At 42.9% G+C, this 288358-nt stretch overlaps 1 protein-coding gene across 4 annotated transcripts; it reads left to right on the forward strand.

Annotated features, from left to right (window-relative positions):
- The first annotated feature begins 38375 nt into the window (after positions 1-38375).
- Positions 38376-223013, forward strand: LOC126473249 (protein TMEPAI-like). Of its 4 annotated transcripts, none has more exons than XM_050100172.1 (5): positions 38376-39657; positions 41726-42173; positions 214776-214960; positions 218786-218956; positions 222339-223013. In XM_050100172.1, the coding sequence occupies exons 2-5, from the start codon at positions 42143-42145 to the stop codon at positions 222678-222680; spliced, it is 729 nt and encodes a 242-aa protein (XP_049956129.1). In that variant the 5' UTR covers positions 38376-39657; positions 41726-42142; the 3' UTR covers positions 222681-223013. The 4 variants fall into 4 exon arrangements, with proteins under 4 accessions (XP_049956129.1, XP_049956130.1, XP_049956128.1 ...); XM_050100173.1 differs by having other exon boundaries at positions 41729-42173; XM_050100174.1 differs by lacking the exon at positions 38376-39657 and adding an exon at positions 40230-40327.
- The last annotated feature ends 65345 nt before the right edge of the window (positions 223014-288358 follow it).

Genomic DNA, 288358 nt, shown 5'->3' on the forward strand with positions numbered 1-288358 from the left:
ATTACACTTCTCACTTGACAGCCTTCATTGTACCTAGAAAAGTTATTCAAATTGTGTAGGCGCAGCTCTCAGCCTTTCTGCTGAGTACATAACATTCTTAAAGAAAAGGGAGAAAAGAACTCTTTCCATACTTTGTAAAATAATAGCATACCTATCCATAAGAGGCTATCTACTGTTCCGAAAAGAACCCAGAAATTTATTATTTTATAAGAAAAAGTTTCACTTGAATTCTCAGAATTTTTTTTGCAATAAATAATATTTTTCGTTCGTTTAATGTTTTTCTTACAGTAACTAGCAGTACTCCAGTACCCAAGTATTCCACTAGTTATGTAAGAATATAGAATATTTTTGTGTCTTTTCCTTACAGCAGACGACTCCAGAAGATATTTGTTGCTGAATGATTTTCAAGCAGTTCTTGTTAGTACATTAGGAGCGTCTGTCTGACTTCTGTAGTAGTGTGAGGTGGAAATTGCTTCTTGCAGGAGACAAAGGGTACTTGTTGGATCAATCCATTGTGCAACTTGACAAAATAAAACCCATACACTCACCGGAAATGGCGACCCTGCCAGGATAGGTAAAACCAGAAGTAGGTACAGCAGGTCGCTATCATAGTTGGTAATTTTTTTCATATCGCAAAGAGATATTTGCAAAGATTTAGGGTTATAATAGATAACAGCAGCGAGGAAAGCAGAATTTTAGGGACAAGGTCTTGTGTTAGTGTGTTTGAAAATTTTGGTTTTTTACAATTTTTGAGTAGCTGTTAGGGCATAGGAGTTTCAGGTGATAGGCAAAGACGCTGAGTGACACAGAGACGCAGAGTGACGCAGTATCAAATGAGTTAGAATTAAGAAATAACATTTTTTTGCCATTTGCAAGTGCACAGGTGGAGATTGGAGACTGTAACAGAGCAGACAGAACAGCCGAGAAGTCACGACGTCGTTGTTGTTGGTTCAACCAAATGATAAGTGGTCGTACAGTTTTGTATATAGGGTTATGGTGTGCTGAAAGAACTTCCATGTTACAAAAGCACAAGCCAAAAGGTTACAGGATAGACAGCAGGTAGACAAGATGGGGAAAAATCAGATAAACAGCAAATAAACGAGCTTGTTGAGAATAGGGCAGACGGTGAACCTGAGAATAGGACAGACGGTGAATCACAGAATAGGACAGTTGGTGAACTGCAGCATCAGCAGGCTCAGTTAGATTGGGATAGAATTGAGACAGATCAGACAGATGGGAATCGAAGGGACGAGAAGATCGAATTTCCAGAATACGAAATTCCGTGTAGATCACATTCTGAGCCAGAAATAGACAGCCCACGGAGGAAATGGCAAAGATTAGCAGCGAAACGAGCTAAAGAAACGCGTTTGTTTGGCGCATATCCGGAGACAGAATTCGCGTCAATAAAGTCAATGAATCGGCAGTTAGCTGACGTCCAAAGAGAAGCAGACAGTGAAAAAGAGGGGGAACATTTAGAATACGTCGAACCTCTCGTACACATTCTCAATATGCCTCGGCAACAGGCACAGAATTTTGTGGAGTAACGAGCTCCACGAAAAGGTTCCGTAACAGACGCAACTATAGCTGCAAACACAAGACATACACAACAGAGAGGGCAGTGGGCGGAGTTGTTTGCGCCAAGTAATGGTTCAATGACATACACAACTAGTCCTCAACACAAAGAACACAGGGAGAAGGGAAGACACCACTGATTGTTGCAGTTATCAAACTTAGAAACGCCACAGCATAGCCCAGTAAACGAAGTAACTGACCGAGTTTAAAACAATAGAACGAGAGCACACAGTTCAGCAGAAGGCAGTGTTACAGGACAGGACGCGATCATTGATATGTTACAAAAAACGAACTATAGTATAATGAAACAATACACAGATGACGAAACAGAATACACAGATGGCGAAACAGCATCAGCAATTGAAGCAGGATAATCAGAACTTGAGACAAGAGATAAAGACACAGATTCAACACGTTAAAATCCAGATGGAAGAAGGGATCGCTATAATTGATAGTCAGATCACACAGATAAACAAAGACGTGAAAGAATCTAGAGAAAGAATTCAGGTACTAACACAAAATCAGCAGCAATTACGCACTGACGTGGACAAGGTCCAATTGGACATCGTAAACGTTGACAAAAAGGTGGAACGTTTTACGAAAAAAGTCACTCGAACAGCAATACAAATTTCGGAAGAACAAGCAATTCAAAGCAAGGTCGCAAAAGTTGCACTGAAATATATGATCAGCGGATCAATAAGACAGAACTTAAAAACAAAGATCAGTTTGAAAAGCTTCGAACAGAGTTGATACAAACCATCGAAGAAAAGACTGAGAACGATTACACCTGTAGCGAAACAACTGATACAGCAAGCATTAATTCAGTACACAAAGTCGCGCCGTCTAAGAAAGTTCAATTAGAACCAAGGCCAGACGTAACACTCGCGCAGAAATCGAAACAGAAAACCCCGATTAAAGTAATACGTGACATACCACAGAACCAGGACAGCATCGACTCTATAGAAGGCCCTGACACTACGTCATCAGTCGTTAGTGACGTCGCAACATCTAGGCATGCCGCATGGCATATGATCGGGAGTGTCGGTTGTGCAGTGCCGTTCCTTTTGTGTTACATATTGTGTTTTTTTCGACTACAGCAGTTAGAGTTTTCACCATGGTGTACAAGTGTTGTGTTCCTCGCTGTAACGGGAATTATGTAAATGGACCTAAGGTCCATGTGTTTTCGTTTCCTAACGACGAAAACCTTCGTCGCAAGTGGATTGCCGCCATTCACAGGGATGCATTTTCACCAACCAAATATTCCAAAGTACGTAAATCCGATAGTTTTCCATGTTTTCAGTTTTTATAGTTCTTTATTCTTTATTTATACCTTTTGAAGACCTGTACGATATTGTACCCAGGCACCACTACTGATTTTGTGTCGTCAGTCTTACGTAGTAAACGAAGTTCAGCAACTAGCATTCACACTTGAATAGACGAAATCGCGTTTTCTACATTATTTTTTATTTACTCGAAGGCACGATTTATTTGACCTGCATGTACGCAAAGACTGCTTTTCAGAGTAAAGATCATACAGTTAGCTGCGTTGTGACAAGTCGGGTTTTAGCAAAGATTTCCATTGAAAATTATAGTACGATGTGTAGATTCTAAGTTGTGATCTCTAATAAAATCGAATTAGTGTTCAACTTCAGTCATTATTTTGGAAATTATTTTCAGGTATGTAAACTACATTTTCCAAAAGAGGATGTAAGAAAATCTTTCATCTAAATAAAACTGCAGAATCCAAAACAATACCAAACATTTGGTCCAAAAATAAGAGATTTGTAGTGATAAGCACGCCCAGGCGTTTCTGCCTGCAACAGACCTGGCGTTCGCCGTGCCTAGCTGACGTGGCGTCACGAACAAGCGCCGAGGCCTTCCTTAGAGTCGATGTTGACTAGGCACAGTATATAGAAAAACAGGACACATACAGTCAGCCGATACCAATAGAAAGACAGGCGACTGAACCAGTAAATCCAATGACACAATATAACAGTAGCGCAGGTACAGTACCGCGAATTACGAGAGTAGAGACAAACGAACAACACTTGTTCACCAGTGTTACGATATGATGCAACTATGGGGCAGGAAGCTGAGCATATGCAGACAGGCATAGACTACCAGAGAATAGGCAAGATGACACAAGCAGTGGCAGATTATTTGAGTCCATGCATCAGCCACAAACCGGATTTATGAGTAGATTGATACAGACCACTTCCCAACACTTAGAAAATTTCAACATTTCGATGAAGGAGAAGGTAGCTTGCATGCACGCACATTCTTAGATCAGTTCCAAGTAGGCTTGCCAAAACATTGGAGCGTGGCTCACAAACTTGCCTTCATTTGTGCACACATGTCAGGAAAAGTAGCGGAGGTGATGCAAAAGCTCGCTGCTACCTGTACGTCTTACCTACAGTTCAGAACAGTATTTCTCGAAAGATATTGGCCTAAGGAGGAGCAAAACAAAATTAAATACGAGTTACATCAGATGACACCATATGAAAACTCAGGGGAGAAAAGCGTGGTAAAAGTCTTTGACACAATGGACAAAAAGAATAAATGCCTAGACAAACCATACAGTAATGGAGAGCTGATACGTCTGTGTAGAATGACGTTACCGGTAGCATATCAACAGGCAACAGTAGGAAAAAATGAAAATACCGAAGAATTCAGAGAGGTCTTGAGGGAAATTGAATTCATGTTTAAAGAAGACGAGGCGAAAGAAAAAAAGAAAGGAGAGGAAACAGCAAAAGGAGAGGACTAGGAACGAATATTCCGATAATAATAATCGTAAGCTTAATACCAATAATTTCAGGCAATTTAACAGACCAGGACAGTGGCATAATGAAGGTAATTGGCATAGAAACGAGAACCAGAATAATTGGTACCGAAATAGGAACGGCAATGGACACTCATACAGTGGTGGATATGGGTTTAGGAATCAAAATGCCAGCGGTCAAGGGTACTTTGAAAGAGGTCACGATGTCAGAAACAGCAAATGGCGAGACCAAGGCGCGAATAACTACAGAGGAAATTATAGTCCACAGAGACACAGCAAACAGAAACCAAAAGTAGAAGTGAGGCCACCGAATACTGCAAAACGTAAAGATTCACGTGAAAAATGAGGAAGAGGTTAGGCAAACTAACATCCACGCTACCTTATACTAACCACTAAATCAAAATTAAATTAATAGATCAACTGAACAGCATAATTAAAAGAAAAAAAAGGGACACAAAACAGACTAACAATTTCTTGTAGCATTGAGTATCCTGCAACAAGCACACAAACAAGAAATGACACACAACCCATAAAAGGATGAAGAAGTGGTAGGACATAATTAGAATAAAGAAATATATCAATCTAATAATTTTTGCATTGCATAAAATCAGAGATTTTTTGTAAATAACAATAACAAATGTATGTAAAACTAAAATTGTAAATATTTCTACGCATCAGAGGGACATTACCACCAACATCAATCGCCAGCTCCCTCAACACCAGATGCTTCGAGATAGCGATGGAGAGGGTACAGACATGTTGAGAAAGCACTAGGACTATAACAACAACATGAAGACCAAAGTCACACTGGAAATGCAGGTTGCAACCAGGTTGGACTTCAGAAGAACAACACGCAGCGTGGACATGTCATACGCCACGACACTGCTACTTCGTGGACAAGTGTGGGGAGAATCATGATACGAGACTACAAAGAAGGTACAAGAAATAAACTCATCAACTTATATTTGGAAAGGCAGTCAGATCCTACAAATCCCATATCTCTCCTACATTAAAATTCACATATTCCTAACCCAAGAAGAACAGAAGAATGCAAGAAAGAAGAGAAGGAAAGAAGATGCAAGAAAAAGAAAGGCAGAAGACAGCAAGATACCATTCTCTCCTATCCTACAAAGAAAATTGTTACAAACGTCTTTTAATGAACTTTGAGGCTTGCTAACTACACCAACCACCTCTCCAAAAATAAACCTTGAATAGTCAAACAAATACAAACGAATGGCAAACAGAATATTAAGCGGTACCAACAAACATTATGCAGGAATGGATTCAGCAAAATGAACATCATTCTCCCTACCACATCAGCAAATTGCCATACCGAACCAGGTGTGGAGTACCAAGACGTCACGGCACATATATTAGGTGACGATCGTCGGTAATCACCAACTTACTACAATCATCGAACTGCCATACCACCCCAGGTGTGACAGCAAAGGACTTCCAAGACATCACTGCATACTCAATAAACCCCAGTCATCATCATCGGTTAAAAATACCACTTCATGATAACATTAACAAATAAGACCCAGCGTCACTTGCTAGAGTGCTTCTCACATGATTTGTGACACCCATATAAATGAGTCGACACCTTCCAGCACTGCCATGGGGACCGTCGAACAAAGAAATGGACAGAGTAAACACAATCAGCATAGACTATAAAAATTAGATATATGCGAATAATACTTACCTTCTTATTTGTGAAAGTAATTATTTTATTAAATAGCTAAAGCCCCTAATTTATACATACCTCAAAATTTTTGAGAAAGAAACTAAATTAGGATAGTCATACAATTTCTTATTTCCTTTATATGTAGAATTAGAAAAAGAATTATGTAGTATTTTCCTTCAGTAAAGAATATTCATAATACATTATTATTGTAATTATAACATTAGTATTGAGGATAGAATTAAGAGAAAAGCTTCTTCATTCTTTAAATGAAAAAACAGTGACACATAAAAGAAATAAATAAATGAAACAAATTGACACAACAGAACTTTTGCGAACATTCACACAAAGCTTAATTAAAAAAGAGAAATAACCACACTAAGACATGATACACTGTACACTAATGAGTTTAGAAAAATTAATATTGTAAACGCAGCTTTTGGAAACGACAAAGAAAAACAGAGACACGTAATGGCAACGACAAAGAAAATAAACCTTTGTAAAGTCTATGTTTGCCAAACAACAAAACACAAATAGTATAATTAAAAACTAGAAACAATAGCTATTTAGAAGTAATTACAAAATACTGAAGAATGGCTGAGAAAGTTTATTGGAAAATCTAAAAGAACAATTTTTGCCTCAGCATTGACAAACCCCAGACAAAAATTTGGTAACAAGGGGAAGGGGGGGAGGGGGTATGTCAGGTGGCGTGGTCGTCATACCTTCATTTCTTACACATTCCGTCCTCACAATCGTATTCTGCACATTTAGACACTTCATTCAAACCCAAACTCGATAAGGTAGCGTCAATTTCGTATGAATTCATGTAAGCAATATACAAATCTAATAAGTAAATCGCAAGAGCGCACCGAGGTTTAAAAATTCGAGGCTGGCTTACATACCATGATGGCCACAGGAATTTTCGCTATAAAGAGGAAACCAGCCCGCTGGGAGGTCCGTCTCTTCAGAGAGGTGGGTCAACAACACACCTACTTCCGCCGAAGCGACCGCCCAGAGAGAGGACAGCTTTTGCCAGAGCAAAGGGATAATGACACTCGTCTTCGACTTAAAAGCAGAATTCCTTTACATTGTGTGGGAGCACCCAGAAGACGCATTTTTTGACGGACCAAATGTGTAGTTACAAAGTTCTCATATGAGGAAAGTATACGCCTAACAAAGATGTTACGTAACTCCGCATTGGTCGACTTAAGCGAAACGTCATTCTCCCCTTTAAAAGAGCAACGCTGATTGTCGGAATATTTCTGACACAAAGAGCCAGTAGAGTGGGGGAAGACCACGAATGATATAACTTTACAACTTTTCCAGAAAAAGGAGCCATTCCGACCTTAACTTTTCCCAGCGAATTGAATGTTCAAATAACTTACGGGTTTGCTGCAGGGTGATGGTTCAAATGGCTCTCAGCACTATCGGACACAACTGCTGTGCTTATCAGTCCCCTAGAACTTATATCTACTTAAACCTAACTAACCTAAGGACATCACACACATCCATGCCCGAGACAGGATTCGAACTTGCGACCGTAGCAGTCGCACGGTTCCGGACTGCGCGCCTAGAACCGCGAGACCACCGCGGCCGGTGCTGCAGGGTAACGTCGTCGACCACCGCAGATATTTCGACAGGAGCACACCCTGTCATTCTAAAGGCACATATGCAAGGAGGACAATGTGCAAGGAAATTGAATACATCGGTTCACAGAGGAGAAACAAGGAAGATACCAGACACAGAACAAATGTCAACACAAACAAAGATAACCAACATCAAAAATATTGGTAGTGACTATTAATCATCAGGTGAGGTAGCACTAATTCTGTCCCTCTGTTTTTTGATGAGAAACAGAGCCGGATTCCAAGCAGTGTTTGAACAAAATCCATCATTTCTGTTTATAAGGTTGCTTGATAGCTTGATTTCAACAGCTTCCTGAATAACACTATCCCAATAGCTAGACGAGCAAGCCAGAATGTCCATGTTGTTGTATTCCATAGGATGACCGGTGTCAAGGCGATGTTCTGCAATAGCGGATTTGCTCGGCTGTTGTAAGCGTGTGTGACATGTTCAATACACCGGTCTTCCACAGTCCTGATTGTCTGACCAATATATGACATGCCACAACTGCAAGGAATACGATAGACACCAGCCTTACGCAAACCAAGATCATCTTTACGGACGCCAACGGGACCTTAATCTTAGAACGTGGTCGAAAAACACATTTCACATCATATTTCCGCAAAATATGGCCAATCCTGTTGGAAATGCTTCCTGCATAAAAAAAGGCCTTAGACTTAGGTGTCACTTGGTTGTTATCATCACTCACCCGTTACACAGAAGGCTGATAGCGCAACGCAGATTTAACCTGCCTCTCACTATAACCATTCTGACAAAAGGTGACTTCGAGATGTGATAGCTCAGCTGCCAAACCTTCAGGGTCTGAGATAACGTGGACCCTGTGAACCAAGGTACGAAGTACTCCTTCGCACTGAGCTGGATGGTGACAAATATCAGCTCGCAGATACAAGTCAGTGTGAGTAGGCTTCCTATAAACAGAATGTCCCAGCGTACCATCTGTCTTCTTTCCAACCAACACATCAAGGAAGGGAAGGCATCCATTCTTTTCCACCTCCATAGAGAACTGAATATTCGGGTGGATTGAATTCAGGTGTTCTAAAAACCAGTTTAAATTCTCACAACCATGAGGCAATACAACAAAAGTATCGTCTACATATCTGATAAAACACGCTTGTTTCAAGGTCGCTGACTCCAATGCACGATCCTCAAAGTCCTCCATAAACAAATTGGCCACAATAGATGACAACGGACTTCCCATTGCAGCTCCATCAGTCTGTTCGTAGTACTGACCATTGAATAAAAAGTAAGTGGAAGTCAGCACATGTCGAAATAAATTTGTTAACTATACACCAAACTTAACCTAAATTAGCTGCCACGAATCAGAGAGAGGAACGCGAGTGAAAAGAGAAACCACATCAAAATGACTAAAATATCAGAGTCATTCAAACGCAATTCCTGCAATGGACGTAAGAAATCTGCAGAGTTCTAAATGTGGTGTACACACCTACCTACTAGTGGGCTCACCAAACTAGCAAACTTTAGCTACACGATATGTCGGAGCACCAATATTAGAAACAATAGGCCTCAACGGGACAGCCTATTTATGGACCTTAGGAGGCCATATAATCTAGGTGGTACAGTACAGTAAGAATTAAGACTCTTGATAGTCTCCTCTGACAAAGAACTTTTCTTCAGAAGGTTATTAGTCTCTCTCTCAACACTCTTAGTAGGGTCAGCACCGATTCTGCGATACGCTGAATCAGAAAGTAGACACTACATCTTTTGAATGTAATCGTGCTTGTTCAGCAAAACTGTGGCATTCCTCTTGTCCACAGGTAAAATAACAATATCAGGATCCATGCTGAGTGAACGTAAAGAAGCCGCCTCAGCTGCTGTAATGTTACACTTGGGTGGATGGGCCCCAGTCAACACACGACAAGCTTTCCTCCTAACCTCTCCCGCAGCCTCGGGAGGTAGTTTTTAAACAGCCTGTTCAATGGAACTAATAAAATCAGCGAATGGCAAACTCTTAGGCGTCAGTGCGAAATTCAGACCTTTCCCCAGCACAGACAAAGCTGCGACGTCAAACGTTTTCTCCCTGAGATTGATCACAGAACGTCGAGAATTAAAATTATAATTAGACACTGAGCCAAGGAAACGTTCAAACTTCGCCGAATGACGAGCAGTTACAGATTGAAATTCCCAGTCACAAAGCTGACAAAGAGGCACCGTCGACCCAATCCCAAAAAAATTCAGAAATATTAGACGCCATCATTAAATGAAGCTGAAATAATTCCTTAGAAATTAAATCTAATCGACGGCGAGTATAGTGGATCCTTTCACGAACAAGACCTAAACCAGCACGTTGCTTGTTGCTACTGGCGGCAGGAGAATATGATGCACAACTTTAGCAGACGTTGTAACCACAATATGATTTCGACACTTCAATAAAAACGATAATGCACATTCCAACCTTACTCTACTGCTGCGTAATTTATCCAACCTCCGCAAGCAACGATACATTTCCTCCCCGTACAGGTAAACAATGTGAGATCTTAACTTTTCCCGGCGAATTGGATGTTCAAATAACTTACGGGTTTGCTGCCGGGTGACGTCGTTGGCCACCGCCGGTATTTCGACAGGAGCACACCCTGCCATTCTCAAGGCACAAATGCAAGGGGGAAGAAATGTGCAAGGAAATTTAATACCTCGGCTCACAGAGGAGAAACAAGGAAGATACCACATACAGAACAAGTGTAAACACAAACAAAGATAACCAACATCATAAATATCGATAGTGACTATTAATCAACAGGTGAGGTAGCACTAATTCTGTCCCCCTGTTTTTTTATGAGAGCCATAGCCAGATTCGAGGCAGCATTTAAACAAAATCCACCATCTCTGTTAATAAGGTTGCTTGATAGTTTGACTTCAACAGCTTCCTTAAAAACACTATCCCAATAGCTGGACGTGCAAGCCAGAATCTCTGTGGTGTTGTATTCCATAGGATGACCGGTGTCAAGGCAATGTTCGGCACTAGCGGATTTGCTCGGCTGTTGTAAGCGTGTATGACGTTTATGTTCAATACAGCGGTCTTCCACAGTCCTGATTGTCTGACCAATATATGACATGCCACAACTGCAAGGAATACGATAGACACCAGCCTTACGCAAACCAAGATCATCTTTACGGACGCCAACTGGGCCTTAACCAGTCTTCTTTCCGACCAACACATCAAGGAAGGGAAGGCATCCATTCTTTTCCACCTCCATTGTGAGAGGCAGATCAAACGTGCGTTGCGCTATCAGCTTTTTGTGCAACGGGTGAGTGACGATAGCAACGAAGTGGCACCTAATTCTACGGACTTTTTGCCTTACGCAGGAAGCATTTCCAGCAGGATTGGCGGTATTTTGCAGAAATATGGTGCGAAATGTGTTTTCCGACCACGTTCTAAGATTAAGGCCCAGTTGGCGTCCGTAAAGATGATCTTGGTTTGCGTAAGGCTGGTGTCTATCGTATTCCTTGCAGTTGTGGCGTGTCATATATTGGTCAGACAATCAGGACTGTGGAAGACCGCTGTATTGAACATAAACGTCATACACGCTTACAACAGCCGAGCAAATCCGCTAGTGCCGAACATTGCCTTGACACCGGTCATCCTATGGAATACAACACCACAGAGATTCTGGCTCGCACGTCCAGCTATTGGGATAGTGTTTTTAAGGAAGCTGTTGAAGTCAGACTATCAAGCAACCTTATTAACAGAGATGGTGGATTTTGTTTAAATGTTGCCTCGAATCTGGCTATGGCTCTCATCAAAAAACAGGGGGGGCAGAATTAGTGCTACCTCACCTGTTGATTAATAGTCACTATCGATATTTCTGATGTTGGTTATCTTTGTTTGTGTTGACACTTGTTCTGTGTGTGGTATCTTCCTTGTTTCTCCTTTGTGAACCGACGTATTAAATTTCCTTGTACATTGCTTCCTCCTTGCATTTGTGCCTTGAGAATGGCAGGGCGTGCTCCTGTCGAAATACCGGCGGTGGTCGACGACGTCACCCGGCAGCAAACCTGTAAGTTATTTGTGGAGCCGTTCCATTGTCGCTCTTGGAGCGGGAACACGTAACGAGAGCAAGTGGGCTCGCACGTCTACGCAAAGAGCGAGGAACGAAGTCTCTCTTCAGTACTTCACTGGGAGAGCACCTCTGTCGTTAGCGAATCGGAGTGATACTCTATATTGAGTCGCTCACGCTTTAGTGTTGTTCACTGTGTTGGCCGCCACACTTTCTGTGCGCCGGCCTGTGTGGCCGAGCGATTCTAGGCGCTACAGTCTGGAACCGCGCGACCGCTACGGTCGCAGGTTCGTATCCTGCCTCGGGCATGGATGTGTGTGATGTGCTTAGGTTAGTTAGATTTAAGTAGTTCTAAGTTCTAGGGGACTGATGACCTCAGAAGTTATGTCCCATAACGCTCAGAGCCATTTGAACCATTTTTGAACTTATTGTGCTGTGTGAACACGGACAGAGTACTAGCTAAACGCCTGCGAGCGAATATTGAGTGGCATCACGGTGGACTGGTCATCTGACCTGTGTACCATGCTAATATTTAGACTAGGGACGGATAGGAGTCCTTGACTTGATCAAGGCGTAGGAAGAGTTTGATTGGCGAAGGTCAATCCAGATAGAAAGAGATAGTTGCGTTATTAGTCAGCAACGAGCGACGCAGGCAGCAGTCGTCGCAGCTCACGGTATTGTGCGCTACAGCGAATGCGAGCCCCAACTGTCCTCCATAGCAGTACACTACATAACACTTCTCACGCTACAGCCTTGACCGTAGGCGCAGCTCTCAGCCGTTCTGCCGAGTAAATAAGAAAAGGGAGAAAAGAACCTTTCCATACTTTGTAAAATAAATGCATTCCTATCCATAAGAGGCGATCTACTGTTCCGAAAAGGGTTGGCTCTGAGCACTGTGGGACTTAACATCTGAGGTCATGTCTGTTCCGAAAAGAACCCGGAAATGCATTATTTTATAAGAAAAAGTTTCACTTGATTACTCAGAATTTTTTTGCAATAAATAATATTTTTCGTTCCTTAATGTTTTTCTTACAGTAACTAGCAATACTCCCGTAACCAAGTATTCCACTAGTTATGTAAGAATATAGAATATTTTTGTGTCTTTTCCTTACAGCGGACGACTCCAGAAGATATTTTTTGCTGAATGTTTTTCAAGCAGTTCTTGTTTTTACATTAGGAGCGTCTGTCTGACGTCTGTAGAAGTGTGAGGTGGAAATTGTTTCTTGCAGGAAGAAGGGTGTAAGACAAGGCTGTAGCCTTTTTCGCCTCTACTCTTCAATCTGTACATCGAGGAAGCAATGATGGAAATAAAAGAAAAGTTCAGGAGTGGAATTAAAATACAAGGTGAAAGGAAATCAATGATACGATTCGCTGATGACATTGCTATCCTGAGTGAAAGTGAAGAAGAATTAAATGATCTGCTGAACGGAATGAACAGTCTAATCAGTACACAGTATGGTTTGAGAGTAAATCGGAGAAAGACGAAGGTAATGAGTAGTAGTAGAAATGAGAACAGCGAAAAACTTAACATCAGGATTAATGGTCACGAAGTCAATGAAGTTAAGGAATTCTGCTACCTAGGAGTAAAATAACCAATGACGGACGGAGCAAGGACGACATCAAAAGCAGACTCGCTATGGCAAAAAAGGCATTTCTGGCCAAGAGAAGTCTACTAATATCAAATACCGGCCTTAATTTGAGGAAGAAATTTCTGAGGATGTACGTCTGGAGTACAGCATTGTATGGTAGTGAAACATGGACTGTGGGAAAACCGGAACAGAAGAGAATCGAAGCATTTGAGATGTGGTGCTATAGACGAATGTTGAAAACTAGGTGGACTGATAAGGTAAGGAATGAGGAGGTTCTACGCAGAATCGGAGAGGAAAGGAATATGTGGAAAACACTGATAAGGAGAAGGTTCAAAATGGCTCTGAGCACTATGGGACTCAACTGCTGAGGTCATTAGTCCCCTAGAACTTAGAACTAGTTAAACCTAACTAACCTAAGAACATCACAAACATCCATGCCCGAGGCAGGATTCGAACCTGCGACCGTAGCGGTCTTGCGGTTCCAGACTGCAGCGCCTTTAACCGCACGGCCACTTCGGCCGGCTAAGGAGAAGGGGCAGGATGATAGGACATCTGCTAAGAGATGAGGGAATGACTTCCATGGTACTAGAGGGAGCTGTAGAGGGCAAAAACTGTAGAGGAAGACAGAGATTGGAATACGTCAAGCAAATAATTGAGGACGTAGGTTGCAAGTGCTACTCTGAGATGAAGAGGTTAGCACAGGAAAGGAATTCGTGGCGGGCCGCATAAAAACAGTCAGTAGACTGATGACCCAAAAAAAAAAAAGTACCAAATGGCTCTGAGCACTATGGGACTTAACATCTGAGGTCATCAGTCCCCTAGACTTAGAACTACTTAAACCTGATTAACCTAAGGACATCAAACACATACATGCCCGAGGCAGGATTCGAACCTGCGACCGTAGCAGTCGCGCGGTTCCGGACTGAAGCGCCTAGAACCGCTCGGCCACCGCGGCTGGCTCTGTGTGTACCTGTACTTTAATTATAACCACCTGGTATGTCCACAAACCGGTGCAAGTATGCAGCCTCGGATAGTTCTGCTATACTTTTTCCTTTCATCGGTGAACTATATCAGCCACGCGGGATTAGCCAGCGGTCTTGGGCGCTGCAGTCATGGACTGTGCGGCTGGTCCCGGCGGAGGTTCTAGTCCTCCCTCGGGCATGGGTGTGTGTGTTTGTCCTTAGGATAATTTACGTTAATTAGTGAGTAAGCTTAGGGACTGATGACCTTAGCAGTTAAGTCCTATAAGATTTCACACACATTTGAACATTTTTTTTTTTTTTTTAATTGTATCAATGAACCGGCAGTTGCTCAGCAGCAGTGCTTTCGTAATCTTGATGAAAACAAAATCCTTAATTATGTGAATGCGTGGGGTCTGTTGTGACTTGTCCGAAAGAACAGACTCCGTACGCACTCTGCAGCTGTAATATTATGTAAACTGAAGGTGTAGGGTTGGGTGGGGGAAGAAAGGAAAGAGAAGGGACTAATGATGTCAGCTGCTTCGGGACTGTATGCGGAACTATGTCCTTAGAACAGACACCGCGCATTCATATAACTTATTCGCCTCAATGGGCAATGAATCCACCACCTTCAGTACGAATGCACAGTTACGTTCGCCATCCTGCGGCAATTTCGATGTAGCGAGCATGGAGGACACGGATAGGGATTGTGGACAGTTGGCGCTAGGTCGGCTGAGAGGCGTGCCGAGACAGTCTGCGCAGTTGCGATAAACACTGTCTCCGGGTAGCGGAGTGATTAACGGAACAGCCTAGTAAGGAGGAGATCCCGGGTTCGAATCCCGGTCCGGCACAAATTTTCACTTGTCGCCGCTGATCCCGCGTAAAGTCACGATGGAGCTGACATCAACAGTCTCTTCCCTTTCCTTTCCTATCCCCCTTCCCCTCCGCCCCCACCCGTCCGGTCCACCTTCAATTTACATAAAATCGTTAGTGGCTCAGTACCTAGTGGTACGTCGCTGCATATCTGCACGTGCGCCTGGTGACGCCCAGTCGCCGCTCGAAGTGACATTTCGCTCGGCGTGACAGGCAGCGGCTGGGCGCACAGGAAACGAGCGGCGACCTCGGCGCGCACAAGAAAGGCGGATTGTTTGCCGCGCCAGAACAAACACTCGGCGCAGGCGGCCGCCTGGCGCTGCAGCGCTGCACGCGAGTGTCCGCCACGACGCGCCTCCTCCCCGGCTCCGCTGTTATTTCGCGCGCTGAGCAAACACTCCGGCCCAGGCAGTCCACGCTACGACGCCGCCTTGTTTGCCGCACGTTACCGCCGGACAAAACTGTGTCACAAACGGAGCAGTTTTCGCTCTACTGCGCAGTACGTCGGACACAACAATGTCGAGAGCAATACCTAGAAAACTGTCATCGTTCTTTTACTGTGAGACATCTGTTATTCGCGGAGTTGACGAAAATACTGTGAAATCTGTTGGAAAATTCCGACAACCGGATACACTACTGGCCATTAATATTGCCACACCACGAAGATGACGTGCTACAGATGCGAAATTTAACCGATAGGTAGAAGATGCTGTGATATGCAAATGATTAGCTTTTCAGAGCATTCACACAAGGTTGGCGTCGTTGGCGACACCTAGAACGTGCTGACATGAGGAAGGTTTCCAACCGGTTTCTCATACACAAACAGCACTTGACCGGCGTTGCCTGGTGAAACGTTGTTGTGATGCTTCGTGTAAGAAGGAGAAATGTGTACCATCTCGTTTCCGACTTTGATAAAGGTCGGATTGTAGGCTGTCGCGATTGCGGTTTATCGTATCGCGACATTGCTGCTCGCGTTGCGCGAGATACAGTGACTGTTAGCAGAATATGGAATCGGTGGGTTCAGGAGGGTAATACGGAATGCCGTGCTGGATCCCAACGGTCTCTTATCACTAGCAGTCGAGATAATAGGCATCTTATCCGCATAACTGTAACAGATCGTGCAGCCACGTCTCGATCCCTGAGTCAAAGGACGAGGACGTTTGCAAGACAATAACGATCTGCACGAACAGTTCGACGACGTTTGCAGCAGCATGAACTATCAGCTGGGAGACCATGGCTGCGGTTACCCCATCACAGGCTGGAGCGCCTGCGATGGTGTACTCACCGACGAACCTGGGTGCACGAATCGGGTGGGGGGGGGGGGGGGAGGCTTGTTTGGGGAAGGAGACCAGACAGAGAGGAGATCGGTCACATCGGATTAGGGAAGGAAGTCGGCCGTGCCCTTTGAAAGGAACATCCCGGCATTTACCTGGAGCGGTTTAGGGAAATCACGGAAAACCTGAATCAGGATGGCTGGGTGCACGAATGGCAAAACGTCATTTTTTTCGGATGAATCCAGGTTCTGTTTACAGCATCATGATGGTCGCATCCGTGTTTGGCGACATCGCGGTGAACGCACATTGGAAGCGTGTATTCGTCATCGCCATACTGGCGTATCACCCGATGTGATGGTATGGGGTGCCATTGGTTACACGTCTCGGTCACCTCTTGTTCGAATTGACGGCACTTTGAACAGTGGACGTTACATTTCAGATGTGTTACGACCCGTGGCTCTACCCTTCATTCGATCCCTCCGAAACCCTACATTTCAGCAGGATAATGCACGACCGCATGTTGCAGGTCCTGTACGGGCGTTGCTGGATACAGAAAATGTTCGACTGCCGCCCTGGCCAGCACATTCTCCAGATTTCTCACCAATTGAAAACGTCTGGTCAATGGTGGCCGAGCAACTGGCTCGTCACAATACACCAGTCACTACTCCTGATGAACAGTGGTATCGTGTTAAAGCTACATGGGCAGCTGTACCTGTACACGCCATCCAAGCTCTGTTTGACTCAATGCCCAGGCGTATCAAGGTCGTTATTACGGCCAGAAGTGGTTGTCCTGGGTACTGCTTTCTCAGGATCTATGCATCCAAATTACGTGAAAATGTAATCACATGTCAGTTCTAGTATAATATATTTGTCCGATGAATACTCATTTATCATCTGCATTTCTTCTTGGTGTAGCAATTTTAATGGCCAGTAGTGTAGATATCTACCGAGGAGCGTTCGATAAGTAGTGCAACACAGTTTCTTTTCTCTGCCATTTTCGGTTGAAAAACTTTGGAATTTGCCGTAGGACATAATGCAACATTTCCGCTTCAGCGCCTATAGTTTCATGAAGTTCCGATAGGTATATACGTAGCCTTCAAAATGGCGCCTGTAACGGAGGTGCGTTTAAAGCAGGCAGCTGTCATTGAGTTTCTTTTGGCGGAAAACCAGAGTATAGCAGATGTTCATAGGCGCTTGTAGAATGTCTATGGAGACCCGGCAGTGAACAAAAGGACGGTGAGTCGTTGGGCGAGGTGTCTGTCATCATCGCAACAAGGTCGTGCAAACCTACACGATCTACCAGATGCCGGCCGGCCACACACATCTGTGACTCTTGAATGTTGGAACGTGCGGACACCCTCATTCGATGCGATCGACGGATTACAATGAAACACATCGCTCCACAACAGGACGTCTCCACTGATAGTGCTGACACACTCTTCAACCAACGGGGATACTCAAACGTATGTGTCCGCTGCTTTCCTCACCGCCTAAGAGAATAGCATAAAAGGTAACGAAAGACCATATCTGTGTATAGCTGGTTCCCGCGTTAAGAAGCTCATAGTAACAATTTTTTGTCGAACATCGTCACAGGTCATGAAACACGGGTTCATCACTTCGAGCCGAGTCCGCGGCTCGTGGTCTTGCGGTAGCGTTCTCGCTTACCGCGCACGGGGTCCCAGGTTCGATTCACGGCGGGGGGCAGGGATTTTCTCTGCCTCGAGATGACTGGGTGTTCTGTGTCTTTCATCATCCTTTCATCCTCATTCACTCGCCCCGCGAGGGGTCTCCCGGCCACCAATGCCATACGCTCATTAACTTCGAACCGAAAGCAAAACTATAATCCATCGAGTGGCGCTTCGCCACCTCTCCTCCGAAGAAAAAGTTCAAAGCCACAGCCCCAGCCACTACTTCGTGACGACGATCTTCTGGGACTCTGAAGGTGTTATTGTGTTTGATGTCCTTGCCTCATGGTGAAACATTCAACTCTTAAGTGCTATTCTCAGGATACTGAAGAAACGGTTACGGCGTATTCGTCGCCACAAAAATGCAAACTAACTTCTCCTTCTCCATGACAACGCAAGGCACCACCCAACTCTGCGCTCCAGAGACAAACTCAGAAAACTTCATTAGACAGTTCTTCCTCACTCACCGGTCAGCCCAGATCTCAGACCTTCCGACATACATCCGTTTGGTCCAGTGAAGGGTGCACTCCGCGGGAAGCAGTACGTAGATGATGGCGATGTTATTAATGCAGCAAGACGTTGGCTCCGACGTCGACCAGTAAAGCGGCACCTTGCGCGCGTACAGGCCCTCCTAGTAAATTGGCGTAAAGCAGTCGCATTGCAAGGATATTATGTTGAAAAATACCTTTTTGTAGTCAAAAGAGAGAGGAATAGCATGCTTTATTGGAACCCTGAATAAAATCAACCTGGATTTTAGAAAAAAGAAATGTTATATTACTTGTCGATCGCCCCTCGCAACTAGTTACATGATCATTTGAGACAGAACCCAAGCTCGAGCTGTAGAACAGGCCCCATTATTTTAAAACGAACCATCCTCTCATTTGTCTGAAGCGATATGGAGAAACCAAAGAACCCATAAATACGGATGGCCAGATGAGTGGTCGACCCAGGTTCCTCCCGAACGCGCATTTATTTCCGTCACCGACCCACCTCGTTCAGTACATGATCCTCATCTACATCTACATCTGTACTACGCAAGCCACCTTACGGTATGTAGCGGAGGGTACTTTATGCACCTCTGTCATTTCCCTCTTCTGCTGTTCCAGTCGCGAATGTTGCGCGCGAAGAACGATTACACAAGACCACGAAAAAATTTTTAAAAAACTTTTTTTACGTTGATAGCTGATCTTTGTAGATTTTTATGAGCTGAATCCAAATGCAGTCTTAGTTTTTTTGTATTACCGATAGTTTTCAGCGATATGCTTTTTATTATATAGTATAAAAATACTATGCTATACTGAAACATCCCCTTCGAAAAATTAATGAATTACTGTGCTGACAAACCTCTTACGTTATTTGATTTTCCAATAGCTGAGCAGAACTGAACTTACTCAGATATTTCTCTCTTTACTTATTCTGATCAACACTAAACTGACACACAATATTTTTAGCGCAACGCAATCCGACTCTCAATAATCCCTACAAAAGAATGGCCCTGACTAACAATGACCTATACCTTTCATGAATCACTTACCTCACAAAAATCTTCGTTACTCGAACTACTGCAATACAGAGAGCGCCACTAATGCCAGCTAAATAAAAGATTCTAACTACTGAAGGCACTGACTACTGACAGGTACAATTAGCAAATGAAAGATTTTGATAGAGAACAGCAATGTATTTACCTTAATAGTGTTCAAAAGTCATTATATATCAGTTTATGATATCCAGTATTACAAATTTACTCTTTCTGATGCATACACGTCCAGAACGTCTGCTCTCAAAATTCTGCCATTTCTCTCCCCACATTCACCACTGCTGGCGGCTCACCTCCAACTGCGCAACGCTACACGCTGTTCACATCCAACTGACCAACACTACAATAGCGAATATTCCAACAATGCCAACCAGCCACAGACTGCACACAGCACAGCCAGTGATTTTCATACAGACCGCTACGCGACGTTACCAACATAAAAACCTAAACAGCCTACTAACAATACAGTGAACGGGGAAATTAATGAAACGCTTTGTTACAACATAAGCATGGTTTGTGTTTACAGTAAGCTACTTAAAACAATAGAGGTTTCACTTGTCAGCTGGAATTGGTTTGTATTTTCTTTCGCTTCTTTCTTTGAAGCTTCTTATGTAGCTTTATCTACGATGAGTCGCTTGCTGAACTTCTCGGTGAAGTGGCCAACAGTGTTGGTGTTCCAGCGGCCTTGGTAGCGTTCTTCCATCACTTGAATATCCTGGTGAAATCGCTCTCCTTGCTCCTCACTAACGTCTCCCATATTGTCGGAGAAGCAATCAAGGTGACTGTTTGGAAAGTGAAGTTTCAGGCTCATTAAACATCCTAAAGTTTTAAACTTTAACATTGTAGCTACAATAGAAACATATTCTGGGTCTTTTTCGTATCCTAAGAACTCTGTCACGACTTGCTTGAATGATACCCATGCTTCTTTCTCACTTAAGGTCACTGTGGATTCGAAGTTAACATCAAACATCAATTTTCTAATGTCAGGTCCGACAAAGACGCCTTCTTTTAATTCAGCATCTGAAAGGTGTGGAAACGTTTGGCAGAGATACGTAAATATGGTCCACCCTTAGGTAAAGCCTTTATAAACGGTTTCATTAGGCCTAACTTTATATGTAGAGGTGGTAGGAGTACGTTTTTTGGATCTACAAGCTTTTTGCGTAGACTGTTCTTCTCACCAGGTTTTAAAGACTCCCTCACAGGACAGTTCTTTCAGAACCAGTGTTGAGCCCTAGCCCTACTGTCCCATTCACACAAGAAACATGGAAATTTGGTAAAGCCACCTCGCTGACCAAGGAGCTTGCATGTTACTTTTAGATCGCAACATATCATCCAATCATGAGCAGAATAGCCTATTGTATTTAGCATTATTTCTAGGTTTTCATAGCTTTCTTTCGTATGTACAGAATGTCCAACAGGTATAGATGCATACGTCTTACCACTGTGTAATAAAACAGTCTTTAAACCAGTTTTATATGAATCAATAAACAGCCTGCAGTCTTCCTTTTTGTATTCAATACCAAATTCATTCACCAGAATGGGAATGTCTGAGCAGTAAATTAAATCACCTTCTCGTTGAAAAAACTTGGAAAATTCCTGCTCTCTCTTTCTGTACATGTATATGCTGGTTCCAACTGCCAATAAGTTCTTTTCTTTTACTCTAGAGACAAGCAATTCAGATTTTCTTTTGTTAAGCCCAGATTCCTAAGCAACTCGTTAAGCTCGGTCTGAGTAAACAATTTGGGCTCTAGACTTACAATGGAATTCATCATCATCTAGTTCATGTAAATCAGATTGTACATCAGACAAAAAATTCTTCTGTTGGAATAGAATTTAAATTATCTGGTGGTTCAGGAACCGGCAAATCTACACCATACCATACTGGTCGGATGGCGGACAGAAGGTTAGAGTAGCTTATTACCTTCTTGTTTTTCGAATTATGACCAGTAATATCAACACTGCAAAAGTAGCAATCAACCTAATGATTTCTTGGCTCCCTCCGTATCATAAGGACAGCAAATCTAAAGGCTTTTTTCTCCTTTTTGGACCATTTTCTTAGATCTTCAACACAGATAACATACCTCATGCGGCTCTCAAGGTTGCTCTTGATCACCAAGTATTCACAAAGTCTGTAATGTTTCTTTGGTGTTTTTAAATCACAAATTCACCTCAAATATAACAAAAACTGTCAGCAGAGTTTTTACAGCCACAATTAGACACTGTACTGAGCACATGTACAGGAAATGGGAAAGTGAGGTTAAGTTGGCAGTAAACAAAACACCATCTGTTAACACAAAAACAGAATCGACCTTTTTTGCCAGGAAATGTTTTTCAGCAGTGCTACCAACGTCATCTACATTTATTACACCTTTTTAAATTATTTTAACTATATAAAAGCTGTTAAATTCTTTCAAAAAATCGCTTAATTTAATAAATTTAACTGTAAAATGTGGAGAAATGGTGGGTGATACAGTTTTTTAAGTATCATATTTGGATTTCCCATTCTAAAAAACATAAGAATAAGGTATTTTCAGCAAAAACGTTTTTCCATCGTTGGCCTGTGTTATTTGTAGGTCTCCGTGTGAGCTCCAGTCTCTCTAACTTTCGTGGGCTTTTCGCGAGTTAGAACTAAGAGAAAGCAATATAATGTTTGATTTTTCCAGGAACGTACGCTCAGCAGTGAACCGCAACATGATGCGCGACGCCTCTACCACTGGAGTTGGATATCGTTGGATATCTCCGTCACGCTTTCGCGCTCACTAAACGAATCCGTGACCGAGCGAGGTGGCGCAGAGGTTGGCACACTGGACTCGCATTCGGATGCTAATGCAGGGACGCTTCCTTTGAAAGCGGTACGGCCGACTTCGTTCCCCATCCCTTCGTAATTCGAGCATGTGCTCCGTCTCTAATAACTGCGCTGTCGACGGGAAGTTAAACTCTGGTCCTGCTTCCTTCCCTCTTTTTTAAACGAACCTGCGACGAAACGCGCTCCTCTTCTCTGGATCTTCTTTATGTTCTGGACGAATTCTGTTTGGTACGGATCCCAGACTGACGAGCAATATTCAGGTATTGGCTGAATGAGGTTTTAGTAAGCTACCCCTTGTTTACGCTTTCTGAGGATTTTACCAATGACTTTCAGCCTAGCATCAGCCTTCCCTACGATTACTTTTATGTGGTCGTTCCACTATAAATTGCTCCGTAAGCTTAATCCTAGGATATTTAATGGGTATGACTGCTTCAGGTGATCATCCGGCAGTCATTTAATCAGACAATACGTCTTGGTGACTATTTATGAGTAATACGGCAAATCTGGTTAAGTTCAGGGCCAGTCGCCAATACCTGCACCAAGCAACAACCCTCTGCTGCTCATCCTCCAGCTCCATACAATTTTGTAGCGCTGTGACTTATCTGTATACAACGCCATCATTAGCGAACAGAATCATGGAAGTCCCGACATTGTCTACATACAGGGTGCCTATAAATTAGGTATACAAAAGTAACATTTAATTTTGAAAAGGGTAAATAACTTACAGAAATGTTTCATGCAGCACTAAATGCCGTATATCTACAAGTTTTATTCTTACCTAACAACGTTAGTTCCCGACGTTACCGCTAGGTGTCATATGCGAATGGGTTATTCCAATAGTCATCACGGAATCGTATAACGGTGCAGAATGTGCGCAGTGTTGTTCATGATTTCATGTATCAATATCCGGTACTACAGTTCAGTGAAAACTCAGGACTAAATATCGCAGACACATCCTCAAAGAGAAACTCTTATTAATTGGTACAATCGTTTTATCGAAACTGGCTGTGCATCATCTGTAACAAGATTTATTACTCTCCGTTTCTTGCCGAGTCAACTGTAACTTGCATATCGTACCCGGACATGCTTTAACAGTATCTAATGCCTCAACTACAACGGGATATGGGCACTGAACTTATTTTCCTGCAAGATGGCACGTCACCGCACTGTCATCGAGAAGTTGTCGCATAATACGTAAGAATGCGCTGATTGGGTTGGACGTGATATCCTGGCCACCACGATCACCTGATGTAACCCTAATGGACTTCTGTGTATAGGGAATACATTAAAGGCAGTGTGTTCCTCCGCTTCCGGAAACGTCAACGAGATACAAAACGAATAACACAAGCAGTTGCCACCATACATCAAGGCTTGCTTCATAGGATTTGGCAGGAAACTGATTACAGGTGGAACATTTGTCGTGTTACAAAAGATATCCACAGCGAACATTTGTAAATAAAACTTGAAGATACACTGCATTGAAAGATGCATCAAACATTTCGGAAAGTTATTGCCCTTTCTAACACTTAAAGGTTATTTTTATACAACTAATTTATAAACACCATGTTTATTTTAGACACCCCCTTGGTGTACTCTCGAATTTACTCCTACGTTTAATGACATCTTTTCGTTAAGAATGACATACTTTGTTCTGTTTGCTAGGAATCTTCATTTTAGTCACAAGGCTGGCCTTATATTCCGTACTCTCGTCTTCTGTTCATAATGTGACAGTGCGGAATTGTATCGAACACCTTCCTGAAGTCGAGGAAAACGCCATCACTATTTGTTACGATGCGTGCACGTACATGTTTATGAAAAGGCGTATCGAGAAGAGCATCTAAAAAATACAAAGTTAAGCCTGCAATCCAGCCCACAGAACTGCGCGATGTCGGCCGGCCACCGTATCATCCTTTGCCATATGGCGTCATTTGAACACAGTATGAAGGGACACGGAATTAGCACACCACTGTCCTGGCTGTTTTCAACTTTACAAACACTGGAGCCGCTATTTCTCTTTCAAGCAGTTCCTGCATTGGCAGTATGAGCCTCAGTGGATCCCGTTTTAGTCCTCCCACCAAGGAAAAATCCCCTGTAGTACCGGGAATTGAATCCGGCTCCTCCGCATCGCCATTAGACGCGTTGACGACTCAGCTACGCAGGCGATTATAAGAAATAAATTAAGTTGGAGTGCATTTCTCCTCCACGGTCAGTGGAGATTAGTGCGAAGACTTAGGTCTCACTATAATCAAGGAATATATAAACTTAAAGTTTATTTATAAATTGCGAGAACCAGCAACGGAGATACATATAATACGCAAGTATGCAAAACACAAATTTATAAATGTGGTCACACATGTCATTGCATGCTTGAAAGTACGCACGCGCAAGCGTTTTTGTGCAAGCATGCTTGACAGCGGTTAGAATAAAGCTGCGCAAGCCTCAGAACTGTACAAGGTGCTTGAAGCTTGATCGAATTTCAGTTATGCAAGCCCGTGTAATCCTGCAAGCGTGTGCATGCTTGATCTCGTGTACCAAGAATGGAAAGGCTTGTGCAAACATTCTTCAGTCGTAGTACAGTTTCCGTAACGCGTATACCACGAACGTTGAGCGATTTGAAAATGCTTCCAGCGATATACCTGTATAACGTAACATACTCGAATTATCTGACGTTATGCCAGCACCACTTATCCCATGGTCTCTGTCCTCACAATTTAGAAAGTCACATGAGCGTTGGTTTGATCCACACTGATCGTGAAATAATTACGTAAAGCAGCAGAAGAAAGGCTTCTTCCAGATTCATAGTAATGTGAAAAATCCTAAAGAGTCCTTAGAAAAGTCCCAATACATTGTCAACAATGAGCTCTTTGCACAAGTGGCAGCTTTTCTTTCTATGCAGTTCAAGTCACTCAGAATAGTTTTAGCATATCCTGAAAGGAAAACCATTGTCTCCTATGAATACAAACGACATTTTCGTGGACTTTCAAGTTACTTGCAAAAGTCTCCTAAAAAATCTGTATTTTGCAGAATATTGGTAGATCACAATATTATTGCACCAAGGAGTGACGGCGCTTCAGTCGACTGGTCGTGAGTCAACACTGACAGTGTGATGCGCTTTCCTTAGTCATCTCTGAACTTGTCTAATGCAACGTCACCGCGTGTTTGCGGTAATGGCCAAATGCAATAATGAAATTACAATGAAATGAATATCCCTAGCTGGATACAGGCGTTGATATAAGTCAAAGGGACAGTTGAAAATGTGTACCCCGACCAGGACTCGAGCCCGGGACCTCCTGCTTAGATGGCAGATGCTCTATCGACCTTTCTTTTTTTTGTTGATCGTCGCGGCGTTTGGTCGTTGCGGACGTCACATGACATCCGTTCAAGATAGTTTTTTATTTCAGAGGTCAACCAGCCCTCTGACCGAACACGCTGAGCTACCGTGCCGACAACCATCTGAGCCACCGAGGACACAGAGGATAGTGCGATTGCAGGGACTTATCTCTGGCACGCCTCCCGTGAGACCCACGTTCATATGCAGTAACATCGTGGCTGAGTCGTACCTCCAACCTATACTCTGCCACTTGCGCCGAAATTTAACCCAATGAATCTATATTTTGCATCTGTAATGGCAAGTACAACCACAGTGTGTGTATGTTAGTAATTAATATAAAATGAGCTATTTGCAGCTGGAGAAACCCTAGCTCTTTCTGTATGCTTTTTACCAGTGCTGAGATCACAGTGCGGAAAATCCCGGCTCTTTGCAAAATCATCCGCTATCTTGAGCCAGTCATGCAACATCATCATCTGCGCTCCGCGTATGTAAGGTACGAAACTTGTGCTTTGCTTCGTAGACGTCATGTGACTTCAGCCATTCGCATGAGGCTGGGGCACGAGTGTTACCATGCGCACCTATATCAGTTGAAGATTATCACGTCTGAGCACTCCGATAACGACAAAACGTCAGTAGCGGATCTTAACCACATCATATTGGCATGTTCCAAGTGCACGAATGCACAATCAGACGTGTGTAAAAAACTGGTTGCGAGAGTTTACCCTCTCCCTACGTGTCCCTGTTTTACTCCACCGTTTTGATAAACGTAACTTGCTCACAGGCTATCTGAACACCACCGGCATCCAAATTTAATTAAGAGTTTCCGAGGTTTTCATTTTCAAATGGTATCAGCCAGATTCGTAATCGGGTGCGTAATTTCGTGTTTTAATTTGCGTACGGACCTCTATTTGTATATTACATTTTCATTGTTGTTCTCTAGTGCAATTTATGTCATTGCTCTACTGGCACAACCGTTGGTTGTATTGTATTTGTCATTTTGGGTTTTTCTTTTATTCAAAAATGGTTCAAATGGCTCTGAGCACTATGGGACTTAACATCTATGGTCATCAGTCCCCTAGAACTTAGAACTACTTAAACCTAACTAACCTAAAGACAGCACACAACACCCAGTCATCACGAGGCAGATAATTTTTCTTTTATTTTAAGTACGTCTATCTATATGCTAAATTCTCACATTGTTATATGATGTTATTTGCAGTTCTATTCTTCAGCTATTGTTGTACTTATTACATGATGTACGGCGTTCGCCCTATAATGTGTTTTTCCAATAAGAGCATATGAATGTTTGTCATAATGTTGCTGTATAGTGCTATTTGTAACTCTGCCCAATATAATTGTCATCACTGCCGTCAGCTCTCTTTTGTTTGCCTAATTACGCTTTTATTTTACTTTAAGAGTGTGTTTATATGTTAACTTGGCAATTTTGTGCTACTCTGCTCTTTTGCGGTTATATTTCTTTGCCACTTTATATCCATTGTTGGTTACATGGTACTTGTAACCCGAAGCCAAAATAAAGAAATAAAAAAAACTGAAACTGATGATTGCACAAATGTGACTAAGCCGTGTGGCGGTGTGTGGGACTTCTGCATGCTTGTGCAAAAGGTTTGACGATGTGTCCTTCTCAAGCATGCAGTTACTTGTGTAGCGGTCTTTACGTCTCGAAAAGGTCGTTAGGAAAGGGTGGGGAAGGAAATGGGCCGCGTACGCTACCCGATTTGAAACATGCGCCACAGGAAACAGGGCCGCCTTACCCGAGTCCCTTGGAACACTGACTTTACCCGCCACGCATGCGGTCGGAGAAATAGCTTTGAGACTTCACGACAAATGCTCTGGGTTCACTTGCTACCAATCAACATCAATTGCAAGTTTTAGCTTCCTACAGAACGAAGCAGGGGTGGGGGGAGGGATGGCGGACCAGCAGTTCTCTGCTGTCCCTCTCTGGCTTCACCCTTGAAGACCAAATTTTATCTTCAAGAAGCGCACTGGACAATAACACGAGAAAAAGGCAATGTTCAAAGTAATACGCAGAGAAGCACTGAACACTTAATCGATATATCTAAAGCGTCAAAAGTTTCTATATATCTGATGATCCAGATTCTCGAAAGAATCACAGGACTGCAACTACTAAATGATAACTGTGGTGTCACCGCCAGACACCACACTTGCTAGGTGGTAGCTTAAATCGGCCGCGGTCCATTTAGTACATGTCGGACCCGCGTGTCGCCACTGTGTAATCGCAGACCTAGCGCCACCACCAAGGCAGGTCTCGTGATACGAGAGAGCACTCGCCCCAGTTGTACGAGAACCTAGCTACCGACCAGATGTACGAAGCCTTTCTCTCTCATTAGCCGAGAGACAGAATAGCCATCAGCTAAGTTAATGGCTACGAACTAGCAAGGCGCCATTAGCCATACAGTGATTGTACTTAAAGTCTCCTGTGTATCGTCAAGATCGATGTACCACCATGATTTAGTAAAGTTAAGTATTAAACCTGCTCCGTACTTTTCTTCCTAACATTAATTACGTATCCTGTTCCAGTACTTCACGCCCGTCTGCGTTAGTCTAGCTTGCCTTTTCAGCCATCTCAACTTCACGGTGTCGGCCCAGCTACCGACACAACAATAACCAACAGCCTAGATAAACAGTTCTACCCTATGATATTTGTCACCTTTCTTAAGCTCCCATTAGCACTAATATTTGTATTACAAATGGTCACTAAGCACATATTTGATAATTCCAGGCAATGCTGTATCACTGCCACTACGTGCCAACAGAACAGCGCTAACAATCGTCTTGACATATAACCTATTAGTCAACTGACTTTGAAACTCGTTTTAACAATGAGATACAAAAGTATGATCAATATTTTGGCTCGATTCATAAAATACTATTGTTGCAAAACTCCTTACAAATGGATCATATAACTAGGGGTAAATCTCTCATATCGAATCCTGCCTCGGGCATGGATGTGTGTGATGTCCTTAGGTTAGTTAGGTTTAAGTAGTTCTAAGTTCTAGGGGACTGATGACCTCAGAAGTTAAGTCCCATAGTACTCAGAGCCATTTTGAACACCAATTCATACCGCCACGTTTGTTCACGAGTTTCTTACGTTTTCGAAAAGAAAACATCCTGAATGTTTCACTGACTCATCATCGCCCAGCCCAGCCCAAACCTTTGGAGAGGCTTTTGATTTTATACTGTGGGTATCGTTTAGGAAGATATTTTTCAAAATTTCGTCCCTAACGCGGGAAATATGGGATGAAAGGTATTAACGCAATTTTTAAACTAAAACTACGAAAACCATAATCTTGTTTCTCAATCAGAAACAAAAAATACGTGTTTCAGCATTTTGGAAATTCAACCCCTAAATGGATGGAATAGTGGATGGAAGTGTTATTTTTTTTTTTTTGCGTTAAATCATTCTTAAAGTTACATCTATGAGAATGGTATTTGACTTCTCGGTTAGAAATAAAATATACGTGTTTCAGTGTTTTTGGAAATTCAGCTCCTGTCAGAAAAGTCACAGTTCGCAGTAATAGACGGAAAGTCATCAGTAAAACATAAGTAATATCCAGCGTTCCCCAAGGAAGTGTTGTAGGTTCTCTATTGCTCCTGATCTATATTAACGACATACGAGACAATCTGAGTAGCCGTCTTAGATTGTTTGCAGATGATGCTGTCATTTACTGTCTTGTAAAGTCATCAGGTGATCAAAACGACTCGCAAAATGATTTAGGTAAGATATCTGTATGGTGCGAAAAGTGTCAATTAATCCTGAATAAAGAAAAGCGTGAAGCTATTCACATGAGTACTAAAAGAAATCAGCTAAATTTCGATTACGCGATAAGTCACACAAATCTGAAGGCTGTAAATTCAGCTAAATACTTAGGGATTGCAATTACAAAAAAATCAAACTGGAACGATCACAAAGATAATATTGTGGGTACAGCAAAGCAAAGACTGCGATTCATTGGCAGAACACTTAGAAGGTGCAACAGGTCTACTAAAGAGACTGCTTACACCACGCTTGTTCGCCCTATTCTGGAGTTTTGTTGTGCGGTGTGGGATCCGCATCTGGTGGGACTGACGGATGACATCGAAAAAGTACAAAGAAGGGCAGCTAGGTTTGTATTATCGCTAAATACACTCCTGGAAATGGAAAAAAAAAACACATTGACACCGGTGTGTCAGACCCACCATACTTGCTCCGGACACTGCGAGAGGGCTGTACAAGCAATGATCACACGCACGGCACAGCGGACACACCAGGAACCGCGGTGTTGGCCGTCGAATGGCGCTAGCTGCGCCGCATTTGTGCACCGCCGCCGTCAGTGTCAGCCAGTTTGCCGTGGCATACGGAGCTCCATCGCAGTCTTTAACACTGGTAGCATGCCGCGACAGCGTGGACGTGAACCGTATGTGCAGTTGACGGACTTTGAGCGAGGGCGTATAGTGGGCATGCGGGAGGCCGGGTGGACGTACCGCCGAATTGCTCAACACGTCTCCACAGTACATCGATGTTGTCGCCAGTGGTCGGCGGAAGGTGCACGTGCCCGTCGACCTGGGACCGGACCGCAGCGACGCACAGATGCACGCCAAGACCGTAGGATCCTACGCAGTGCCGTAGGGGACCGCACCGCCATTTCCCAGCAAAGTAGGGACACTGTTGCTCCTGGGGTATCGGCGAGGACCATTCGCAACCGTCTCCATGAAGCTGGGCTACGGTCCCGCACACCGTTAGGCCGTCTTCCGCTCACGCCCCAACATCGTGCAGCCCGCCTCCAGTGGTGTCGCGACAGGCGTGAATGGAGGGACGAATGGAGACGTGTCGTCTTCAGCGATGAGAGTCGCTTCTGCCTTGGTGCCAATGATGGTCGTATGCGTGTTTGGCGCCGTGCAGGTGAGCGCCACAATCAGGACTGCATACGACCGAGGCACACAGGGCCAACACCCGGCATCATGGTGTGGGGAGCGATCTCCTACACTGGCCGTACACCACTGGTGATCGTCGAGGGGACACTGAATAGTGTACGGTACATCCAAACCGTCATCGAACCCATCGTTCTACCATTCCTAGACCGGCAAGGGAACTTGCTGTTCCAACAGGACAATGCACGTCCGCATGTATCCCGTGCCACCCAACGTGCTCTAGAAGGTGTAAGTCAACTACCCTGGCCAGCAAGATCTCCGGATCTGTCCCCCATTGAGCATGTTTGGGACTGGATGAAGCGTCGTCTCACGCGGTCTGCACGTCCAGCACGAACGCTGGTCCAACTGAGGCGCCAGGTGGAAATGGCATGGCAAGCCGTTCCACAGGACTACATCCAGCATCTCTACGATCGTCTCCATGGGAGAATAGCAGCCTGCATTGCTGCGAAAGGTGGATATACACTGTACTAGTGCCGACATTGTGCATGCTCTGTTGCCTGTGTCTATGTGCCTGTGGTTCTGTCAGTGTGATCATGTGATGTATCGGACCCCAGGAATGTGTCAATAAAGTTTCCCCATCCTGGGACAATGAATTCACGGTGTTCTTATTTCAATTTCCAGGAGTGTAGCTAAAACAAAGGCGTTTTTCGTTGCGACGGGATCTTCTCATGAAATTTCAATTATCAGTTTTCTCCACCGATTGCGAAAACATTCTGCTGGCAGCCACCTACATAGGGAGAAATGATCAACACGATAAAATAAGAGAAATAAGGGCTGGGCTCGTTTTTCACGCGTGCCGTTCGAGAGTGGAACGGTAGAGAGACAGCTTGAAAGTGGTTTATTGAACCCTCTGCCAGGCACTTTATTGTGAATAGCAGAGTAATCACGTAGATGTAGATGTAGATGAAGGGGGTGAACTAGGGGATGACAAGTTTCCGGAAATATTTCATTATGAAAGCAGAATCGCTTTTTGGTCAGAAGTATATTCGGAAAAGACCATGCTTCTGTGGCCTTAATTAGCGTGAAAAGTGTAGAAGGTGTTACAATTTGTGAACTAAATCAAAGAAAGCTATTTAATAGTCACCACCACAATTCCGCTTTGTCAGGATTACATAGAAAAAGAAACAGATTTTTAATACATTACTTTTTCAGTAGGCGTAATATATGTTACAAAATTATTCTTATTGTAATTGCAACGTAAACTAATCGTTACTGATGACAAAATAGATAGCAAGTTTAAATGCGATTCCATGTACAGGGATATCCATTTGAAATGAGAGAATTCAGGACGGTGCGTAAGACGGGCGCTAATAACGATAGAACCCTTTCTTCTTTTGACTCGCTACATCAACACTTCAGTTATGCAAAGACTGGCAGCCATGTAAAGATCTACACATGGACATTGGGCGTAACAACACATAAGTTCAATTAAAGAAATACAGACCACACAGTCTATGAGAGCGAAGCAGAGGGTACTAAGCTAGTTAAATAGAAAAAGTTGCACACCGCGTTTGCATTAGACAGCCTGTGTTCAAATCACAAGTAACATCACGTGAAGGAGTTATCAACACATACGTTGATATGCAGGCACAGCTCTTTGACAGCCATGGTCCTAATGACGCAGAATTGCATTCTGTTTTTTCCTGACCTAGCAGCCATTTCCACCTGACAGTTATTATGGGACATACAACTTAATGTTAAATCTTAATAACAAACGCAGCTAAAATATTTTCGATATAAAAGGTATTTACGAAGACAAAAGCACTTTCGGCTGCCAGACAAAACCCTCGAGCAAAAGTTTTGTCCTCTCCCGATTATGATGCTCTATTAGATGTAACCGGTAGGCTCATGATGAGGCGAATAATGGTTAACCGCAACGCACGTCACGTTCCTGGATGCATTTGTCCAGATGGATGAACTGACTTAGGACCGTCTCAAGTTATTCTGCCAGTTAATCCATCTCCGTTGATGTTGATGTCGACGGTAACTTTCATTCCGTTTTAATAACTGAAATTGGAGACCAAAAGTACTGAATGCCCATAAACAATCGCAATTTACTATCCAATAGAAATTCCGACACTTCCAACATTAGCCACTTTTATTACACGACAGAAATTTCAGTACCAAAGCTATTATTTTGTTTGACGCTGAAGATTTTCTATGAAAAATCACACATTTAATAGTCCATTGCAGGCGCACAGTGATTTCGTGCGTCACTCGAAGAAATTAATCATTTTAAAAAGCTACAAAAAATATTGTCTGAGACAGAGAAAACATTATAAAGTGTCCTCTGCGACACATTTCATCGTGCCATGTCGACTGTAAATGTAGATGACAGAAAAAAATACGTAATGAGGATCCGAAGTAATTCAAATGGTTCAAATGATTCTGAGCGCTATGGGACTTAACATCTGAGGTCATCAGCCCCTTAGAACTACTTAAACCTAATTAACATAAGGACATCACAGACATCCATGCCCGAGGCAGGATTCGAACCTGCGATCGTAGCGGTCGCGCGGTTCCAGACTGAAGCGCCGCAGTAATTATGTACAAGGAAGATTCTCAGGATACAATACTGTTAAGTCATTCTGAACTACTGATCTCCTGACAATCCGCTACAGAATTTCTTACTTACTGTTAAGTCATTGCCGTCCGTGTGGCCGAACGGTTCTAGGCCTCGGGCATGGATGTGTGTGATGTCCTTAGGTTAGTTAGGTTTAAGTAGTTCTAAGTTCTGGGGGACTGATGACCACAGAAGTTAAGTCCCATAGTGCTCAGAGCCATTTGAACCCAAAATCTGTTTTCGTATTCCGATCTCCCAACAGGGGCGTCTGCCTGGTCGTGAAAACACTGCAACGTTGATTTTGGAAAAGCTGTTCCAGCAGCACAATCGATTTGTGCTCCCATTCAAATGCTCAACAGTATTTTGAAATGTGCTTGATTTATCATGTTCCGTATTTTTCCAAAATATCCACTAATCTGAGCGAAGTGACACTTTGCACAGCGGAGAAGAGGAAGAAATACCAGACTGAGAAAGAAGTTATACACCTCTTATACTGAACCTAACAGAAACAGCCGTCGTGCTGACTAAATTGGAAACGGGATTAGCTGATTTGGAGATAGGATCACGTAAAGTGATCAGACGTTCCGATTTTTGGAGTCTAGTCCCCTGACCCCATTGGTCTCTGTTGGGTCTCCTAAATGTTCCGTGTTTTCGAAATCAAATCAAATTCTTGATCGTATAAGGCTTCAAAATATAACTATTTATATTTGTGTAATTGCAAAGGTTATACGTTATTTCAATATCGTCTCTCTAATCTAACAAGCTTCGACGCGCCGCATTATATAAGCCATAAGGCATTCGCGCAAGACTACTTGACGATGCGCTCAAGTTCGTTGTCTTCAATAATTCTTGCGCTGAAGTTGGTATTACTGAGGTAACCATAATGCTTTCGCCTGTATTCCGTTGGCGTTCGTATTGTAGGACGTATAACATACCTAATAGGTTCTTCATTCACTTTGTTTGTAAACAATCCCGCAGCGCACGAATGTGTTGTGTCCTGTTTACTAACTTATACGGTTTAAGAGTATTATAATTAGACGTTAACTATGAACGTGCTTATATTTTAGATTATGTTTGTTATATTATCATTTGCTGCCCGCTGTGTATCTCGTTGTAGTGCATAACAATGTCAGTGCACTGCTGCATTCTGAGAAGTGAGAAGCTTTAGAATTCGTCCTACCTTCGACTTCCAGAAATATACTCACCTTAGATCACGAGTATAAGATAAGGGAGGTCAGGGAGTATTCACGAGTGGAATACAAAAGAAATTTGATAATACCGATACAACGTACCCTCCACCATGCACTGCTCAGTGACTTGTGAGGTATATATGATGGACCAGAACTCTGTCTACAGAATTTCAGCGGTTGTTCCGAGATACTTTCTGAGTATTTTGGTACAATGGATTCACGGTCCCCGACGGCTCGTTAAAGAGTTGTTGCATTTCGTTTGGTTTCTTGCCGCAGTTCGCTTTGTATCTATGCTGCACTGGAAACACTGTACGTGTCGAAGGTTGAGCTGTGTGTGTTGCTTTCATTCGCTCACGTTATCTGCTGTTGACAACAGTAATGCCCCCTTCAACTCGTTACCCTTGGGTTTGCTTTCAGCACTTCTGCGTTCTAAGATTTTGTTTTCTGGAAGTATTCGTTGTGCGTTAACAGTTTGATGCACCGCAGTACTATGGACAGGATTACTGAGGAAGAGTTGGCCGATATGCACCTCGTGTAAGGGTTCACTAAGAGTAATGGAAGCGCGGCAGCCGCGCGGGATTAGCCGAGCGGTCTATGGCGCTGCGGTCATGGACTGTGCGGCTGGTCCCGGCGAAGGTTCGAGTCCTCCCTCGGGCATGGGTGTGTGTGTTTCAAAAATAGGTTCAAATAGCTCTGAGCACTATGGGACTCAACTGCTGAGGTCATTAGTCCCCTAGAACTTAGAACTAGTTAAACCTAACTAACCTAAGGACATCACAAACATCCATGCCCGAGGCAGGATTCGAACCTGCGACCGTAGCGGTCTTGCGGTTCCAGACTGCAGCGCCTTTAACCGCACGACCACTTCGGCCGGCGTGTGTGTTTGTCCTTAGGATAATTTAGGTTAAGTAGTGTGTAAGCTTAGGGACTGATGACCTTAGCAGTTAAGTCCCATAAGATTTCACACACATTTTTGAAGCGCGGCACGAAGACGCTATGCTGAGGTGTTCCCGCACAGATGGCAATCACATCATCATACTTTTGCATCTGAGGTCGTTGCATTCTCCGTGTTGTGTGTCGTACGATTTGATTATGCCATGTTACAAGTTTCTTCACCGCTGTGGAGGTATTGGCAGAAAAACAAGGGTGATTAGGGCAACTAACTGAATAAATCATAATTTCAGTATTATTCTGTATCCACAGTACACTGGGTTGGTTCATAAGTTCGTAGCGTATTTCCGGAAGTTTAATAAACACAACAGAAACACATAACAGAGACTTTAGTCATCAATAATATATTCTCCTTCACTATTCACAACAGACTGCCAACGCTGCGATAACTTTTCGATTCCGCGACTCTAGAAATCACGTGGCTTTTGAGCCGAAGAATTCGTCGAGTCATGTTCAGAGCCCATTTTCATCCGGAATGGAAGTTCCTTGAAGGTTGTTCGACAGGGAACGCAAAAGGTGAGAACCTGAGGGTGCAACATCCGGTGAATAACGTGAGTGCGAAATGACTCGCCAACTCAACTCCTATATAGTGTTTTTGGCGTCTAGCCTAATGCGGGCGGCCGTTATCGTGGAATAGCACCATTCCACACAATCTTCCTAGGCTTTGTTCTTGGACTGCGTCTGCAAGACGTCTCGATTGTTGACAATAAATGTCAGCAGTGATGGTTACACCTCGAGGGAACAATTCATAGAATACCATACCATCGCTGTTCCACCAGATTTATCTTTTGAGGATGCGCGCAGGTTTTCGTACGAGGAGTTGCTGATTTGTTTGGGATTAACCATTCATTTCTTTCTCTATGTTAAGATGAAGACACTGTTTCTCGTCAGTACTAACGATACAGGATAGGAATGGTTGGTGTTGTTCGCGAGACAACTGATGACGAGCAAGTGGAGATGCACGTGTGGCTACCCGCTGATTTTTGTGCTTTTCGCTCATATCATACAACGATACCCACACAACCGACTTTTGGTCCTTCCCCTTTGCATGCAAATGTCGCACGATGGTGAAATGATCACGTTTCAGCATATCTGCCGTTTGTAGATTATTGTGGGTTAATGCGTTTAAGCGATATTCATCTAACCCTGAAGAAAACGTGGAGAGTCACTAATGTCAAAACGATCCCCCTTAAAACGAGAAAATCATTTTCTTGCTGCGCTCTGTCCAGTGACATTATCCCCACACAGGGCACAAATGTTTCCGGTTGCCGCCGCTGCTGTCAACCCTCTATTGAACCGAAACAGAATATGTCAGAAATGTCAGGATTTCTCCACTTAACACTCTTTCTCCTAGCGTCGACAGCTCCACTCACTATCTCCAAATGACAATCGATAACTAAACCCATACCACCCAGAACAGCAGTATGCAAAACAAAAACCTTACGAATTTATGCACCAACCTAATAAATCGATAAAAACTTTGTACTTTAGATTGCACGGGTGTGGGGGGCACCTATGAAGATATCCCTCAACTAAGAGTTTGTCGCTGGAGTTAGGGTTCACCCTGTATATGCAGATGTCACAGTGAGACTGCTAGGTCACTCGGTGCCACTCTTTCGTGTTGACGTGTTCGTCTGTGGCATCTACTGTGTTCCGAGAATGCAGTTTCCCTACAAGTGCACTCAGGCTCCTGACTGACTTTTAGGCGATGTATGTGAGCATCAACAAAAGCAAAGAGAGGATAATGGAATGTAGTCGAGTTAACTCGGGTGATGCTGAGGGAATTAGATTAGGAAATGAGACATTTAAGGTAGTAAAAGAGTTTTGCTATTTGGGGAGCAAAATAACTGATGATGGTCGAAGTAGAGAGGATATAAAATGGAGACTGGCAATGGCAAGGAAAGCATTTCTGAAGATGAGAAATTTGTTAACATCGAGTATTGATTTAAGTGTCAGGAAGTCGTTTCTGAAAGTATTTGTATGGTGTGTAGCCATGTATGGAAGTGAAACATGGACGATAAATAGATTGGACAAGAAGAGAATAGAAACTTTCGAAATGTGGTGCTACAGAAGAATGCCGAAGATTAGATGGGTAGATCACATAACTAATGAGGAGGTATTGAATAGAATTGGGGAGAAGAGGAGTTTGTGGCACAACTTGACTAGAAGCCGGGATCGGTTGGTAGGACATGTTCTGAGGCATCAAGGGATCGCCAATTTAGTACTGGAGGGCAGGGTGAAGGGTAAAAATCGTAGAGGGAGACCGAGAGGTGAATGAATACACTAAGCACTTTCAGAAGCCTGTAGGCTGCAGTAGGTACTGGGAGATGAAGAAGCTTGCACAGGATAGAGTAGCATGGAGAGCTGCATCAAACCAGTCTCAGGACTGAAGACCACAACAACAACAGGGACGATGCCCTTGAGGAAATATTTTGGGTACGGAGACTACGTGACAGAGGTCACCAAGCGGGGATAGATGAGAGGAGAGAAACAGAAAGTGAAACAGTAGCGGCGGACAAGAGCTCCCTCGCTGCACAGGCCGAGTGCAAAGCGCGGACGCGCCGGGCAGGGAGGCAGACGGGGTGTGGAGTGGGGAGAGATAGGGAGGGGCGTCCGTGACGCCAGCGGCGGCGGCGACGGCAAACACGCGAGACGAGACGACGAGACGCCGACGCGTCTGGCGCGACCGCCAGCGGGGAGGGGGGGCGCGGCCGGAGGGGGGGAAGCCAGACAGAGAGCGAGCGAGAGGAGGTTGGCAGCGCCGGCGCGCCAGACAGGTTCGACGGCGCGTGGTTGGCAGCACTGCACACGGAGCAGACGGCTGCGGCCTGTGGCTGCGGCGGAGGTGGCGGCGGCGGCGGTGGTAGTGGTGGTAGGGGAGGTGGTGGTGGTGGTGGTGGTAGCAGAAGCGTGTGGCCTGCTCCGTGCGATCGTGAGCGTGCGCGCTTATGTGTGTGTGTGTACGTGTGTATGTGCGCGCGCTCCTGTGTGCATATACGTGTGAGTGAGTGTGTATTTACGTGTGTGTCTGTGTGAGTGTCGCGCCGGTGGTAGGGCCGGCCAGCCGAGCTCGCCAGCCAGTCTGCCTGCCGCGCGGAGCGGAGTCAGTTCGATAGGCGAGCGCACCCGGGCAGCAGCCAGTCAGTCCTCCGGCGCGCTCGCCGCCGCACGCACGTCGCCGCGCGCGCGCACCCACACATACACACACACCCGTACACACTGAGACGCACTCGCAGCGGAGCGACGGGCGCACAACCCGTCGTGCGGGCACGCGGTCAGAAAACGGAGGAGTCCGGCAGCAACCTGAGCTTGGGCGCAGCAGGCAGCAGCAGCCAGCCAGAGAGAGCCGAGCCGGACCGACGCGGGTGTCCACCGTAAAGCGAAGCGAAGCATGTGGTCCCGAGCCCGGCGCCACTGCCGAAGCTCCTCCGCGTGCGACCTCCAGAAGAGCTGCGACGCCCGCCCGCGCTGGCAGAACGGCCGCTGCCGCTGCCACTGCCACAGCCGCCGCCGGGCCCGCTGCGACCTGCTCCCGCGGCCGTCGCGGCTGCAAGCGCCCGCCGCCGCCCTCGCACTCGCCGGCTGCGCGCAATCTTAACGACAGTGTGCCGCTCTAGATAGCTCGAAATTGTTCCCTCCTGCCTCCACGCAACAACAACATCAACAAAAACAAGCGGCAACCGGACAGTAGACGGCTTTCCCCCCCTCCACTGTAGCTTCGACAGTACCGCTCAGCACACACCGAATACAGGAGCAGTTCTCCCGTGGCCGAGGCGACACTTCCCTCCCCGTACGCGCGTTGTAATTGTGCGAGTGCTAATTGTAGACTAGTTTAGTTGAATCGTAACGGAGTATTTTTCTACCTGTTAAGACTAATTTGACTGATTTTCCCCCCCTCAAGGTAACACACACGCTTCGTTGCATTTGTTCTACTGACAGCGCGGTGTCGTAAAACTTCACATTAAATCCACGGTGTGCACACTGTTCTCGAGTGAAACGCGCTCCGACTCTGCCGTTACGGACTGTTTAGTGGTAGGTGCGTATTCGCGTTATTTATCCCGTCGTTCACTTCGTACAAACTGCGCGGAACTGTTGTTGCATATTTATCATATAAACTCCCTCGTCTAGTGATAGCTATAGAAGCGACTGAGAACGTGTGCAAGTAACCGTGGTTAGGCAAGCCACAGTCCAGGCGAAGTGCCGTAACAGTCCGACGCACCGCAGCCGACGGCACGTCCGTCTTGGAGACCAATTACCACGGTAAGTACTGAGACACTTCCAGTACTATTTTTTTCATGTACTATAAATGTGTGTGTCGGTATATAGAGGGACTGAGCTGTGAGCTGCGAACAGGCATAACCGTGTTCCTGACTCTAAGCTTGCATGCGGAGATAGATCCATGTCCTTCCTGTCCTTGGAAAGCCAACTCTCTATCCGCCTGTACAGTGAATCGTGGTCTGCTTTCCTTTTTCCTTGCATGGTGTTTGTACTGCACAGAAAGTTTAAAAATGTGGACTGTCTAATTTCCTTTCTTAAGCATTAAAAAAAAAAAAGACGTCACTACAAGCTGTCGATCACGTCTTAACTTATGTACAGATGAGTGTAGAGGATATGGGCACACGGCAAGCTGGGTGGTTTCTAACAACTAGGCGCGCGCGTGTGTTGTGTATGTAGCTTTGGAATGGTGTGCGTATGCGGCTAGCCTTGCCCCGTTATGCATGCTGCGCCCGTGAGCATGTGGGCGACCTTTCCGCCGCCTGCTCCCTTATCGCGCGCTGCACTACGTACGTAGAGCGGCGGCTGGGCGTCGCGCAGTACGTGTTGCTAGCGCGCCGCCGTCCGCCGTCTGGCTCACCTCCGGAGCAGCTTTTGCCGCCGTCGCTGGCGCAGCAGTACATTTTCTCTTTCAACAACCGTCGCACGCCCGCCTGTATGTACAACTCTGCTTTACATGCGTCGCTCGTCAACCTTCTCTCTCGCATTTTCTTTTTTTTTTTTTTTTTTTTAACCAGCTTATCCACGTTCTCAAATGCACACGTTGTGATAACATAGGTCCGATGCACTTTGTTTTTTTTTTTAAGTCCGATTTCAAGTCGTTTTTTTCAGTAGACAGCGTTACAGCACACGACTTCTTCGGCTGCACTGACAAAACCACGATTTGTTCTTTCATCCGTTTTCGCTGTGTAACTCGTTGCGTCACGCACTCTCCGTTGAGTAGTCAGCTGTACAGCTTCCAGGTCTCAGCTGAATGTTTGTTACCCTCCATGGTGAATAGTTGCATTCGCAATATTGGACAGAGAGAGAGGGAGCGCACTATGTTTCATCATCACATTATGTACTACAACAGTGCTGTGATACTTGCGTTTCTTACGTGGTTAGTCTATCAGGACGTGGCCGGTCGAATTACAAGGGCCAAATTGAAAATCATGCAAACGTACTCACTCATAGCTTTTTTATTTTTGAAATTTCACTTCCTATTGGGTTGACTTGCTTTTACACAAAGACAGTCTGTAGAAAAAGTGATGCATTTTTCGTTGAACCATCGTAAAAGAGAGCCAAGTGTCCAAGTGGTGCTCGCCCACTGATAACTTCTATCGTTAATGCTGACACATTTTCCCATAGACTTCTTTATCCATCCATGCATTATTGTCTTATTAATAGTGTCATCTACGTACAAGTATGGTTCTTTGACAGCTTGCAGCAGTCCAACAAGATCTGGATTTCCGAACGTTGCTTCTGCCCGTAGTCCATTATTTACCTGGAGGATTCTAAAACACACAGAGATAGATTTTCCGCAACGACGTACACGGTTTGACCATCAACTGCAACTAGTAAATACATTGTGATCCTTTCCATTTGACGTTAATCTGCTTCAGTACTAGCACCGAACGACTTCTACAGCAGTGGCGAAGTAGGTATTTAAAACTTTCCCCTGAGAACAGTAACAGAGATTGTGGTTGGTAGCTGTGGTTCACTGTACGACAGTAGAATCTTTTGGCTGGAACGAGATACTAAATGTGAAGCTTGTGAATGTCTGAAGTGTAATGTAACAGTGTGTGTGTGTGTGAGTGTGTGTGTAAGAGGGAGGAAGGAAGTAAGAGAGAGCTATAGCTATACATAGCAAGCTGCAGGAGTATTATACGATACTGCGTTGTCTCGAAGAGTACTAATGCAGCTCTTTATTTTTTTCATCTTTCATATATCATTTTATCTGTACGCGTGTGTGTGTGTGTCTGTCTGTAGAGAGAGAGAGAGAGAGAGAGAGAGAGAGAGAGAGAGAGAGAGAGAGAGACATATACATGTCATTAATAAATTCTGAAACCTGCAGCAGCATCAAGACAGCGATCGCCGTTCCCAGTATTTGCTAAATGAAGAAGAGACAGAAAAACATTGTCAAAAAGAGATCTCTGTGAGAGACAATGGAGAAAGACAGAGAGTGAGTGAGACAGCAACAGTGAACACGAAACGGACACGAAGTGGCTAGACTAAGAGACTGGAGAGAGAATATCGAGGAGCAGTACAGCTCGCCTGAACTGTGCATCAGCGGCGTCGATTTCTACAGTGCTCGCCTGTAAGAAGGACTGTAGAGGGCGTTCACTGGAGCCTGCGGAAACCGACAAGGGCCGTGTGCGGAGCGAGAAGAGAAGAGAACAAGCGCACGTGGGCGTGTGTGCCGCGGTGCAGCTGGCGGTGTCGGCCCGTGCGGCCCTTGGAAAGGAGGACGTTGGCCGACGCTCTCTCCTATATGTCGCCACAGTCGCTGTCCATGGAAGCACGTAAGTGTGCGTCCGCCCGGCGGCCTGTGGCCGGCGCGGCGTGCCGCCTGGTTTGGTGTGGTTTTCATTTGACTGGTCTGTCGTAGAGTTTGATGGCTTTGCTTTGGTTTTGGTGTGTGGTCTGATATGGTTTGATTGTTGCTGGTAGCTGCAAACGGTACGTCCGGGACGGTACAGAGTGCACTCGCGTCCTAACGCAGGCGACTCGTCACCTCCTTCGCTTACTTTGCGAATGCCGCCGTCGGCCGACAGAACTAGGCCGGTGTCGGCCGTGACTGCTGCACCTTGCCTTACCCCTTCCGCCGCTGCAGGCTTTCCTCCCCCGCCTCGCCTCTCCCTTCCCCAGCAAGCTTTCTCACCTCTTCCCCCTCCCTGCAGCTGGGCGCTCCCTACTGCACAGCTCAAACACGTAGAAGGCTGGCAGTCGAGAACGGGTTACTAACCTTACGTCGTTCTGTCCACCGGGGACGCTGTCACGGCAGTGTCACCCGCTCTAAAGTAAGGAGGAGTCCGACGGCTACACAGCCCATATGCTGATAAAAGCTTATTGGTCAGCATAGACAAAAATTTATGAAAAGGGCCCATCCAATCGCAAACTATTCTTATATGAACGCAGAGTCACTTCAACTGTTCTTCAGTTAGTCGGTAGGCGTACAACTCAAGTGACATCGACTAGATTTTCAAAGCTAATTTTGCGAAGATCTACTGAATCACTGAAAGCCGCTTTTCTAGATTTTTAACTTTCCCTTACATATTTCGCTGTGTGTGAAGTGAGTCTCCCCGTAAGCTTCTACTAATACAGCGCTACTCACGCTACGTACAAGTATTAAATGCGTTCATTTAGTTCCGAGCTAAGATTATCATATAAACTGCAATTTTTATATCGATACCCTCGATGATTAATACGCTCCATCTGGTAAGATAAAAACGACGCAATAAGCGGTGACGCAGTTTATTTTTCAATTTAGCGTAAGTGTTACCAAAATGTTGATGTCGATAGAATAGAAGTTTGAGCGCCCTTGTAGCAGACAGAGTGTTGTCAGAAGACGTCAACTGAGGATGACGGCTTAGAAACGGGAATCGTTCAAAAGTAATTCGAGAAAATCGAACTTTCTTTTTTATGTCGTTAACAAAAGATCACGGAAAACAGTGAAGAGGCAGTATGTAAGATTCTGATGTAAGTTTAAGGGGCGAGTTTTAATTTCTTGCGGGCTAGAGCGCCCTTCTACCGTTACCATCGACATTTTAGAAGAAAAACTAACAGTTGTTGCTGCATCATTAAGACGTCCACCATAGCGGCGGCACATTTAGAATTCACTTTTGTTTGAGGATGGGCTCTCGAGAAATAGAACTTTTGTTTCTCACATATCTAAACACCATTCAGAAGTGGTTGGCACGCGGTTGATCAACTTAACTGTCGGACTAAGGGGGTGTACGGATACCGTAGCGCAAAAGATTTCTAAAGAAATGTGGGAAAAAAATAGGATCTGTGTGTGCCTCGGTTTCGTTTTGCGGCCTATTCCGACTAGTGCTATTACCTGGGGTGCGTGGCCATTTCGTTTCTGAGTATGAAAAAATTAAGCTATTTCCTTCCCTCATAGCGGAAGATGCATAGCCACCACACAACAACCAACATGGTCCTAGTAGCTCTATACAAAACCAAGAGTGGTAACTGGTGTGCCGTGCGACATAGCTACAATGCAGATTATGAAGGTTTTGTTTCAGATGGTAGTATTGTCTTTAAGTAGTTTGTCACCCACATGATTCTTACTGTGATATGAAGTAAAATACTATTGGATATTAGAATACATTTTCATTAGTTAGTAGTAATCCTTTATAGTAGACTATCGACTGTTAGTAGCACTGTAGATTGCTCGTAATATCTTTGGCGTATTCTTAGGTAAAATAAAATTACAAAGTATAGTACTTGTCTTTATGTAGTTTGTGGTAGTCTTTCATATGTTTGAACTAGGCACTTTCTTGTAACATCAAATTACTTTTCGTGCTACTGGATATAACTTTAGACCCTAGCACGAACTAAGTGTAACACCATGGGCAAAATTTAATTGCTCTGGGCATAGACTGAAGTAAATACGAAATAGCGTTCTAGTATCACCAACTGTGAATTTAAACAATTTTTATACAGAGTACTTACATTCAGCTTTACACAATAACGATGTAGTATTTTTGTAGTCTCAGAACTGCAGGAACACAATCCCATTCCTTTCCTCAATATGTACAGCTGTAGGCTATCATCAACGTATTTGTATATGGCAGCATTCCTTAGTGAATGTTGCTCCATGATTCCCTTGTGCCGTCACAATTTCCTAAGATAAATGCAGCCAACTTTTCCGCTTTTTTCTGTCAATACTGATTTATCGGCTTTGAGAGCAACCGCCTATTGCCTGTATTCTTTGCTACGGATACTGCTGCTTCATTCGATATAAGATATGTATTTATTGTAACTGTTTCGTCACAGGTGAAGGGCACGTATTGACTGAAAGTGAGGCACACGGGCCGGCCGGGATGGCCGAGCGGATCTAGGCGCTACAGTCTGGAACCGCGCGGCCGCTACGGTCGCAGGTTCGATTCCTGCCTTGGGCATGGATGTGTGTGATGTCCTTAGGTTAGTTAGGTTTAAGTAGTTCTAAGTTCTAGGGGACTGATGACCTCAGAAGTTAAGTCCCATAGTGCTCAGAGCCATTTGAACCATTTTTTTGAGGCACACGTGACAGCAATACTACTGGCTCGAAATATTTTTTCGGTGACGGGACCAACTTCAAGTTTCACTGTCGAAACCGCTTCTGTTAACGCTGTAGATACCTGCTGAAATAATTTTCTGTTGGATCGACCAGCTTGTTGTGAGGCGTTTCTTATACGTAGGCCCTGCTTCTTTTAACTCGACAAAAAAATAAATTTGAAGAAATTTTAAGTCAAACGTCTGCTTTAAAATTTCTAGAATGGAGCTGTTACAGAATGTTCGAATGACTAAACTTTCTAACGCTATATTGCTACTGCAGTCTCAATACTCGAGTTATTTAAGCGATCCTATTCGTGGGCATTGTCGAGTGTAAGCGCGTTTTCTAGATTCGGTATTTGTACTCGGCAACCAGTGTTAATGTAGCCTCCAGGAGCAAGCAGTAATCGTTTAATACCTTAGGTGACGAGGATGAAACGCTGTTAATATTATCAACAATCATAGTTTTTTTTTTCAGGATAAGGATTCCTGTCAGCATATTAGTCCTTCATTTGAATGACACATTTTTACATTTCGTATAGATTAGACATTTCCTTAGTACGTGACCGAATCTATCCACTTAATAAGTTCGGTAACTTTTGTGGATTGTTGAGAATTGGTTTGTAATTTCTGAGCTAGACATCCATGAGATACTAGAGGATTTCATGACGGTTTATAACTGGCGAACTAGGAAGTCTATACGAAATCGGATTTCAGCATTATGGTCTTGAAAATCATTTTAGCCATACTGTGGGCATGCGGCGTGTTCGACGGGTGGGACCTCCGACGCTGAAGGATGCAAGTAGTCCACAGCGTTCGTGGTTACCTCTGTAATAACCGTGACATCCCAGGAAAAGCAATTGGAAAAACCCTGTAGCATGGTACTACGACAACTGGCCGAAGTATGTGCTGCGGAACATGTGTCCAGACTGATCATATGGATAACGGCGTATCCTGACATGACCGTGGACATGATGCAACACGAAAGTCGTTGATGATTCAACAGCTTCCCTTGTTTTATCTTCTCATCAGGACTTTCAAGTTCCTCTGACGCCTATCTATGCGGCTGGATCAGCACTGGCACTTCTTCAGGTCCTTAATTTTGCAAAACTGTGAGATGAATTGTCTGCTAAAAAGCACTTGTGGCTTTCTTGGCGTTTCCTGTGTTAGATGCGCCACGGATCCTCCCCTCTCGCTTTATAGAGCGGGCGAGCTACCGACATCCAGTTCATCGGATGAATCGCAGAGGTCCTACGTTTTGTCGCTAAACAGGATTTCACAGTTATTTGTCTGTCTTCCACAAATGCTGCTGACACCAACAAATGAACATCAGGAAGCCTTCATTTCTTACAAGCCAACCGTTCCCAGCCACTGGGCCCTCTGTGTCCGCCTTTTATCGAAGTCGCGTACGAGTAAAGCACACCTTTCACCCATCTCTACATAATCACAGAATGGATTCACAATATCCTCCCCGTGATCTGGGTATGGATGTGTTTATTCTTTCCTGTTTCATTGGTAGACATACATTTTTGGAAATTACAGTGGACTCGTATTTTTAACGTATAGAGAATTACATCAAAAGGGACACAGAATATCGAGGTAAGCAACACAATTTGTCAAGAGGACTAACTGTGACAACGAATTGTACGTTTTTTTCTGCACACTTCTCTAAATTAACTCTGATGGTTTCTGCTGTCTATTCGTCGTCAGTGATACTAGTAGAAGAAATTTTTCTTAATAGCTAAGATGACTGACGTAAATTTTATGTTATGTATCTTTCTCCTATTCTTCTAGCGCAAAAGGCCGCTGAAAAAAATCTTTTCATTATTACCGTTGTAAGGAAACGATTAGGGGCCTGCTTCCAAATCTCTTCTTTTTTACCTCTTGGCAGTTGCCACAACCCTCATCTTATACTTTAGCTACTTCCTCTTTGACTATAAGCACTACAATGAGACCCAAAATGATAATTTAATTATTCATTTGTTTTCCGTTACGCCCCTTGCACACCATGTTTCTACCTTGTCTCTCGTGATAACATAGTGTGAAGATTTTTCATCATCTCATTTTCTCTGGAGTTTCTGGTACTATTTTTTTTTCATAACTAGTTCTTCATGTTGTCTTTTTATGTTTCAAAGAAAAATTTTTCATATTTTCATCACCCGTCAAGATCTACTCTCCCTTCCATCTAAATATTGAATTTGTTTACTTTTTTTGTCGGAATTCCATTTGTGCTTTGGAAGACTTAGAGAGAGTAAGCTTTACATTGTTGTCTCATTCCTGTCGTACAATCAAATATGGACAGTGAGTTCGTACAATCGTACATTGACATTATTTGGATATGAATCACAGCCTACAAGTTATTTGTTCTTAGTAAGGTATCAGCTTAAAAATGATACCTTCAACTAGTTATTTGTTTCAGTCTAAATATTGTGTTTCTTTTATCAAAGCACTTTCACGTTACCGCAGCAGTTCATTACCATTTTTCTGTTGTAAGTTTTTCTAACAAATGTTGGTTGTCTGTTAAATAGGTATAGATCATGTAGATACAAAAATGTAACTGGATATGAAAGTTTTTTCACATAATATAAACTTGCTAAGAGAGGGTAGAAATTATAAGTGGCTTTCGCCGTAAATGCGTTCTCACGAGATCAGGAAACTAAGCTTGGTTTTACCCGTGCGTTAGACTGTACTGGTCTCCGAAACGTATTTGGAATCATATTTTACACATAAAATCAACGGTTAATCTGATACTGCAGACTAGCTCGGTATGTCGCAAAGATAAATTGAAATCAGAGTAGGCGTAGGCGCAAGCTTGCACTTTTTGTTTCTGTCATTTTTTCTAATTCTCATTCTTGTGTGTCTTAAATCTGTCCGATTTCTAGATCTGTATTTTCCTAATTTTTTCCCCTACGCTAATTAGCATGTGTCCTGCAGATTTTTGTTATGACGGAAGTCGTTAAGCAGTCTTCTCCAATACTGCTTTGCAGCCTCTGCACCTTCTCGATCTTTGACTTTTCTATCGATCTGTAATGTGTCTAACATTCATTTTATGTATCGCAAAATTAAAAGTTCGATTTTCAAGCCCCTTTGCCTATTGAAGTTGCACATTTTCGTATAACTTTTTTGATCTTTACAAATGTTTATAAGTGCATGTACATAACATAATATTTTCACTCTTATAAGGTAGTTCGTTATAAATCCTTATAAACGGTCAATTGTTTGAAGAAGAAGAAGGGACTTATTGCGGAAATGTTTGTTTTTTGTGATTTAGACTTAGTGTTGCAGAATATGAAGTACCTTTTTACGTAGTGAAAGTTACATTTAATGCATTTTTTGTGTATTAATTCACGATATTTTCCATTTCACTCGATTTATAAAATTTACCTCTTTTCCCTGTTTTTATCGTGAATACAAACGTCATATGTCAGTGCGTGATGTGAACGTTGTTGCATGTACTTTTCTTACATTATTTCCCATAATATTTCGTGTACTGAATAATTTACACATTCAGTAATCTTAGTATGACACCTTTACTCACCAACTTTCTACTGCCGTTTATATTTTATCAACTGTTTCATCTTGCAGTTTCGTACTAAATCATTTTTCTTATGGTCGTGTACCTTGTATGGACGTGAGCCATGCTTTATAACATCGTCTACTTTACAGGGGTAAGTTATGAATTCCCTTTTTGTATCTTGCGAACTTCGTAGTTTCTCATGTCTCAAAGATCTCCTACTTCTTATAATTTGTCCTAGTGGCAATGCCCATCGTCATCTGCTTTATCGGTTAGCAGAAAGGTTTGTGGTTGGTTGGGGAAGGAGACCAGACAGCGAGGTCATCGGTCTCATCGGATTAGGGAAGGACGGGGAAGGAAGTCTGCCGTGCCCTTTGAAAGGAACCATCCCGGCATTTGCCTGGAGCGATTTAGGGAAATCACGGAAAACCTAAATCAGGATGGCCGGACGCGGGATTGAACCGTCGTCCTTCCGAATGCGAGTCCAGTGTCTAACCACTGCGCCACCTCGGGTTAGCAGAAAGTTCTGGTAAGTTTTCCCTCTTGTCCTTGCGGTCTATCTTCTTTCCTCTTTAGATGGTTTTATCACCAAGTTTTTGTGTTTCATTTTCTGTGCACAGTATTCTTTCTTAACTTTTTTCAGCATTAAAAAACTTGTACTATGTTTTAATAGAGAGCTGGAACTTTATAAAAACTGGTAAGAGTATTTAAAAGTACTGGGATCATTGAAAAGTAACTGCAGCTTTCTATTTCGCTAACCTTACGTTTTCATATGAGGTCTCGAAAAATAAATTCTATGCTTGTCTTTATGAGATGTGCGGTTTAGTGGCGATTTAGACAACGAGTTTTAATTTTAAACGCGTGGAACAACTGGATCTCTGTTTGCTCGCAACATAGATCCATTTCAGTATCAGAACTGCGCCTTGTAAAAGCCGACACACACACACACACACACACACACACACACACACACACACACACATAAACACGCGCGCGCGCGCGCACGCATCCCTGCCAAAATTTTTGCCATAGTTCTCATGGCGTTCCATTTATCTCTTTCCAAGTTTTTACGCAGAACTCAGTAATCAAAAGATACAGTCAATTAGTACAGGTAATAATTACGGCAGTCTAGCACCATGAGCAGGAAAGCGATGCGTGGAAGAAGCATTTATGAGACACTGTAGATACTCGTGTACGCTCGATGAACTCAGCACCAATTACACAAGAACAACGGTGGGTAGCGCTGCAAAATGTGTAGATCATCGGTATCTCTCCAGAATGATTCCTGCTCCTCGTAGTCATGCATCGACTTGGTAAGGAGTGACTGTCTGCTCAAAATCGATTACTCATTATTGGTGTCCGTCAGGTACCTTCTTGCAAACCAGCCGCCAATCACGTCGCGAGTGGGTAGGTAATATCAGTTCAAAATCCTGAATACGCTGTGGACTCCACATGTGGAGAAACAGGGGCTTTGGCGTCATCTGCTAACATCAGAAGTTAACCTGTTCACGCCGAACTCACTCCTTCTGCAGTAATGGATTTCATGCTTTTGTGTATTCTAAATCTCTATTTTGTTGCTTGCCTTGTTTTCGCGAGACACTGCATAGGTTGCAGTGGTACTTTTTCCTAATACTGTTCTCCCACAAGAGAGACGAAATATCTGAAAGCATAAAGGTATTTAGCTTCTACAATACCTAGACAAAGAAAAAGCCTACTGTACATAAATGAGAACATGAACAGATCAAAATTTTAATGAAAATTATTTGAACAGTGCAAAGAACATATCTTTTTAACGAGAAAAATAATTTTCCGAGTTATTTTGCACCTATAAAGGAAACAAAATACGAAGCGTGAAGTAAAAAGGCGCTAATTCCCGTTTTCTAAATATTACATGGTATCTGAAACATTTGTTGTCGTGTCTCCACAGTTGTGCGTAATATTACGTCGATAATTTGTTAGTTCCACCTAATTACAATGAATAAAACAAATTTTTCGTGCCATAGACATATCGCCTTCGTTTTTTGAAAATCGTCATCAGTGGCCTGAAATATATACAGGTTTGAGTTTATACAATTTTGTTTCACACATTAGACGTAGCACACTGAGGCTAGGAAAAAAATAGTACATATTTCAGACCACTGAAGACGTCTTTCAAAAAATGAAGGTGAAACGAGTATGGCCTAAAAATATCGTGTTATCCAGTTAAAATTAAGCGGACGTAACATGAAAATTTCCAACATAATATTGTTTGACTTGTTCGTAAGTATGTATTTTCTCGAACAGATAAATGTAGATTTTTCAAAATGTGAGGACGACAAATCTCATATTCCTTACTTTCTCAAGAGTGTGTAGAATTTATCCTTTGTCAAGAGCATCTACATTAATAAACTCTGTGCTCCCAGATGAACATGAGCGTTAGCGTGCGAATTTCGGGATACGGGGAGGCGAGCTTGACCCGATCGAATCCGCCTCGTGGATCAACTACGAGAGCTAGTGAGCCGGTCAGCCTGGAAGTGGTTTTTAGGCGGTTTCCCGCATCCCATTGGGTTAATATCCGGCTGGCACCTACGACCGGAGCCGTCCGAAGTGGCCGTGCGGTTAAAGGCGCTGCAGTCTGGAACCGCAAGACCGCTACGGTCGCAGGTTCGAATCCTGCCTCGGGCATGGATGTTTGTGATGTCCTTAGGTTAGTTAGGTTTAACTAGTTCTAAGTTCTAGGGGACTAATGACCTCAGCAGTTGAGTCCCATAGTGCTCAGAGCCATTTGAACCATTTGAACCTACGACCGGCCTCAGATACATGCTAGCAAACGTTTAGAAAATGTTTTCACACTTGAAGAGGAGATTTATTTTAGACGGACACTGATGCGGTACACAGATTCTCGAGTGTTTGGGGTGGAAGGGGAGGGGGGGAAGGGGGAGCTGAATAAGAGACCGATGGATGTTTAGTCTCTTTAAACCTATAATCATTATCGGCAATAAACTGTATTATTTTTTAATCAAATGAGACTATTTCGTTCTAGAGACCTTTTCAAATCTCAAACATCTATGATGTGCACATGCAGACTGAAGTGGTGAACGAAAATTTGTACCAAGGCCGCGATTCGAATCTGGGTCTCCTGCCCACTATCAGACGAGCTAACGACTGCGTCATCCTCGCCCAGTGGCTTTGCACAACTGCACTGACTACCGTATCACGCCTCTCTCCTCATCTGATTAAAGTGCCTATGCCTAGGTTCCAGACAGGAACACCCATTTCGTTCAATGCTGAGGTGCTATTCCAGTACAGTTAGAGAGTCGCTGCAATCACGTACGAGTTTGGCGGAGGTACCAAGTGGTCTGAGTCGTTAATGGAGTCTGGATTGAGGAGGGAGACGTGTTACTGTATCCCTTGCAGTTGTGCAAAGCCACAGTGCAGGGTGGCTTAGAACCTTCCTTGCAGATTAAAACTGTGTGCCGGACCGAGACGCGAACTCGGAACCTTTGCCTTTCGCGGGCAAGTGCTCTACCAACTGAGCTACCCAAGCACTACTCACGCCCCGTCCTCACAGCTTTACTTCTGCCAATACCTCGTCTCCTACCTTCCAAACTTTACAGAAGCTCTCCTGCGAACCTTGCAAAACTAGCATTCCTGAAAGAAAGGATATTGCGGAGACATGGCTTAGCCACAGCCTAGGGGATGTTTCCAGAATGAGATTTTCACTCTGCAGCGGAGTGTGCGCTGATATGAGGACGGGGCGTGAGTCGTGCTTGGGTAGCTCAGTTGGTAGAGCACTTGCCCGCGAAAGGCAAAGGTCCCGAGTTCGAGTCTCGGTCCGGCACACAGTACTAATCTGCCAGGAAGTTTCATATCAGCGCACACTCCGCTGCAGAGTGAAAATCTCATTCCAGGGTGGCATAGGTTAGCGCATCTGCCTAGTGCGTAGGAACCCAGGTTTGAATCCTGGCGTTGGTGCAAATTTTCATTCAATGTTTCAGTCTACACGTCCAGTATCATAGCTTGTTCGTGCATTCTGTTACTATACGTCGACTTTTCGTAATAAGGATGGGGCCTCATAACATTTTCAACGTTCAGATGCCAATCTGCAAAGCAGACACCTCTCACAACACACGCCATTTTGGCACGCGTAAGCGAAATCGACAATTTGTGGCAGGCGAGGTTCAGTACAGGTATGAAACATCAGGAGCGCTGCAGCGGACTCGCTTGCCACGAGTGGTCGCTCGAGACGAGGATGTATCTCGTACAGAAGGGGCTTCACTGCGGTCTCGAGCGCTCGCCGATGAGCGGCTAGATGTTAACATCGCACGCAGCCGCACACGATCGCCGTGCAGAGGAAGCGTCGGCGGGGCTGGAGACTGTGCAGACAGTGCACCGCGAGATTGGCGCGGACGGCTATTTCCGGCGAGCGCCACCTAGCGACGCCGGCGGAGCGTCTAGCAACAGCGGCGCGGAGCCTCGGTGCAGCCGCGCCGGCGCTGTGCTGCCGGCGAGGTCACCGCCGCGGGCCGCAGCCGCCTCTCCCGCCAGAAATATTTCCGCTCTCTCTCTCCTCGCGACTGCCGCTGCAGGGCCCTCTTATCTCCATCTGCTGCACAGCCCGTGCCGTCGCGGAAGCTCCTCTCTCTCCCATTACCTCGCAGCAACAATCCCCTCACTCGCATACTAGTGGTTGTCGTTGTAGACATCACACCCGATGACGTTTCTACATCTACATCTACATACTTCACAAGCCACCGTAAGGTGCGTGGTGGAGGATACCCTGTGGCCTGCACCAGTACCAGACATTACTTTTCTTGTTCCACTCTCAAACAGAGCGATGGGAAAGCGATTGTCTGAATGCTTATGGACGAGACCTAATCTCTCTGATCCTATCGTCATGGTCCTTGCACGAAATGTACGTCGGTAGCAGTAGAATCGTTCTGCAGTCAGCCTCAAAAGTCAGTTCTCTAAATTTTCTTAATACTGCTCATTTGACTTCCCGAAGCATCTCCGAATACCTACGTATTGTTCGAGCCTGCCGGTAACAAATCTAGCAGCCCGCCTCTGAACTGCTTTGATGTCTTTTTTAAGCCGACCCAGTGCGGATCCCAAACATTCGAACAGTAGTTAACAATGGGTCGCTCTAGTGTCGTACATGCTGTCTTCTTTACAGTTGTACCACACTTTCCTAAAATACTCCCAATAAACCGAAGTCGACCATTCGCCTTCCCTACTACAATAGTTAGATGCTCTTTCCATTTCATATTGCTTTGCAACGTCACATCTAGATGTTTAATCGGTGTGACCGTGTCAGGCAGCACACTACTGATGCTGTACTCTAATTGTTCTTGTGGTCTTCAGTCCAGAGACTGGTTTGATGCAACTCTCCACGGGCCACTGTGGCCGAGCGGTTCTAGGCGCTTCAGTCCGGAACCGCGCTGCTGCAACGGTCGCAGGTTCGAATCCTGCCTCGGGGATGGATGTGTGAGATGTCCTTAGGTTAGTTAGGTTTAAGTAGTTCTAAGTCTAGGGGACTGATGACCTCAGATGTTAGGTCCCATAGTGCTTAGAGCCATCTGAACCATCTGAATCTGCATCTCTCCATGCTACTCTATCCTGTGCAAGGTTCTTCCCAGTACCTACTGCAAACTACATCCTTCCGAATCTGTGTAGTGTATTCATCTCTTGGTCTCCCTCTACGATTTTTACCCTCCAATACTAAATTGGTGATCCCTTGATGCCCCAGAATATGCCCTACCAACCGATCCCTTCTTCTAGTCATGTTGTGCCACAAACTCCTCCCCAATTCTGTTCAATAGCTCCTCATTAGTTATGTGATCTACCCACCGAATCTTCAGCATTCTTCTGTAGCACCACATTTCGAAAGCTTCTCTTCTCTTCTTGTCTAAACTATTTATCGTCCATGTTTCACTTCCATACATGGCTACACTCCATACAAATACTCTCAGAAACGACTCATCTGCTCTGAATTACATTTTTCTACATTTGGAACTAGCTGTCATTCACCACAACAACTAGAAAGTCTGTCTAAATCATCTTGTATCCTCCTACAGTCACTCAACGACGATACCTTCCCATACATCACAGCATCATAAGCAAACATCCTCAGACTGCTGCTTACATTGTCCGCCAGATCATTTATGTATACAGAAAAAACTGCGATCTTCGAGCCACTCACATACCGGGCAACCTTTGATCGCTAGTCTATCTTGTGCACTTATTTTAAATGAATAACCTCAGCAACCTGTAGTCTGATTTAAAATAGTTGCTACCTGAGGTTTAAGGAGCGAAGATGTGACGACGTCGTGATAAGCACTGTCTGAATACAGCCGCCACAGCGTTCCACTCTCCGGGGCGATAGAAAATCACGTCGAAGTCTCTTCCTCTGACGGAAACACACGTAAAAATTCTGATGTTCGCGGGTGTTATAGATCTCTATAGCGTGTCTAGGCATGTCAAAAATTTCTTCTTACTTCTAATTAGGGCTAGAATATTATTAATGAAACTGATCACATCTTACCTCTAAAACTATAGACCTCTCTGAAATATTTTGTTTTTCATTTATTACCAAAATACTCCTCTCAGCAACGGTTCTTACCAAAGCTGCACTTCACATTGCATTATATATTAGCTTTTTTCTTTTCAAGTTTGTCAATATTTAACTGGTAACAAATGTGGAATTCAATGTCAGTATCTCCTAAAATTCACTTACGGTGTACACTACATGATCAGTAGTAATAGGACACCTATTAGTGGACATTTATGGAGTTTGTCCATCCTTCGTCTTCATGACGCATTGAACTCTTCTGAATACTCTTTCAATGGAGATTCTGAATGTCCATGGAGGTATGGCAGTCCGTTCTTCCTCAATAGCTGGAACCAGAGAAGGCAATGATGTTGATCGCTCGGGGCTGGAGCGAAGAGGGTGTTCTAACTCATCCCAAATATGTTCCATTGGTTTCAGGGCGCGACTCCAGGCTGGCCAGCCCATTTGAGGAATATTATTCTTCACAAACCACCGCCTCACAGATGCTGCAAGAATCAATCAACATCTCCGAACTATTCTTCTACTGTACGCAATACACAATGCCGTAAAACGTATTCATATCCTTCCGCATTCAGTGTTTTCTTCAGCACAGTAAGAGCACCTCACCGTAACCACAAAAAATACCCACACACTGTAACACTACCTCCTCCGTACTTCACAATGGGGACTACGCATGATGCCAGGTAACATTCTACAGGCATTCGCCAAACCCAAACCTTACCATCGGATTGCCTTAGGGTATAGCGTGATTCATCACTCGGAATCACTCATTTCGTCAGCCACTTCCCAGTTGCGTCACTCTTTACACTACCTCAAGTGTCGCTTTGCATTGACTACGGAAATGTGAGGCATATGAGGAGCTCCTCCACCATTATATCCCATTCTTTTTACCTCCATATGTACAGTCATTCTGCTAATTGGACTGCTGGTAGCTCTTTTGGAATCTACGAGCGAATCCTTCCACTGATTTCATGCGATTTTTTACAACCACCCTCCGCAATGTTGGACGCTACCTGTCTGACAGTATATGAGGTTTGCCTGGTTTTGGTTTCACAGTTTCTACTTCATCATCATGTCACTAACAGTCGACTTGGGCAATTTCGGAAGGACTGAAATGCCGCTGATGGATCTGTTACTCAGGAGATATCGAATGACGTCCATGTTCGAAGTCTGAGCTGACCTGACTGACCCATCCTGCTGTTATTGCTTTTCTAGCGACACAATACTGCCCGCCTCCTTTTCTGCTGCCGGATCTGCCTCTCGTAATATCTACTGGTCAATTTCGCACTGCAGAGGGGTATCTGGATACTTTTGATCCGATAGTGTAGATCTCTGCTGTGTCTTCTCCCCTATGCTCCTATTTCGCCTACTTTCATCACAGCTCGTAAGGCACGTGAAGCTAAACGTTTCAAATCATTTTCTGCAACAGCTCACAGGGTACTGGCAGGCACGGTGATTTGTGTAGAGCACAGTGGGAGCCGGCAATGCCAGGTCCATACTGATGTAATGGCAGCAGTCTAGCCCGCTAGCTGCCAAATGACGATATTAAATCGGACTATCAACCATTTGGCCCTCCTTACTGTCTTCAAGAACTGGTCTTCCTCTACAACTTTTGTCCCCAACACTTCACTCCATTATCTTGTTAACTATTACTGGATGCCTCAAGAGGATTCCTTTCAACCCATTCATCATTGGGTCAAGATTTCTTCTTTCACCTAGCGAGATGACACAGTAGCAAGACACTGAATTAACCTCCGTCTGGCAATTCCGCATAAGGTTTTCCGTGGTTTCGCTAAATCGCTTAAGCCAAGTATGAGAATGATCCTTCGGAACGGGCATGGCCGTCCTCTTCCCCAGCCTTCCATAATCCGAGATAAAAGACTGTAAGTCACTAATTATTTGAAATGTCGCAATTTTAAAAACAATCGTTTTTGCCATATTGATTATCATTCTTAGACCAGAAGAGATTGGGCGTGGGGTTCTAGGCGCTACAGTCTGGAACCGCGTGACCGCTACGGTCGCAGGTTCGAATCGTGCCTCGGGCATGGATGTGTGTGATGTCCTTACGTTAGTTAGGTTTAAGTAGTTCCAAGTTCTAGCGGACTGATGACCTCAGAAGTTAAGTCGCATAGTGCTCAGAGCCATTTTTGAACCAAAAGAGATTGTATGTGTAGCTATTAAGATGCAACAGCACAAATATAGTTATTTTGACATTCTTGACAGTGAGAAAACTAAGTATATTACATGTCGAAACAGCGTTTAATCAACTTTTAGAATATATCTAATACGTAGATGCATTCACTCCCTTATTATTTTCCAGAACTGTGGTTTCAACGCTACTGACATTTTCCTGCTGTGTTAGATCAGGATACGAAGCACTCTTATTGACATGCTTTGCTTAGATACTTTGAAGGGATACATCAAGCTTGTAACTGAATCTAGCTAACACAGTGTTATTGCCATTTTATCTTTCAATCATACTGAATTTCTATTATTAGTCTTGTTTCTTCATTACTGGTTCAAGCAAACCGACTAAGTGTCCGAAGTATTCTGACAACATAAGATAAAAATGTTCACACTTTCCATCTCTCTCCTATAAATTTTACCCTTCAACAGCTCCGTCTAATACCATGGATGTTATTTCTTGATGTCTTCACACACGTCCTCTCTCCTGTCCTTTTTCCTTGTCACTGTTTCTCTTCGTGGATTCTCCTCGCTGCTTGTTGTATCAGTCTACCTAATTTTCAATATACCTCTGTAACACCACATCAGAAACGCTTCGATTCTCTTTTTTCTGTTCCTATAGTCAATGATTATTTCCATACAATGTTATGCTGCATGCTCAGAAATTTCTTCCTCAAGTTAACGCAGTTGTTTCACACTAGTAGTCTTATTTTGACCATGAACCTCTTCTTTGCCTGTAATAGTATGCTTCTTATGCCCTGGCTACCTCCGTCGTGTTATTTTGCCTCCGAGATAGCAGAATTCCTTCACTTCGTTTATTTCGTTGTCCCCCATTTTGATGCTAAGTTTCTCACTAATCTCATTTATCCTGCTTCTCATTATTTTATTCTTTCTTCTGTTTTCCTCGATCCACAGTCTTTGTTCAGTAGACTGTTCATTCCTTTCAGTATCCTATAAGTCGTCCTTTCTTCCACTGAGGGTAGAAATGCCATGAGCGAATCTGATCATTGATATTCTATCGATCACTACAGATATGTAAATCAGTTAAAGCCTTGTTTGCCCCACATACATCTTTCTACTTTTCAGCTCCGGTGTCCCCAAATTACGGCGTTTTCTACGTTTTCCCCCCACTCATATTATGATAAACAACTATGAAAGCAACACTCGCAATTTTCAGTTTCGTCTTCCATTTCTAGTAACGCGAGAGCGAAATATGGAACTTTGCTGCACCCCTACGAGCACTCTTCTCCATTCTGCGCTTCCCTGCGCCACACATTTGTGGGCGACGCGTCCCGTGTGGACGAGGCTTTATAGCTCGCTTTCACTCCTGCATCTAAGCTTCTGCTGCTCCTTTGTCTCTTCTACATGTCCAGAGCTGCCTCCTCCAGGGGTTAGGAAATACTATCTGAAAGAACAGCAGCTTCAGTGTACAGTAAATTCTCTGAACGCATTTCCGAACTCAAAGGTATATTTATTCATTCCGGATAGATTAATCATCCTGGTACAGCACCGTTTTTGAAAGGTTCTACTGCTAGCTATATACACAGATAGCCTAGAGTTTATCAAAACTTGATAAAAAATTTTAGATGAGTGTTGGAAAATGGGAACAAAAGTTGTTGAATCGTATTTGAAATAAAATAAGACAGTAGTACATTCAAAACTTCATTGATAGTGAACAAATTAGTGTAGTATATCCGCTTTCATAACCTGCAAAAATCTGAACTAATCAAGAAATGTTATTTCAGTAAGATGTGCAGTGAACAGGTCTGAAACAACGGCTCTAAGGAGAGCAGAAAGGTGCCTAACGATGAGTTTTAAGTGATTGTAGACACTCCTTTGGATAAATTTGAGTTTTTCTCTAATTCTAATAGTAGGCTGCTCCATTTGGGTGGGTGAACGTTTGTATATCAAACAACATCGCAAATGGCTTACCAAGATACTGTCTTCTGCATTAGCTGAATGTATTCCATGTTAATCAGATTTGCCATACACGTGTCATGAGTCGCATACTAAGTTAGGAATATGAGAAAGAAGGATATGGAAAACCTAAATAAACGACATAAAATATTTCAAAACCGAAGGAAAAAAGGAAAGTCAGAATTTTTTAAAGTAGTTCTCCGAAGCTTCGATAAAGAACGTTTTTATGTACACCGCCAAATGCTGATATAGAACTTTATTTTCATGCTGATAGTTCAGACTATTTCGTCATTATCTGACTGCAATAACGGGTATGTAGCATTTCAAGTTTTAAAATTTGCCGGAAATGAAGAAACTAGTAACAGCAAAATAGATTTTTTTTAGTGTATTTAAAAATGTGTTGTTTAATGTCCGGTCGACGTCGGGTAGTTTGTCATGGACACTTTCCTGACTCTGGTAAAATCAGCTGTGACCTCGAGTGGTTTGGGGAAAATGGCAGTACTTAATCATTGTGGCTTGACAAGGCTGTGTATCTTACATCCCCCTGCACAAGAATCGTTTACCTGCTTAACCATGATCCATCTCACTCCAACTGAGACGAGTTGGTTCAAATGGTTCTGAGCACTATGCGACTTAACTTCTGAGGTCATCAGTCCCCTAGAACGTAGAACTAATTAAACCTAACTAACCTAAGGACATCACACACATCCATGCCCGAGGCACGATTCGAACCTGCGACCGTGCCGGCCAGTGTGGCCGAGCGGTTCTAGGCGTTTCAGTCTGAAACCGCGCGACCGCTACGGTCGCAGGTTCGAATCCTGCCTCGGGCATGGATGTGTGTGATGTCCTTAGGTTAGTTAGGTTTAAGTAGTTCGAAGTTCTAGGGGATTGATGACCTCAGATGTTAAGTCCCATAGTGCTCAGAGCCATTTGAACCTGCGACCGTAACGGTCGCCCGGTTCCAGACTGTAGCGCCTAGAACCGCACGGCCACTCCGGCCGGCAATAGACGAGTTGCTCGTATCGTTTTCCACCACACTATTTCTATTTTCCATCATACAGGAAAGGGCCGGTATTAACGTCACGGTATCCAGTAGGTAAGATATTTTCGCCATTGATCCAAACGCGATGTCAGCAAGAGAGAATATTCTGTTTTGGTAGACTGTGCAAACAGTAAAAGGTCGTGACCTGCAAATATCCCTGGCATTGGAAAGTTCTAAAGAATCTGAATCAGAGCGCAATCGAGAAATTTGTTACGCCTCCATCGTCGTGCCCTCGCTGAAGTTATGCTGTCCAACGCGGAGTCGTCGGCCGTCAGCAGACAATGCTGGGCCGGGTCTGTATGCATTACAGTTCATCTTCTACGGCTTGTCACGCCGACAAAAGGGAGAAGAGAGGGCCAGAGAAAGAGCAGCCGCCGCCGAGAATTTGGGGACTGTTCCCGAACAATGTCCATTGAACTCTGGCTCGATCGTTTCGACTCAAGGACGCAGATTTTTACGACGATGGGCCTGCATGTTTACATCTCTTGGGAGTTTAGTCGCGCTATAAACTTTTTCTCGCATAAAAACCTCTTGACACACTCTGCCCCCTCGCTGCGATTGGCGCACAGGGTGTTACGTGGTTCTGCATCTACGTTTAACGCCTTTGCGTGTTTGCTAGCCCACCGCAGATTATTTGAAAAGGGCAAACACAAAAGGTATTATACATTGACGGCTTGAATTTGGCAGCAGCGGTACACATTCATGAGGGCTTTTCGGGTGTAACGCTGTATCACAATTAAGTTACAGCTGCTCATGATTTTTAAAAACAATTGAATACATACATCCTGTGCGCAAGGTCAAAGCGCCCCGCGTCAATAATACGAACATTCAGTCATAGAAAAACAAATTTATTTCAAACCACAAAATATTTTGAAAAATTACACAATTTAATAACCATAACATATATTGGAAAAGGCTGCTCTGCACCTCTGTGCAAATTTGTGCTCGCACTTTTTCTGTGAAGGCTTCATGAATACGAGGCAGCGAGTGATGAGACTTGTGCCACGTGCTTGCTACAACGAGCAGAACTGTCCTTCAATTCATTCAACGAAGTTAGAAGATAAACGACTCCCAGAAAACGCACCGAACTCCAATTTCTTTATCGTGAAGAGGAATGTGATGCACCAGGGACGGTGTGCACACTCCATATTTCCCAGAACTTAAATTCTTGACTTCCCGACGAATTCTACCAACAGTCACAATGGACGACACGGATGGTTGAAGAGTGCAGCTCCAGATACGCCGTTATCTCGTAAAGTGCATCAGTGCGTCCTCTGGCGCGTACTTTGTGTACTACCAAAATGGTACTACGCTATCGCCAACAGACGTCGTGCGATGCGCAGCTTAAAGTTCTGTCTTGGTTGGTTCACTTCTAGGTGCAATTGTTGACCCCTAAAGGCGAGTACAATGAGCGCCAGGATCTGAACCATCGTATTATTCTGATATATCAAAGGAGGAAAGTGACTACTCATCAACCGAAAAGTTTTTATGACCGTCACACACATTTAAAGACGGAGAAAATATGTAACAGCGAGGACATCAATAGATAATATTGCGTAAGATTGCGGAAACAAGATTGGAAAAACTTCCGACTCATCTCTAGAAATTCGAATCGCAGATCAGTTGGTAAGAAAGCCAAACGCAAAACAACGTAAGTATTCAGTCCAGAGTGTGTCACATAATCCTCCAGATGGAGCTGCGTTAGTGTGTATGGTTTATAACGCTGTTCCCTATTATGGATTTCAGTAGCTGAAATACTACGTCATCCTTGCAATCACTATGTTGCTTAGAACCGCAGCTTGCTTTAGAATTAAAAGGCGAAAAATGAAATTCGTTAAAGATCTTCAGGTAGTAAGATAAAATGAAAGTATGTGGCTTAAACAATTTTCTGGAACGTTAATGTGCGAAGCTGATTCATTCTGAAGAGAGGAAATCTTGAACTTGAAACAAAGATTTTCATTTGTGAAACTACGTATCATCATTTATTTTAATTATGACAAGTAAGTCAACATTTAAAAAGAAAGCTGTTGTCCGAATATGTAACAAGCAAAACAAAAACAAACCATGACTCTTAATATTTAAAAAATGTATCAGATCTTGGGAGATGATTCAAGTTTGTCATGTAATATATCAAAAAACTATTTTTCTACAACTGTTAAAGGCACTACTGAACGAAATTATTTATAAACTACCTTCTTCCAGCCTTGTTACCAATTACTGCCTGAAAATGGCTCCGTCCAAATGTTGCGAAGTTTTCGTGACACACCAGCCGACGCGACTCTTCAGGAGTTTTGATACCTTGAACGGTGCAATATTAGTGCTGTTAGGAACATCAGAAAAAACTTACATGACACGATCTTATGCCTCAGTGGCACAAAACAGCTTTCTTGTTTGTATACTCACAAACAGAAAAAAAGAGTGCGTGCTAATAACCGCATACTCTGCAATTACTTGTGGTATGTTCCCACGTGAAACTTCTACATCTTCTTCCGAGACGCAAATAACACTCCAGACATCAGAAGTGATTGGTTTGCAAGTTTGGTTAGTGGCTTAGGACCGTCTACCACTATGAAACACAGTTTTATCTTTTTTTTTCACCTAGCGTGACAGTTGTAAGGGTACAGATATCGATTGTTTACCTGACGGATTGAGCCTACCCTCACGATTCGTTGCTACAGTGCAGCTGCATCGCTGATGCGGATGCCCCATAGTTCTAGAAGGGACAGACTGGTGCCTGGAGATCGCTTGCCGCGAAGGAGAGAGTCAGTCGCGCTATAGCCATCACGCGAGTAGGAAGCGTGTGTGTGCGAGAGAAGCGATCATGGATAAATTAGTAATTTTGAAGCTCAGGATTAATTTCGTATCGGAGGAGTTGTTATATAATGAAAAGGCGATCGTACAGTAAGGAATCGGTGATGGTAAGCTCATATAAGATAGTGATAGGTGAGTGACTGTAAATGTAGAGCGGGTGCGATCAGAACAAGTAGGGACTTACATCCGAATTTAAAATAAAATAAATTAAAAGTACCGTACAAAAGTGCTCACATATTACTACCTCTTCGTTATTATTAGAATATTTTGACAGGGAATGAATTACAGAACAGTGTGAGAGAATAGACAGAGCATGCGTCGTAGGCTCACGGTCAAAACTTTTGAGTTATCGACGCATGTAGCTAGGGAGTAAGTTCGCCCTCCAAAACTGGTTACTTATGAAGTCCGACACATAATTTTCCAACAAGCCAGACTATAGCAAGTAATAATCAAACATAAATCAATAAACAGTACGGATTGAGGGTTTACTGTCGACAGCAAAATATAACCCATAGAGGGACTTTCCTTGTCTTCTACAACTCGACAATAATGTATGACCTTCTCTGAAGCCAGTTCGTTACCTTAATAGGATTTTATAGAAACTTCGTATTGATGAAAAGCTCTCATGTTATCAGCAGGGTGGCAGCGCTGAAAAGCAGCTACGTTTTGGAAGAGTGTAATATTGGTCATCTTCTGGCGAAGACAGATGAAGAACATGAACTTCTACATTTATATAATTTGAAAGGTACCGTAACCCTTTCAGAGTGAAAGACGATAATGTATAGATATTTGAATTACCGTGTAGCCAGACGCAACAATATGAAAAAATATTTCGCGCCGTTTCATTTTCCAATGAGGGGTGGGATTGGACATTAGGGTTATTCATCCGTACCTCCACGAATTCAGAACACAAGTGCACAGATACTATAAGACGTGGAGAAGGAGAATATAAATCAGTGGATAGAGCATATTTCCAAGATACACCGTATTATTCCCCACTCTTTTGGCTACAAAACCCTATTTTTCAACATAATCTCCGTTCATTGAGGTATCCGTACGCCATATCTCTGAGAGGGCCTGTGCGCCTGTATAATACCACGCTTTTGTTGCATCAGTAACCTGCTCATCATCCACGAACTGTTTCTCGCGGACTGCATCTTTCAAAAAAATGGCTCTAATAGCTCTGAGCGCTATGGGACTCAACATCTGAGATCATCAGTCCCCTAGAACTTAGAACTACTTAAACCTAACTAACCTAGGGACACCACACACATCCATGCCCGAGGCAGGATTCGAACCTGCGACCGTAGCGGTCGTGCGGTTCCAGACTGAAGCGCCTAGAACCGCTCGGCCACACCGGCCGGCCTGCATCTTTCATTGAGCCAAAAAAGTGGAAGTCGGAACGCTCGAGATTCGAGATGAAGGGTGGATGAAAGTCCAATGAAGTTTTGTGAGGTATTCTCGGGTGCGTAGAATTTTGAGACGTATTTCTTTGTGGTGGAGGGGTTTGATTGTGATGCATCGATCATGTCTAATGAGAGTGTTTGTACGTTGCAACATTGCAGGCGTCACAACTGTGTGCGGCGGCCTGCACGCGGAAGATTGAACAGTTTTGTGCGATCTTGTTCCGATGGCAGACGCAACGACTCTCCGTGCTTTTGTTCACTTCCAGGTCTACAAAGACATTCTGCAAGCGCCCATGAATATCTGCGATGCTGTGGTTTTCCTCCAAAAGAAACTCAATTCCACCTCCGTTACAGACGCCATTTTGAAGGCTACATATAGCGCCGCAACCTATCGGAACTTCATGAAACTGTAGGGGTTGGTTGCTTGATTTGGGGGAAGGCTCCAAACGGTGAGGTCATCGACGCCATCGGATTAGTTAAGGATGGGGAAGGAAGTCCGTCGTGTCCTTTCAAAGAGTCATGCCGGCATTTGCCTGAAGCGATTTAGTGACTAATGGAAAAACTAAATCACAATGGCCGGATTCGGGTTTGAACCGTCGTCCTCCCGAATGCGAGTCCAGTGTGCCAACCACCGCGCCACCTCAATCAGTATACTATAGGGGGCTGCAGGAGGGATATTCCACAATGCCCAACAACAAAATCCGCGATTTTTCAACTGAAATTGGCGAGAAAAAAATGCGTTGCATTACTTATTGAACGCCCCTCGTAAGCGTTTGTTACCGCCTTCCGTGCAGTGCTTGCTGAGTGGTAAACGTGGTAGTTCAGGCCCGACCACTAGTGGTATCTTAAGCAGCCGTAACTCAAAACACCTCCCCCCTCCTCCCTGCCCCCTCCCCGGCCCGCAGCTAAAACTGACATGGTAAACTGTCCACATAATAGTAGGATACACAGTCTGCTTACAAAACAGATTAAAAGTGCTGTCCATTTCGACCTCGGAGTTGTACAAGCAGCGACGGCGACATAAAGTCAGCGCCGCCTGTAAGAGTTCCCGCGCGGCATGCACGGAGCCGACTCGTCCAGACTACAGACGGCACTGTCGACCTTGAGAGCAAACCGGCACTCTTCAAAGGAAGCATACGTGGCTGCACCCTAAGGAGTGATGTCCGTCCCGAAACTTGTGCACCAGTCGACATAAATTTCTCGGAGTGACACTGAAGTGGTGGCAGATCAGAGGTCGGAGAATTAATAACTCGTGCGGCCTACGTAAGGAGCGGAAAGGAGCGTCGGTAACGCCGAGCGGCAATTTGCATAGGTGTGGGCAGACGCAGTGTAAGGGTAAGGAGGCGCGGCCCGGTCCGATCCGGCGCCGACCACCGCCGCCCGTCACCCGATATATCGGAATTATAATTACGCGCCGGTTGCGCAACGAGCGCGCAGACCGAGTCCTTGAAGCGGCCCGTGGGCGCAGCCTGCGATTGCCGCCGCCGCTGCAGTCGACACCTGGAGCCTGCGCGCGCCGACTTGGCAACCGTCGCGCGGCACCTCGCGAGACCTGCCATGCATTTGTCCCTAGTCTAGCTCCTCTATCCCTTCCGTTTGCCCTCCCAGACTGCCTCCTCGCCGCGGATATACTCGTTACCACTTCTGAAATTCATAACATACTAAGGCCTTTTAAAGACCCTAGGGCTACGATCAATATATTACACTACTGGCCATTAAAATTGCAACACCAACAAGAAATGCAGATGATAAACGGGTATTCATTGGACAAATATATTATACAACAACTGACATGTGATTACATTTTCACGCAAATTTGGTGCATAGATCCCGAGAAATCAGTACCCAGAACAACCACCACTGGCCGTAATAACGGCCTTCACACGCCTGGGCCTTGAGTCAAACAGAGCTTGGATGGCGTGTACAGGTACAGCTCCCCATGTAGCTTCAACACGATACCACAGTTCATCAAGAGTAGTGACTGGTGTATTGTGACGAGCCAGTTGCTCGGCCACCATTGACCAGACGTTTTCAATTGGTGAGAGATCTGGAGAATGTGCTCGCCAGGACAGCAGTCGAACATTTTCTGTATCCAGAAAGGCCCGTGCAGGACCTGCAACATGCGGTCGTGCGTTATCCTGCTGAAATGTAGGGTTTCGCAGGGATCGAATGAAGGATAGAGCCACGGGTCGTAGCACATCTGAAATGTAAAGTCCACTGTTCAAAGTGCCGTCAATGCGAACAAGAGGTGACCGAGACGTGTAACCAATGGCACCCCATACCATCGCGCCGGGTCATGCGCCAGTATGGCGATGGCGATGACGAATACACGCTTCCAATGTGCGTGCACCGCGATGTCGCCAAACACGGATGCGACCATCGTGATGCTGTAAACAGAACCTGGATTCATCGGAAAAAACGTTTTGCCATTCGTGCACCCAGGTTCGCCGTTGAGTACACCATCGCAGGCACTCCTGTCTGCGATGCAGCGTCAAGGGTAACCGCTGCCATGGTCTCCGAGCTGACAGTCCATGCTGCTGCAAACGTCGTCGAACTGTTCGTGCAGATGGTTGTTGTCTTGCAAACGTCCCCATCTGTTGACTCAGGGATCGAGACGTGATTGCACGATCCGCTACAGCCATGCGGATAAGATGCCTGTCATCTCGACTACTAGTGATACGAGGCCGTTGAGATCCAGCACGGTGTTCCGTATTACCCTCCTGGACCCTCCGATTCCATATTCTGCTAACAGTCATTGGATCTCGACCAACGGGAACAGCAATGTCGCGATAGGATAAACCGCAATCGCAATACGCTACAATCCGACCTTTATCAAAGTCGGAAACGTGATGGTACGCACTACTCCTCCTTACACGAGGCATCACAACAACGTTTCACAAGGGAACGCCAGTCAACTGCTATTTGTGTATGAGAAATCGGTTGGAAACTTGCCTCTTGTGATCACGTTGTAGGTGTCGCCAGCGGCGCCAACCTTGTGTGAATGCTCTGAAAAGCTAATCGTTTGCATATCACAGCACCTTCTTCCTGTCGGTTAAATTTCGCGTCTGTAGCAGGTCATCTTCGTGGTGTAGCAATTTTAATGGCCAGTAGTGTATCATTAGACTGGGAGGAAATTTAGCTGGAAATAGAATCTGACAAGGACCCCATTGAGGCCAGTAACGTATTTGATGTGGAGTCCACAATTTTGCATAGAGTGTTGTGGAAGTGTCTTGTAAACAATCTCCCGTGTAGACTGGCTGCACTTTCCTAGTAACATAGTAAAGGTATCCAATTTGATGTGGATCCCACACACTTGCAGCGATTAAGTTATGTGTCTTCAGAACAATCTCCCATGGAGACTGGCTGCATTTTCATAGCAAAGAAACAAGCCCTGTGATCTGCTTTACACAGCAGATATTTGCCTTTTGGTCCGTTCAGTTTCCTTCAAAATTAATAAGCCTTCACGTCATTGATCTTCCTTACGATCTTTTGCCTCTTAGTTTATGCTGTTTTATTGTTTCACTGATTCTTGTATCTAGCACACAGTTTCTGTTTTCTTCCCGTCTTCTCTGATATGTTTTATTGTGTCAGTTATGTTTTATATACTTACTTCAGCTGGAATATCACCATTTCTCTTTTTGCTCCATTAAAGTATATCACACCACGCACCTTCCTCTAAATCTACATATGCCTTTCTTTAGTTTATCTTCTGAGGTAAGTCGTAGGGTCAGTATTGCCTCGCGTGTTCCTACATTTTTCCCGAACTCACTTTCTCGAAGTCGGCTTCTACCAGTTTTTCCATTCTCCTGTAAATAACTCAGTATTATTCATACCTGTCTTCTTACTGAAGCCTGCGGGTGTTTCGTCCATCTCATACACTGACCGAAAAAAATCGCAACACCAAGAAGGAGTTGTGCGACAAAGACGGAAGTTCGTAGGCGTGTTTTTACATCTGAAGAAGATGACTGTTCAGATTTCGCGTCACTCGCATAAGAGAGGCGCTAGTAGCGCCACGATGGTGATGCAAATCAGGTTTGCTTTAAATACATGCTGAACGGTAGTGAGCGTCAGTTAGCTTTGAGACTAGACGTGATGAGTTGATGTTAGTCAAGAATGTCTTTAAGGCGACAAAGACGTCACTGTCAACACCTCACTGAGTTTGAACGATGTCGTGTAATAGAGCTACGAGAAGCTGAACGTTCCTTCTGCCATATTACAGGAAGACGTGGCAGGAATGTAGCCATTGTAGATGACTGCTGGCAGCGGTGTTCACGTGATTGCAGGAAGACCAGGCTCCGGACGGCCACGTGGCACTACGGAGAGGAAAGGGCTTCGTGCTCGGCGTGGGGCTCTGGCGCATCGTACTGCATCTGCAGCAGCAATCTGAGCAGCAATTGGCACCAAAGTGACACAACGCACTGTTACAAATAGCGTTCATTCCACTGATCTCAAACAAACGCTATTTGCGACTTCAGTTGTGTCAAGCGAGAGCACATTGGAGGGCAGGGTGGAGGTCTGTTGTATTTTCTGATGGACTCTGGTTCTTCCTCTGTGACAGTAATGGCCATGTGTTGGTTATAAGGAAGCTAGTTGAGGCCTACAACCAACTTGTCTGCGTGCTAGAAACACTGGATCTACACGTGGTCTAGGGTGCGATTTCGTATGACAGGAAGCACTCTAGTGGTTAGCCCTTGCACACTGACTGCAAATTTGCTCTGATCACTATGGGACTTAACTTCTGAGGTCATCAGACCCCTAGAACGTAGAACTACTTAAACCTAATTAATCTAAGGACAGCACACACATCCTTGCCCGAGGCAGGATTCGAACCTGCGACCGTAGCGGTCGCGCGGTTCCAGACTGTAGCGCCTAGAACCGCTCGACCACTCTGGCCGGCTCATGAAGAACATTCAAGGCGGTGTTTTCCAACAGGATAACGCTGGGCCACATACCGCTGATGTAACCCAACATGCTCTACAGAGTGACGACGTATTGTCTTGACCTGCTCGATCACCACGGACGACAACACCAGCGCCTTCCGTAACCAGTACCGTCTTTGTGTTGACCAGCCAAGTACATCAGGCATGGAATTCTATCCTAAAAACTGACATCCGGCACCGGCACCGGCTACCGGCACCGGTAGCAATGTACCAGTATTTCACATTTTCAATGGCTTATCTCGCGCTTACATTAACCTTTGATTTTACAATGTCAATCATTTAAATATGTTACCTAGACAGAAATTTCATTACTCTACATTAACTATTTTTTGGTGTTCGATTTTTATCCGTCAGTGTAACTAGGTAATATTCAACTGTGTCTTCCTTGGAATCTGAATTATTACGCTCTTACTTAAGCCTGAGTGTATTTCGTAGATTTCATACATCTCGCACTCCAGGTATCCCGTATGAGGACGCTACTTTACTACCAATGGCTGCAATACGTGGTCGGCGAATACGGCACGCAGGACGCTCGAGGCCTAGCCGCCCGAGCGCCTCGCCTCGCTGCGCGTTTAAACGCGCCGCTGTGGCGCCCGCTAATGAGCTAATAGCGGGACAGCAGCGGCAGCGGCGGGCCTGGCGAAGACCTGCAGCTGCGGCCTTGCGCGGGCCGCGCACGCACGCCGGGCCTCCGTCCGTGGCTTCCACAAGGTGAAGGACATCCCGCGGCCGCCACTGCTGCCCCCGTGCAGTCCCAAAACGCCGCTCGTGCCAAACCCAAATCGCTGTATTCTCTCTTGCCATCCTGGCCAAGAATCAAACCTGTCGGGTACACGCAGTACTTCCGAAAGTGAGGACGTACATTTTACCTGAGATGGAGAGTCACCGATTGCTGTACGAGGGGCGTTCAATAGGTATTGCAACGTATTTTTTCTCGGCCAGTTTCGGTTGAAAAAAATGCAGAATTTGTCGTGGGACATCTTACAACATTCCCGCTTGAGCCCTGTCGTTTCATGAAGTTGCGACAGGTAGCGGCGCTATACGCAGCCTTTAAAATGGTGTCTTTAGCGGAGGCGCGTTTCAAGTAGAGAGCTGTCACGGAGTTCCTTTTGGCATCGCAGACATTCATAAGCCCTTACAGAGTGTCTACGGAGAACTGACAATGAACAAAAGCACGGTGAGTCGTTGGTAAAGACGTCTGTCATCATCACAGCGAGGTCGGGCAAACCTGTCCAATTTCCGCATGCCGCCAGGCAGCACGCAGCAGTAACTCCTGCAATGTTGGGAACGTGCGGACACACTTATTCGAGGTGATCGATGGATCACAAACACGTCGCTGCACAAGCGAACGTTTCTGTTGGTAGTGATGATACACTCGTCCATCCGCTGGGTTCCTCGCTGCCTTATAGGTGACCATAAAGTGTGGAGTTGCTCGCGCGTTACGGGCATGATGGTGACAATTTTTTGTCGAACGTCAAAAATGATTCAAATGGCTCTGAGCACTATGGGACTTAACATCGGAGGCCATCAGTCCCCTAGAACGTAGAACTATTTAAACCTAACTAACGTAAGGACATCACACACATCCATGCCCGAGGCAGGATTCGAACCTGCGACCTTAACAGTCGCATGGTTCCGGACTGAAGCGCCTAGAACCGATCGGCCACAACGACTGGCTGTCGAACATCGTCACAGACGCGGTCGCGCGGTTCCAGACTGTAGCGTCTAGAACCGCTCGGGCACCCCGGTCGGCAGTGGGGAATAATATGGTCATTGGAATCTTGAACAAAACCAACCTTCTTTCACAAAAAAGTGTTGCCTTTGTTATTGAACGCCCCTCGAATTTTGATCATCTTTCGCACAGTTGCAATACACAGACGTAGGGAAGACTGCTACAGTACGATGTGTTTTCGAGAAATCAGAATTACAGTTTTTCGTGTCCACTGAATACAATATGAGAACGGAAGCCTCGAGCAGCGATGTTAGCGAGGCGGCAGACGAGTTTTCTGTCCGTACTGCGTTCGAGTCACACCATTTTCCCCCTAATCTTCCAGCAAAAACTTGTACCGCTACAACAAATCATCTTCTTTCTAATAGGAAGATCTGTAATAGTGATAATCATTGTGAGCCGGCCGCGGTGGCCGAGCGGTTCTAGGCGCTTCAGTCCGGGACCGCGCGACTGCTACGGTCGCAGGTTCGAATCCTGCCTCGCGCATGGATGTGTGTGATGTCCTTAGGTTTAAATTGTTCTAAGTCTAGGGGACTGATGACCTCAGATGTTAAGTCCCACAGTGCTCAGAACCATTTGGAACATTTGATAATCATTGTGGTGTAAATTATGGAATCGAGATGAAATGATCATTTATTTATCGATACGTTAATGCACGTATCGCATTGAAGTCATTCCGGGTTACAACTGCTTTGAATAATCTGTACTATATTAGCAAACATGCATATGGATAATTATTTCAACACGTTTCTTTAATATTATTGGATTATACCTTACCACGAATGTTCCATAACGACTATCGTCGTCACTATTGTTCCTTTCTGAAGAAACATGATTATTTGTAGCACTATAAGTGTTTGGTGGAACATCAGGGAAAGGCCGGCCGAAGTGGCCGTGCGGTTAAAGGCGCTGCAGTCTGGAACCGCAAGACCGCTACGGTCGCAGGTTCGAATCCTGCCTCGGGCATGGATGTTTGTGATGTCCTTAGGTTAGTTAGGTTTAACTAGTTCTAAGTTCTAGGGGACTAATGACCGCAGCAGTTGAGTCCCATAGTGCTCAGAGCCATTTGAGCCACATCAGGGAAAACAGAAATTAAATTACCTGAATCGAATGCAATACGTGCAGACTTCTAGTCTGCTGCCTTAACCGGGTGCGCTAGAAGGTTATTACACAAGAGAAACGTTCGTTAAATCTAAGCATGGATTGCAGTTGAGCCAAAGATGAGCTAAATTGATGGCCGGTTTGGTGTACCGCATGTTGCAGAGGTCATTCTAAGAGCCTAGGAGCATTTACGTTATGGAATAGAGAACATACTCGCTGTGTTACGAATGGGGTTTAAACGATGTTGGTTGCGCTACCTAAACTGTCTGGAGCGACAATGAGATTCGTACAGAACGAAATGAGGGAAAACTTGTAGACATTCTCAGTAGGGAGCACTGTAGCGAGACATGGCGCTAATTAGTCTTGTTAACAAGCTGTTTTGTTTGCTTTGTCTGTGCCGTAGATAATTCCTTAAGGCCAGCGGCGAGTGGGAGAGGCTCGCACGTTCCCGTCGTTAAAATATCACGGTCACGGCCGCTGGGAACTCGCAATTACCCGGCGTTCTCGTTGCTCTATCGTGCGCGCCTAGACGCATTCCGAGGTAGCGTTTCGGTTTTTACGAGTATGAGGCCGGCCCGCGCAGGAGCGAATGCGACGGCTACAGGAGGGCAGACAAAGCGCGATAAATTGCAGCCCCTTGTGTGCGGCCCTTCGGGCGGAGAAATGTGGCCCTGCGCTGTGACGTACTAGCCGGTTTCTTGTGACGAGTGCCGCCCACCTCCGCTGCCCTTTTAGACTGGCGTGCGGCTCCCGCACACAATACGCCCTACGCCACACTTCAGGCGCCGGGGCATGAAATCCGGGTGCGCCGCATTGTGCTCGCGTGGCAGCCGAAAGGAAAAAACTCGACTCGCTGCCGCGGAGTACGGCGAGCCTGGGATTATTCTAACGCTTTTGCGGGGACATGTGTGTCTGTGCAGAACAGATATAATGTACGCTTCTCCCAATTTTAAGGTTGAGATTTACTCCGTGCAGGATTCCGGAGGGTCGAATATTTGTTGACGCAAAACGTGGCACTTACTTCTCTCGCATAGTTCCGACGCCGTCCTTTGGTCGTAAATGTATGCTGGAAGCCACCTCATACTTACAAGAGAGTGAGGCAGCGTGGAGGTACACTTGCAGGTTTGAATATCCGGCCGATTCCCCCCCCCCCCCCCCCCCTCGCCCTTTTCCCCCCATCTCCCCACAGTTTTGGGTCTTCCGTGCTGTTCCTAAATCGCCTTCAACAAAAGTGGGATGTAAAAATTTTTCCATTCCATCGTGGCAGGCTGTTAAAACCACCGGTTTAAAAGTGTGTCAGAACAAAAACAGTCTCGGTTGCGAAATTGTTTAATATCATTACATTATTTCGCAATCGAGACTGTTTTTGTTCTGAAACAAAAAGAGTTGGATGGTTTTCTTGAAAAGAAACAACCGATTACCTTCCCCATACGAAACTCTTAGTGACCAACTCGTCGTCAGCAGACGTTAAATTCTACTTTCCCCCTTTTTTACCTATATCTACATCTACATGGACAGTCTGCAAATCACACTCAAGAGCCTCTGTTAGTCCACTCTCGAACAGCGGACGGAAGAAATGAACACCTACATATTTCCGTGCGAGCTCTGATTTCCCTTATTTCATTATGACGATCGTTTTCCCCTATGTAGGTTGGCGTCAACAAAATATTTTCGCATTCGGAGGAGGAAGCTGATGATTGAAACTTCGTGAAAAGATCCCGCCGCAACGAGAAGCGCCTTTGTTTTAATTATGCCCACCCCAAATCCTGTATCATGTTTATGGAACTGCTTGACAGTCGCTAAGGAACACAGATAATTGTCGGACAGGAATAATCACAGGCAATGATGGGTACATACAGTTCATAGTTCATACATAATAGAGGCAGAGTAGTATATTTATAACGGAAAGTGGTACACATTTCACGAAACGTTCATGTTTGACACAGGTCAGACTCCCAACATAAAGGTTGATATCTGACTCTCAGTAAGGAATATGCCCTCCTCGGGCACTAATGCACATTTTGCACCTGTTATTCATGCTGGCTACCGAACTGTTGAGGAGTGATCCTCTCTCATTGGAATTTTGAGTTCTTGTACGGTTCGGGAACGAAGCATTCATACAGAAACACATCTGCCAACAGTATCCCTGGCCTGTCCTATAGGCTCTAGGTCCGAGCAATACACAGGCCATTCCATACGTGCAAATGTCTTCACTTTTCATTGAGTGCAACACCTCGGCGGTCCTGTGTGGGTGGGCACTGTCGTCCACAAACAAAAATTCAGGACCTACCGCACTCCTAAGCAGACGGACATGATCCAAAATAACCTCTCAGCAGTACCACTGTACAGTAACGTTACCTCGCGCTATGATATGCAGCGGTGTTCAGCCACTGTGTATAACGCCTGCTCACGCCATAATGCCTTGGCCGTACCGAATATGTTCATGGACGTCTGTGGTGTGTAACGTGTTCCCCTCTCTCTCCACACTAACTGGTAGTCAGAATCACTTGCCACAATGAAGCGGGATTCGTCATAGAACATCAATCTGGACCACTGTTGTTGACCCCAACCAGTATGCATTCTACAGCAACGAACTCTTTCTCGACGATGGCGAGGTTGAAGTGGGATGCATTTAATAGGCTTCCAATCCTACAAGCCAGCCCGATTTAACCGCGGTGAAATGGTTCTGGGAGAGGCACGTGGTAGCAGTTGTAAAGGAGTGGGATGTCTGTTCTTTTCGCCACTAGAGCTACACATCGATCCTCTTGCGGTCTGTTGGTTCGTCTAAGAGCACTGGAGTGCTTCCGCATGGCATTCCCACCTTCAGAGACACTCTTGCACACATCCATTACAGTGGCCACAGCAGTTACACTTCGACCGACTTCGAATCGTGGAACTTCATGTCCACGAACTTATGCACTCATGTCGTGCCGACATGTTGCCGTACCACACGAAATGTACTAATCGCTGCCACAGTAACCGTCGACAAACACCTTACAACACTGAATGAACTGTGGACCAACATTTCCCACCCTTTACTTTTCCTTTTAAATTTTTGTTTGTTCTGTGACACTAGGCAGTTGTTCCTTAGCAGTTTTCAAGCAGTGTAGCACCCGATACAATTCTTGGCTCCACATTAGAACATCATCGAAATCCCGGAAAAAACCGCCCAGTGTGCAACTCCGAGCGAAATGGCACAAGGTAAGACACTGCTGCACTGGAATTCGGGAGGATGGCCGTTCAAATCACCGTCTGGCCATCCAGATTTAGGTTTCCCGTGATTTCCCTAAAGCGATATAGGAGAGTGTCTGGATGGTTCGTTTGAAAAGGCATGACCAATTTCTATCCCAGTCCTTCCCATAACGGAGTTTGTACTCAGTCTGTAATGACCTCGTCGTCGAAGGGACGTCAATCCCTGTCTCTCCTTATTTCCTTTCACGTATGGAAATTGGGAAAATTTGAAAGATTTCCATTTGGAGGCTATGCACTGGGTGAGTAATAAATGGAGCGTCAGAAAGGAGAATTTAATACGGCCTGAGTGATTAGTTATAATGAAAGGAGTGGAAACAGTGGGAGGAAGTAGGAGAGAGAAGAGAGGCTGATAAAACTTCATCGACAAACAAATTACTCGTATTGTTTGTCGCCTGCGAACGTTGTCTCACATGAGCAATATTTTAGGTTTCGCTCGACCTTCTTTCTTGGTTCGCTCGAAGCAATTTGTCTAATGAGCACAGCATCACTTTTATTAATTGTATTAAGAACATAATGAAATATTTTGTAAATCAGTATTTCGTACACATTGGGTTCTGTGCAGTTGAAACGTTCCTTTCGTGCGCCCTCTGAAGTTCCGCGGCGTCGCGTGATTTGCTACTCACGGCTAGGGGCTGGAATGCACGCACTCTTAGCGATGTGCGGAGCGCGAGACTAATTACACTACATATTGCTTCGCAGATTTACTCGGAAACGCATATTGGCGGACCTAAATTAATCCTCTACATTATGCGACCGTTATTCGAATTCTCGACTGGAGTTAGCAAGTGCTGAACGCATGACATGTGCCCAGTACTACGAACTCCGCTGCTGTTTAAGAAAACTTGTTCACCGAATACCTATCTTTGTTTTCGACGGTCTCGTAGAAGTCGAAATTGCGTAATTAATATCTGCAGGCTCACAGTCGCAGCTTTGCAGGATCTGGCATAACGAATTTAGTTGCCACAAACAAAACGCCGGCCTTTAATTTCAGTGATCTTCGTGATTTACTTAAGCTTCCTGTTCCGCAAATTTTTCAGAAATATGAAAGTTGCAAAAGGGCTAACATCGCGCAACACCGTAATATAAGGAAAATTTATACAAACAGTCTGTCTCTGAACACTTATTGCCACAAATCTCACTCCTATGTCCTGTGTTCCACTTGGTTCAAAGTCAATAGAACTTTCGCATTTTAACTTTTTTACGCAGTTTGCTAATAATCGCTCAAATTTACGTTAAATGTAGGACATATATATGTAATATATAGTACCTCCACTTCTTCGTACTGATCAATATCTGCAAAGGTATAATTTAGCGTTCCTGTTTATAACATTTCAACAAACTTGATTCTTGGTGATTGTTGTGATAATCATAAGAAGTTATTTTTTATGTGAACACAGTTTCCACGTTTCATATATTATTTGTATGTATGCATGCATGCATTAAACCGCAGACTAGCAACGACGGAGAGGCTTCGTCCGGCCGTAGCCCTCAGTGGTTCACAACCCCACAACAGGCCACAGCAGTCCACCCACCCCACCGCCGCTCCACACCGAACCCAGGGCTATAAATATATTATTTCACTGTTTAATAATCCAAATAGTCCAGGAAGCAGCGCGTTAGCGCTCTTGGCTATCCTAGCGGGTCATTCTTAATCCTAGATTACTAAACCCTGCCGGCCGGAGTGGCCGAGTCGTTCAAGGCGCTTCAGTCTGGAACCGCACGATCGCTACGGTCGTAGGTTCGAATCCTGCTTCGGGCATTGATTTGTGTGATGTCCTTAGGTTAGTTAGGTTTAAGTTCTATGTTCTAGGGGACTGATGACCGCACAAGTTAAGGCCCATAGTGCTCAGAGCCATTTGAACCATTTTTTACTAAACCCTCGTAAAATTTACGACTGTAGTTGGTACCAATTCGCGCTTTCCTCCAATCTGGTGCATGCGAAGGGAGTCGCTACACGCTTTGCTAGCGAAGGCGCAGCGCAGAGTGACTTTCGTTTGCACTTCCAGAACTACGCATGAGCGTGGGAGGGGGGGGGGGGAGGGGCGGGGGGGGGGGGTCTAGTTGACATCGGCTGAGGGGGACATTCAACTTTGCCTCGCTAGCTCTGCGTGTAACTGGGTGTGACGTTTATGTGTGTGTGTGGGGGGCGGGGGGCGGGGGGGGGGGGGTTGAGTTGGGTTGTTTTCGGAAGGAGACCAGACAGCGAGGTCATCGGTCTCATCGGATTAGGCAAGGAAGCCGGCCGTGCCCTTTCAAAGGAACCATCCCGGCATTTGCCTGAAGCGATTTAGGGAAATCACGGAAAACCTAAATCAGGATGGCCGGACGCGAGATTGAACCGTCGTCCGGTGGGTGGGTGGGTTTGAGTGTTAGGCTCATTCGCGCTTACACCATTAGCCTGGAACGGGCCTTAGTTGTGCTTTCCGTACTTCGTCACTGGAAAGCCTAACAAAAGCCGAACAGGTCTCTCACATATATATGCGGCTGAATATGATCGTGAAATATCGGACTTGTCCGGTTAAAGTCGGACACCCTAGCTATGACAGATACGCCCTTAGACATTGATCAGCTCCTCATACCACCAGCGTACCTACAGCGAAATATGGCGTGACCGTACTGGATATCTGCGCTCCGGCTGTGGAAATTGCCTCCCGATGCATTGCAGTAGTGCACGATGCTACCGGTCACGACAGCAGCTGTCTTACATGTAACCTTCAAATGCAATGTGAAAAAGCACATAGATGCGGCGTACAGTAAGAGAAATCTGTGACCCATTGAGATGTAAAACAGGAAGACTGATAGACCCATCACCTCCGACTGGACGAAGTCCGGTTCCTTGGGATACTTGACGCCGGCCCTGGCGTCCACAGCAGCAAAGAGGACGAGCTCAAGGGCGTGGTTAGGTATGTTACACCTTAAGCAGTGCGCCACATCTCTTGATTTTCAAACAGGAAGAGAAAGCCGAGAAAAAGAATATTAAAATAAATCAAAGTCTTTGCAACTGTAATAAGCAGGTACTCGTTAAAATCCACAAACATGCCTAAGACAGGTCTCGAACTACAACCCTTTGAAACTTCCTGGCAGATTAAAACTGTGTGCCGGACCGATACTCGAACTCGGGACCTTTGCCTTTCACGGGCAAGTGCTCTATCAACTTTTTTTTTTTTTTTTAATCTCATTTTGTTCGCTTTTGTTCGTTGCATCTGCTCGGGGCGGACGTCGTAAGACATCCTTTTAAGTTCGTTGTTGATCGATTAACTCAGTTTTTTTTATTACAGAGGGCAGCTAACCCTCTGACCGAACACGCTGAGCTACCGTGCCGGCAGCTGAGCTACCCAAGCACGACTCACGCCCCGTCTTCACAGCTTTACTTCTGCCAGTAGGCGAGGTACTGACAGAAGTAAAGCTGTGGAGACGGGGCATGAGTCGTGCTTGAGTAGCTCAGTTGGTAGAGCACTTGCCCGCGAAAGGCAAAGGTCGCGAGTTCGAGTCACGGTCCGGCACACAGTTTTAATCTGCCAGGAAGTTTCATATCAGCGCACACTCCGCTGCAGAGTGAAAATCTCATTCTGGATACAACCCTTTGGTTACCCACAGCCGGTTACAGCGTGCTTGGGCGGCGGTGTTTGGCTCGCCCTTCCGCCGTGTTTACGAAGGAACGGAGCTCGAGAAACGCGGACGAGGTCGCGGACACGCGCGGCGCGGCCATTGATGGAAAAGTGCCTGTTCACGCGCAGAGCGCCGGCTTATGCACCGCCCATCCGGTCAGCATGCTAATAGCCGCGATCGGCCGCGATAGCCGGCCCTGAGTACTGCAGCAGGGCCGAACCGGCGCGCTGTTTACGGGCCCGCTCCGCTGTAGTTCAGCAAGCCGTGGTTCGCCGCCACCTGCACTCTGTGAGTAGCTGCTCCTTCACCACGTCTCCAGCCGACGGAATCTGTTCGGGTGCGTGTACCGATACGACCTAGCCACTTTGGTTAAAACGTCGCCATATTTGCAATTTGTGTCCTAGTGTTCCGCGTTAACATTCAATGAACGACAGTGCTCGGTTTCCGGCAGCACTTACTTTACGCGGCTTCAGAGAATTGATTGTGTCTGTCACAAATGTACAGAAAAACAAGCAAAGAAATTACACCGGTGCTGTACGTAGTTAATTATTAAATTCTACTATGTAAGTTAAACAGAAAATTTTGCAAAAAGAGACAATGTCTGATGGGATAACAGCAATCAGTGATTTTATAATGTTACTTATAATCCGTCTTGATTGCAAGTCTCTTTATTCATATGACCGGTTTCGGTTCATTCAGAACGATCTTCAGATCTGTAACAATAACGATACTAATTTACTATTTCACGGAAGCAAATCTTTTTCATCTTATTTAATCAACATCAAATGTACCAGAACGTACCTGATATTTCAGTTACAGGAGTAACCCGTCCAAATCCAGCAACTTTCACATGCTGCGTCACACAAAATTGGTTGGCAGAGTGCACGTCATTTATATTAATTATAACACTATTACCGACAGGTGGCGTCTGGTAGATTTGTTACATTCCATTTGCACACACTGTATTCAGTAGATTTTTTTCTTAAAAAAATACTTAATTAAAATACGTAGATGTCAAGGTTAAAATCTGTACTTATCAAAATTAAAAAACAGTAAAATTATCATTTTTATACGATCTAAAAATAATTTTTTTATTAAAAAAATACTTAATTAAAATACGTAGATGTCAAGGTTAAAATCTGTACTTATCAAAATTAAAAAACAGTAAAATTATCATTTTTATACGATCTAAAAATAATCATTTTTATACGATCTAAAAATAATTTTACTGTTTTTTTAATTTTGATAAGTACAGATGTTAACCTTGACATCTACGTATTTTAATTAAGTATTTTTTAATAAAAAAAATCTACTGAATACAGTATGTGCAAATGGAATGTAACAAATGTACCAGACGCCACCTGTCGGTAATAGTGTTATAATTAATATAAATGACTTGCACTCTGCCAACCAATTTTATGTGACGCAGCATGTGAAAGTTGCTGGATTTGGACGGGTTACTCCTGTAACTGAAATATCAGGTACGTTCTGGTACATTTGATGTTGATTAAATAGGATGAAAAAGATTTGCTTCCGTGAAATAGTAAATTAGTATCGTTATTGTTACAGATCTGAAGATGGTTCTGAATGAACCGAAACCGGTCATACGAATAAAATAAATTGCAATCAAGACGGATTATAAGTAACATTATTAAACAGAAAAGTGTTAAAAGCTGCGCAGTGGCCTCCCGCTCTACCAGCCCCCCCCCCCCCCCCACCACCCCCCGACCACAGCCGTCCATTTTTCATATTTTATGTACCATATACGTAGTACACATTATACAGCAAAATACTTCGTCGGACAGTTGACTGTTGCCAAATGTAGGTTCTCTGAAATTACGTTTTAGTTTTTGAACACTAGAAAAGTGTGTTAAATACGACGAAGTGTATTAAATATGGCCGAACGTAGACGACATGCCACACTACATATCAGCCTGTTACCTTAACCTCTATTTCGCATTCGTTGGCTCCTCCCAGTCGAGTTATCGCCTTCCAACCCATCCAATCCCTCGGGCGATGCTACTAATCAGTCTGCCGCAACTACGATTTCAGGGGACTCGCTATCATACTATAGCTGCAGATAGTAATACAGCTGCTCTGCTTTGGCCAGTGGCGTAACCAGCACTATCTATCGATCTCTCTATTATCGACGTTGTTGTGACAGGCTGATTTGTTGCGTAGCCCAAGGTCTAGCGAATACGTTACAAAAACTAGTTATTTAAATGAAGGTAGTTGTAACGTGACTGATTTGTAGCATAGCCAGAGGTCTAGGTAAGAGAGCACCGAGGACGAGAACTAAGAGGACGACGGAGAGGGGTAGGCGAAAGGGAAAGGAGCCGTGGGAGGTAGCGACTCCTGCTGCATGTCAATATCCATTGCATGGTCTGGCTTTTTTCGCGATAATACTGAATTAATAGGTCCGTCTGTTTCATGGAGCAAGATGTGAATTTGTTTTGTTAGGAACTTTCTCTTTCGTCGCCCCTTGCTACTCAGATAGTTCTCTGTAGTTATGGTAGCGAGACAAGAGATAATAATTTGGCTTTGAATTGATGAAGCTAATTGTGCCCTTGGCAGTGTTTATTTTACATGAAATACTTTCGCAGTTGCGAGTACGAACAACCGTAAATTGCATACGGGAATGACAATGAAAATTCGTACCGAGCCGGGACTCGAACCCGGATTTCCCGCAGTACCCGAGCGGGCGCCTTAACCGCTTTCATTATCCGTCCATGACTCACGGCCAGACCCAAACTTCCATATGTCGTCACTCCTGTGTCACGACATGTACTCGTACACACAGTATGTAATTTCCGTACAGGGGAGGACTTTGTAACTGAAAATCGCTGCCCGGCATCGGCGGATAAGTGCGATATTGCAGTACCTATGTTGATAAGAAGGAATATTGTATTGCTCCTCTTAACAACACAGGCACTGCAATATCGCATTTATTCCTTGTGCGCACACACTAACATCCCCACTCAAAAGTCGTACACTTCGTGGGGGCTGACCCAATTCTCCGATAGTTTTTGAATTTCTGTATTCTATGATGTCAGGATCATCATACCCTGTGAAAGCGTCACTGGTCAAAGCTGACGTGCTCTATCTTATTCTTCAATAATCCTCATACCCTCATACATTACTGCTATGTTTTGCAGTGTGGTGTGTGAAGAAAAAGAGAAGTTGTCCGCCCCTTATCTTGGATAACATAATTGTGCGATGTAACAAAATTTTATCACACCATTCATCTATGGCAATGCATCTGAACGTAATAATAATAATAACAATAATAATATGAATTGTACCGAGGTTTGGAGTCAACGTTGAACTGGTGTATAACAGACGTGAACCGAAAACACAAATGTCTTTCTCTAGAAGAGCTGATAACTCTTCGTCGCTGTGCTGCAGTTTCGCACACTCCAGACGAAAAAAAAAAAAAAAAAAAAAACACGTTATGTCGTATATGCAGTAAAGTTTCGTGTTTATAACACACTTTTCTAATGTGTAAACAGTGTTTCAGTAAAGAGACATTGAATTAATATTGTTTGCTCCATATACTAGACGTGAGCGAACTATTCAACACAAATAAAATTAGGGCAATATAAATGTACTTATTATTTCATTTTTGACAAAACGACTGAAAAACAGAAAACGTTTCAGAACCTTAAAAGAATAATGCTGTTTTGGAAAAACCAATTTCTTTGTAATTTTTGTTTCAAGATCCATTAGTAATGTTTTCACCAATATTTGCAACAAATTGCAATGTTTGGAATAAATAAAAAATTTCGTACTGGGTTGCACAAACCCCACCACGCTAATAATATTGAATTAGTTGACCACAACTGCGAAGGGAGTAATAGCTTTAGAGTTTGCGTAAACAAAACACGAGCATTGTGCTGTGACAGCGTGCAGATGTTTCATTTCTAGTACGTGGTAATCGTTTATCAAGGGTACGTTAACTCACGGAAATGGTAAACGTATTAGAATGGTACTGTTCTGAACGAGATGCATTGTGTACTTCTAAATATATTCAAGAGAAATATTAATTTCACTGATATTCCACGGAGAATTATTTATGCCACACAAACAGGAGTCAGTATATAAAGCGAAAATTCCAGTGGATGGAGTATCAAGGAATAACATACTGCTTTGGCAGCTTTCGCTACCCGTAAATGACGCCTGTTCATGCAAACGAAACAGGATGGACGTAAAGTTAGTTTGTTGGGACAGGACGTGCGCGTAACTTGTGGAAATCTACGAAAGAGGGCATGTCACCACCATTGTCAAGCACTAAGACTCTAATGGACAATGATCATGTTTGGTTTGTGGAGGTACTCAACTGCGCGGTCATCAGCGCCCATACAAAGTCCCAATTTTTTTCGCGGTCAAATCCAGCCACTGTCACAAATGACAATGGTGGTGATGAAATGATGACAACGCAAACACCCAGTCCCCAGGCCGTGAATCGAACCCGGGACCCTGTGATCCAGAGGCAGAAACGCTAGCCACTAGACCACGAGCTGCGGACTTCGAATGGGTAACAATAGCGAACTAAACCGATAATTATCATCGATCGCAAGTAACGCAAATAGACCAAAATCGTAATACTAGCATTGTCCTTTAACTTTCAACCACAAAGTAAATATTGCTGTAAATATGGGCTTTTATCTGCAAAGGAATTATTACACGGTAAAGCGTAGTGGATGCACAACGTTGTTATTGGTGCTATTGGAGTAGCCTGAACAGCGCCAGATGCATTTCACGGAGCGGTGTAGCGGTTGTGGCGCGCCGCCTGGCGGTGAAACTGTTGGCTGCTGGCCTCGGGATTGGAGCCACGTCCCGACAGAACAGGGCCACGCACGAGACCGTGCCGAAGACCGCCGAACACCGCGTCACGATTCTGCCCGCCTAGACCAGCGCGAGCACCCACGGCCTATCTCTGCCCCTCTTTTTTGTTATTACGACTGCGGGTAGGTGAACGGAGACGGCGGGCATACCGCTGCGTGTGCGTCCGAGCCCGCCGCGGTACCGCTATCTGCAGAGCCGGACTGCCGCCGCTCCAGCACTGTTGCCAACTCATAATGTCCGCCGCCCAGCTGCAACGTGGTAATACTGCGCCGTGTGCCGTGCCGCGGCGCAGCCCAAATGGCCATCGCATTGTGCAACAGTTGTCTACGGCGGCGCGCCTTTGGCACTCGTTGCCGTGGTTTACCTTGTAACCCGATGTGAACCGGCTACGCAGAATTTTTTCTCTGCTTGTTTATTTTTTAAATATCGCGCGGGTCCCATGTTAACGATGACAGTGTAGCTCGGCAAATATATGACAAATGCCGAAGGCGAATTCGCGCTCTATATAAGAATGTTAAAAACCGTAATTTTCGAAAACTATGAGCGTACAGCCTACAGGGGTGAAACACACTCATGTTTCTAACACGTACTACCTATCGCCGCTATACGTATACAAGATTATGCATTGTAGAAATGAAGACGGTCTAAACTGCTGCTTAGAGGGAGATTTTCATCGTTAATCTTATTGAGGTCACGTTATAAGGACAGGTGCAAGTTGGCAATGTGTAAGGCCTTCTACTGAACTTCATTCGGCGGTTTCCATTTTGTTCTCAGGTTTGGGCTTCAATAACAGGAAGGGGTTGGAGCGGGCGTGTGTCCCCTCCCCCTCAACATTTTTTTGAAAAGTAAATTCAATTCTTTGAGTCTGTTGACAAAAAATATCACCATCACGGCAAATGATAACAGCCAAACAGTTGCAGGGTAAAGATTTGTTAAAATTCTTGACCACGGTTTCGGTATATCTAAATATACCTTCATCAGAAGTAAAATATACTAAAATCACATCCTGCACTGGAGATACATAAAACAATTGTGCCAAAGGCGTCGTCAGTAGTTAAAACATGGTCTCCATTCATACAACATAATTATGGACAGAGGGTTGATGCGAACGCAGCATAGCATCATTATCTCGCCTGTGAAGAATTTCAACAGTTGCTGTTTCAGCCATGTTTAAAATCTTGAAAAATATAACCGTTGAACGAATGTATCCAAGCTTAGCTAAATACACATACTAAAAGTTCTTGTGCAGTAGCAAATGATGATTTGCAGAATTTACTAACGTGACAGTAAATCAAATCCACTTATTCGCTAAAAAGACAATATTCTAAGCTTTAATGACTTATGTTGGTACGACTACGAGTGATGAAGGAGCGGGACAGCTAAGCACGAATATTCTTGGTTGTGTTCGGAGTTTGTAGGAGGGAGGCCGGCCGCGGTGGTCTCGCGGTTAAGGCGCTTAGTCTGGTCGCAGGTTCGAATCCTGCCTCGGGCATGGATGTGTGTGATGTCCTTAGGTTAGTTAGGTTTAAGTAGTTCTAAGTTCTAGGGGACTGATGACCACAGATGTTAAGTCCCATAGTGATCAGAGCCACTTGAACCATTTGTAGGAGGGGTGGCCAGGAGCCAGATGTCTCACAAACGAACGCCACGCGACAACTTCCAAAGACAAAAAGGAGTTCCTAAGCGGTTGGTCCGAGAGGACGGATCCTCATGAACTTCTATCGCTTCAACTTTACAGGAAGGAATATTTTGAAATCACTGATATGCCTGTCCAAGAGCTTAGATATCGAATACTTGACGAACCTGGCATGAGAAAACAAGCTTCGTTAGAAAAAGTGTCACTGGTGAAAGAAAGGACACTATGTGGCAGCTCCATCCCCGCAAATCGATGATCATTCTTTGAATGCAGAACTTCATCTTTTTCATCTACGGTACAACGTAGAATGGCTGAAAGACACAAAAGATGTTTTGGTTTCTACGAAAAAAGAAGCCCCAGAATTATATGCTAATTTTGAAGCTTTGGTAATATGCTCGTGCGCCCAGCTTCAAGCTGCAAAGCAGAACGCAGTTTTAGTGCTCTGCAAAGACTATAGAACTATCCGCATTCAACAATGACACAGCAGAGGCTCAATCACGCAGCAGTTTGCAGAGTGCACAAGTATTGGATCAAGCAGACTTAAGAAATATTGCGAGAATACTTTTATCCAGTTTCTGACAACAGGAGAAATGTATTTGGAGCACTGTACGATGAACATTTTAAGTTTATTTTACCTTATGCTCCTGACATCGTATTTAATTTTAGTTTCTGACTTTTTAACTACTTACCTTTTTATGCCTACTTTTAATACTTTTCCGTTTCTGTTTTTAAATCTATTTTTATTGTTTGAAAAATAAACTAAATAAACTCGTGTACGTAATACTCTTTTCATTTACATTTCCAACAAAAATGAAACATAACTTAGTTTGAAAAACTATTCAGTTTGAAATAATTTGCACGGTTGTTTAGGATATAATAATCATACACACAATGTCGATTAATTTAAGTGTTAGTATTATGTGACTTTTTTATACTAGGTGGTAGCAAAAAAAGTTTTAATCCAGACTTAAATTGGCATGCTTTAAGAGTTTAAAGTGTCATTAAAATGTATCGTTTCAGACATCCAGAATGCTCCAGAAAGTGGTTTTAGGTCCTAATTTTTTCAATTCTTTTTTTAAAGAGGAGCTCCCGTTTAGATCCCCTTGTGATCTATACTAGACCTATTGAATCCCCCCCCCCCCCCCCCCACACACACACACACAAACACAACAATTTAGTGCTGGTGCCGGTGGTCGCAGATGCGTAACCGTAGCATCGAAGACTGTTGGGAGCGCACAATGCTAGTATTGTTGTTGTCTAATTATAAGAGAAGGTCGAGGGTGCAAACCGATACTGGCCTACTGCCTACAACTCTCGAATAACACCGTCAACTGTCTCACATGGAGTCGCTCCAAGATACAAAGAGACACTAAAGAGGGATTTAGGATTTATCCCAAACACTGGCACATTGTGAGGTGTACGAGGATCTGCACTCCTTTTTTCCCAGCCAAGGAACCTCCCTTCCCAGCCAGATGCTGTGGATGAAATTTTCTTCAGCCAGCACGATTTCAGCTGGTTACTTTTTATGGTCAAGTTCCACCACAAACGCGTACTTTAGCAGAGGGGGCTAACGTCAGCTACCATGGTAACGCTGCACGCTGATAATGACGTAGCCTGTTCGAATGCATATTCCACATTGGGTTGCTAAGCCATCCAGTTTCATTCCCAGTCATCATAATATTATACGGATATGGAAGGTATCATATTTTTCGGATTCTTCAGCAGCTATTTTGTACACGCCGATAAAGTTGTTCACTGTTGAGAGTTGCCTCAGAATAAATAATTTTTCATGCGGCTCATGCAAATGCTATCAATGCTGCTGAAGCACATGTTAGGTATTGTGTTGCAGAGGTTCATTTTCGACATCACGCTGTTCACTTTATGCTTTCGAACCGTGGAGACTTATCCAGTATTGTCCTCCTCTGTGATTCTGCCCTACGGAGCCGGAACAAAGTCAGCTCCTATGTTCTCATATTGAGGGTTGATGTACATCACTTTGTTTGAAGTTGTTAGGCCACTGAAATTAGATGCTAATAATGATAGCACGCGTGCGGCCGACAAACTTCGCCGTTTCCATGCTACGTTTTCCAAGCCGACGGGTTCATAATTATATGCCATTTGTACAGGTTACTTTAGTCATTATCAACCTGCTACTCTGTATTAAACAGTCTATTCCGCATCGCAACTTGTTCCACAGAACGCATGTGATAATAACGACGTGGTGGCGTTGTTCAATACAACATGTTTCGGGGCGAACAATAAGACTTTCACGAGGTGATAGCACAGACTAATTCGAATGAAGTATCACATGTTTTTATTGATTGCAGAGATACAACTGTTCGAATGTAATCAAACAAATACTCACAGAAGATGTTAAGCAAAGGCACATAATTTATGAAATGCATTCGCAAATTACGAATACGATTGTGCAACATCTGTAAGATGTACTAGTAAGTCACAAAAATTTGTGCTGGATTGGGACTGGAACCCGGATTAGCCGTTTTACGTGAGCGTTCGCTTTACACCTCAGCCATCCGAGAACGCCTGCAGGCCAGGTCCAAACTTCCATGAGTCATAGTGTCTACGTCCCAGGGTGATTGCATCAAATCGTATCATTCCCGCACAGGGAGAGACACTGTTTTGCTCGTGAGACTGACTTGCTTTAGCATGAAATACAGCAGGACAATGTCTGCATTTTACTGCATGTATGCATGTCCGACGGAACATTGCATCGAACTGTGCAGACACTGTTAAGCACAGACACTGGCTTACTGCAAATAATTAAGTTCAAAGTTATTTTTCATAAATTTCACCTCCGACTTCAGTGCAGTTTCGAATTCTCTTGACAAAACAACGTTAGCTCTTCAGAGGTCGCTTTGGCGTTCTTTTATGAGGGCAGCACTATTCATGATACGCTCAATTCATCTTTTATGTTTACTTTTTCTTCGTAAGTTTCGCCTTCCAATCACCCTCACAGCCAAAAAATCTAAAGGAGTAAGGTTCGGAGACCTTGTTGGCCAAGAAAATTGACCGTTTTTGCCGATCCATCTTCAACGCAATGTTATGTACAGGCGACATGTCGCTTGACGACTAGAATGTGGAGAGGTTACCTCATGCTTTAAGAAGATACCCACGCTTGTAGCCACAGGAACTCTTTGAATAATGCCGGAAGCTCCTTGTCAAAATCTAGATAATGGGACCCCGTAAGACTATGTGGTAAAACTACAGGGCGACTTGTCCGAACGTCTATCACACCACGTAACACATTTACGGACAAACGTTCTTGAAACATGTCTCTACAAAAGCATGTGGGTTTTCGTCGAAGCACCGGTGTGATTTGAGAGTGCTAGTAATACTTTTACGAGTTGAAGTGACTTCATGAGTAAATATTATTAATAATACTATGCGATCTACCATTAGTATTAACGACAAAATTCCAGTCCTCTGCCTTCATATCTACCTCGGAGGTGTCGAATTCGCTGTAAATGATACGGACAGAGGCCGCGCATACGTTAAGTCCACCACATTGTTGTATGTGGAACATCGAGACCTGTAGAACAGTGCGTGTGCTTGTTGAAGGAATACGTTCTACCAACCGAATAATATCCTCTACTTCATCCACGCTCTATTCAGTTGTATGTTCAAAAGAAATATGACCACTGGCCATTGCACAAGTCTCCGGCGTTTAGTGAAAACACGAGTAAACATTTCTTAATTTTGTACTCTGCGGTTAGGAAATCTTGTACCGTATACTCTACAAGCAGTCGCAGCGTGTCCATTAAAAAACCTGGACACACATTCCATAACGGCACACACTACATTCACAGATAAAGTACGGCACCCTTAAACACTGCAGTAGACTCTACATCTACATCATACTCCGGAAGCCTCCTAATGGTGTGTGGTGGAGGGTACTTCTGGTACCACTAACTGGTTTCACCCCCCCCCCCCCCTTTTCCTTGTTCCATTCGCGAATGGCGCGTGGGAACAATGTAACAATGTCGGTAAGCTTCTGTAATGGCTCTATTTCGTGGAATTTTCTCGTCGTGTTCATTTCGCGAGATGTATGTGGAAAGAATAATACGTTATCCTATCGGAAAACGCTCTCTTGAAATTTCATTAGTAAACATCTCCTCATGCCTAACGCCCGTCTTGCAACATCTGCTAGTGGAGACTGTTGAGCATCTCGGTAACTCCCTCACGCCGACTGAACGATTCCGCGACGAAAAGCACCGCTCATCGTTGTATCTTCGCTACCTCTTCCATTAGCCCTGCCTGCTACGGATCTCATAAATTGGAAACATATTATATGGAATATTTCATGCTGAACTGTCAGTACCACCACTCCCTTAAAATATTTACTATTCCTTCTGAAACACTCTGTGTACACACACTACAGTTCAAGCTACTGCATTTCTCACTACAATGAAAAGAGGAGTAAATACGTAATTAAATCATTTCACCGCGAAAGCAACGATTTCGCTCGAAGAAATATAGAGCAGAAAAAACAAAGAACAACGCACGTCTCGTTGGCGTTAAACGTCGCTCTGCCTATTGCCTTTCGCATTCGCGCCGACGCGTGCGCCCGGGAAAAGGACAAAGCCTTCTAAATTGCTGCGTACCTGACGATGGCGCTGGGGGCGGAGAATTTGTTTGCAGAGTGGCTGCGACATTTAGCCGACCTTTACGTGCACCGGTCGCCGCACAAACTGCTTCAGTTTCCAGCCGAGTGATCCACCGATCAGCCCACGCCCCCCGGCTCAGAAAGGCCAGCGTTATCGCTTTCGGTCCCTCTCTAGCGGAAAACACGAATCAGGGTGGCTTATGATGTCGCTGCAGCTTCTGGCACTTGTGATTCGCATCACAAGTTTTCGATGCTTCACGAACCCTGGAAGAATGCCTATCGGCCTGTTGGGTCGCCACGTGAAAGTTGACAAGATATTTTTACACTTATGTCACTTAAATGTATCTGAGTGAGGTCTGCGATTATCTAATGAATTTTATAACCTACACAAACTGCTGCTTCAGAAACGTTTAATGGTAATACACTACTGGCCATTAAGATTGCTACACCAAGAAGAAATGCAGATGATAAACAGGTATTCATTGGACAAATATATTATACTAGAACTGTCATGTGATTACATTTTCACGGAATTTGGGCGCATAGATCCTGAGAAATCAGTACCCAGAACAACCACCTCTGTCCGTAATAACGGTCTTGATACGCCTGGGCATTGAGTCAAACGGAGCGTGGATGGCGTGTACAGGTACAGCTGCACATGCAGCTTCAACACGATACCACAGTTTATCAAGAGTAGTGACTGGCGTATTGACACGAGCCAGTTGCTCGGCCACGATTGACCAGACGTTTTCCTTTGGTGAGAGATCTGGAGAATGTGCTGGCCAGGGCAGCAGGCGAACATTTTCTGTATCCAGAAAGGCCCGCACAGGACCTGCAACATGCGGTCGTGCTTTAGCCTCCTGAAATGTAAGGTTTCGCAGGGATCGGATGAAGGGTAGAGCCACGGGTCGTAACACATCTGAAATGTAACGTGCACAGTTCAAAGTACCGTCAATGCGAACAAGAAGTGACCGAGACGTGTAACCAATGGCACCCCATACCATCACGTCGGGTGATACGCCAGTAAGGCGATGACGAATACACGCTTCCAATGTGCGTTCACCGCGATGTCGCCAAACACGGATGCGACCATCATGATGCTGTAAAAAGAACCTGGATTAATAAAAAAAAAACGTTTTGCCATTCGTGCACCCAGGTTCGTCGTTGAGTACACCATCGCAGGCGCTCCTGTCTGTGATGCAGCGTCAAGGGTAACCGTAGCCATGGTCTCCGAGCTGATAGTCCATGCTGCTGCAAACGTCGTCGAACTGTTCGTACAGATGGTTCTTGTCTTGCAAACGTCCCCATCTGCTGACTCAGGGATCGAGACGTGGCTGCACGATCCGTTACAGCCATGGGGATACGTTACCTGTCATCTCGACTTCTAGTGATACGAGGCCGTTGGGATCCAGCATGGCGTTCCGTATTACCCTCCTGAACCCACCGATTCCATATTCTGCTAACAGTCATTGGATCTCGACAAACGCGAGCAGCAATGTCGAGATACGATAAACCGCAATCGCGATAGGCTAAAATCCGACCTTTATCAAAGTCGGAAACGTGATGGTACGCATTTCTCGTCCTTACACGAGGCATCACAACAACGTTTCACCAGGCAACGCCGGTCAACTGCTGTTTGTGTATGAGAAATCGGTTGGAAACTTTCCTCGTGTCAGCGCGTTGTAGGTGTCTCCATCGACGCCAACCTTGTGTGAATGCTCTGAAAAGCTGACCATTTGCATATCACAGCATCTTCTTCCTGTCAGTTAAATTTCGCGTCTGTAGCACGTCATCTTCGTGGTGTAGCAATATTAATGGCCAATAGTGTATTTGATTTGGTACGACGAATTTCAACAGCATGCTGCCATGAACTGCACATGTTTTCATTAAAACTATTTTGTATGGCTACATATGCCACTTATCTATTTGTTGTGTGTGAAAGTGTGGTTATGTGGCGTAATTCTGCCGAGAAATATATGGTGTGTTATAATCGAAGGGAGGGAAGATTCATTCCGATTTCCAGTTCATAGGTAACTAAACAAAAACAGTAGCTTCGCTCACCATGGCTATGTTTAAACTGGAGATAAAGGTGATTATACTGGTGAGATGATGAATGTGAACACAAATATTGATGTGCTTGAATTACACCAACAACAGAACCCTACGGACTTCATACTTACAGGATATGAATATGTGTCCGGACTGGAGTTTCATAACGCAGCACACCTCCTTCCAAAAAGAGTCTAAAAGCTCGCCTCTGAAGATTAGACTTCGAGTGTTCTGTAGGAAACATTACTAGTTTATTGACATGTTCGTCGGTCATGCTAGGGAGACCACTGTCATTGTTGCGCCGTTCGTGTAGTACCGTTGAAAGAACTTTTCCTCTGGCTACAATAGTTTTGGCTCTGAGCACTATGGGACTTAACATCTGAGGTCATCAGTCCCCTAGAACTTAGAACTACTTAAACCCAACTAACCTAAGGACATCACACACGTCCATGCCCGAGGCAGGATTCGAACCTGCGACCGTAGCGGTCGCGCGGTTCCAGAATGTAGCGCCTAGAACCGCTCGGCCACTACGGCTGGCCTACAATAGTTTTGTCCACAGCTAAAACATCCTGAGAATCTCACCTACCAAATGCTGATGTAGTGTGTATTTATTCACATTCAGTTTTGATCAAGCGACCCTCAAGCCACGGAGAAACAGTATATCAGGTTAAAGAAAGGATCCTTGGCGTCAGACAGATAAATATTATCAAATGCAGCACCTGTCACGTACGCTATCTGGACAGAAGTATACACACACCTATTAGCGGATATTACTATCGAGTACGTCCGCTCTTCGCCTTTATGACGACTTGGCCTCTGGTGGGAACAGATGCAGTGAGGTTTGTGAATGGCTGTGGAAGAAAGGCACTCTTTTCTTCGTCAAGAGTCGAAACGAGAGAACGTACTGATGTTGGACGCCGGAGTGTGGAGGAATTCGACGTTTATTTCATCTCAAAGATGTTCCACTGGGTACAGTACCGGACTCAATTTTAGGAATGTTATTTTCCACATACCATTGTCTCACAATTGATGATTTAAGACAGGGTACATTGTCATGCTGGTACAAAGAATCATTGTCTTCGAACTGTTCCTCTCCTACGCGCTACAATGTTGTAAAATGTGTCCGTATCATTCCTCATTTAGCATTTTGTTAAGCAGAATAAGAGGATTGCACCTTAACTACGAGAAACATCCCCGTACCGTACCACCACTTCCTCCGCACTAAGCATGTTGGCAGGTACCTTTCTCCAGTCATTCGCCAAACCCAAACCCTTCCATCGAATTGCCATAGGGTATGGCGTGATTCATAACTCAAAACCACTCGTTTTCAGTCACCCACTATCCAGTGCCGTCGCTCTTTAAACCATCTTCATAAGCGTCGCTTAGCATTGAGTACGGAGATATGTTGCTTATGAAGAGCTGCTGGATCACTGTAGCCCATTCTTCTTGACTTCTTACGCCCAGTAATTGTGCTAACTGGACTGGTGCAACATTTTTGGAACTCACGAATGATTCCTTCCCCTGATTTCATGCCATCTTTTACAACCACTCTCCGCAATGCTCAACGGTTCCTTCCGTCAGCATATGTCTGCCTTGTGTTGGTTTGCCTATGGTTATTTCTTCTCGTTTCCACTTCACAATCGCATCACCAACAGTTGACTTGGGATTCGTTACTCAGATGACATCCAATAAATGGTCCATGTTCGAAGTCCCTCAAGCGTCCCGACCGATCCATTTTGTTGTTATTGTTTTACTACTGAAACGTAATAACCCCCCGCTTGTTTTAAACTTTACTTTGTGCCGTCCGGATACCTTTGATAAAATAATGTATATACAGGGTGATCAGGAACAGGCTGAAAATCTTATGAGGGTGTTGCAGGGTAGGTTGTGCAGATAAAATATTGTTAAGAAGAAAATTCGATACATTGCGCCGTTCGCGAGTTAATTGGCAGTGAAATTAGCCAATCAGACCGTTGTGCGCGCTGATTTAATCGGCTTGCCAGAGACGGGGTCGCAAAATGTGTTCATCCGTGGGTTTGCTAAAGTCGAACATGAGAGAGATACAGAAATTGGACATGGGACGGTAGTAAGTACCGAACTCCAGCGACAAGCAGAACAGTATCGTGCGCTGTCATTTACGCTACGAGTACAACTCACACTAATTGTATCTGGCGGCGGCGCTTGAATTTGCGCGTGCAACGGGCCTGATTGGCTAACTCCAGTGCTAATTAACTCGAAAACGGCGCAACGTATCGAATTTCTTTCTTAACAATTACTTCTCGGCACGCCCTTTGCAGAGGAAACCCACGAACTATGAGAAGCACGTACCCACTGTAAGGTGTACACGTGATTTGAGAGAACGCTATGAAACCGTATCGCAACCACCATGCAGCAGCAGTCACAGCACGTAGCGGCCGGCCGTTTACCGGGCCAACATTTATACGTCCACTTGCATTCCGGGAACGGGTGCGGTCACTGCAAGGCGGGCGAAATATTTTTTCGCGTAGCAACTGGGAGAGGGCCAAGAGCGTCTCTGCAGCCGACGAGGGGCGGTACGGAGGGGGGAGGGGGGGGGGGGAGGGCGCTCTCCCAGCCGCGTCAGCGTGCAGATATCTCGCGCAGACATCTCGCAGACTTCCGCACTGCGTATCGTTTCCTGCTGTTCCGACCAACTCCCTTCTTCTGCTGCCTGTAATCCGTCTTATTTGCTTGATTTCCAATCCGTCCAGCAAGATAGTAACGAGTTTCAGAAGTCGCCTCGACTCCGAAAGATTTGTGAAATTCGTGTGAAGTCTTGCCTTCCCGAAAATAGGCTTGCGCGTCTCGTCAAATTAATGCCCTTAAAAGTGGTGTACGTCTGCGTATCCTCGCAAAGGAACGTGGGGAAAAAAACTGGGGACTTTTAAAGATGATTACAGGTGTTTCCTACCGCGTAGGGAGAGAAATATACAAGGGGACTTCGAATAGTAAGACACACATGCCGTCCCATGGTCGACCATGGCACAACAAGAGTGGTGAACTGTCAGAAGAGAGAGGATACCCTGCAGGCACAGCTCTGGTACGGCACGGGTAACATATGCCTCACAACGTGGGACTGAAATGGCGCGGCAACTAGAAACGCAACCCGAGATTGAGGTACACGAGACAGTACGATCTTGTGGGCGAAACGTCTGAATTCCACATACACTACTGGCCATTAAAATTGCTACACCACGAAGATGACATGCTACAGACGCGAAATATAACCAACAGGAAGAATTTGCTGTGATAAGCAAATGATTAGCTTTTCAGAGCATTCACACAAGGTTGGCGCCGGTGGCGACATCTACAACGTGCTGACATGAGGAACGTTTCCAACCGATTTCTCATACACAAACAGCAGTTGACCGGCGTTGCCTGGTGAAACGTTATTGTGATGCCTCGTGCAAGGAGAAGAAATGCGTACCATCACGTTTCCGACTTTGATAAAGGTCGGATTGTAGCCTATCGCGATTGCGGTTTATCGTATAGCGACATTGCTGCTCACGTTCGTCGAGATCCACTGACTGTTAGCAGAATATGGAATCGGTGGGTTCAGGAGGGTAATACGGTACGCCGTGCTCGATCCCAACGGCCTCGTATCACTAGCAGTCGAGATGACAGGCATCTTATCCGCATGGCTGTAACGGATCGTGCAGCCACGTCTCGATTCCTGAGTCAACAGGTGGAGACGTTTGCAAGACAACAACCATATGCACGTACAGTTCGACGACGTTTGCAGCAGCATGGACTATCATCTCGGAGACCATGGCTGCGGTTACCCTTGACGCTGCATCAGACAGGAGCGCCTGTGATGGTGCACTCAACGACGAACCTGGGTGCACGAATGACAAAACGTCATTTTTTCGGATGAATCCAGGTTCTGTTTACAGCATCATGATGGTCGCATCCGCGTTTGGCGACATCGCGGTGAACGCACATTGGAAGCGTATATTCGTCATCGTCATACTGGCGTATCACCCGGCGTGATGGTATGGGGTGCCATTGGTTACACGTCGTGGTCACCTCTTCTTCGCATTGACGGCACTTTAAACAGTGGACGTTACGTACAGATGTGTTACGACCCGTGGCTCTACCCTTCATTCGATCCCTGCGAAACCCTACATTTCAGCAGGATAATGCACGACCGTATGTTGCAGGTCCTGTACGGGTCTTTCTGGATACAGAAAATGTTAGACTGTTGCCCTGGCCAGCACATTCTCCAGATCTCTCACCCATTGAAAACGTCTGGTCAATGGTGGCCGAGCAACTGGCTCGTCACAATACGCCAGTGGCTACTCTTGATGAACTGTGGTATTGTGTTGAAGCTGCATGTGCAGCTGTACCTGTACACGCCATCCAAGCTCTGTTTGACTCAATGCCCAGGCGTATCAAGGCCGTTATTACGGCCAGAGGTGATTGTTCTGGGTACTGATTTCTCAGGATCTATGCACCCAAATTGCGTGTAAATGTAATCACATGATCGTTCTAGTATAATATATTTGTCCAATGAATACCCGTTTATCATCTGTATTTCTTCTTGGTGTAGCAATTTTAATGGCCAGTAGTGTAGATTCGCCGTGAAATTCTGGCGGTATATTTGCAAATACAGTGTCGCGTCCAGCCATAGCGAAATAGTGCAAACAATTTGAACAAGACTCAAAGGCACTGGTGATGCTAATAGGGAGAGAAGGCAATGTATATCCACTACAGACAACAATGTCCAGGCAATCGAGGGACTAATTCGCGGCAGTGGCAGATTTTCAGACGATGAGAACGTTCGCACAGCGGTTCTCGAATGGCTCCGTGACCAAGAGGCGGATTTCTGTCGCTGAGAAATTGAATTGTTGGTAGAACTTTCCGACCGCTGTTTACAGATTTTGTGAGTGCGTTGAAAAGTAGTTCCATATCTCTGTATCAGCATCCAAAAAAAGTTACTCAGCCTGCCAGTGCAAAAGATGGCACATCTCAGCTCTTAGGTGAAAATCGAAGTGCCAAGCGCGCACTGGTTCTTGGCGTGCGGCATCCAATAACAGCACTACATTATGAAAACGTGGCTTACGCTTTCCGTACGATTCCTCTACACAAAATACCTGCGACAATCGCGTAAAAAATAAATGGACAGCATGGTGCCAAATTTTTCAAAATTGTGCTAAAATTGTCAAACTGACTCGTTGCACATTATAGCGAGAGGTTCACCAATGTCATCCAGGGAAACCGGAAATAACGAACTAAAAGCTTAAAAGATTTCAGTCACGCCACTCTGCGGTTTACTGATTTGCTTTAGTGTGGTAGTGGCTATGTGTCCACATACAACGAAGAAAGTGCACACATCTCTTTTGGCCACACTCAGTGAATGCTCTCTTCACTTTGTCAGAAGGATATCATCGCTGAGATACGCATGGATGGCTGCCGCTTTGTTTTGGAGGCAACCTGGTTCAGCCACTTAATTACAGGCGAATACTGGGACCACTTGAAAGACTGCAGTAGACGACATCCATCCTCCATTATAAGGTTATTACCTGACATTGGCTTCAAAATTAGAAATGAAGTAGGGCTTATGCAGATAAGTAAATGGCAGAGGTGCATGTAACATACGCTCTGTAACTCTCCCTTTCGTGGCGTGCGGAATATTAATATACGGGGGTAAATAAAATTAATTAATGAATAAAAATACAAATAAAATAAAAATAAATAAAATTAATGTAATACCGACAGCTGAATTGACATTTTTAAAACCTTTTATGTTGGACGAAGGCTGCTTCCTTGTTTTCCCGTAACTAACTAGTTTCATGGGTCAAGACAGTATGTGCGCATCATGCCTAGATTCGAGATTTTTCAAGGAATTTTGGCCACCCTGCACCGGTTTCGAACATTTTATCTTCAGTTGAGTACATATCACTAACAAACAGATGTTAAAATACGTGATGGTAATATGTTATCAGGTTGTTCAATGCCAAAGTGTTAATAGGGACGCACTCTCTCAAAACATTCGTGGTTGTGCTGATAAAAAAACACACTACAATGACAAGTGATTCAACGACGTATTTCGTGCTGCGTGGAAAGTCTGTTTTCCGAAATAACTGTGGCATTTTTGCTGGATCATGGCACTGTAAACATACGGCAAGTGATAAATGATTCGTCGTGTAAATACAATGCATAAATATGAAAAATCATCAAATTTTAGAAATCGACCATGGTAAGAAGCAAATCAAATGATCGAAAAAACGTCATTAATTTAATGGTTGGTAGCTGTTATGAAACATATTTACCATACGCCCATGCAACCCAACTGAAAAATAGCTTTGTAAATGTAGACGTCAATGCCTCGTCGATGGGACTGCCTTCCTTCCTTCATTTCTTGGAACTCCAACAATACTCTGCGAAAAAAAAAATTAGCTCGCAGCAGGTGGATGGAGAGTCATAAACAAATGTAAAACTAACTTATAGTGTGCCCTAGGGAAGTGCGTAGGGCCCTTGCTGTTCATGCAGAGTGTTTCAAAGACTTTGGAGCAAACGTCTAGGGGCGATAGATCACGTCATGGGGAACTCCATCTGTTAGAGATCAAATGTTCGGTGACGCTTTCCCAATGACGCTAAGCATCTTTTTGCTATTGTGCCCCCAAGAGGCGTGCGTATGTTGTGTGTGTTGCCTATAGCCCGATCATCTGCTCCGTGTGGAAAGCGGCTGACTGAGCAAAAGATTCGCTCCTAAAAGTAGCTTTCTCCGCTTACAGACACTCGTTCTTAAGGTGTACTTGTTGAAAATCATTTTATCAAGTTGGTAGGTTAGGTAGTGTGCAGATGCACCACACCTGTTTGGGTAGACCATACTAGTTCGATGAAATCTCCTCGCCGCAGGGCTGATGTTGCAGGAAAGAGTCGACGAACATTTTGTCTCTAACAAAAGTTGTCCCCCATGATGTTGCTATCACCACTATATGTTTGATGTAAAGACTTTGAAACACCCTCTATATTAATGATCTTTCAGACAACATTAATGATAACGTCAGACTTTTTGCAGATGATGTGGTTATCTATAAAAAGCAGCACAAATATTCAGTGGTATCTTAATAAGATTTTAAAGTGGTGCAAAGATTGGTAACTTTCTTTAAATGTTCAGAAATGTAAAATTGTGCACATCACAAAAAAACATAGTATCCTATGACTACAATATCAATGAGTCACAGTTTTAGTCGGGTGTCTGTAGGGATATGATAGGAACAATCACATAGGCTCAGTCGTAGGTAAAACAGGTTCCAAACTTCGGTTCATTGGTAGGGCACTTGAAAAATGCAATCAGTGTACAAAGGAGGTTGTTTATAACACACTCGTGCAACCCATACTAGAAAATTGCTTAAGCGTTTGGAACCCGTACTAAATAGGACTCACAGGGGACACTGAAAGGCAGCACGAATGCGTCCAGGTTTGTCTGACCCATGGGAGAGTGTTACGGAGATGCTGAAGAAGCTGAACTGTAAGCCACTTGAAGATAGATGCAAGCTATCCCGAGAAAGCCTGCTTAGTGAGTATTAAGTGGAGAACCAGTGTTAAGGATCTACAGAGATTCTTCATAATCCTACGTAGGAATATACTACAACCCCCTGCGTATCGCTCCCGTAGGTTCCCTGAAGACAAGATTAGACTCAACTACAGCACACATTCAGGCATATAAACAGTGAACGTCCCGCGCTCCACACACGATTGTAACGAGAAGAAATTCAAACATGTCGTTCCATGGTAAAAAATGGTTCAAATGGCTCTGAGCACTATGGGACTTAACTGCTCTGGTCAGCAGTCCCCTAGAACTTAGAACTACTTAAACCTACCTAACCTAAGGACATAACACACATCCATGCCGGAGGCAGGATTCGAACCTGCGACCGTAGCGGTCGCGCGGATCCAGACTGTAGCGCCTAGAACCGCTCGGCCACTCCGGCCGGCCGTTCCATGGTAAGTAGCCTCTGTCATGCACTTCAGAGGTTTGCAGAGTATGGACGTAGATGTAGAGCTAGCCGAAACACAATTCGCTTTTTGGCACAGTCAGTGGCCGAGACTTACACGTGTCCCAATACTTTGTATACCCTTCAGACAGAGACAGCGGTGGCGCATAGCCAAGCAGTTCGCGGAAAAAGACGCTCTTCTCTCTCTTGCAGGCATGCTTTAGAGATTGCACGGTGCCGGCCGGAGTGGCCGAGCGGTTAAAGGCGCTACAGTCTGGAACCGCACGACCGCTACGGTCGCAGGTTCGAATCCTGCCTCGGGCATGGATGTGTGTGATGTCCTTAGGTTAGTTAGGTTTAAGTAGTTCTAAGTTCTAGGGGACTTATGACCACAGCAGTTGAGTCCCATAGTGCTCAGAGCCATTTGAACCATTTGATTGCACGGCCGAAGACAGGCAAGTCAGTTATGGCTATAAAACATCAAGCGGGGGAGGGGTTTCCCGTAGTCACTACTCTAAGCTGACCTCGTATTTTATCCGCAACTAACGCTAAATCTGTACTTAAGTATGATTGTATGGCGATGATTTGAATAATCTAAAAAGCTTAATAACAGAAATATCTTTGCCACAATACAACCTAAGAGATTCCAAATAAAAATTCTTGTATTGACGTGAAGCTGCTTGGTTTCAAATTTACCTCTGGTGTGTCAGATATTTATCGTCTTCGGGAAAGTGATCAGGTACCTGCATTATTAATTCTTTTCCTATTTTTAATGAATCTTTGCTTCTGTTGTAGTAATGATGTGTATGTTTATTGCTTTTGTGCTTTAGCATATTTTTACGACAAATCTCATGAAAGAATACAATATTTACTGTGATGCCGTAGGAAAACTATCTAGTTCCTTAGACTGTTGATTAAATTGTGATCATGCGGGAGAATTCCATACTATTTACTGTGCACTAATATGCAATTAAAAATTAATTAAGAGTGAACTACCCCAGAGAATAATATAATAGGAAATTACTAATGAAAATAAGTAAAATTTGTTAAATTGATGTCTTGCTTTTCTCAGAGACGTGCGATGACACGGAGGGAGAAGGTGGCTCGAGTGAGTTGTGTAAGATACTTCCGAATGTAATTTTTAAGATTCATCGACGAGGAAGTCTTTAGCGACAGAGCACACGCTTAGATTGCATTAAGATGGGTTAATATACTAGATCAGCATTTTTTAATAATCCAGTAATTCATTTTGCAGATGACTACCCTCAATCCCTTTCTATTTACTCCCCTCCTCTGTTAACACAATTGTCCTAGCGGCGTTTGCACTTCGTCTTGCAGTTCAGGAAACTCTTGGAATGTCATAAAAAAAAAATTACTCGTGACAAGTTCTCCTTAATGATGCTGAAATGACTTCCTTTGAGATCTGGAATAAGAAAGTCACATGGAGCAAGGCCTGAGTAGCAGCTTTACTGGGGAGGTTAGTCATCTGGTTTTCGGCACAAAAATTTCGAATAGTCAAAGTTGAATTGGTCAGTACACTAGTTGTGCAACAACCATGAGTTTCTTCTTCGAATTTTCTTGTGAAACCGTTTGAAATAGTTTCCTGTGTAATGGTGATTGACTGACCTTGAGGCAAAAATTTGAAATTCTCACTACTTACTGGCCGCGAAACAAAATATTAGCTCGCGTCAATGTTGGATAGAGATTGTCGAGCATTTTTTTGGCATTTGGATCCAATACCAAATCTCACTGATCACGTGACATTTATCTACATATTGTAACCATAGAATCATCACCCGGTCCTTGTGATGAGTCTTTGGAGGAATGTTTCGTCGTCTTATTCAGAGATTTCCTTACAAACTTTCATTCTACTTTCCCTTTGTTCTTCATTCATCAAATGTGGAACAAATTTTACTGCAACTCTATGCATATTCAGTGTTTCTGTTGAAATCTGACGACACGAAATAGTTCAGACTCCATCCTCTTTTAGAAGTTCTCTGACAACGGTCGGTTCACATTAGACCCTTAGTTTTTCTGAATGTGAACGGCACCAGTTGAGTTCGAAGGTCTTACTTGTCGAGGGCCATCTTTAATTGATTGACAAGCACTTATGATCTTTAATTGGTTGACAAGAACTTATGAATCGGGAGGACCATTCACAATCCTACTACAACCTAAAGCGTCTCCGTGAGACTGCTTCAAAATTTCTAATGTTTCAGTAAATATTTTTCCCGTTTCTCTCGAAACGCTGCACGCTACATCCTTGCAGCCATTTCTCAGGAATTGCGAAAAATCACCATGAAAACTCTAGTTCTTTTAACTCAAATAACAGTCGCTTCTAAACTCATAGAGACGCAACCAATATCAAACAGTGAGTTTATCGAGGGCTTCTGGCGTTTACAATGCCGCGTAAAATTTTTTTTATCCGATTATTCTTTTGAACAGTCCTCAAATCATCCTGGCATTCTAGAGAATTCATCTAGAGAAGCTACAGAAAATTTTGTTGACCGGACAGGGATTCGAACTCTGTTCCTCCCAACTGCTAATCCAATGCCTTGAACACTGCCTATTGAAATACTCATTAATATTCACACTGAAAGATTTTAAAGATGTTACCTTGCACATAGATAAATTTGTCAAGGTTGTTGTACCACTGTATGTGCAGAACTGTATGCTACTTCTTTGTCCTAAAGAAATAGATATCTCTCTGAAATACCTTAGGTACAATTTTATTTGTTGCCGTTTGTCTATTGGAATCTGCAGCAGTACTCGTGTAATCTGTAAAAAGAACTAAACCTCCTTGTTTGGAGTGATAGTGCTTCGGATGCGTAGTCACTACTACAGCACCGCAGTGAGTACAAAAAAAAAATGGCTCTGAGCACTATGCGACTTAACTTCTGAGGTCATCAGTCGCCTAGAACTTAGAACTAATTAAACCTAACTAACCTAAGGACATCACACACATCCATGCCCGAGGTAGGATTCGAACCTGCGACCGTAGTGGTCGCTCGGCTCCAGACTGTAGCGCCTAGAACCGCACGGCCACTCCGGCCGGCGCAGTGGGTACAGTGACCACTAGGACGCAATTGTAACACACCACAGTTTATTTCTCAGAATTATTTTCAGTGTACCCAACACTACTCTTCATTCTACGGAATGTCTCATAAGCATGTTTCTCGGAACGTTGTTTCTCTTGCATATGTCACATGTTATACAATAAAGTTCCGTCTTGAGCTCGCTGACTACATACTTGTTAGGAGCCTAAACCCCCTTCATAACAAAATACTAATCTCTGGGCACGCAATATGCCAATATAGCACAAAAGCATACTTGAGAATTATTAACGTCCTTTTAGGTACCGGTGTGCGCTTTCGCTGATTCGACTAGCATCGTCGAAGCGTAAAATTTATGGGCTCCATTTGAACTGCAATCATTCTAAATTTAACTATCCACAGCTAAGCTTATTTCACAAATGCAATTCGCCGAATTTGAGTATTGGCACAAAGCGTGAAAAAAGAAAATTGTGGTATGCGTACTGTTAAAGAAGTGGAAATTTTCTTCCGCAAAACAAATATGAACACTTTGCTTGTCGTTTCAAAAGTCTGTCCCCAGAAGGCGAACATTTTTATTAGATTTTTCTTTACATCTTCGTTCGAAAATAAAATGCTATACCAGATATTTCCAGCCACTGCTGCGTCGCCGCAATCAGATTACATCTGCGAACGGGATATTTTCTTTGACCGAAGGAGGTGGGAGGATGGCCTTGTAAAAATACGGAGACACTATGTACGTAGTAGCATGCGAAAATCTTGTGGAATCTGTTTAAATTCTTGAGAGATTGCGGGAATAAAAAATTGACGAGGAAGCACAAATCTTTAAATCTGTGTCATAAAAAATTCTGTAGATATAGGGGTTTGTCTTTTTCGCTTTGCAAACAAGTCTGAGATTCCGTAAAAGCACTTGAGTCTGAGTTGAAGCACATCTTACGCTGGTTTAGGACAAGATGGAACGCATTGAACCGTTCTTATAAGCAGGGAAAGCGGCCCTCGAATAACTTCCACTTTTAATCTTCGTCTTGTTCTCTGAGCCAGCGAGTAGCGTAGTTTTAAAACAACGGACTCAGGTTTGGAGAAGTGAAGTTCAAGCTCATGTGTCTGACCATACTGATTTCCATGGCTTTCCTAGATATCTTAAGGCCAATGTCGGTATAGTTCCTTAGAGAAAGATGTTGCCGAATTCCTTCTTCACCTTTGCGCTGCATTTATCAAGAAGAAAACTTCAGTGTATTTATCTGATTACGAATGGAATTACTGCTTCTGCAATATGAGGGGAGGAGTACTAGGAAGGTGTCAGAACATTATAGTGTTATTTTCTGATGTAGGCAATTAACTGAAGTTGTCTGCCCTCGAGATGAAAGAAAATTTTAGAACTTTCTCTAACCTGACTTTCCAAGAATTCATTCGTGCAAAATTACTGAAGTTCGTAGATTTTCTTCTTTTTTCTCTGCTGTTGTACGATGATAAACTCTTGTTAACACAATCCATGACCATTCAATTTCTCATCCGTTGGTCACGTTCGTAACATCCCTACTTGCTTGGCTCACAGTAACAGCAGCTTAAGAGGTAGTTCTCCGCCCGAGAACGTGATGTGGGATTTAGGGACCCCTGCCGGATAACAGTCTTCTGCTACTGGCTGGTGAACGAGATTGCAAAATCTGATTTTTATAAACCAACTGTGGGGAACACAACACCATACCAACACGGATCTCTATAAGCAGATTTATGTGTAACAGTAAAGAAGTAGGAGAGGTAAGAAGAGAGAAAAAAGTAATCTTTACTCTCCCATGGGAGTATAATTCTTATTTTATTCCATTGAGAACATCGATGTATAGAACAGTTTCGTTATAACTAGTAAATCTGATACAATTATGGCAATTACAAATTAATCTGTAATGCTGGAGATCGTAAATTTTGCTATTAAACAAGCATGCACGGCCGAGACGTTGAGTTTGTTTTAACGAGAAAGGAATTTTAAAACCCTTTGTTTCACAACTGTCCCAATTTCAGTACTTCAACTTAAGCTTTTTACTATTTTGTGAATGTGAAGTAAAATGTTGAGTTTGCAACGGACATAATTTTCTCAGCACTATATGTACTTCATACTAGTGTGCTACGTGGATCGTGGTAAGGGTTATCAGTAAACCTCGCGAATTTTTCATTCATATCTTTTCGCGAAGTATACGTAGGAGAAAAAAGTACTTTTGGTCGACACTTCCAGAGACATACGCTCTAGGAATGTTAACAATAAACCGCTCCGTGATGCACAACGCACTTTTAAATCACACCATGATGCACACCCCCTGTTACAACGTCTGCCAATGTTGCTGGATGAGCACATCACCTCGCTTTCACTTTTAGTAAACGAAACCATGAAGAAACGCGCTTTTTTTGTAACGATCTTCCATTTTCCCTCCATCAGTCATATCTGGTAAGGCTACCAGACCGACAAGCAGTACTCAGTTATTGTTCAAACGAAGAGTTTGTACGCTGTCTCCTTATTGGACGAGAATTCCTCCAAAAACTCTGTGTGGCATCTGCCTTTCCTAAGATTAGCTTTATGTGGTCGTTTCGCCTTTAAATCGCTCCATAAGCATAACGCCAGATATTTAATGTGTGTGACTGCTTCCAGTGATTCAGGCAATCGTCTATCACCCAATAACTAGTCTTTGCGTCTATTTATAGGCAATACTTTATATTTATGTTGTGGGTCGACCGCTAATCTCTGTTACAGTCTCCTCTAAAGATCTTAACGATATTTTGCTACATTTTTCCAGCGTTGCAAATTCCCTGTCTGTAACAGAAGAATCTGACAACAGCTTCATAGCACTTCCGACGTTATCCATTTGGTCATTTATATACGACGTGAACAGTAATTGGACCTATAACGCTCCTTTGGGGTATGCCCAAGATTACTTTTACGGCCGGCCGCTGTGGCCGAGCGGTTCTAGGCGCTTCAGTCCGGAACCGCGCTAGTGCTACGGTCGCAGGTTCGACTACTGCCTCGGCATGGATATGTGTGGTGTCCTTAGGTTAGTTAGGTTTAAGTAGTTCTAAGCCTAGTGGACTGATGACCTCAGATGTTAAGTCCCATAGTGCTCAGAGCCATTTGAACCATTTTTGAACCGTGTCCGTCAGTACAGGGTGATCAAAAAGTCAGTATAAATTTGAAAACTTAACAAACCACAGAATAATGCAGATAGAGAGGTAAAAATTGACCCACATGCTTGGAATAACATGGGGTTTTATTAGAACCAAAAAAACACCCCATATTGCTAGACGCATGAAAGATCTCTTGCGCGCGTCGTTTGCTGATGATCGTGTGCTCAGCCGCCACTTTCGTCATGCTTGGCCTCCCAGGTCCCCAGACCTCAGTCTGTGCGATTATTGGCTTTGGGGTTACCTGAAGTCGCAAGTGTATCGTGATCGACCGACATCTCTAGGGATGCTGAAAGACAACATTCGACGCCAATGCCTCACCATAACTCCGGACATGCTTTACAGTGCTGTTCACAACATTACTCCTCGACTACAGCTATTGCTGAGGAATGGTGGCGGACATATTGAGCATTTCCTGTAAAGAACATCATCTTTGCTTTGTCTTACTACCGAGCGAGGTGGCGCAGTGGTTAGACACTGGACTCGCATTCGGAAGGACGACGGTTCAATCCCGCGTCCGGCCATCCTGATTTAGGTTTTCCGTGATTTCCCTAAATCACTCCAGGCAAATGCCGGGATGGTTCCTCTGAAAGGGCACGGCCGACTTCCTTCCCCATCCTTCCCTAATCCGATGAGACCGATGACCACGCTGTCTGGTCTCCTTCCCCAAACCAACCAACCAACCTTTGTCTTACTTTGTTATGCTAATTATTGCTATTCTGATCAGATGAAGCGCCATCTGTCGGACATTTTTTGAACGTTTGTATTTTTTTTGTCCTAATAAAACCCCATGTCATTGCAAGCATGTGTGTCAATTTGTACCTCTCTATCTACATTATTCCGTGATTTATTCAGTTTTCAAATTTATACTGACTTTTTGATCACCCGGTACATGAGGTCTGCGGTTGTTCCTTCGCGTTTCCACTTCACAATTACAAAAAAAAATGGTTCAAATGGCTCTGAGCACTATGGGACTCAACTGCTGTGGTCATCAGTCCCCTAGAACTTAGAACTACTTAAACCTAACGAACCTAAGGACATCACACACACCCATGCCCGAGGCAGGATTCGAACCTGCGACCGTAGCAGCAGCGCGGCTCCGGACTGGAGCGCGTAGAACCGCACGGCCACCACGGCCGGCTCTCAATCACATCACCAACAGTCAAGCTGAGCAGTTCTAGAATGGTTGAAATGTCTGATGGATTTTTTACTCAGTTCACATTCAGTGAGTACGTTTGAAGTCATTGAGCTGACAGATCCACTCTGCTGTTACTGCTTCTCCACAGACAAACCGATACTCGCCGCTTCCTTTTATACTGGCAGGTCCGCCTCTTGTCACATCCAGTGGTCAATTCCGCATTACATAGGGGTGTCCGGTACTTTTATTCAGATAGTTTAGAATGATAGTATGCTACAGTAGTCTATTTCAGAAAAAAAATCCACAATATTCAAATTTACGCACAGCGGCGGTGGCGGAGGAGAGATGGAAATCGCAGACGACCGCTGCCATATACTTCACGAGTGTTGCCGAGATGGGAGCAGAGGAGGGTATAATGGGCACGTGTCTTATTTACTCCTCCGGTGATTTAGGAGCAGCAGCACGCACCCCGGGCCGTATAATTAAGGGTGACCCCTGGGCGTGCCGCGTTCGCGGGGATGGGCGGCGAGGCGAGGCGCGGTGCGCCGTGATGGACGGCCCGTGTTTGCACAACGCGCCGGGCGCGCCCACCATTGTCGCCGCTGCAGCCTGCCGGCTACGAGCGTTCACCCCGCGGCGGCGGCGGCGGCAGCGGCTGCATTCGCAACGCGGCCACACCTAGGCCAGCTCGCCTGCACCGCCGCCGCCGCTACGTGCCGTGCTTTACTACCGACCGCGTCTAGGACAACAGCCGCGCACTGCCTGTCCTCTCAGAGGGCTCAGATCGCGAGGCTGGAATCTAATGTCGACGGCATACTTCCATAACAGTTGCACATGGCGAATTACTATTTTGTAGCCTAAAGCTGCTGTGCACAAAGAGATATACCCATATCATAATACACTGAAGGGAATAAGGTCATGGGATAACTACACTACTGGCCATTAAAATTGCTGCATCAAGAAGAAATGCAGATGATAAACGGGTATTCATTGGACAAATATATTATACTAGAACTGACATGTGATTACATTTTCACGCAATTTGGGTGCATAGATCCTGAGAAATCAGTACACAGAACAATCACCTCTGGCCGTAATAACGGCCTTGATACGCCTGGGCATTGAGTCAAACAGAGCTTGGATGGCGTATACAGGTACAGCTGCCCATGCAGCTTCAACACGATACCACAGTTCATCAAGAGTAGTGACTGGCGTATTGTGACGAGCCAGTTGCCCGCCCACCATTCACCAGACGTTTACAATTGCTGACAGACCTGGAGACTGTGCTGGCCAGGGCAGCAGGCGAACATTTTCTGTATCCAGAAAGGCCCGTACAGGACCTGCAACATGCGGTCGTGCGTTATCCTGCTGAAATGTATGGTTTCGCAGGGATCGAATGAATGGTAGAGCTACGGGTCGTAACACATCTGAAATGTAAAATCCACTGCTCAAAGTGCCGTCACTGCGAACAAGAGGTGACCGAGACGTGTAACCAATGGCACCCCATACCATCACGCCGGGTGATACGCCAGTATGGCGATGACGAATACACGCTTCCAATGTGCGTTCTCCGCGATGTCGCCAAACACAGATGCGACCATCAAATGGTTCAAATGGCTCTGAGCACTATGGGACTCAACTGCTGAGGTCATTAGTCCCCTAGAACTTAGAACTAGTTAAACCTAACTAACCTAAGGACATCACGAACATCCATGCCCGAGGCAGGATTCGAACCTGCGACCGTAGCGGTCTTGCGGTTCCAGACTGCAGCGCCTTTAACCGCACGGCCACTTCGGCCGGCTGCGACCATCATGATGCTGTAAACAGAACTTGGATTCATCCGAAAAAATGTTTTGGCATTCGTGCACCCAGGTTCGTCGTTGAGTACACCATCGCAGGCGCTCCTGTCTGATGCAGCGTCAAGGGCAGCCGCAGCCATGGTCTCAGAGCTGATAGTCCATGATGCTGCAAACGACGTCGAACTGTTCGTGCAGATGGTTGTTGTCTTGCCAACGTCCCCATCTGTTGACTCAGGTATCGAGACGTGGCTGCACGATCCGTTACAGCCATGAGGATAAGATGCCTGTCATCTCTAGTGCTAGTGATACGAGGCCGTTGGGATCCAGCACGGCGTTCTGTATTACACTCCTGAACCCACCGATTCCATATTCTGCTAACAGTCATTGGATCTTGACCAACGCGAGCAGCAATGTCGCGATACGATAAACCGCAATCGCGACAGGCTACAATCCGACCTTTAGCAAAGTCGGAAACGTGATGGTACGCATTTCTCCTCCTTACACGAGGCATCACAACAACGTTTCACCAGGCAACGCCGGTCAACTGCTGTTTGTGTATGAGAAATCGGTTGGAAGCTTCGCTCATGTCAGCCCATTGTAGGTGTCGCCACCGGCGTCAACCTTGTGTGAATGCTCTGAAAAGCTAATCATTTGCATATCACAGTATCTTCTTCCTGTCGGTAAAATTTCGCGTCTGTAGCACGTCATCTTCGTGGTGTAGTAATTTCAATGGCCAGTAGCGTATATGCACATACACAAATGGCTACAGCATCGCCTACACAACGCATAAGAGGGCAGTGTCTTGGCAGAGCAGTCATTTGTACTCAGGTGATTCATTTGAAATGGTTTCCCATGTGATAATGGCCGCACATGAGGCAATTAACAGACTTCAATCGTGCAGTGGTAGTTGGACCGAGCTGCATGGAACATTCCATTACGGAAATCGTTTGGAAATTCGATATTCCGAGATCCACAGTCTCAAGAGTGCCGAGAATAACAGATTTTAGGCATTACCTCTCACCACGGATAGCTCAGTGACCAACGGCCTTCACTTAACGACCGACAGCAGCGACATTTGCGTAAAGACGTCAGTGCTAACAGGCAAGCAACACTGCGTTAAATAACGACAGAAAATAATGTGGTGTGTACGACGAACGTATCCGTTAGGATAGTGCGGCGAAATTGGGCGTTAATGGGCTATGGCATCAGACGACAGACGCGAGTGCCTCTGCTAACAGTACATCGACTGCAGCGCCTCTCCTATGCTCGTGAGCATATCGATGTCGATTGATCCTAGACGACTCGAAAACCGAGTCTGGTCAGACGATTCCCAATTTGAGTTGGTATAAACTTGTGGTAGGGTTCGAGTGCGGCGGAGACTCCATGCAACCCTGGACCCAAGTTTTCAACAAGGCACTGTGCAACCTGGCACAGTGCCTTGTTGTTGTTGCTAGAATTGGAACTAATTTCTTCTAGCGTAAATCGATTCCGCATGAACGCGTTCACCCTGCGCTGGACATCTGTGAGTAGCTGTACTTTGATTATAACCATCCGGTACAAAGATTTGACAAATTTTCGCAAACGTCCTAAATGCAAGTGCGTTATCGTAGCTGATCGAATGGTGTGATTGACTGTCGTATGGAAAGTCCAGATTCAATTTCTCGTACTGCTATGGATTTTTATTTGTTGGGAAGATTGCAGTGGGTCACCTCAACCTCGTGAGGTCAATCGAGGAGCTACTTGAACGAGAAACAACGGTTTCGGAATCTGGGAAGGCTGCGCAAAGATGAAACCGCGTTCCTAGGTGTGTGGTTCGGGAACGAGCACACACTACCTTGTTCACATCCGCGACTGTGCCTAAAGCATGTAATTTAGCTCCTACTACTGGCGAATTTTGACTTTTGTTTTCACAGTCACAGTGGAGTAGACAGGTATGATGATACAGGACAGAAGAAGACAGCACAGCTCTACTTTTATGTGAGTCAACTGCAGACTCAATTATCAAACTGATTCGCTGCCCCTACCGATTGGTTTTATGCAACCCCAACGCCTTCAAAACCCATGTGCTCGCTACACGCAAACAGTCAGTCCTACAAAAAATAAATAAATAAATAAACAGGACCTGTTTGTAGGAAATTGTATTGAAACTTTGTACTTTGCATCGGTTTTGCTGAAGGCCATCGTTGTCGAATTATTCAAGAAAAACGCTCCTGAAGGCCACTTTTGGACGTTTTTATCGAATAATTCGAAAACTGCGTCCTCTAGCAAAAACGTATTCCAGCACAAAATTTAACTTCATTAAATTTCCTACAAAAAGGTCCTGTTGATTTTTTCAGTAGGACTAATAATTTGTGCATAGAGAGTGAGGGAATATGAAAACCGAGCGTGTGGTACTTGAAGGTGCTGCGGGTTGTACAGAACCCAAGGGTAGGGGCAGCTAGATCACTCTGTATGTGTATTTACTATAAAAAATCCACAAATGTATTAATAAAGAAGTTCACACGATTGAACAATGTAAAAAGGAACTGAAATATATGGCGAAAGTGCCTGTATACAGGATAGTTATTGCTGCACTGGGAGATAAATTCTCGACCAGTCAAGTAAAACCACACACATGAGTGGAGGCATACGAAGTGAAGAATTAAAACCTGTAACTGGGTGCGAGCGAGAGGAAGACATGGTAGCGCAACTTCGCAGATCACTTTAGAAGCGACACTGAGGCGTATGTGGTCCGGCTGCGATCGCAATTACGAGTTGCCATCGTAATTCTGGATGATCTGATTGTCGATCATTAACTGTTCCTATGACTAAACGGCAATTTCTTATCGACTTCTGGTGGCTGTAGCACTCCGTTAAACTGTTTCATCATGGCTCGTAAACGGCAGGACTATGTGGTCTGGGACAGACTGTGCCAACCATGAAAACGCGTCTTGAAGGCAGAACAACTCGAGTCTCAGTGAGCCCAAGCTCTTGCTGTGATGTTTATTTAAAACCTCGAGTTATGAAGAAAACGGCTGACTGCACAGAAGGCTCTGCTTTTTATCGCCAACCTACTGTGCTCATCTGCACAGTTTGGGAGACTGCTCAGTCATGTTAGGTTGCCAGGCACTATTTTCTTCTAATGACCAGATCTGCTTCTCTGTCGCCTGTATGCTGTATTCATGCACAAACGACCGTTCAAACTTGAGACAAGGTCACCCTTAGAATGGAAGATCCCATATTCTGAAGTAACTGCATTGATCACCAGCAAAAATTATGGACAATACCGATATACTTGTGGCATCGTTACTGTCTATTAGCCATCTGTCGTCTGCCCTCTCACCACACATAAATCATGAATACTCTTATAGTCAAAATTAACTTCTTCATTTAGGAATATCATAGTGAGCCTCAAATTTGATTATCTCTATTAACCTAATTCACCCCTGGAGAATGTGGCTTCGCAAGCTGACAACGGCCGGGAGAGTGGTGTGCTGACCCCATACACCTCCACACCATATCGCAATGATGCCATTGGTAGAGGCATGTTCGGTATCCCATGCTCCTCTGGGCCTGATAGCGGAGTTACTTTTTACTTTCTTTAAAAGCTATTGTTGTGGGTGGCAAGAGGCTGGTTGCTGCCTCAATTTCTATTGGCGGCTGATTTCTGTAGAAGGTGATAGGGAAGTGTGTGCCTTCCGGACACTATGTGAGTTGCCGCGGTAGGAACCCCGAGAAGATTTCTTTGCATTTTAGGCCAAGCCTTACTGTGACTTTTTCGAATAATACAAATAACGAACCAGTCTCGTCTACTGATTATGCGTCCATCGCCGGATATTATTTAAATTAACAACACATACACGATGTGTACAATTTTTTTTGGATCAATTTTATGGCTCAAAGTTATGTACATATTATGCCTGCATAGTTAAACACTACTATAAATATAAATACATACCAGAGGGCACAGGTTGCTTTTCAAATCATGTTTATATTAAATACGCTTTCTTAAACAGAACTAAGCAAAGATTGTGTATTACGAGTTAACGAGTGCAAAGAACATACAAAGAAATTATGCTGCCTACAGCGGCAAATTTTGTATATAATTTTTAAATTTTCATTTGGGACTTCTGTGGACTATATTTAGCTTGTGCTGTTCGGTTTCCTGACTCTTCCATTCCCAAAACCTCTTTACGTTCTCTCTGTCGGTCAGTCACGAGTACAGTAATGATATGTTGGTTTCAAAAATGATGAAAACGATGTCTCAGTTGCTGTTAACACCAGAATTATCACCGATCTAAATGATGGACATTACTTTTGGTAGGATTATGTGCCAGAACATCTCACTGGTTTGTGGAACTTTAAAGTCCATGAGGTGGCAGAATGGTCCACAGACAGGCAGCTGTCCTTCATTAGGAATTCGTAAGCATACCAGGAGCTGAAACAGTAGTGAAGGACGGTTATTCGCAACTCTGGATAACCGGTCTCATCCCTTGAATTGCCAATGAGTATTGGCTTTGGCCTTAGGTTTTTCCGCAATTGATTTCATATGTCTTGACTTTGTCACTTGGAACGTTTATATATGGAGTGAGATCGTTTTATCCAAAGGCGTTTCATAGATGTAGTAACTGAAAACCGTATCTCCCTCTCTGTTTACGCGCTTTCCTTGAATTTACCTACAGTGTGAGTGACACGCGGTTCAGTATACAGAAGATAATTATCCTCATCATTCCTCATTTCGAACTAGTTACATCCGTCTGTCTGCGATTGCATAGGAACACTCAGTGGCGCTCGGTATGTTGTGTGCGTCCTTTAGGATAATTAATAACAGGTCCATATGAATGGACTCCCTTTTCGCAGGGTTATGTTTCGTATCCTTATCGACAGTATAGTGAAAAGGCTGGAGGGTGCTAAAAAACGAAAGCATGGTTCAGTATGAAACTGAACGTCTCTGCAGCACGTAAATGGATGTGGAACCTCTGCCTGTTATTTGAGGTATACTGCCGAATGCTTTTGCTCACTTGTTGTTGTTGGGTACATCATTCAGTACACTACCTCGGTGTTGGACAAGCTGGGAAACACTTTGCGTTTCCAGGGCCACTCGTCGACCCGGATTCCCAACGCGACCCGGCTTTGGAACGTAGCTGTTAGCGCGCAACCGGAGAGGAATTTAAACGAGGGATTTAAAAATAGCGACCGCCGCGGATGTACATTCCGAGATAAAATAGAGAAGCATTAATTTTTAGGCGCCTCAATACCACTTCCTACGCTTCTCCGCCTCTCTCTCTCTCTCTCTCTCTCTCTCTCTCTCTCTCTCTGTGTGTGTGTGCGTGCGTGCGTGTGTGTGTTTTTCCTACCTCCCTCTCTGTTTAACCCTGTTCCAACGCTCCCAATTCTCCTAACATCAGAAAATGACGCTGAAATTACTGTAAACAACTAATTATGACAAGGAATACCAACAATGCTGACGCATACTAAACATGGCGCCTCCAGCTTGTCGGGAAATCCGATTAACAAGCACAGTTATAAACTAAAACACAGCGCCTATAAACAACTTGTCATTCAATGATGTGGTTACAGTTATTCCTCAGCAGCAAGTTGCATCACACAAACCAAGGATCACGAAACTCAACTTCCAGCGGTGAATTTTAAAATAATGAAAAAGCACTGTGTCAGTCTGATGAAGATTTCTAGCGTGATGGCAGGTCAGTGGTTCATTGTCACTGCGAAGTTGTCACAAAAATGTACAACACACAACACAGGATCTTGTTTCTCGTAGGCGTCTATGTACAGATGTGACAGTGCTGCGATGTGGTTGCTGCGCTGCGGGAATAGCTTAGCGTAGCATCGTGGTGCTGCGCTTCCATTGCATTCAGTGAACCCATACACACGAGGTGGATATCAATCAATTCTTCATCACTAAAGCTATCCGTACTTCTGTGTATCAAACCGTACAACTAACGCAGGCCGGCCGCGGTGGCCGAGCGGTTCTAGGCTCTTCAGTTTGGAACCAGGGCGACTGCTACGGTCGCAGGTTCGAATCCTGCCTCGGGCATGGATGTGTGTGATGTCCTTAGGTTAGTTAGGTTTAAGTAGTTCTAGGGGACTGATGACCTCAGATGTTAAGTCCCATAGTGCTCAGAGCCATTTTAACCAGAACGAACGCAGCCGGAAGAAAAACTTGACGTACAACCGAGCGGTACTGAATGTAAGCCTGAAAGTGAAGAGTATTACTCGACAGAGCGAACAGTAGACCCGCCATAGACGTGACTTTTTATTTTTATTTATTTATTTGGGTAGGAGGAGTTAACTTCGTCACGTGACAACGTACAGCTAGGTTCTAGTTCAAGGTGGTCCATGTTGTTACCTCGCACTCAAGCAAAGAAAGTGATCGCGGAAATGCCTTCGAAGGCAGCCTTACTGGCTTGCTTTTAACGTCATTAAATTTATAGTTGATGAAGAGAGGAAAGGAGTGACAGTGCAGACGGAAAAGGTGACAGAACGTGCAAGCACTGTTAAAACTGATTAATTCGATGATTTGAAATTAAGGAGCGAGGCACTCGGTTTGATATATGTGTGACTGCCTAGAAGTAGAAGAAGAAGAAGAAGACGAAGATGAAGAAAAAGCAATATGCAGACAATAAATATCATGGATAAATGTGTTATAAAGAGCAATTTCTGCGATATTTTGAGCAATACAAGGAAATAGCAACTTCGTAGAAACTACATAACTTTTGTCGCACAGAACTGGACTTTCAGACTAGCAAAGAAACTCTGAGAAATTTGTCCTCTGGACTAAATATTTCCAAAAATAAAAAAAAATAATAAAAGATACACTAGATTATAATAAAAAATGAAGCATCACAAGTAAAGTGGCCAGTAGTTTAACTAGACGAAACGTGGATTCGCTGTGAATAAATTGTTGCATAAACAAAAATCCAACGGTGTGAGATCTGGCACTCCTGGTGGGCAGTTAACTGTACTAACACGACCAATCCAGAGATTCGTGTCAGTGCGGTTGAGATGTTCCGTCACACATCTGGCAAAAATGTGGAGGGATTCGAGGTACAATAAGTGCATTGCACTCTGCGTGGCCAAAGGAACGTTCTAAATGTGTCCAGCTAACAAATTTTCCAAAAAAATGCAAGAAATTCTTTCCCGTCATCCGCTCTTCTAAGATGACTGGACCTATCAACACGGTACCGATGGTGCCGCGCCAAGCACTGATCGAAAAACTAACTTGGAAATTGGTTTCGCCTGTAGGGCGTAGATTTACCTGCAACCGTCGATGATTACTACGTGTCCTTCCAATCCGTGTAAACGTGGCTTTGTCGGGAAATAGTATTAACCAGTGACAAAATTTGAGCCATGTGGCATTGTCACCAGTGTGAAGATTGTGGACACACTGTGTGTGATATAGGTACAGGTTTTCCGCATGTAATATTCGCCAAAGGCGCGTTCATGGGGCATTGATACGTGTAGAAAATCGCCGTGTGCTGGTAGTAGAACCACGCAATGAGTTGCTGTTCCTGCACAAATTGTTGAACTACACATTCAGACGAAAAATGGAAACTCGAAAGAATACCTGTTTGAGTGTATGTGCTGAAAGAGCTGGTAAACACTCTACGATCAGGAATTCTACTTTTCGCAATGGGCCGACGAGCGCTACAATCGCAAAAACCGTAAACATACACAATACCTGCATATTCTTTATTAGTGTAGTAGTGCGGTATTTTAGCCAGCGCATGTACAAGCGCAGTTAACCGATGCTACTCTCTAATACACATTGAATCCCTCACACCACTTTACTGACTGTCGACACCATGTGCAACTGTGGGTTAATGGCAGGAACACATTCCGACCAGTGAGACTGAAAGCAACGAGATTGTCTGGGCTGCAATAAAACGTCAAAGATGTTTGGTTGTAAGACACATATATGTGCGCTTCTACCCATAAACGAATGTACATTAAATGTGTTTCCATATGCCCTTATGAAGTTTTTTGCTTCAAATGAATGTTTCCGTCATACTCCTGAATACTGACCATTCCTCCTGGGATACCCTGTATATCTCTAAACAACTACAGAAATTTTGTCTGTAGAGTTCGGATTCACCGCCAATAAAAATGTTAAAACACATCTGTAAGCTCTTTTAGAAGAATACAGCTTGTGATATAGAGAATCTTCGGCAGACTGACACCATAAAAATTCCACGCAGCCACTCCGGTCATTAATGATGCTGTTGGTGTAAGTTTTGTTGACAGAATCACAACCAACAACTTTGAAACGCTTTCTTCTCCGCATCGGACAGAAACGCGCACGAGATGGAAAGGAGCTGGAGGATCGCGTTGTAAATATCGCCGCTCAGCCACTTCATAAACCTCCGCGGGAACGCGTTCTCCGCACGCACCGGGCAGCTTTCGGGTGCCTTGATGGTTGAACGTCACGGAAATAGACACCAAAAGCGCTCCCCCGGCTCGTCGTCGAAAGCCGTAATCTGTATAGGTTTACACCGGTTCTCCTCGGCCGAGCGCTACTGCGTGACGGCGCCGCGGAATGTACGACCCTGGAAAATTAGGTGCGATGTCTGGAACGATAAAAATTACGTGATCGTTAGTGGGGCACTGTAACGCAGCTGCAGCTCACGGGGCTATGTTATCGCACGGGCGGCCGCTTTCGAGCCGTAGCTGTCTCGCCTGTCGCTGCTGGCTTCCCGTCACTCTTAATACACTTTTCTTCCGTCCACGAGGTACAGCTGTATAAATGATGTTTAACAGACTGCCGAAAAACGACGTGATTATAAGGTCAGAGCGGAGTGAGGGACGTAGAATCGGAAAAATTTTCTAGATAGCCCTAAGACAGACGGTGAAACGTCCCCTTAGAAAAATTAATGAATTGACTGTGCTGATAAACCTCTTACATTATTTGCTTTACAAACAGCTGAGCAAAACTGAACGTACTCAGACATTACTCTCTTTACTTCTGATCAACACTAAACTGACACACAATATTTTTAGCGCAACGCAATCTGACTTTTAATAATCCCTACAGAAGAATGGCCCTGACTAACAATAACCTATACCTTTCATGAACCACTTACCTCACAAAAATCTTCGTTACTCAAACTACTGCAATACAGCGAGCGCCAATACTGTCAGCTAAATAAAAGAGTCTAACTACTGAAGAGACTAACTACTGATAGGCATAGTTAGCAAATGGAAGATTTTGATAAAGAACAAACAATGTGTTTACCTTAATAGTGTTCAAAAGTCATAATATATATGTCAGTTCATGACATCCAGTCTTACAAATTTACTGTCTCTGATGGTCACACGTCCAGATCATCCGCTCTCAAAACTCTCGCCGTCTCTCTCCCCTCACCCACCACTGCTGGCGGCTCACCTCCATCTGCGCAACGCTACGCGCTGTTAACATTCAGCTGCCCAACACTACAATAGCAAACAACAATGCAAACCATCCACAGACTGCACACAGCACAGCCAGTGATTTTCATCAGAGCGCTACGTGGCGTTACCAATAAAAAAACCTAAACAGCCTACTTACAACGGAAATAAGCGTTGTGGTGTCATAAAACGACAGCCAAACTACGACGAGCAAGCGGAAATTTGTTCGGTAAGCGATCGTGTTTGGAAGTGTCTAGAAATCATTCGCAAGATGCCAGGAATTTAGAACCTTGGTGAATTTTACTTCGTAGCCATTATGCCGTGGTCAAAGATCGATTTCCGTACCTATCGTTTCGTCTCCTAATACTGTAGACATCGTCAGACTATAAATACTCAAGACAGCAGTTTCGAACTTAAAACAAGCCTAATTGTTTGCACGTACTCGCGTCACGATTTCACTTCTGGATATCCTGAGCTAAGATTTTCGTGGTTTCCCTAAATTACTTCAGATGAATGCACGGGATGGTTCTTTAAGAAAGCCACGCCCGGCTTGCTTCCCCACACATTTCCATTCCGACGTTGTGCTCCGACTCTAATGACATGATCGTCGACGGGACGCTGATCTAATCTTCTTGCCTGCTAATGAACCAGCACCGACAAAGAAAGGTCTGATTACTCTTCTGCTGGGAAAGTTTGTGCTGAGCATGGCAAACGAGGGGACGCAATGGTTCACTAACTGGAGAAAAGGTAATCCTCCAAATCCCGCTCCAGCCGTTCTCAAGTAGGTTTCCTGTTTCCGAAAATCACCTCAAGCAAATTTTAATACAAATCCTTGAAAGGGCGATTACTGTCACAAGCCTCTTCCAACTGTGTTCTAACTGTGTCTGCTATGATTAGCATGTAGGTTCTAACAACCCTACCACAACAAAGGTCAAAATTTAATAATGATTGTGGTGTTGCTCACGCTGCTAAATACTGCATTTTCGGGCAACAGCAAAGTTATTATGTGGCAGGTGTTCAAAAAAATGGCTCTGAGCACTATGGGACTTAACATCTATGGTCATCAGTCCCCTAGAACTTAGAACTACTTAAACCTAACTAACCTAAGGACATCACACAACACCCAGTCATCACGAGGCAGAGAAAATCCCTGACCCCGCCGGGCATCGAGCCCGGAAACCCGGGCGCGGGAAGCGAGAACGCTACCGCACGACCACGAGCTGCGGACCTGTGGCAGGTGTCATTAGAGCACAGTTAATAAAGTCATTTCATTTAATAATGAATAAACTAGGCACTCATCTTTTCGTGTTTCCCACGCTGGTCTCGTTGTAAAATCATGGCTCAATCGTCGAAAATCTAGGTGGTGATGATTCCAAGCTCGGATGCAAAGAGGCCTAGGTTTTATTCTGCGATATTCAAAAGTTTTGTAGATGCGCTTCACAAACCATTCTTGAAGATTAAACCTTTGAAAGTTAGCACAATGGTGATGTAAAAAAGTAATCAGCACTCCGAATTTAAGTTACACTTCTTTTTTATTACTTTTGCTGCAATATCACGTAACACACAAAACTTCACTTCACAATACAAAACATACTTGAAAACATCTTCCTCACTGTTAAAGTTCACGTTTTATAAGCTGACTGCAATATGCGTCTTTCCAACATTACGTCCAAGACCTTCTCTAGGTTCGACTCTCTAACAAACTAATAACCACTTACGCGCCCACAAAACAGAGTTACAAGAACGTCAAAGATCATAGTGACAAAAGAGAGAATTCACATAAGAATAACATCATTGCAACATAAACATATCGATGTATCAAAGTACGTCTACATTAATGAAATCAAATCTGAATGTTGTATCAGAAATATGTTAACTACTTAACAGAAACACAGTAGAATATTGCTGGTATCGAGAGGTTCAGGTGAGGTGCCGTAATGGTTACGTAATTCAAGTACCATTACAAGGTGGAATACAGAATATAACTTAATTACCTCTTCCCATTCTGGATACCTCTCCCCATATCCATACTTCGTGTTAGCCTGTGAAATGCCACATACCACAGTTTGGGTTAACCGGTGATTCTCATTAACGTTTAAAAACCCCGAAGCGACGTAAATGACGCTGAGACAAGAACTTTAATATAAGACGCATAGGGCCGCAGGTGTCGGGAAATATTCCAAAAATGGACGACAAGTGTTGAACATGTGACGTCACGAGATGACGTACCTCGGCGCACGTACAGCGACTGGGCTTGTCAATCCGACAGGGTGACAATTATTATTGAACTATATGGAATAAAATCGACATAACTTCTGAACGGTTTGCGTTAGGACGTTCAAACTTCACTTTTCATTTGGCCGCTGGGGGGGGGGGGGGGGGGGGGGGTGATAGGAATTAGTATGCGCTGTATGGTTTGCTTTGGCGACGAAGCCAACTTCCATTTGGATGGGTTCGTCAATAAGCACAATTGGCGCATTTTGGGGGACTGAGAATCCGCATTTCACGATCGAGAAGTCTCTTCACCCTCAACGGGTGACTGTGTGGTGTGCAGTTTTCAATCATGGAATAATCGGTGCGACATTCCTTGATGGCACGATGGTTACCGAAGGGTACGTGAAGGTTTTGGAAGATGATTCCGTCCTCATTGTCCAAAGTGACGCTGATTTTGAGAATATGTGGCTTATGCAAGACGGAGATTGACCCATCGAAGCAGGAGAGTGCGTGATGTCGTGGAGGAGAACTTTCAGGACGGCATTCTGGCTCTGGGGTACCTAGAGGCCAATGGCATGGGCCTCGATTGGTCGCCACATTCTCCGGATATGATCACATGCGACTCCTTTTTGTGGGGCGGTATTAAAGAGCAAGTGTAGAACAATAACCCCAAAACCATTGCTAAGCTGAATACAGCCGGCCGCGGTGGCCGTGCGGTTCTAGGCGCTCCAGTCCGGAGCCGCGCTGCTGCTACGGTCGCAGGTTCGAATCCTGCCTCGGGCATGGGTGTGTGTCATGTCCTTAGGTTAGTTAGGTTTAAGTAGTTCTAAGTTCTAGGGGACTAATGACCACGGCAGTTGAGTCCCATAGTGCTCAGAGCCATTTAAGCTGAATACAGCCGTTTAGGAGGTCGTCTACAGCATCCATGTTTCGACACTTCAGCATAATTTCGCTGTTCGTCTGCACATCACTTCAATGATGGCAAATATATCGAACATGTCATAACCTAAATCCAAATATCTGTCAGGACGTTACATGTTGAATAAAGTGTGTGCACGCCGTAGTTTATAACTAATTTACGTTTTCTTTCATATAGTTAACTAATTGGCCCCTGTACCTTTGCTGGTAGGGGACAGTGATTCACTTTGCAATTAACCAGCGGAGACCTCGAGACAGGCAATAAAATAATGAATATTATGTAAATGTAAATACACAGTTATCAATGTAAACACACAGTTGTCTAACGCAAAAAAAAAAACTGCCTGCCAGACGCAAGACACGAACCCTGAGCCCCACGCGTTGAAGTCGAGCATGTAAACCCGGAGCCACACCGACGTGAATACTTGACTTGGATAGGAATGATCAGTTGCGACAGACGTATAGGCTCCTTCGATGCATTTGTGGCGAGGTACGTTATCTGGTGACGTCACATGTTCAATACCTGTCGTTCACTTTTTGGGTATTTACGAACAATTGCAGCCTCATGTGTTTTATATCGAATTACTTGTCGCTGCGGTATAAGAATCACCCTGTATATTACCTTCTGTTTCACTTATCAAGGTGCAGACTATTTTTTAAGTCCAAAGTTTGTTCAAGCTAGGAACAGCTTACGTACTGATCATGACAGGGTAATCGCTCGGGATTTAAGCGATATTTCTGGTACTGATATATACATCCTCTACGAGCTCCTGTTTATCAACTTCGGCTTGCAAGATCTTCAGTGCCTACTTCAGTGAAGCCATCATTGGTGGCCTCATTTGCCTCTGCATCTGCATTTAGCAGAGGCTTATCACATTTCTGGCCGCGCTCGCTTTTCAACAGTAAAGTTCCGACGAGCCACGTGGAGATGCGGAGTCTGCTGCGTCGGCAAAGACGTACTGCGCCTCGGCTGATATACCCCGACGGCGTCGTGTGACCCCGCGTCAGCGCTGGTTGGCAACGCCACCGCCTATTTTGCTGAGCTATTGTTGTGTCCCGCCTTTCTGTGTTGCGTCGCATGTTGTCCGCCTATTTATAGCAAAGCATGAGGGATCTTACAACAACATTCTCGTGTACACCGCGTATCGGTGCGTTTAACGGGTATCGGCAGTGAGGCAACTCCTTGTTGGAATACCAAAGATAAACATAACTGTTGTTGAGGTTCATCCAGCCTTTGGGCAGAGCGCGCTATTATCAGAGTGCCGAAGCTAAATATAATTGTTTGGCGGCTGCACATACGAGAGTGTGCTGAAAAGTATTGCCTTCGAATCTTAAAAACTTTTAAATAAAACGAGCGTTATTACCATTCTGCCGCTTTATTCAGTCATGTCCACACTTTTATTTATCAACGTAATTACGAACACATTTCTCCAAATGAGAAATTGGTTTGTTGATACCATTATGTAGAATGTTTGACGTTGTTGACGGAGCCACAACCTCATCTCAGCTTGCACAGCGTCATCACAGTCAAAGTAAATACTCGAAGGTGTGTTTTCTGATTGGGGAAAAAATGAAAATCGGATGGGTCCAAGTCGGGACTGTATCGAGGATGATCGCTGACAGAGAAACCAAGGCGTCGGATTGTTGCAGATCTGGCAGCGCTCGTGTGTGGTCTGGTGTTATAGTAGTGAAGGACCGTGCGCTTCATGTGTGGGCGAGCTCTTCGAATTCGAACCTCTATTGCAGCGCAGTGTCTCTCACGCACTCACATTGTTGCGTTACACACCGCCATGCCACACATTAAAATTCAGAGCACTCTAGCGGAAGAGTGCTGCAACTATGTGGACTCGAAAGATTAAGATGTAGAATGTTAATAACGTTTGTGCTGTTTAAAAAGCTTTAATAGTTTTGACATAAGAAATTCGGAGGCATTACTTTTCAGCACGCCGTCATTGGTATTTCATATCGACAGTAGAAGTTTCTGGATTCTTCCACCAACAAACCATATCATCACTTGAAGCTACAGTACTTTGTCAAAATATTGCTTAGTAACGCCCACAGAACACGGCGCTAAGGCGGGAAAGTTTTCAACCTGAAAAATATGGTTCACGGCACTTTCCTCAGATTCCTGCACTTGTCCTAGGGCCAAGAAGAGACGTACACTGATACAGATTAAACTCATTAATTATTTTGTGTGTGTAACTAATTTGACACATTATGTTGTAAGAGGACAACCGCACCCATAAGCAGACATCTTGTACATACTTTATTGGAAGACAGGTTGTGTAGCTTAGAAGCCGTGTCGTCAGGTTACATATGTTGAATCATGACATTAACCCTAGAACACTAAAGGAGGGGAAAATGTGACATTGCTACTAAACCACAATAGTGTTTACTGCTCCACATCTTGTTCAAAAGAAGCCATAATTTATAGATTATGCATTATTTAATTACAATTATTAGATCTCCAGTGGTACGTCACATAACAAATTAAGAACGACGTGCCCTATTTTATACCTTACTGCATCGTAAATTTTACGAGGTTGTAGTAATCAAGGGTTAAACTTGTGACATGGAAGGTACGGAATCTACATCTACATCTACATCTACATCTATACTCCGCGAGCCACCTTACGGTGTGTGGCGGAGGGTACTTATTGTACCACTATCTGATCCCCCCTTCCCTGTTCCATTCACGAATTGTGCGTGGGAAGAACGACTGCTTGTAAGTCTCCGTATTTGCTCTAATTTCTCGGATATTTTCGTTGTGATCATTACGCGAGATATATGTGGGCGGTAGTAATATGTTGCCCATCTCTTCCCGGAATGTGCTCTCTCGTAATTTCGATAATAAACCTCTCCGTATTGCGTAACGCCTTTCTTGAAGTGTCCGCCACTGGAGCTTGTTCAGCATCTCCGTAACGCTCTCGCGCTGACTAAATGTCCCCATGACGAATCGCGCTGCTTTTCGCTGGATCATGTCTATCTCTTCTATTAATCCAACCTGGTAAGGGTCCCATACTGATGAGCAATACTCAAGAATCGGGCGAACAAGCGTTTTGTAAGCTACTTCTTTCGTCGATGAGTCACATTTTCTTAGAATTCTTCCTATGAATCTCAACCTGGCGCCTGCTTTTCCCACTATTTGTTTTATGTGATCATTCCACTTCAGATCGCTCCGGATAGTAACTCCTAGGTATTTTACGGTCGTTACCGCTTCCAATGATTTACCACCTATGGCATAATCGTACTGGAATGGATTTCTGCCCCTATGTATGCGCATTATATTACATTTATCTACGTTTAGGGAAAGCTGCCAGCTGTCGCACCATGCATTAATCCTCTGCAGGTCCTCCTGGAGTACGTACGAGTCTTCTGATGTTGCTACTTTCTTGTAGACAACCGTGTCATCTGCAAATAGCCTCACGGAGCTACCGATGTTGTCAACTAAGTCATTTATGTATATTGTAAACAATAAAGGTCCTATCACGCTTCCCTGCGGTACTCCCGAAATTACCTCTACATCTGCAGATTTTGAACCGTTAAGAATGACATGTTGTGTTCTTTCTTCTAGGAAATCCTGAATCCAATCACAAACCTGGTCCGATATTCCGTAAGCTCGTATTTTTTTCACTAAACGTAAATGCGGAACCGTATCAAATGCCTTCCTGAAGTCCAGGAATACGGCATCAATCTGCTCGCCAGTGTCTACGGCACTGTGAATTTCTTGGGCAAATAGGGCGAGCTGAGTTTCACATGATCTCTGTTTGCGGAATCCATGTTGGTTATGATGAAGGAGATTTGTATTATCTAAGAACGTCATAATACGAGAACACAAAACATGTTCCATTATTCTACAACAGATTGACGTAAGCGAAATAGGCCTATAATTATTCGCATCTGATTTATGACCCTTCTTGAAAATGGGAACGACCTGCGCTTTCTTCCAGTCGCTAGGTACTTTACGTTCTTCCAGCGATCTACGATAAATTGCTGATAGAAAGGGGGCAAGTTCTTTAGCATAATCACTGTAGAATCTTAAGGGTATCTCGTCTGGTCCGGATGCTTTTCCGCTACTAAGTGATAGCAGTTGTTTTTCAATTCCGATATCGTTTATTTCAATATTTTCCATTTTGGCGTCTGTGCGACGGCTGAAGTCAGGGACCGTGTTACGATTTTCCTTGACTATGAATAAATGAGGCAATTACCGGTTTGTCAGATAAGCAGAAAGCTTGGGTTCACGATTCTTCAAGCGTGCCATGAATCCCGAAAGGACGACAGTAGGCCGAAAATAACTGCTTAACCATTAGATCGAGGGTCACAATCCATCAGAAGTGCCATAAATACAGGGCTATTCAGAAAGATGATTTCAGATTTCAAACATTTATTGCTTCCAAACTACGAAAGATAGAAACACAATTCCAACGTTCCTGGAAAGAGAAAAGCTCAAATTTGTGTGCACTCAGTGTGGGCACCATGTATTACAGACAAATATCTAAGCAGTGGCTCATTTCCCCCGAATTCACAGCTTCAACAATGCGACGCCGCAGACTTTGAAGAGTGTCCAGACATAGGAGGTATAAAAACGCGGTCTTTCACACCACCAGAGATGTTCATATTCTGCTCCTCTTCCAATCCAACGTCCCAGACCTCACACCTTGTGAATTTTATCTGGGGGTTACGTAATAGACCGCGTTTTTATCCCTCCCATGCCTCACACTCTTCAAAGTCTGCGACATCGCATTGCTGAAGCTGTAAATTCGATAGCGAGAGACCAGCTGCTTCGTGTGTGGCCACAGATTTGATATTAGCCGTATAACACATGGTGCTCACATTGAATTCATTAAAAAATTTGAACTTTTCTCTCGCCAGGAACGATGGAATTGTGTTTCTATTTTTTGTAGTTTGTAAGCAATAAATGTTCGAAATCTGTTCCTTCTTTTTGAATAGCTGTATACAGCAGACCACGATGTATGGAAATGCAGGCGAAAGGGTGCACAGCTAGGGTCTCGTATGACTGAAATTAACTGTTCGTTCCTTCTCATGTCGCTCATCTTGATCAGCACAGTTTGTTAAGAAAAAAAGGTTCAAATGGCGCTGAGCACTATGGGACTTAACATCGGTGGTCATCACTCCCCTAGAACTTAGAACTACTTAAACCTAACTAACCTAAGGACATCACACACATCCATGCCCGAGGCAGGATTCGAACCTGCGACCGTAGCGGTCGCGCGGTTCCAGACTGTAGCGCCTAGAACAGCTCGTCCACACCGGCCGGCGTTTGTAAAACTAATGACGAAATTTCTGTAACCAACCAGGCATTCAACAAAGCGATCATCTCCCCAACAGATTCCAATAGTATGTCGCACAGAGCACTGAATCTAATTCCTTTGCCTTTCGAGGGAAGTGCTGTGTTACCGGAACCTCTGGACTCTCCTTGTTGCCACACTCTCAGCCTCTAACTCGTATTCCTTTTCTCTTACGTTTTCAAACTGAGCCAAGTTCAACAACATGTGAAGTTAAACCCCACCTGCCCATCGCTTCCGCTAAAAAATGGAACGCAAAGAAGTTCGTGCCATACCGTGTGGCCTCGGAAGCATCTCGCACGATTGTGCTTTCACACATGAATCAGTCACTTTGAACATTGATTAATCAAAGCTAAGCAAGGGGAAGTAGGTGAACAGGAAGAGAGGAACCTTAACTGCCGTATATTCTGTACCCAACAGGTAGACAGCAACAGAAAAAGAATATTAAGAATTGAAAGGGGAGTGCGCTAGTGTTCAGTTTAAAGTTCTCATGTTACCAAGCATCAATTAAAATAAAAGTTACAAAAATGTAACGAACGAAGCGCTATAAGGCTGAGAAAGCGGAAGAGAGAAATGATTAACGGTGGAGTAGGAGAGCGTGATACGTTTCTTTGTGTTTTCCTTTCATTCACAGTGCCACATTTGCACCTGGTGGCCAAAACAGGAACTAATTTTTTTCCGGCGTATAGCACTTCCACATTAACGTATTAGTTGACGTTCGTGGACTGGTAACACTCGCTCCATTCACTACCACCACCTACCGTCAAGGATGGTAAAACAAATGTTTTTGCGATCGAGACTGTCTGTGTCCATTTCTGAAGTACAGTTTGCCAGACCGCCATTCTCCTAAAGAAACGTTCTCAAAAATTATTAACGCATTAGAATATCCACTAAGTTCCGCTACCATACGATAATTACGGCCCACACTGGACCTCTGTGAGTAGCTGCACTCTTGAATTTTGTCCTCCCGGTAGACAGATAACTGAATAATCGCAATACCTTTAAGTTACCATTAATATCTTCAGAATCACGATCATTACTAAAACCTCAATCCTCAGTTAACGTGTTGAAACGTCCCGAAAAGCCGTTTGGAACGATACTGGGGGGAGCATATTGGTTGATGTCTGGCTAGCGCTAACCGATGATTGGCGCCCGCAGGGTGTGCGAGTCACTTGCGCCCCTGTTCGACACTGTGACTCCAATTTAGAACGCGTCGCGCCGTTAATTAAGCTGCCCACTTCATTAGTGCGTCCACCGCTGTTTGACTCGCATTAATTCGCGTTAACAGTAATCGGCTGGGACGCGCACGCCTGTTCCACCCCCAAGGCTGGGTCTCTCTCTCTCTCTCTCTCTCTCTCTCTCTCTCTCTCTCTCGTCCCAAAGCTGCCACTGCGGTTCCATATTTCCTGTTATCGACTAAAAGCACTGCGGCTAGGTAGAATCCTGCCACCATGGAATAACTGCTGGGAAGTGACCTACAACAGAGGAGTAAATCACACTGAATAATAATTTTCACCTTTGTATCCAAGAGTATGTTGGAGAAATAATAGTATAAACATCTGGAGGACAGTCGTGGGAGTAATAACACAACAGTCTACATAAACATGGCCCAAAATCCACTATTCTGATGTCATAGTTTGTTTCAGAAAAAAATCAATGAGCGAGTCATTAATTGTTTTACTCTTCTTATTTTTAATGTAGGCCTACCTGTTCTAAATGCATTGCACAAATTTCAATACAAATTTCTTTTTAGCGACACACTAACCGCCTTACCTTCACCGCCATTTCGAATGCACAATGAATCCAGCTATTTTTACAAAAAAAAAAAAAGGTGCAAATGCCTCTGAGCACTATGGGACTTAACTTCTGAGGTCATCAGTCCCCTAGAACTTAGAACTACTTAAACCTAACTAATCGAAGGCCATCACAAACATCCGTGCCCGAGGCAGGATTCGAACCTGCGATCTTAGCGGTTGCGCGATTCCATTTTTACAAACGTATGAGTAACCACACCTCACAGATCGACACTTTCTACTATGCCAAAAACAGCTTGACACAGTCGGAAGTATCATAATCGTTTACATGACGTCTGACATGACCTGCGAACGCTTTTAATTTAATAATATTTAATAGGATTATCAGCTTCGTACTATTTAGAGCTAATTTTCAGACCCATATCTAATTACTACCAATAATACTTCGTTAGCGGGTTCAGTCCTCAGTTGGTCCACTGATTTTTCTGTCACCTATCACTTTTTTCGCCTCTGGTAATGGTTCTTTTGTGTAAAAAATGCCGAACTGTACCCTGGTTCATAATGCACCTAAAATCATAGGATCCCCCTATAACAGGCTGGGTAAGTCCGTTGAAAGGTCGGACGGAGGCAAGGACATACCACCACACTAAGAGAACCATGTCTACCAAAGCACTGTGGTATTCAAACTAACCTTCAGCTTTAGCAATAAGCAATATTAGACAACTATATTTCGAAATAAATCTTATCTTTATTCCTAAATTATGCAGCTTTCCGAAGGTGAGCTTTTTATGTTCTGGAAGGATCCCGCGGAAACTATAAATACATAATATATTTTCACTCCGCAGCAGAGTGTGCGTTGATATGAAACTTCTTGGCGGATTAAAACTTTGTTTTGGATCGTGAATCGAACCTGGGACCTTTCCTTTCGACGCGCAAGTGCTGTATAAATCAAACAGTTCTTGTACGGTTATGGATATAAACTTGTTAATTGGCATCCAGAACAAACATCGACTTTACGTCTAACACCTCTTCCCCTCCCCGCCCCCTCCCCCTCCACTTTCAGACTCACAACATTTTTTTGTTTAATCTTCAACACTGTTTGGTCTGTTTATTCGTTTATTGAGATAACCATAACTTAGCAATGAAGTAGTAGGTATACATTTCTATGTTCGTTTTTGTGATACTGTTCAAGACGTGGAAGATCACACAGTAAAACGTTACATTGCTTGCAACAGTGAAACGATTCATTTCTCACTGTTTCTCTGCTGATCAATGTAAAGCTGCAACAAACAAAAGAAGAAACACAAAATATACCCTTTACACTTTGATTGCGTTGGCTCACTTGCCATTGAGTGGCTCCATATAAGAGCGGGAAAAGTTAACAACCGTCTCTGAATCAGAGAAGAGCAGGCCATAGTGAACTGTTTTTCAATCCAGTACCCTACGAATCTTTCAAAGATTAAATTTCATAAACTCAACCCTCTTTCTATTTTAGTGCCCTTCAGTACATCCCCTTGCTCCCCCTCTTCTTCTTCCTTTCCTTTCTCTTCCTACTTCTCTCTCCCCCTTCCTATTTTCGTTTCCTCTTACTCGTCTTTTTCGTATGTCACTAAACTGTGCTTCCGTGGAAACGGTGCCAGAAACGCACGCTCCAGACGGTCATATCCTACTTACGGCATAGTCACTTGCATCGCAAGTGACGGAAAAGTTTTTAAACTCAAGATATCAACAATTGTCGCGCTTAAAAGAATTCGTTGCATAGCGCGAATAAACCAAAGATACGGTTGGTCGTTGACAGGTGAATCGCAAGGGCCAAATTATGCGGCGGCATAAGAGAACAGACGGCGTAGTTACGGCTTTCACTCCCAGTCGGTGCTATCTCTACCACGCGTGCTTGTCTACCAGCAAGTGGGCTGAGTCGGCATGTGTGTACGTGCGTATGATGTCTGTTGCGACGCAGCGCGGCTGCGGCCTGCACGAGCTGATGTACGCGGCGATGTTGTTCGGCCCGTGGGCACGTTATCTGTGGCGCGGTGGCATGTTCGTGGGGAAGCGGTGCGTGAATGCATGTTAAGTGTGCCTACGTGCGTCGCCACGCGGCTCGTACGTCGCGCGCCTCAGACTTTCCAGGAAAAGAAAAAAACATCTTCTTCTGAAGACAGACTGATTTTGTGTCAGGTTAGTCTGACATCAGATCTGGTCGTGCAATCTCTTTCCTGTTTGTGACCCCGACATACAGGATCAGCTGTTTTCGCGACGTTGCAAATTTATTTTTATTTACATTACTGGCCATCAAAATTACTGCACCAAGAAGAAATGCAGATGATAAATGGGTATTCATTGGACAAATATATTATACTAGAACTGACGTGTGATTACATTTTCACGCAATTTGGGTGCATAGATCCTGAGAAATCAGTACCCAGAACAACCACCTCTGGCTGTCATAACGGCCTTCATACGCCTGGCCATTGAGTCAAACAGAGCTTGGATGGCGTGTACAGGTACAGCTGGCCATGCAGCTTCAACACGATAGCACAGTTCATCAAGAGTAGTGACTGGCGTATTGTGACGAGCCAGTTGCTCGGCCACCATTGACCAGACGTTTTCATTTGGTGAGAGATCTGGAGAATGTGCTGGCCAGGGCAGCAGTCGAACATTTTCTGTATCCAGAAAGGCCCGTACAGGACCTGCAACATGTGGTCGTGCATTATCCTGCTGAAATGTAGGGTTTAGCAGGGATCGAATGAAGGATAGAGCCACGGGTCGTAACATATCTGAAATGTAACGTCCACTGTTCAAAGTGTAGTCAGTGCGAACATGAGGTGACAGAGACGTGTAACCAATGGCACCCCATACCATGACGCCGGATGATATGCCAGTATGGTGATGACGAATACACGCTTCCAATGTGCGTTCACCGCGATGTCGCCAAGCACGGATGCGATCATCATGATGCTGGAAACAGAACCTGGATTCATTCGAAAAAATAACGTTTTGCCATTCGTGCACCCAGGTTCGTTGTTGAGTACACCATCGCAGGGCCTCCTGTGTGTGATGCAGCGTCAAGGGTAACCGCAGCCATGGTCTCCAAGCTGAGAGTCCATGCTGCTGCAAACGTCGTCGAACTGTTGGTGCAGATGGTTGTTGTCTTGCAAACGTCTCCATCCTTTGACTCAGCGATCGAGACGTGGCTGCACGATAAGACGCCTGTCATCTCGACTGCTAGTGATACGAGGCCTTTGGGATCCAGCACGGCGTTCCGTATTACCCTCTTGAACCTATCGATTCCATATACTGCTAAGTCATTGGATCTTGACCAACGCGAGCAGCAATGTCGTGATACGATAAACCGCAATCGCGATAGGCTACAATCCTACCATCATCAAAGTCGGAAACGTGATGGTACGCATTTCTCCTCCTTACTCGAGGCATCACTACAACGTTTCACCAAGCAACGCCGGTCAAGTGCTGTTTGTGTATGAGAAATCGGTTGTAAACTTTACTCGTGTCAGCAAAATGGTTCAAATGGCTCTGAGCACTATGGGACTCAACTGCTGAGGTCATTAGTCCCCTAGAACTTAGAACTAGTTAAACCTAACTAACCTAAGCACATCACAAACATCCATGCTCGAGGCAGGATTCGAACCTGCGACCGTAGCGGTCTTGCGGTTCCAGACTGCAGCGCCTTTAACCGCACGGCCACTTCAGCCGGCTTCATGTCAGCACGTTGTAGGTGTCGCCACCAACCTTGTGTGAATGCTCTGAAAAGCTAATCATTTGCATAACACAGCATCTTCTTCCTGTCGGTTAAATTTCGCGTCTGTAGCACATCTTCGTGGTGCAGCAATTTTAATGGCCAGTAGTGTAATTCTGTGGCCGGATGTTCTACATGTCGCCACAGTCGTAAGCTGACGTAAGACAGGAATATAATGTGCGCCATCTATTTGTGAATAATGCAATTGTTACGAAATTAATTCGCCGATTGCGAGTTCTTTGACATCAGCTGTGTTAGGTAGAGTTTTCTGCCCATCAGGGGCACATGAATATTTAGGCCGGACCTGGACTCGAATCCGCGTGTCCCGCTTATCGTGAGCGGTCGGCTATGCGTGCAGTCATATCTCCAGGGAGTGACGCATACCTTGTGAGATGAGTTCGTACGCCGATGAGTTGTGTAGCGCGCAGGGCAAGCTGTGGCTGACCGCGCGCGTGTCGGCAGCCGGTTGGTCTCGGTGTGGCCGCGGCGTCTGCCGCTATCTTTGGTACGCCGGCATGTGTACCCGGAATCGACGCGCTGCGTGCCTCGCCTCCCTCGCCGCCGACTACGCTGGCTCGGAGGCTCGTCCTCTCGCACGTCCGTTTTCTCCGCCGTACCCTCGGAATGCACACGTGCCGGGTCGCAGTGCAGTACGACACCGTGAAATTTCGCATCTCACTGTGTAGCTCCTTCTGGCAAGCATTACACTACCTGATCGAAAGTGTCCGGATACTCCTGTTAATGCAGAAATGACCTCTAGATATCACGAAAGGCCGACCCACCAGTACAAAAGGAGGCGGGATGTATTGTGTTGTGTGTACAGAAGCAGTAGCTGCAGAATGTTTGGCCGGCCGGGGTGGCTGAGCGGTTCTAGGCGCAACAGTCTGGAACCGCGCGACCGCTACGGTCGCAGGTTCGAATCCTGCCTCGGGCATGTATGTGTATGATGTCCTTAGGTTAGTTAGGTATAAGTAGTTCTAAGTTATAGGGGGCAACGGCCTTGCCGCAGTGGATACACCGCTTCCCGTGAGGTCACCGAAGTTAAGTGCTGTCGGGCGTGGGCGGCACTTGGATGGGTGACCATACATGCCGCCATCCGCTGTTGCCATTTTTCGGGGTGCACTGAGCCTGGTGATGCCAATTGCGGAGCTACTCGACCGAATAGTAGCGGCTTCGGTCAAGAATACCATCTTACGACCGGGAAAGCGGTGTGCTGACCCCACGCCCCTCCTATCCGCATCCTCCACCGAGGATGACACGGCGGTCGGATGGTGCCGGTAGGCCACTCGTCGCCTGAAGACGGAGTGCTTTTTTTTTTTTTTTTTTTTTAGTTCTAGGGGACTGATGACCTCAGAAGTTAAGTCCCATAGTGCTCAGAGCCATTTTTTTTTGCAGAATGTTTCGGTCAAGAGAGCTCAGTTACTTTGAACGTAGACTAGTCATTGGATGTTACCAGAGTTGCGGACATTTTAACCTTTCTAAAGCTGCTGAAGTCGACTGTTGGTGATGTTACAGTGATGTGGAAACGTGAAAGAACAACCACAGCTCAACCAAGACCGCGACGATCACCTGTAATGACGCACAGGGCACTTCAAACGTTGCGGGGGATGGTTGTAAACGATCGCACGGAATCACCGGAAGCAACCACTCATGAGTTCCAAAGTGCTACCAGTAGCCAGCTAGCACAATCACTGTGCGTAAGGAGTTAAAAAGAATGGTCGAGCAGCTCATAAGCGACACATTCATCTAGTCAGTGCTAAGCGACGCATGAGGCGGTGAAAGAGAGACACCACTCGACAATAGATGACTGGAAACGAATGATTTGGGGTGATGAATCCGCTATACCCTTTCACAGTGTGATGAAAGGGTTTGGGTTAGGCGAATTCCTGTAAGCTTTACCTGCCATCCTGTGCAGTGCCAACACTGAAGTACGGACGAGATGGTATTATACTGGTGGGGGAGGGGGGGGGGATTTTTGTCGTGGTTGCGCTTCATGTAGGATATAAACACAAGAAAAATTGTTCAAATGGCTCAGAGCAGTATCGGACTTAACATATGAGTTAATCAGTCCCCTAGAGCTTAGAACTACTTAAACCTAACTAACCTAAGGACATGACACACATCCATGCCCGAAGCAGGATTCGAACCTGCGACCGTAGCAGACTGAAACGCCTAGAACCGCTCGGCCACACCGGCCAGCGATATAAACACATTTCACAGCATTATGTAATGCATATAGTAGTTTATTTCAGCATGACTACGCACCTCTCATAAAGCAGCATATTAGGGACACTGTTTTGTGACAATGACATCCCTAGGGTGGACTGGCCTGCTCGGAGTTCCGACCTGAACCCAATGGAACACATTTGGGACGAGCTAGAACGTTTACTCATCTACAGACTCCAGCGTTCATCACTACCTTCTCTGGTTGCGGCTCTTGAGAAACAATGGGCTGCCACTCTTCCACAGACATTCGGATATCTCATGGTAAGTGACCGCAGCAGAGTTCACGCCATCGTCGAAACGAACGAAAGACACACCTCATATTGATGTCCCCTAATAGATCTCCACATAGTTTTGATCAGATACTGTATGAGCTTAAGGCTGCCGGCTAAACGTCAGTGTGAAAATTTAAAATATTGTCCATGTGGAGGTTCCCAGCTTTCTCGACCAAAAGCGGTAATAAAATTTCAGTTAAGAACATAGAGAATAAACAATATGTGCAGGTAGGGCAGTTGTGATACTAGTCTGGGACATTGAAACGGAACAACGAAATAAGATTAGAGTTTTCTCCCGTCGACGTCGAGAAGATAAAGAACAAGTTCTGAACGCGGAATGATAGAGAAGAAAATCGGCTGTGTCCTTTGCAAATGGAAGCATTCCGGCATTTGCCTTCAGCGATTTAGGAAGGTCACAGAAAACGTAGATTTGGATGGTTGGACGGGTAGTTGAATCCTCCACCCTTCCTAATGCGAGTCCAGTGTGCTAATCGCTTCATTAGGTCGCTCGGTAATTGACTCAGAGAAGATCGAGGACTGCAGTGTGTTCATTTGGAGTCACCGCGTCATTACACAACAAAAGTAGCAAGATCGCTCAGAGGAAATGTACTGTGGAACACTGAGGAACACCACCCGTATTATTTACAAGATTATTGTTGAGAGTGCGACTGGTGATTGCTTCAGATAAGTGTTCTTAGGTGGTATGGGTTAGTCGTGAGACCTGTCTTAGTCTCTTGTTGCCGTACATCCTATACGTGGACACGTATCGTGAATCGAGGAACGCTCATCATCTTCTCAATCTCTAAAGGTGGAACCTTACATCTTTGTGGAATCCAGTGACACGTTCCGTTAACGCTAGAATTCAGGACATTTTCGACAGAAGCAGACTATCGTTCTCACTGTAGAAGCGTATACCCAGCGAGGGTAATGGGCAACAGTTGCTGTGCCGCCCTCCCCCTTCTAAAAAAAAAAAACTTTATAAATAGAAATATCAGTTTGAAGAAAACTAAAACACGTTATAAATATTTGCTAGTTGCAAGTGCTCCAAGAGCCATTAGTCACGAAATCTCAAAACTACTTCGTCATTCGTGGTGTAATCAACATGGTTTGCCCCTCCCCTCTCCACCTCCCAACCCTAAATTAGATCCAGGACCAGTTGTTCTCATTGCATGTAAACTAAGAATTTCCGTATGTGTCCTATTTCCATACTCATTTGTAACTACCCGTAGATACGAAACGTATAAATAAAATTACATAGACGAATTATTCTTTTAATAAAGCTATGATAATGAGAACGCTTAATTTTGTTAGGGATGCACACTCACGACGTTTAGTGTGTCTAAAGCAGACTACTGGTATGAACTTCTGATATAATTATTTCAGCCATGTAATTTTTTTGTCCATTAGTTTATAGAGCTATTGTTTCTTTGCTTTAAAGGATACTCCTGTTTGGAAAGATTCCTCAGAATGTTACCTTATCTGTAGCTGTTTCGACTAACGTACTCTTTTCTACTATTCAGATTATGTATAGGATACCATACACCTATTTTAGTTCATCGAGCGAGGTGGCCTAGTGATTGACATTGAACCGTCAGTAAAACTGTGCAGGGTCCAAATCCATTTCCGACCAACATGATTTGGGTTATTTCCGGAATGTGCAGATACATTTTTTTCAACACCGCTACAACAAATTCTGTCCTACATCGCAGTTCAGCGGAGACTGTGCTACTTCTCTCCCTTCTCCGAGAGGACCTTTTTATTCCGGTTTCCTCCAGCAGTCACTATTCTTTATTATGACGACTTTCTGTGGTACGTTGTCCTGAAACTGCCAATCCGAACGGGCTTCCTTCCGCTCACTTTTCTTACGTGAGATATATTTCACACAATAACAATTCGGATCTCTTGGCAGAATGTACATACTACCTCCACTATGGCAGGCGGGTACTGCATGTTGTTCCCACTCTGTAGTCTTCAGGTCTACATCTTGGCGTCCAGATGTGTATACTCTGCTGTCACACATACAGAAACCCATATGCTGACATGATGGCCGGCAAACTTGCGTAATCCCTTTATAGCTGACCTGATTGACTGGCTTCTCGCTGATGTAGCTGACTGTAAAGTCGCTGACGTGATTGCCTGGACACTCAAGCTTCTGTCACTCGTTGCGCTGAACTGTTCTTGTGATAACGTTCAATTTCGAGTTTTGACCGTATCTCAGACAATTCTTACCTCACGTCAAACAACATTTGCTCGCTGAGAAGGACAATGAAATTAATACTGGAAATTAAATCAACTGATAAATGCGTTACCATGACCGAATGAAACAAAATAAAATTAACATCTAAGGGTAAACCTGTATTAGATACTCATAACAGTGATCTTAACAGAGAACTTTTTTCCCTTTTCGTACGGTGTGAAACGAAGTTGATACGCACGCGTAATTTGAGATCACTTGTGACTGAGTAGCAACAATACGAAGATGACGGGGTTAAAATCTAAACTGCAACATACTGAGTTCAGCCTAGTCCCCAATAACTTATGGAGCGTTGCGGTCTGAGTATCACTTTCAGAATGTAACAGAATACAAGGGTACTAGTAATAACATTACTGATAACTTCTCATTTGTATAAATGCTATTGAAAGAATCTTGCTAGATTGGTTAACACAGTGTCACCTGTTAAATTTTTGTTTACCTGACTAAATTTTAAATGGGAGTATCTGAGAGTAAGATCTCTGATGAACTCTATAACTGCACCAAATAATTTGGGAGAGTCGAAACACTGGTATATCATTTTCGACATATTGTAGAGCTACTTAATGATTTCATGTCCGACTTCATCTCTAACTGCTTTTGGCAAAAATATAAAATGTCGTGCTTGTTGGCCTAACCTTACTAGGTTCCTACCACCCCGTTTTCCTCTCCATTCCTGTGTCGGTGGCTTATTTCCTGCTGCCCTCTTCGGCTTACGAGCAGGAAGAATCAGGACTTTTTTTCCTCTACCACCAACATATTGTTATATTAAGCAGTAATAACTAATAATTCTGCACATAGAGCTAGCAGTATTAACAGCACAGTACTTTGTTAGACTTGGACCTGGTTAAAAAATGGCTCTGAGCACTGTAGGACTCAACTGCTGAGGTCATCAGTCCCCTAGAACTTAGAACTACTTAAACCTAACTAACCTAAGGACATCACACACATCCATGCCTGAGGCAGGATTCGAACCTGCGACCGTAGTTGTCTCGCGGTTCCAGACTGTAGCGCCTATAACCGCACGGCCACTCCGGCCGGCACTTGGATCTATTAGAACTGGTACAACCTAGTATTCTTTTTAACATTGGCCTTGTGGAAACACATATGAAGTGAGGACAGCGGAAGGGGAGAAGGAGAGGACGGGGTGGGAATACGGTGGCGGAGGCGTACTGTCAAATATGCGATCAGAACCTGTGAAATTTGCTATACACACAAAATATTGTTACAGATGAACATATTATTATATTAATCTATTTAACCTGGCGATATTAGGGCCAACATGTCTTCTCTTACACCTAACCAGGTATTCTACGTATTTTACATTACATATATTACAGTAAGTGATAAGTATCTTGTAAGCTATATCGAATACAGTGTACAGCTTTCAGAAATTAGGAGAGTGCAGGAAAACACAGAACTTACATTCGTTCATGAAAACTATAACAATAAATACACATTACAGGGAGTACAATCAAACTATGATGCCTAGCAGCAATTGACATGAGAGAAAAGATGGAAGAGAGAGAGAGAGAGAGAGAGAGAGAGAGAGAGAGAGAGAGAGAGAGAATGGCAGAGAAAACTCTGAGAAGCAATGAAACATCAGACTTTTGGATAATTAAGCTTTGTAACAAGCAGTTACCCTGTTTGTGTGTAGGAATAACGCCGTAGCTAGTAATGTCTCATGAGTGAGACTTTTTTTTAAAAGTATTAAGTTAAAATAGTGCTTTATTGTTCACTAAATTTGTTTTGCCAGTTTTTACTGTACCTTAGTCTTTTGCAATCACTCCTCCTCCTACACGTCTGTCCCTGTAATAAAAAAAAATAAACCAACTACAAATAAATAGCGTTTTCTACAGTGTATACTGTACTGTCCACGAGTGTAAACGCTCGATAGCATCGTGAACATTATCTCTCCCTCTCTCTCTCTCTCTCTCTCTCTCTGTGTGTGTGTGTGTGTGTGTGTGTGTGTGTGTGTGTGTGTGTGTGTGTGTGTGTGCGCGCGCGCGTTTGTGTGCGTGCGGAGGGTGGGGGAGGGGTGTGAACTTTTATTGTGTGGAAGAAAGAAACTTAGTAACGCCTTTCTGTATAGAGAGATTTGGTCCATGTGAAAGTGAGGTTTTATATTCCTCCTGTCAGGTCATCAGACAAGTTGTGACGTCAACTGAGAAAAATTGCTCATGTAGTAGCTATTTAGTGACTCAGCTCAGAAACACACTGCAGGAGTGGCATCTGTGCGTATGACTTTGTGTTGATGGTAGCAAATGACGTAACGTATCAGCATATGTGACGAACAGGTGAGTGCAAGTGGAGAGAGAGAGAGAGAGAGAGAGAGAGAGAGAGAGAGAGAGGGAGGGGGGATTTTTTTCTTTTGGGAGAAAGGTTGGTTGGAACAGTGTAATGTGGAAAGGATGAAAGGAGAAGAAGAATTGGCAAAGTTAAACCCGTGATTTTTGACGTCATAGATATATCAATTACCTTTCTACGAAAAAAAAAAAAATGTTCAAATGTGTGTGAAATCTTATGGGACTTAACTGCTAAGGTCATCAGTCCCTAAGCTTACACACTACTTAACCTAAATTATCCTAAGGACAAACACACACACCCATGCCCGAGGGAGGACTCGAACCTCCTCTGGGACCAGCCGCACAGCCCATGACTGCAGCGCCGTAGACCGCACGGCTAATCCCGCGCGGCTACCTTTCTACATCACGTCATGCTGTACACTATTGGACAACAGCATGTGTCGTGAGACATTTCCTCAAATGCTCAGTTTATTCATAGTAATATACGCATCGTTTTATGTCGACGAATAGTTTTCTGCTTTTAGGACGTCCGCCAGTAATATGTGTGCTAACAACAAATTAGTTTCTAAGAAAGTGTGGAATACAACGGAGTTTTGTGTCTCTGTTAGGCCTTCTGTTCGTTCCCGGTATCAGCCTTAACACGAAATAAACATTACAGCACTGGCAGAGTTAGGGCATGTCGACAGCAGAAAGCATTCTATAACCTCTAGCAAATCGGGTACGGCGTCGCTTCTCAGAAAGTAGCCATTGACAGCCCAGAAAACAATCTGAACAGAGACTGTCTCAGCACCCACGAAGGATCGAGTGCCAAGCGCTCGCGACCTGGAAAAGGCTGGAGGCTGCGAAATGTAGGTTGCACCTTCGGCTAACTTCGGCTCTCGTCGTCGGGGCTCCGGCGATGCTGTTGCTACAGCGAACGTAGCAGCAGCATACGGCGCCGCAAGATGCAGCACAAGAAATAACTCAAGGCCTCGCCATGTAAAACAAGACGCAAATGAAGGACCGCTCATGGAAATGCCGGCCTCCGCTCCTAGTTGTCTTTCCTCCTCCGCCCTTGCACTCGATGTTCTCACTGGTCCGGCCACCGACCGTATGCACCTCACAGGCAACTGAAGAGGCGCTACAGAATGCTTAGGTAGCATTACGGCTTTATCAGTTGCTTTACAAATGCAGTTAATTTGAAAGTGTCTGCTCACTAAGTGTCAGAAATGATGCTGGCGTTCTGCTTACCGTCGTACAGTGGAAGTGGCCGGTTCGGTTCAGGGCCTTGTCGAGTCTTTGATGTAAACGCCCCGTTATCCGATACGTCGCTTACATTTCTAGAATCGACTTACAAAAATGTACACAACTGAAAAATAACGAAATCCGTCTAAACGAGGCAAATAACAGGGAGTGATGAGATTGCTGGGACATGTGTGCTGGATCATATGATTGCTACATAGCATAATAGTCGAATGCTAGTTCTTTAAAAATATGTTTATAGCAGTCTCATAACCCTTGGATTTATGAAGCGAATGAACGTAACCTCGGTTATTATGCAAACGGGGGAAGAAAAGATTACAATACTTTGCAAAAAATTGCCTTCCGTCCTGTATGTCCTGACATTTTTACGCGATTAAGTAGCTATCCTTCTTTCGCATGGTGGTTTACATGTCATGGTTTCAATCTAAAGCGCATACAATAAAACACTACTACGCAGTAAGGAATGGAGGTCTCTATTTTGTGCACACTTACCACAATTTTTATCCTTCTACTGCATTCTCATGTTTTTTTAAGTAAAATTGTTGTGTTACTCTACTGGAAGAACTGGTAATGGCAGAACCTAGCTTATATACTTTTTAACAGGGTATCTTTTCTTGATGGAATAAAACTTCTTTAATTTATAGCAGTGCAGTCAGAGTACCTGATCACCACGTGGAGACCTGTTCTATTCTCGCTCCAGCCAAAAATTTTTCTTCGGAGAAGAACTGGAGTAATGTACACTTATTCTATTGACGACAGTTGAGGAGTCAACTGAAGAAGTAACGGCCACGATTGGCAAGGCCGAGATAAATGGTCGGACTTTGTTGACCACATGCCCCTCAAAAATGGTTCAAATGGCTCTGAGCACTATGGGACTCAACTTCTGAGGTCATCAGTCCCCTAGAACTTAGAACTACTTAAACTTAACTAACTTAAGGACATCACACACATCCATGTCCGAGGCAGGATTCGAACCTGCGACCGTAGCGATCTCGCGATTCGAGACTGTAGCGCCTAGAACCGCACGGCCACTCCGGCCGACACACGCCCCTCAGTACTGCGTTTAATAATGTGGATTACACAACGGTCTGTCTAGATTACAAGGTTCCCTAGGTCTGATCTCAGAATCGATTTAGTAAATGCTGGTACATGGTGTGTAGTACTGAACGTTTGTCCCTACATCCCCTTAGCAGTACTGGGTCCAACCGATGAATTCATGTTTATGAGACGTCAGGTACTGTTTGACTCGCCTCCGCAGCCGAGATCGCTATCGACGCTCGGCAGTCCTCGTGCTATTCGGGAGGCGTCGCCTGTTTGCCGGCATTGTTTCCCTCATCCACAACACACGCACTATATTACCTCAGTGTAAGCACATCTACACGATAGAGACGCACATGTCACTTCTTAACACATCAAGGCAACTTATAAACTTGTTTTCCTCATAAACATACGAAGTCACGAATTTTACTCAAGAGGTAATGGAACGAGCTATTAATCTTTAATCGGTTTCTTGAAACAGTATTTTTCTCTATTTTTGAAGCATAGCAATATTTTCTCGATTGGTATTCCCCAGTGCACTGCAAATGTATCCCCCAGATAATGGTGTGGTGCCAGAAAAATTTCTCACTGTTCATCTCCACATACGGATATTGAATATTGATTACGGAGGTCTATGGAGATTCGCTCTAAGGAAGAAGAAGGGACAAAAAAAAAAAAAAAAGACGCAGCACGAATGAATTATTAGAATGGGACGGAAATCGGTAGATGTGATGTACATGTACAAGCAAGCAAATGATTACAGTATCAAAAAAATTTGGTGATTTGTTCAAGAGAAACAGCTTTACAAACTGAGCAAGTTAGTAATGCGTTGATCCACCTCTGGCCCTCTTGCAAGCAGTTATTTGGCTTGACATTAAGCGATAGAGTTGTCATCCTGTGGGATATCCTGCCAAATTCTGGCCAATGGTGCGTTAGATCGTCAAAATCGCGAGCTGGTTCGAGGGCTCTGCCCTTAATGCTCTAAACATTCTCAACTGGGGAGAGATCCGGCGACCTTGATGGCGAAGCTAGGGTTTGGCGACCACGAAGACGAGCAGTAGAAACCCTCGCAGTGTGCGAGCGGCCGTTATTTTGCTGAAATGTAAGCCCAGGATGGCTGGCCATGAAGGGCAACAAAACTGGGCTTAGAATTCGTCGACGTACCCCTGTGCTGTAAGGGTGAAGTCCTGCTATGAAATGAAATGGTACCGCAGACCATCACTCCTGCATGTCAGGACGTATGGCGAGCGAGGCTCAGCATGATATCCAACCGCTGTCCGGAGCGTCTCCAGACACCTCTTCTGTGGTCATCAGGGCTCCGTTCGAAGCGGGACTCGTCACTGAAGACATACTCCAGTCAATGAGATTTGAGGCCGAAGCCGTATCTGGAGACGACCCGAATAGTGGTGGGATACCAACCGGACTGTTACCTGCCGCACGGCCCTATGAACAGGAGTGATGGTCTATGGTGATATTTCTTTTCAAAGCAGTGCCCCTTTGGTTGTCATCTGCGGCACCCTTACAACACAGCGGAACGTCTATGATATTCTATGCCCCGTTTTGTTGCCCATCAAGGGAAGCCATCCTGGGCTTGAATGCCGGCCTGTACACGGCGAGAGTTTCTACTGCTTGACTTCGTGCTTGCCAAACCATACATTGGTCAGCAAGCTGCCGCATATCTCCCCAGTTGATTACGCTTGCGGCATTATGGGCAGGGCCCTCCAATCAGCTCAAGATTTTGACGACATAACATGCCAGTTGGATAGAATTTGGCACTATATACCTCAGAAGGACATCCAACAACTGTATCGATCAGTGCCACGCCGAAGAACTGCTTGCTTAAGGGCCAGATGTGGACCAACGCGTTGCTGACTTAGTTTGTGAAGCTCTTTCTGTTGCACAAGTCATCCACTTTTTATGGTAGCGTAATCATTTATTTGTCTCTACCTGTACATCACATCTACCGATTTGCGACCCATTCGACTAATTCCTCCGCGGTGCTTCTTTTTTTTGTGCAATTATTTCGTCAGGCGCTATTCATCAATTTGATCGTGGCATTAGTTCCGAAACGAAGGTATTCTATCCTCTTGTTACAGTACACTACCGTAAGAATCTGCTCGTTATAGGTAGCGTTCCTGTTACTACATTGGTCTTAATACGATGGCATTCATATCGTGGATTCTATAAGGCGTTAGTTGATCATCAGCATACGAAGTAGGCCTATCCAGCATTTCGAAACGTTGCGAGCTGTAGCGAACGACAGCCCGCGGAGGGGTCGCAGAGGCGGTTCAGGAGTCGTTGGCCGAGCCGCAACCGCCGCTGCTACCGCCACGGCCGCCGGTAACCACTTGTTGATGCTGACCGCGAGTTTTAATTTGTCGCTCGGTGGGCTGCACCGATGACGTCACCGCTGAAGGCCGTCGCAGTGGCCACTGCTCTCCGCTTCTCTCACCAAATTTCCCGCGCTTCCCGACGCACAGCGGATAGAGGAGATTCTACGCTGAGCGATAACACCGGCTGATTCTTTAGAATATTTTTAGAAAGCCATTTCTCCCTGCTATTGTCATACTCTGCCGTTTCTTTCGCAGTATTATAATTCGTTCATAGTTATAAGTCGCCTATTCACCTTCAGTTTAACTGCGCAGTATCTGTCAAAGTCACAAATCTGTAAAATTATCTGAAAAGAAGGTACATTCGGTTTTCCCACTATTTCTCTCAGTTCTGGTGTTTCGCATAGCCTTTTTGTGAGATAAAGCGAAAATCGGTGACAGATAGAGAGGAGTCCCAGTTTGTCGTGCGTTTTCAGATGTGTTGATACTTTCTCTTCGAAAGACGGATCAAAGGTTGTTTATTTTCTTCATTGCACTATCACGAGTCGCATCAGCTTTCACAAAAATTTTTACTTTGATATCATACGCGGCCGATTTTTTTTAATGCGGTATGAACATAAAGCACATTCTGTATCTAAAAGTTCAGGAATATTCCTATAGCCTTCAGTAAATGCCAAAAGACCCTCCTCTTTTCCTCGTGGAGGTCATGACAAGAAGTTGAGGTTCATGTAATCCCTTCAGTAAACTGAAGAGAACTGTGTATTTGCTTACGGTATTCATACAATTTATTGTCCTGTATGTTACGAACAACTTAAATTACACTGCAGCGTCATATGGATGTTCAGCCTTACTCAGATATGAAATGGCCCAAGTTCGGTGGGTTATCCAACAACGGATATCTCTCAACGGCGTTAGTAGAGGGAATTAACAATAAAGACATCGCCGCGTGGTCTCAGGCGTCCTGTCACGGTTCGCGCGTCTCCTCCCGTCGGTGTTTTGAGTCCTCCCTCGGACATGGGTGTGTGTGTTGTCCTTAGCGTAAGTTAGTTTAAGTTAGATTAAGTAGTGTGTCTGGGTGGCTTAGCGGTCAGCACGTCTGCCTAGTAAGCATGTTCGAAAGAACAGACACGACATATACAGGGTGTTACAAAAAGGTACGGCCAAACTTTCAGGAAACATTCTTCACACACAAATAAAGAAAAGATGTTATGTGGACATGTGTCCGGAAACGCTTAATTTCCATGTTAGAGCTCATTTTAATTTCGTCAGTATGTACTGTACTTCCTCGATTAACCACCAGTTGGCCCAATTGAAGGAAGGTAATGTTGACTTCGGTGCTTGTCTTGACATGCGACTCATTGCTCTACAGTACTAGCATCAAGCACATCAGTACGTAGTATCAACAGGTTAGTGTTCATCACGAACGTGGTTTTGCAGTCAGTGCAATGTTTACAAATGCGGAGTTGGGAGATGCCCATTTGATGTGTGGATTAGCAGGGGGAAATAGCCGTGGCGCGGTACGTTTGTATCGAGACAGATTTCCAGAACGAAGGTGTCCCGACAGCAAGACGTTCGAAGCAATTGATCGGCGTCTTAGGGAGCACGGAACATTCCAGCCTATGACTCGCGACTGGGGAAGACCTAGAACGACGAGGACACCTGCAATGGACGAGGCAATTCTTCGTGCAGTTGACGATAACCCTAATGTCAGCGCCAGAGAAGTTGCAGCTGTACAAGGTAACGTTGACCACGTCACTGTATGGAGAGTGCTACGGGAGAAGCAGTTTTTTCCGTACCATGTACAGCGTGTGCAGGCACTATCAGCAGCTGATTGGCCTCCACGTGTACACTTCTGCGAATGGTTCATCCAACAATGTGTCAATCCTCATTTCAGTCCAACTTTTCTCTTTACGGGTGAGGCTTCATTCCAGCGTGATCAAATTGTAAATTTTCACAATCAACATGTCTGGGCTGACGAGAATCCGCACGCAACTGTGCAATCACGTCATCAACACAGATTTTCTGTGAACGTTTGGGCAGGTATTGTTGGCGATGTCTCGATTGGGCCGCATGTTCTTCCACCTACGCTCAATGGAGCACGTTATCACGATTTCATACGGGATACCCTATCTGTGCTGCTAGAACATGTGCCTTTACAAGTACGACACAACATGTGGTTCATGCACGATGGAGCTCCTGCACATTTCAGTCGAAGTGTTCGTACGCTTCTCAACAACCGATTTGGTGACCGATGGATTGGTAGAGGCGGACCAATTCCATGGCCTCCACGCTTTCCTGACCTCAACCCTGTTGACTTTCATTTATGGGGGCATTTGAAAGCTCTTGTCTACGCAACCCCGGTACCAAATGTAGAGACTCTTTGTGCTCGTACTGTGGACGGCTGTGATACAATACGCCATTCTCCAGGGCTGCATCAGTGCATCAGGGATTCCATGCAGCGGAGGGTGGATGCATATATCCTCGCTAACGGAGGACATTTTAAACATTTCCTGTAACAAAGTGTTTGAAGTCACGCTGGTACGTTCTCTTGCTGTGTGTTTCCATTCCATCATTAATGTGATTTGAAGAGAAGTAATAAAATAAGCTCTAACATGGAAAGTAAACGTTTCCGGACACATGTCCACATAACATATTTTCTTTCTTTGTGTGTGAGGAATGTTTCCTGAAAGTTTGGCCGTACCTTTTTGTAACACCCTATCACCCTATATATATATATATATATATATATATATATATATATATTAGGAGAAACAACAGTAGGAAACTTCCTACTGTATGTTTTGTAGCGGCGAGAGTATGGGAATGGAAGGTTCTGTATAGTAATTTATAGATTGCTTCCGGTAATGTCGACAGAATCACTGGCAAGCTTGTCACAGCAAACAGCATCAACTGGATTACAACTGTATCAAAGATGCTCCTCTACTGTTGAATTTCATTCAGTATACTGCGGTCATTATGTATTGACTATTAGCTTAACTACGGCCATTTCGCAACTTTCATCCTTGTGGTATTTAGCACAGAGCTGAAGAAGAAGGTCTCGTACGTCTGTCCTTAGCGATTCGCAGGCGCAGGGACCGTAGATGGTGCTCTCTTGACGCTTAAGGTAACGGCTGTAGTGCCTGTAGGTGAGCAGGATTCCGCAAGAATTCTCCTGCCACGCGGTGCGAACCACCTTCATCACTCACGCTGCCACGTGGTCCAAAGCCCATTTATATGCCACCACTGTCTACCTCCTATCCACAAACCATATAATACCTAAGGTTCTTATTATGTTCCCCCGTGTCCTTTTTTTATCTGGGGATGGAAATTTAGCTCACTCAACAGCATACCATGGCATTCCATCGATACTGCTATTTAAGAATGTATTTAATGTTTATTAAAGAAAATTATGAGAAACTTGACGGGCCTGGTGACCACGGAATTCAATTCGATTTCTCTCGCAGGAATATATTATACCCCATCTCATCACTAAGGTAGAAATAAATTAACGTCATGTGATGCGCAGTCTACAGCAAGCATTTCAGTTTGACGCAATTTCGATGAGTTGTCAAAGATAGTTGCTTTATATGCAAGAAGCTTTTAATATAGTCTCATGATGATGAGTGGACATCATTTCAGATCGTTCCGCCCGAGAAATGTCTAAAACTGGTACTGGGAATAGAAACAAGTGCATCAGGTGACAGCTGTTAACCTATTGACTCAAGAGGAGATAATCACTCGGTCAGGAAAAAAAAAACAAGGCTCTGTCGCTAGAGAGTCGACCTTTGCTATATAATCATGTAAACGCACAGGATTTTACAGCTACAGGAGGAGAGTTTTCACTGTTAACATGTTTTTTTGAGTGTTCGATTTATGCATTTCAAATAAAGATACGTGTTAGTAAGTAACATTGCAACTGCTATACCCATCTGATTCTCTGCAGGTAAGAGCTGAAAAAACGCCGATTTTATATAAGTCATATATGACTCACGCAGCACAGAGAATCGTGTGACCGCGGTTTCAGTTTCTGATTCGGAATTAGGACTCCAAATATTTGGACGATACTATGAAAAGGAAGCGTTGCAAAAAATAGTTTTTATTTAAACACGTTATATCATTTCACTGAGGGACGAAGACTCTTCCACTACAATATACTATCGTTGATCATGTGTGATGTGCTCCAAAACCAACGCACATCACAAAATGAGCGTGCGTTGCACTACTGACTAGAGCAGGGGTAGTGAACCTTTTTTTATCTTTTGTGTCTCTGTTAGTGATAAAATTTTCTAGCCGCGTACCGGTTCCACAGTAATTGTCATTCGTGGAGTAGGAAAGTAAATTTACATTATAAATTTTTTTAAAGCAGATTACAGTAAGTTAAGGATATAAAAATAGTTACTTACCAAATACTTTGTCAATATTTTATGAAAACCTAAAGAAAATGTTTTTAATCACCGTACCACCCACTAAAAAATCTAGAATGCCCCCTAGTGGGCAGTAGGACCAGGTTGATTAACAATGGACTAGAATATCTAACAAAACTGTGAAGAAATACACATTTTTTTTAGAAAGAAGGCAGTTGTAAACTTTTGTCATGAAACTCTGTTTCACATTAATCAAGACCCACAAAAATACTGCCTTTGCACATGGTGCCGAGCTGTCGCGTGGACTCGACTAATGGCGGCTGACTGGCGTGACGAGAGGCTGTACCAGACAGCGCATCTGGTCATACGTCTGGCGAAGTACGTCACCCCGTGCAGGACTCACTCCAAACCTATACATTGTGCTTCGAATAACGTTTAAGGCGTATTTTAGCGTTTTCTTCTCGTACGCCACGTATGACCGTCGAATGACCGCCGACCTTTGAGCCCATAGTAAGCCCGAGCATTAACTGTCTCTCCTTGACTTTTATCGGCCATTAAGAGCGTGCAAAGGGTGCGCAGCAGGTGGCAATAAACGGCTGCCCGCTTATTAAGCCGCACTTGGGGAGAACTCGCAGACGGCGGAGCAAGAACCTCGTAAGCCGCGTTCAAGCGCAAAAATAGACATCGTGCGTACTTTCTCTGTCTGCGAGACGGTTACGTAAACGTCCGTTATCTCGGCTCGCAAACTGGGGCGCACTGCACTGAGGAGCAGGCTATGCGCTCTCGCAGTTAGCCCCCAGGCTGGTACACTGGCAAGTACCTTAGCTGTCTGAACACCCTGTGTCCACACTGTCACGGCAAGAAGACACGGGGGAGGAGGGAGTCGTGAAGTTTTCATCATATTTTCCAAAAACGGTCGAGCTGTGACCATACAATTTGGTGGTGGTGGTGGTAGTTCTCCTCTACACATTCACACACGTTTCCCAAAGGCAGAGAATTTAATTCTAGAAGCGTGCTTTCTAGCTGTTCAGTGTTCCACCTCGAAAAATACAAGGTGTCGATACATTAGCTCTACTACTTCAGAATTTAACACCTTTAAAACAATACTAGATATTAACGAATGGTTTTCACCATGTGATAAGATAACTCATGAGGTTTAGTTTCCTCATTCATACACACCAATATGTGCAGCTTAGTGACACGATAATGTCTAGCCGGAATCCATTTCTTTCCACGTACGATTGAAGATCACCACGTTGACATGTTCAAATGCATTGCGAATACATGTTTTGAAGTGCTGTAGGTCTCCAACCTTGGTTTGGTTCACCAGACCTTCACAAAACCCTACAAGAAGAAGTCTAGTGGTTTTGCCGGTCAGCGGATCGTGGCAGCCATCAAAGTGGACCATCTCGCTCAATCCACATATTCAGAAACTTTTCATCCAGAAATTGACGGACGTTTAGGGACCAATGGGGTGGTGCCCAGTGCTGCTGGAATAATATATCAGGTTGCAGCTGTTCCAGTTGTCCAAGTAAACATCATCACTGTCGGCAGACTAGATGAAAAAGAATGGATCATTGATGTAACTGTGCGTCAGTCTGTCTAGGGACTGTCTCCTTCCATTTCAAGTATAGTATGAGGATAGTGCGATGCCAATATATGAACGTTATACCGATTCAGTTTGCGGGATACGTGAAACGCTGCGTCATCGGACAAACAAATCTCATTGTTTACGTCATTCTCGCCTAACATGTCCACTGAGAACTGTCCGCGCTGAGGTTTGTCTGTGGGCTTTGATGCCTGAAGCAGCTGGGCCTTGTAGTGAAATAGCCACAACCTCTTATAGTCCTACAAGACATTGTGCACTGTTGATCATCTCATCTGCAACTCTCTGGCGGCCTCACGCACCGATTTTCTCTGACTCCTTGCAAACGCCTCCTGTAAATTGGCCACGTTGGCGTCTGAAGGAGATGGGCGACCCGCCATCTTTTTATGGAGAACGCTACCTGATTTCGTAAATGACATATTCCAAGCCCGAATAGTTGATCGGGGCGGTGGTTGCCTTCGATTCCATGTTCGAAAGTTTCGTTGCACTTGGATATCGGACATCGTCTGTATGAACCAGGCCACGCAATGAGCTTCCTCCTGTGACATCCACATTGTATCACATTTTCGAGTTCAGTTTTTGTCAAATTGCCTCACCTGGAAGGTAAAGCAACTTTGAGTTATGTTGTCACATTCTGAAAACCACTGGTTAATAACCAGTATAGTTTTAAAGTTATTAAAGTCATAAGTTGTAAAGATAATTGATGGATACCCTGTACATCATCATTCTTGAAAAGCCTGCCACGCAGTGGTGTCGTCATCAGAGGAAAGAGGAAGAAGTCAGGAGAATACGGAAAGTGGAGACAAATTTTATCGACCAAAGAAGCGAGTGTGTGACTGCGTCCTGTACAGACGTGGGGCGTGGTCGTGGAGCTTTCTGCGACGCTTGGTCTTCACAGCTTTCCCTAGCCTCGTCAAAAGATTTCGCTAGTATGCTCCTGTGACGGTTTGCTCCCCCTAAAAGCACAATCTGTTAGAAGCACACCACAGCAATGCCAAGAAAGCCCCTACATCACCTTGCCATTTCGTTCTTTATCATGCAGATCTGTTTGATCACATTGGATGCGTCAGCACTACCTAATCTGTGTCACATGTTGAGACATTTTTGCCATACCTTTCCAATAATTCAGCTTGGATAGCTGCAGCTTTGTTCCCCTTCAAATGCATAAACGAATTACTGCACGATATTTGATTTTATCAATGGGCTGCGCCATTTTGATTTGGCCCATCTAGCGACGTACTACGGAGGTGAGCCGCGAGGATTTCAATGTGTATCAGGATTGCAAACAAACAAATAATTAATTATTTAACTTTACTTTACTTTAATCAGCCCACACACATGACGCCCGCCAGGTTAGCGTACGTATTCTGTCCTTAAAGTCATACATTTTGCTTGTAATCAAATAATATTATCCAATTTCGATTATTGTTCAGCATGGGTGTTGATGTAATTGTTGGCCTGAGGACGAAGTCGTCATACACGGAGTACTATCTCAGCTCGTCGAAGAGAGGGCAACTTCATTCCTACGCTGTGTGGATATGATGGATAGGCCCTAAGAAAGAGGGTGGCACTGGCGACTGAATACCTCATCTTGGAAGATGTCTTTGTCTTGCTTTAGGTTGTTTTCGATTTGAAATAATCAGTTTATTTCATTCCTTTTAGGGATCAACTAATTTCACCCCCTTGGGCATTCAAGCTACATCACAACAAATGTGTTATCCGTACACGAGGTATGTTCAGGAAGTAAGTGTACAGCGACCATAACGGGCTGCGTCTTGTGTGTTTTTTTAGGGTTGGCAACACTGAGTGATTGTGGGGCTGAACAAAGCGAGCATAGCAGGAACACGGTAGAATGTAAACTCGCGTTGTAGTATGCGGTTGCGAGAATGAGGTCGGTAAGGAACCCTGCAAAGTGCTAGCCACGTGCTGTGATTCGCGGCGGTGTTCTGAACGGACCGAATGCGTTTGAGTGATGTAGGAAGTTCGCTGGAGGCAGAACAAATGTTCACGACAAACAGAGGAGTGAAAGACCCTCAATTCTGACTGATGACTTGGTACAAACAATGGAGGAAACTGTTCGTGAAAACCGTCGATTGACAGTGGATGAAATGGTAGGTTAGGATTCTCTGAGCTCTATTGTGACTGGAGATGAAACGTGATTGGCTCATTACATGCCTGAGACTAAAAAGCAGTCGTTATAGTGTCGTCAAATTAATTCCCCATCTGCCCAAAAAATTCAAGACCACAATTTCGGGCAAAAAAATCATGGCCTCCGTGTTTTGGGACCGAAAAGGAGGGGAATGCTGACGAGAGCTGCTCGTTGCACGACAGCGCCCGTCTTCACACAGCCTTAGCGACCAAGGCATTCTTGGACTCATTATTAAGTTTGGATGTTTTGCACCACCCCTACGTATGCCAGCGTTATGGTCTTTTCACCCCCTCCCACCCCCCTCCCCCCTCTGAAGGTACATGTGAGTGGAATTAAATTTTCGCCAGCCGGTGTGGCCGAGCGGTTCTAGGCGCTTCAGTCTGGAACCGCGCAACCGCTACGGTCGCAGGTTCGAATCCTGATGTGTGTGATGTCCTTAGGTTAGTAGTTCTAATTTCTAGGGGACTGATGACCTAAGAAGTTAAGTCCAATAGTTCTGAGAGCCATTTGAACCAATTAAATTTTCAACCGACGAGCAGGCGCAGAAAGAGGTTCTGAAGTGGAGAAAGAGCTGGCGGGAGAGTTCTTCGAGGAAGGCATAAAGAAGCTTGTGCCACGGCTCATCACATGCACTGAACGGGATGGAGATTATCTGGAAAAATGGTCAACAAGTGTGTCAACAATATCCTGTAACTTTTTTCAAATATACTTTTTGTGAAAAACATGTAACGATCTAGAACACTTACTTTCTGAACATGCTTCATATTACATCATGATCCATACAGCACTATGGAAAGAACGACATATAATAAGAATTCAGATCTACCGTAGTTGGTGTGAGCACAACCTGTTTGTACACTAACATTTAAATACAGAATTTCATATCTATTACGTTAACCGCTGGTGCAAAAACAGGCTGTGTTCGTACCTATTACTCGATTGTGCACGCGAAGTGTATTCCAAGTTTCATATTGATTCGTGGTGTTTCTGTGTTGCGGTGTGCTAATGGCGAGCCAAAGTAAAGAGGATTTGGGTTATAGATAGGGCAAGGATCGGCAAGAAAGTCGCTCCCGTCGTTTCAAAATACTCTTTCTAACATTTTCTTGAAGTATTTTAGGAAAACCACAGTACTTACATGTGAATGGGCATACGGAAATAGTAACTTAGCTCATCCCGAAAACGAATCCAGTGCCTTAAGCAATGCGCCCTCTTGAACTGAGTTTTTTTATTCTGCTTCGATTTATTTATTTCAAAGACTTTGAATATGTCACATATCCAGTGCAGTAGCCTTACCCAGATCTTGGACGTCAGTACGTAGCTTACGTCTTGGCCGAATGCTCTAAAATTCTGGCTAGGAAATTGCCCTAAACGTGTTCTGTGCGATGAGCTGAGGATAAGTCATTCAACATAAAGATTTCGATCACTTGGTTATCCAGTCACCCCGTGTCTCTTATAGGGAAGTACCCGAGAAAGTGTGTTCTGCGCCAGGCTTTAAAATCGTTCGCAATGGCTCCTTGAAGTCTCGCTTATACAGCATGCGTCATTTTTCTCTTTCTAGTCAGCAGACATTTACAAACGGTGGTCAAGATAAATGTTGCAACAGACGTTTCACTCTGGCATTTATTTATTCGGTCGAAGTATGTATGTATGCTTATCAGCGGTTCGAAAACTACAGAAGAAACTCTTTTCTTCCAGCATGTTATAAAGTTTTTTTCGTCGCCCCAACATATACTGCTTCAACATTTCATCGCCTTCTGCACCTGTGAAGAAAATGCAGAGCATGCAACTCCCCGCTACCATTTGCTTCTCCGAAAATACTTCCTCCGTCGTCAAATGACACGCAATATTCCGATATTTTCAGTTTTGCATGCTGTTTGTTGCCCATGTGCTCACCCCCAGAAGAAGTTAAAATGTTCAAATGTGTGTGAAATATTATGGGACTTAACTGCTAAGGTCATCAGTCCCTAAGCTTACGCACTACTTAACCTAAATTATCCTAAGGACAAATACACACACCCATGCCCGAGGGAGGACTCGAACCTCCGCCGGGATCAGCCGCACAGTCCATGACTGCAGCGCCATAGACCGCTCGGCTAATCCTGCGCGGCCCAGGAGAAGTCAACTTACGGAAGCGTTAGACAGACACCATCAGTTTAAAGAAAATCAGACACAGACTTTCTCTAGACGTCTATTGCAAGATTCTACCGTCTTTTTGTGTTAGTTAATTTGAACACTGGTGCGTGTTATGTCTAAATGACCTACATTCCGGCTGTTTTCAGACAGATTCGAATGTCATCAGCTTCAAGAGTAACCAGAGAAAAGTATTCCTTGTTTTTTAGTCTTCTGACTTGAGGGTATCCTCACACAGATACGATACGAATTCTTTTCTACACATTATGTTTGTGCCTTCTTTTTGCTTGGAATTATTACGTTGACATCTTACAACGTATACCTAATAGCGTTAACATTCTTATAGTACTTACCGCCACGCAGTTATCCGCACAGCTACAAATGAACAGTGTGTGTGTGTGTGTGTGTGTGTGTGTGTGTGTGTGTGTGTGTGTGTGTGTGTGTGTGTGTGTGACTGCACTCTGAGACGATGGCACACAGTGTGCTGCTGTGTATACAATACCGTACACGTAATTATACCTGTAATGTTCTGAGGCAGATATCGTAATTTAATTACAAACATGCATGGACAGTACATGTACACGAATACCGGCAATCTACCGTGCGCTGTGCGATGGAGGATGCACGGTATCGCCATCATTTAGTTTTCTATACGTTTCATTTGTGCTGTATATTTATACTGTGGAGAAAACCAATTGTCTGTGTCCTATGTGTACCGTAAATTCCGTACTTGATTACTGTTGCCGTTGCAGAATATGTACGTAGGCTGGTAATCTGTTTCTGACTTCCGAAAACATTTTTTTCGTAATTTTTAATTAAAGTACATAGGGCTGGATGACGGCTTTGTTGTGTGGTCCTTCAATGAAATCTACTGAGACTATCTGTTACGGTCTCGTTCAGATCAAAGGTAGTAGTCATCAGTAGTTCATTTCCTTTTTATTCTTGGTTGAACTTTTTGCTCTGAACAGACAAGAAACGTGAAAAAAAAACACCTATCACTAAGGAAGATTCTCTAAGGAGGCCTCTAATTCGTTGTGTTTCGTACCTAAGCTTCGCCAGACACCACACAATTCTTGATATTACCAAGCAGTATTTAAAAAGTCAGAATCCTTGCAGTTGAATTCAGTTAGTAGAAATTTTCATTGGTGACTAAAATAAATTTTACTAAAATTTCATCATACTTTTCTTCGAGGATGCGATGAACTCCCACTTGTCTATCTACAATTTTTATGAGAATACTAGATATTCAAGTAAGAGGTATTTCACATTAATTTACAGGAATACTTGACGACATTCGTGTTTAATTGCGTTATTGACCTGAAAACGAGCAAGGTAACAAGCGAGTTTAACGTAGCTTTCGATTAGTATTCACAGCGTATTACCACCTTACCTCACAACCACCTGTATTGAGTCAGTAGAGCATGTGTTTGGACCGAAGTGTGAACCATCCACGTGAATCGTCTACGATGAAAGTGACCTATCAGAAGACGAGAGGGAAATGTCAGAAACCGCTCTTGGTGTAGCAATAGTAAGCCCGTGGAAAAAATATGACTCATTGCTGTCACTGCAATCCAATTTGTATCTAAGCAGATTTGCGAAATTCCTTCTTCCCCCACCTACGAAATAGCCTGAAAGAATGTATGTAGGGACACGAATAAACGAGAAGTTGAAATGCAGGGGAGATACTTTGGAATGCAGCATTGCTAAAGTGAGAAGACATGTGAGTGGTGCGACTGACCAACGAGATGCTTGCTGAAAATTAGCAACAGCAAGAGAAGGGTAGGCGCGGCGTGGCGCGGCCGAACCCAGGCGAGCCGGTGGGCTGGCGACCGACCTCAGGCTGACCTTGAGCGCGCCCACTGGGGAAATGCACTCGACGCACTTGAATACAGATAAATGATACCGAAGCCGCGCCGCCGAGGCGAGGCGGCGCGACGGGCCGACAATAAGATAAAAACGACCAAGCCGGCGTAGGAAGGGGGCGCAGAGGAGAGGTCGGCCCGACTTGACAGACTGCTGCGTTCTGCGCGTGCGCACGCGAGCCTGTCTCAAACCGACGTCGGGTGGGGCACGTGGGTGAAGGGGGGGAGGAGAGAGGGGGGAGGGGCAGTAGACAAGTCCGAAGGAACTGACGGTCGGGTCCCTAGCCACGACTCATCTGACCCTGGCTGGCTACGGCCGCTATCGCATCTGGGTTCGACCCAGTGGCAGCACTTGCACAACTCAATAGCGACAGAAGTCTTCTCAGAATAGGTCCTAGATAACCTACAGAATTAATGGTTGTGGAAAAGACCCGCCCATCTCTTAATGTGATATTCATATCACGAGCATTGACAGTAATCGCTGAAGCATCTCACGACAGCCTTACCTAATCAATAACTAGACGACATCAGTGCAATACAAAAGGTGGATAAAAGGTTAATTCTTACAAAAATAGAGACAGCAACCAACCACTGTTAATAAAGCTATTTATAAAGATCAAATAGCGCCGTCATTGACAGGCGCATGTTCACGTTTAAAATTACCTGTGGTCTATGCTGCACATGCGATGTTTGCTGTTTCTCTTTGTTGCCAAAAATTCCTTGGTGTGGTGGCGTCAAACAACCGTCTGGCGAAATATTCTGTTTCAGAAAAGTGTTGAATCTTGCTTAAAATTCCGCGAAATATGAAATTCTCTAAAAGCAGCCAAAATTGCCATGAAATAAGGCAGAATTTTAGATGGTACTACAACTATCGTCACAAAAAATACAGCATAATCCAAATGTAATTTTAAAACCGAACAGCTGTCTGACGATGTCCCTTTCCGTTTCGAAACAGGTAACGACGCTATTTCTACTTAATAAACGGAGTTAGACTAAGTACTGCTTTCACTTTTTCGTCAACATACACGGTCTCATCAAGATAATTTTCGACAAAGTGGGGTAGTGGATAATGCTTGACTGTATATGTAAGCAACCACAACTGAAAATTTACTACAGCTATAGGCAAAAAACAACGAAGTGATGGTTTCATCAATGGAGAGAGAGAGAGAGAGAGAGAGAGAGAGAGAGAGAGAGAGAGAGAGAGAGACGCAATTAATTTACACGAATGTTATCTTCCTAAGAAGTGGTTCCCATTACTTTTGCATTCAATGTCTTGTACAAAATTCCACTTGCAATGCCTTGTAGCTCGCCTCGTTGAGTCGTAAACGCAACATTAACCTAGTGTAAGTGGACACACAATTTAACAGTTCCTTTTAGTATATGATATGTCTTCGAAAATAGTCCTGTACTGATAATGAACAGTGGTATCGAATCTGGTCCCTACTGTCCACTAATGGGCGTTCCAGCTTTCTTGGTGCGCATTAGTCGGTAGGACTTTCAAAAACATTTTCATTACACTGTCATAAAATTTTTACATGAAGTATTTGGTAAGTATTATTATTATTATTATTATGTGCTTGAACTTCCTGTAACTTTGCTTTAAAAATTTTATTAACTATAATTACTTTCCTACTTTATAAATCACCTTTACTGTGAAAGAAGTGGACGGTTGGAAACATTTTGCTGGTAACAGGGATTTAAAATTGGGCGATAAGCAAGAAAGATTGACTACCCCAGATGTAGCAGTTTCTCAAAGCCACCATATGGCAGTTGTTAATTGCTAATCCAAGTGGCAGATTCAAGCAGCTTTTATATCAATCCAGATTTATATCGTTTTTACAGTTCTAACCCTCAACCGATCCGCAAATGTTACCACAGTGTTGTTAAAATCAAACTCGGAGGTTCGCGAGGCAATACAGTTGTTTCAACGATTTCCTTTCAACTTCGCGCATACCTTACCGCCATTTCACGAAGAGTAAATTCAAACAGAAATCTTAGAAATTACCCAAACAAACACTTTCGTTATCATGGTGTACATGAGTAAGTTAGGGAAGGAAGGATAATCAGTCTTCAACGTCAAATCGACGATGAGGTCATTAGACGGAGCACAAGAATAGACTGGACGAGAGTGGCTACAAAAATCTAGTTCGACCTTTACAAACAAACCATCTTGGCTTTCGTGTTAATCAACATAGGGGAATCACGAAGAACTTTTATCTTTATGGCCTGACGGGGATGTTTCAGAACGTATTTTTACACCATTTTAATGACAGTATATTTCTGCAAAGAGCCTTATCGTTCCTACCAACGAGAATACTCGATAGTCTCTCAGAGACTACATTTATATCGAACGTGTGATAGATGATTCACATTAAGAGTACATTTTAAGTTCCACTTGTTGCTTCTTAAAATTATTCGCTATTGTAGATAAATTATTGAGCTCTGACTATAAGACGTCTTTCATCCAGTCACACATTTGGGAGAAAACACCCTTGTCACATTACTTTTACTACTAGCCTTGCCGAAAGCGGTTCAAACATTTGTAAACAACTGTGCAAAAATGACAAATTTCGATGGATGGCGTACATTAAAGTAAACATAGTTCAAGCGTTCCCCTTCCATATTTACTCTAATGCTTTTGTCTAGAACACGTCTGGTTGCTACCTATATCTATACTCCGCAAGCTATCTTACAGTGTGTGATGGAGGGTGCCTCATGTATCAATGTCGCTCGTCACTTTTCCTGTTGGCCTGCCGGTGTGGCCGAGCGGTTCTAGGCGCTTCACTCTGGAACAATACTCAGAAAGTCGTTGTTCCAGTTTAAATCGCTCCGTACCCGCACTCCCAAATATTTTGTGAATGTGCCTGTTTCCAGTGATCGCTGGCCAATCGTGCAATGAAACTATGAGTCTTTTCGTGTATTTCTGCACACTACGCTACATTTGTTTATGCTGAGGATCAGCTGCCAATCCCTACACCATACGACAATACTCTGTGGTCTTCCTGCAGTCCGCTACAATTTTGTAGAGTTGCGACCTCTCTTTTAACAGCATCATCATTCGCGGAGCTTCCGACGGTATCCACTAGGCTGTTGAGATATACAGAGCGTTTCAAAAATATTCATCCGTTTCCACGAGACTATATCTTCTGCGAGAGCGAATCAGAAAGTCTTTCTCCCCTTTTTTGCGGTTGTACTTCACAGGTCCACGGCGTACGAGCAACGAAGTCGGATTTGTTTTCTATGGAGCTAGGGACGAAGGCCCATCGAAATGAACAGGGAAATGCAGCCCACGTATGGGGAAAGGTGTGTCGCTTGAAGAAGTGTGAGGTGATGGTGTGAGTTCGTAAAAGGCCACGAACACTTGCATGACAATGCCGCGTTCGTCGCTGTCTGACGGCATTTCCTGCGTGGATGTAATAGTGAAAGCGGATCGGCGTGTTCACCTCAAGGACGTTTTCCGGGAGCTTGGCATTTCTTATAGGAGTGTTTACGACATCGTTCGCGGGTCTTACTGTACAGGAAGGTTGTACGTCGGTGGGTGCCAAAGTAGTTGGATGACATGTTGAAAGGCAAGCGAATGATCACTTCACTAAATCATCTGCAACGGTATGACGAGAAGATTAATAGTTTCCTGGACCTAACTGTTACTGGTGATGAAACATGGAAGTTGCATTTCACTCCGGAATCGAAGCAACAGAGCATCGTGTGGAAATCCGAGATCACCTGTCACAGAAAAATTCCGTTCAGCGTCAACTATTGGCAAAGTGATGTTGACGGTCTTTGGGATCGCCGTGGACCGCTCCTGCTGGATTTCATGCTACTAGGTGCAACCATCAATGCTGACTGTTATTGAGCCACACTGTTACGTCTGCAGGCTGCCACAAGGAAGAAGCTCTGATGGATTCTCGATGTGGACAACTTGTTTTTTCTCGACGACAGTACGAGGTCACATGTGGCAGTCAGAATCGCCGACAAGCTCCGGACCTCGCCCCTAATGATTTCGACGTTTCCGGTCCGCTCAAGAAGTTCCTGGCAAGACAGCGAATCACAAGCAACGGTGAAGCCCGGACAACAGTGTGACGGTGGTTCCTCAGTCAGCTGGACGAATCGTGCCACAGGGGTACCTCAAATTTAGTGCTGCGTTGGGAAAAATGTCTGAACCAGTGTGCGGGCTATGTGGAAAAATAGTGTAAGGTACGTAGAATAAATAGTGCGCATATTTATAATCGTAAGTACCTGCTTATACCTTATTTCGGCTAAAAAAAAAATAGGGGCAGAGTCCTGCTGCTTCGCCCTCGTACATGGCTGAATACAGAAACTTTGGGTGGATTTTAACTTACGCAGAGGACTACAAGGGTTTTATTCTCAAAAGTGCCGGCCAGTGTGGCCGTGCGGTTCTGGGCGCATCAGTCTGGAACCGCGTGACCACTACGGTCGCAGGTTCGAATCCTGCCTCGGGCATGGATGTGTGTAATGTCCTTAGGTTAGTTAGGTTTAAGTAGTTCTAAGTTCTAGGGGACTGATGACCTCAGAAGTTAAGTCCCATAGTGCTCAGAGCCATTTGAACCATTTGAAATCACATAAGAAAATAAAGTGTAGAATCAAAACACCTTCGGCCCTCAAAATTTCCGGTTGTTAATTGATTTGAGCAACCAGGTTTAGCCCTATATGACGCCATCTTCAGACCCCCTGACCGACGTGTGGGATGAATTCCAACTCTGGTCCGAGCCAGCATTCAGTAACTGGTATCCGCAGATTTTTGACGCAGCGATCCCTCGATCGTCACTTGCCGACTGTTAGAAAAAATTTAGGACCTGAAGGTGGTGTAATGTAGTACAAAACTGGACGCTCAAATAAATTAATAACTGGAAATTTAGACGGCTGAAGGTGTTTTAATTCTATATTGAACAGCCGAAGATCTCGCAACCTTCTATATAAAGATGGACTTAAAAAGAAACCACAAAGTTGTGGCCAGCATAGGCTGATGAAGAGCGTGAAGTTTCATGTAAGGAATATATAAGAAAATATAGTTATTAATACGAATGCGATAATGCAGTAATATGTCAGAAATAATATGATATATGGGGGAGAGAGAGTACCCAGTGAGAGGCAGGAGAGGGCATCACCGCTCCCCCCCCCCCCCCCCACCCCCACCTCCCACGAGAAAAGAATCTTCGCTACTCGATTTCGCATCTTACCTAGCCAAACGCATATGCATTAATTCTGAATCAGTAAGAAGTAAGGCACAGCATGTAATGAATACTCAGTAGTAGCCATAGCACCCAGCTATTCATTGTGAAATCTCACATTCAATGTCGTCATTCAACGCGAAAGTAATACCTACACTGCAGGCCATTAAAATTGCTACACCAAGAAGAAATGCAGATGATAAACGGGTATTCATTGGACAAATATATTATACTAGCATTGACGTGTGATTACATTTTCACGCAATTTGGGTGCATAGAACCTGAGAAATCAGTACCCAGAGTAATCACCTCTGGCCGTAATAACGGCCTTGACACGCCTGGGCATTGAGTCAGAGCTTGGATGACGTGTACAGGTACAGCTGCCCATGCAGCTTCAACACGATACCACAGTTCATCAAGAGTAGTGACTGGCGTATTGTGACGAGCCAGTTGCTCGGTCACCATTGACAAGACGTTTTCAATTGGTGAGAGATCTGGAGAATGTGCTGGCAAGGGCAGCAGTCGAACATTTTCTGTATCCAGAAAGGCCCGTACAGGCCCTGCAACATGCGATCGTGCATTATCCTGCTGAAATGTAGGGTTTCGCAGGGATCGAATGAAGGGCAGAGCCACGGGTCGTAACACATCTGAAATGTAACGTCCAATGTTCAAAGTGCCGTCAATGCGAACAAGAGGTGACCGAGACGTGGCACTCCATACCATCACGCCAGGTGATACGCCAGTATGGCGATGACTAATACACGCTTCCAATGTGCATTCAATGCGATGTCGCCAAACACGGATGCGACCATCACGATGCTGTAAACAGAACCTGGATTCATCCGAAAAATGACCTTTTGCCATTCGTGCACCCAGGTTCGTCGTCGAGTACACCATCGCAAGCGCTCCGTCTGTGATGCAGCGTCAAGGGTAACCGCAGCCATGGTCTCCGAGCTGATAGTCCATGCTGCTGCATACGTCGTCGAACTGTACGTGCATATGGTTGTTGTCTTGCAAACGTCTCCACCTGTTGACTCAGGAATCGAGACGTGGCTGCACGATCCGTTACAGCCATGCGGATAAGATGCCTGCCATCTCGACTGCTAGTGATACGAGGCCGTTGGGATCCAGCACGGCGTTCCGTATTACGCTCCTGAACTCACCGATTCCATATTCTGCTAACAGTCATTGGATCTCGACCAACGCGAGCAGTAATGTCACGATACGATAAACTGCTAATCGCGATAGGCTACAATCCGACCTTTATCAAAGTCGGAAACGTGATGGTACGCATTTCTCCTCCTTACACGAGGCATCACAACAACGTTTCACCAGGCAACGCCGGTCAACTGCTGTTTGTGTGTATGAAATCGGTTGGAAACTTTCCTCATGTTAGCACGTTGTAGGTGTCGCCACCGGCGCCAACCTTGTGTGAATGCTCTGAAAAGCTAATCATTTGCATATCACAGCATCTTCTTCCTGTCGGTTAAATTTCGCGTCTGTAGCACGTCATCTTCGTGTTGTAGCAATTTTAATGGCCAGTAGTGTATTATTGCTCTCCCCCCACCCCCCATCACCCCATTTCTCGTCCGTGCCTACACTCTTGCCGCCCCATAGCTTGGAGTCTACGTACGCTGTTGTGGGGAACCATGAACCTCAAGCATAAAAAGTCACTGTCGAATCCCTTTGTTCTCAGGAACAGAAAGTCCGCAGGATTCCCGTCCTTTATTGCAAGAGTTTGGAAGGTGCCTGAAAGGCAAAACCCGACAGCGCCACTTGAAGACGAGCGTGGAAGACCAGACGGCGGCCAGCTGCAGGTGTCGTGCCGGTAAAAGCCAGACAGTAGCGCAGCTGCGCCGCGGGTTCAACGTCCGCGTGCAGCGAGCGGGTCCTTGCGAGCGCTGGCGGCGGCGGCGGCGGCGGTGGCGGCGGCGGCGGCCGGGTAGGCGCGGGTCGATATCGCGTGCTCCAGACGTCTGCTCTTTGTGCCCTGTTTACCCGATTAACGCTTACAAAAGAGGCGCACAGCATCCCGGCTACCAGACCTCCGTTCCCGTGTCAGGTCGCACACTGTGTAAAGTGGATCTTCACAGAGCTTTCAATTTTCAGCGAACAGAAAGCTGTTTTAGATCTGAATTTACATTTATGATCTGTGCGCCACTAGAAAAATTGGGAACTAGGATAGATGCAATGCGTTACTTTAGAGGGAGAGTCTTCGACGGATGTAAATGTGACTTCAGGCGTGCGCCGAGGAGGTGAGGTCGGCACTTGTTGCTCGTGCTGTACTTTAATGACTTGACAGACAACATCAGTAATAAACTTTGACTGTTGTAAGGCAATGCAGTTATCTATGGTGAAGTACTGTACGAAAAAGCTGCATAAATATCCAGGCAATTCTTGAGGAGATTTCAAAGTAGTGCGAAGTTTGGTGGATTGCTTTAAACGTACAGAAATGTAAAATTTTGTCCTTCACACGAATCAGAAATGTATCATATCTCAATAATATCGACAAGTCACAGAATTAGTCTACTCGTACAAATGCCTGGATATTTGTACGGATAAGAAATAGAGCGGTCAGATAGCTTCAGCCGCAAGTAAAGCTGGTGACAATCTTCGGTTCATTGGTATGATACTGGAAAAATGCAGTCTGTCTAGAAAGGAAATTGCTTGCGCAACTACTGTGACCCATCCTAGTTTGTGGCTCAGTTATGTGGGATCCACACCAAGTATGACTAACAGGGTATGTAGAAACATGTGCAAAGAAATGATAGGAGAATGTAGCATAAATTGAAATCACAAACGCTCGAAGATAGCAAGCTATCCCGTGAAAACCACCTTGAAAAGTCCCAAGAACGAACTTTGTACGAGAAATCTAGAAATACAGTAAAACGTCCAACGTACCGCTCCAGGACAGATAGAGATAACTAATTACATGACGCACAGTGGCATAGAAGCAGTTTTTCTTTTCTGCGCTCTGTAGGTGAATGGAATGGGGCGGAGTTCTAAAATATGGTATTATGGAAAGTACCGTGCACCGCGCATTTCACAGTAATTTGCAGACTATGTAGTTGTATAAGTAGACTGTGTGTGGCGGAGGATATACCGGTTACGGGTATCTCCCCCACCCCTCTTTCTCGTCTGCTCAGCAGACGCCCTAATTTGTCTAAATTTTCCCTCGTGGCCATCAAGTGAGATGTAAGGTGGAGGAAAGAATACTTTCTTGTCTTGTATTGGAGCGTGATCTCTCGGAATATTGGTCTCAAAGCTCTCCACGACACATAGCGCACGATGTTTACCATAGAATTTTGTTGCGCACTTGCGCACTTCTCAGACGCAATCATACTACTTCAACATACTCTGACAAACAGCTCAGCACTCTTCTTCCCGTTGCGTAAGTTCAACCTGGTTAGGGCTCCATACAGACCACCTACAAATCTCCCTTCTTTTTCTAGTCTGCAAGTGGCAGTTGTTCCCTGTGGAACAGTAAAAAATAAATAAAAAGATCGATAACTTATTGTGTTGTTCGATCCACTGAGCAATCAAGGAAAGCCGTTCTGAAGTCAACTAAGTAACGTAACATTTAAAATATTATGTTTTTGAAGAGTGAGTTCTCAGCTGGGCTTGAAATCTCAGAAACCGTTACATCCAATACTTCAGTGCGTGTCCTAGAGAAAATCGTACATATATAAATTTAAATTTTTAAATACATTGACAGATCGAACTCAGTACCGCATATTAGTCTAAGTCTGTATAGCTACCCACAGGCACAAAAGAAATTTTGAGTGAGCCCCACTTTTAAGTATGTTTGTCGTATTATTGTTTATGTCATTAATATGACATATTCGATACTACCGGTCGCAATTTCAGACTTTTCTATGATGGTGCCGTATCTAAAAAATTACAGTGATATGCAGATAAAATATCAGCGGTGCAGAGATTTTGAACTACTCAGAAATTTAAAATTGCGAGCTTCACCAGATGTAGCTAAGAAAGCGGTTGCCAGTGAATACGATATTAGTAAGTCATAACAAATACGTCGTGTCTACAAATTCCTGGTAGTAAAATGCTAGGCAATATGAAATGACTTAAGGGTATTTTCGCTGTTTCAGAAGTTAAGTTTAATGTTTCTATCATTTCCTTCCTCTGTTTCCCTACCTGTGATATGTCTGCACACATTGTAGTTCCAATATAAATTAAACCATTACTTGATATTTCGAAAGAGATGTACTCACTGAAATACGATGGTGACATTCAAGCTTCGAAATTTTATAATCGAAAGAGAAATATTTGTCATCGTCATAACTTTGCTGTTCACTGAACAGCCCCACACAGTGCCATAAAACTAGCAGGACTCGTTCGTGATAATCCATATCGCAGCGTCAGCAACTTATTACCTTTCTCCTACCGTAAAACTGACCATTTGTGGCTGTTATTCGTGTTTATTTTGAGCATATCAATCACTAGACTAGGAAAGGAAGGATGCAGAACAACTACATAATCAAACATCCTTGTAAAATTGCTAGGAAATCCTCTCCAATAGGAGATGATGGGAACAAATGTGCGTTACGTAGAATAAATTTTACCTTGAAAACATGTATCTGAATTGCAGAGATAAAAGTAAGACTAGTCTGTCATGTGGAAATAGCGGTGATTAATTTCTAGCGAAACTAAATTCATATCGCTCTGCCCACTCTCTCCAGGAGGAAGTATGAAATTTTAAGATAAGCGCCTAACTTACTGGTGGCAGGCTGCCCGCTTAGCTTGACTGTCGCGCTGGTAGTGAGAGGGAACTTCATCGGGCGTTTTGTGGATACTGCAGATTTACCACACTTTCGCAAGAGAAACTTTGTGTTTTGTATAACAATTCTTTTGAGGATGCTGAAGTACGTATCTGTGGTCACTTTCCTTACTTTTTTATGTAGTGTCAGGTTAGGTAATCGACGATACATCGGAGTGAGATACAGACAGAAGAATGAGATTTATCGTTCAGGACTACTTAACTTTACAAACTATGAGGAGATGATTGGAGATAACAGATGTTTAATGTGTTATTATATTTTTAGATCTACGAAACATTAGTGTTATTAGTTTGTATCATAGATATTGAACACATTTCTCTCGACTGCCCTCGTTTGAGAGAGTTTTGTCTTCCCATTTGTCTTAGCGCTCCATCACCGAAAATAATACCTCATTATGTAGACGGAGCCCTGTCGTGGCCGAAATTCTGATTCCATTCCTTCTGTTATCGCTTTTAAATTTGGTACAGTATAAATGGTTCGAAAAGAGGAGCCCCACTTTACTCAAGTAATTACGTATATCGTCTGGGAAAAAGAGCAAAATATCGGTAATGACTGTGACACGAAGAACCAAATATACAGCATTCTTTAGCCAACTTACTAAGATATCTTCCATATATTGTACGGAAATGAAACAAGTGAGTACTTCGTATATGCACCGAATACAGCACCGCAAGCACTTTTGAAAGAAAGAAATGGATTATCTTACGATAACTTTCAGCAGTATCCTATTTAGACACACGTTATCATCTAGCAAAAAAACTGGAAACGAAAAAAAATTACACAGTTAACTTCGCCGAAGTGAGACATTAAAAGCGTAAGTATTCGAAAGTTTCAAGCACCGCCTTTATCCCGTATTTAAAACTGGTAACTGATTTTCACTAAGAATTACACTTTCCTAAAAATTCCCTCGCATTCTTAATTTCCTCGAGTTCCGTAGCTCTAAACATACAGCGTATCAGACAAAATCATTTCACGTGCAATGCCTCCATTTCTTCTTGCCACTGGTGTAGTTTAGCTAAGACCTCAGAGTAGCAGAGCCTCTTTGTTTCTCTTTTCTGCTTCTGGTGGGTGATACACAGTCCTCTTTAAACCCATAACTCCTTTCAGCAACTGTCACAAAACAATCTTCTCTCTACAGAAGATGTGCAGTGCGGTGATTAATGTTTGTGTCAAGGACCTCAAAAGCGTGTTCTGTTGCTGCAAGATACAGGAAAGAACTCCTTAGTAAATCCTGGTCGGCCAAACTGTGATCTGCAAGTAGTTAGTTGCGAATTTTTAATTGGGTCTTCTAGTGAAGGTTTTCGTGATATTTTAGGAAATGCCAAATAGGAAAGAGTAGAATCAGCAATCAGGTTATTCAGCGCTCCCTGCCCGTCTCGGCCTTTTTTCGGTGTGGAGGACGTTGAAACATACACATTTCTGTCCCTCCCCCTCCCCCAAGAGTCCTGTACCGTCACCTTCTAGATACTTTGAGGGCTGGCGAGGCTTTTTTGTTTAACGGTTCCATTATTTCTAAGGTCAATGAAGGGTTTATCGTTTGTATTTCGTTCTCTTACTTTTTAGTTGCACCGCACATACTTGCACAAAAGTATCTTGAGTTTTGGCATGCTTGACTGTTTTCTTCAATCTACAGGTAAAAACCAAGTTTCCTGATCAGGCTCGATTTTCCTGTAGTGAACAGCTGTTTACTTATTTCGTCTCTAATGACGCTGTTCTTTACGGTGGACTGCCATCAAATTTCATGCGTTTGGTATTGTTGCGGCTCCATGTTCCTCGCTTGATGTAGCACTTCGTATAATCCGTCAACTTGTTTTGACTTCTATGAATCAACGGACTGAACCGAAAATAAGTCCCTGAGAAACGAACACATGAACACTTGGAAAATCTAAACGGTCACCGCCAGACCCTGTCTGGAAGTAACACTGACATCAATTAGGAGGTAGCGCTCACGAAAGAAGTAGACAGAAAAGGTGTATTGTTAACTGTAGGTATGTTTCGTTAGCCTGAGATCTCGAATCGCATCACTCCAAGTATACAATACGCCCGATACTAAACCATGCTTAATTAGCCCAAATCTATGAATAAGTAGTGCAGTCATTAGTGTTTCCCTAGCTGAAAGCTATGAGCTAGCAACCAGTTACATTGTGCAAAGATCCTACGCACGTCTTACAACATATAATACTATCTATGATTACAAGCAAATGTCTGCTTTCTTGGACGGATCTTCACGAAGTGAACGAGCTTGGGGCGCTCTAAACGTTCCCTCACTCTTGAACAAGGTAAAGTTGGTTCAATAGACGTCCAGCCGAGATTTGTAGCTGTCGTTCAGACTTCGATAATAGTGGACGTTTATTTGCACGCAATACACGTGCTTGGATTGTTAGAGCGCAGAGCAAGGCTGAGGTCACTTTACGTTGCTTGATCCATCATCTCCATGGGGCATAGAAGGGGTTGCTTAGGACACCAATCTTGACATGGCCGCTTCCGAGCAGCCAATGGCATTAGAAAACTTCCCAAATTTTCATGTAGCAGTGCGTAGTCTTACTTCTGGAGTGCAACTAGTAAAATGGACTTTTGTAATCCTCTCGCCCCTAGTAGAGCGCTGGCACATGTTTCGACTCATGCTCACCGCATCACCTCTTAATCTACTCACTCCGTACTTTAATTAACGCCACTTAATCGACCTAATAGGCGTTCTCTCACAACACAACATTAAACCCCATCGTGATTAGTTTTGCTTCCTTATTGGTAGCGTAGTAGGAGAGGTGGTGCAGTCGTTAAGTCACTGTGGACTCGTCTTCGGGAGGAGCGGGTTTTAAATCTCCAACCGACCATAAGGATCTCTGACTGGCGTTGTTGCCTTGTATTTCGCAGATTACACCTATGGCATGGCGCAGGCTGGGGTCAATGGTTCGTTTCCGGTGGTTAGGGGTAGGGTGAGGATAACATTCTTTTACTGTCCCCCCACCCGTCCCACAATACAATTTGCTGTCACTCTCAAGTTTAACGTGGCATAGACTCCTCGGATTTTAATAAAAATGAAACAAATAAACTGTTTAAATATAATTACAAAAATCTGTGTTCATCGGCGGTTAGTGCACTGCTTTTGCTATTTTTGGTGGGTGGAATAATGATTCCCCATCTCCACCCCCACCCCTCCTTGGATCCTCCCCTTGTTCGTGTGTAAGAGATATGATGCTCTATGATATTAGAACCAAAAGAGAGATATGTGCATGGGAAAGCAGAGGGGAAAAAGGATGAAGAGGGACGGTGAAAACATGCTATTGAAAAACAAAGAAATTAATTTTAACAAATAAATACACGGGTTAGACACAAATAGAGAAACACTGCGAGAAATGCATGCTTGAACATACACTATGTGATCGAAAGTACCCGAACACCCCCAAAACCTTCGTTTTTCTTATTATATGAATTGTGCTGCCACCTACTGCCAGGTGCTCCATATCAGAGACCTCAGTTGTCATTAGACATCGTGAGAGAGCAGAGTGGGGCGCTCCGCGGAACTCACGGACTTCGAACGTGGTCAGGGGATTGGGTGTCACGTCTGTACGCGAGATTTCCACTCTTCTAAGTATCCCTAGGTCCACTGTTTCCAATGTGATAGTGAAGTGGAAACGTGAAAGGACATGTACAGCATAAAGGCATACAGGCCGATCTCGTCTGTTGACAGACAGGGACCGCCAACAGTTGAAGAGGGTCGTACTGTGTAATAGGCAGACATCTATCCACACCACCGCACAGGGATTCCAAACTGCATCAGGATCCACTGCAAGTATTATGAAAGTTAGGCAGGAGGTGAGAAAACTTGGATGTCATGGTAGGTTGGCTGCTCATAAGCCACACATCACGCCGGTAAATGCCAAACGACGCCACGCTTGGTGTAAGGAGCGTAAATACTGGACGATTCAACAGTGGAAAAACGTTGTGTTGAGTGACGAATTACGGTACACAATGTGGCGATCCGATGGCGGGTTGTGGGTATGACGAATGCCCGGTGAACGTCATCTGCCAGCATGTGTAGTGCCAACAGTAAAATTCGGAGGCGGTGTTGTTATGGTGTGGTCGTGTTTTTTTTTGGGAGGGGGGGGGGCTTGCACCAATTGTTTTGCGTGGCACTATCACAGAACAGCCTACACTGATGTTTTAAGCATCTTCTTGCATCCCACTGTTGAAGAGCAATGCGGGGATGGCGATTGCATCTGTCAACACGATCGAGCACCTGTTCATAATGCACGGCCTGTGGTGGAGTGGTTACACGACCATAACATCCCTGTAATGGACTGGTCTGCACAGAGTCCTGGCCTGAATCCTATAGAACACCTTTCGGGTGTTCTGGAACGCCGACTTCGTGCCAGACCTCACCGACCGACATCGATACCTCTCCTCAGTGCAGCACTCCGTGAAGAATCGGCTGCCATTCCCCAAGAAACCTTCCAGCGCATGACTGAACGAATGCCTGCGAGAGTGGAAGCTGTCATCAAGGCTAAGGGTGGGCCAACACCATACTAAATTCCAACATTACCTATGGAGGGCGCCACAAACTTATAAGTCATTTTCAGCCAGGTGTCCGGATACTTTTGATCACATAGTGTAAATTCAGATGCGAGCAAAGCCTATAGGTTGCGCTGTTGTATCTGGCCACGAACGGCGCCTCAGCGATATAAGTACGTTTCAAGTGTCAGTCGTGGTCAGAAAGTGTTCTGTGTGGCCTGAAACGCTGGAAAATTGCTGGTGCTCGTATGGCTGGTGCTAACACAAACAAGGTATCCGAAGTGTTTGGTGTTTCAAGAGGCACTCTATCGAAGATACATACCGTATACAGGGAAAGCGGAAAAACGTAATCCGCTAAGTCACAACGTGGACGAAAGGGTGTGTTAAGGGATAGTAACAGATGGTCACTGAAGATGATTGTGATGAAAAATAAGAAGACGACAACTTCAAAATTCACTACAGAACTGAATGTTGCACTCGCGAACCCTGTCAGCACCAAAACAACACGAGTCTGGGAATTGTAGGGCGAGCTGGTACTGCAAAAACCACACATTTTTAGTGCAAATGCCCGTATCAGGAAAAAATGGCTGCCAAAGCCATAAAATCCGAACTGTGGAGCGTTCGAAGGAAATCATCTTATCGAATGAGTCTTGTTGCACACTGTTTCCAACTTATGGCCGAATTTACGTCCCAAGAGTGAAACACGGCGGGTGTTCGTTGGCGATTTGGGCAGCCATAGCGTGGTGTTCCATGGGCACCATGGGTACTCTGCAAAGCTGCATTTCTGCCAAGAATTATGTGACCATTTTGGCTGTTCAGGTACATCCTATGGTGCAGCGTTTATTCCCCAGTGGTGATGCTGTGCTACACGACGACAAGGACCCTGTTCACACAGCTCGCATCGTCCACGACTGGTTTTGAGTACAAGAAAGAATTGTCGGCATCTCTCCTGGCCACCACTCACCAGATCTCAATGGAACTTTTGTGGTCTACTTTGGAGAGAAGGGTGTGCGATCGCTATCCACATCCATCATCTTTACCTGAACTTGCCCATAGTTTCCAGGGAGAGTGGCATAAAATTGCCGTGAAAACATACAGGAACTGAATGTAACCATTCCGAGACGAGTAGAAACTGCTACGCCTTATTACGGATGGTATTCTGCAGCGGATAGGCACTTGGTGCAGGGAGTGGCAACTGACCCTTAACATAGACAAATGTAATGTATAGCGAATACATAGAAAGAAGGATCCTTTATTGTATGATTATATGATAGCGGAACAAACACTGGTAGCAGTTACTTCTGTAACATATCTGGGAGTATGCGTGCGGAACGATTTGAAGTGGAATGATCATATAAAATTAATTGTTGGTAAGGCGGGTACCAGGTTGAGATACATTGGGAGAGTCCTTAGAAAAGTAGTCCATCAACAAAGGAGGTGGCTTACAAAACACTCGTTCGACCTATACTTGAGTATTGCTCATCAGTGTGGGATCTGTACCAGGTCGGGTTAACAGAGGAGATAGAGAAGATCCAAAGAAGAGCGGCGCGTCTCGTCACAGGGTTATCTGGTAGGCGTGATAGCGTTACGGAGATGTTTAGCAAACTCAAGTGGCAGACTCTGCAAGAGAGGCGCTCTGCATCGCGGTGTAGCTTGCTGGCCAGGTTTCGAGAGGATGCGTTTCTGGATGAAGTATCGAATATATTGTTTCCCCCTACTTATACCTCCCGAGGAGATCACGAATGTAAAACTAGAGAGATTCGAGCGCGCACGGAGGCTTTCTGGCAGTCGTTCTTCCCGCGAACCATACGCGACTGGAACAGGAAAGGGAGGCAATGACAGTGGCACGTAAACTGCCCTCCGCCACACACCATTGGGTGGCTTGCGGAGTATAAATGTAGATGTATTTTTGGTGTCTCCGTATTTTTGCCCAACCCCTGTATAACGTTGAGTGACAGATGCAAGTGCCAAATTCTTGAAAAGCTGATTAGACAGTTGCCCTAGTAATCAACTGAGAATTATAAAAAAAATAGCGCACAACAGTTGGCAGCGAGGTGAAAGCAGCAGTGGTTTGTGGTACTGCACAGGACAGCGCGTCCTTGGTAACTCCTGCTTAATGCAAGCGCAGGGTCAGCCACCGGGGCAGATGTCGGGCTGTGGGTGATTAGTGACGTCGAGACTGGCTCGGCCTGGCCTCACGCGCCGCTTCGGGCCTCATTGACGCAGACTCGTTAGCTGGGGCCTTATCTGTCGCCGCCACCAGACTGTTAAGCACCGCGCCGACGTCTAGTTTGGGGCCCAATTTAGATAACTGGGACGGGCCTCCGATCCGCCATACTCGCAGATGCTGTCGAACGGCCTCGTACGTGATAGGTACTCCGCATAGCCATCGTTAATTTTGGCGCAAGCTACAGTGACGTAGCGCAGTTTTCTCCTGTGCTCTTGCAATAAACACTGCAGCAATAAAGTACCAGCAACAGAGGCATGCTTCAGCTGCTAAATAAACAGTGTCCATAATTAAGTTTCCAGTTTCAAAGCGCCGTAGAAAGAGAACCACTGCTCAGGCTGACGTTACATTTGAACATTGTATTATTGAGGCGGGAGGGAACGCCGCGGAACAACAAAAAAAAGCGAATTAAAATAAAATGAAATTAACGAAAATTTTACCAGCAGATTTTATCTATGAGGTCGGCTACAAATGACAGCTGAATCGCAATACGACCGATATGGTTTGAGTAGTATATTATACCATCGGTACTGTTCAATGTGCACAAGTTCGGCAGTCGACAGTTGTGGCAATGTTAGGTGAGGCCATCCGCTACACTAACGTCGCATCACATCGGATGGGAAAGATCGGTTTTTAATTGTCCTAAGGCCAAAAACAGTGTAAATAGCAAAACTACATCGGTTTCTAATTGTCACGAGACTTGCGCAAGGCACGTACAATATCCTGCCCACGGTTTTCTGCCACAATATGAAGTCGAAATGGTTCAAATGGCTCTGAGCACTATGGGACTTAACGTCTGAGGTCGTCAGTCCCCTAGACCTTAGAACTACTTAAACCTAACTAACCTAAGGACATCACACACATCCATGCCCAAGGCAGGATTCGAACCTGCGATCTTAGTGGTCGCGCGGTTCCAGACTGTAGCGCCTAGAACCACTCGGCTAGAAACGACCGGCTATGAAGTCGAGAAACAGCACATTCCACAACGGATCAGAGTGTCTAGGGGATCACATTCAGAATGCGTTGCGCAGTGCGCGCCTTCGTAGATGGGTCGTTTAACACATCTTTCAGATAACCCCACAGCCAGAAGTCACACGGTTTAAGAACAACAGGTGATCTGGACGGACAGGCTATATGGAAATGATGGCTGATAATTTTAATGCCTCTGCAGCAAGAGCTTCACTGGTTTCTGCAAGGCTACTGGCGCACAGTCACCGTACTTGTAAAAAAGCTTTACCAGCAGCGCGCGATCCTTCATGGAGTCAAATTTTCGTTTTTTTTTTTTTTCCTCACGACGTTTCCCCCTGCATCAATAACATGCTGTCCAAATTTGACGCCATTCTGAGCAGTGGTTCTCTTTTACAGCATTTAGAAACTGGAACTTTAATTATGGAGAATACAACCGACGATGAAAGAAAGATAAAACCGACTGCAATGCTGAACATCATAACCTCGATTCTTATTCAACAAGTATTTACTTGAAATCGTTCGATTTAGATTTCCCGAAGTTTCCTTAAAATAGTCTGGCGTATGAAAGTTCAGACGATACGTTCAGCATAAGTACGTCAGGTTTCTTTCGCCATCCTTGTACAAATTGAATTCGTGCTTTCTCTCTCATAAGTTTTCTGAGAGATTTTCTCGAAAAATGCAGTTTTCCGAGTGGAAAAGAGAGAGCACTTATCACTCATCGTCATAGCGTTTTCCTGTCATTTATAGCGAAAAAGAATGAGATATTTCAGTTAATGGACGTAATCTCTCACTCAGTGTCAATCATGATTATTAAGTGAGGAATAATTTTTAGTCTGATTTATTATTAGTTGGTTTATTACACTGTAACAGAAACCGATCCCTTCGATTTTTCAGCGCCCTAACTTACTTCTCCGTTTTTTTTTTTTTTTTTTTTTTTAACCGTGTTTATATTATGGAACCTATAAACATCGTGCGAGCTCTGGAATATCTAGCTTTCAAACATTCGAAGAGAGATAGATATAGAGAGAGAGAGAGAGAGAGAGAGAGAGAGAGAGAGAGAGAGAGAGAGAGAGAGAGAGAGAGGGGGGGGGGGCGGAGGGAGGTACATATGCAGAGCTACTGATTTGTCCTGCATTGTTAGCTGTCTCATCGATGGTCTTTATTCCCCTGGCGCCTGACAGATTAACTATAATGAACACACGCGATCATTAGCCTGAGCAAACAAGTACAAGTAGCAAACTTCAGTTGCGATTTTGAGTGTTTCGTGACATTTACCTGTTCCCAGGCGTCTGATGAAACCATTCGCCTTTTTACTTCAGTTAAGATTATGTGTTCTTGTGAAACTTCCTGGCAGTTTGAAACTGTGTTCCGGACAATTACTCCAACCTGCGACCTTTGTGTTTCGCGGGCATGTCTTCTACCGATTGTGCTATCCAAGCACGACTGACGACCCGTCCTCGCAATTTGTTTCTGTTCAGTTCTTTGCGTTGCTATGGTTTCTAATATTTTCATTACCTTGACACATCTGTTCTAATTGAATGAGAGTAAAGGTGTGCATGCATGCTGCAGTGGGAGAGGTCGCCAATAAATCGTAGAGCACTATGCGGATGTACTCTGTTCGAATACTAGAGGTGAAAAAAAAGGCCCTCACCAGTATTTGGCCCGCAAGGGGAGGACCGGTAGTGACGTAAAGTGTGTACTCTGCAGACTTTTCAGCAATACCGTGGGTTAAATTCCACACCTCACTCTTATGAGACATTCCGAATAAAGATGATCGTCTGTTGATAAGATAGGGGAGGGGACGAGAGTAGTTGAAAGCTCGATAACTCTTCGGAGCTATTTGAAGAGAAGGAAGCTGTATGCTGGTGATCGGTTTCACCCTTCTTCTTTGATTCGATGTCCGTCCATAACAGTACAAATTGCTCTGCATGCTAACTCATCATTCGTATAGACAGACGATACAGATTAAATCTCAGTGAAGACAACACCACCTCAAGAAACGTGAGATACCCCAATATTCTCAGTGCATATCGCCTGACTATGTGACTGAGAGGAGTTCATTTCAAGAATATGAAGAGAAAAAAAGAGCAATTTTAAAAAATATTTTCCTGTAAATAATGCTTCCACTCATCTTCCTACATATTCAAATGGTTCAAATGGCTCTGAGCACTATGGGACTTAACTGCTGAGGTCATCAGTCCCCTAGAACTTAGAACTACTTAAACCTAACTAACCTAAGGACATCACACACATCCATGCCCGAGGCAGTATTCGAACCTGCGACCATAGCGGTCGCGCGGTTCCAGACTGTAGCGCCTAGAACCGCTCGGCCACCCCGGCCAGCTCCTACATATTCATCTAATCCGTAAAATTGCGCACACACACACACACACACACACACACACACACACACACACACACACACACACGCCTTCTGAACGACGCCCTTAAACGATCGATGTCTCTGGGAAGACGACAAGCGGTTCTCGACCCACCTGCCTGCCGTTCGACGCAAAAATATGTCTGACGTCACTCCGCCCGCGCTAGGCGCCGTCCCAGGCGGCTGCAGAACGGAGAGATAAAGTGCTGCTCCATGCATATGGCGAGCATGCCAGCCCTTAGGCGAGGAATTTCGGATTTAATTTAGTGCTCGTCAGTTTTAAAAAACAACTAAACAACAATGCCATTGAAATATGCACCGTGCTTCCGGTGGAGTATGCACACACGCTTGCATCGTATGTCATCAGTACTGCATGTCAGTTACTGCACCAAAATTTTATTTGAAGAGTTACGAAATCAAATGATTCAACATAGCTCTAAACAGAATGACTTGGAGTCGGGAGGAGCCGTGTTCAAATACCTATTCCCTTAAATTACGCTATAATCATTCTGTAGGTGTTGTCACGCGAATCTGAGTATCATCGTTCTGAGTGATTTAGATTTTCCGGTCTATTTACGCCGCTGTGGAGGGACGTTAAATACTAATAAAGAGAAAAGCAAACACTATCCATCGTACCTACTTTCCTTGAGTCTATGGTGCACCAATGAAACAGTGTCCTCCACTGACTATTATTTTCAGTATCATTACAACTGCTTTTGTTACCTAATTTTTCGTCTAATGGCGGATAGGAACTGAACTACGTGTAAGTCGTCTTCCTCTTCATAAACATATGGGCAACTGAATCGAATACATAGGCGCAAAAATGGTTCAAATGGCTCTGAGCACTATGGGACTCAACTGCTGTGGTCATAAGTCCCCTAGAACTTAGAACTACTTAAACCTAACCTAAGGACATCACACACGTCCATGCCCGAGGCAGGATTCGAACCTGCGACCGTAGCGGTCGTGCGGTTCCAGCCTGTAGCGCCTTTAACCGCTCGGCCACTCCGGCCGGCACATAGGCACAGATATGGGATTGGTATTCTTATGAATTAAGAGATCTTAGACTGTAATCACTCACTCGCCAATGCTCATTTTAATGTTTATGTAAATTCCCGATTTAACTTTTAACGACGATGGAGGCGGCAAAGGAAAGATCAAATACAAAAAGAAACAGAAGATAAAAACGGAACATTTTATTCTCCTTCACTCTACTGACCCTACGACTTATCTTAGAAGATAGATCGAGAAAAGGCAAACCTACGTTTCTAGCATTTGTAGACTTAGAGAAGGCTTTTGACAATGTTGACTGGAATACTCTCTTTCAAATTCTGTAGGTGGCAGGGGTCAAATACAGGGAGCGAAATGCTAATTACAAGTTGTACAGAAATCAGATGGCAGTTATAAGAGTCGAGGGGCATGAAAGGGAAGCAGTGGTTGGAAGGGAATAAGACAGGGTCGTATCCTACCCCGATGTTATTCAAGCTGTAAATTGAGCAAACAGTAAAGGGAACAAAAGAAAAATTCGGAGTTGGAATTAACATCCATGGAGGAGAAATAAAAATCTAGAACTACTTAAACCTAACTAACCTAAGGACATCACACACATCCATGCCCGAGGCAGGATTCGAACCTGCGACCGTAGCGGCCGCGCGGTTCCAGACTGTAGCGCCTTTAACCGCTTGGCCACCACGACCGGCTGTCAGAGACAGCAAAGCACCTGGAAGAGCAATTGAACGGAATGGACGGTGTTTTGAAAGGAGCATATAAGATGAACATCAAGAAAAGCAAAACGAGGATAATGGAATGTAGTTGAATTAAATCAGGTCGTGCTGAGGGTATTAGATTAGGAAATGAGACACTTGAAGTAGTAGATGAGTTTTGCAATTTGGAAAACAAAATAACTGATTATGGTCGAAGTAGAGAGGATATAAAATGTAGACTGGCAATGGCAAGAAAAGCGTTTCTGAAGAAGAGAAATTTGTTAACATCGAGTATAGATTTAAGTGTCAGGAAGTCGTTTCTGAAAGTATTTGCATGGAGTGTAGCCATGTATGGAAGTGAAACATGGACGATCAGTAGTTTGGACAAGAAGAGAATAGAAGCTTTCGAAATGTGGTGCTACAGAAAAATGCTGAAGATTTGCTGAGTAACTAATGAGGAGGTACTGAATAGAATTGAAGAAAACAGAAATTTCTGGCACATGTTGACTAGAAGAAGGGATCGGTTCGTAGGACATGTTCTGATGCATCAACGGATCACTAATTTAGTATTGGAGGGCAGCGTGGAGAGTAAAAACCGTAGAGGGAAAACAAGAGATGAATACACTAAGCAGATTCAGAAGGATGTAGGTTGCAGTAGTTACTGGGAGATGATGAAGCTTGCACAGGCTAGAGTACCATGGAGAGCTGCATCAAACCAGTCTCTGGACTGAAGACCACAACGACAACAACAACAACATACTTATCTTAACTGGCGAAGTTTAGGAAGCTGCTGGAAACTGCGAAAGTTTCTTTTGGAATCGATCAAAGCTTTAACAAGAGTCTACAGTTTCTAAATTATTTTATATATAGTTCATCCCATTCAGAACATATTCATGATACAGGTATCAGAATTGTTTGCGACAAAATTCTGTAATGAACTACTTCCAATTTTCTTGTTTTCATTTTTCAATTTCTAGCTTTTAAAAAAGAAAAAGCAAGAGATAAACAATTACGTGATTTAATAACATCAGTGTTAATATCAACAAATTACTTGCTATATTCAGATGTTTATGGGACATAAATTAATCATTCATGATACATGTTCCTGAATGGCCTAAAATAGTTTGCCAGTGGTCGAGTAGTTTTTAGATTTAATGCCTGCAGAAATTTTTGGCTTTTAAGAATCCGAAAAGACAAGTCTGAAACCCATTTTCGTCCGAAAAGAAACTTATATGAAGGTGGGTGTTGGCTATAGAGAAGAAAAAGATGAAAATTTGAGGGCACGAATTCAAGAGAATAAGAGGAGTATGGAATGACCTCCCAACCAAGCTTAAGCATAGCTTTTTTCGTCGGGTTAACAGAATGATTACGGGTGTTATCGTCCAATAGCAACGCTTGATGCAGCCGTCTTGGTCATTGCCGTTGCTCTGCGACACCAAGGCGATTCAACGGTCGGCAAGAAATGTATATAGTAATGGTTAACAGCCTCCCTCTCCCAACATATGATTAATATTATCTTATTGATGGGCTCTGGCGTTTGTTTGGGGACATTATTTAGTGTTAGGGCTCCTTTATTTCTTTCTTTTTCCGAATGCAACTTAAATGCGTCACTTCTCGACGCCAGTTACGATATAGGATGCGAATGGGCGATGTTAATCACGAAATAACCAATGACGAGAAAGCAAAAACGCACATATAAGCACCGATTTATATTTGTTAATTTGGATTAGAGCATCTTTGTACTATCATATCCGAATTCTGAACCTTGTCCATCACAAGAAAATGTCTCACTTCTGTGGAACGATCACAGTTCATCAAATATAACTATTCTCAGCCAAACTGCTCTCCACCATCATAGTTTAAAGCGATTAAACTAACTCGTCAAATCCTGGAGGCCTGACCAAATGAGAAGAGTCGGTAATTTTAATACGGCCCTTCTTGATACCAGAAAAACCATTTCCTTGCCACGCTTTCTCCTGCTGCAGCCTACCCACACCTACGTGTGGGTATACACTTTTATACACTTTTGAAACTACCTTCGCTCCTCTGTTAAACGAAAACTTTTCCCAGTCGACATTCCACTCTGTATCATTTACAGCTCAGCGCCCCCCTTGCTTGTTTGGAATGGTGGCCGGCCTTTCCCCCGCTACTGGAAATCGCCGCAACGAGTCTCCCTATTTTTAATTCAGTCAAAGTTTATGATTGATTCAAACGCTGTTATGTACTTGCGTTGTAATAATCACAGCGAGAAAGACGGGAACGTATAAATAACTGTAAATTTACTCATACTAGTTTATACATCTTAATCTACACTCTGTAAACCACCGTGAAGTGCATGGGAGAGGGTACATCCCTCTGCACAGGTTATTATAGCTTCTTCCCGTTCCATTCACGTAAGGAGCGCGAGCTGTAATAAGTCTAATCTTACATGAATGCGTGTCCCACAGAAGAGACAGTACGCGGAATCAGCAGCTCTCGCATTATGTAAATTGAAGGTGGAGTGGAGAGGGGGGGGGGAGGAAAGGGAAGGGGTTAATGATGTCATCTGCACCGGGACTTCATGCGGAATCAGCGGCGACGAGTTAAAATGTGTGCCGGACCGGGATTTGAACAAGGGATCTCCTGCTTACTAGGTAGTTGCGTTAACCAATGTGCCACCTGGACACATTGTTTATTGCACGGACTACCTCGTTACGCCTCTCGGCCTATCCACACTCCCACCTAGCGCCACATATCCGCAGGAGCAATACGCAGGGTGTTGTAGTACACTCTTAGAGTCTTTACTGAAAGCTCGTTCTTGAAACTTCTAAGTATGCTTTTCCGGGATAGTCTGCGTCTATTTCATGGGCCTGCCAATTGAGTTTCTTCAGCATCTCTGTGACACTCTCCCATGGGTCATACAAAACTGCGACCATACTTGTTGCGCCGGCCGCGGTGGTCTCGCGGTTCTAGGCGCGCAGCCCGGAACCGCGCGACTGCTACGGTCGCAGGTTCGAATCCTGCCTTGGGCATGGATATGTATGATGTCCTTACGTTAGTTAGGTTTAAGTAGTTCTAAGTTCTTGGGGACTGATGACCACAGCTGTTAAGTCCCATAGTACTCAGAGCCAGCCATTCTTGCTGCACTTCGTTGTATACGTTCTTCAAAATGGTTCAAATGGCTCTAAGCATTATGGGACTTAACATATGAGGACGACGGTTCAATCCCGCGTCCGGCCATCCTGATTTAGGTTTTCCGTGATTTCCCTAAATCACTCCAGGCAAATGCCGGGATGGTTCCTCTGAAAGGGCACGGCCGACTTCCTTCCCCATCCTTCCCTAATCCGATGAGACCGATGACCACGCTGTCTGGTCTCCTTCCCCAAACCAACCAACCAACCAACTTAACATATGAGGTTATGAGTCCCCTAGACTTAGAACTACTTAGACCTAACTAACCTTAGGACATCACACACATCCATGCCCGAGGCAGGATTCGAGCCTGCGACCGTAGCAGCAGCGCGGTTCCGGATTGAAGCGCCTAGAACCGCTCGGCCACGAAGGGCCGGCTATACGTTCTTTTCTCCTAATAGTCATATTTGGTACGTGTCTCACATGCTTCAGCAATAGCTTATGATGGGTCGCACGAGTGTTTTGTAATAAATCTCTTTTGCAGACTGACTGTATTTCCCTAATGTTCTACCAATGAACTGGAATCCTCCATCTGCTTTACCTTACGACTGAGTCTATGATAGCTTCCATTTCATATCCCCGCAAATTGCAACACCACCTGTACGAGTTGACATATTCCAATTCTGACTCATTGATATGGTTATCATAGGAGCCCAGATGCGAATCCAGGGGAGGGGAGCTATGTGGTTGCAGTCTGCTCCCCCCTCCCCCCGAAATAGACATGTTTCTTTTTAATCTCAAAAGAAGGAAAAAAATCTTTGCAGCACAGCTTTCAGACTTAACAATAGCCGGCCGGAGTGGCCAAGTGGTTCTAGGCGCTACAATCTGAAACCGCGCGACCGCTACGGTCGCAGGTTCGAATCCTGCCTCGGGCATGGATGTGTGTGATGTCATTAGGTTAGTAAGGTTTAAGTAGTTCTAACTTCTAGGGGACTGATGACCTCAGCAGTTAAGTCCAATAGTGCTCAGAGCCATTTTGAACTTAACAATATCTAAAATTTTTCGCTGTTGTAGTTGGTATATCATAATCGATAAAGAAAACACTTTCGTTTACTCTAGCTCTAGAGATGCAAAATTTCTGTGAGCTCTGACACCCCCCCCCCCCCCCCACCTCTCCTCCCCCGTCACCAAAATCAAAGTCATGAATTAGACTCTGCTTTAGACACTATGGTTTTTCGTTTTATTTAGTACACAATTTTACATTTTTGAATATCTAAGAGAAGTAGTCAATCTTGGCACCATTTTCAGATCTTATCCAGAAGTAAATGAGTATTTTATTTGTGCTCATTCTTCAGAGAGTGGCTCATTATAGATAACTACACCAGCTACGAAAAGTCTGGGGTGAGTGGTTGTAACGTCCCCTTAGAAAAATTAATGAATGACTGTGCTGATAAACCTCTTATATTATTTGATTTTCAAACAGCTGAGCAAAACTGAACGTAGTCAGACATTTCTCTCTCTACTTATTCTGATCATCACTAAACTGACACACAATATTTTTTAGCGCAACACAATCTAACTTTCAATAATCCCTACAAAAGAATGGCCCTGACTAACAACATCCTATACCTTTCATGAATCACTTACCTCACAAAAACCTTCGTTACTCGAACTACTGGAATACAGTGAGCGCCACCACTGCCAGCTAAATAAAAGATTCTGAACTACTGAAGGCACTAACTACTGATAGGCATAGTTAGCAAATGAAAGATTTTGATAAAGAACAAACAATGTATTTACCTTAATAGTGTTCAAAAGTCATAATATATATATATCAGTTCATGACATACAGTCTTACAAATTTACTGTCTGTCCAGATCATCCGCTCTCAAAACTCCGCCATCTCACTTCCCACATCCACCACTACTGGCGGCTCACCTCCAACTGCGCAACGCTACGCGCTGTTAACATCCAGCTGCCCAACACTACAACAGCCAACAACAATGCAAACCAGCCACAGACTGCACACAGCACAGCCAGTGATTTTCATACAGAGCGCTACGTGGCGTTACCAATAAAAAACCTAAGCAGCCGCCGGCCGCGGTGGTCTAGCGGTTCAGGCGCTCTGTCCGGAACCGCGCGACTACTACGGTCGCAGGTTCGAATCCTGCCTCGGGCGTGGATGTGCGTGATGTCCATAGGTTAATTAGGTTTAAGTAGTTCTAAGTTCTAGGGGACTGATAACCACAGATGTTAAGTCCCATAGTGCTTAGAGCCATTTGAACCATTTTTGAACCTAAACAGCCTACTTACATGGTGAACTACTGTTAACATTTCACGACAAATGGTTCTCGTCACACTTGTTACTACGAGTATCCAACGCATGTTTCCAACTGTTACTGAATTGATACGTCTGTCTGGGGAGCGTGGCAAGATTCACGCTGCCCCCCGCCCCTCCCCCGCTCACCTATCCTTCTCTGCATCCCACTGGGTACGCCCATGCATTAGTACCTTACTGGTTCGCGGCGCGCGCGCGAGGAGATTTACAGTGGCGGGGCGTAACGAGATTCCTCGCTTGCACCGCGGCGATTACCGGTCGTAGCGATGATTATCACGCCCGCCGATCGGGTGTGTAAATCGCTAGGCGGCAGGCGTGCAGGCAGGTGCGGCGATTTTTCGTGCCGTGCGGCGAATACTTGACAGCGCGGCAGCGAGTTAAGAGCGTCAGTCGAGGGGTCGGTGCGCCGCGAGGTGCGGGCGCGCCCGTGGCCGTGTCGCCTGCGAAGTGCGCGGCGCGGTGCATTCGGCGAGGTGCGAGCGGCCCGGCGCACAGCGTGCGCGGGTCAAGGAACGCAGGCGGCGCGGCGCGGCGCGGCGGCGCGCAAGGTCATTGCTCGCGCGCCAGGGTCACAGCTACACGTGGCGTGCCCGCCAGCGGCCGCCGTCTCGTCCCGCCTCGCCTCGGCTGCGCTCGGGCCCGCTCGGCCCCGCTCGTCACTGTGCACGGGCCACGCTTCGACTCTCGCTGCAGCCGGCCGATCTTCTTTCTGACAGCGACAAAGCCCGCTAAAAACTCCTTGCGCGCACCTACCTTACAACCGTATTTGTTAGTTCTCTTTCGAGACAAAACTATTTCCAAAAATACCGCTACGGGCCGAAATAGACAGCACTTTCTCCCGAAAACTCAGTCACGAAAATATTAGGATTTGCCTTGTCTCCACGATCCTAAATACTTACTTACTTACTCACTGGTCATACCGGACTCGAGAGTCCATTACTGCAGCAACGTATTTTCGCCATCTGTCCCTGTCTTAGGCTGTTTCCTTCCATTCACCTTCAATACCTAGGCTCCTCAAATCAGCCTTCACATTGTCCTCGCATCTACGCCTCGGTCTCCCCACAGGACGATTTCCCTCTAGGTGCCCTACCAGTACTCTGCGCTCTGCCCTGCCCTCATCCATTCGAGCTACGTGACCCGCCCATTGCAGCCTACGTGATTTAATAATACTGATTATGTCAGGTCTTGAATAGAGTTCGTGAACCTCTTCATTATGCAGTTTTCGCCACTCTCCGCTAATGTCGTCCCTTTTTGCTCCGAAAATTTTCCTCAAAAGTTTGTTTTCAAATACTCGAAATGGGTTTTCATTTTGCACAGTGAGAGACCAAGTCTCACACCCATACAGCATAACTGATAGATCCAGAATGAGATTTTCACCCTGCAGCGGAGTGTGCGCTAGTATGAAACTTCCAGGCATATTAAAACTGTGTGCCGGACCGAGGCTCGAACTCGGGATCTTTGCCTTTCGCGGGCAAGTGCTCTACCAACTGAGCTACCCAAGCACGACTCACGCCCCGTCCTCACAGCTTTACTTCTTGCAGGGTGAAAATCTCATTCTGGAAACATCCCCCAGGCTGTGGCTAAGCCATGTCTCCGCAAAATCCTTTCATTCAGGAGTGCTAGTTCTGCAAGGTTCGCAGGAGAGCTTCTGTAAAGTTTGGAAGGTAGGAGACGAGATACTGGCAGAAGTAAAGCTGTGAGGACGAGGCGTGAGTCGTGCTTGGGTACCTCAGTTGATAGAGCACTTGCCCGCGAAAGGCAAAGGTCCCGAGTTCGAGTCTCGGTCCGGCACACAGTTTTAATCTGCCAGGAAGTTTCATAACTGATAGAATAATAGTTTTGTATATTCTAATCTTTAAATTCCTAGACAATATCTGTGATGAAAGTAATCTATTCAGTGAGAAGTAGCACGCATTTCCCGCCCGTAATCTCTTCTTCAGTTCGGATTCAATCTCATTTCTCGAAGTGATGTCCACGCCTAGATACTTAAATGTGTTCACTTTTTCAAACTGCATGTCTCCAACTCTTAACATTTCCTGATCTACTGCTGTTGGCATTCTAGTAGTAACCAGGTATTTAGTTTTGTCTTCGCTTATCCTTAGACCTACATCTTCACTAGCCTTGATTAACGCATTCGCATTTGCTGTTACAGATTCTTTCCTATCGCTAATGATGTTTAGATCATCTGCATACCCTAATATCTTAATATTTCCATTTAACTCCATACCCTCTGAATTATCTGCTGCCATTCGTACAATATATTCTACGACTAAAAGTAGTGGAGAGAGGGCATCTCCCTGCTTAAGTCCGTTCTTTATTACAAATTCTTCTGACTCCAATTTCCCGACGCGTACTCTACCTTTTGTGTTTTTCAAACTCGCTTCTATAAGTCTAACATACTTCTTTGGTATTCCAAGTTCCAAAAGAATTCTGTACAATTTTGATTGCAATACTGAATCATATGCTTTTGTAAAATCCTAAATACCAGCATATTTTCACATCTTAGAAACCTAAACTGCAGTGCTCGTTCCTTAGCTCGAAAGTACTTCGCTACAGATTTGTTCCATTAAATCTCGGCGCACTTGTCACGTTAAGCTATACGGGGCAGCCAAATGAAAACGGGGTAGGTGGGGTAAAAAACAGGCTAATTGCATAAAGGATTCGCGATATGTAGTTTATCCATCCAAGGAACCGAGAATCTCAACGATTTTTGTCTGTTATTGGTATTGGTCCAGGGAATTCCAAGACCGCATCAAAATCTCAACAGTAATTTCTCAGACTAGCCTCGACATACAAAAAGAAGCGAGCAGGGTACTGAGAAAAGATTTATTAATCAATTTTTCATGTACTTACTAAAACATGACCGCAACTTACATTTTATATTTCCTTGTGCTTTTAATAAATGAGGAATGCAATGTACGTTCAAGTGGCAATTTAACAAATTTCAGATTTTTTACTTTACTTCTAGTTTAAAGCCTTGTTTCTTGCCGAATTTCTATAATTCTAGATCAACGGGAAGTCCCCATAGGTTTCGATGAGAGAGTTCGCGAGGATCCAAAATACATGACATAAATGATGGAATTTTTTGATTGCATTGAATTAGCTTAATTTTTACACCGCCAAGGGAGCATAGACTTCCGTAGGTGACATAAATTTAAATTTGATACGTCAAACTGTTCCAGAGAAAAATGTCTTAATAGATGGACAGACAGACAGACATACGGATAAAAAATTAAAATAAAGTATTTTTCGTGATATATAATTACAAATTAACAGTTTTTGGATTTCTTCCTTGCTTATTGTCAAATTTCATGATTCTAGGTCAACGGGAACCATCCTACAGGAGGCAGTCTTAGAGTATCGAAACATGTCACATAAATGACCTTATCTTTCGAATGAAGTAACTTAGAAGCTCCTAGGACGTAAGACTTTAATACGTGACATAAATTTGAACTCCATACGTCCACCTGTCCATGAGAAACAGAATTCCTTAACAGTCGGATAGAAAGACAGACAGACGGGCGGACAACAGAGCGATCCTATAGGGGTTTCGTCTTTACAGACTGTTTATTATTTCAAAAGTAATCGTTATAACTGTCAATACATTCATCCCGCTATGCGGCAAGAGGATCAGTGCCTTCATGGAATAATGTCTGCGGTTGCCTAGGAACCACAGATGTACCACAGTCTGTCCCTCTTAGTCCGAAGCAAATCGACGGCCGTGAGTGCCTTTCTTCAGGGCTCCTAAAATATAGAAACTGCATGGGTAGAGACCAGGACTATGTGGAGATCGAGTACGGGCTTCTCACCGAAACTTATACAGCGTGATCGAAACAACCTTGTCAGTATGTAGGCGAGAATTATCCTGCAACAGAATGACGCCGTCCGTCAATATTCCCGTGCGTGTGGGCTAAACACCGCGCTCCAGTTCCTTTAGTGTGTCCACGTACCGCTGTGAATTAACTGTGGCGCCGTGTTCCAGATACACTATGTGATTAAAAGTATCCGGACACCTGGCTGAAAATGACTTTCAAGCTCGTGGCGCCCTCCATCGGTATTACTGGAACTCAATATGGTGTTGGCCCACCCTTAGCCTTGATGACAGCTTCCACTCTCGCAGGCATACGTTCAGTCTGGCGCTTGAGGCTTTCTTGGGAAATGACAGGCCATGCTTCACGGAGTGCTGCACTGAGGAGAGATATCGATGTCGATCGGTGACGCCTGGCACGAAGTCGGCGTTCCAAAACATCCCAAAGGTGTCCTATGAGACTCAGGTCAGGACTCTGTGCAGGGCAGTCCATTACAGGTATGTTATTGTCGTGTAACCACTCCACCACACGCCGTGCATTATGAATAGGTGCTCGATCGTGTTGACAGATGCAGTCACCATCCCCGCATTGCTCTTCAACAGTGGGAAGCAAGAAGGTCTTAAAATATCAGTATAGGCTGCGCTGTGATAGTGCCAAACAAAACAATTGGTGCAAGCCCCCTCTATGAAAAACACGACCACACCATAACACCACCGCCTCCGAATTTTTCTGTTGGCACTACACAAGCTGGCATATGATGTTCACCGAGTATTCGCCATACCCAAACCCTGCCATCGGATCGCCACATTGTGTACCCCGTCACTCAACACAACGTTTTTCCACTGTTGAATCGTCCAATGTTTACGCTTCTTACACCAAGCGAGGCGTCGTTTGGCATATACCGGTGTGATGTGTGGCTTGTGAGCATCCGCTCGACCATGGAATCCAAGTTTTCTCACCTCCCACCTAACTGTCATAGAACTTGCAGTGGATCCTGATGCAGTTTCTAATTCCTGTGTGACGGTCGGGATAGATGTCTGCCTATTACACATTACGACCCTCTTCAACTGTCGGCGGTAACTGTCAGTCAACGGACGAGGTCGGCCTGTACGCCTTTGTGCTGTACGTGTCCCTTGATGCTTACCACTCATTATCACATCGGAAACAGAGGACCTAGGGATGTTTAGGAGTGTGGAAATCTCGCGCACAGACGTATGGCTTCTGAGTCCGTGAGTTCCGCGGAGCGCCCCGTTCTGCTCTCTCACGATGTCTGATGACTACTGAGGTCCCTGATATGGAGTACCTGGCAGTAGGTGGCAGCACAATGTACCTAATACGAAAAACGTATGTTTTTGGGGGTGTCCTGATACTTTTGATCACATTGTGTACATGAGCGCAATGTACTCGACATGCGCATACACGCGAGAAACCCCGGATAAAAAGCTAGTTCTCTACAAAAATCCCAGCTTTCGACAACGTCCATCCTTGTCACAGTCAAGAAAACACCTGTTCCCGAAGAAATAACGAAACTGGAGAGATGTAACTGATGTAGTAATCCAACTGCGACAGATACATTGGTGCCAATGATGAAACTTTACTCGCAGAGCTATTCCATAATATTATACTATTATTAAATATCAGCTGTGCTGCAGATGACAGACAGCAACATGAACAGCAGCATGCACTGTTAAGCAGTATAAAAGGATATAAATGGAACCCAGTGATGATGAAACATCACCGAAACATGTGCGGGTGAAAAAAGAAAGCATGTTTTAACCTAGAGTAAAATCTTTTAGAATCATAATTATTGTTGAAGCAAACACGGACACAAAAATTGAGCTTTCATACAGAAAAGTCACCTCTAGAGAAATACGTACATTTACGTTAAGTCAACAGTTTTGCGCAAAGAAAAGTTCATTGAAATTTTATGCTGAATAATATGGTTTAGCAGTGAATCCTGACATGGTCAGAGGGGAGACGGCGGTTTTAATGTGGTTTATTAAATAGAATTCTTTTATAGCAATAACTTACAATGCCTAGAGCGCAATTTTTTTATCACAATTTAAGCTCGATAACTAATTTCGGTTTCTATCTGCAACCATCTTCAGATCGTTCAAAATGTGAAAAGGCGGTGAATAAGCACGAGCCATGCTACAGAACGACTGCCAATTTCTGGAACCGTTGTATATACTGTTCTCACGATAATACCTGTTACGCTATTGCAAGTAATGCGCTTTTGATCCAGCTTCTACTCATGCAACTGGACAATTTCCCATATGACCGTCAACCTGCGAAATTACCGTCTACCACCTGATTTGCTCACGGTGACGTGTTCAACTATGTACTGTTATTGATTTGGTATTTACGAATCCATTTTGTTGCGTGACTACAGCTAATGATGATTTCCAATGTTTATTCACGCCTCTTTAAATTTTGAACGATCTGCAGATGGTTGAAATAGCTACCGAAACTGGTTATCGAACTTTTTGATAGGAAAATTGCGGTCTAGGCATTAAAAGTTTTTGCTTTTAAAATTTTTTAGTGTAATAAAAATGGTTTAGAGGATGATGTCCGTCAAAAGATATCTAATATCATTTCTGCAGGACATATGTAAAATATCGCGCTTATTTGGATTTAAATCCGTTACCGACTATTTTATTGGGCCATTGTATATACACAAGCCTATCGTCTGAGGACGATACGGCGGTCGGTCGCTACCACTTGGCCTTGTGAGGCCTGTTCGGACGGAGAGTACATATTCGTCGTTCCTGCGTCGGATCAATTCGTTGCGAAATCCAGTACAACTACTGTCCATGCGCCAGGTGCAACGGAGTCGAATTCCATCTTCAGTTTAAAGAAATGTACTGGAAAATCTTCTCGAAGATTACACACAGTAAAAAAAGAGGTGCTGTACACTATTTATTAATACTGACGTCTTTGGAATCACCATAACGTGTGTCCGTCGACCTTCGGCCACATAGTGTATATGGTAAGAAATTTAATACTGTTTCTCTGCAGCAGCGCTAAACACGTATCTGACTCATGATAGCTGACTTACCTTTGATCAGTGATTAATATTTTAGTATCCATCGATCAAACTGTTTTCTCAGCTAGTGCAAGATTTTCCCTCGTGTAGTCGTGTATCTGCCTAGCACATCGCTTATTTCGAACACACCATCCCTGGATGGCCTACTGTTATTGGAAGAGCTGTACCAGATAGATACTCATTTTTATCTGCTATTGCGACTAGTTCTGACTCGCTTGATAGTGACGGGTGATGTGACCCACTTTGGCGTAAGACGACACCTGGAGCTACGTTGATTATAGAGTTCTCTGCGTGAAAGAGTGTTTTCTACACTACATTACTTATGCTGGTGTTGAAAGGAAAAAGAAATTAGTCCTGAGACCCACTGGTGATTGTGAAATTTCAGTGGAACATGTGTAGGTGGAAAACAGGAAAAGCATGTTTGTTCGAGAAGGAATTGATTTGAAAGCAAACAAAGATGTGGAAAGCGCGCTTTAACCTCAAGATGAATAGTTAACGTTCTTTGTGTAGATAGCAGAAGAGTAAAAGGAAGAGTAGTTTCTAATTAACAGCGCTCTTCTTCTTATTGTCTTTCCGTGTTTCTACTACGTGGTCGGAGTTCAGGCAGTGTTAGCGGTAATTGATGAGCGGCCGGATACTTTTCCTCACCCCTCACCCCACTCCCCGCGAGAGAGTGGTGTGTGTGTGTGTGTGTGTGTGTGTGTGTGTGTGTGTGTGTGTGTGTGTGTGTGTGGAGGTGGGGGGGGGGGGCAGAATCTGTGCCCCATTTATTTGCGTCTAGAGTAAACGTGTGTATGAGAACGTCTTCTAAATATTTTCGTAATTGTACCTGAGGCAGAAAGTGGGGAACGGCCCGGCGTTCACCTAGATGGGTGTGGGAGACCAACCGAAAACCTCATACAGTTTGGGCGGCTAACCACTCCCAGCCGTTAACACGCGAGCCAGATTAGATCCAGGGCAGAACCACGTCCCCTTATCCCGGAAACAGCGCTTTAACACGCTTGGCTGTCCGGGCGGGTTTACTGACAGCACTAATTAATAATAAAAAAGAAAACTGCTGAACTATGTGACGCTAACTCCTAAATGATACAAACTGTGCCGAGATACCGCCCCTTCAACTAACCATCATGTTGCGGAACATGTAGAATTAATATCAAAACAGAATAGGGCGAACGATGTACCGATCGTCGTAAGGCAATGTGAAGAGAGGACGTGATTCTTAGCGCAGCATGGCGTATCTTAACCAGTACCCTTTTTGACCGGCCCCCTGCCTTTTATCTGCCAGTGTATTCACTTGTAGACTCAGCGAGACGGAGTCGTTCTGGAGGCATGTTATCTTATCCCGCTATCGCATCGCTGCACCTCCGCACCTAGGGGAAGGCAATTAATGTTCGGGCAGTTCAGTGAGCGACGGGTAGCTTGTCTGTGATTGTCACGCACTTTTTGCACCAGTGAGACATCTGCGTGCCGAACGTCATAAGAGGTATCTCGAGCTAGCATTCGCGAGTTCTTGTTTGCATGTTTGTGAAGCAGTCGGTGCTGAATGTTGCTCACTCTACTAAAGGGCTATAGAGCAACCTGCGTATCCTGTCACGTAAGCTGTTAATTATGCTGGCTGCAATTTAATCCCATGTAATCGGACTTGTTACCGAATTGTCGCTAACGGAAGGGTGAGTGTAGGAATCTTGAAGAAAATTTCGCTGTTACTAAAAATACGGGGCCTTCTCAGCTTCGGCTAACATCTACACCTACACTCCGCAAGCTATACCAAGTTGTGTAGCTGAGGATACTTGTGGTACCTCTGTCAGTTTCTCCCTTTTCCTGTTCGATTCGTTAAGAAGAACGACTGCCAGTAAACCACCGCGTGAGCCCTCATTTCCTAATCGTGGAGGTATAAAGGAGGAAGTAATATGTTGTGCAACACTTCTTGCGACGTATGCCCTCGGAATTCCCACAGTCAAGTTCTCCGTGGTCTACAACTCCTCTTGTCTATGCTAGGGGAGTTGTTGAGCTTCTCTGTAACGCTATCGCGTCGACTAAATGATCCCGTGACGACTGGATCTTGCGTATCTCTTCTATTACTCCCACTTGGTAAGAGCCGCACAGTGGTGAGCAATACTCGGGATTCAAGAGTCGGTCGAGCAAGTGTTCTGTAAGCCACATTTTTTCGAGAATGAATTACATTTCCTTAACATTCTACCAATGAATCTAAGCCTGGTACCTGCTTTTCCTGGAATTTCTTGTTGCGCTTTCGGTCGCTCCGGATGATTGCCGTTAAGTATATCAACTAGTGGATCTCTCCACCTATTTATGCGTAATACATTACATTTATTTACCCTCGGGGTCAACGGCCGGTCCCTAGTCCTATAACAAATACTATTGAATGTCTATCGCTAGGTAAGTGAACTGAGGACGTTTCTCCGTATAACAAAATCTTTTGTTTGATTATAAGCACAGATGATGATAAGAATTCAAACTGCTGATGCTAAGGATTCAGATTTGCTTCAGCGTTGGTTCTGTTCAGAATAGCGTACAAGCGGACTGTTTCTGTCGTTGAATGTGTACGAAGTTTCCCGCTTCCGCTAGTTTAAGAGGATATGAAATACGTCGGTAGATATAAAATATTTACTCCTATTAAAGCACCGGTGAAAAACACTGAGACTTGTTAAGTGTAGTTGCTATCAAAAAAGTTACACAAGTAATGTGGGAGTAAAGCTATCTTTCGCGATTGTATAAGGCCTTACTTGAACCAAACGCGTTTCACTTTATTTAAAAGTATCATGGTGGTCACCGTAACAAATGCGGTTTTGATTGCAAATCGATTTAACACGGTTACGACCAGTTCGGGTCTTTAAAATGATTTTTTAGTACACACTTTTTTGACTCTTACATTGCTTCCATGTGTTTTCTTAAACACGGGCACCCATATTCACATTGCGGACATATAAAACATGAAAATTTGGTACATATTTCAGCTCAGTACATTACAAATCGGACGATTCTGTACTGAACAAATGAAAATAATTTAGGAGTAAAAAATGCGTGAATACCAAAAAGAAATTTTAAAACATGAAAACTATTTGTAATCTCGTTAAACTGACATTAAAAAAAACATGTTACAATGACTCTATTGATACCTTTAAATAAATCGAAAAGCGTTCCATTTAAAATAAGACTTTATAGTCACAAAAGACGGAATAACTCACACATTACTTGTAAAACTGCGACTGCGCAAGACAGACCTAAAAAAGGTGAAAAGGTTCATCGCAACTGCCTTTGCTATCGTCCGCCACAGTGGACAATCAGGTGTTAAAATTGGAGCTGCGCGAAGTACTTACAGCTAGTGAAACGCATACTCGAAGAACATAATTAACAAGCACAGCCAGTTGGGTGACACATCACGAGCGAACCGTTTATTGCTGACACGGTGCGGAGTTGGTTTCATTAACCCCACTGCGAGTTTACGATCAGCAGAGTATGCAATTCAGGAGAGTAAACACTCCAGGGACACGATTCTCATTTTATTTCGTCCTTACCATACTACCTTACACTCCCCCCCCCCCCCCTCCCCCCACAGCATTCAAGCATCAGATAGTTCTCTTCGTCCTTTGTTGGAACTCTTAATGACGTTGCTCACAAAACAAGGCCTTTGCTCGGCTGTATTATGCACAGTAATTTATGGGGCACAAGGAAATCGAGAAAGCTGTTTAGTGTTCCCGACAGAGTTTTACTACGAATACAACAAAGAGCTTTAAGAATAACGACGACTTTTAAAGTCCTTTTCTTTAGTGCAATGTGCTGTTGCAAGCCAGGATTATAGATTTTATTTCAAGACGGGTCTTAATTTCATGTTCTAAAACAGAAGATTCTTAGTGCTTCTAATATTCGTGAACTACTGTATTACGTTCCCTTGTTATTTTAACCAAACACCGAGCAAGATGGCGCAGTACTTAAGGTACTGCAGTCGTATTTATGAAGAACATTCGTTAGCCTGTCCTTTGACAGTTTTAACAGCTTGTGACTGTATCATCTCAGTTGCCGCTTATTTTGGCTTGAATTCTTAAAATATGCCATACGTGGTACCTGGCCTCCATGTTCATGTCACGAAGTTTCTTCGCACTAAGTGTAAGTTGCTGCAGTCTATAACCTGATATAACACCATAAATGTATTCGTTTTAGGGATGACATGAGGGAGATACTAGAACCAGGGTAACAAGTGATCATTGCGGTATCCTTTAAGCCACCCTTGCAGTGTTAAACATCCAAAACGGTGTACGGTACCAGGTACAGACTGCTGCTGTTTGACTATATAATGACTTTCAAGTGTAACAAAAATTTTATTTTCAGTATTTCATATAATTATTGAACGAATTTAAAAATTTAAAATATAGTCATAATCTACTCATTAAGATGTGTAAGCTTGTGTTAAAGGTTTACCACATTAAGTCAAGGTTTAAAGTTAGAAACTGTGTAGGTATCTTGATGCAGAGTAACTTACGGCGCCCAAACTACAGACTATATTCATGAAAGCACTTAGTGACTTCCAGCGAACTTCACTCACAGTTTCAAAACTTTACGAAACCCACTCCGGCAGAAAATAATAAACGGAAAGCCGGCCGCGGTGGTCTAGCGGTTCTAGGCGCTCAGTCCGGAACCGCGCGACTGCTACGGTCGCAGGTTCGAATCCTGCCTCGGGCATGGATGTGTGTGATGTCCTTAGGTTAGTTAGGTTTAACTAGTTCTAAGTTCTAGGGGACTGATGACCACAGATGTTAAGTCCCATAGTGCTCAGAGCCATTTGAACCAATAAACGGAAAAAAGTTTCCCTTACTAAGACTTCCTGGTCACGTGGCAAAATTTCAGCACTAGGCGTGATGTTTTAATTTATTACTTATTTACTACTAACTCTATTCGTAACACACTTTCAGACAGTATCAAAATATACCAGTGGATGTACCTGCAAAATTACAACATTGTGTGACACATATCTCACAGGGTATGTCATAAAAATTGAGATGTATGAAAAAATAGTTTTTCTTAAAACGGAGCGCAAATTACCCAGAGTACACACATCCAGTATTTCGATAATCAGTGCATTTAGCGACATCCAACAAACTTTAAACATACTTTCAAACTTTTTCGGAACTTTTTCTCGCTTACGCTTTACAGTTGCACAAAATAATGAAAGAAAACAGTTTATCGCTTACTAAATGTTCGTTGTTCACGCGGTAAAACTTCAGCATCAAGAATGACGTTCAGTTCCTTAAAGAGTTGGGACTGGGAAGGGGAAAGGGGGCGGGGTTACTCGTTGTAACACAGGTTTGGGTTTGGGACATGAACCATCGTTGTGGTGGAAAAATGGAAAGGGTGAAAGGGGCAGCAGAACAAAAAAAATGGTTCAATTGGCTCTGAGCACTATGGGACTCAACTGCTGAAGTCATTAGTCCCCTAGAACTTAGAACTAGTTAAACCTAACTAACCTAAGGACATCACAAACATCCATGCCCGAGGCAGGATTCGAACCTGCGACCGTAGCGGTCTTGCGGTTCCAGACTGCAGCGCCTTTAACCGCACGGCCACTTCGGCCGGCCCAGCAGAACAGGATTCCAGACTGCAGCGCCTAGAACCGCACGGCCACCGCGGCCGGCTTCAACAAGATCACGAGTGACAGTCGCCTGCTGAAGATCCCCAATTCGATCTATTTGTTACAATCAAATACATATACAATCACGAGCATTTTACACATATGTTTGTGTACTCTCATGTTAGAGAGAGAGAGAGAGAGAGAGAGAGAGAGAGAGAGAGAGAGAGAGAGAGAGAGCGCTTCTTGAATGACACCTGAACGCTCGCTAACTAATCGTTTCACCTACACTGCTGTATGTGAACACTCGATGAGTGTCAGCGTTTTCATGTCCTCATTCCCCGCTGCCGAGCCACCACAATCAGCCTTTTGTCGAAGACCCGTAAGTAGGCACATTTCCCTGTTCTCTGTACACGGAGACGGCCAAATGACTTACACTGTACTCCAAGCAAGTGCTACACGCCTTTCTTGCAGCTTTCACGGGTCCTCCGCATGACCGAGGAATATTTGTATTCATCACTACACCTAAGTGAGAAAAATAATTTGTGCGTTTAAACGAGCAGAAGCAACGTGGCAAGCATTTCATAACTGATGGGATGGCGGTATGATTTAAGCACGAAACTACAAAGAAATCACTTAATGGAAACAAATAAAAGGTGCGAACGAATCTCCCCAGAATTGGCCAGATGTGAGCTTGGCCCAAGTCAGGATGATCAAACGGGAAATTCAACCTATCCCAAATACTAAACAACTACACTACTGGCCATTAAAATTGCTACACCACGAAGATGACGTGCTACAGACGCGAAATTTAACCGATAGGAAGAAGATGCAGTGATATGCAAATGTTTAGCTTTTCAGAGCATTCACACAAGGTTGGCGCCGATTTCTCATACACAAACAGCAGTTGACCGGCGTTGCCTGGTGAAACGTTGTTGTGATGCCTCGTGTAAGGAGGAGAAATGCGTACCATCACGTTTCCGACTTTGATAAAGGTCGGATTGTAGCGTATTGCGATTGCGGTTTATCGTATAGCGACATTGTAGCTCGCGTTGGTCGAGATCCAATGACTGTTAGTAGAATATGGAATCGGTGGGTCAGGAGGGTAATGCGGAACGCCGTGCTGGATCCCAACGGCCTCGTATCACTAGCAGTCGAGATGACAGGCATCTTATCCGCATGGCTGTAACGTATCGTGCAGCCACGTCTCGATACCTGAGTCAACAGATGGGGACGTTGGCAAGACAACAACCATCTACACGAACAGTTCGACGACGTTTGCAGCAGCATGGACTATCAGCTCGGAGACCATGGCTGCGGTTACCCTTGACGCTGCATCACAGACAGGAGTGCCTGCAATGGTGTACTTAACGACGAACCTGGGTGCACGAATGGCAAAACGTCATTTTTTCGGATGAATCCAGGTTCTGTTTACAGCATCATGATGGTCGCATCCGTGTTTGGTAACATCGCGGTGAACGCACATTGGAAGCATGTATTCGTCATCGCCATACTGGCGTATCACCCGGCGTGATGGTATGGGGTGTCATTGGTTACACGTCTCGGTCAGCTCTTGTTCGCATTGACGCCACTTTGAACAGTGGAGTTACGTTTGAGATGTGTTACGACCCGTGGCTCTACTCTTCATTCGATCCCCGCGAAACCCTACATTTCAGCAGGATAATGCACGACCGCGTGTTGCAGGTTCTGTACGGGCCTTTCTGGATACAGAAAATGTTCGACTGCTGCTCTGGCCAGATCTCTCACCAACTGAAAACGTCTGGTCAATGGTGGTCGAGCAACTGCCTCGTCACAATACGCCAGTCACTACTCTTGATGAACTGTCGTATCGTGTTGAAGCTGCATGGACAGCTGTACCTGAATACGCCATCCAAGCTCTGTTTGACTCAATGCCCAGGCGTATCAAGGCCGTTATTACGGCAGAGGTGGTTGTTCTGGGTACTGATTTCTTAGGATCTATGCACCCAAATTGTGTGGAAATGTAATCACACGTCAGTTCTAGTATAATATGTTTGTCCAATGAATACCCGTTTATTATCTGCATTTCTTCTTGGTGTAGCAATTTCAATGGCCAGCAGTGTATGTTAAACGTCGTATCATCTCACTCGGTATTTCAACAGACCTAACAATGTGCTCTGAATAACCAATGTGGCGAGATACAATATAATACAAGCGCACATTGCGTGCTGAGACAGTAACGATGGAGAAGAAGTGTGTAGAAACGTGTGCGCAAACGGTATCTTAGTCTGGCGACCATGAACAACCGCTCTATTGTTGTCTAGATATTTGCAGCGGCGCATACTTCCCGATAAGAAGCCGCTTGTCGCAGCGAGCGGCTGTCCCCACTAGAGAGAGCCAGGGCCGACCAGATTTACGCCGGCATCAGCTGTCAGCTGTAGACGCTGAGTCAGCGCCGATGCGACGGCTGAGGTGCGTCTGGCGCGACCTTCGACAGATAACGCCCGCCGGTCTCTTCGCCGTCTACTGTAGGCTGCTGTATCGATACTAGGTGGTGATGGGTTCAGTGGATGCTTCCTCATATGCCAGCCTTCAAAAATTAGTTGCCCAGATTCCATCGAGACAGATTAACTGCACTGTTGGGGGAAAAAATCGCAACACCAAGAGGAGTTGTACAACATAAAAGAAAGTTGGTGGGCGTGTTTCAACATCTGAAAGATTTTGTCTCTTCAAATTTTGCGCCAGTCGCTTAGGAGTGGGACTAGTAGTGCCACTACGAGAATGCAAATCGGGTTTGTATTAAAGACACCCTGAACGATCGTTCGTGGTTATCTCACGCACCATGACTGTAAATTTGTGCGTCACAGCGGTGATTCGACCTGTTGTGCTGCCTTTCATCAACAGCATTCCAGGGGGAGTTTTCCAACACGACAACGCTCGCCCACATACCGCTGTTGTAACCCAACATGCTCTACCGAGTGTCTACATGTTGCCTTGGATCTGCTTTTTCACCACATCTGTCTCCAATCGAGCATATATGGGATACCATCGGACGACAACTACTGTGTCAACCACAGACAGCATTAACCGCCTCTGTATTGACCGACCAAGTGCAACAGGCATGGAACTCCATCCCACAAACTGACATCCGGCAGCTATACAACACAATGCATGCACGTTTGCATGCTTCAACATTCTGGCGGTTACACCTGCTACTAATGTACCAGTATTTCACGTTAGCAATGGCTTACGAGTTTCTCACGCTTACATTAACATGTGGTCTTGCAATGGTGATCACTTAAACATGATACCTAGAGAAATGTATTTCCGAAATTTCATTACTCTACTTTGTTATATTGCGATATTTTCCCGTCAATGTATTTTCTTTTCTTAGCTTTCTAAAAAGCTTAAGTTTCCGTGATCTTAATGTCGTCTCATTTACATCTTCATCTATATTCCACAAGTCGCCGTATGGTTTGTGGCGGAGGTTACTTTGCGTACCACTGTCACCTCCCCCTTTTCCAGTTACAGTCGCTTATGACTGTTGGGTAAAACGATTATTTGTAAGCCTCTGTGTGAGTTCGAAACACTCTAATTTTACCTTCATATTCTTTACGCTAGACACACGTAGGAGGAAGCAATATATTGGGTGTCTCTTCCAGAAATATATGATCTCTGAACTTCGACAGTAAACCATATCACCATGCAGAATGCCTCTCTTACAGAGTCTGCCACTTAAGCTGGATGGGCATATCGGCGACGCTTCCTAGATAAACATGTAAAGAAATACGCTGCTCTTCTTTGTATTTCCTCTATTCCTTTATCATACTTGTCTGGTGCGGATCTCAGACTGACATCTACATCTACGTCTATGTACATAAACCGGAAGTTACCGTACAGGTCATGGCAGAACGTACCACGAACCACTACTAGCATTTCCTTTCCTGTTCCACTCGCAAATAAAAGCGAGAGAAAAACCAGTCTATAAGCCTCCAGACGAGCCCCTAATTTCTCTCATCTTATCTTCGTGGTCCTTACGTGAAATGTACATTGGTGACATTAAAATCGATCTACAGTGGGCATCAAATGCCAGTTCCCTAAATTTCCGCGGTAGCACCCCGCGAAAAGAGCCCCGTCTTCCCTCCGGGGATTCACTTTTGAGTTCACGAAACATCTCCTTAGTAATATGGGCGCTGATCGAACCTACCGGTAACAAATCTAGCAGCAAGCCCCTGAATTGCTTCGATGACTTCCTTTACTCCGACCTCGTGGGGATCCCAAACATTAGAGTAGTACTCAAGCGTGGGTCGCACTAGCGTTCTACACGCCGTCTCCTTTATGTATGAGCTACACTCTCCCCAAATTCTCTCAATAACACTAACTCGAACATGCGCTTCTTGCAACGTTACGCCGTCGCTGTGTCAAGCAGCGCATTACTAATTTTATATTCGAACATTACAGGAGCATTTTTCCTTCTCATCCTCATTAACGTACATTTTTCTACATTTAGAGCAAGCTGCAGTTCATCACAAGAAGTAGAAATACTGCATGAGTCACCTTGTATCCTTTTACAGTCACTCAGCGACGACAGCTTCCCATACACTACAACGTCACCAGCAAACAGACCTTGTCAAATGGTTCAAATGGCTCTGAGCACTATGGGACTCAACATCTTAGGTCATAAGTCCCCTAGAACTTAGAACTACTTAAACCTAACTAACCTAAGGACATCACACACACCCATGCCCGAGGCAGGATTCGAACCTGCAACCGTAGCAGTCCCGCGGTTCCGGACTGCAGCGCCAGAACCTCTAGACCACCGCGGCCGGCAGACCTTGTCCGTCAGATAATTTATGTATACAGGGAGTAAGAGCGGTCCTACCAAACTTCCCTGGGTCACTCCTAACGATACCCTTCTCTCTGATGAACACTCGCCATCGGGGGAAACGTTTTGGGTTCTATTACTTAACAAGTCTTCAAGGAGTCAAATATATATGGGAACCTAATCCGTCCGCTCGGACGTTCGTTAACAGTCTGCAGTCAGACACTGTTTCAAATGCTTTCTGACCCTTTGTGGATGGACTACTTTTCCCGACGATTTTTCCAATGAATCTCAATTTGGCATCTACCTTACCTGCGATTTGTTTTATGTGGTAGTTCCTCTTTAAGTCGCTCCGCACGCATAGTAAAGACCAATGAAATTGAAAAGTTCCTGCTTGCATGTTTTAATGGATGGGAGACCATATGCATTTCGCAGCAGCAATACTGGAAATGTTTCTCGCAGTCGTTGAAAGTAGATGATTGCAGTGTGTCGCGCAGTCGTGTGTTCTTGATTCGAAGGAAAAAGGGAAGTTGGCCTAGGACTTGATATCGACATTGAGATCATGACGACACAGCATTAGGCCAGTTGGACAAGGGTAGGGGCTGGGAACTGACCTTGGTCTTGTTGAAATAATTCTGGTAGTAGACTCAAGTCATTTTAGGGAAATTAAGCACAATCTAAGTCTGACAGGTTATTTACGGCTTCCTGCGCGTAGTAATGTTGATGACACACACTGGTGATGCGTCAGATGGTGTCACCAAAAGTTTGTGATGTTTCGACGAAGCATCTGCTTGTCGTTTTCAGGCGATGATGTCGATTGTTGGTGAAAGTCCCCAGCAGGAACTTGCTTCATATATTCTCAGTCGAGATTCGTCGCGGAAGATGACTTACTGCTAGGCCGTCTACCAACACTCGAAATCACTTCAACATGACGAGCAGCTTTTTTAAAAAATAATCACAGCACGGTTGTTTTATGGCCACATTCGAAAAGGCGCCCTATCATTAGCATCAAATCTGAACTCAGGTTTCCAATTGGATTCGAGCTCTGTTTATCAAGACACTTTAGCAGCTTGGGTCTATAAGGGAAGGAGACCGCTGTGGGGTCGGTATTGGCCACAAAAACGGGCAAAGCAGCTGCGATATTAAATGTACTCATCATCTGTACTACAGCGTTATTCAGCATACGGCTACGGAAGTTGTTATTCCACGGTCTGGAGGTAAGGAATCCCACAGCCGAGTTGCGGGTATCAGAGATTGTCTTTGGCAATAAGGGGGGTATGAAATACTGGCGTGCCGCTGCAAATCTCGGGAATTAATTTTCACTATCTGCTCATACTCATACATACACACTAATATTCTGCCCGACATGCATAGAGCATCGAGCAATGCAGGAATCTTGCTTTTCTGTTCTGGACGAGGTGTGTTATTGGAGTTGGTATACTATTTCTATCCTCACAATGAGACACATGTGAACTGCACCATGTGCGGTACATTACAGTCAGAGTCCGTGCACTTTACTGTTAGACAGATATGCATAAAATGGAAGGGATGAGATTCGTATGCGCTTCTCTAAAAGAGTTGAGGGGCCGCAGAATTTGAAGTTCCGCATAAGAAGGATGGATTCACATTGACAGCATTTATGCTATTTGTAGCTGATCCCTTGATATTAATTTTATAGTGAATATTTTTATTTTGCTTAATCCAGAAATTTCGCTTCTGGATTAGATCGGATATCTTTGACAAATTTAACAATTTGCTACCTGATTTGATAGACCTGCTTGTAGAGTGTAATGCTTATAGCGCTAGCTTAAGAGAAGAAAAGGTAAAATAGACACGCACAGAATCTTCGTGCTGAATTGCCCCCCCCCCCCCCCCCCCCTCCCTTCCGCGTGCACGAATCTCAGATTGGGTTTCTCTTCTCCGATTCATAAAGCAAAGCACACATTTACTGTGTGTCTAGATGTGGCTGCATCTTTATTGCTGTAACAAAAGATAACCCAATGCAGTGCCATGGCAGGATCTCTGTGTGTTCCTTTGGTCAGGTTAAAAGTGTTTTAATGGATTGTTTTTGAAAGGAAATGTTAAGTCAGTGTGCGACACGCCTGGATTACCAGACAGTGATTGCGAATGCATATTTTATCAGCTTTCTCTGTTTACTGTGTCAGATAAGACACACAGTGTTGTGTTATCTAACGCTGGTGTCTGCTTTCACCTGCTGGTGACATTGTCTAACTGCTTCATGTTGCCCACAGAGTAGCAACGAGCATAATAGTGCATTATTAAAAACTAAACAGCTACAATATTCTAAATACAGTCGTGAATATGCAGAATTGTTCCGATTTCTATCAAAATAGAAGCCTTGCAAGGCAAGAAGCTAGGAATTACTTGCTAACGGTTAGTATACATACGTCCCCAAAGGGGGCAAGAGCGGCGCTTGCCCCAACTGAAATCTGGTGTACTGACTTGCAACTAATTTCGCAATTCTTGTTTGCCATTGTACTGAAGAGTAGATTTAGCTCTGCCATGGCGAGAATACTGTGGCTTCAGAAATCGCTACGTAACTTAGACTTGTTTGGTTGTCACACTTGACTTGCAATTATGTACGGTTGTCACACTGTTGATGAAATTATGTTGTAGCCCTTCTCCCAGTTCGGCGGTGTCTTGCAGTCAAGGCGAACACGAACTTTACAGAACATATCCGAGAAATATTTCCAAAACTTTTCTCGTCCATTTCTGCGTTCTCTACAAGAGCAGCACCGTACAACTTGCAGTTACACAGTTTCAAATTCTGCAGTCCACTCGGCAAATCCGCACAATAACGTGTCAAGCTGAGGGGACGAGCGCCGTCTTGGTTCAGACCTCTTTCCCACATCCATTTAGTCGACTGCTGAGTCTAAGAAGGAAACATTACCAGCTTGACCCCATATTTTGAGGAGAAAAATGTATTGGTACAAGATATCAGCCCGAGCAATCTATCCTGTGCGAAAATTTGTGACATAATTCTGACCTACTGAAAGCACAGCTTTTAAACTCTGGCGCGCACTGCTTGCTTGTTACTCGGTCCACCCCACTGCAGCCGCCTAATACTCATGCGCGAAATATTATACAGTCACCCAATTTACATAGGGCTCCCCAAAACCGGATTTCGTAAACCGATTTCTCAATACCGCTTCTGGGTGCTCATGTAAACTCTTCAAAACAGATTCTGGAAATCTGCTTCTAGTTGCCGATTTTCCGAATCCGCAATCGATTTTCGCTTCCATGTAAACGCAACCGGTTTTGAAACGTGCTTGGGTTGTCAAGTTACGTGTTGTTTACAGAATATTCGGTTAATATGGACTTATTGTGCAGTGAAGGAGAAGCAGAAATATTGCACTGAGCATGAAGCTATCTACCTGTACTATTTAAGTGAAGAGAAATAACGATTGGGTTGACTGAATCAGAAACTGGATCAGCTATTTTCCAGACGCTATATTTAACTGGGATAGAAAATCCGCTTCAGACTTTAACATGTAAACACGACAGCGAAAAACAGTTTCCGAAATTCCGTTTCCGTCTTTCGGAAGATGTGTCGCTTGTAAATGTAGAGAGTGCAGTGACAACCGAAGCCCTGCTATTCACAGGATGTTGAAGTTGAAGGAAGAGGTGGCAGTATGTGTGTGGTGTCACCGCCAGCCACCACACTTGCTAGGTGGTAGCTTTAAATCGGCCGCGGTCCATTAGTACATGTCGGACCCGCGTGTTGCCACTGTCAGTGATCGCAGACCGAGCGCCACCACACGGCAGGTCTCGAGAGACGTACTAGCACTCGCCCCAGTTGTACGGACGACTTTGCTAGCGACTACACTGACGAAGCCTTTCTCTCATTTGCCGAGAGATAGTTAGAATAGCCTTCAGCTAAGTCCATGGCTACGACCTAGCAAGGCGCCATTAACCATTTCTAGAGAGAGTCTCACTTGTATCATCAAGAACGCTGTATACAAATGATGGATTAAAGTTAAGTATTCCAGAAGCTACGTACTTTTCTTTATAGCATTCATTACGTATCCTGTTTAAGACCTCTCGCCAGCCTGCGTGAGCTTATAGCGTGCATTTCGGTCTCCTCAAACCACACTGTGTCGGCACTTCTGTCGACACATCAAGGTGGACACATCTGCCCAAAGTGTTTTGAAATCTCGTTCGCGAAAAAGTTATTTTACCCAAGAAATAATAAATAATGAGTATGATATGTAATATGTCAACCTCACACAGAATTATGGCACAGATCTTCTCTAGGGATCGATTTCTGAGGCTGATACCCAGCAAGAGTGCTCTTTTTCTCTCTAAAATATTAGGTCAAGTTGGTGATGTTTCCTTGTAAGTTACACTTATCGCACTCGCGTGTCAGTAATTTTGTTATGATGAGTGATGGTAAGTAATTAAGCTATCGTACATGAAATAACGTCATCTGCCCTAACATGTCTGCCCGTACGCAAGACGACATGCCATGGCACGCACAGTTTCGCTGCTGAGCGGTGCGTGCAGAGGGGTGTAGGAAGGAGCGCCCATCTACCTATGCACTGAGCTATTGAAACTGCTATACATTATACAACGTGTACATTACGTAACAAATTTCATAATTCTTTAACGTGGCGTATGTTCACGGATGTAAGAAGTGGTGCTCCATTCCCAACTTCACCTCCTAGGCGTCGTTTCTTCTTCTTTTTTTTAAGAAAAAACTTACTAAAGTAACCTAAATTCTTCCCCATGGTTCAAGCTACCTCCATACCAAATTCCATGGAAATCGGTTCAGCGGTTTAGTCGTGAAAACGCAACAGAATAGGAACTTTCGCATTGATAAAATTCATATCAGTAACACAAAATTATTACTTTAAAAACTTGATGATGATGTTTGTTTTGTGGGGCGCCCAGCCCAATCTCGCCACTTTCATGAATGATGAAATGATGAGGACAACACACACACCCAGTCATCTCGAGGCAGGCGAGAATCCCTGACCGGGAACCGAACCCTGGACCCCGAGCTCGGGAAGCGAGAACGCGACCGCGAGACCACGAGCTGCGGACAAAATGATGGAAGTCCTGAAAATACAAATGGTACCAAAATTGAATAAATTTTGTAAAGCTCATTCCCTGTTTTCACACTACATTACCTTGAAAGAGATTAATAATACAAAATTATGGACTTCATATATTCCACTGTAAACTTCATGTATTCCACTGTAAATGTGTTTATCTTTAGTCTTTAAAATAATTCAGAAATATGTGAATTGGTATCTATCAATATTCTGAGATACAGTACGTTTCGTACAAGTCACTTTCTTACCAAATCTTGTTCTTGAGTCACGACACGTCTTCAGAGTCAGTTATGTGTACGAAAAATGATGATTTGAGAATCTTTCCCTCCCCTCCCCTCCTGGATCAGTTTCTATAGACATCCATGTCTGCATAGTACGGGGCTACTATAAATGATTCATTCGTTTTCAAAGTTCTATGTTTTCCAAAGTATCACATGTTCGAATGTGATTGGCGCATGGACAGAACCGTAAACTCACAGAGTTTGCACTGTGCCCACCAGTTGGCGTTACGAGCGCAGTGCCTTGACAAAAGTGCAACAAAGCAAGAAAACACCTTTTGTTTATCGGAATATGCAAGATGTTTATTTGTTCTGTGCAGCGTGAATTCAGAAAGAATCATGGAAGAGAACCGCCATGTAACGGAGCAGTGTGCGTTGGTATCGACAATTTAGGGGCACTGGTTGTTTTTGTGAACAGAAAAGTACTATTCGACCAAGTATGCCAGATGCAGCCGTGGGGAGGGTAAGGCCGTCCAGAAAAAGTCAACGGTCCACCCAAGCCACGAACTTGGGATACTGCAGCAAACTGTGTGGACGATTTTGAGACGGAGGTTATATTTCAGACTGTGCCGTCTGCAGCTCGTGCAGTAACAGTATGGGCGGCGCCTTCAGTATTGCAGCACTTGAACATTTCGCCTCCAAGCTGATATTCAGCGACGAAGAAACGTTCCATTTATCTGAAAAGGTTAATGGCCACAACGTAAGAGTGTGCGACACTGAACAGCATCATGAAATAGTGGCGCATGAATGAGATTCGCCAGAGAATAATGTTTTCTATGGAAGACGTATGTAGGGCTTTTCATTTTTTTTGGTGCGAGGACTGACGGGTACCTCTTATCTTGCAATTGTTGTTTCCACAACTGACTGCTGATTCGCAGAATTTCATATTCTAACAAGACGAGGCTCCCCTTCATTCGAGCATCGATGTTCACTTCCTAAACGACGAACTTCCGTATCGCTGAATTGGAAGTAATAGTGAAGATGGTTTGGCTCTGTTTATTTGGCCCCAAGAACGTGTGACCTAACGCCTCGTGACTCTTTCACTGGGAGTACGTTAAGGACCGTGTTTACGTACCTCCACTGTAAAGAACGCTGGAACAGCTCAGAGACCGCATCAGTTCTACGGTGATAATAACTGGCAAGATGTTGGTACGTGGTATGAAACTGACTACCGTTTGGATGTGTATCGTGTGACCAAACGGGTAGTCATAGAACATCTGTGGATTGCAAAATGTAAACTTGGTGAGTTTACGGTTCTTTTCATAAATCAATCATATTTGTACACGCAGTTCTTTGGAAAACAGAGCCTTGAAAAGGAACGAATCATTTGTAACAGCCCTGTATTTGTACTCTGTGTTGGTCTCCTGCCACCTCCATCGACAATATACATCGAACTGTGGAATTTCGAAATAGATCTTGATTCTGTTCCGAGTGCTTCGATTTGGTGAAGTGATTGTATACGTGACTTAAGATCTTTGCTTGTAAGTTTTAAATTCATATCTAAATTTGAGCGTGTGATCTTCACGACAGAATTGTGTAACCTCGGACAGAAATCGTGACTAATACATTTTTCAGTATTTCGCGCGGAATGTCTGTTACACCGTGAGCAACAGTATCATTAAAATATTTTTTCTCAGTTAAAAAGTATTTTACCGTTAGTGGTGCACTCACCGTTATCTGCAGCTTGAAGTTTCAATAATTCACAAGAACATGGTCACTGACAGTCAGCTACATCCACATATATTGTACGCGTCACGCTGGTTCTAGGCAATTCCATAGCTATTAGCATGAAAAGACAAAGGGAAATACAGTATTTGCCCTTATGCTTCTACATTAATGCTCAATGTCTGTTGGCAAAATGTTTACTTACCTTGTAGCTTGAGCTCGAAATAAATACTTTTCGTTTGAAAACAAGATTGGAAGAAGCAAACAGTAATTAAATTTTTGTATCAAATTCCATTTGAAATTATATCGCAGAGAACACGGGGTTGACAACAGAGCAGAGAATCCAAAGATTTTGTTCTTCGCGAGTCAAAGAAACTGCAAAAAGTCATTAAGATTAAATAAAAAAGATTAGCGTCGATGTCTACTTAAAAATAATATTGTGGACTTTAGAAGAATCAAAATTTCAGGAATTGAGAGAGTGTCAGCAATTTAATTTAAAAAGAAGAACTTGAAAGCTGTTATTTCAAGTAAAATAACGTTTTGAGATGTTGGCACGCACTGTAGAGTTTAAAGGTCTCCAACCATTTCAGTGAAATTGTAGTTCGGTCTAAAAACTGCGCTAGTTTTTATACTGGTTAAATCGTACAACCACAACGCCCTTTCTTGTTAAGTAGTTTCACCATCAACTATACAACATTCGTACCGGCACTACCCCCATTCATTTTTCTAAGCACATCACCTGCTCTAAAGCTACATTTTATAATATACGATAAAAAACAATCAGAGCGTTCTTGTAACCCTTTATCTTGTCATTGCCACGTAGCGAAAGGTCAACCCCAAATCCTCTCCATTAATAATAAACAACAACGCTTTGTGATAACGCAAAGCGTTACACAAATTTATCTGTAGGCACAACATGGACGGTTCCACGGCTTACTGGACTTTCTGTATTAACCGAATGTTTTCATAGGATCATGAAGTACTACGCCGTGAATTTAGATTAGAAGCGTTTCATTCTTCCACTGTGATGCTTCATCGCTCTGTAGACCTAAGAATGCAGCGGTAAGCATATGACACTGTAACGGTTATTCTACAAGCAGCTTTCTTTCAAGAAAATAATTTAAAAGTTGGTATTACGCAGGTTTTTAACTTGGCCAGAACTGGAACTTTTTATGGCTACTTACAAGTCGCCATTCGTGGTGTTGATAGTTAATTTGTTACGTGTGGTTAACAGTCTTGCTGAACATACAATTTCTGATATTTTTATAAACTTATCGATAGGAAGAATGGACTGCAATTTTGTATCGTGTGTTTTATCACCTGTTTTGAATAGCGGTTTGACAATCTGTTGGGAACAGTTCCTTGCTGAAAGGATTCATTGACTATGTGAGAGAGTAATTTGCTAATAGTTTAACAGCAGATTTCCAGTATCGGTAGTCTAAGTGAAACATCCTTCACATCAATGTATTTTTTTTTTATTCTTCGTTGATCTAATTACCCTCTCAGTTTTGTTTATTGGTATATGTACAGGTACGGTATACGTAATCTGGTCTCGTTTTATCTGCACAATTTTTCTACAAGTTTCACGGCTTTCTGCATGAATCCTTCGTAACTGATCTGATTAGCTGCTGTCAAAAGCTGGATTATTAAACGTTTTTGCAACAATGTATGCTCTTAATCTGCAACGATGATATCCGCACATCCATTCATTCTGTGAAAAACATTCCACTATACCACTGATTTTAGAGCTGCTGTCTTGGGTTTACACTCGCTCTTAAACTAACAATTATTTCGAGCGAATACTGTAGTTCTTCCATTATAAAGTCACGAACGATTGGCTCCATCTACCTTCATTTATTCCCACGATGACAAGTTTCGCGTCTGTAATGACTCATAGCTTACTTATGTTCCATCCCTTGTAGTCACGCAGACCGATTGTTATTTGGTTTCGCATCGTCTACATAGTAGAAATGTTTCCGAAAGATTACTGCCTATAGAATGAAGTGATCAACGCCGAGGAAACTGACGGCATCAAACACTAGCTAAAACGGGAGAAAAAGGCGGGGTACCCAAGAAATGAACATTTGCAGCCTTTTGCTGTGTAGTTGCCAAATTGTACTAAATTGCTTCTACTTTGCACATCATTTTTTAATCTTCAATATTTCATCTCTACATGGAGAACAAGAGGTTAGTTAACAGCTGCTGCTGACACAATATTAAAGCAAAAAAATTGTTTCGTCGTAAGTACGAAGTTTAGTGCCTCTTGTTTTAAAACTTCCGTATAGCGTATCATATGTTTTTATGTCAATCATTCTATGCAGAATGTATCTGTATGACATACGATCGTACTTCTTTCGACCAGACGGATACCAAATACAGTATCACAATCAAAAAATTTGAAACCCACGAGAGCCTGAGAATAGTTCTCGGAGCTGCCGCTAGAGGCGGTAGTCACTGCATAGCAGCAGTGTTGCCAACACCGGCAGGCTACTCTCCACTGATCTCAGCTTTCATATATGCATCCTCTCCGTGGTGAGGTTTAAGTTATCGTTTAGATCAACAGTTTGATGAAATGAAATTGTGCGAAAATATGCATTCCGTCTGTAACACATTGAGCGTAGATCGTTCCTAAATTCTAATGTTGGTGCTACACATTTGATCCTATAGTTATCGTTCAATACCACGCTGCAATCACAAGTTTTGCGGATAGTTTAGTACTTAAAGTTATTGTATTTTGTGCTTTCTAGCCATTAAATTCATATTTTCATGTCCTTAACACACATCGGGTATCATTTTTCTGCGATAACGAGAGACAGTTACATGTTCATATATGGCTTTGGAAGACTTAACCGCTGCAGTAATTTCATATGTGTTGGTGAGAAATAAGAATAATATAGGTGGCAGTGTGTACACCCTTTGAGTGACAGTTTGCATAGAATATTTTGTTTGACAGGTGAAGGGGCGGGGGCGCGTACAGTGGTGTGTTGCTCGGAATTGAGAATCTGTACTTGTTGTTAATGAATAAATTAACGTGTTGCTGTGAAAAGTGTCAATTATGTTATACCCAGATATGGATATGTCATACATATACAGTAACGTTTGCTGAACAAAGTGCATATGATTTCTTTCTGTTATTTAAAATGTTCGAATGAAACATGCAGCTTCGGTAACGATTGTGTTTCCTGGCCCTCAGTGGTTTCAAGAGTGGCATTTGGCCAGTTTGGTGTTTTTTCGGTTAAGAAAAAAAGAAGGAAAAGAAACATGAGAAGAGATTATGTCGGCAGTGTTGTCTTCGGGTTAAAAAAAGGCAACCATTTATAGTGCAATGATTCTAATTCGGTAAGTCTTTTTTTGAACACGTTTTCGTTTATATAGCTATGTGCATTGGCAGTTATTAATAAGCGGACGCAAAGCGTCAAGGATTAATTACTACCAGAGATTAAAAGAAAGCAGATTTTTGGAAGTATCAAGTAACGCACTGAGGCAGCTCATAGTTAATGTCAGTACGTCAAAATAGTTGCGGTATATCAGCAGTAGCCTGAATACAGTGTTAAAGTCGCGACAGGAAAAATGTATAGCCGGTGCATAGCACAAATCCTGTCAAACATTCTTTATTATATTGTCAAATAGTTTACAGGAACGTTTGATCATTAAGATAGTTACAATGTGGACGTATTATCCCAGGTGTTTTGTTATGTGGCAGAAGTTTCCCAATTTTTTTAACTTTTTCCGAGCGGACCACAACTGAAAGTCTGTTGTCTTTGTCGCTATAAACAGTATGTGAATGTCAGAGAGGTCTTTGTGTGGTGTTGAAGAATCTGTATATTCTTTCATTATTGACGAGAGTAAATTACACAGTTCATAAATTTCCTTCTCCTTTACCCCATTTTTTGCATTCACGTGCAATACTTGGACAACCTTCCTAACTTTATCCACACATATATGATTGAGTCACCAACATATCACTAGACACTATTGCCAAATATCGCCACAGTTTTCAGTTCCATATCAGACAGATATGAAGTGTCAGCCATTGAGTGTGCAGTATGCCACATTCATCTGATTGCCTGGTATACTTTCAGGTTGACATCACAGTTGAAGCAAAGTGTGTATTGCAAGAGACGATCGAACAGATGAGGTGAGCTCCACTCTTCTCTTTGGCAAATGACCATTCTCTGCTTTTTACTCTGCTTTTGGAATGGGTTGAGCTGCAGTCTCATTTTGCAATAGAGCATTTGAATTGAAGCTTTTTGATGTGCCACTTTGTAGTATCATTTTAACACCACTGTCTTGCTGTGGTGTTTATTTTCTACCTTGCGTGATATAAATCATTAAACTGTTGTGGCTGCAAGCTCATTTATCTTGTGGTAATCTTCTTGTTAAGCAGTTGAAAGAAAAAAAAGTATATGCTGGCAGTACATTGCTGTAGTTAAGTTTACTGAAGGATAGGAGGTTTTGTACTGGAGGTTTCAAAGCTGTGAATTTCTTACTATGTTAGATGATTATTCAACTCTTGATGTCATTTCACCTAGAAGTAGGCAGTAAGGTTGTCAGTGAGAGCTGTTTGTTTCAGTAGAGAAAAACTGTATGTTCTGTTAAACATTTGTCATCAATGGTGAATGTTGAAGTTGGATCCTGTCATACTCTATTTTTGATTAACGTTTGACAGTCTGTGACAAATAATCTCAAGCCAGCCATGTAATTCACAGAAAGTAATATTTACTTACACAAACCATCCTAATTATCTTATAATTGCCTACTGTACTGTATTTTCGGGGACAACACTACACAAAAAGGCCAGGCTATGTGCATTGTATGTTGATATTGCCATTATTATTCATACATCATGTATTTTTTTTCATTGACATATTTTTTAGTGTTCCTTCATTCCAAATTTAATTTTGCCATTAACTGGTAGGAACTCGTACTTTGTGTACCAGTTTGCCAATAAAAACACTGTGGTAACCGTTGTATTGTGGTTGTCATAGCACCATTATTGTCTTTTCCATATGAATTTTATTTTGGAAAAAAATTGTCACTGCCATTACTTTAAGTGGTGATATATTCTTCACAGGCCTTGCTACAGGTCTGTGGTAGCTGTATCAGCAATTAAAGTATATACAGTATTGGAAAGGGGGGGGGGGGGGGGAGTGAGAGTGAGTGCGTGTGTGCGTGCATGTGTGTCATTAATTTTCGTGCTCCATATTATTCTCCTTGGGAATCAAAATGCTGCTGTTACAACCATAATATTGTTAGCCCCCCCCCTTTTAGCATTCTCTATGAATTCACTTCCTTAGCACTGTCAGTATCTGTGTATTTCTGTGCACTTGTCATTTGAACATGTAAGACCTGTGTACTGCGATTATCTCAGCAGTTAATATTAAATAGTCTCATTTTTGCACATTTCTGGATTTATTGCTTAAAGTTTTCTTCGTTTATTGGCACATTTTTGTTGATTGCTTAAAATCTTTAGGAAAATCATGAACAGTATGAAATACAGTTAGCCCTCATAACTTTCCCTGCAACATTCATTTCTACTTTGCAGTGAAGTTCATCTCATTTTTGTTTCAGTATGTCAGAATTCTTCACAGTTTCATATTACTTCTGGTCTGTTCATTCCTGTTCAATTTGTTCATTGAGAATATCGTTTGCATATGAGGAATTTTTTGATTGTGTAGTTTGATGTACAGTGCATGATTATTCTTATTGAGAATTCACTGTTTTCTTTGTAAAGTGGCTTCGCAGGTGTGCAATAAAGCTTTTAACAACTTTGTTGGTGTGGCTGTTATCTGCAGCAAGTATATAAATATTCAGTTTCATAAACTGAAATGCCTCTCTCTTGATCCAGTCTGTATTTATACATGTTCCAGACACTGCTTACCTTAAAGCATCGTCAGCAGATTTAATTGCAAAGAATATAGTTTTTTTTATATGCGGTACATATAGATTAATGATGTAAAAATTATGTCAAATGTTTTCTAATCTAGAAGTATCGTGTATTAAAAAACTGTATTATTCCCAATTAAATACACTGAAGATCTGTTAACGTAAAGAGCGAAATGTGTCTAGAACATAAATAAATATAGGTTGCAGCAAGAAGGTGTTTCAATTTACAGAATACATAAAGCTTTTGTTTACTGACTTAAGTGATCGTTGTTACTTACAAAAAATGTGTGCTTAATATAGAAAAGATTGTACATATCCATTTGTGTATTAAAGCATGCAAATAGCTCTCTCTCTCTCTCTCTCTCTCTCTCTCTCTCTCTCTCTCTCTCTATCTCTCTCTGCATGTGTGTTTTGATCCACTCATCCTCCTGTAGGAATAATTTTTCATGCAAAATGGAGCTGCTTAGTATGGAATGTTACACTCGCAGTAAGTTAGTAAGATCTACCTGCTAATAGCAGTAAAGTTGTATGTATGTATCCAGTTAATCATAGCATGCACTTGTTCTGGAGACTGTCACCATTTTGCTTTACTATTTCGATCATCATCTTGGTGCTGATGAGGTATCCATATCTGTAGCATAATGTGCATTGAAAGAAAAAAGAAAAAAAAAATATGGTTTAGAAATTATACAAGTATTGAAAACTTTTGACTTATTTGTTGTATATACAAATCATCAAATACCTGGCCCTGATAAAGTTTGGTTTGAGTTCTGATACTGGTGTACATAAATTTTTAGTGTCAGTCATTAAGTTGATACTCGTTTCAGTACAAGAGTCATTGTTTTTTACAAACAGGTCTTTTATATACCACTTTTGTCATCTTATTATTGAGAGACATGCAATTGTTTTAAAAATGCTTAATTGGTTTCAGCAAAATGTTCAGAGTAAACACAGAAACCCTATAGTCTGATATCCTTCGTATACACTCACTTTCTTGTTTTACTTACAAAATGTAAAAAAAAAATGCTTCAATGTATTTTAACCACCTTGTATTCTCTTCTTCTCTTAAAGTGCCTGGGCTGGCAGTATTAGTGTTGGTTGTGGCTGTGGTGCTGGCCACTCTGGGCCTGGTGACGTGCGTCGTGAGCCACTACCGAACGACTGGCGGTGGCCTGGGGGGGCGCGCGCGCTCCTGGCACAAGAGTGAGCCACCGCCCCCCGCCCCCGCCGGCCCACCTGTACCTCCACCTGCCCCCGTAAGTATGGTAATGTACTGACTCAAACATTTATGTAGTGGCAGTATATTTATTTTGCCTTGTAAAATGTATGAAGTTCTTTCCTCCTGAAACAAGCAACTTTTATGGTGCAAAAGGAAACAATTTTTTGTGTCCAGAAAGAGATTTTCACTCTGCAGCGGAGTGTGCACTGATATGAAACTTCCTGGCAGATTAAAACTGTGTGCCGAACCGAGACTCGAACTTGAGACCTTTGCCTTTCGCGGGCAAGTGCTCTACCAACTGAGCTACCCAAGCACGACTCACGCCCCATCCTCACAGCTTTACTTCTGCCAGTATCTTGTCTCCTACCTTCAAAACTTTACAGAAGCTCCCCTGCAAACTGCAGGAGAGCTTCTGTAAAGTTTGGGAGGTAGGAGACGAGATACTGGCAGAAGTAGTTGTCATTGTGGTGGAAAAACAAGAAAACTATCTTTGCATCACACACAGTCATGACAAGACAGATGCAAAACTTAGATTCGCGGATGCTGGTAGAAAGAAAGTCACTCCAAGACCGCGATCAAAACACATTCAAAATGCAGAGAAGGATTGTTAATTAACAGTGCATTAAAAGTTAAGATTAAAATTCAAAATTTCTATGCAAGTAGAAACAAACTAAAGATAAAGTTACAGGTGTGTGCACTGTCCTTGGCCTCAACTGTTGTTGATACATTTACTTTTAACTTCAGTTAAATTCTGCAACAGTTTATGTAGACAGGATGTACAGCAGACTTTACATATTGTATCAAAGCATCTAAAATTTGAATTGTGGTGGGTAAGAAAAAGAAAGATTTGGATGCAGTCTTTTCATTATTAGACATGAGAAACGTATTCCGTACAGACAGATTGGAACATTAGTGCTTAATAGATTTATAATTCAATTTTTCCTTTCTTTTAGAAATGAGAAAACTACTTCCTTTGGTTATATGTAAATCATTCACCTTTATATGTCCAAGAAGCAGGAATAATTCTTTTTCCTGTTCATGCAGGTATTATAATTGAGTCTATTGGAGAAAATTCAACATTTGAAAATGTAAATAAAATTACCTTGAAAAATGAATAACTAGTTCTTTGCAAATGGATTGTCTTTACACATAGATAAGACACACTATATACAGTTGTTTACTGTATGCCTGACCACATCATTAGAAATAAATGAAACAATGTTCTGAATTCTCGGATTTTTATATCATTGATAAGAACCTAAACCAGTAATCACATGTCACAGATCATCTACAAGATTTAAGCTGTGAAACTTTTATGCTACTGGTATCAGATATTGGAGAGGAAAATATCATCAAATTGACTTGCTTTTCCAATTGTCTTATGGTGGCAAATTTTGGGGTAATTTGTCATTGAAGGAAAAGAAGTGTTTGTTGCACTGTAGCAAGTAATAACAATAATTTATGGTGCGGACTCTAGAACCTCTTTTTGGTTCTTTAAATAGTTGTGAATACTAACAACCTCCTTTATAAAGTATGTTGTCAGCACCCAATCACAGTTTTAAAATAGCAGCTACATTTATAATTATAATATTAGAAGGAGAAATAACCTCCTCAACCTTAGGGTGGTACAGAAAAGAATGATGTTTTAGCCATAAAAATCTTTGGGTACCTGCCCAGTGATGTAAAGAATGTAGTAAATAATAAAATAACCTTCAAACACAAATTAAAATTTTATCTCCTGAGCAATGTCCACACTTCCATATTTTCGCTGAGGAAGTGTAAAATAATTGAAAATTTACTCATTCCACATCATAGTGAGAGGTCTGCAGAATGAGCAGCCAACTAAACGAAACTACACTAGTGAGGAATGTTATAGTGCTGGAAGCAAAACAAACTATAAATACGAGGGCTATCCACAAAGTTTTGGAATTAAAAATAAATAAAGTATTGGAAATTTTTTTATTATATACAGATGAAAGCCACACTTAAATACTACTTTTCTACATAGTTGCCATTTAAATTAAGTCACTTATCGTAGCGATGGACGAGCTTGGAAATTCCTTCGTCGTAAAATTCGGCTGCCTGCACCTTCAACCACGTGGTTACCTCTTTTGGGACAGAAAAGGTGTGATTTTTGTGGATTTCCTGGAAAGAGTCACTACAATAAACTCTCAAAGGTATTGCCAAACTCTGCACAACCTCAGAAGATCAATACAAAACAAGTGCAGGGGAAAGTTGGGCTCAAAGATCTTGCTGATTCACGACAATGCCCAGGCCTACACGGCAAATGCCACTTGTGAAGTTCTCAAATCTTTTAAGTGGGAGTTGTTTCCTCATCCGCCGTACAGTCCCGACCTGGCACAGAGCGACTTCCACTTATTCCCAGCAATGAAGAAGTGGTTGGCTATGCAGTATTTTGATGACGACGCACAGCTTCAAGAAGAGGTAACCACGTGGTTGAAGGCGCAGGCGGCCGAATTTTACGACGAAGGAATTTCCAAGCTCGTCCATTGCTATGATCAGTGCCTTAATTTAAATGGCAACTATGTAGAAAAGTAGAATTTAAGTGTGGCTTTCATCTGTATATAATAAAAAAAATCCAATACTTTATTTATTTTTAATTCCAAAACGTAATGTACTTTGTGGATAGCCCTCGTAATATAGACAGTGATTGCACCATGCACATCTCAGAAGCAGAAGTTTATTTTGAGTAAAGGGCTTAGTTGTAGGTGAAGAGCAGGCTGTAAAATGCTGTCATCAAGATTAGGTGGGAATAACTTGCTTTCATTACTGCAAAGCACAACACATATAGTAAATATTTTGAGGGAGGAATGCATGGGACAGTACTGCTCTGGTTGGAAGATATTTGGATATAAATGAGGAAAAGAAAAAATATATAAAAAAAACATTTTCTTGAAGTGTTAGTGCAAGTTAGCAGACTGGAGCTTGCATATTAGAACACAAGACAGTGTGAAGCAGTATAGCAGAAAGTTGTTTTAAGGATAATTGTAGTACACAAATAAAGTGGAATTGCACATATAAGTGCTAAAAAATGTACTTAGCTTTGTTGTTAGAAAAAATCATTATTTTAGTGTCATGTTACTTTGTGTGTCATGTTGTTGGTATTTCTACAGCAGTTATTAGAATTTTTAGTTTAGTAAATAAAGCTCATATGCACAGTAAAAAAACTTCTTGTCATGAGATGAATGCAGATTTTCAAAGGTGATATTAGAGTAAGCTACCTTGTTATGTGAAAACAGGTGACCCGAAGCCTCTTACTTTGTTTGATAAATGTGTTATGCTTTTACTTAAAGTGAAGGATTGTCTCTCACACATCAGATGACATCAGTAAGTGAAAATTAAAAAATGGAAAGTCCAGGATGGATTAACAATAATATTCTGAAAAGTGTAGTTGCTTCTCACCCCATAGAGGCAACGTTGAGTCACAGACAGGCACAGTGAAAAGACTACTAAGCACTTAAGCTTTTGGCCAAAAAGCCTTCTTCGTAAATAGAAAGCACGCACGTATTGACACATGTACAACTTGCATGCACATGGCCATTGTCTCCGGCCGCAGTGGCTGTGTGCTTTGTGTTTCCAAAAAAGACCTTTTGGTCAAAAGCGTAAATTAGTGGTCTTTTCATTGTGCCTGTCTGTGACTCGGCACCTCTTCTGTGGGGTGAGTAGCAGTCTACCCTTTTCTTAATAAGTGGTTATTAGTGAGAACTTGTTTTAGTTATCAGCAAAAGCTCTCAGATTCACCCAGTTGTCTTAAATATAAAATAATGTTGCATTTGTCAAAAATTGGTAAAATTAAATATGTAAGTGATTTTTAAGTAACAAAGATTGCATTGTCTTGCAGATGGTGGTGGGGATGGAACGGTTGAGCCGCGAGCTGCGGGACAGACAGGTACGCCTCCACTCAGTGAGTACAGACTTGGAATTGGGACTGCCACCAAATATTGCCTTGCCAGATGGGGAGGAACTCCCTTATGGCAGTTCGACACGACTGAAAATTCGGGACCCGGAGCAGGTCAGTAGAGCAAATACTACATGCAATACGAAACCACTACATTTTATCATTGAAAATCATACATTAAAGCAATTGCTGATCTCTCTTTTTTTTTAGCCTGTAAAGTAATGTCAGATTTCCTAATTGTATGTGTGGGTCCACAGCTGCTACAAAGTTACTGAGGAAAGTCATCCTGCATAGGTTTTCTACTTCAAAAACAAAAACATTTTATTTCATGATTTTGCACAGTTAGCTAATTTTGCCCCGTTTGGGAATTTTCAAGCTACCAGAACTCAAACAAATGGCAAAAGTTACAGCAGCTTCAAGATTAGATAGATAGTCACAAATATACATAAAAACTTTTTACACACACCTGTCACATTGAAACGCTGCAGTCACACATCTTGTCCACAAATTAGTGTGCAGAAACAGCCTTCTAATGGTATCCCTAATGAAACTAACTTGTGAATGTGATGGTAATCGGCACAACCCCCATACACATCACTAGTTGTTCAATTGACAATTTGTGACTGATCTGTATTTTTGTTGTGTTTTGGCTGGCTTGTTGCTCACTCAGACATGTAATAAGAAATTTTTACATTCCTGGGACACCATCAAAATTTTTTAAAGCTTCACCTGTCTCTGATACAGCACGTTTCACACAAGAGATTTTCTGCATAACTTTTACTTTAGGTTAGGCATATGTAGTAATTCTTTTGAGTGAATGTTTATTTCTTTTGTTTAAGCAATTTTTATACCTCTGACAACACAATCGTGCAATTAAATCTATTGACATTTGATTGTTACTTGTTTACTATGTCGAGCAATTTTATTTGACATGTGAACTAAGAGACTTTGACGTGATTTATGCTGGCATGGCAACAAAGACGTGCATGAGGGTTGGATTTTATCATTTTACATATGGAATTCACATCTGTGAAAGTAAGTTATGTCATTTGAGTTAAACAACTACAGTTTTTTGCTGTCATGGAGGCATATAATTTTTTTGGTGTACATTTATGAATTTTTCTATTCCTGAAGCTTCTGTAGCTTCTGTCATTTGTTTCACTACCAAGTAGGTTGGAAATTACTAAGGGTGCAAAATTAGCAAATAACACAAAAGCATTAAATAAAGTGTTTTATTTCAAAAATAAAAACAACATCTGCAGGACAATGACTTCCTTCAATAAATGTCAAATTTGAAATGTTTGAAGATTGTGCAGTGAACATTAACTGAATAAGTTTAAGAACAGCAGTTTGCTTAAGACTGCTGGTTCCATTACAAACAGTTTAACAAGCAGAAGCATATCGGAATTTTGATTGGTGTCTTTCTGTGTGATTTGGCAGGTATCTCATTGTGACTATGGTAATTTAAGTTAATAGTGAATGACAAGTAAATATTTAAAAAGCACTTTTACTTTTAGGTATTTTTCTAATATTTCTATTTTTGTATTTCCCTAATATTTCTATTGTTGCTGTTCTGTTTTCATTTAGTGTTATTTTTTTGCTTGTATTTTCACATATCAGCTGAAATATGAAATTTTACTGTGATCATAATGCAGCATATTATTTAGGTGATAACAGTTGTTACCATGTGCTGTCAAATTTAGTCAGAAATCATGAAAATAATTGTAGTTTTGTTCAAAATGCTCATGGTTGTAGAGTTTTCCCAAGAGCCTTGTTTACATAAATATTTATAAATTCTGTATTTCTGAGGACCACTTTTACAAATGTGCTTAGTGGAAAGAGTAAATGTTAAGTTTAAAGAGTGTTAAGTTTATTAACATACTATATGCATATTAGAGTTTCAGAATAGTAACAGACAAAAATCTTGACTCCAGTTACAAATTTTTTCAAATATTTCTGAACTTTTTCTCTGTGTTGTTCATAGATTGTGTAGTACAGGTTGACTTTGTTGTACACAGATTCGTTATCTGCTTTTTCCTATACACATGATTTTAGTTTTAAGTCATGTGCTGCCATCTGTTCACTGTACACGGAAGTGTTACTGTGTCAGCAATCTCAGCAAGCGTCTTCTGTCATGTTTGTCGAGACATGTCATCTTATGAGGTCAGTAGAGCTGGAAGTTGTACTTGACAGCGTATGTTTTTAAAATGTCAGGTAAATGGAAAGAAAGTGTGCCTATTGAGAGAAAGAAGTATGTACAAAAGCTGTATTCATTAGAAAAAAGAGGTTTTGCATCACTATGGGATAGGTGACCATATTGTTGACATTCCATGTGCTTTTGGACTTTGTGAATCCACTGTGTGAATTGCTTGTGACATTGTGGAATCAGTTTGAAAATTTGCTTAATGCTTAATTGATTTGAGTGTGATTAGAGAGACCAAATCTTGGAGGTGAAGGAAAGAATGGAAAAAATATTAAACCATTGGATTGAACACCACTACCATGTCCCTCCCTGCAGCTGGTATTCAAGTCAAAGCCAAGAGCTTACAAGCAGATTGAACAGAAGATGATGATACAGCACCTTTCTTGGCCGGTCCAGATTGATTTGATCACTTCCAGCATTGTTGGCTTTTGCAACATTAAAATGACAGGAAAGAGCGCAGCTGCGGCAGACAGATATGGAGCCGAGGAATTTAAAAAGGTGTTTAAAGAAACAGGGCAGAAAAAGGCTATAGTGCAATGGAGGTATTCAATCTTGATGAAACAGGTTTAGTTTGGAAATGAATGTCAAGCCACACCTTCGTTTCTACTGAAGAGAAAACACCTGGATCTAAGACTGCCAAAAACTGATGTACCCTTCTTTTTGGAGGAAATGCTGCAGGGAATTACAAATTAAAACCCTTTATGATATATCACTCTTAAAATCCTATGGCATTCAAGGGTTGGGTCAGGAGCAGGCTGAGATTTCATTGGACATGGAAAAATGATTTTGTGTATTACTGTGTTTTAGCATATAAATTTAGCATTTGGAGATATGGTAATGGTTATCTTTGGTAAAAATACCAAGATACTGTGCTACTTTAAAATTAGTATGTGGGTAGATGAGAACTTAACCCATATTTTACATATAAAATGACTCAATTTTCATGAATCTGGTATGCACGAAAGCTCCACAGAATGTAACAATTGCAAATAACAAGATTTACCTGTACATCTATGTAAATGAAAGCTTTTTCTCTTGCATACACCTGTTAAGTTTTCACGTATGCTGGAAACGCTAAAATTGATACCAGTGAAGAAACAAACACTATATGCCTTTTGGCTTCAGAGTTTGAATTTTTCGTAGCCAAATGACCACTTTACAAAAAAAAAGTTCCAGCAGAACGCACAACTTGTGAGAACAAAAGATTTTGAATGTAATTTTTTTATACTTTGTTCTGTATAACGCATTAGTTCAACAATGTGAGGTGTAAAGTTTAAGCATTTCTGTTTACAGGAGAGTGAAATCTACCAAAAGTGCATCCGGCCACCTCCAAACCGAACAGTGTTCGATGGGGAATCGCCACCCCCTTATCGGTCAAGCTCGACAGGTCTCCTCGGAGGTGGTGGGGACTGGGCGTCTACGCATGTCGTACGATGCCATAGCTTGTCATCGGCAGGTTTGCCATGTACCACACCTGCTGTTGTGGTTCCATCCACCGCGTCTGCTGTGGCCACCCGTGCACGGCGACTTTCTGCCTTCTCAGACTCGCCCGTCCCCGTTGCTGTGTCCGATCTGACACTGGTGCCCTGCCGGACCGAAGGCCGGCGGACTCCGCCAGGGGGCCCAGCGCAGTAGTCTGCATCGACAGTGTGCTGTCATGTGTCATATGTTTCGGGATTGTGTGCAGTGTGTGAATGGGTCATCTGACACTGATGCGTGTAAAAATATATATATGTGTATGTATATGTATAGATTTAGCTATCGTTTGAGATCTCAAGGAGGATGTAATTCTGAAGGTGACCGATGTGCAAGAGTGTAATTGATGAACATGTGTAACATTGTTGAGAGTAGTAGCTGCATTTGACGATGTACTGGGATACATTACTTTGTGATAATAATATATAGTTTGTGGGCTGGTCAGCACACATTACACATGTGATTCGATAAATCGTGTGTTATTACAATGCATTTTTGTTTTTTTATTAACCTGATTATACACCATTCCCCATACAGACCTCAAAAAGTTAAAAATGCTCTGCAATATTCATCTGAGAGAAATTTCTTTTGCGGGGCTTCATACCCTAATGTACCTGTGTTTTAAGTTTAATATATATAATATATTGAATGTCAGTTCTTGCTGTAAAATGTATTTCTGAAGCAGAGCTGCTTGGAACTATAACTTTGAATAACTGAATGACTCAAGAAATTTCAGACTAAAATGAAATAAATAAATGAATGAATAAATCTTGTGCAATTACTTTTCTATGTTTGTTGAAAGAAGAATTTTGACTCATCAACAGCTTTGCAGAGATAGTCGTAAGTTTTTCTGACTTTTTTTCTTTTTTTCTCATTGGCATGAACTGACAAAACTACCTTACTGAAAGCAATTTTTATTTAGAATATCTTAAGAGTAAGATGCAGGTTACAACAAAACAGCAGTGTAATACCAGTATTCATTGACAGCAGACAACATACATAAATTACCTTTCTTTTGAATATGGCCACCATACTACAACCTGGAATGGAGAGGTTTGTGGTCCTGATTATTTAAACATCTGTCATCATGGTAAAACATTGTTCCACCGTACAAATTCAGAAGTTATCATTTTCACAAGAAAAGAAAAGCAGACTGCTAACAGAGACATATTCTGTTATATCAAAAGAATAATTCACTATAAAGAATTGTAGAATTGCAAGGAGACAGAATGGTTAGGCAGCACTTTAGAAGACAAAACCAACACATTGACTGCCTTGGGGCCACTGGCTGCCACAACAGGACTACATGCCTGACGCCGTGTGACTGCCAACAGCCACAGCAAATCCTCGTGCACAACGCCATGTGCCTGGCTTGGCCTGTGGTGAAACATCAGTCACTGAGCATGCAGCAGCCAACACATTAACAGTACTGCTGAAAATCTAGAAAGAAAAACTAACTTTCAGATCCTTACCCAAGAGAGGGAAGGGAGTAGGTTGGGAATGCAGGGTAAGTCATGTGAACCACGCATTAAGAGCAGCCCATCTCTAATAACAGATAGCCCTCCTTTCCAACACTGTCCTTATTTTCTTCTTTCAGGAAGAAACTTAACATTTACAAAAGTTAATTTTGTGTTTTCTACTTTTAAATTGTTTATTGACAGTACTAAAGATTTCATCCCTTGGAGCGGAATACCAGTACTGCTCAGTCTCCTCGTGATTTGACATCTTTTATTGCAGAGAAGAATAACACCTTGATTTCCAGATAGTGAGATTGTACTACATGGAAACTTATGAGTGCTTGCTCACATTCTTCTTTAGAAAGTAATGTGTATTCTGCTCTTAGGAAACAACTTTTCATCCATGTAATAATAATAATATCTTAAATATAACTTACATATTTCTGATCATAAAGGCACATGACGTTTCAAGACCATAATTTATAAGAAGTTATTACCTTGTTGGTTTTAGAGTTGCAGTGGCTTTGATGGTTGATACATTTCATTGGTATGTGCTTGGATATTTATTTTTGTAAATAGCAGCACAAAATTTCAAAATAATGTAACATGCTTTAATTTGGGAATGCTTGTACATTTACTGGCAATAGAAGATGATATAAAACCATTGTGGCAGAATAAGTTGCTGTGTGAAGCCTATAGCAGTTGATGGAATAGATTGAATAGTTTGTGGAGAATCGCTGTACATGGAAACAAGTTAGCTAACAGCACCGATCACATAAGAAGTTAATACAGAACAATATTGGGAAAGGAGAGTACCATTGCTATTGTTGCCTTGAGTTTAAAAATTATCAGGCCTCTGGCAACCTGATTCTCTTTTTAGATACAGAAAAACTAGCTACTTCACTTAAGCCAAGGGTACGACACTCCATAACAGATTGGAATGAGCACATAGGGAAATACATTCTTGGTCTATATTATGTGTGGATAATATACTAGTCATTTAATGGAGCACTGAAGTACCAAACGCGAAACAAAGCAATTGTATTAGATGACATTTTTGTAAGAATTATTGAGAACGTTGGAAGAGCATACATGGCAAACAGATTCCACATGGTATGCAAGTTATGAGACAGATGAAATATCTTCAGACATGCAAAAAAATGTAATAATTTCAGTTCCAGAGAAAGTCTTTGCTGATATGTGAGTATTACCAATGATCTACATTTATACTCTGCAAACCACCGTGAGGTGAATGGCGGAGGGTATGTCCAATTATACCAGTTATTAGGGTTTCTTTCCCTTCAATTAACATATTGCGTGTGGGGAGAATGATTGTTTAAATGCCTCTGTGCATGCAGTAATTATTCTAAAATTATCCTCACGATCTGTGAGTGATACATAGCGGGTTGTAGTATATGCCTAGAATAATTGTTTAAAGCCAGTTCTAGAAACTTTAACAGTCTTTCTCAGGATAGTTTACATCTATCTTAGTCTTCCAGTTCAGTACCTTCAGTATCTCTGTGACACTCTTCCCACAGATTAAACAAACCTGTTACTATCTGTGCTGCCCTTCTCTGTATATCTTCAATATCCCCTGTTAGTCCTATCTGGTAAGGGTCCCACACTTGAGTAATATCCTAGAACCGGTTTTATAAATGATTTGTATGCAATCTCCTTTGTAGACAGATTGCATTTCCCCAGTTTTCTATCAGTAAACTGAAGTCTACCACCTGCTTTACTCATGACTAGACCTATGTGATCTGTAGTGTTGGCAGAAGAGCCAACACTGTTTTTCTAGAGGAGGCCGAAATGCATGCGTTTAATTACACGCTGACTGGTGTGAGGTCTGGAACAGGACAATATCTTGAGAATTGCAAATAAAGTACGTAGATGATGTAATACTTAACTTTAATCCACAATTGTAGAACATCTCTCTTGATGATACATGCTTCACATAGTAAATATCAATTGAATACGGCGCCTTGCTAGGTCGTAGCAAATGTAGCTGAAGGCTATGCTAACTATCGTCTCGGCAAATGAGAGCGTATCGGTCAGTGTAGCTTCGCTAGCAAAGTCGGCTGTACAACTGGGGCGAGTGCCAGTACGTCTCTAGACCTGCCGTGTGGTGGTGCTCGGTCTGCTACCACTGACAGTGGCGACACGCGGGGATGACGTATACTAATGGATCGCGGCCGATTTAAAGGCTACCACCTAGCAAGTGTGGTGTCTGGCGGTGACACCACATGATCATTCCATTTCATGTCCCTGCAAAGTGTTAAACCAAGGTATTTGTATGAGTCGGCTGATTCCAATAGTGACTCATTGATATTATATTCATAGGATACTAAGTTCTTTCAGTTTTTGGAGTGCAAAAATTTTACATTTCTAAACATTTAGAGAAAGTTACCAATCTTTCCACCACATTTTGTGGTTGAAAAATACTGATAGGAATTATTTAAAGACTGGAAAGACTGACAGATGCTGATTTCAGGGAACAACAGTTTGGGTTCTGGAAAAATTTAGAAACACGAGACAATACTGACCCTACAATGTAATGTCGAAGAAAGGCGAACCTATGCGTACAGTATATATAGATTTAGAGAGAACTTTTGGCATTGTTGACTGGAGTGTACCGTTTGAAATTCTGAAAGTAGAAAGATAAAATATAGAGAGTGATAGGTTATCTAAAACTTGCATCGAACTCAAACTGTGATTGTGAGCCTAAGGACATGAAAGGGAAACAGTAATTCATAATGGAGTTATAGCATATCCCCAATGTTTTCCAATCTGTACCACTAAGCAAGCAGTTAAGAAAAGAGCAAATTAATGTTAATAGAGAATAAAGCAAAACTTTTATTTTCTGATAACTAAGTCTCTCAGAGGTGGCATTAAATCATGGAAGATAAATTGAGCAGAATGGACTGTATCTCGAAATGAGATGATAAGAGTAACATAAACTTCAGTAAAGCAAGAATTGTGGAGTGTAGTTGAATTAAATTATGTAATACTGAGGGAATTAGGTTAGGAAATGAGATGCAAAAAGTAGATTACTTTTGCTATTTGGGTAGCAGAATCACTGATGATGGCCAAAATGCAGAATGGAAATTATTGCCGAAATTTTTAATGTAGCATTGTATGGCAGAGAAAAAGTGAAATGTGGACTGTGAACAGTTCAGACAAGAAGAGAGTACCTTTTTGAAATACAGGCCACCTTCTGAAACACAGTGCTACAGAAGAATGCTGAAGATTAAATGGAAAGATTGGGTTAACTAATGAGGAGATTATGAACTGAACCGGGGGCAAAAAGTGATTTACGGAAAAAAAATTGACTAAATAAGGGAATTTGTTGATAGAGCAGATCCTGAGGCATCATGGAGTCATCCGTTTGGTAATGGCGAGACGTCTGGTTAGTGAAAATTGTAGAGGCAGATCAAAGGTTGATTGCATGAAGCAAGTGCACTGCAAATGGATGTGGGTTGTGCCAGTTGCACAGAGATGATGAGGCATGCAGAGGATAGACTAGCAGGGGAAGCTTCGTCGAATCAGTCTTACAACTAATATAGTAATTATGATTGATCATGTAGTATGTATTTCATGCTGAAATTAGGTGCAAAAGTTTTGTAACTACAGGAGCATTGTATATGTGCTTTTTCAGAAGAATGTGTGTTTAAATTTTTATGTGATGATTCCCAGCATTTTATACAACTGGAAATTTTGTTTTGAAACCAAACCCCTTCATTTTGCACTGATGAGCACGTGAAACAATCCAGTAATTTACGAGAGCAGAATTTTAGTTCCATATATTAGATGTTTCTATGAGAAGAAACTTGACCAAACAAAGATGAAAAACTGCTTGCTACCAGACAGAGACATATAAACATGTCTTGACTGAAACAGTAGCTTTTAAACCAGGGGTTTGACCAAGCAGTAAAACAGGGAAAGATTGGAGGAAGTTGTGTGGTTTCTTCAGGATTTGATTTCTTGGTAGATACAGCAAAACAAGATTAAGATAGGTATGATTTGAAAATCAGAGTAGTGAACAGCAGTTTGATGCACTAGTTGTCATTTTGATGTTTAATTTTTTCTGTGTTTTTCCCAGCACAAAAAACTTACTTAAAATTTTCTGTAAATTTATTCATTGAACTGCCTAGAAACTTGACATAGAGTGAAAACAAAGGAAAGATGGTAAGCCAGTAAGAGGATGGGAAGATATAAATAGCTTATTTAGTGCAGCATGTGAGTAATTCATAATGAATGTTCAGTTGCTGTGTAAAAGTTTTCCCATTTTGTACTCTTAGTGTGTCCATACACACCAAAGCGTTGTGATGGTTGTATCCACATAGAAAGCTGTGCAGTAACACATCAATTCGAACATGACAATTTTTCCATGGGTGTGTCTGTCATAGGTAAAGTACACATGTTGTGCTTTATGGCGATCTGTACGGTTGAAAATGAAGAACACACTTGTACACTGTGCCCGCAGTACAAATCTTTTATTGTTCTTAGATGACTGGTTTCCACAGTCTTATGTTGCCATCATCTGATCTTATGGAACTTGTTATAAAAGTGCCATGTTACATTATGTGAAGTCAAAACACAGAAGGCAGACAGACATACATATCTTGATTTAAAAAAGTGCATTTTATCAACTCTGTGATTTTTATTAAGCTATGTATATGTGTGGAGTGCCTTTTGTGCTTTGACTCCTTGTAATGTAACATGGCATTTTTATAACAAGTTCCATAAGATCAGATGATGCCAGCATAAGATAGCTAAAATCAGTCATCTTGGAACAGTAAAAGTTTCTATACTGCGATCACAGCATACAAAGTGTGTTCTTCATTTCCATAATACAGGTTCTGTCAGTGGTGGTGAAGAAGACAGTTTAATGAGACAGAGTTGAGGGATGGAGATGATGCTGTGGTAGTATAATAGTCTCTTAATTTTACTGTTCATCTCTTTCAGGTTCTGATTCTTATTCTTTTGTGGTAGTTACTCTTTCATTGCTTTCAGCTTTTCTTTCATGCACTTAAATTGTTCACAAAATTTTATGTGCTCTTGAGTGATTAAGTGGCAGACTACAGATCCAAAGGTCTGAGTTCAATCCCTGGTCAGTCATAGTATTTTTAGTGGTCACTCATCATCTCTTTCGCCTCATTACCCATTAAATGTAATGATTTCCATTACTCTAAAAGCATTGTGTTACTGTCAGTCAGTCCCAAGCAACTATGTATCTCTTATTGGGTCTGTCATCATTTGAGTAAGAAAGAAAGAAACTACATTTGGCTTAAAATCTTGACATGCTCTCATCCATGTGCCCTTGTATTACTTGATCACTCTTTCATTTATTCCCTGCAACTTGCAGTGCTGGCAGCTCAATTCACACATCTGCGAAGATGGGCTTTCATGTTACTAATCACAATAGTATAATGCCCCTGTCACACTTTATTAAATAAACAAATGATAATCTCCTCAGTCATAATGAATGAAAAATATCACACAAGAGTGACTTTTGTGCATCTTGTGGCTTAAATTTTCGCTTTGTCATTTGTTGTTGTATGTTTCTTTTGGTGGCTTTAAATAAGAAGAAGGGGAGAAACAGAAATTTGTGAACAATCATCAATTAATTGAGGTACAGAGAATACATAATGTTTGATACTTTGACCTTGAATGAAAGAAAGTTGTACCAATGTAAATGAATTGCAATTCAGATGTTGTAATTGTCATTGATGAGAGGCTTGCTTGTGCATCATTTGGCATCAAGTAAAAAAAACTGTGTTCTGTAAGTGATAACATCCCTCTCCACACCCAGTTTCATTTAATGAGATGCATACTACACAGGTAGTGATCCATTAAATCAGCAAAAATTAAAAACTCATTAATTAATGGACTTCCCTTGTTTGCAAAACTGTCAGTAACATTAGTAAAGGGTTCTTGTATGTTTCTGCTGAACTTTTCTCTTTCATGGAGAGTGCATTTATTTCCTCTTGTTCTCAAGGCAGCAGGTATTAGCATTTTCAATTCAATTAATTTATTAGAATTTTTTTCATGTAGAAAATGCTCTTTCTTGCTGATGCATTCAGGAATATCTTAGGCATAATATATTATCTCAATACTAATGATGTTTTCATTTAAATTTTCTTTCACATTTTTCACTTTCAGTGAAGGGGAGCAGACAGATAGGCATTTTCTTCATTCTTGCAGCCCCCAAGACGTATTTTCAAATTGTTTGGTGTTACATATGGAATAAATGCTCAGTAATTATGAAATTTTAATCAGGTGTACCAGTAGTTGTAAAAAAAAATAATTTGAAGCTGTACAAGATAAATTATCCAATTTTTCTTGGAAAATATTTGCCAATGGACTGACTGGGGACTTGACTGCCTTGGGGCTTAAACTAACAACTATCCTATTATCTTTACAGGTTGCGTGATTTTAAGTTAATAATAATCATGCAATAATAAGCACCATATTTCTCTATTATACAAAAATCACACTATGATTGCAGTACTCCTTCACAGTTACATTATTGTTCTCATCCACATGTAATCTGTGTAGCAAAAATTGGATTTTCGCTTCATATTTTCAATATAACACTTATTTTTATGTTATATGCATAATGTTATTCAACACTTCAGTGTACACCACTGCACTTCACTGCAAAACATCATAATCTTAAATATAAAATGGATAGTGTTAATTAATGTATTACATAAAATAAGTATCATGCAATCCATACCTCAAAAAAAGAGGTTAACAAAGATGTGAAACCATATTAACTTTAAAAGTGCAAGTTTCATGGTGAATTCGTTGTTCCATACCTAGGTTGATTACCACTGGGATAAGATCACCCACTCATTGTTAGCTCCACTACTAGGCTAAATAACACATTTCCTTACTGTTCTTCAAAGTAAGCTGTATTTCAAAGCTGTGATACACTACATCACCCATTTTCATCAAGTTTTATACAGAATATGAAACTTGAATGCTGTCAATGTAATTAGTTTTTTTGTTTGCAGTTGATTACATAAAATCTTAATGTAGAGAATGAGTTTAAAAAATCAGCAAGGGGGGAGAACCTCCACAAATGCTGTAATACACTTGTGTTTCTTTCTTTTTCTTTTTTTTTTTTAATTCAAAAGTAGTTGATTTGTTTTCTGACTCTTACAATTACTTAAAATTAATATTGGTTAGAGGCAGAAATACATGACATTCACATTTCTGTACACCAATATTCGTTCAGAAAAACATGAAAGAAAATGTGTTTAACCAAACACAGCTAGAGAAAGCATACTTGGTGTATATTGTCCTGAGTTGTCCCATTTGCTGAAGTTAATTGATACAACAGAATAAAGATATCAATATTGTTTCAATTTGTATTAAGGAGTACAAAATTTTCCTTTTTATTTCACTTGTATACGTCAAAAATTCCAGCTGTTCACTAACGTATGTGTGAGGATCACTCAGAAAATGCAAAGAATTTGTCATAAAAAGTTTAATTTACTATTCTACAAGAACATAATACACATCATCTGCTTCTCCACACAGACAATTTGAAAAATGATGCATTCTAGCAGTTTGACTCTGCTGTAAGTAGACTCATATTGTGTGATCTGATAATAATTTAACTTTTACATGTATTGTGGTCATTTAGCTAATGGTGAAGCAGTGACTGTTTAATAAAGTGATGTATCTTTATTTCTGCTGATCTGTGATGAAACTACTCCCAGCCATTGGTTTGCATTCGTAATTCACCATAAAATGTAGCAAAGGTGCAATAAATACCACAGGTCTAACATTTCCAATTGCATAAACAAATTACTCCTCATATTTCACAGTTGATGGGACTTGTACATCCCACAGTCATTGTTACAACTTATTACAGATACTGTGTGCGAAATTTAAAATTTTCCTGGTGAATTAAATGTTCAAAGAGATTTCAGGATTGCAGCTGTTTGTCATAAACTTTATTCCACAAATGGACACCTGCCAGTCATCTTCAGGTGAACCATCGAAGAGTCTTCGATGGCTCACCTGAAGATGACTGGCAAGTTTATCATGGAATGAAGTTTATGACAACTGGCTGCAATCCTAAAATCTGTTCAAATGCTGTTAAGGTACTCAGTAGAAGCTACACTACCAAACCTCACACCTTAATGAAAGCCACAAAAAACAGCTGTGCAGAAAATATTCATCAAACATTCCTTACTTTCCTTCATTAAAGCTGCATATATTGTTTCTTTCAGTTACCATTTTATATCACTTGATGAATATGAGATACTAATTCTGGTTGCTCGTTGTGTGTGACTGCTGATAATTATTCTCACACATTATTTTTTTGGTAGTTTAAATTCTTGCTGCATAATCTGCCAGTTATTAAGTTTCTATTCTCTGTTATATTCCTGAGTTTGAACATTCTTCTTCTTCTTCTTCAGCATGATACAATAATGTCGAGAGAGATGTTTTATAGGTTACTAGCTTTAAACAAAATTTATGAAATATCCTTTTTTCTTGTGCTACCCTGTGTTTACTGTTTATGTTAACTTGAAGGAAGCAGTGTTCACTTCTCATTGTAAGATGAAGAACATTACTCAATTTTAACATTTGTATTACATACTCATTTAATAAACTAAATCTCATGATGCGCTTTTGTTCTTAAATCAGTAGAGGGTAAAGAAATGAGGAGAGGGATATTTTGATTTCAGAGCAGCATATCTGTGAATGTTCTGATCAGATAGGTAAGTGAAAGTTATGAATTTTCCGACATAGCACTCTCAAAAATTTCCAAATCAAATTAACCACACTTGCCAGCTACCACACTCCCCCCCCCCCCCCCCCCCCCCCCACACACACACACACATAAGCACCATGATGAACTTGCCACAGTGTGAAAGCTGCTATAATTTTTGACACTTTTGCGTATTCAGCATATTGGCTGTTTCTGATGATAGCTGCTAAAGGTAGGGACATCATAGAGCTATTTACTGTCAATATTTTGAGAACTGCAGATCTTCGTTGTCATAGGACAGCTATCGTAAAGTAAGCATGTCAATGGCTCGCTTTCAGTGCCTGACAAGGTACCCTTCACTTATTTCTGTTGTGTTTGGTGGATTCCACAACAATATTTTTCATTCCTAATAGGTACTTATAAAACTACAAACAATTATCATAACTTTTGGAAGAATTAGTTTCTTCTTCAGGGGTGAAATAGCAATGGACCTCAGGTTGAGGGGGACTCATGTTATGTAGACATGGAGGGACATCTTTTTATATGTATCTGTCAGCACTACATAGAATTCTGTCTCCTAAGGGTAAGTACTGACCAGATATTCTGTCTCCTTAAATATTTACCATGTTACCAAGTAGATTTTCCTTTTGATCCAATTAATTAGCGAGTGTCTTATAGCTAATGTCAAATCCAGGACTGTATATAATACTCAACTGAAGAGAGATAATCACTTACCCAATAGAAGAGGCATAGGACCAAGTGGCTGCTGCAGAAAAAAGATCTTAATTTCTGAATGAGGCCCTTCAGAGCTGAAGACTGTTAAAAGAGTTTCATCATATAGCCCTATTCAGTACAATGAAAAACTTGATTTCTTGTTGAATATATTTAATAAAAATTATTATCACCAGTCATTTGACATTCACTACTAGATAAAGGCCTCTTCTAGACTTTTAAGTGTATTATAGTTTTTAGCTTTTTGGACATAAATTGCCTCTGCATACCTACTAATGTCACCTACCCAACTTCCATCTTCTACTAAGTTACTGTTTCAGTCTTCCTTTTTTTACCCCTTCAAATCTAGCTAAGGACTTCCTCTCTATCAATCATCTGTTTGTGTGGGTGCATGTGGTTACACCTCCAATTCATATAAATTGTGGTCATAATATATCCTCCACTCCAGTCTGTTACCTCATAAATTTGTTTGTGCCCTTGTCTGTCCTGATGGTTCCAAGCATGTATCTTTGAATTGCTTGGAGAGTAACTATCAGTTTTTGAACTGTTTTTTATATTAAAAGTACATGTCTCTCAGCCATAAGCCAGAACTGATTATAAACATTGATTGTAAACCTTTCTTTTAAGACACATTAGAAGCCATTTGTAAACCCTACTCATTTTATCAAAAGCACTCCAAGCCATTTTTGCTCTTGAGTTTATTTATTTGTTCATTCAGTAATAGCCTACAACCATGCTAAATAGCTTAATACAGAAACTCATTAAAGAGTTCCATAATTTCATACTTAATTTGTACTATTTTCTATTTAGTACATTTATGTTACTAAAACCAACATAATGAATGAATTATCACAGCCAAGAGAGAGACATAATCACAATGCATCACAGTAGTACACCTAATAGCTTTGCAGGACAGGAAGGGATTGAAAAACATATAGCATGATAAAATAATATATTAAGTACATTCTGGTGTAATTTTACACAGAGCACCAAGTTTATAACTTATGAAAGAAGGTTATGTGTGCAGAGGAGATATGGAGATACTGGAAGGTTTCAAACAGACTGTGTAATGGTAAGACAGATATTTAGAAAACCAGAATGTAAACTGCAGAACTTTTTCAGGACTGATGTGGACTCCTGCAATAATTATTACTTAATAAGTTGCAGAAAAGTAATATATTAAAAAAACATGGGATATGGATGAGTTTAAACAACTAGAGATTGTTGAGCTTTCAAGTGGAACTTTAAGCAACAACTAACTGAAATGGGTGAAAGAAATAAAATAATAAAGATTGGGCAACTTAGAGATATGAAATAGTGAAAGCAGCAGAGAAACAACTTGGCAAAAAGAAGAGTTTTAGCAGGAATCATTAGATGACATGAGACATGAAATTTAATCAGTGAAAGAAGAAAATTCAAAAACAAAACAAGCAAAAGGGTATACAGATTATATTGGCAGGAAGTATAGAGTGGCAAAGCATAAAAGGCTAAAAATGAAATGTTAAGTGATAGGAGCATGCAAGACAAGATTAAAGGTAGATGTCACATACAATCCATCCAGAGAGCTGAGTGTAAAAAACCACTACCACGCTTCTGGGCAAGTGGAGGCGCACTGGCGCTGGATCAAATCCACACGGCATGCTGGCCAGCCTGGATATGGTTTTCTACATCCACTGAGTAAAATACCAGGCTGGTTGCCATGCCCCACCTTAGATACGTGATGTGTGAGCACTGTGGAAACTGGTGGCACATTTAACCTTTTGCTTACACTAGATGCAGATAGAAAGGGGTATACATATTCCTCCCCATGAGAGAGATGGCGGTAGCTTTAAAACTCTTTGGGTGTGGTGACCACTTCAAAATAATAGCCTGTAAATAGGTATGGTGGATTCCCCATGAAACTGGAGACACACCATGCCAGTCCTGACCCAGCAATGGCCATATGAAAGGCACTGGAAAGGAAGGAAGGAAGGAGTGTCACTTACAGGAAAAGTTAAGAAACCTTTGGACAAAAGAGAAGCAGCTGTATAACAACAAGAGCACAGGCACTAAATCAATACTAAACAGAGAAGAAAAATCTGAAGAATGAAAGGCATAAAGAGAAAAGTTCTATAAACAAGACAAATCTGAAGATAATGTCACTATGAAGGAAGAGAACTGGAAGAGTACGAGATGGGGATGCGGTCCTGTGAGAAAAACTAAACAGAGCACTGGGAGACCTAAGTCTAAACAAGACATCTGGCATAGATGACATTCCCTCAGAATGATTAAGACCCTTGAAAGAACCAACCATGATAGAACTGTTCTATGTGGTATGTAGGATATATGAGACAGGCAAGGGACCATTAGACTCAAAAAAGTGGCAAAGAAGCAAGGTGGTGATAGGTGTGAGTGTTACCAAATCATCAGTTCCATAAGTCATGGTTGCAAAAATAAATAAATAAAATAAAAAAATAATAACAAAACATGAATTATCCACAGAAGAATGGAATGACTGACTGAATCTGAGATGGGGCTAAGATGTTTCCTGAGAAATGTACAAGCGTGTGAGGCATTATTCAATCTGTATGTTGAGCAAGCAATAAAGGAAACCAAAGAGAAATTTGAAAAGGGAATTAAAGTTCATGCGGAAGAAATAGAGACTGTATTAACTGATTTTAATCTAATTTTGTTAGGCGATGCTGAAGGAATTAGATTAGGAAATGAGATACTTAAAAAAAGTAGATAAGTTGAGAAGAGGAGGGTATAAAATGCAAACTGGCAGTAGAAAGAAAAGTGTTGGTGATAAAGAGAAAATATTTAAACTTAAAATATAAACAGTATTTTCTGAAAACTTTTTTCTGAAGTGTAACCTTGTGTGGAAGTGAAATGTGAATATGAACAGTACAGACAAGAAGGGAGCTAAAGCTTTTGAAATATGGTGTTGCTTGGTAAATAGGATAACTAATGACTGAAATGGCAATGTACTAAATCAATCTAGAATAAAAAGAAATTTATGGCACAACTTGATTAAAAGGAGGGATTAGTTAATGGTATATATCCCGAGCATCAAGGAAAGTTAATTTGGTAATGGAGGGAAGTCTGGCTGATAAGAATTATAGAGGAAGACAAAGAAATGTCTATGGTAAAAGGTTAAAGTGGATGCAGGTTGCAGTATTTTTGAGGAAATGAGGAGACTAAGACAGAATTGAGTAGTGTGGAGAACTGTATCAAGCCAGTATTCACACTGAAGACCACAAGATCAACATGTTGGTTGTACATCATTTTTGTCATGTTATAAGCAATTTCAGGCTTATTTCAACTTGCTCTATTAAGTTCTTGCATTCATTGTTGAAATATATTTGCACTAGTGCCAAATAGTACATTACCATTAACAGACATGGTCCATTAAAATGCATTCCTTCTTCATTTTCCCAGATCAAGGTTTTGTTAACTTTCTGTAGGAGCGCTGAGAACAATTTTGGTGATATGGTATCTTCTTTCCTCTCTCCTCTTTTAGTTTTTAATTTACCACTGCCTTGATTAAGTTTAATAGCAATTGTGGCATTGGTGTGTACACTCTGCAGTTCATTAACATTATCTGAATCTAAAATTGAGAAAATGTGCAGCAATGTCGCTAATGATCTGCTTATTGCAGATCTAGATTTCAACCACTGTGTGGCTATCATCAGTGTGGTACAATGCAAGTCAAATTATCTTTATCACTTGTCTATACAAATAGCCCCTACTAGACAATCCATGTCAGTATTTCAGTTCACACTTGACTAAAGAAGGGATTAGTTGGTAGTATACATCCTGAGACATCAAGGAATAGGACTTGAGAGTTAACTGAAGTACTGATGTGATAGTCCAGCAGGGACTACTCATATAGACAATCGTCCACCTGCTTAGCTGGGTGGTAACGTGCTTACCTCCCATGGAATGGGCCTGGGTTCGATTCCCGGCCGGGTTGGAGATTTTCTCCACTTGGGGCTGGGTGTTATGTTGTCTTCATCATCATTTCATCCTCATCATCAGCGACAAGTCGTCCAATGTGCCGCCAACTGAAATAAGACTTGCACTTGGCAGCCGAGCCCTACTGGGACCTCCCGGCCAACAATGCCATACGATTATTTCATTTTCATATAGACAAGCAATACTGATAATCTGACTTGCATCTTACTGCACTGATAATAGCTACATAGTGATTGAAATCTAGATCTGCAATAAACAGATTATTAGTGACTGACTGTTGGTCATTTTCTCAACTTCAAATAAATACAGTCACTAGCACACCCATCCCACATGGAACCGAACCTTATAAAAGTAGTCTGAATCAATTTCATATGAGCTGTTAATACACATTCTACTGACTCTGAATCAAAAGGCATTTTTTTTTAAACTATGACTTCCATAAAAAGTGGTAATTCATACTCACCACTTCTAAACCTAGCTTATTCCTTTGCCTTATTAAAATTCAGACTTTTTCCTAAGTTCTTTTTGAAAATTGTCTTCTTTTGTAAACATGCTGTACTGTACACTAAATCTGCAAGTTCCTGTTGTATAACTTTTCTTCCAGCTTTAATAATTTGTACAGAAACACCATCATTTCTAGTTGCCATCCCTTTCTATGTACCCTGAATGACTATCTGTGTTTCTGATTCATTTCTTAAACTGTATAAACTTTTTAGAATGTCTTGGAATGTGTGTACTATTTTTTTCTCTATTAGTACACACCTTGCCATCTGCTATCTTAACTGATGACATATGGCGTCATATGACATATCCACCATAAGTTACTGTTTTGTGTTTTTCATGCTGTTATTGTTTCCTATTGTTTCTCTTACCAAATTTTCAGTATATCTTCACATACTCTTGAAGTTGTTCTGAGTTTTTTGTTTGGTTTTGAATATTCTTCTTATATATTTAGAATCCTCATCCTACCTTTAATAGCTGCCTTGTTCCATTTACGATTTTACTCTTTTACTTTCTTCATAATTGCAGTTTATTTTGTTGTTTGCATTAGTACCTTTGTTAAACAACTGTCATTTTAAGATTATTCTGTATAACCTCCATTATGTATAATGTTGTACTTGAAGGTTAATTTAATTTTACATTCCTCTCTGTTCTTAAATAAATTTCCGTAATCTACATTTCTGACTCCCTGGCTTATGAGTGTGGTTCTAGTGTTGTATCTATATTTACTTCACTTCTTAGTAGTCTGTAATTTCTTACAGTTTGAAAGTTACTCAGGATCACCATATTCTGCACAATTTCTTTATTGTTTGATAAAATATAGCCAGTTTTTTTATTACTTAGTTAGTCTTTTTATATTTGTTTTCTTATGGAAGAATTTGATCAAGGAAATATGCTGTTCTTCTCAGCAAATTTTAGTGAGTTATGACCTCTGTCATGTCTGATATATCAGTGCAGTTTCATCATCATGTAAGCACAATGGTGTATAGCCTTGACTGATTTACATGGAACAGTAACTGAATACTGGAAAGACCTTGTTGGAATGCGAACCGTATAAGAAAGAAAGGTGTTGAATTATACATAAGCATATACAGGATGTACATAAACTCCGGGAACACTGAAACTTTTTTTACATACATTCGATATGCGAACCATGAGTGACCTGCCAGACGTCAATATAGTAATCGAATTCTTGCCATACCTGTCCCAGCATGGCATCGTCGACTATGGCAGTTGCTTCCCATATTCTCTCCCGGAGCTCTGCTGTATCATATGTTAGAGGCGGTACATCAACCAGATATTTAATGTTTCCCCACAGAAAAACAGTCACAGGGAGTGAGATCCGGTGATTGGGGAGGCCATTTCATGAAACAGCTGCCCCTTCTGTAGCATGGCCAATCCATTGATGCAGCAGCTCCATGTTCAGGTACCCACGAACTTCATGATGAAAATGGGGTGGAGCCCCAGCCTGCTAAAAGATGAATGGAGAATCCAATTGCATTTGAGGCATCAGCCATTGCTGCAAAATGTCCATGTAGGAATATCCAGTGACAGTGCTGCTCTCAGTGAAGAAGAGTGGTCCATACAGTTTTCAACATGACAAGTCACCTTTGGGGAACCACACTCAAATTCAGTGCATTCATGTGGATGCTTTGCATCCCAGATTCGACAGTTATGCCTGTTCACAATCCCATTAGTGTGAAAAGTGGCTTTGTCGGGGGGGGGGGGGGGGGGGGAAAACCCTCAAAACGCTTGTCTTTGCCATTGTTATTGAGCTTTTGCACTAGCTCCAATTTGAATAGTTTCATAGACAGCTTCTGTCACAGGACTTTCCACACTGTCAGTGGAGCCATTTTGAGTTCACAGAATGCATGATGCACCAATTTCTTTGGACTCCTTGTGAATGTGTCTTGTAGATGCTCCACATTCACTTCACTCACACTGGGATGTCCGCTTCTCTTTGCCAGACACAAGCAACACGTCATAATGAATTTGTTGTGCCAGTGGTAAATGGCCTTCTTTGTTGGTGGCATCTTACCGTACTTGGTTCTAAACATCCATTGAACAGCTGTAGCACACTTGTTTTTTTCGAACTCCAACACGTTCCGCAGCTGAACTCGCCCTGTTTGCGACTAGTGCTGATTATTGGCAAATTACCAAACTACACTGTGGTGGTATACATGAAAAAAACCTTTCAGGGTTTCCCTTCAAAATGACATATGTATGATATCTGTACAACGTTTGGTTCTCATGCAATAAATAATTGAAAGTGTTCCCGGAATTTATGTATACCTGTGTATGACGAAAAGTGTAAGGAACTGTCCTAACTTTCAGAAGTATTATGTGTTTCCTTGAGGAGGACAAGGGGAAAATTATTGAAGGCTAAAAAGGGAAAGCAGACCACTCAGAGCCTGAAATGAAAGGGATCCACCTGTCCACATGACCTGTGAGCTCCTCTTGTTCGGGGATCTGAGGGATCTGTACCTCCATTTTATAAGCTTCCCCAGCCTATCCTGCTGTTCTTGCTGAGGAAGGAACTATTTGTTCCAAAAACCAGGCTGGTTTCTTGTGCTTTTATATGTGTATGTCAGAAATATTAAGAACTTAACCTTCTCAAGCTTGGCCAAAGTCGTTCTCCTATTGTACAAATGTCTATGTTTGCCAATAGTGATTTCTATGCTCCACTGTCATATTAGGATGTCATGTGCATCACTATGCTGTTATTCCCTGCCAGATGTTCCCATCAGTTAAAATGTGTTAGTTGATCCAGAGAAACTACCTGGCCCAACACAGAATTAAAAACACTTATATCTGGTGTATTAAAACAAGGGCTGTTCAAAAAGTATCCAAATTTTATTTATAAAATCAGTCTTTATTCAGATACAATTGTTTGACACTATTCACCTCAATTTCCACACACCTCCCAATGCTACTGCCACTGCTGTAGCATCACTGGAAAGCCTCTTTTAGTATGCAGCTGCTACATCAGATTCTGAATAATATCTTCCCTGTTATGAAATCTAGTGGCTTTTTAAGTCTTTTTCACTTTAGAGAAAAGTGATAATCATTTGGTGCTAAGTCAGGGGAATAGAGAGCCTGAAAAACCACAGCTGTGTTGTGTTTGGCCAAAAAACTGAATTAATTGAGAATAATGAATTAGTGTGTTACTTGGCGAATGTGCAAACTTCCTACTGCCCACAAATCTGGCTGTGTGCATCTCACTGCTTCATGAAGGTGATGCAGAACCTCTCAGTAGTATTTCTTATTGACATTATTTTCTGGAGTGTACTTGTGATGGACCATGCTGCTGGAGTAAAAAAAAAGACAGACAGATGAGTTTCACATTGCTGCGGACCTGCCTCACTTTCTTTGGTCGCAGGAACGAACACCTGGACTCTCAGCAGTGATCACTGTGTTGAGAAAGTATCTGGCATATCCTGTGCTACCTCCGAATGGAGTTGCTTCTACTCAGTTGTTAGCAACTCCGGCACAAATTTTTCTGAGAACCTCCTGAAGTCCAAGTGTTCTTTTAAAATGAAATGTATGAATCTAATACTAATTTTAACTTTGTCTGCAAGTTCTCTGATCATGTACCACCAGGGTCATTATGTGATCAATAACAACTAATGTTGAGGGCCTACCTGAATGCACTTCTTTCTTCACTGATGGGCTGCCATCTTTGAAGTGATTGTACTACTCCTTTAACTGTGTGATACACATTGCTTCATTTTCAAACACTTGTTGAATCTTGTAAATTGTTTCAACTTGAGAATCACCACACTTAAAACAAAATGTGATGCAGTAATGTTGTTCCACTTTTCCTGTCATTTTGCACACAACACAAAAATCCAACAACTATCACTTTCACATATTCAATTGTCAATTGCTAGCCAATGACTGGTTGTTTCTGCAATTGTTAAACAAATCAGGGATGTGCACTATATATGCCAACAAATAGAGCATGTGCGCATCCCCGTACCAATGTTTGGTTCAGTTCCACTTGGTATCTTACAGCACTAGAATACGGAGTTATTAATGAGATGTTTCTAGGTAAGCATGAATAAAATTCATCTTTATAATGGTGCCTGGGAGGAGATTTTCAGTTGATATAGCATGTGATGTTGCTGTTCGCTAAACTCATTGCATTTCAACTGTATGGTGTTACTGATTGTGAAGGACTCCTTTCATAGAGTGCAGATTATCTCTGAGCGTAGTTGTAGCAGGATGACTTTCCTAGGCCTTTTTCTAATAGTTCCAGTTGTTTTCTGTTGAAAATTCCAGGAAAAGACAAGAAAGTTTCAAAGGAAGAAATAGGTGATCAATTAAGTTTCAAAGATCTGAATGTCTCAATGTGAAACATGTCAGTACTAGTTGATATCGTACCTACAGAGCTACTATAATCAATTGGAGATTTAGAAACCAGTTTGTCTGGCCTAACAACCAGAATATGTAACAAATGAGAGACATTATCAGATTTCAAGAATGCATTAACATCAAACACATTGTCAATAAAGACATGGGCAGACAGATGTGAGGACTATTTACAGTTGGCTTGACTTCTAGTACTTGTGACTTATCAGCTGGCATAAAATACAAATAAACAGAAACAACTGAAGTCATACTGCGTAAACAGCAGTCTGACTTCAGAGAAGTAAAATAAACCAAGAAACAATTGTGGACTATATTTGTCAAAAGGCAACACACTTAACAAAATTCGGGATGCTTTCATGCCATTCATGAGCCTTGAGAAATTTGTCACAGTGTAAAATTGTGTAAGATGTTCAAAACCTTGAAGGGGATGAAGTACTGAGGGGACAGTTGTAGATGCTGTAAGTTATTTAGCTAAGAAAGACAAACCTATGTTCGTAACATTTGTGGATTTTCATAAAGTGTCTGACAATATTGACTGGTATAAACTCTTCAAAATTCTGAAGGTAGCAGAAACAAAATACAGGGAGTGAAAGGCTGTCAGAAGCTTGTACAGAAACTAGATTGCATTTATAAGAGTCAAAGGACATGAACAGAAGATGGTAGTTGGGAAGGCAGGGAGAAAGAATTGTAGCCTATCCCCAATGTTATACTTTCTGCACACTAAACAAGCAGTAAAGGAAACTAAAGCCACATTTGGAAAGGAATTAATGTTGAGATGAAGGTTTAGAAATAAAATATTTTAAGTTTGCCAGTGACATTATAATTCTATTAGCAATGCCAAAGAACATCCAGGATCAGTTGAACATTATGGACTGTGTTTTGCAAGAGGTTTTATGGTGAACGTCGACTAAGGTGTAACGATGTTAAGGGGCTCCGGAACGCCCTATACTTGCAATGTTAAAATAACGCTTATAAATTACATCTTTCCTCACAAAGTATTTGAGGTAGGAAGTTGAACTTTTTACAGATTATTTATTGGAATATGGGCTACAACTTAACACAGGAATTTTACAAAATTTTAGTTCAGTTATTAAAGATGATTTTTTTTTTCAATTGTAATGAAAATTCACAACATTTTTTTGCAATTTTTTATTTATATATTTAAAAATATACAGTTTTTTGGAAAAAGGCTGTGTTAAATTATGCAGAAGGTACTGTGTAACATTTACTGAAAGTTTGAAACAAATATGTTTGAAAGATCCTTAGAAAACATGTAATTAGTACGAAAAAATAAAAGTTTTGGGAATCGAGCGACAAAGATTGGATTAACTTTTTAGTGCATTCCAGGTCCATAGGATGGATTATCTTCATCCTCTGCAAACTCCTCCTCCAGCTTCCTCTTGTTCCTCCTCCTGTTTACTCTTGATTGTATTTCTAGACTCTTTACAGCCCTGTCTGCAGCCCGAAGGTATTCCTTGTCTAAAGCAAGCATTGCTCGTTGTTGTGTTCGTAGATTTTGCTACCATTTTCTTCAGTTGCAGTTACTGCAACACTGTTCCAAAAGGTGGTCATGTATGAACACTTATCACACTTCAGTTGTCTTTCACTAGCAAGTCCTACGTGCTTTATTATGGAGAGTTCCAGACCAACTTCACTACAATGAATACATCTCACACAGTTTGAAAAAATTCCTTTCAGAACCGACATATCAAATATTTCATTCACATCCGATTCGCCCATAAAACATTCATAGTTTTCACCCATTGAACCAAGCTTCTTCTGTGAAGTATTTTCTTTCCCACTTTGACTGCTATGGGCAGGTGTACTTCGAGAGGTTAGGTTCACTCACTTGGTTATCGTCTTTATTGTTTACAGTAATAACACATACCTTTGGCTTTCCAACATTTCTCCTTTTCTTAAAAGCCTTCAGAGGATTTCTAATAACTTTACTTTTACTCATTATTATACTTCAACAAAACAGAGACTCAAGAAACAGAATTAATTACGAATATTTTCGAGATAACGACAGAGTAAATAAACATGAAACAATCGACAATCACACCAGCGATATATATTGAACCATCACAGGTTAGCCACAACACATACTTTATCTCACATCACTAAAATGTACCTGATGAACACGGACGTTAATAATAACACCATTTGACAGCAGTTTAACAGCGCCACAGTGGGTCACGCCCATGTAGAACACATTTCAAAAAAAATTTAAAAATAGTTGTAGTCTTCGGAATTGAATAAATTATATATCTATTAAAAGGTAATAGTCTGCAGATTCAGAAAACGTAAAAAAGTAAAAATTGAACTTTTCATGATTTTGAGCCTTTCTGGAGCCCCTTAAACGAGTGTACTCGAATGAAATCTGGCAATGCCAAGAGAATTAGATTAGGAAATAAGACACTAAGAGTAATGGATGAAATTTGCAGTATCAGTAGCAGAATAACTGATGATGGCTGAGTTAGGGATGATACAAAAGACAGAATGACAGTAGAAAGGAAAGTGTTTCTGAAAAAGACAGTAAGTAAATATCTAATATTAATTTGTATGTTGGGAAGTATTTTCTGAAAATATTGGTGTGAAATGTACCCTTATATGAAAATACACTACAGACAAGAAGAGAATAAGAACCTTTTGAAATGTGGTACCACAAAAGAATGCTAAAGATTCAATGGGTAGATCAGATTACTAGTGAGCACATGTTGAATTGAATTTGGGAGAAAAGAAATTTATGGCACAAATTGAGTAAAAAAGAGATTAGTTGATAGGACACATCATGAAGAATTAAGTAATTATTAATTTGGTAATGGAGGAAAGTGCAGGGTGTAAAAATTGTAGAGGACACCAAAGCTTGATTACAGCAAGCAGATTCAAATGCATGTGGATTACAATAGTTAATTAAGCAGAGATGAATAGACCTGAATGGTATAGACTAGCATGGAGAGCTGCATTAAGCCGGTTTTTGGACTGAAGATGAATAACATCATTTACATAACAGGGAATAAAAAGAACGGAAAAATCAGGAAAGACAAATTCAATTTTAAGAGTGTAAGACAGGGTTGAAAATCTTCACCATTGCTCCTGTCAGACTTGTTGCCAGATAGCATATGAAATGCATAAAAATTGGAACATTGTAAAAGATTCATTGGGAAAAATTATAAATATTAATTGGCTTATGGAGGCTGTGCACAGTGCACAGAACTGATAGGATGCTCTGCAACTACATTTGATCAGAAGACATTCAAAAACTGAAACTGTTTGCAGCATGTACCTTTCTTCTGAAGCTGACCATTAGCTGATCAAAAGTGCTTATAATATTGTGAATCATGCATTTGTGATGTGAAGTTTGAATATGAAAGGATATAAGTTACTCACTTAATTTCCAAGACAGTATGTCATTTTTTTCCAAAAATATATTTATTGTGCTTTTTACCCAACTTCTCTGCAATATACTGATATTGTCTTTCATTTTCCTCTTCTTCTATAATATCTCTAGAAGTGTTATGTACTGGTAGGACATCTGCAATCTTGTGGTGTTGTTACATAAATCTGTTAGCATGTTATACAGTGAGGTAGAGAGGCAGGAGAGGCTAGCTGCACCTCATATCTCCCCCCCCCCCCCCCCCCCTTTCAGTAGAAACTTTTTCTCAAAATAAACTCACATCTTGTCCCACCAAACAGACAGGCACATCAGTACAGCATTACTTAGAATATTGATTAGTAGGAAATGCATACAGAGTTGCAAAATCTCAAACCTATTTCACCATTCATCACAGTACTAATATGAGTGTTCTGATGTTGTCTCACCCCCCACCCCCTCGCCTCCATACTCCTTCCTTAAATCCTGGGTATACTCTTGTTGTTGGATCTTACAGACTTCCAACAAAGGCTTTGTGTTAATAGTTACAAATTTACTAATGGTATATATAGGCAGTGCTTGATTTGTAATGATACACACCATTGCGCTGTAGAGGTACCTCTGATGAAATAAAACCAGAACCGAAGATTTTCGGGGTGTAGTACGATAAAACTTTTGTTGTGGTTGAAACAATGTAAAACTGTGCCTACTTGGTGCAAGACTAGACTGTATTTTATCTAGACATACCCAGTGGCAGGCAGTGGGAGATGGCTGTGGCCAGCTGATTCTTCTCCTTTCTCTCTGCCTGGTCCATCTCTCTTTATGGGTTAGACTATACTACCATAAGTCACTACAGTCAGTATTGATTCAACTTGATCTGGTGTGTCAAGTGCCCATCAGTGTTCTGTTGTGCTTGCTCAGTTCGCTCAAGTAACATTCTAAAATTAAAGCATGTGAAGTTTTCGTTCATCATTTACAATGGATAAAGTAACCAGTTATTTCAGTAAAAAACCTAAAAAACAAAAACTAGGTGAAGTAGATGAAAAATGCCTGCCACAGCCAATGGAAACTATTGAAATGGAATCACCATTTTTGCTGATTCAAGGCATGCTGCGTTGGGATGGTAGGTCCACAACTGTATAGTATTCAGGAATATTTGATAAATTTTTATTTTGTCCATCTCATTTGCATCAATATACAATTTATTGCAGCAGTGGTTACTGATTTTGGGCTGACTAATCCATTCTCAAACTGCCCACCTTGTATAACTAGTTGTACAACATGGTGCCAAAAGGCACAGATAGATTTGTACATGAAAGGCAAACAGATCGCAACAAGTAATGTCATTGATAAGACAGCCTATCTGTCTACTGTTACATCTGAATGTCACACCCAAACTCACCACTGCCTGCTTCATCCAGCATCACTTTATTTGCTTCTATTGAGGATTTCAAAGAAGGTGATAGTGACCAGAGTGTTGGACTTTTGAACAAAAGAGTGAGTTTTTTCTTAAAAATACAGTTGGCTTCTTGTACACAACAAAAAATTTGGCTGTGAGGTTTGTCAAAAAGTTGGCTCTCTCAGGATGTTGGGACAAAAACTGGTATGAAAATATCTAAGCAGCGGACTGGATGTGATACCATTAGTTTTGGGGAAACAAGAGCCCAGCAACAAACAATGTCAAGAAAATAGATATTTGATCACAAAGACAAAGCTGGGTATGGAGCAGTTGTAAAAATTTTAGCAGAGACCCAACAAGGAACACTGGAAAACATTTGTTTGTAAACCATACCAAAAGAGAAAGAAGCAAGGGAAAGAACCTTTTGTACTGCCTATAAGGTTGCAAAAGAGAAGCAATCTTTCAACAACTTTGAATCAGAAACTGATTTTCAAGAGCTCAATGGATTAAATATGGGTCGACTTCTACATTTGAATAATCATATCAGTGCAAAAATGAGACAACATATTATACAGGAAATAGTACAAGTGGACGATTAGTTTGTGATCATCATCAATGAATCAACTACTTTAAGCAAAAAATTAACTCTAATTTTATACACTGCAGTTGTCTTACAGAACTGAGTATAGAATCCTATGTAAATTTATTTTTAGGCCGAGCTGAACTTGAAACTGTGACTTCTCTTGGCATTTTTCTTGCTGTGGTTCATTGTCTTGAAGGAAATCACGTGAAAAATTTTAAAGGGTAGATTGATTTCTGTGGCATCTAATGCTGCGACAGTGATCACTGAACAAAAATATGGAAATGGGGCTTTTGTAAAAGACAAGTTTCCATCCTTTATTGTTTGACATTGCTGTAATCATAGCCTTGAACTTTGTGTGAGTGATATACTAAAGAAAATTATGAATATCAATTAATTTAAAATATTAATTGAAAAACTTCAGTGGAAATTGCAAAAATAAAACAAGTGTATCCCACAAGTTTACTTATGTTGGCAACTACCAGTAAGACAATTCCAGTGTCATCTAGTGAATGTGAGAGAGGATTTTTCCAAATGACTATGATCATTACTGTCAGCAGAGTCTTTGTGTTAACAAAAACTGTTTCTTCACTACTTTTTCTGAAGTTGAATGTCTTGCCAGTGACTCAGTTTGACTCTTCAAAGTACATGGAATCTTAGCTGCTTTGTGGACTGCACTCTGCTATAGACACCAATAGCAAGGAAAGAGAGAGAAGAGGGATGTGCAACAAAAACATTTTTAAACTTTGGACAGTTTTGTAAACTGTGGGTTAAAACATTTATGATTTTTCCATTTTTCAGTATCTTATAGTTCAAATTTACATGTGTTCACCTTACTGTAATTTCATTTTGCTATGAAATCATAAACTGAGAAATAAAATTTAACTTGGTTAATAAAACATGTAATAACTGATGTTGGTGCACATGGGAATTTTATTTTTACCAGTACAAATGTTGTATTCATACTTTCAAAATGCTTAAAAAAGCATTAAAATAACATTTTAAAAAATCTAAATTTCAAAAACGCCCTCCTGGAAAGTGACAATACTGAACATATTATTATTATTATTATTATTATTTTAAATGGAGCACTGTGTATAGGTGTTGTATCTAACATTATAGCAGCACACATGTGAAAACTTTCTATGTTTAAACTTTTAACAAATCAAATGAATGCAAAGATGAAACTTCCTGGTAGATTAATACTGTGTGCCAGACCGAAACTCAAACTTAGGACCTTTGCCTTTTGTGGGCAAGTGCTCTACCAACTGAGCTACCTAAGCATGTCTTGAGTAGTGTTTGGGTAGCTTTGATGGTAGAGCACTTGTCCACGAAAGGCAAAGGTCCCGAGTTCGAGTCTCAGTCTGGCACACAGTTTTAATCTGCCAGGAAGTTTCATATCAGTGCACACTCCGCTGCAGAGTGAAAATCTCATTCTGGAATGAAAAGGTGTTTCAGTGGTGCAATTGGCAAGAGGTGTAGACTGCCAACAAATAAAATTGTTACATAGTGTGATAAGTCTACTTTCATATTGTGTTCAGCTGTAGAATGTGTTTATGTATAATTAACATCCAGACAATCTTCCTCCAGCTGTAGAATATGGCCAGTTTCCTACAGATTATGAGGTTTCATGGAAAAGAAAGCTAACTGATGAGGTCTATGAAAACATTTTGATGACCATGCTCATTCAAGGAACGAGACATTTCTCCATTCGGAGACTGAATCTTCCAAGGTAATTCTTCCATGTACACAGCTGGAAATGTCCAAAATAAATTTAACATAAAGATGAAATAATTAGACTTTCCATTTTAATTTGTTGGGTGTGTCTAATACTGTCAAGCCAGTTTTGTCCCTATCGTAAAGAAAATAAGGACTCCACTATCCCTACACGCATCTCACAAGTGACTGACACAATTTTCTTGCAAGTACGATAATGGAAAGTCTTGGGTTAATGGCAGGTAGAAATTCACCATATAGTTGAGACGTTGATCAATTGATAGGCACACAAGCAAGATTGAAAATGTTACTGAGCTTTTGGACAACATCCTTCAGAGCTAACAAACAGTATGTGTGTTTTGTGTTAACTCTAAAGAAAGACAATGCTGTAAGACTCAGCTGCATTTTCAATCCATTTTAGGTATTGATCGACTACGGGTTTTTCTTTCTTTTCTTTATTTTTTATTTTATGCAAGAAATGGGATAAAATCTGCTGAAAACTTGCTAAACTACCTTATCAAACACATAGTGTAAGGAGTAAAATAGTTCAAAGGATTGCTAATCACTCATCTGACTGAAGCAGTCAAGAAGCTCAGTCTTGGCTTAGTAGTTTCTGGAGTTTGACAACAGTATCCATAATAAACTGGGGCAGTGATCTGAAAGCTATGCAGCTGCCACTTGATTTGTTAATATTTTTTTATGACCCTACCATCTACCAGAATCACAAAATCCTGAGAGCACAGAGATATTAGAGAACACTACAGGAAATAAACGCTCATATGAAACACCAAATATAGTTGGCAATGAGGATGAAATCCTGGCTAAACACCTGGGTAGTTGACTTTCAGAAGTCATTATATGTAAGAATTGCAATATTGCTAGGTGAATGAAGTGGGGAAGACACTAGGACCAGACTACCACCTGAATTTTGAGAAAACACATTATATTCAGTAATATACAACAAAATTAACAATCTTATACAACTGCTCGCTCGACGAAAGATCCATACCCACAGACTGGAAAGTTGCACAGGTCACACCAATATTCAAGATAAGTAGTAGAAGTAATCCACTAAATTACAGACCCACATCATAAACATCAATATGCAGCAGGATTTTGGAACGTATATTGTGTCTGAACATTCTGAATTACCTCAAACAGAACTGTCTACTGACACACAGTCAACACGGATTTAGAAAACATCGTTCTTGTGAAATCCAACTAGCTCTTCACACATGAAATGTTGAGTCCTATTGACAAGAGATTTCAAATTGATTCCATCTTTCTAGATTTCCAAAAGGCTTTTAACACTGTATCACACAAGCAGCTTTTATTTGAAATTGCATTCTTATGGAATATCATCTCAGTTATGTGACTGGATTCATGATTTCCTGTCAGAGAGGTCACAGTCTGTAGCAATTGATGGAAAGTCATTGAGTAAAATGGAATTAATTTCTGGCGTTCCTCCAAGGTAGTATTATTGGCCCTCTGCTGTTCCCTATCTATACAAATGATTTAGGAGACAATCTAATTAGCTGTATTAGGTTGTTTGTAGATGATGCTGTCATTTATCATCTAATAAACTTATCAGAAGATAAAAAATTGTAAAATGATTTAGAAAAGATATCTGAATGGTGCAAAAATTGGCAATTGACTGTAAATAATGAAAAGCATGTTCATCCACATGAGTGCTAAAAGGAATCTATTAAACTTCAGTTACATGATAAATCAGTCTAATCTAAAGGCTGTAAGTTGGACTAAATACCTAGGAATTACAATTACAAACAATTTAAATTGGAAAGGACACATGAAAATTTTGTGGGGAAGGCAAACCAAAGACTGTGTTTTACTGGCAAAACACTTTGAAAATATAACAGATCTACCAAAGAGACTGCCTACACTATGCTTGTCCATCCTCTTTTGGATTACTGCTGCATTGTCTGGGATCCTTACCAGATAGGATTAATGGAGTATATTGACAAAGTTCAATGAAGAGCAGCACATTTTATATTATTGCAAAATAGGGGAGAGAGTGTTATGGACATGATACAAGATTTGGGATGGATACCATTAAAATAAAAGCCTTTTTCGTTGCAGTGGAACCTTCTCACAAAATTTCAGTCATCAACTTTCTCCTCAGAAAGTGAAATCATTTCGTTGATGCCAATCTGCATAGGGAGAAACAATTATCATAATAAAATACAGGACATCAGAGCTTGTGCGGAAATACACAGGGGTTCATTTTTTCTGCACACAGTTCGAGTGTGGAAAAATAGAGAATTATTGTGAAGGTGGTTCCATGAACCCTCTGTCAGGCACTTGAGTGTGATTTGCAGAGTATCCCTGTAGATGTAGATAGAGTCATGCTAAAATTGATGTAGCGCATGAACAGGAGTCAGTAAACAGGGCAGAATGCTCCCAATTTTTGGGAGTACATACTGATAAAAATTTGAACTGGAAGAATCATAACACTGAGATGTTTATGTAGTTAGTGCAGCTACTTTTGCTCTTTGTATAATTGCTACTCTTGGAAATAAACAAATCAATCTTGTAACTCATTTTGCTCATTTCCACATGATAATGTCTCTGGGAGAAATTTTCTTGAGTAATTCATCACTTAAAAGAAAGTATTGCTTGCACAAAAGCAAGCATTAAGAATAATAATATTTGGTGTCCAGCCATAGTCATCTTGTAGATATCTGTTCAAGGAGTTAGGCTTTAATTTAACTGCACCTCCACAATACATTTATTTGGTAATGAAATTTATTATAATTAATCATTCATAACTTGAGAAGAATACTGATAACCACAGTACAACACAAGAAGAAAAAATTGCTATTATTACCTTTATTAAGGCTGTCAGGGGCTCAGAAAGGAGTTCCACTATCCATTAACAAAAATCTTTGAACATGCAAACAGTCATGGGTAAAGCAGGTGGTACACTTCGGTTTATTGGTAGAATACTGGGCACGTGCAATCAATCTACATAGGAGATTGCTTACAAATCACTCGTGTGACTGGTTCTAGAATATTGCTCAAGTGTGTGGGACCCATTCCAAATACGACTAACAGGGGATATTGAAAGTATACAGAGAAGGGCAGTACAAATGGTCACAGGTTTGTTTAATCCATGGGAGAGTGTCACAGAGATACTAAAGGAACTGAACTGCAAGGCTCTTGCAGATAAATGCAAACTATCTCAAGAAAGTCTATTAACAAAGTTTCAAGAGCCGACTTTAAGTAGTGACTCAAGGAATATACAACATTCCCCTATGTATTGCTCACATAGGAATCATGAGAATAAGATCAGAATAATTACTGCACATGCAGAGACATTCAAACAATCATTCTTCTCTGCTCCATATGTGAATGGAACAGGAAGAAACCCTAATAACTGTTACAATAGAACATACCCTCTGCCATGCAACTCATGGTGGTTTGCAGCATATAGATGTAGATGCAGATAACACAAAATGTCTTACAGGTAGCAAACTTAAGTTTTAAATGAGAGTTGAAACCCGGTATCCCTGACAACTCTTTCTATTCCATAGTAAAATATTTATTTAAAAATCAGTAGCCTTTTAAAATGTACAAATTAAAAAACCTAGTTTTTAGGCATATTTGCACGAGGAGGACTGAAAGATAATATGATCTTTAATGTTAAAACTAGTTATGTATATATATCTTGTAAACCGACTCATTTCACATCGTTTAATAAATAAAAACTGTTCACGTGTTGTAAGGAACATTTAACAAACGAAATACCATAAACCCAATGAAGTTTTTGAAACTGAGCAGGATATTATGGAAGTCAATTGTAGAAAATCTGGAGAGGAATAATGGAAAAACACACTGAATATCAGAAGTATTATAAAATTAGCATAGGAGAAAATCTATGTGTAAAATACTAATTGTTGTAGTAGGAAATAACTTGGACAAGAGGAAACAATGATGGGAACAACATGTTCAAGGAGACAAACTTGGAGCACATGGCAAGATTACTGAAGAGATTACATATGGTTGCACAAAGAAACAAAGAGAGAAGGAGGGGAGGACAGCAAAGTTCATCCAAAAGACTGATGGATGAACCCTCCTGTGGGTCCATGTTTTGTTGCACCTCAACAAAGATATTTTTTTTGCTGTCCTATTAGAATTGTGATCAACTGACTATATTCATTTTTTGATAGTTTTATTTTTGTGATTCAGGACCAAAAACTGACGGTATATATATCACCAAGGCACCTTTGTGAGGTATTTAAACTGTTGTGGTGGATGGAGTTGTGACTCGCTGATCTTTCAAAGTGCCACCGTGCAGTTACACGTGTCCTCTACATATGGCGCTGTCTGCCAGCCATGCAGCAGCAGTGCCACCTAAGCAGCCAGCTAGCCAGCAGCCACTAGACTCAGACTCAGTTATTATTTGACTGTTAAAGTGACACACGTCTGACTCTGTTTACTTGATATGTGACTTTCATCTATTGTGTCGTCCTTGAAATATATTTGTTCAACCTGAAGTTATAACAATTGGCGATGAGGTAGTGAATTTTTCTTTTTCATTGTTGACCCACATGTTTCCATGGCTACTTTAGAGCAACTATTGCAAGGTCTCATAGAACAGCAAACGCTTCTCACAAACGTGATTCGTGATTTCGTCGTGGCATCAAATGCGGAGCGTCTCTTGTCATCTCTACCTCCCTTTCCTCCTTATGACAAGATGGCAGAAGACTGGTCTGATTACGAAAAACGTCTTCGACAGCACTTCTTGGCATTTCATGTTGTGGACGAAACATGTAAGTCTCTGTTCCTTTCATGGATTTCACCTCAAATGTATCGGTTGTTGTCGCAATTGGCTCCTTTGAAAGATCCTGTGTCTTTGTCCTTTGCTGAAATGTGCTCACTTCTGTCCGTTTATGTTCAAAAGCACACGCATGTGGTAGCCTCCCATGTTGCCTTTTATCATTGTCAAAAACAACCAAATCAATCCTATCACACTTGGGCTGCTGAACTTCATGGCCTCAGTAGAAAGTGTCAATTTGTTACTGAAGTTCACAAAGAATCCTATGCTGATTCCATGGTACAGGATGCTATTATCTGGTCGGCACCCAACAAAGAAGTTAGGCAACGCGCCCTTCAGTTGGCAAATCCGACTCTAGATGAAGTCCTATCCATCGCTCAGTCTTTTGAAATTTCTCGCACTGCTGGAGTGCAAATAGGGGCATGGGGTGACGTCGGGGAAGTACAACCTCTGTGCGCTGTTGACGAAGCGTGCGGCGTGTCCCCGCCGGCCGACATGGCCGCAGTATGCTCCCAAGCGCAGCCTCGGCCTAACCGTAAACAAACCTCTACGAAACTGCAGCAAAACCCATGGCAACTTCCTTCATGTCTACGGTGTTTTACAAAACATTCATGAGAGGATTGTCCACAACGTTGGGCCATGTGGCACAAATGCAAAAAAAAACAGGGTCATGTGTCATCTGTTTGCAAATCCTTCCGCATACATGGTGTTCATGAACATGGCTCTGATTCCGATTCTGTGTTGTCTGTCAATTGTACTTCTTCCGTTTCAGGGAAGTTATTCCTCACTGTCCAAATACTTGGTTGAGGTGTTCGCATGCAGATGGTTACTGGTCCTGCTGCCAATATCATCAATTCTCAGATGTATCTTCAGTTGGGTTCTCCAATCCTGTCACCTGTCACTAGGCAATTACGGACTTACAATAAACAGAAGATTTCTCTCTTGGGACAATTCGATGCTGAGGTATCTTACAAATCTGTCGTTCGCACTGTTCCCATATTTGTGGTTGACCATAGTAACGTGGAGAATCTTTTTGGTTTTGATGCCTTTCGCATTTTTGGGTTCTCCAAAGATGACTCTGTCAATATCGTCTCTGATGCTATTCCTTATGCTCAATTGAATTCCTTGTTGACGACATTTTCATCCCTTTTTTCTCCTGGGTTAGGCCGTGCAAACAATTTTGAAGCTCATATCACTTTCAAACCCACTGCTCGGCCTAAGTTTTTTCGGGCTCGGCCCATTCCTGTGGCCCTTCATGATCAGGTCAAATGGGAGCTGGATCATCTCACTGCTTCAGGGGTCATGCTTCCTGTCACTTCCAGTGAGTGGTCCTCTCCTGTCATTGTCATTGCTAAGCCAAATGGTGATATTCATCTCTGTGGCGATTTCAAGGCCACTGTAAATGCTCAATGCCTTATCGACACTTACCCTATGCCTCGACTTGAAGAATTGTTTACTATACTTGCTGGAGGCCAGTATTTTTCTAAACTTGACCTGTCAGAAGCTTATCATCAACTTCCTCTCGACGCTGCTCCCCGGCAGTTTCTGGTCCTTAAAAATGCCTTTCGGCCTCTATCAATACCAACAATTGCCATTCGGGGTTGCCAGCGCCCCTGCTCTCTTTCAGCGATTCTTGGGACAATTATTGCTCACTGTCCCTGGGTGTATAAATTACATGGACGACACTGTTGTCACTGGTTCCACCACTGAAGAACATCTTCAGAATCTCTGCATACTTTTTCATGTCTTACAGACTGCCGGTCTTAAGTGTAATCTTCAGAAATCAAAATTTTTTCAGGCATCTATCACGTACTTGGGGTTTCAACTCTCTCGGGATGGTATTCGTCTGCTTCAGCAAACTGTTGCTCCGATCAATGGTCTTCCTCACCCTACATCTGTTAAGGAACTGCAGGCCTTCTTGGGGAAAATAGCATACTATCACAGGTTTTTACCGTCTGCTGCTTCGGTGGCTCAGCTGTTGCATAAAAACATACCTTTTCACTAGTCCACATCATGCTATGTGGCTTTCCAGAAATTGAAGACTATGCTGAAACAGGCCCCATGCCTGGCTACTTATTGACCTGGCCAACATCTTGTTCTTGCCACGAACGCCTCTCAAGATGGGGTCGGTGCAGTCCTTATGCATCGTTTTTCTGACGGTTCTGAACAACCCATTGCTTATGCCTCCAAAACGCTCACGGATACCCAACAAAGGTATTCTCAAATTGAAAAAGAAGCTTTGGCCATTATTTATGCTCTTCATAAATTTGGTGTTTTTCTCTATGGATCCAAATTTCATCTTTTACAGATCACAAACCACTTGTTTCCTTGTTTCATCCATCAACATCACTTCCCGACAAGGCTGCACACTGCCTCCAGTGTTGGGCTCTTTACTTGTCTCGTTTCAATTATGAGATTCATTTCTGACTGACGGCTCAACAAGTGAATGCTGATGCACTGTCTCGCCTTCCCATGGGTCCCGATCTGGCATTCAATAGGGACGAACTTTTGTGTTTCCACCTGGATGTTGCTGAGCAGCGGGTTGTGGACAGATTCCCAATCACCGGGGACCAGCTGGCAGCTGCTACAGGTTCTGACCTTACCCTCTCCCAGGTTTTACGCTGTATTCAGAAGGGTTGGCCAGATCATACGTCCACTAAGGCTTCTGATCCGTTGCAGAACTACTACGCTTTGCGTTACTGCCTAACATCTAGGGATGGTGTTATCCTCCTTTCCACCAAAAATGCTTCGCTGTGTGTTGTGGTACCTGCGTCTTTGCGTGCTTCAGTCTTGCGCCTCCTTCACCAAGGGCACTGGGGTGTCTCCCGCACAAAATCTCTGGCGCGCCGTCATGTGTACTGGCCCAACATCGACTCTGAAATCGCACACATGGTTCCTGCCTGTGGCCCTTGTGCGTCACAGGCCGCCGCCCCGAAGTCATCTTTGTCACCGTGGCCTTTGCCTGAGAAGCCTTGGGAGCATATTCATGCTGACTTTGCGGGACCTTTTTTAGGTGCTTATTGGCTTCTCGTTATTGACGCCTATTCTAACTTTCCTTTCATTGTCCGTTGCACATCGCCTACCGCCGCGGCAACCACCAATGCTCTAGTTTGTGTTTTCTCTTTGAAAGGCCGTCCCTCTACTCTTGTTACTGATAATGGTCCGTAATTTGCCTCTTCCGATTTTGTGGATTTTTGTGCCCATCACGGTGTCATGCATGTCACGGCCCCTCCGTTCCATCCACAGTCAAACGGTGAGGCTGAACAACTGGTCCGCACATTTAAGGCTCAGAATGATGTGCTTCTCCAATTTCTGGTTTCTTCCCGTTTCACCCCCATGGGCGACCACAGCCCAGCTGAGCTCTTACATGGCCAACAGCTCCGCACGCTACTTCATCTTCTGTGGCCTTCCATCTCACGGCTGCGGGTGCCTTTCCTCGGCTGGTTCACAGCCGGCGATCTTGTATGGGTATGGGGATATGGCAGGCGGCCAAAATGGAGTCCTGGCCACATCTTACGACACCGTGGCCGACACCTGTATGAAATCCAGACGGACACTGGTGTTGCAGTGCGTCACTCGGACCAGCTTCGGCCTCGTGTGCCAGCAACACTTGTTCCGGATGCTGCTACACCACCTTCGGCTCTACCTGACGCTCAGGATCCTGGAATCTCTCATTACTCACAACGCAATCTTCTCACCACCACATTGGTGCGAGCACAAGAACTGATGCCAACAGGAGACGTGCCCATGCAGGAACCAGATGACCACCATCTGTCGGAGCAACTCTACTCGCCTCCTTCTCCTATGAACGCAGACACATCGCCCGGTCATAACAACCAGACTTGCCGCAACGGGCATGGGGCCCCAGCAGATTTGACCCCCACATCTCCTATCATCTCGACCCGTTATCATCGGGGACACTTCCGTCCGTATGGGAAGCCTCCTCCTCGAGACTTTACAGCCAGTCAAACAACACCTATGGACGTTAGCAATCTACAGGCCACCTCAATCAAGATCTGTCCAAAAACTTCAAAGGGGGGAAAAGTGTTGTGACTCGCCGATCATTCAAAGTGCCACCGAGCAGTTACGCGTGTTCTCTACATGCGGCGCTGTCTGCCAGCCATGCAGCAGCAGCGCCACCTAAGCGGCCAGCCAGCCAGCAGCCGCTAGACTCGGACTCAGTTATGATTTGACTGTTAAAGTGACACGCGTCTTACTCTGTTTACTTGATCTGTGACTTTCATGTATTGCATCGGCCTTGAAATATATTTGTTCAACCTGAAGTTATAACAGATGGATTTCCCACTTCCATTTCATGAGCTGTTAAATGTTGCTATTACATGTAAAAAAAATAATTTTATTTTTATTTTCTGTTTTCTTTTACTTTATTTAAAAATATTTGTCACCAGTACTAAAGTTTACTTACCACAATGTGAAAACAATCCTTGAAACTTTATCACACAACAGAGGTACAAGCTGATACAGGTCAAGTAATGTATATTGCAGAAGCGAAGCAATGTGTTCTGACAACAGTAGTGATCCCACAGCAAACAGAAACTGATTGTTGTAGCAGTTTTCATATATCTGGTGCACTGTACTACCACACGATGTCAGGCATAGACAGAGGTGGTAAGATGTATCCCCAAAAGCTTTTGGATACCATTAAGTCAGTGATAAGCACGCTTCCTGAGAACCACAAATGAGAGATTAATTTTGTAGTTCGTATACTTCCCAGGCCCCCTCCAGAAATTACTTTGGTGGTAATCATGCTTCCCAACAACCATTAAAACATCATTATTTGGTGCAATATATACTTCTCACAGTTCTGAATGCTATATTTCACAACAAACAGAAACTACAGCTGGTGCAGCACACTGTCACTAGATGCCAGGAGTGTACAGAAGTGGTAACACAAACTCCCTTAAAAGCTGAACAGAAATACATTGAGTGGGGAGTATGTCCCCCATGACTTGTGAAAGGGTTAAAAATATTATCCTCCAAGCTAAGAATCAATTTCATTACTTTTGAATTAATCAGATTTTGTGTCCTTTTGTATGTGTAAGATTTAAACTGTTTTCTCTGAAGCAGTTACAGACTTGCTGGGCTATTGCTTTGACTCTGTCTGCTATTGTTGACTTTGACTCTTTTATGTTCATATCACAAATGAGTCCAGCAGAGAGGAATGCTAATAATTGTACTGTTGATATTCAATGATCTTTCAAAGGACTTTAATTGTAGAGATTATACATCTCTGATAAAGGAACTGAAATGTTATGGCATTGCTGGTATGCTTTGGTGATGATGAAGTCTTCACCCACTTCAGAATCTATGATTAACCTTAACACGCTTCATAGCAGAGTAAAAATAAATTTACAATATGTGGATGTTAAATAAGGCATGTGATGAGCATTTGTGCTCTGTCTTATTATACATGACTTTCTTATAAGACTCACCAAACACATTAAATAACTTCTTGAAAACTGTGATATCCGCAGATGACAAAAGCAAATTAAATAATGACTTCAAACATATACAGCCAGTGATCTGACTGTTTCCAGGTGGAAAGCAACTTCAAAAAATACCAATAATATGCAGTTATCAGAAGTAACACTAAACACCATTAATCACATAATAAATCTACATGATTTTCTTTTGCAAATGAGTAACATATCAAAAGGGAATAAACAGCTACTAACATGATAAAGAGAGTTTATTGTAAGAAGAACACTTCCTGTGTAGGAATATAGACATAAATGACACCTATTTTTATTTAATTTATATCTGTATTTCTTTGAATTTGTAGTTTGTTGCCCTAGGTTTTCATTTTTCTGGGAAACCTACCGAAAAATGTCATGCACATATTACTACACAATGATTAAGTAAGTTTTATCTAAGGGCAAGGGATTCTCCCGTCTTCTTTTCATTAAGCCGCTGTCCTGTTTTCTTTTTAGTGCCTCCTGCAATAACTCAGCAGAAGTGAATACTATATTTATTCTCTGGGTGTGAATGAGAAACATATTATGTCAAGAAAATAACCAAACATTTTGGCAGAGAGAGGACGCTTCCAAGACCATACTTCCAAGAAAGTGTACCCTGTAATCAAATTTCTGGATAATGAGAAAAATCATTCTAGAATAAACTGCAACCCACCTAATCACAATAAAAGAAGTAAACATATATGGAGGATACAATATACAAAGAGACACTGTGTCGCAGACAGGTACAACAAAAAGACTGCTATACATTTGAGCTTTTGGCCAAAAGATCTAGTGAAGAACACACAAACACATTCACACCAGCACAAGCACAACTCACACACATGAGTCAGAGGTCATGTGCATGTGAATTGTACTTGTGTGAACATTCTACCTAATTTAGAAGAAGCCCTTTTGGCCACAAGTTCGAATGTATAACAGTCCTTTTGTTATATCTGTCCATGACTCAACATCTCCTTTGTATGGTGAGTAGCAATCTATTCCTTTGAATAACATTATCATTATTACTTCTTGAATTTTCCATTGTTTTATATGGAGAATATAGTATTTACACTAGTTTTCTCTAGCAAAAGTACAAATGTCCTCATTCACATTCGCAACCACGCAGACACACAAATGCTAACACCTCTGGCAAGACTGGCTGTTGGTTATTGATCTTTGAGGGCAGTTGCCTGGGTAGATAGAGTTGGGGAGATGATGGGGAAACATGCATGAGGTAAGGAGAGTTTATTGGGATGGTGTGAGGCAGGTCTTTCAACAGATAAATCAATGGCTGCACATCAAGATGAAAGGAGTTCAGAGGGTAGAGCATATAAGAGGTAGAGAGAGGGAGGGGTGAAAGTATGGCAAGGAAAGGAACTGAACATGAAGATGAAGGGGGAGACAGGGAGGGAAGTAGAAAAGGTTGAGGGTTGGGAAAGAGGGGAGGTAGATGGGGAAACAGATGGGGGGAGGAGAAAGATAGATAGAGAGAGAGAGAGAGAGAGAGAGAGAGAGAGAGACAGACAGAGAATATGCTCACATGGGGAGGGGGAGTCAGTACATAATGTGGATGGGGAAGAAATGGTGGAGATAGCAGCGTGAAGTGAAAAAGTAAGGTGAGTCAGTGGAAACAGGTTATCAGAGGTTAAGCCAGGATATGAACTTGTACGGAAAGGAAGTATCCATATGGTTCGCATAGTGAAGGAGCTGTTGAAGTAATTTGTCGTGTGGTGCACAGCATGATCAGCATCTGGGTGCCCCAGTTTGCAGATAGCCAGCAGTTGGTAGTGTCCATTCCCATGAGTAGACAGTTGGTTTCCTGTCATGCCCACACAGGATGCTGCACAGTAGCTGCAATATAGCTGATATACAACATAGCTGCTTTCACATTTGGTCCTGCCTTTTATACAGTAGGGAATACCTGTGACTGGATTGTGATAGGAGATGGTGGGTGGGTGCATGTGATTGGTCTTGCACTTGGCTCCTTGGGTGAAGGGTTGGAAGGAGGACTGGAGTAGGGATGACCCATAAATAAGTTGATACAAATTCGTTTATAGATTTGGTGTTTAAAAGTGAAATAATTGTGGGTGAGAAGGTGGTTGGCTATGAGGTGGGTTTAGCATTAGAAGGGCATTGTGATAGGTAGTGTTCCATAGCTGCAAGGCCATGTCGGTGTATAAGGTATGTGGCATCCACACTGACCAGCAGGAAGTATGAAGGAAATGAGGCAGGAAGTGTGGAAAAGCAGTGGAGAAAGTTAAGGTAGTATGGGATGTTGTGGACAACAGTTTGAAGGTGTTGGTCAACAATGGTGGAGTTTTGTTCTATGGGAGCATTGTACCCAGCCACATTGGGACTACCAGTAGGGAGACCTGTATTGTTGGGTTTGAGGAGGCAAAAGGTTGGAGTGTGAAGGGTTGCTGGTGTGAGGTTTTGGGATGAACCTAAGACCTTGAAGAGGTCCTGGGGTTCCCGTTGGAATTCTGAGATGGGGCTACTGTTGTGAAATTCAAATGAGGGGGTGTCAGAATTATTGATGGAGATCTTCATCCACATAGTCCCTCTGATTCATGATGAATATGGTGGAGCCTTTGTCTGTGGGAAGGATGATACAATATGGATTGCGTTCCAGGCTATGTATAGCTGTTTTGTTCTGTAGGAGTGATGTTATAGTCACTGGGGAGGGGTTTGGGAAACGAAGAAGAGTCTAAGTTAAACATGAGAAATATATCACAGTTTCTTATTTTAATGCAACAGCTTTGCCATTTTGGCAGTTGCCAGTACTCTTTTGTTCTTTTTCAATATACTTTATTGATACAGTGAGGTAGATTTTAATAAAAACCCTTTATCACCAAGCATACGCGACAAAATGTCAGCACGAATAATGACCAACATATTGTCAAATTGGGCGTCCTTCAAAATTTCTCTAACACACCAAACACAACCCTCATTTAACAAACATGTGAAACAAAGCCACATACTGCCAAACAATTTGACAAATTGTTTTACATAGAAGGCTTACAGCCCATCCTCATGTGAAGGATTTGCCAGGTCCCTGGAGACACGGCTGCCACGACCTAGACTATCTGCCACATAGATTCTATCGCAGCTGCTTTTTTTTTCTTCTTTGTAATTTAATTCCCCTGCCCCAGGGGCAGGGGAGAGCTGGCAGTGGCACAGCCCACCTCTCTTTAGCAAAACAGTTGTACAAAACACATGAAATGGGAGCACTTACAAAAAAAGGGGGTGATAAAATGGAGGCATAGAAAATACAGCAAATGGAGATGATGGGGGTTAAAATATACACTAATATGGGGACATGCACAGGGGGGGAAAGTTAAAAAGTTGACATAAAGTTAAAAAAACAACAAGCAATTTGGTGCGCACTTAAAATCACAGGAGTCAAACACAAGTTAAAAGTTGGCCACATTATAAAAATCACACAGAGGGAGACACTTAAAAAACAAAACAAAACCACTTGAAATGACGGAACACTAACAAAGAATAAAAACTACTGCTAGGGACCTGCAAAGGGACTGGAGGTCGGAGAGGAGGGAAAAAGACGGGGGGGGGGGGGGGGGGGGGGGGAGGAAGAGGAAAAAGGGGGGGCAGGGCGAGCACCAAGAGGCAGGAGACAGGCAGGGCGAGAGATGAAGAGGGAAGACAAGGCAGGAGGGAGTGCAGAGACACAGAAGGGGAGCACGGGAGAGGGTGGGGGTGTAGGAGGGGGAAAGCTGCTCAGGGGAAGGGAGGGGGAGGAGAGGGAGCCGTGAGGAAGAGGGAGAAGCAAGGTGGGGTTAGAGTCAGTAGGAGGGGTAGATGTCATGGCAAAGCTCATTATCCATGAGGGGTAGGTGCTGGAAGTTGCATTGGGAAAGGAGATGGAGGGCATGGAAATGGAGAGAGGACGAGACACAACAGTAAAGGCACGGCAATGGGGTGGGGGTGTAGAGGAAGGGGGACACCAGGGGGGGGGGGGATCTAGTTGGCGGACCATATACTGGGTGAGGATGTGTTCAAGGGAAAGGAGAAGGTGGGGGGGGGGGGATGAGGTCGTAGAGGATGTGCATGGGGGATGGAAGGTGGATACGGAAGGCGAGGTGGAGTGCATGGCGTCCTAGGATTTGGAGGGCTTTATAGAACCTGGGAGGGGCGGAAATCCAAGTGACACTGGCATAAAAAGAATGGGGCGAATCAAGAATTTGTAGGTGTGAAGGATGGCGGAAGGATGCAGTCCCCATGTCCGGCTGGACAGGAATTTCAGGAGGCGGAGTCTGTTGTGGGCTTTTAGTTGGATTGTAAGGAGATGGAGAGTCCAGGTGAGGTGGCGTTTGAGGTTGAAGCCAAGGTATTTGAGGGTAGGAGTGAGGTGGATAGGACGGCCATAAATGGTTAGGTAGAAATCATGGAGAAAGAAGGAGCACATTGTGTGGCCTATGATGATCACCTGGGTATTGGAGGGGTTGATACGAAAGAACCATTGGTTGCATCAAGTGGTGAACTGGTCAAGGTGTATTTGGAGGGTACGTTGGGACCGTTGATGGGTAGGCTAAATGGCTAGGAAGGTGGCGTCATCAAGAAATTGGAGGAGATGAACAGGCTAGGGAGGTTTGGGCATATCATCAGTGTACAGGAGATAGAGGAGAGGGGAAAGGATGGAGCCTTGGGGCACGCTGTCAGAGGGATAGAAGGTACGAGAGTTGGAATTGTGGATAGTGACATAGGAGGGACGACAGGAGAGGAAGGAAGCAATGAGACAGACGAAATTGATAGGGAGAGCATAGGTCAGGAATTTGAAGAGGACCCCAGGATGCCAGACAGGCTGGTAGGCATTCTGGAGGTCAAGGGAAACAAAGGTAGCAGGGCGACGGGAGTTCTGCAGCTGCTCTTTGAATTAGTCCTTTTATCAATGAAGTACCATTAACAAATAAAACAAATCACATAAGTGCACAAGAAAAACCAAGTTTGCAGGCAAAAATTCAAGGCACATCTCATAGGGAAAGCAACATGAACATGTTCCAAAAAAATAATACAAACTAAACAATTTGAAATGTTTCTGGGATCATCAAATAAAAAATGAATAAAAGAAACAACAAAATGGAACACAAAGTTATGAATAATGTACAGTCTCAGACATAAAAACTGACCGCCACCTGGCCACCACAGAGACTAAGTCCAAGTCGTTCACTTAAGGTGGCCAATAAAACTGACCACCCTTGACAATGCTAAGTCCGGCCATCTACACAATCTGACAACAGTGTCAGATGCGGAAGTGTCAGGAGGAAGTGTTCTCTACTTCCGAGACGTTGTTGTGTTGGGTGAGTCAGAGTCACTCCTTGGGAGCCTTAACCACCGGCTATCAGGTATCACGCTGTGGGACGTGACCTTTCGCTACAGGGCATATGCTGACGACCTGCTACTGCTGGTTTGTTCCAGTGACGAAGTTCAAAGCTGCAGGCAGTCTTCTGAACATCAACAAGCCAGCGGCGTTGGATATTGGACGTGGTCTCGGACCAGAAGCCCTCGCTCCCCTCCCACCAGTTTCTGATCTGCGATGTTTGGGAATCACGTTCACGAACGATGAACGCAAAACAGCTGCAGTAAACTATCGACGGTTACTACAGATCATGCGCACAATGGTGTGCCAGAACCTAATCCGGGACTTGAATCAGCTACAACGTGTTGAATACTTGAACCTCTACGTGTCATCAAAACTCAACCATGTAGCACAAATCCTCCCACTACCGCTGCAGAGGGGTTGCTGGCTTCAGGCGGCCTTCAGTTACTACGTTTCTGCAGGTCATATATTTAAGGGGCTCCGGAAAGGCTCAAAATCATGAAAAGTTCAATTTTTACTTTTTTACGTTTTCTGAATCTGCAGACTATTACCTTTTAATAGATATATAATTTATTCAATTCCGAAGACTACAACTATTTTTAAATTTTTTTTGAAATGTGTTCTACATGGGCGTGACCCACTGTGGCGCTGTTAAACTGCTGTCAAATGGTGTTATTATTAACGTCCGTGTTCATCAGGTACATTTTAGTGATGTGAGATAAAGTATGTGTTGTGGCTAACCTGTGATGGTTCAATATATATCGCTGGTGTGATTGTCGATTGTTTCATGTTTATTTACTCTGTCGTTATCTCGAAAATATTCGTAATTAATTCTGTTTCTTGAGTCTCTGTTTTGTTGAAGTATAATAATGAGTAAAAGTAAAGTTATTAGAAATCCTCTGAAGGCTTTTAAGAAAAGGAGAAATGTTGGAAAGCCAAAGGTATGTGTTATTACTGTAAACAATAAAGACGATAACCAAGTGAGTGAACCTAACCTCTCAAGTACACCTGCCCATAGCAGTCAAAGTGGGAAAGAAAATACTTCACAGAAGAAGCTTGGTTCAATGAGTGAAAACTATGAATGTTTTATGGGCGAATCGGATGTGAATGAAATATTTGATATGTCGGTTCTGAAAGGAATTTTTTCAAACTGTGTAAGATGTATTCATTGTAGTGAAGTTGGTCTGGAACTCTCCATAATAAAGCACGTAGGACTTGCTAGTGAAAGACAACTGAAATGTGATAAGTGTTCATACATGACCACCTTTTGGAACAGTGTTGCAGTAACTGCAACTGAAGAAAATGGTAGCAAAATCTACGAACACAACAACGAGCAATGCTTGCTTTAGACAAGGAATGCCTTCGGGCTGCAGACAGGGCTGTAAAGAGTCTAGAAATACAAGCAAGAGTAAACAGGAGGAGGAACAAGAGGAAGCTGGAGGAGGAGTTTGCAGAGGATGAAGATAATCCATCCTATGGACCTGGAATGCACTAAAAAGTTAATCCAATCTTTGTCGCTCGATTCCCAAAACTTTTATTTTCTCATACTAATTACATGTTTTCTAAGGATCTTCCAAACATATTTGTTTCAAACTTTCAGTAAATGTTACACAGTACCTTCTGCATAATTTAACACAGCCTTTTTCCAAAAAACTGTATATTTTTGAATATATAAATAAAAAATTGCAAAAAAATGTTGTGCATTTTCATTACAATTGAAAAAAAAATCATCTTTAATAACTGAACTAAAATTTTGTAAAATTCCTGTGTTAAGTTGTAGCCCATATTCCAATAAATAATCTGTAAAAAGTTCAACTTCCTACCTCAAATACTTTGTGAGGAAAGATGTAATTTATAAGCGTTATTTTAACATTGCAAGTATAGGGTGTTCCGGAGCCCCTTAAAGTACGATACGACACTATTACCCTCCCAGTGCACAAAGGGGGGCTAGGATAGGTCAACGTCAGTGCGAGAGCAGCTGCCCTTTACATGAGCAACATGAGGAAACGACGAAAAAGTCAACATACCTCTCTCACGGGTCGTTTACTACAGGTTCTGATGCCAGTCTCTCACGTCCCGCCAGTGTTGGTTGCGCACGTCGCACCACAACTCTCCCATGTGTCGACCTTCTTTCTTGATTACAGCTATGTCAGCTCGAACCTCCCTGCCACACGTCCACCAAAGGCGAAAGATTTTTATACCAATCTTCTACTGGCTGTGCCCCATAACGTGATGGAAAACAAATACCCTACAGTTCATTGGCCAAGATTGTGGAAAACGATACACCACAGCTTTCTGTCATCCACGTTGCGTCTGAAATGGTATCAGATCGCCAATAAACAATATGCGACACCAAAGGGACTTCACGCTATTGGACTGGCAGACTCACCTTATTGCCTAGATTGTCGCCTCTTGGATACCGATGAACATCGTTGTACATGCGTATCGTCGTCCGGAGTTTGGCGACTAACACAGAAGATATTGGCTTGTTACCTCCGGGTCACGCCTGATATGATTGGCCCTCAGACCCTCCTCTGTCTTTCCCGCCGCAAAATATCATACGCTTACATGGTTCAAAGGAATTACCGTCGCCTATACCTTTAGCGACGGAGAGAGAGAGCAGCTTGATTACTGGTGGTTCCTACAAAATGTTCACAATGCCCTCGAACGCACACCATGATACCCCGTACGCTCTTCGCAAATTATTTACGCAGCGTTTTCGTAAACCTCCCCCCCCCCCCCCCCCCTCCCAAACACACAGTTGGGGAGTTCCAATCTGCGGTTAATGTTCTGTGCCACATCACAATTACAGCTGAACGTCCTGCCATGTCAGCGACGAGAGAAGGAAGAGACAGACTACTTCAAGGATTGCTCTTTTCCTTTAGGCACTAGCGAAACAGAATGCCCACACTGCAGATACCCTTCAAAGGCGCTGTTGGAGATATCAGACAACGATGGCGAAGTGCCAAATGGAACCAGTTACGTTTACTGAAGAACTTATTTAGCTGGAATTGCATTAGTGATTTACATATTTTTTGTTTTTTTTGTTTACTATTTGAATGCCACCTTTGTTGTTGTAACACTCAGTAACTAGAATTACCATTTGTACACGTTTCCTAAATGTACACATGTAAAATAAATAAATAAAAAAATAAAAAATAAAATAATAAAAATAAAAAGTGAGTGAATAGTTAGAGGCAATGCCTGAAAAGTGTTAGTTCATTTCTTTTTTTATGGCAGAGTTAAAGTGGCGGTGCGAGGCCGGGGTTGATATGATATTGTTTTTTTTTATTGTCTGCATGACAAGAGAGGTCCACAAAAAAAGGAAAAGTGGTAATTGTCACGAATTCCAAACTTACAGCCGCATGACGCGTCCAACTGTATTTTTTTTTTTTTTTTTGTCACTTGTCGGACCTTGTCTAAAGTTATGAGTCTGACTGAACATCGAAGATTATTGGCTTCACATTCTACCCATCAGTAATAACTAATGCTTCCAGAAACAATTCCGCCACCACAACAGCTTGCGCTCGAGTATTTCCTCGCGTTGCAGCGGCTACCCCCCCTCCCATGAACCGTGGACATTGCCGTTGGTGTGGAGTCTTGCGTGCCTCAGCGATACAGATAGTCGTGCCGTAGGTGCAACCACAACGGAGGCGTATCTGTTGAGAGGCCAGACAAACGTGTGGTTCCTGCAGAGGGGCAGCAGCCTTTCCAGTAGTTGCAGGGGCAACAGTGTGGATGATTGACTGATCTGGCCTTGCAACACTAACCAAAACGAGCTTGCTGTGATGGTACTGCGAACGGCTGAAAGCAAGGGGAAACTACAGCCGTAATTTTTCCCGAGGGCATGCAGATTTAGTGTATGGTTAAATGATGATGGCGTCCTCTTGGGTAAAATATTCTGGAGGTAAAATAGTCCCCCATTCGGATCTCCGGGCGGGGACTACTCAAGAGGACGTCGTTATCAGGAGAAAGAAAACTGGTGTTCTGCGGACTGGAGCGTGGAATGTCAGATCCCTTAATCGGGCAGGTAGGCTAGAAAATTTAAAAAGGGAAATGGATAGGTTAAAGTTAGATATAGTGGGAATTAGTGAAGTTCGGTGGCAGGAGGAACAAGACTGTTGGTCAGGCGAATACAGGGTTATAAATCCAAAATCAAATAGGGGTAATGCAGGAGTAGGTTTAATAATGAATAAAAAAATAGGAGTGGGGGTAAGGCATTACAAACAGCATAGTGAACGCATTATTGTGGCCAAGATAGACACGAAGCCCACGCCTATTGCAGTAGTACAAGTTTATATGCCAACTAGCTCTGCAGATGACGAAGAAATTGAAGAAATGTATGATGAAATAAAAGAAATTATTCAGGTAGTGAAGTGAGACGAAAATTTAATAGTCATGGGTGACTAGAATTCGGTAGCAGGAAAAGGGAGAGAAGGAAACATAATACGTGAATATGGATTGGGGGTAAGAAATGAAAGAGGAAGCTGCCTGGTAGAATTTTGCACAGAGCATAACTTAATCATAACTAACACTTGGTTGAAGAATCATAAAAGAAGGTTGTATACATGGAAGAAGCCTGGAGATACTGACAGGTTTCAGATAGATTATATAATGGTAAGACAGAGATTTAGGAACCAGGTTTTAAATTGTAAGACATTTCCAGAGGCAGATGTGGACTCTAACCACAATCTATTGGTTATGAACTGTAGATTAAAACTGAAGAAACTGCAAAAATGTGGGAATTTAAGGAGATGGGACCTGGATAAACTGGCTAAACCAGAGGTGGTACAGAGTTTCAGGGAAAGGATAAGGGAAAAATTGACAGAAATGGGGGAAAGAAATACCGTAGAAGGAGAATGGGTAACAGAAGGTATGTTGAATTTAATTGATGAAAGGAGAAAATATAAAAATGCAGTAAATGAAGCAGGCAAAAAGGAATACAAACGTCTCAAAAAGGAGATCGACAGGAAGTGCAAAATGGCTAAGCAGGAATGGCTAGAGGACAAATGTAAGGATGTAGAGGCTTATCTCACTAGGGGTAAGATAGATACTGCCTACAGGAAAATTAAAGAGACCTTTGGAGAAAAGAGAACCACTTGTATGAATATCAAGAGCTCAGATGGAAACCCAGTTCTAAGCAAAGAAGGGAAAGCAGAAAGATGGAAGGAGTATATAGAGGGTCTATACAAGGGCGATGTACTTGAGGATAATATTATGGAAATGGAAGAGGAAGTAGATGAAGATGAAATGGGAGATATGATACTGTGTGAAGAGTTTGACAGAGCACTGAAAGGCCTGAGTTGAAACAAGGCCCTGGAGGAGACAAAATTCCATTAGAACTAATGATGGCCTTGGGAGAACCAGTCTTGACAAAACTCTACCATCTTGTGCACAAGATGTAGGAGACAGGCGAAATACCCTCAGACTTCAAGAAGAATATAATAATTCCAATCCCAAAGAAATCAGGTATTGACAGATGTGAAAATTACCGAACTATCAGTTTAATAAGTCACGGCTGCAAAACTAACGCGAATTCTTTACAGACGAATGGAAAAACTAGTAGAAGCCGACCTTGGGGAAGATCAGTTTACATTCCATAGAAATATTGGAACACGTGAGGCAATACTGACCCTACAACTTATCTTAGAAGCTAGATTAAGGAAAGGCAAATCTACGTTTCTAGCATTTGTAGACTTAGAGAAAGCTTTTGACAATGTTGACTGGAATACTCTGTTTAAAATTCCAAAGGTGGCAGGGGTAAAATACAGGGAGCGAAAAGCTATTTACAATTTGGACAGAAACCGGATGGCAGTTATAAGAGTCGAGGGACATGAAAGGGAAGCAGTGGTTGGGAACGGAGTGAGACAGGGTTGTAGCCTCTCCTCAATGTTATTAAATCTGTACATTGAGCAAGCAGTGTAGGAAACAAAAGAAAAATTCGGAGTAGGTATTAAAATCCAAGGAGAAGAAGTAAAATCTTTGAGGTTCGCCGACGACATTGTAATTCTGTCAGAGACAGCAAAGGACTTGGAAGGGCAGTTGAACGGAATGGATAATGTCTTGAAAGGAGGATATAAGATGAACATCAACAAAAGCAAAACTAGGATAATGGAATGAAGTTGAATTAAGTCGGGTGATGCTGAGAGAATTAGATTGGAAAATGAGACACTTAAAGTAGTAAAGGAGTTTTGCTATTTGGGGAGCAAAATAACTAATGATGGTCGAAGTAGAGAGGATATCAAATGTAGACTGGCAATGGCAAGGAAATCGTTTCTGAAGAAGAGAAATTTGTTAACATGGAATATAGATTTAAGTGTCAGGAAGTCCTTTCGAAAGTATTTGTATGGAGTGTAGCCATGTATGGAAGTAAAACATGGACGATAAATGGTCTAGACAAGAAGAGAATAGAAGCTTTCGAAATGTGGTGCTACAGAAGAATGCTGAAGATTAGATGGGTAGATCACATAACTAATGAGGAAGTGTTGAATGGGATTGGGGAGAAGTTTGTGGCACAACGACTAGAAGAAGTGAGCGGTTGGTAGGACATATTCTGAGGCACCAAGGGGTCACCAATTTGGTATTGGAGGGCAGCGTGGAGGGTAAAAATCGTAGAGGGAGACCAAGAGATGAATGCACTAAACAGATACAGTAGGTACTGGGAGATGAAGAAGTTTGCACAGGATAGAGCAGCATGGAGAGCTGAATCAAACCAGTCTCGGGACTGAAGACCACAACAACCACCAGCCAGACGCCACCCGCCGCCTGAAATCAGGTGCCGCCCAGGTGAATGCGGCGCGACACTGCCAGTGTTTGTATCAACTGCCATTTTCGAATTTGAAGTTCTAGTTATCATCTTACAGTTAAGCATTCTATTTTGCATACTTGAAAAACATGAACTACGGTTAAGCGTTGTAAAATTGGGTCACAAGTGGAAAAATGTGTAACATCCGCAACACAATATTTACTTTTGGTATAATAGAGGGGTGAATGCAGAGGAGGCAGCTCGTAACATTTGAACTGTGTGTGGAATGAGTGCTTTTGGGGAAAATACGACAGAAAAAGATATTGTTTCAACAAAGATCGTTCTGGTATGAATGATTTTCCGCATTAAGTAAGTCTCGATTACTGATATAAGTGATGCATTACCATTTAACCATCATGCGACATTTACATTCAACAGACAAGGTCCAGAAGTCTGGTGTAGGTGTACTGAGTGCACTAATTCGAAACAACAAAAATCAACGGAGTGACTATTATTGCAGTTTTGCTTCAACGTCATCAGGTCGCTCATTGAGCATTCCTAAGCAATACTGTTACTGGCGACGAGTTATGATGCCTTTATCGTTAACTTCCTAATAAGAAATGAAAGGTTGAGCCTTACCAAAAGACGTAAAGTCGAGCAAAGAGTAGTGTGGACACAATCCTTTCCATCTGATAGCTCCAAATGTGTGTTTTGCACTACGAGGCCTTTCCCAAGGGTTTGTCCATCACAGCTGGAATTAGTTGCCAACAACTGAGGCACCTTTCGGTCGCAGTGTAAAAAATTCGACCGACAAAACTACATCACGTGTGCTACTGCATGATAACGCAATCTGTTGATTAGAGAAATAAAACTATCCAGGAGCTTGATACGAAGGTCATCTTTCAGGCATTTGTCCCTCTGATCGTTTACTCGTATCCTTTTGCCTTTCTCGCTCTTGATCGATCAACAGTCAAGGCAATAAGTAAGTCTCGATTACTGATATAAGTGATGCATTACCATTTAACCATCATGCGACATTTACATTCAACAGACAACTACACTGGTTTAATGACATCGGTAGACCCAGTAGGTTTCTACAGGCGTTGAATTGGTAAACTACTTTAGCATTGTCAGATTGTTTTACATATTGTGGAAGAACATACTGTTGCTGATTAATTTCCCTTTGATGATTACTGTTGTATTCAATAAACTAATGGAGAACTCATTTAAATATTCACTGTACTAAAACAAATTAAATTCAACTTACTACAAAAACATCTCTACCTTAATAAATCATTAAGTGCCTGTAACACGATTGTGCCTATTTTAACTCGAATTGGTATGATATTACCGACTTCTGACTTCGAAAAGGTATGCATTTACTTCATATCCTGTATCATACTAAAGCATTATGAAAATGTTGCACTTCATAGATAAAATTACGTATTCACAACAACAAAAAATATGTCGGCATAAAACAAAAATGGCATTATGAATATTTAAGGGCAACGGCCTTGCCGCAGTGGATACACCGGTTCCTGTCAGATCAGAGAAGTTAAGCGCTGTCGGGCGTGGTCGGCACGTGGATAAGTGACCATCCAGGCCGCCATGCGCTGTTGCCATTTTTCGGGGTGCACTCAGCTTCGCGATGCCAACTGAGGAGCTACGCGACCGAATAGTAGAGGCTCCAGACTGGGAGAACGGTGTGCTGACCACACGCCCCTCCTATCCACATCCTCAGTGAGGATGACACAGCGGTCGGATGGTCCAGATGGGCCACTTGTAGCCTGAAGACGGAGTGCACTATGAATATTTACAGTACCATAAGGTTTTCGCTCTGACATTTCGCTCTGACACTAAGGGGTACTGAAAGTAGGAAGACGACTGTTGCTCGAGCATATCTTACGATTGCCTTACTGAGTTTCTAGCTGCCTGCTTGTAGCTCTGCTACAAAAAGAATTAAAAACATGGCTTTCAGCAAATCTCGAAAGACGAACGAAAGCATCTTGCACCTGGTAGGCAAGCACTTTGTTCGTTGCGGACGTCACATGACATCCGTTCAAGTTCGTTGTTGATCCTTTCACTCTGTTTTTTGTTACAGAGACCAATCAGCTCGGAGCTCGCGGAAAGGTGCGGCATATTTGTTTTATTTATTGGCCCATTAGCCTGTATGACGGATAAATCGCAACACAAGAGACGAGAGTAGTTGTATTTCCCGTGTGGAACGACGTTCGTGGACTCAAAAGCATTAATTGACGTCCTTTTATCACATCTCAAGAGAAAATCACTCATATTATTCATCTGAAATTACATGATAATATCAAGTGAATTTAGCAGGATAGTTCTGTACTATCAGGGAAGTAACTCGTCGGTCACAGAGTTGCCACACATATTATGCGTAGTTGCAGTGTTTCAGTTATCTTACTTGGAAGGATACCAGCTCATGTGTTCTGTAAGTGACCTCGGAAGTGACTATAGCTTAGTCTCAAAGCTGTGGGTGGCAGGAGCTGGAATATGCTCATTATATGTCAATGAGTCCTATACGCATTTCTCTAACTATGTTTAGGTGCTAGAGTGTAATTACTTGTAACACATGAAGCTCTGAGTGCAAACGAAGCGTCATAACTGCGAAATTATTTATATTTTACTGTCTTAATCGGACCGAAACTTGGAAGGCGTGTTCACCAGACACGATTGACAATTTTGGAGCTTCTCCAGTGCTTGAGTTGGCAACGTATCTTTGCTATACAATATTGTTATTGAAATCACTGTCATTGGGACTCTCGCCATGAGACAGGCATGACCTTGCTTCTTGTTGTCAGCTTTTCTGACGGATATTCTGCCGTTGCTCGGTACGTGAAGACTTAAGTCGAATTCGAATATTCCATATGCGAAAATGTGATGTTTCTATTCTTCCAGCTCTAACATTCAAAAGATAGTTACAGTTAGCGGCAGAAAAGCGCCTGAGAAGCAACAATTAATAAAACAGTCATAATTAGTGGTATCTGACGAACTCCATCTGAAATCTGACAATTGTGAAAAACTACTTTTTTCATCTGCACAGCACCGCAGTATGAACTTAAGGGTTTCGTAGGATTCCTACACTTAATTTCTTTGTCATCGTTTTCAGTGACAGTAGAGGAGGAGCAAAACAATCTGATTTGAAATATGCTTTACCAGCGGGATTTGAATCTTTTGCTGCAGTTGCAGTAGTACATCCAGTGAGGTATCAAGAATGTGAGCATTCACTCATTGCTGTGATATGACGTGAGAAAATAAACACAAAGAAACTAAAGTTTCCGAGAAGCATATAAGTCATTTCCTCTTCTCATGTCATAGCTTTTGTTTCAGTATGAAGTGAAAAATAAACAGTTCAGGGTTCTGAAGCATGATATGACAGCAGATTCTTATCGTAGGCCGAATGGAAACGTAAAAAGTAGGGAGCTCGGCATTCTTTTGTCCAACATTATGTTTCCTTTCATGCATTACTACCGCTAGCAAATTCTTATTTAAGGACTTGCGGGCATCAAGTTCTTCAGCAGAATGAGCCTTATGTTATTACGGTATGGAAAAAATGCATCAAACACGAATTCCCATAGAGCAGTGAAGATACTTGCACATGTCTGTACTCAGCAATGACTGCCTGTTGCCACAACACTTTACAGAACAACTGTGAGTGCACTTCAGACTTCAGTCAGTAAGTCGTAGGACACAAACGGAAACGTCAATCTATCGTCGCTTTCCGAGTCATATTCAATCCAAAATGAGGTGATATTAAGGTAGTTTAGTGTTCTAGCAATTACGCTTTGATAATGCCCATGTGAGTATTCCGATAACCAAAAGAGCCGTTAGTGTGAAACCACCAGGATCAACATTACTATGAAACTGCAAGAACTCGAGACAATACGTGGATCTTCCAATCGCTGCGTAACCACTTACTGTTATTTACGATTCTCTCTGTCCTAGGCGTGACGCAAATCGAACTATTCATAAGGCGCTTTCCGCTATTCTTGACAAACATTAGCAACTTGTAATCACTGCGAGTAACAACTGTGTGACGATAATGGTACAGGTTGTCAGTGGATGTGGTGGTGTTATGCCGTCAAACTGCTTACAGAAACGTTAATGATGGCGCACATAATCTAGCGCTGAATATCTAAGTAAAGATAGTGAGGTGATGTAGCCTCTCCTCTTTATTTGGCATCAGCTTGAGTAATCTGATTTAACGAACATAGTACTCCATTCACGAGCTGCTAATGATACAGTACGACTACAGAGATCATCGTGTGGGTATTACATTAATTCTGCAGTGAATTGCTAGACAAGTATTACCGTCGGCTACGCAGCTGAAATGACTCAACACAGGTACTCCACGTTGCACTTGGTTAAACGATCAACTCGCTGCAATCCTGCTTCTACTGTTCGTAAATACAGTAGAGCGTCGATTATCCGAACGTCGGTCAACCGAACGACCGCTTAACCGTAGAGATGGGCAAAACTGTTCTTTTCAGAGATTGGATCAGAACTGTTCACTCCCTGAAATGAATTAGCTCTTTTTCATGACTCACCACTCATTTACAATAGAAAATAAATGGAAGGCACATTGTCCTTTAAACTTGGTTTATTCCAGTACTACACCTGTATTTTGATCTTATTTGATCCTATTTTTAAGTAACACAGATAATGAGTAAGAATTTTGTATTGTTTATTGAAATTTCCACGATATGACAAAGTTTTTGATTATTGATTTATTTTGCACTATCGTGGTTTTTTGGGTGATCGGAAAATGCTGTAACTTGAGATTTACATTAACAATATATTTGGCTATAATGTATTAAAATTTTATTAACCTCATACAAATTCATCGCAAGCCATATATTTTTAAAGTGAACGTTTCCTTCCGAAGACGCCTAAAATCGCAAAATCCGTACCAGAATAAGAAAAAAAAAATATAAATTTGACTGTAAAACGAAAGTGCTGCATATAGCCTTACGCAGAATAAAACAAGGAAAATATTGGTGTATCACATTTTGCGATACGTTTATCGGTTCGCTCGTAATTAAAGCATAAATTCGAGTGTCCATAATAAAAATCCTATAGTAAGAGGAGTCATCAGGAACCTAATCTAATCAGTTTAAACAAATAAAAATAAAATAAAAACAATTGATGTATACATAACATAATAATGTAATATACATAGCGGTATTACTACGAAGAACAATATCCAGTAGGGACGAACTCCGATGCAGAGGCGCTGAGTCAAGCAGGTCGAGCCGCGACCTGTATTACTGCGTGAGCTGAGACCGCAGAGACCAGAGTGACAGCTGAGTCGCTTTGCTCAACGCTCTGGCTAGAGTCGAGACGGTGGGGTGAGCGTTGAGCGGGCGAGTTCCGAGGGTGGGGGGAGCGGTGAACTCACCCGCTCCGAAACAAATCGTCCGTTCCCTTGCGAGCAGGTTGTTGCAAGTAGTTCCTATGTTATCCGCTAGGTGGCTCTCTGTCCTGTTGCTCGCATCAACTGCCCAGAGGGCAGGACGTGCGACTGAAACGATCGCCGACAGAGTGCGATGCGAAGTTAAGCTGCGCCAGACACTGCGCGCGGCAGACGACGCACATGGACGGCACGGCATGTGTGAAACACAAAATCCAATGGGGCACTGCACAATGCAGGCAGCCAAGGTAGAAGCAGGGCAGAGGCCGGCGCTGGCTGTGTTGTGTGGCGTCCAGTGTGCTCTGACCAGCAAAGACCCCGCTGATATGCTCCGTCTCTCTCTCTCTCTCTCTCTCTCTCTCTCTCTCTCTCTCTCTCTCTCTGCTGTGAGAAACGTTTGGAGCTACCGTTCTTTTTTTCTGAATCACTGATTGTTCACTCCTTTGAAAGATTCAACTCTATGAATTAGTTCAAGAGCGCATCCCCCATCTCTACTTAACGGAACTGTGTACTCGCTCGCACCTGTTACTCTCCCACCCTACCGTCCATCATCCCCCTCACTCCCAAACCAAGTTTCCCACACTATTCACCGCACTGGGCCACTGCTGGCGGAACATTGCTTCTAATGGGGCCTTCACAAGATGTTTTCGTACCCTCTGTAAAAGCTCATCAGCTAAAGAATGGTAAGAGGGAGAAAACACTACTTCTCCTTGACAATGCACCAACTCATCTGTCATGTGATATTTTAAACGAAAATGACGAGTTCATAAAGGTAATATTTCTTCCACCTAACGTAACCTCCTTATTACAGCCCATGGATCAAAGCGTTATTGAGACTTTCAAGCGATATTACAGGAAAGAATAGTTGCGTAAGTTATTGTTAGAAAGAGAAGAGGATGGAGAAGAAAGTCTCTTAAGAAATCATAAGAATATTGACTTGAAAGACGCGTCCTACATGATCAGCGCAGCATGGAATAGTGTAAAGGAAGGTAATTTGAAGAAAGCCTGGAATAAAATTTTGGACACAGAAGAAAATTACCAAGGTATGATTGAAAATGACGAACAGAATGATATGTTCGAAATTCTCGGTATGCTAAAAGAAATAGATTGCCACGAATGTGATGAAGACGTTCATGAATGGATGAATATCGATGATACAGATCCAGGACACCAAATCATGCAGGACAGCGAGATTGTAAAAGTCGTCACTGATAAAGATGACGCCGCCAGCATCTCATCAATCAGTGGTCCAGAAAGTGAAGATGAAAGTATACCAACAGCTTCTGAGGCGTTCACTTGTTTAGATACTGCCTTGCGATGGTTTGAAGCCCAAGATGAAAGTGACCAGTTTCAGATATCTGTAATGAAAAAAGTACGTGACTTAGCTGCTCGTAAGCGTGTAGGCTTGCTTAGACAGACCAAAATAAAGGATTTTTTTTAAACGTTAATTTTGTATACTGTGTGTATTGTTCATGCAAAATGCGTATGTAATATGTATATATTTTTGTTTGATAAACTGTGCCACATACCATATATTCCTACTGAAGTTGCCTTTGTATGTTACTTTGTAATACTAAAAGAGATGCCTGTTTTTATGAATAAATTTACTGCACAGTACTTCTTTTTGGCAAATACCCATGTACAGTTCGATTATCCGAATAAACCAGTTTTCCGAACACCCATGTCCCCCAATTACTTCGGATAATCGACGCTCTACTCTACTTGTATAATGACCATTCGTTATTCGACTAAATATGCGCTAGAATCTGATTCGCTCGTTCAAAAATGGTTCAAATGGCTCTGAGCACTATGAGACTTAACTGCTGAAGTCATCAGTCCCCTAGAACTTAGAACTACTTAAATCTAACTTAACTAAGGATATCACACACATCCATGCCCGAGGCAGGATTCGAACCTGCGACCGTAGCTCGGCCACTCCGGCCGGCGATTCGCTTGTATATGACATGGGTTAGCGCCATGGGTTAGCACCATCACAAAGCAATGACTAAGGAATGGATGCCATTGAAGTCCCGTTGTATTGGTGGCAAGATAAATGTTCGCAAATCACCCGCATTGCCTCAGAAAACAATTGCATCGTAAATATCGGTAGACAGACGTCCACACTGTTATAGGGCGTTGAAATACAGTAACGGCGGCTGAAGAAAATTTGTGCCCGACCGGGGTTCAAACCTGGACATCGTGCTTACTAGGCGGACGCGCTGACCATTGTACTATCGGGACACAACGACCAACTTGTCTGCAGGACCTATCTACACACGCTCCTAGTCAGACGCAAATTCCCATTTTTGCCACATATCACATACGCGGTACCCCACCGTCCATTATTCCACCCGCTTGCAGCCACACTGTATTACCTCCAGGGTTTGGACGATGACGTACGTCTAGCATTAAAAACTTTCGACGGTCCATCGGGACCTGAATAATTATACAGGCTGTTTCAGTAGTAGTATTAAATATTGTAGGAGGTGGTAGTATAGACAAATTGCAGAAAAAATGTCATATAACATGTGTCCAATTTTTATCGAGTACGTACAGCTAGGTTCAATGCATTTTCGTTTCGTTTGTTGGCCCTTACAGGCCTTGAAAATGAGCTTCCAGTATTATTGGAAAAGGTTCCTTTGGCTACAGGAAAGCGTATGTTCCTCCAGCATGACGGGGCTCCTGCACATTCTTGTCGTCAGGTGACACTTCATCCAAACCTAACATTTTAGGGAAGATGGATCAGTAGAGATGGATATTTTTCTTGGTCACCAAGGTCTCCGGACCTTATCCCTTTGAATTTTTGCCTATGTGGATGGTTCAAAGGCGAATTTTACAAAGAAAAAGTAAACCCAAGAGTCGATTTGATCGTTCGGGTTATGAATATTGCAGCCCTCATAAAAGAACGCAAGGACGACCTCAGAAGAGCTACACGTGGTGTTATCTAGGGAAGTCAAAAGGGTATTGAAGCTGTTGGGTGAATTTTTGAAAATAACCTTTGAACTACCTATTTGCCTTTTCTTTGAGTTTTTTAAGGTTACGTGCTAACAGCTGTATCTCTGTACTCAATAAAAAGTGGGCACATTTATATGGGATTTTTTGTGCAATTCGTTTATACCACCACCTGCTAAAATATCAACTATTCTTCCTTAAACACCCTGTATATGCATATATGTGTGGTGTCTGTTCTTTCGGACATGTCCGAAAGAAAAGACGCCATGAAACCCGGTTCGAACCTGGTCAGGCAAAAATTTTCATCTGCCGAAGTAGCTATAATTTTAACGCCCTGTGACAGCCTGGGCATCCTTCCTTCGACATTTAATTGATTAAGAAGGCAGTCTAATCGTAGTGTCCGAAAACACAGATGCCCTCTGTCCCCTTCCCCCCTCCTTCCCGCCGCACACACACACACATATATATATACTTCTATCTTAAGTGCTATTCGGAAAGTGTTTGGCAACTCAGTGACGGACTGGAGCTGCATTAACCCACTCATTTCACTAGATATAGTAATTTTCTGAACAATTCATGTTTAATAAGTGACAGCGATTTGGAAAATTTACGTTTGCGAGATGGTTACTCTATGCGATAATTACGGTGTCTCTCACCGTTTACTTTGTAAAAAACCTGCATATTTCTGCCTCAGCCTATACTACAGCAATGAGTGAATGCTCACATTCTTGATACCTCCCTGGATGTACTACTTACTGCACCTGCAGCCAAAGATTCAAATCCCGCTGGAAAAGTATATTTCAAGTCAGAAGGTTTTACTCCTCCTCTACTGTAATTGAAAAGGATGACAAAGAAATTAGGTGTAGGAATTCTACGAAACCCTTAAGTTCATACTGCGGTGCTGTGCAGATGAAAAAAAGTAGTTTTTCACAAAAGTCATATTTCAGATGCAGTTCGTCAGATACCACTAATTATGACTGCTTTATCAATTGTTGGTTCTCAGGCGCTTTTCTGCCGCTAACTGTAACTATCTTTTGAATGCTAGAGCTGCAAGAATAGAAACATCACATTTTCGCATATGCAATATTCGAATTCAACGTACATCTTCACGTTTCGAGCAACGGCAGAATATCCGTCAGAAAAGCTGACAACAAGAAGCCAGGTCATGCTCGTCTTCTGGCGAGCGTCCCAACGACAGTGATTTCAATAACAATATTGTATAGCAAAGATACATTGCCAACTCAACCACTGGAGAAGCTCCAAAATTGTCAATCGTGTCTGGTGAACACGCTTTCAAGGTTTCGGTCCGATTAAGACAGTAAAACATAAATAATTTCGCAGTTATGACGCTTCGTTTGCACTCAGAGCTTCATGTGTTACAAGTAATTACACTCTAGCACCTAAACATAGTTAGAGAAATGCGAATAGGACTCATCGACATTGTTGTTGTTGTGGTTTTCAGTCCTGAGACTGGTTTGATGCAGCTCTCCATGCTACTCTATCCTGTGCAAGCTTCTTCATCTCCCAGTATCTACTGCAACCTACATCCTTCTGAATCTGCTTAGTGTATTCATCTCTTGGTCTCCCCCTATGATTTTTACCCTCCACGCTACCCTCCAATATTAAATTGGTGATCCTTTGATGCCTCAGAACATGTCCTACCAACCGATCCCTTCTTCTGGTCAAGTTGTGCCACAAACTTCTCTTCACCCCAATCCTATTCAATACTTCCTCATTTGTTATGTGATCTACCCATCTAATCTTCAGCATTCTTCTGTAGCACCACATTTTGGAAGCTTCTATTCTCTTCTTGTCCAAACTATTTATCGTCCATGTTTCACTTCCATACATGGCTACACTCTATACGAATACTTTCAGAAATGACTTCCTGACACTTAAATCAATACTGGATGTTAACAAATTTCTCTTCTTCAGAAACGCTTTCCTTGCCATTGCCAGCCTACATTTTATATCCTCTCTACTTCGACCATCATTAGTTATTTTGCTCCCCAAATAGCAAAACTCCTTTACTACTTTAAGTGCCTCATTTCCTAATCTAATTCCCTCAGCATCACCCGACTTAATTAGACTACATTCCATTATCCTTGTTTTGCTTTTGTTGATGTTCATCTTATATCCTCCTTTCAAGACACTGTCCATTCCATTCAACTGCTCTTCCAAGTCCTTTGCTGTCTCTGACAGAATTACAATGTCATCGGCGAACCTCAAAGTTTTTATTTCTTCTCCATGAATTTTAATACCTACTCCGAATTTTTCTTTTGTTTCCTTTACTGCTTGCTCAATATACAGATTGAACAACATCGGGGAGAGGCTACAACCCTGTCTTACTCCCTTCCCAACCACTGCTTCCCTTTCATGTCCCTCGACTCTTATAACTGCCATCTGTTTTCTGTACAAATTGTAAATAGCCTTTCGCTCCCTGTATTTTACCCATGCCACCTTTAGAATGTGAAAGAGAGTATTCTAGTCAACATTGTCAAAAGCTTTCTCTAAGTCTACAAATGCTAGAAACGTAGGTTTGCCTTTCCTTAATCTTTCTGCTAAGATAAGTCGTAAGGTCAGTATTGCCTCACGTGTTCCAGTGTTTCTACGGAATCCAAACTGATCTTCCTCGAGGTTGGCTTCTACTAGTTTTTCCATTCGTCTGTAAAGAATTCGTGTTAGTATTTTGCAGCTGTGACTTATTAAGCTGATAGTTCGGTAATTTTCACATCTGTCAACACCTACTTTCTTTGGGATTGGAATTATTATATTCTTCTTGAAGTCTGAGCGTATTTCGCCTGTTTCATACATCTTGCTCACCAGATGGTAGAGTTTTGTCAGGACTGGCTCTCCCACGGCCGTCAGTAGTTCCAATGGAATATTGTCTACTCTGGGGGCCTTGTTTCGACTCAGGTCTTTGAGTGCTCTGTCAAACTCTTCACGCAGTATCATATCTCCCATTTCATCTTCATCTACTTCCTCTTCCATTTCCATAATATTGTCCTCAAGTACATCGCCCTTGTATAGACCCTCTATATACTCCTTCCACCTTTCTGCTTTCCCTTCTTTGCTTAGAACTGGGTTTCCATCTGAGCTCTTGATGTTCATACAAGTCGTTCTCTTATCTCCAAAGGTCTCTTTAATATTCCTGTAGGCGGTATCTATCTTACCCCTAGTGAGATAGGCCTCTACATCCTTACATTTGTCCTCTAGCCATCCCCGCTTAGCCATTTTGCACTTCCTGTCGATCTCATTTTTGAGACGTTTGTATTCCTTTTTGCCTGTTTCACTTACTGCATTTTTATATTTTCTCCTTTCATCAATTAAATTCAACATACCTTCTGTTATATAATGAGCATATTCCGGCTCCTGCCACCCACAGCTTTGAGACTAAGCTACAGTCACTTCGAGGTCACTTACAGAACACATCAGCTGGTATCCTTCCAAGTAAGATAACTGAAACACTGCAACTACGCATAATATGTATGGCAACTCTGTGACCGACGAATTACTTCCCTGATAGTACAGAACTATCCTGCTAAATTCACTTGATATTATCATGTAATTTCAGATGAATAATATGAGTGATTTTCTCTTGAGATGTGATAAAAGGACATCAATTAATGCTTTTGAGTCCACGAACGTCGTTCCACACGGGAAATACAACTACTCTCGTCTCTTGAGTTGCGATTTATCCGTCATACAGTCTAATGGGCTAATAAATAAGAGCTCCGAGCTGGTAGGTCTCTGTAATAAAAAACAGAGTGAAAGTATCAACAACGAACTTGAACGGATGTCATGTGACGTCCGCAGCGAACAAACGCAAAAAAAGGTAAAGTGCTTGCCTACCAGGTGCAAGTTGCTTTCGTTCGTCTTTCGAGATTCGCTGAGGCATGTTTTTAATTCTTTTTGTAGCAGAGCTACAAGCAGGCAGCTAGAAACTCAGTAAGGCAATCGTAAGATAATGCTCGAGCAACAGTCGTCTACCTCCGACGGGGGGAGCCGCGCGAACCGTGACAACTAGACGCTTCAGGCCGCATGGCTACCCCGCGCGGCATTCGTTCTTTTCCTTTGTTTTTGTGTATTGATCTGATGGTGTATGTGGTGTATTATACAATGGAATGCTGTTAACGATTTGCTCAAACATGTCAAGATACTTCACTCACTTAGTCTGTTTGGTGGCTGCATACTTTCTCATAAATCTACTGAATTCACGGAAAATTCCCGCGATTCGGTTGGACTAAGAGCTAAATTTTGAGATTAAAATTTGCTCAATTTTCTGGTCACGCAAAAAATTTTTCCATGTCTTGCAGGTAATATGTGACACATTATATTACAACTTAGTCACAGTCTTGCCAACCATAGGGAAGTAATCACTTGCAATGCGCCTCGCTATGGATGCTGCAGCAACAGATTTTGTAGCACATAATTTAACATATTTAGAGAATACATCGCGTAATCCAACTATATATTTCACTCCTCCTCGTGCAGATGGCAGGGGTTTTGGTATGATTGGATGTAGCTCCGCTGTAAAGTTCTGATTTGACAGCTTAGCCTTTCGGCAGCAGACGCAGGTTTTAAAAGTTTGCAGTGTACGCCAAAACATATTTTGGAAGCAACAGTAAACACTAATCTTTTGACAGCATTTCTGAGCACCATAGTGTCCCCAGGTGTAGTGTGTGTACCAGATTAGTTTATCCTTGCAATATGCCAGTATACGTGCACACCAAAGATCATTAGTTGGATTATTTCTACAAATCGGTGTATCCCAATATACTGTGTAGTATTGTGAAATTTTTGGATGATTCTTCTCCTTCATGATCGATCTTATCTTCTTCCATCAGAGAACCTGTTTTTGCAGATGAGCCACGTTCCAACACATGTCTAAAATATGTTGTCAGTGCTTTGTGTCTTTCATTAACATAGTTCTCAGCCCTTATGTTTGTTCTGCCAATTCCTTGAATTTAGGTAGTCTTTGCGATAACTGCAACAATGTGTCGTCTAATCCATCATCTTTGAGTCTCACATGAATTATTTCAAAATCATATGATTAGAGGAACATATTGCATCGTGCCAACCAGTTGCGTTACAGTGTGCGCGATAATAAGAAGCTTAAGGCCTGATGGTCACAGTATACCTTAACACTTTTCCCAAAGAAATAGTAATTAAATTTCTTGAATGCCCAGATAATGGCTAATGCTTCAAGTTCAGCTGCAGAATAACCTCTCTCGCATTCCAGCAGTGTTTTACTGGCAAAACTAATAACTCTAATATCTTCCACACTTCCTCCTTCACTGGCCGGTGTGGCCGAGCGGCTCTAGGCGCTTCAGTCTGGAACCGCGCCACTGCTACGGTCACAGGTTCGAATCCTGCCTCGGGCATGGATGTGTGTGATGTCCTTAGGTTAGTTAGGTTTAAGTGGTTCTAAGTTCTAGGGGACTGATGACCTCAGATGTCAAGTCCCCTAGTGCTCAGAGCCATTTGAACCATTTTTAAGCCCCTCCTTCAGGGATTGGGACAGTTAAGCCCCCAGTCCAGAAAATGACACATCAGATACCGCACAAAAATCTTATGCCCTGACAGCGTGGTTCAAGATTCCTGCATGCACCAGTGCATATTTTATATCCTCAAAATCCTTCCAGCATTGTGTTGACTGAAACCATTCTTTGTCCTTTTTCAGTGATCCCAATAGGGCATCGCTGTTTAACGATTGGTCTGGGACCAAATTTCGAAAAAATGAGTGTAATCCCAGGAAATCTTGAGTTGTTTCCTCTTAAGTGGGACTGCAAAGTTCCTAATTGCAATTATCTTATCCAGATCAGGTGTTATTCATTCCAATGAGGTAACATGTTGAAGAAATTTTTTATTGCCCTTTACAAAAATCTGTTTTTGCAAAATTAGCTGTTTCACCTGCCAATGAAAATTTTCCCAGAGTCATTTCCAGCAAATTGTGAAATTTACATAGCTACTAAGGTATCATCTTCGTAAACCATGATACAGTCAAGTAGATCTGGGCCACACACCATGTTGAGCAGGGCTTCCCAACCTTTTCAGCTGGCGGACCGCTTCTTCAGTCGAAAATCCATGGCGGACCCCTAGTCAGTCAAGAGCACAGTAACTTTAAATTTCAGAGCGAAACCCATGCGAACTGAAAGGTTCTTAATGCAAGTGCCATGTTCCCAATGGCTCCCCCACCCCACCTGAAGTATCAATAGTCTTTGGTTTAGAGATGAATGAAAACAACGATCCAATTTGAATTCCCACTGTATCCAGACACTTACTAGTGGATTTACTCCCTTTGCTCAACACACTATAGCCTGATTAAAATTACTTGGTAATTGACATTTCACACGTTCTAGCTGCCTTCCTCCAAGAGCAATCAACGTCACGTCCAAACTGTTCGCTGTTGACAAGCTGCCGCTTGTGGTCTGCTCACTTCCAGTGTTTGGCTACTGTTGTGTAAGGAGCATACATATTTCGTAACAGTCGTATGTGTGTGTGGTTTTTCGTGAAATCTAAAGAAAAATGTTCAATGTATGTAAAGTCTATGGGACTTAACTGCTAAGGTCATCAGTCCCCAGTCTTACACACTATTAACCTAAGTTTAACTTCAGCTAAGGACAAAACACACACACACACACACACACACACACACACACACACACACACACGCCCGAGGGAGGACTCGAACCTGCGGCGGGAGCGGCCGCGCAATCCACGACGACATGGAGCCCAAGACTGCGCGGTCATTCCGCGCGGCTGTGAAAAAAAGAGGCAGACCCATGATTCGGAATACAAACACATCACGAAAGAAGAGAGGCCAAGGAATTGCCTTTAAAGGACTGTTGTAACATCTGTTGTGCAATGTGTGGGAATACATTCACCCAGTTCACATGCGTCTTCCAAAACCGGGTTACATAAGCCAATGTCCCAGTTCCGCTTTTGGTTGGTCAGGTAAGCACTTCAAAACCGATTCTGGAAATCTGCTTTTACAAAGCCATTTTCCAGTTCCACAATCGATTTTCGTGCCCATGTAAACAGCTCGGAAAGTCTAGTCATTTTTACGTCTCTGCGTATCTACTGTTTGGCAGCTGTCAGTCCATAGCCGGCAGCTAGCAGGTGGCGTTGCAACGGTGTACTGTCAGTTGGTAGATGGCAACTGGCAGGCAGCGTGGCAACAGTTTAGCCACAGCTGACAACTTCAACTACTACTTGGACACTATATCATGTCAGTCAGCCTCGATTGTAAACAAATTAGGAAAACAAACAATCAGACTCTCTCATTTCTACATAAGAAGACAAAGCATTTCACAGAACGTAAGACTTTTTTTCTCAAAGAAAACAATTCTGGCAGAGGAGGTTTACCTTTTACAAGGTGACACGTGAAAAGTCCTCATTTGTTTATGCTCGCAGCCAGTTGCCACAATATAGTCTCAGGGTAATAGCAAGTAATTGTAATTGAAGTATACGCAGGCCATATTTTTTTGCTGAGAGGACGGAATATATTATAAAGAAAAGAAATTAGCTTTAGAGATCATTTTAATTTTTGTAACAAAAATATTAATGCCAACAGAATTCAATTAATAATTATTTTGTAAATGATAGAAGACAGAAACAAAATTCCTGCAGAGTTATAGTTCAGGTACGTTCACTGAGCATCTACAAAGGAAAATGCTTTCTTCTTTACTATCGATGAGTCTGTAGGAATAATAATGAAATCCTAATGTGATGGTTGAGGGTGCTTCTGCTGACACAATTTTGAAAAGTTGAGTTCAATTCTTGACAACTGGTGATGGATGTTTGGTTCCCCATCTAGACAGCTTCAATACATAGTTTTGTGGGCAGCATAGATCGAGAATCCAGATTCACACATGTATGTTGTGGCAAATGGAAGAAGTACACGTTTTGCCTTTTCAACAAGGGGATAGTATTTCTTGTTATCGAAATGGATCCAAAACTATGAGTAACCATCAATGTCAAAACTTGATTTAAAGGTAGGATCTGTGGCAATTTCAATCAACAACTCATATTCATTTGATGACAGAATGTTCGGCTTTTTGGATACAGTGAATGGGTTGACCACCCATTCGTATTTCAGCAGCTTCTCATCTTCAGTTGTTGGGAAATAATGCTCCAACAATGACATCAAGCTTCAGAGATGTTCCAGGATTTGTGAAACAAATTTTTCCTAAGCGCCAATGTTTTGTTTTTCAAAAACTCCTTGAGAAGAGGACAACACTCGACCTCCCCCTCCTCGACACTCTCTTCCCAAATATTGATCTTCC

Source organism: Schistocerca serialis, chromosome 4 (assembly GCF_023864345.2).
Source record: "Schistocerca serialis cubense isolate TAMUIC-IGC-003099 chromosome 4, iqSchSeri2.2, whole genome shotgun sequence".
NCBI lineage: Eukaryota > Metazoa > Arthropoda > Insecta > Orthoptera > Acrididae > Schistocerca > Schistocerca serialis.

Coding starts and splice junctions, on each gene's coding strand:
- LOC126473249 (XM_050100171.1), top strand. CDS start 40,090: ATGCGGCTAGCCTTGCCCCGTTATGCATGCTGCGCCCGTGAGCATGTG. Junction 214,961..218,785: donor CTGTACCTCCACCTGCCCCC/GTAAGTATGGTA, acceptor ATTGTCTTGCAG/ATGGTGGTGGGGATGGAACG. Junction 218,957..222,338: donor AAATTCGGGACCCGGAGCAG/GTCAGTAGAGCA, acceptor TTCTGTTTACAG/GAGAGTGAAATCTACCAAAA.